Source organism: Thamnophis sirtalis, unplaced genomic scaffold (assembly GCF_051295495.1).
Source record: "Thamnophis sirtalis isolate CommonGarterSnake01/CBP01778 unplaced genomic scaffold, rThaSir2_p1.2 scaffold_3, whole genome shotgun sequence".
NCBI lineage: Eukaryota > Metazoa > Chordata > Lepidosauria > Squamata > Natricidae > Thamnophis > Thamnophis sirtalis.
The window spans coordinates 89,219,824-89,466,800 of NW_028261383.1; the positions used below are offsets into that span (position 1 = coordinate 89,219,824).

At 39.6% G+C, this 246,977-nt stretch overlaps 3 protein-coding genes across 3 annotated transcripts; 1 reads left to right on the top strand and 2 right to left on the bottom strand.

Annotated features, from left to right (window-relative positions):
* Window positions 1-3,537: 3,537 nt before the first annotated feature.
* On the bottom strand, window positions 3,538-48,800 carry SLC6A7 (solute carrier family 6 member 7). Its single transcript, XM_087709456.1, has 15 exons — window positions 48,606-48,800; window positions 33,379-33,562; window positions 27,866-27,997; window positions 25,993-26,227; window positions 24,570-24,708; window positions 23,638-23,772; window positions 22,239-22,342; window positions 20,676-20,800; window positions 18,791-18,903; window positions 18,564-18,695; window positions 16,964-17,063; window positions 16,159-16,259; window positions 15,027-15,197; window positions 8,853-9,660; window positions 3,538-3,917 (listed from the first exon to the last, which is right to left on the bottom strand). Exons 1-14 carry the CDS (start codon window positions 48,636-48,638, stop codon window positions 9,448-9,450), a joined length of 1,917 nt encoding a protein of 638 aa, XP_087565582.1. The 5' UTR covers window positions 48,639-48,800; the 3' UTR covers window positions 3,538-3,917; window positions 8,853-9,447.
* Window positions 48,801-60,820: 12,020 nt separating this feature from the next.
* On the bottom strand, window positions 60,821-94,791 carry CDX1 (caudal type homeobox 1). Its single transcript, XM_087709457.1, has 3 exons — window positions 94,220-94,791; window positions 63,963-64,108; window positions 60,821-62,458 (listed from the first exon to the last, which is right to left on the bottom strand). The coding sequence occupies exons 1-3, from the start codon at window positions 94,644-94,646 to the stop codon at window positions 62,255-62,257; spliced, it is 777 nt and encodes a 258-aa protein (XP_087565583.1). The 5' UTR covers window positions 94,647-94,791; the 3' UTR covers window positions 60,821-62,254.
* A 25,806-nt stretch (window positions 94,792-120,597) lies between these two features.
* PDGFRB (platelet derived growth factor receptor beta) lies at window positions 120,598-226,345 on the top strand. Its single transcript, XM_014065020.2, has 23 exons — window positions 120,598-120,736; window positions 159,764-159,846; window positions 166,758-167,033; window positions 167,898-168,164; window positions 169,487-169,626; window positions 170,664-170,838; window positions 172,805-172,997; window positions 173,839-173,954; window positions 177,150-177,276; window positions 178,388-178,593; window positions 179,144-179,238; window positions 180,016-180,148; window positions 186,761-186,865; window positions 187,777-187,887; window positions 195,301-195,454; window positions 197,578-197,744; window positions 209,511-209,620; window positions 211,562-211,684; window positions 218,815-218,926; window positions 219,161-219,260; window positions 219,363-219,468; window positions 223,629-223,873; window positions 224,263-226,345. The coding sequence occupies exons 2-23, from the start codon at window positions 159,792-159,794 to the stop codon at window positions 224,348-224,350; spliced, it is 3,204 nt and encodes a 1,067-aa protein (XP_013920495.2). The 5' UTR covers window positions 120,598-120,736; window positions 159,764-159,791; the 3' UTR covers window positions 224,351-226,345.
* Window positions 226,346-246,977: the final 20,632 nt, after the last annotated feature.

The window sequence follows — 246,977 nt, forward strand, 5'->3', positions numbered from 1 at the left end:
GTAATAATAAATCTTTATTACAAATCCCTCTTCTTCCCATCCCCCACCCTGGATGTAACTTTCCATAAACTACATTTATGGTATGTTTTATAATGATTAACTCAATAGCTTGCAAACGTTTTTGAGAAACCCTGGCCCTGGATAAGCCAAGGGTGGGCTGGAATCTGAAAGAGAAAGAGAAAAGGATATCTCTTTTTTCAGGATGGTTTAACCTCTCCTTTCATTTGTAGCGCTAATGGCCTTCTGGCAAATCTGATTAGGAGAGCAAAGAATGCAGCTAGCTGCTTTTCCAATGAAATAATGTTAAGACAGCTTCTTTTTCTAAGCTCTATAATGGAAAATAAAATACAATTACATAGAGCCATTGTTAGGTTGACTAATTTTAACTGTCTCAAACTGTATCCCAGTTCCCTTTCCATGGTGAGATATAAACGTATGACTGATCAGAAAGAAGAGTTTTTATAAAAGCACCACAATCAAAGAGATCAATTTGGTGTCTACATTGGAAGGACATTTGGCAAAGACTTCTATTCTTCCAGCCTTTTGAGTCCCTTCACTTTCATTTCACTTCCCTATGATCATTTTATAGGGGCATTTTATTATTCTAATTTTCTTGCAACCCCTTTTTAGCCTGCACTTTTTTTCATTGATAGTTAGCTTCAATTTATACTTTTTAATATTTTATTGTCTTGTTTTAATTTTTGATTGATATGCATCTAAATGTTTTATTGTACACCATCTTCATATCTGTTAAATTCAGGGTTATTCATTAAGTTATGCAAGGAAAACTAGGAATAGCTCAATTAGAGCTTTTGCAGGAAGTATCTATGAAGGAATTGGCAAACTTTGTATCAGAAAACAATATAAAATAAATATTTGGGGGAAAAAACAATGAATTTGTTTTGCTTTAAATTTGTCCTCTCCAATGAGAGGACTCTTACCAGAAGGACACTGCTTAATCAAATGCTGGAAACGAAGACATTACTATTGATAAAAGAAATGTCCTTCTGGGTTCGGCTCCAAGTGGGAGAAAAGACACTGGAGACATGGAGGCTGCTTTGAAAGATGGTTTATTGGTGGAAAGGACCGCATGGCTTGAGTCCTGAACAGAAAAGGTGATCACATGCTTCAATGTTGCTGGAGAAAAGAGAAGGAAGGACTGAGATGCCGAGTCCCTGGTTTTATGCCCTCTCTGGCCTTTGATCTTGAGCTTGTATTCTGATTGGTTGTCAGACTCCTATGGGCCATGCAGGGGCAACTCTCTAGGCTGCGTTTTGAATCCAGGTTTGGTTGAGTTCTCAGATGCCATGTGGTCAGTTGGAAAAAATGGCCAATATTATCATGCCTTAATCCCATCACTTTGGAGCTGAAGTTGAGAACTCTTTATTATGTAAAGGGACTAACTTGGCCTTCTTAATGGCCCATTGACAAAGTGGGCATTGGCAGGAAGCTATAGGCAGCTATTCTGTCTTTTAAAACATGTTCCTTTCTTTTCACATCCAGATAAATATTCTGCGTTTTCTATATTTCCTAGGATATTTCATTTTTCTGTGAGAGGGCTGGGTGATAACTTCCTACAATATATACAGTCCTTCTATACCATTAGAGATACTTCAGTTCAGATTAAAGCTGAATTTTTCCTGTGATTTGGGCAAGCAATCTGAAATCCCCAAAGCCTCTTTTATCTCACCCAAAATATATAAAATATATTCTATAATGTCACTTGCAACAGCACAACTAGCAAAATGTTGGTACTTGTTTCCTGTCATTTTGAGAAAAGATCTGAAGGCAGCATTGTACACCTTAAAGTTCATATTTTTTTTTAAAAAAAGACAGAGCTATCCTACTGGGAGAAGAAAACGTGCATTGGGTGAGCAAGAGTAGAAGCAAACAGAGGGGGGAAAGGGGAGGAGGCAGTTTCAATGTGTTGTTTTTTAAAAGGCAATGTCCATTTTTCCACCACTTCTGCTCTTTCGCCTTTTTGTTTAGCTCACCTATAATACAGCAGCAAGTTGCTGTTTAAATTCATGCTCATTCTCCCCAGCACAGAAAACCCAGCTCTGTGCTGCTCTTTTGTTGTTGTTGTTGTTGTTGTTGTTGTTGTTGTTGTTGTTGTTGTTGTTGTTGTTGTTGTTATTTTCAATAAATTGGGGCACCCCAAACCCCCAGGCTTTTCTGGAGAGCTTAACTGTCCCACAGCTTTTCAAAGGAAGCTGAACTCAAGAACAAATCAGTAGTGAAGCCTGTGCTCTTCCTTCATTTCCTAGCAGCTGCTGCTTAGTCCCAATGGCCTGTTTTCTTCACCTTAATAAAATCGTGAAACATTCCCAAATAATGTAGAATGTGAAGAAAGCAGTTCTGTACATAAAATGTAACATTGTAATTATTACAATTTTTGCAGAGGTTGCTTCTCTTTATTTCAATGTATTAACTCATTTATTTTAGTGACTGATGCTTTTACATGGAATCACCTTGCTTTATTCATGGAATCTTACACAGAGCTTACACTCTTAGAGACGTGCAACTTTTGAGATGCTTGCATGAAGACATCATGATGGAAATATAATTGCTAGAGAAATGACAAAAGAAAATACAAAGTCCAGGAAACAACTTGGGAATTTTTTAAAGAAATCATAAGTTTCCATGCTTCCACTGAGTCTACTTCCTTTAGGTTTGGGAGAGATGGGGATATAATCCTACATCTCCACTGTCCAAGTCTAACATCCTAACCATTATTCTGTGTTAGCTGTGATCTGTTTCTATTCATTGCATTGGGATGTTAGTTGCACTTAAGGCTAATTGAATGTTTTAGTTTGCCTAACCTTGTATGCAACGGAGCTGCCTGCTGGCCCTGATTTACAAGAAGGAAAGGGAAAGCCATCAATCTCCTTAAAGAAGTCATGTCTAAGCATGTTATTTCTATGATACAGCAAAACAGGAAGTCAATTAGTTTTTCATGCATATAGAGCTTCTTTGGGAAGTTACAGACAAAATATATTGTCTTTACACTATCTTGAATACCTATTATAAGTCCGGTGGATAGTAGCATGTGGAGTGCAGGAATTCTATGTTACATATGGTGGATACCAGGGAAGTCATATTTAACTATGGTGAACATTTGGACCAATTTTGTATTTGTTCTCTTTTAGCCTAGAAGCAAAATAGCAGTGGTATCTGGGAAATGTCTGGTACTAGGCACTTGCCCCTGGAGTCCATTATTATACTGTCAATATTGATGTCCCATGGAACTGTTTTACAGAGTTTTTCTCCCTATGGGAAGCCTTGACATTCTGAAAAGTGTGTGCATTGCAAAGCCGAAAGCCTAAATATGCACAAACTGAAGCACAAATTGCTTGACACAGGCAAAAACAAAGCCAAATTATTGATACCAACAAACAGAACTTTGAACATATTTATCCAAGGCAATGTATAATTAAATTGGAAGGAAAGAAGGAAGAAAGGAAAGAAGGAAGGAAGGAAGGAAGGAAGGAAGGAGACATTAAATATTGAATCATATTTTAATAACTTTAAATAACTTTTCAGAAATAGAATATTATTTGACTGTTAAAACAAATAGACATTCTCCTTAAATCTACAAATTATGATTCAGATAGATAAATATGAGATCTTTATCTCTCCCCTACACAAAACATATATTCAGTATTTAAATCTCAAACCTTCCTGAAAATACTTTACAAAATTGATCAACATCTTCTTCTTAACAGCATATTATTTTAATATGCTGTTCTGTTTGATGTTATTATCATTCATCATCTCTTTTACAAAGGAGGTAAGCAGAAAACAGATAAGAATTTTCTTCTATTTCCAACTTTGTCTATCCAGTTAAATAACCAGAAAAGAAGGTATATTTCTTCAGGTTCTTTTTCCTTATATGACCTATATATGATTTCAGTTTCCTGAAACAAGGAGAGACCTGATCAGCATGTATTTAACAATCCCATAAACAAGATCAGTTAAACTATCTGAATAAATTTGGGTTGTGAATATGTATTCTTAGAACACCTGCTTCAAGGTGGGAGGAGAAAGACGCAGACAAGGAATATTCTGTAATGTATGTATGAGGGGGCAGTCATACCATCAATATTCAAATTGCTGTCCACTCACAACTAGCACTTCAAAGCTTTCTACCTTCATTTCACAGAGTTGATATTTGTTGCAATTCAGTGAGAAAAGTTAATGTCCTCTTGACCTCTTTCTCCCCCTGGGAAAATGTGTGTCCTTCTTCCTCCTTTTATCCCTGCCAGTACTATCATTTTAGAAGTCATCTTTAACATTGTTTTGCAAATGTATAAAAGTACAGAGCGTGTTTAAAGTGCTGAATCTTTATGCTATGTTCAAGCTGTTATAGAATATTTCTTTTTCTTAAGTGACAGCAGTAAATTCCTAATTAACCCCATCATCACTGTCTAGGCAATAGCTATGGTTTTCTGTTTGGTCACCACTAATACCAAGCATTGAAGAGATAACCAAAAATGATTGTTTGCAATTGTGCTATTTCTTTTAAATGCTTTTGGGATCAGACTGTATTTCTAGTGATACTTCTTAAGTAATAGAATTCCCATGTCAGAAGAAATCACAAACATAGCCACGAGGAAAGTTTTAATTTTATTCCATTCCCTAATATCCCTAAATACAAAGTTTGCATCTGAAGGAATATTTAAAAAGTTATGCTGGCGGTAAGAAATTAAAAGATTCATTAAACCATATAATTTGGTCTTCTTACAGTCCTCAACTTACCACAGTTGATTTAGTGACTGTTCAAAATTCAACAGCCATGAAAAAGTGACTTATGGCCATTTTTCATACTTATGACCATTGCAACAGCCCCATGGGCATGTGATCAAAATTCAGATGCTTGGCAGATGCTTGGTTAAGGTTAGGGTTGGGTCACCTTTTGCAACTTTCTGACAAGCAAAATCAATGGAGATGCCAGATTCACTTAACAGCCATGTTGCTAACTGAACAACTGCAGTGATTTACAGCTGTGGCAAGAAAGACTATAAAATGAGACAAAATTCATTTAATAATTACCTCACTTAAAAACAGAAAGATTGTGGATGTCAGTCAAGGACTATCTGTATAGCACTGTTTGAACTTAAAATTACTACATGTAATAGTATAATCTTGGACAGAAATATGATGGAAGGATTACAACGTGGTGTTAATTTATATGACTAATGCATAGAATCTGTCTATAATCTATAATCACTGGCACATTGGCAAAATAGTCACCATCAGCATCCAGTTCTCTTAAAAAGAATTATCATTATAAAATGTTAATCCATAATATAGTAGGAACACTCATTTGCTTATAGCACGGGTGTCAAACTTGCTGGATCACATTGCTGTCACATGGTGTTTAGTAGCATTTTTGCTCTTCGTGAAGCGTGGGTGATGTGACCTGCATGTGATTCATCTTGCCCATGGGATGCCAGTTTGGCACACCTAGCTTACACTATTTTACACTCAATGGAGCATATTATCCTATGTTTTAAAAGTGGAGAGAACAAAATATGATCACTGATAAACCAAAATCCCACTGTTGTTTGACCATCCCTGTTATTCAAATATTACTAGATAACTATGAAGAAGGTTGATTGTGCTGCATTAGTAACAAAGTCTTCATTGTCAATGAAAATAGCAATACTTGATAACACTTTATTGCACGTTGCATGTTGAGGGTCAAAGGTATGTGCAAGGTCTGTTTTTCTTCACCATATCAGCAAAAGTTAATATGCAAATCAGATTCTTTCTTTAAATTGTCTTCAGTGGACAATTGTTGTTGACGCTTTTTTAAAAAAAATCCCCCTTTAGCAGTATTTGAGGAAAAATGTTCATATGTGCATTCAAGGATTTTAATAGAAAATTTCCCTTACTCAGCTAATGTGAATTACTTTTATTTGCAAGTGTGAAAAAACACTGAATTTTTATTTCTTTGGATATTCAGAGTGACCATTAAGAGAGCCTATAATGCAAATGAATAGGTCAGAGATCACACATTTATACTCTGTATTAGGTCTACGACAAATAAAAGTGCCTTGGTTTTACATACCATGGAAGTTTAAGCAGGTGATTTAAAAAGGATTAGGAAGATGAAAAAGTACAATGTGGGTGAGCTTGGCTGGACAACAGATATGAAGCGATAATTAAAAAGCCCATTAAAAACATAGTTATTCAGTTTTCTGGCCAGGATGTTAAGATGAGAAAAAGATCAGTTTGGCAGTTGAAGAGTGACAGTTAGAAAGTGAAGGATACAGTTGGCCAAATCAAGGCAGTGTTTTTAAACTTTGCAACTTGAAAACATGTGAACTTGAACTTTCACAATTCCCCAGCACCTATATTGGTAGTCCTTGACTTCTGTCCACAACTGAGCCCAAAATTTCTGTTGCTAAGTGAGACATTTGTTAAGTGAATTTTACCCCATTTTACAACTTTCCTCACCACAGTTGTTAAGTTAATCACTGAAGTTCTTAAGTTAGTAACGTGGCTCTTAAATGAATCTGGCTTCCTTTGTGCAAAAGATGATCACATGACCCTGGGACACTGCAACCGTCACAAATATGAGTCAATTGACAAGTGTCTGAATTTTAATCACATGATCATGCGGGTGTTGCAATGGTTATAAGTGTGAGAAACAGTCATAACTCGCTTGTTTAAATCTCATTGTAACTTTGAATGGACTACCTGTATTTAAAATTAAAATTTCATCAGAGATATTTCCTGGTTTTACTGTAAAATGCTTCTCAGGGAAGCATCAGAACTGACACTGCTGGCAATATCAATGTTTCAAGTTAGATATCTTTAATGCTGGCTTTCTTAATGAACAATGTTAAAGAGTAAGTTTGATCTTCTCGTCTACTATATGTGCAATGCATGATTATATTCCAGATAATGGAATCCCATTAAAGGCTGATTTCAGCACAAGACAATGTCAGCATCTTATAATAAATTTTCAAACCAACATGTTTCCATAATGAATTAAAGAGAATATTGTACCATGCAACCATTCCTTTATTAGTCAGTCCATTCGATCATCCATCTAAGCCGTCAGCCAGCCCATCATAACATTTCCATATTATACCCGTTTTACATGTGACCAACTTAAACCATATCCACTTATAATACTATCATTCTTTAGAAAGAAAAGAATATGGATAATGCTTTGTAGTCAAGAATTCTGACATTTCCAGGTATGGAAAGTCCCCCATTTGAATTGCTGTAGCCACTTTAACTTCATACAGGTAACAGTGATCTAGATGTAATGGTATTCTATAAGGCAACCTCATACAAGAAAAATCACTGATGGGGCACACACACACACACACACACACACACACATTATATATATATATATATATATATATATATATATATATATATATATATATATATATATATATATATATATATATATATATATATATATATATATATATATATGTTTTTTTATTTGTGCTGATAAATAAATAAAGGGAGACTAGTATAGATCTATTTCAAGCTATTTAGCTCTCATCAGCTAGCCATACCCTTACTGGGATTCGATTTTTTTTGTGTAAAAAAACACAAATATAACAAAGGCAACAGTAAAAATATTGGGCTTCTGTCGTAATGGACTCTTGTGACGAGCCGATTGACAGATGATGGAAGCAGTTAGCTTCCTCCCATAATTGGGGCTTACCAGGGGTTGTGACACTAAATATATACCTTCTTCCCTGGCTTCAGCTGATAAGGAGGAGACCTGTGGCATAATGGCTAAGACGTTTGCCTAAGATGCAATTCAACACAGGATCGAATCCCAGTAAGGGTATGGCTAGCTGATGAGAGCTAAATAGCTTGAAATAGATCTATACTAGTCTCCCTTTATTTATTTATCAGCACAAATAAAAAAACACAAATATAACAAAGGCAACAGTAAAAATATTGGGCTTCTGTCGTAATGGACTCTTGTGACGAGCCGATTGACAGATGATGGAAGCAGTTAGCTTCCTCCCATAATTGGGGCTTACCAGGGGTTGTGACACTATATATATATATATATATATATATATATATATATATATATATATATATATATATATATATATATATATATATATATATATATATATATATATATATGCATTTTCAAAGTCGCATGCTCTCTGAAAAGGCAGCAGGTTTCAGAGAGCATAGGACTTTGAATTTGCAAATAAAAAAGTGCTCTATCAGTGATTTCCCTTGTATGAAACTGCTTTATAGAATACCATTAAGAATACCATTAAGTCACATGGAATTATATCACCTGAGACTCCATATAAAATAGCTTCCTACATTCACATAGACTGTGGTTTTCATACATAGTGAATGTATTGCCTCTTGGTATTAAAACATCATATGAATGTGCATAGTACTTAATTTGAACTCTTATTCCTACAGTTTTCAGAGATAATTTATGAGACTCTGCAGGTATAAATTAACCCCTTTATAAACAGACGCCAAAGTGTCCAGTCACCATACAAACAATTGTTAAAAATGTTGGTTGTAGTTGTTATTATTATTATTATTATTTTGTAACGTATCTTCATGTGAAAGACATTTTTCAGTCAGTTTAACCTTTCTAGTGCAGATATTTCTTTTACTGGCATGAATTTGCTTCCCAAGATTGTGTTAATCCTTGGGAAAAAAGAGACCTTGTTAGTTATTTCTAACTTCTAGAAATATGCGTCAAACCAATATAAGACTGAATACATTATACATTGAATTTTATGGTTGTCCCAAAACAATTCCTCTGTATCTTTTAATTTATCCTAGACTTAACAATTAGACTAATTGATTTGGAATGTTATACTTACTGTGATATTGAATATTTTCTTGCAATTCATACACATGTCCAAGGTCTCTGACTTTCTATAAGGAATGCACCCCATAAGCTATTTTCAAACTCCTCAGGTACTATGCAAAATTACCATTTATTACACCACAGAAGATAGAACAATGGAAGGTTTTTGAGAAGTGGTCCACTGGATAAAAAAACTTCTATGTTTCCTATGGAATGAGGAAGTTTGTGGATAAAGAAGTACAAGCATATAACTACAGGAAAATAGATTGGATCAATACAATAGGAACTAGCATACAGTATACTTATTTTGAATTTGAGAAACCCATTCTTGGTGACAGCAGCAAGGACAACATGGATGAGTGACCTGCATCAGGCATCAAAGCACTAAGACAAGCTCATTGCACATCTTGTCACATTGAACAGAAACCTCAACAACATTGGGATTTACAGCCAAATGCACCAGTATAAGGTTCTGAATAGGCAATCTTTGGCTGCATCTGGAAACAGACTGCTGATTGGACTGATGTGCCAAAGTGCAAAGTTGGGCAGAGTATTTCCCACAATCTCTTTGCCTTCCACCACCTGATGTGAATAGGTAGACTGTTTCTTCATATGATAGATTCTTCTTCATCCTCTTCCATCTCTTTATCAATTTGAAAAGCTATGTTTTCATAGCTAGTTATCCCTCCATATTTTCTCATATGGACCATCAAAGGTTTAGGAGACTGGCTACCTGCCAGGGTGGCCACATACATTCCAGTTCTGTTCTCCTCCAGAGAAGGACCCCAATCCATAGTTGGTCTGCTAGCTTGCTGAATTCTCTGCAGGTAAATGAACAAATGAATCACTGTCATTATAAGCACATCCCAACGAAATTACAGTAGCTAGGAATTAATTATTTTGCTGTTCATGGGTATTAACAAAATCTGCCATTTATTTGTGGGTTTTGATGGGATTTTAGTTAATCTAAACTAGTGCCCAGTTAATCATATCATTTGTAGTAATCTACAATATTTGTCCCGCTGTTAACATAAGAAATGATTTCAATATCGCAGTTCAAAAAATTGGAAATTTCTGCATTTCTTTTCTCCTGAAACTATAAGGAATTATGGCACCCAAGTTCTGTTCCACCTTGGGATTTCACTAGGCCATCTCAAGACTTGTAAGCCCTCAGATACAAAAATTCTAGTTTTGTTGTAGGATGTTTTTTGAGATCTAATTACTTGGCTAATATGGTCCTAACACCTGCACAGCTGAGGTACCAATAACTTTGGCTGGTATCAACATTCTTCCTTGTTTCCTTGCTTTATCTTCCACCTGCCCTGTCACACTCTGTCTTACTTAGTAAATACAGTAACGGAGACCATAATAATATATATATTTCACTTATATGCCACATAATTGCTGTGTGCCAATTAATAATCTACCTAATGTTTATATTATCCCAAGGTTCACATAAACTTTCACCCTTCCTAATCTGAGTGTCATAGTAAAAGCATGGAAGATGAATCCTAAAGGTGACTTCTAGACAGCAATAACTACAATGTTTATTACTAGTTGCAGTTTTAAATTTATTTTGCATATAATAATATGAAAAACATGAAAAACATACCATATTTTTCAGAGTATAAGACCCACTGGACTATAAGATACACCAAGATTTTGAAGACACAAATAAAAAAAAAATTGCACTCTGTAGACCTCCCCAAAATGGCCCGTTTTTCACAAAAACTGCCCCCCCTTTAAAAAGGTATGCATAGCCTTTAGGAGCCTTGCAGAGTGATCCTGGGGGGTGGGGAGGACAGAAATGAGCAAGAAACGGCCCATTTTTTGCTCATTTCTGCCCTCCCCAGCCCCCAGGAGCAGTCTGCAAGGCTCCTAAAGGCTATGCACAGCCATTTTGGTGAAGGGAGCGGGGTTTCAGGAGGCAAAAATGCTGTATTCAGTGTATAAGATGCGCCCAGATTTTCAGCCTCTTTTTTGAGGGAAAAAGGTGTGTCTTATATTCTGAAAAATATGGTAAATTTCCAAGAATAAAGAAAAACTAATCAAGGATATGTATTAACTAATAATAATCAACTAATCAGTAAAAGAAAACTAATCAATAATACTATTTTGTGCAACAAAAATTAATTGACTCAGATATTGCTGATGTATTTAGGATTCAACCCTAGGATCATGTCTGTCCCTCATATGATCATTCAGAATCTGGCAATAGAGAGCAGTAGCAAAGGGACCAAGCAGCACCACCTGGGTTACTTTGGTCATCTGATGCCCATTGTTGCTATAAAGGTAAAAGTTGTGTCTGACTCTAGGGGTGGGTGCTCATCACTGATTCAGAGCCGAGGGAACCAGTGTTGTCTAAATATATTTCTATGATCATTTGGCATGACTATACGTCAAAGCACCTTCCCACCGAAGTGGTACCTATTCATCTATTTGCATGCTTTCAGACTGCTTGGTGGGTATGAGCTGGAGCAAGTAACAGGAGCTCACCCAGATGCATGGCAGTCGGGTCTTGAACCACTGAGCCATTACACCTTCTGTTGTTGCTATATTCCATAACTTTTTTCTTACTTTATGGTCCGTGAGAGCAGCTTGTTGATTGCACATATGCAATCAACATGGAGAGGAAACAAGGTATATTTGACCATTATTGGGAGTAGTTTGCAAACCCAAGTGAAGTGGAGAGGAAGGTATAAGGAGCCATGCTATCCTTCTGATAGTTCAGGTATCTAATAGTTCAGCTCTAGTCTAGTAAATTGCTGGCTGGGTAAAAAGTGGACTTTGGAGATCAACTCAACTTGAACCAGGTTGCAGAAAGCTAATTTGTTTGTTGAACCCCTGTAATACTCAAAACTCTCACATACACTACGTAAGGGAGATGACTAGCAGTACCATATGACTTCAGCACATAATGCAAAAGTGCTGAACTCCATTCTCTTTCTACAGACAATCACTTTGCAGTCTACATATATACCAGTAGAGGTCATCTTCTGCCTCAGCATAATAGTCTGAAAAATGATCTTATTAATATAATAGCATAAAATGGATGTAAAGAGGGAACTTTTCTATCCAGGGCAAAATGTACAAAGAATTATATAAGGGAAATATATCCCTGGAGCTATAAAACTTTGGGGATGTGACAGAAAATAAAATAAATAAATTGATGATTAACATCAGGGACAGGTTCTGCACTTACATACCATAAAATCAGAAGCAAAAGATCTCCATGGAAAACAGGATTGTCATTGAAATGGGTGACTCAGTGACTATCCTATTGTGAATTTGGAGATCCATTTTTTAAAAAATTAAGTTTCTGTCAAAAGACCTGTTATGGGTCACCTTGACCGAAGTATCTCTGAAGAGTTCTTTTTTAAGGACTAAGTGTCCCTGTAAATATATGCAGTGCCTTTTATTTATGAACGGAAGCAACTTCTGATTGTTAAAAACTTATACACATTCAAAAAAGCCAAAGACACATAGGAAGCTACCTTGATATCTATATCAATTTAAGTGACTTCTTGGAATAACAGCAATATGACAGATCCTCAAGCAGAGAAAGTTTTTTCCTCATTATCTTCCCTTATGTCCTTTGTTTTTGAAATGGGAATTACCAGGGATTGGTAATTGAACATTTGCATTTATAAAAATTGTGCATTCAATTACTGTCCTTCTGCCTAAAATTCCCATGGCAAAATATATTTGGGCTGGAAGCAAAGTTTTTAAGATCAGTTTGCCTTATGTAAACTGAGCACTTGCATAGAAGGATAATATCAATAATACTATCTTAATAATAACAAACATAATTTTAGGAAATATGAAAAGCAAGAGAAAGGTCCCCTTGTTTTAAATATGTAATAGCCAGCAACAGGTTAAGAGATGAAACTTCAAGTTTTGTAGGCAGGAATATATTTTTTTTAGCTTTGGCTGGTTAGCATTCACATATATTAAATGAAAAGCTAGGGAAAAATATTTTGTATTTGCCTAAATAGTAAGAAAAATCATTATTTCTGGCATAATGTATTTTTTTAAAATTATTTTCTTGCATCTATTGAATAAAACATGTCAATTGCAAACCTGAACTCAGTTGCAAATATCTAAAAAAAAAAGGAATTCATTATCGCTTTCAGAAAATTGGTCTTGTTTTTCTCCTTCTTTTAAGAATTGGGCGGGACTTTATATCCTACTGTCCATCTAGAGCAGTCTGGGCAACTTTAAAATATGTGGACTTCAACTTCCAGAATTCTCCAGCCAGCTAGGGAATTCTGGGAAATGAAGTCCACCTATCTTAAATTACCAAGTTTAAGAAAGACTGCTCTAGAGCTTGAAAGCATTTGTTTTCATTCTGGAGAGAGGGCCTGCCATGCTCCTGGCACACACCTTGTGTTCAAGGCTCATCTGGTGTAATAAAGAGCCTAAGGATATTCTCATTGTCTCTGCTGACAATCAGAGATTAGCTCTCCCTTGCAAGCGCTTCTTAGGTAGAGGAGGTGGAAGCAGTATTATCTAAGCCAGCAGACCAACACTCACAAAGTCGTATTACCAAACACATGGTCTTTTGGGTGTTTTGGAGACAGAAGCAAGGAACGATTGCTTCCTTTTTTGTGAAGGAAGGAGACAGGTCTATGTTTTTTTAACTCACAGAGCACTGGAAGGTTCAGGGGCAATGCATCCAACAATGGATTTTGTGCAAGGAGAGTGAGCATTCTTTCAACAGCCTTCTCTTTCAACAGCTTAGTTATGGGTTCAGTTGGCCGAGTAATAATAGGCTGAAGGTGCAGTTTGAGAATTCCAGACTCATAACTATACAGGTAATACCATGTTGAAAGTCGACTGGATTTGCAGACAAGTAGGACAGAGAGAAAGAATGATGGGTTGACCTTCAAGTGGGCAAAATGATTGCAAGCAGTAAAGCTGGGGTGTGGCCATGTTCTTTATCTATTAACTGTATGAATAGAATGAACTGTATGAGTTCATAATGACCCTCCAGATGTAATGCTAAAGTTCAGACTTGTACTGAACAAATTTGAACAAATCTGGAAGAGCACTGAGCATTTCCTGCCCAGGTATCAGTTCAAAAGCTTCCAGATTTGATTTCAGTTAACCAGAGTTATTGATATGCCTTCTCTAAATTGTGTTTAACTTTAACTATGACAAAGATAGACCATTTGTAGACCTAAAAGTGCATATTTGATTAGACCACAGTTAATATTAATTGGCTTCAATCCGAAAGCTTTCATTAACAATCACAGTGAAAATTCCAGTTTCTCTCCTTATTGCAAAAAGGAGAGAAAAGAAGACATTGCTGAGCTTTACAAAGGTGATCATACATCACTGCCCAAAACTGAGATTAAAATGTAGAGGAAAATATAGGAAATATGTGATTGGGGCTAATTCTCACTTCTATACCCTCAAAATTCCTCACATGTGTAATTATTATTTTCCTTTGATGCTTCATCTCTGTAATGCAACCAACACCTTGCTCACCTTGGTCCATAAAATATGATTTGGGTCTTAACAATGCAAAATTATGGTTTGGGATTTTTTATACCTGCTATCAGAAGAAAACAAACAGAAAGACCACAAAACCACATCACATGGGCATTAGAACTGACTAGATGAGAAAATGCAGTAAATAATGTTTCAATTGGGCAGTCAGACAATAAAATGAGGAAAAACAGAGCAGAGGTGGGCCATCTGCAAACCCAGGTCTCATTCTCTCCCTTGGGGACTGTCTTTGCAAAACCTATGTTGATGAAAATGGGGGACAAAATATCTTAATAGGAGAAATGAAGAATCTCTAGTTGTGCAGTGGTGGGAATGCAGTATTACAGGCTCATTCTGTCCACAGTCAGGAGTTTGATCCTGACTGGCTCAAGGTTGACGCAGCCTTCCACCCTTCTGAGGTCAGTCAAATGAGGACCCAGATTGTTGGGGGCAATATGCTAACTCTGTAAAACCACAGAGAATGCTGTAAAGCACTAGGAGGTAGTATATAAGTTTAAGTGCTATTGCTAGACTGCTATGGAACTAAATCCATTACAACTCTAGCACAAGTCCTAGAACAGTTTTACATTTGTGTTCCCAAATGTTCCCTTTCTCTTTGCATAACTGCTTCGCTTGTTTTAGCCTAACAGGATTACTCTAGTGTTTTGGGTTGGATGGTTTTCCTCTTGTTACTTACTTGCCAGAGTGTTCCTTCTTCTCGGAGCACAGCAAACAGCATTCCTATGGGGATCATCAGGCAAGAGAAGATCCCCATTAGGATGCCCAGAGCCTCAGCCCAAGATGGAAAACAGTAGGTCCCATTGTACTTTGAAGGCTGGTACTTGATAATGCTGTAGACAAGCAGGGCCTGAAACAGAACGCCAGACATCAGAGAACCATTCAATCTGCCATGGGAGTTTTCATTTCCTTTAAAACTTAGATATTACAAGTTAATTAGATATATATCATACTCCTTAACAGATGCAATATTAATTACATAGGATTAGGGTAGTGGCACTGCAGAACATCATCAAGGAGATAGTCAGATATACTCTTTTATCCTTAGCTACATAGAATTTTCTCTTCCCATATAAATGGTTGGGTGGGGATTGATATGGAATGAAGTTAGCATTTATTTAGTCACTAAAGGGTTATCCTTTGTTTTTTCTGCCGTTGGTATGGAACACCTGTGTAGAGTAAAGGGAACTTCCTCAACTTCAGTAGATGAGGTTTCATCACCACCTTGTACAAACAAATACTCCATAACCTTGGGATGTTCTCCTCCTCAGCAGAATAGGCAAAGCTTTCCTAGAAAAAGATAAGATAAAACTATCCTCCTTGCCCTTAGCGAAATCAAGTGAGATGAAGGCACTGAAAACAAGGGTGATTTTTTTCTTTTAATGGTTTGGAGCCCATATGAGCTGGTCAAAAAATCCCAATGAGATTGAACATCCATGCAGATCCAATCAGGAGGATGCTCCATGTTTGCCAGCTGTAAAAGGCATTTGTTGTCTTTATCTCTTTGGAGTTCCCTGACTGGAAGAAGGGGTGCAAGATCATTCTCCCCCTTTCCCCCCTAATGTTCTTCCAATAATATCGGGTATTCCTTGATGGCTTTTTTATATTGTTTTCTCACACTGCCATGCAATAAAGCCTTGAGTACTCATACCGATGTAATCATTGCTCCTAAATTCAAAAGTATCTATGATTCAAATCTCCTGGGAAGGAACAGTGCAACAAGGATATATGTTTAAAAAATCCATGGGTGGCAGACATAGGGACAATAAGAAGAGCTAGAGGAAAGAATGCTTCAGAGCAACTATAGTTACCGTCATTGTTACTGGAGACAGGAACAACCAGCAGGCCCTAAAGTATATCCCTGGTTGGAAACCCAGCATCATGTGAATGTCACGGCAAAATCTTTTCATGCCTACAGAGAAGAAAAGGAATGGGAAACAACGACACTGTTCAGTCAGATGTGTATTATCTGATTGAAACGAACAGATTAACAGTTCGGCTCTATGTATGTTTACTTAAACCTTTTTCAATGTTCGGTGAGACTTCCTCCTAGGTAAGCATGCATCAGATTGTAACCTGAGAGGAAGTCCCACAGAGTATAGTGAGTATAACTTCCAGGTAAGCAGGCATATGTTTGTGCAGTCTGCGATTTCCAAACGATATTTTTATATTTCTTCAGCAGTCTAAACCACTGGGTTGTAATGTGAAAGATGATGTGGTATTTAAATCAGCTTCATGTGATTTCATGTGACATGGAATAGGCTTTCCTGCCTGAGCAGTGGGTTGGACTGGAACAGTGCCCCCACCTTTGGGCCACCAGGAGAGAGATTTTTCCCCAAACTGGGGGAGGTGTGGTTTCATGTGCTGCCTGCATTCAGCAATGGGGCTTCACTTCTGGTGCCAATCCACAGCCCAGGACTAGAAGACCTCCAAGGTCTCTACCAACCCTGTTATTCTGTATTCTGATTTTTAAGCATATGCCACTGATCCTAGATTTTGGCTACCTTTTTTTTAATCCCCAAATCTCTGCTCCACAAATTACATCTCATACATTTTTGCCCTTCTCATTTCACTTTTTAAAAAAGGGACTTTATAACAATTGCAAAAATATCTTACCATAAACACGTGTTACTGCCAGACAGGTAGTTATGACCACCACCATGAGCCCAAACCCAGCACTGTAGTCATCCAGTAGCACCAACCAGTACATTCCACCCTGCAGAGAAAAAGCCAGAAAAGGTCCAAAGTCTTTCTCTTTCTTTCTTTCTTTCTTTCTTTCTTTCTTTCTTTCTTTCTTTCTTTCTTTCTTTCTTTCTTTCTTTCTTTCTTTCTTTCTTTCTTTCTCAATGGAAGAGTATATTTATAGCTCAGGGTGAAACTGTGGGATTCTTGTCTCTTGGCTATATCCTTGCAGCAGTGACATGCAACTAGGAATTTTTAAGCTTTTAACCCTTGCTTAACTCTGCTCAAGTGATCATAAAATGCCTAAAGTCAGACTAGATGAGGCACGTGGTTCTCCTGCCTCCTCCCGTAAAGGGTGCTTTTTAAGAGGCTTTTTTAAACAGTTAAGCACTAAGCAGAGTCATCCACGGTGACTCTGGCAGCAACTAGCTCAGCCTGACCTCCGCTCTCGCCTTTTTCCTTTTACAATTTTTTTCTTTTCATGATGACAGTGGTGAGGCTCTGCCTCCCCTGCCTCAACTGACTGCATGTCACTGCCTTGCAGACATTTCATCGCCCAACTAGATAACATCATCAGGGCAAGAGAGCAACCAAGCTTAGAGAGCACCAAGAACCCCACAATTATTTATTTATTTATTTATTTATTTATTTATTTATTTATTTATTTATTTATTTATTTATTTATTTGGAAGTAATAGCTTCTCAACTCCATTTTGTTAGAGCTGCATTTAAAAACATATTAAATGGTATATAATCTTTGTTTCTGAATAAAGCTGTTTGGGACAAAATAGCATATCTATAGGCTAGGTTTCATTACCTAAACATTCAAAAGGAATAAATGTCAGAATACGCTGAAATTCCAAAGAGCTGGTCCTAAGAAACTGATAAAACACTGCTCAGATTTTGAATGTTGGGGATTAATTAGCTGCAATTAACTGTTAATAGAAATCAGCCTATTAGTTGGGTAGACAGATAAGCCAAATCTTTTTTAGATGATAAAATGACAACCTATTAGGTAAATGAAATTAATTTACTTATTTAAAGTTTGTTTAATATATACAAAACAAATTGAAATATGAGGTTTTCTTGTTTGTCAATAGATAAACAATGAGATATGGGCTGAGCCAAGGTGGCACAGTGGTTAAATGCAGCACTGCAGGCTACTGCTAGATCAGCAGTTCAGCGGTTGAAATCTCACCGGCTCAGGGTTGACTCAGCCTTCCATCCTTCCGAGGTGGGTAAAATGAGGACCCAGATTGTTGGGGGCAATATGCTGACTCTCTGTAAACCGCTTAGAGAGGCCTGAAAGGCCTATGAAGCGGTATATAAGTCTACTGCTATTGCTATCTTTTGCTTTGATTATTTTCTCTTGTACTTGTGTCACATAATTTATTAGATACTGTGTGCAATCTTCTTCATTCCTTGCTCTTTTGCACCTTTATTATAATACAGTACAGGTTTTACTTGTAACTATGCCCTAGATTATTGTCTAAAGCCCCAGCTATTGCAATCTCTTCCAATCTACTTTGCTTACCTCTGTTGTGAGAATGAGCCCCATTAGAAACATCGCAGCACAAATGATGCCTGAGAAAAAAGCCTTCTTCGGCCGCAGGTAATAAGGGAACTCATCTGTCACGGCAGTAACAATGGTTTCTAGAAAGGCAAACTGAACACAAAATCATACAATCTCATCAACTTTAAGGTCTATTCATTTGAAGGTCCATGGTTAAATCCTTTCCTCTCAGCAGGCTTTCCCCTTACCTGACTGTCCAAGCCAAGAGTCAACAGCATGAAGAAAAAGAGGAAAGACCAGAAAGGAGAAAGAGGAAGCATTGTCATGGCTTGTGGATACACTACAAAAGCCAACCCTGGACCTAGAATGGGCCAAGAATGAGAAGAATTATGAAGGCAATCAAGGAGACATCATCAGGGCTGGATTTCATGAGCATAAAAATTGAGTCACTGAACAAATGAGGTTGCAGCTCTCACTGAATCAGCTTGCTCACATTGTCACACAATCTGCATTTTGGTTGTTGGATGTGGTGGGCTGCCAATGTGTGATTTTATTCATTTATTTATTGGCCTCCTATGCAAACAAGCTGGCTGGTCCTAACTTAAAGGCATTTGCTGTCCATAGTGGGGGGGGGGGGTTTCACCTTGTTCTTGTTGTTCCTTGGGGTCATTGTTCACTCTTGGCGACTACATGAACTAGTCCAAGCATTTTCCTTGGCAACATTTTCCAAAGTGATTTGCCATTGCCTGCTTTCTAGGGCTGAAAGAGAGTGAATGACCCAAAGTCATCCAGCTGGTTTTGGGCCTAAAGTACGAGTATCAATCTTAGTTTCTAGCCCACTGCCTTAACTGCTACACCAAACTAGCTCTGCTCCATAGTTGGTAGCTGAATGTTTTCAGTTGCCCTTTTGGTAATATGAATAGTGTGGGACTGGGTCTCTTTTGAAATTCATATGGATAAAAAATTATAGCTCACATGTGATCAATCAGGAAATATATTTCACAACTTCCACTTAATTTGGCTCTAGATTTATCAGTTAATGCTAACACCTGCTGGATACAATGATCCATTTTTCTTGGCAAAAATACAAATGCAGTTAGTGATAGCCAAGTTCTGGATTACAATGCTAATGAGATTTAAAACCTTTTATTGTTGATCGCTTGTTCTCTGGTACAGTTTATCACAGAGTGATGCACAAAGAAGTAAATTAATCTCTTCTCAGTCTATGGATTATATGATTAGTTGGAGAGGCTATCGTTATGTACTGTTCTTCTTTGTTTTGTGTTAAACTGCTTATTCTATTGCCTTTAATCTTTCCAAGCATCGACATCTTCTCTAAAAATTATGTGTCAAAAATATTAAACTTTAGCCAAATGGAGAATGCACATTGTGAGGGCAGCAAGATTTAGGGTGCCACTATTGTCTGTCAGTTCCAGGATGGAAGGATAGCACAATGAAACAGTTGGGTGGATGTAACCTAGGAATGGGGAAGCTCCAATTCTAACTCACGTTCAACCATGGAAGTTCACTGGGAGATGCTGGGCTAGTCCCTTTCTCTCAGCCAACCAGTGGTGGATTTCAAAAAATTTTGGAACCTACTCTGTCCCTTGTTCTTTTTTTCATCTCTCTCTCACTTTTTCTTTCTTTTTTCTTTTTTATTTCTTTCTTTTTTCCTTTCTTTCTCTTTCTCTCTTTGTGTGAGTGTCTGTGTGTGTGTGTGTGTGTGGCTCTTTGCCTCTCTCTCCATCCCTCCCTACCTCTCTCTATGTCTCTCTCTCTCTGTGTATATCTCTCTCCTATCAATGATCTGGGAGTCCTCCTTGTGGTTGTACCCTTTCTTCCTCATATTTACTTTGTCATTAGATCTTGCTTCTTATTGTATCCAATGTTGTGTAAAAGTTTCTTTTGATTCCTTTAGTTTTCTTAAATCTCCTGTCTTTTCCATTCACTTTTTTGTTCTTAATTTCTTTACATTTCTTATTTAAATATATCTGCTTGTCTTTTCTTTATCTGGAATTTGGCACTTAGTTGAATATTTTTCCCTCCATCATTGCATCAAATTCTCTGGCATTCTAACCTGCATACACACATATATACTTGTACAAAAAAATAGAATAATTTTTTAGGTTTTACCTGCTTTGGCAACTTCCTGAACAGGAACATCAAGTTCTTGGGACATGTATCCCAAAACAGAAAAAATGGCAAAGCCAGCCAAAATGCTGGTAACAGCATTCCCCACAGTGACTATAAATGTATCTCTACAGAACAAAAAAAAATATAGGACCTTAATAATCTGATCTCAGACATTACAGAATGTATAAGGAGATAAAAGACAGCAATAACACTTAGATGTATATACACAGTGCTCTAAATGGTTTACAGAGTCAGCATATTGTCCCCAACAACCTGGATCCTCATTTTACCAACCTCAGAAAGATGGAAGGCCAAGTCAATCTTGAGCCACTGGAGACTCAAACTGCTGGGAGTCAACAGAATCAGCCTGCAGTAATGCATTTTAACCACAGCGCCACCATGGCTCCTGATAATAAACAGGCTGCTATGCTTATTTGCTATTAATGCAAAGGTAAAGTGTAGAATTCTTCAGATGTTGAACTGTACCTGTTATCGGCACTCTCTAATATGACTATTGGTGAGATATATTAGGAATTCCAAGCCAATAAAGGTCTAAAGATCACCTTTTATCCACTCCCATATTAAAATGACATCAGTATATACATATATACAGAGCCGCAGTGGCACAGTGGATAGAGTGCAGTACTGCAGGCTACTTCTGTTGATCACTGGTTGTCAGCAGTTTGGTAGATCGAATCTCACCAGGCTCAAGGTTGACTCTGCCTTCCATCCTTCCGATATAAGATATAAGATATGGACATAAGAATGCTCACTAATTTGAGAATTAGTGGGGACAAAGCAATCATAACAGACAAGAACATAATGACATTTTTTTCTTTGTTACCTGGTGGACATTGCAAAAAAAAAAAAAGACATTGCAAATCAAGATTAAGAAGGTATTAGATAGATGATAGATAGATAGATAGATAGATAGATAGATAGATAGATAGATAGATAGAAGGAGGGGGGAGGAGGAGGAGGTGGTTGATCTGTTTACAATAATGGGAAGTCAAGCTGTCAGTTCTTTATCAGGTGTTGGTCTGCCTATCCCAGGTTCTTGGGAAGGACTCATAGATGGATAAAAATGCCAAATTCAGTTGAAACATCTGATTGACTATGTGATAAACCTTAATAATAATAATAATTTATTTGATTTATATGGTTGTCAATATCATCTAAGCAACTCTAGGCACCTTGCAAAGTAAAACAAAACAAAAAAAACAATCCAATTTAAGTTAAAAGCTAATATACTGTATAAACAAAAAGCTTACCAGCGACAACCTTACATCGGCTCAACAAAGCCATTGTTAAAGTCCCTACCATTGCCAGACAACCAAACACAATGAGCTATGTCTTCTGACCCAATTAGCCTTTTCTTTCCTTTGTTTCCCTTCCCTTCCTTCCCTTCTATTCCTTTCCCTGCTCTTTTATAATCTTACACTATATCCATAATTGCCTTATCTCTCCCTGACATTCCATCCATGATTCTGTTTAAAATACATAAAGCAATCATTTGCTTTCAATATGCTCCATCTCCATTACGTATAAATTGAAAAGATATACCTGTAAATATTCTGGTGGAAAGTATTATATGATGCAAAGGTGAGAAGTCCCCCAAATCCTACCCCAAGAGAGTAGAAGATCTGCAAAGCTGCTTCAATCCACACCTACATTAGTAATGGAAAACAAGAAATTAAATAATTTCAATAAACCAGGAAGCAATCAGTCTTGGTTACTAAAGCGTTTACCCACAACCATATTCAAGCTGTCTTTTTCAACACAATCAATATGAAGATAGTTTGAAAAGGATGCATTTGAACGATCTGTCTAGGGAAACTCTGGTGCTCATTAGAAAGAGTGGTTTTTCCTAGCACATTTTTTTTCTGTCATAGCTTTTATAATGATGGAATTCTAAAGAAAAATGTTGCCAAATTACTGTCATTCATCACTACCTGAAATTGATTTTAAATACATTTTATATTCTTCCTCAAACCCCCAAAACTTTAACCTTAGACAGTCTACTGTCAACCTCACCCCATTCCTAAGAGGTCTGTAAGAGGCATGCATAAACACACCAATGTGCCTACTGTCTCTGTCCTAATGTTTCTTTTTATTTGTATCCATTTCATGTATCCAAAATCATGTTTATACATAATACATGTATAAACTAATACATGATTGACAAGATAGATAGATAGATAGAGATAGAGAGATAGAGAGATAGAGAGATAGAGAGATAGAGAGATAGAGAGACAGAGAGACAGAGAGACAGAGAGACAGAGAGACAGAGAGACAGAGAGACAGAGAGACAGACAGACAGACAGACAGACAGACAGACAGATAGATAGATAGATAGATAGATATTTCCCATGCGATAAGTGCTCATCATATATGGAAGTCAAAGAAAATGCTGCTTGACAAATAGTAGAGAAATATGAAAACTTATTCAAACTTTCTCCTTTGTGCAATAGTAAACTACAATATATGTGGATGGGCCCACTCAAATATATTACAGGATTATATATAAACTTTCTAGTTCTTAAAGAATTGTTTTTTTTTAATTTAGCAATGACTTGATCAGTTTCTGGTTAATGCAGTTTTCTTGGCAGCATTACAGAAATGTCATTGCCTTTTTTTAAGTATTTGTTTTAAAGTTTCCAGTTTACCCAAAGGTCTGGGGTTTCCAGTAAGTCCCACCGAAGAACTGTGCTTAGTTTCTAAGATCACTCAAAAAATGACATAGTCAAAAGGGATATATATATATATATATCCCTTTTGTGTGTGTGTGTGTGTGTGTGTGTGTGTGTGTGTGTGTGTGTGTACACATATATATACTATATATATATATATATATATATATATATATATATATATATATATATATATATATATATATATATATATATAGTATATATATGTATATATATACTCTTTTATATAATAATATTGACACAGATCTCACCTTCGGAGACAGTAGGAGCTCAAACTGGGGTGTGAGATAGAACTTGATTCCTAACCAGGCCCCCTTGAGTGTCACCCCACGAATCAGGAGCATGATCAAAATGAGGTAAGGAAATGTGGCCGTGAAATAAACAACCTACAAGAAAACAAGGCATTTATTTGTAGCAGCTCTAAAAAGATGCTGGCTCTTTTTAAACAACCATAGAACTCTTGTAATCTTCAATAAATTTGCACTACTGCCATATGCAAAATGGTTATCATGGTTCCATGAAAAATAAGTAAGGATCCATAAATTGAAATGAGAGAAATGGAGGAAGCCATAAAGACCTTCAACAACCTGCTTAACACAAAAAAACCAGAAACAGAAGGTGTCAGCCTATGTTTGAAGAACTCTAGTGGATCTGCTCGTCATACCTATTATCAAATACTTCTGACTATCAACATATCTTATTTAATAATCAAGTAAAATATTTTTCTGTGTTTTAAAACCCATTTGATCTAGTATTGCAAAGTATTATGACAGCATTTTTAGGTGTATTGTAGTATTTCGCAAAAATGCTCAGAACCTATAGGTGATTCTGGAGCATTATACTTTCTCTCAGTCCTCCACAACTATAAAATTATATTGCTGAAATAAAGAAAAGTTGAAAGAATCAGGAGTGGATCTGGCATAGAAGAAATGTAAAATTCATTTTAGCTCAGATTTGTGTATATTTTTGCCACAATAGATGATTTAAGAATTCTCGGAAGGGGGAATTGACCCCATGGAAAAAATAACATCAAAGATACTCATCCCTGCCCTAAAGTATAGAAAAACATATTTTCCAATTCCTACCATAATTACGACATCTACAAAAAGTCAAATATAATTATTTAATCATTTGAGGGTGGGGAAAAAAACAGATGGGAGCCTTCTCCTAATTTATACTTTACCTTGCCAGAAGATTTGACTCCCTTTAAAATGCAAAGATACACGATCAGCCAAGCTAGCAGGAGGCAAAGGCAGAGATTCCAGCGAATTCTCCCAGGATCTCCAATGCCTGAGCTCCCTTGGATGTGGAGGACATATCGGCTTCAAAAAAACCAAGAAAAGCTTTCAGTGGGCGGAATTTCTATCCACAATTCATGATGAGGTGACAAAGTAGATCAGCCTGAAAAGCCTTTCCAACTAGCAAAAAACATAACATTGTGTGGAGATTGCTTTATATGGCAGTACTGTATATGTGTATATATTTTCCCCAGTCATATGTGTGCACCATGCAGAGAAGCAATAGTTAAACAGCTGTTAAATCAGATGCATTTAATCTGATTAAATACATCCTATTAAATTGAGGCTTTTGTTTAACTTGGGATTTGATGGTTTTTCCTTGAACAGAGATTTCTTTGTATAAAGAATTTGCAATATTACCACAAATTAAGAAACACTTTATACAATGTTCATTTCTTGAATACGTATTATTTTAAATAATAAATTTGTGATGAGTGCATGTGTCATGCGTGTGCATGATAAAATACATTTATGTGTCTGATAGCTGCAATGACACACAAAAGCTATTTCCCATGTTACATTAATTTGTATGGAGTTTAGCATACACTCTGCTTAATGTGTCTTTGTCAATAAGATCTTTAATAATTTCCAGTCCTATTAACAAGATAGTTTATTTTGAATAAAATGAATAATGCCTCCACATAGATTCATGAAGCTGAACTAAATCTCCAGTTCTTCCTCTTTGGCTGTTTTAACCCTATATGGATTTCTATACAGTCTCGTTTTTGTAATTCTCATTCAAATATTATACATTTAGAAAATAAAAGGTAGTAATAATATGGATAGATTCATAGGTTTCACAGAAAATATCACATCCACATCATGAACCATATATGAAGATTTGGGTAGGAAATGTGATGCCCTTCAATTATTTTAGACTGCAATTCTCATATGGTGGTGCTCAAAAGTTTATGAACACTTTTCAATTTTCAATATTTCTGCATAAATATGACCTAAAAGGAGACCTGTTTGTCACACAAATCCTAACACCAGATAGAGAGAAGCCAATTAAATAAATGAATCAAAAATATTATGCTTGTGTATTTATTGAAGAAAACAATCCAAATCTACTTATCACAGTTTAGATCATATTTATGCAGAAATATTAAAAATTCAAACCAATTCACAAACTTTTAAGCACCACTATAATTACTAATCTCTGACCATGCTTATGAGTGTTGAGAGCTCTTAGACTGAAGAGTGCAAACCTATCACCATAGGTTACCTTCCTTCCCACCCTTTTTCTCAATGGGCCCACTGTGGCAAGCTGGGATGTGACTTGACACTTTTCTTGTCTAAGCTACTTACCTCCAATATTCCTCACTCGGACTGACAGTGTTAGAAGTGTTGAAAGGGACAGCACTGTTCCCTGTGTGCATGACATGGTGGTCCAGGCACAGGTCTGTGTTCCACCAGTTGCCGCAGTACTGCCAAGGCAAGTTGTTGGTCAACGAGGCAAAGAGGTAGAAGAGAACATAGGCAATGATCATGTTATAGTAAATGGCCACCAAGGAGACAATCAGGATTGTGGCCATACCAATACCTAAAGAAGAGCAGAAATGATATATAATGGCAACAAAATACAGACAACCCCCAGAGTTAATGTTTGTTTACTGCAATGTTCACGATGCAGCTACTTGAAGCCCTGGTGTCACTGTGATTAAGCGCATAATTGCAGGCAACTCTGCCCACAGCCTAGAGTTCGATCCTGATGGGGTTCAAGGTTTCCTGACTCAGGCTTCCATCCTTCTGAGCAGTGGTGGGATTCAGCCAGTTCGCACCTATTCGGGAGAACTGGTTGGTAACTTTCTAAGAAGTTCAGAGAACTGATTGTGAGAAGAAATCTCCTTTTGTTTTTTTCCACTTCACAGGGCTAATCCTGTAAGGAAGGCAGGAAGGAAACATTCTAGTGTTGTTTCTAGCCTAATCTTTATTGACCTGCTTACAGAAACTGCCTCTCTGGTTAACCCTTATTACATTGTAACAGCTAAGGCGAAGTGTCCATCGACCTGAGTGACCTTGAGTTGGCCACGCCCACCCAGTCACATGACCACTGAGCTCCACCTACCCAGATGGTCATTAGGGCAGAGAACCGGTTGTTAAATTATTTGAATCCCACCACTGCTTCCGAGGTTGACAAAATGAGAACCCAGATTGTTGGGGGCAATATGCAAATAATGCTGACATTGTAAACTAACCAGAGATTGCTGTAAAGCACTATGGGACAGTATATAAACCTAAATGCTATTGTTCCAAAGGTATTTTTTCCAGAGACGACTGGACTTTCTGGTTTTTTCTTTGAAGGCATTTCATTTCTCATTCAAGAAGCTTCTTCAGCTCTGACTGGGTGGTGGGGAATGGAAGGATTTATACTCCCATTCCCAACCATCCAGTCAGAACTGAAGAAGCTTCTTGCATAAGAAGCAAAATGTCTTCAAAAAACGCCCCCAGAAAGTCCAGAGCCTCTTGAAAAAGCACCTTTGGGACAACCATGATCTGGATAATGGAAAATCTCCACAGACATCTAAATGCTATTGCTATAAATGCATCCCATGAACTCAGTTGAGACTGCTAGCTCTTTCTAGCCACCTTGTGAGGGCATCAATAGTCCTGCTATCTTCTATTGCTTTAAGTGCATTAAATTTAGCACTATTTTTTCAAAATCCTAAATTAGTCAGGATATCTCATAATATCCAAGTTATTCAAGTTAAAGTCCTACAGAAGTATTGGAATTATAACTCCCAGAGTTCTTAACTAGTAAAGCTGAAAAAACGGCTGGGAATGTGAATAGTTTCATTCATTCTTAACACATTTGGAATTTATTGAATTCTAGGACACTGTTCTAACATAATTTTCAGTGAGTTAATTTTGAAATGTGTCAGCTTTGTAAAAAAAAAAATCTATATTCAATCTGTCTCGTGTTAGTCCACCTGGACAGTCACGCTTCTAAAAACATGGGAGAGAAAATTATTTTCCCAAATATTTTTTTCACTTTCACAGTAATGAAAGCATACTTCCAGTATTCAATTACTGTTCTCACCTATTGTGGTAAGGAAGGCTCTACTTTCATCTCTACAATGCATGAGGACTAACCTGTTCCACTGTCAACCATAAGAATTTAGTCTGCAAAAGAAATGAAGATGGGCTTGATGACGAAACTAGATTAGCATTGCATACAGACCTTTGAAGAGTGGGCTTATCTTCCAAACAGCAAGAGGCCCCAGGCTTGAGAACTGGCCTAATGACAGCTCCATGAAGAAGATGGGTATCCCACATATAGCCAACATAATGAAATAAGGAACAAGGAATGCCCCTGCAGGAGAGAAATTACAAACAAGTGACAAAGGGGACACAATTGGGATGGAAAATTGAGTGTGATAATCACAGCATGAGTCAAATGATACCCCTTCCTTATATAGCTGGTATGGTCCTCATAAAACTAGAATATGGACCATCTAGTAAAAGTGAGAGATGCGAAGATTCAGTACATACAGTGGATAACCTAAAAGAAGCTCTCAGTGGTTCTCCAAATTTAAAAACAATTGTCCCTTGTATCAGGGATATTATACTATTTACTCTGGAATATCAGAGTGGGACTAGTATTTCATTCATATCCTGCTACTATTATCCTCACAATAGATGTCATCCATCATCTATTGTGAGGATAAAATGCTGGATCAAGCAAATTTTAATCTAATTTTGCATTCTCCTTTTAGAACTTTGCCTTATAAAGGTTAATCTCATCATGAGAGTTTCCAGATGCCAAATTGAAAATTTGACTCAGAACTTTTTTCTTCCTCCTGCCTACATATACTAGGTATGAAATAGGAGAAGGAAAGAGATAGTACTCTCTCTGCTTGTTACTTTTGAAATATTTTAAATCCACAACACAAAGTGTACAACTCTTACAACTCTTCCTTATCTCTGTAGCATTCGAATTTAGTGGTAGAACGTATCTCCTATGTGTAAAAAGATCTAGGACAACTTCTTAACATTATGAGAATATTTCTGTGTCTTAGCATCTAAGAATGTTTCTATCTGTGTCAAAATTGCCAGTTTTCTTTTCCCAATCCATCAGAATTGGTTGAAAATTATGCACATTGATCATCACTGCTGCCAATTTCAAAACACCAAGAAGCGAAGAAGACCTAATCACAACTTCCTTACTGTTGTCAAATAGGAGAACATTAACCAAGCAAGATTCAATGGAAGCTCTGCCTCCGTTAATAAATTTAATTCATGCTCTGTGCATTTTCGGGAGGGGAGGCATCAGTGAGAAGTTGCAGTTAAAAGACCTATAGAGGATGATTTTTTATGTAGAGAAGTAAGAAGTTGGCTGACTTCTAGAGACCACAAGGCAGTCTCTACAGTAAGAAAACAGCCAGACCTCATGTTTTACAGAACTTCAATCTTGAAAAAGGAACATTTGGTTTTTGTGTAATTAAAGTTACATTGCAGTTAATTCAGAAATAAAATGGATTGATTACTGGGCACAGTAAACAACATGTGATCATAGAAGTGCTCAGCTTCTTCTGCAATGGTTTGAAGAACCTGTGTGGAACTTCCTGGAGATTTTAGAAATCTGGTACTAGTCAGTAAATCTCCAGGAAGTTCAGAAAATCTACACCAGACAGTAGATAACACTGTATTAGTTTTCCACTGAAGAATACTATGACCTGGTCTATAGTAGCTTTCAAAGATTCAAGGAAGCTTTAATTTATTCTTTGGTAGATGGGAACTGAGGCACAATGTGCTTCAGAAGGAAAGTCAGTAGATGGTGTATGTGTACTATATCTTCCTTTCTTCCTAACTTTTTGTGGTCAGAAAAAAAGATGGGAAAACATGAAGAAAAACATGGGATGACTATTTAGATACACTTATATATTCTCACAGTCACTAGTATCTATTAATGTGTCAGGACCCCATCTGGATACATTTCTTAGAGAACCTTGAAGGCTAATGTGTTCCAACCCAAATGTTTAGATGTGAAAGAAAACTGAATTTACTACTACAGGAGTTGGCAGGCTTTAGTTTGTGAAAGTAGTTATTTATTTTATCATTCTTTTTTTATTGGCAAGTAGAACTTGATGCTAAAATACATATAGTTGGAATTAATAAAATTAAATCACAAATATATGTTTGAGTACTAGAAGTGAGCAGGGGACAGGCAGACAGTTTGGTGTAATGGTTAAGGTAACAGGCTAGAAACCAAGATACCATGAGATCTAGTCATGTCTTAGGCATGAAGGCTACTGAGTGATCTTGGGTCAGTCATTCCTACCAAAAAAGCCAACACAGTCTAGGCTGCATAAACAGAGGGATAGAATGAAGACCATGTGAAGTGTTAATACCACTTTACAATGCCTTGGTAAGGCCATACATGGAATACTGCATTCAGTTTTGGTCGCCACAATGTAAAAAAGATGTGGGGACTGTAGAAAGAGTGCAGAGAAGAGCAACAAAGATGATTAGGGGACTGGAGGCTAAAACATATGAAGAATGGTTGCAGGAACTGGATATGTCTAATTTAATGAAAAGAAGGACTAGGGGAGACATGATAGCAGTGTTCCAATATCTCAGGGGCTGCCACAAAGAAGAGGGAGTCAAGCTCCCTACACTCCAAAGCACCTGAGGGTAGGACAAGAAGCAATGGATGGAAATTGGTCAAGGAGAGATTAAACCTAGAAACAAGGAGACATTTCTTGACAGTTAGAACAATTAATTAGTGGAACAATTTTCCTCCAGAAGTTGTGAATGCTCCAACATTGGAAGTTTTTAAGAAACTATTGAATAACCATTTGTCTGAAATGGTGTAGGGTCTCCTGCCTAAAAGGGTGTTGGACTAGAAGACCTCCAAGGTCCCTTCCAACTTGTTGTTTTGTTTGTTTTGTTTTGTTTGTCTTGTGCAAGAAACTGTTTATCAAGCGCAAGGAACCAGAACAACTTTGCAAATAGGGCAAAGCAGTCTCTTTATTGTTGATTGCCTGTATTACATAAATCTCACCAGACTGGCTGCATTCCCTTAGGAATCAGAAAACAAGACTTCATGAGTCAAGTCTACAATGTTTCCTTCATTGCCTCCTCCAGTATGAAGCAACTCCATACTGGCATGCTTCTTAACTCCCCCCCCCCCTACTCCTTTAGCCAATGATTCTATTACAGTTATTCTTTATACATATTTATGTACTGCAAAATGCCAAAGGATTGTTTGTGTTTTCCATATTTGAAGTGTAACTATTATTTTTCACTATTGGCAAATTTATAACATTTTCTGTCCATGACAAGTCCTCAGTGTTTATTTGTCTGAACTGCAGGAAAATGCAATGAAAACATAACTTTAATAAAGTCAATGGAAAACAAATTAATTTGTGTTGGGATAAAAAAAATAATTCTTAATCATATTTGCATCCTGGAAGGAATATATTAAATTTCCCAAGATTGAATCTTGGAAGATCAGAATTTTTTCCCCTTCCTTTTGCTGATATTGTTCCCCAGTAGAAAACATTTCCAGCAGTGTGTTGCCCTTTGGTGTAATTTATTCATGCAAGCTGAATAACACATTGACTCAGAACGAGGAAGCCACCTACTGATTCATCAGCATGGCTTTTGGGAATACATATGATAGTTGGCAAAGAAGCTTGGCGTCATGCTGAAGCTGCTTCACAGTAAATAGGTGACATATTATGATGGCCAGAATGTTTTAAAAGAAAGGTTGTGTTGTACACACACACAATTTATACTTACATATTTATATCCCACATTATTTTTATAAATAATGTAAGACAGTGACTATATCTAATACTCTTTCCTCCTCCTATTTTCCTCACAAAAACCCATTGAGGTGGGTTCGGCAGACTCAAAATCACCTAGCCAACTTTCCTGCCTAAGGAGGGATAAGAATTCACTCTCTCCAGGTTTCTAAGCCTTCAGAGGTTTTTTTCATTTACCAAAAAAATCTCCTGAATTTCACATGGACCCAGAAATATTTTGATGAGGAGCAGGAGCTTTCAGCTACACAGTTCAGATGAAAGCAACACTTGTCACATATTTAAAAAAGAAGAACAAGAGAAAGAGAGATAAAATCATTAGCAAATTATAGGTGAATGCAGGTACGTCATGCCAGAGATGCTGGAGAGTGCAGCCTTATCAATTAATAATCAGCAGAGACCAAATCAATTGACTGTTTGTTGACAACATTTGAAAGCATGAATATACACATCAATCTACATCCAGTTGTGTCCATATCACATTCATTAGTCTTGCTTTTGAAGGTCACTTCTCCAAAGATAGGAACTTTTGTACGTACATTTACAACTGAGAAATATTCTGAAATAAGACATTTGCAGACTCCATGAATTATGCGCCATTGTATTTGAACAGAAACCAGTGACAGATTTCTGCAGCATCTCTAGTGACAAGTAACTCTTGAAGAAATGTATTAAATTATTTAAGAGCTGGGGTGAGCAAACAGCAGGTGACAAATTGGAGGAAAAGACACTACTAGAGGTGATACATGCTATAGACACGCTATAGACTCCAGAGTCTTTCTCTCGGCAATGAGCAGAAATAATACATAAAATTTAGAAATGGGATGTTCATACTTGGAATGTCTGTTTACTTTTACTGTAAGCCTTCTATCACCATTTTCATGCTGTGATTGTTATGGAATACAAGAAAGTATTCTTCCATATCATTTGTATGCTTCATGGGGTTTTTTCTAAACTTTGCTCCTTGCTCCTAATTCTTACTAGTTTTAGAAGTGGATAGTGGAAGTGTGGATAAGCTCAGTGGAACAAGTATACAGTATATGCGGGACTATCTAATTTGCAGAAAGACTGTCTCATACGTTAACTTTATCTGATAACTGTACATTAAGCTTAAGTAAGCACATGCCTATCCCTAAGAGGTTTTTGCGACTATTGAATTTGTAACAGTATATCTCATAGTATTAGTTGATGTGATAGTAGCTGTTGATAACATAATAATGACTTGGACTCTTTCCAAGCCATTACCCCTGTAATTAAACTCCTGTAAAGTGGAATTTAATAAATGTAGAATCTAATGTGTCTCTGATGTTATATTTGATATTATGCTGTTATTTATGCCTTATATAGCATCAGAGAACATTTGATACTACATTTACTAAATTCCACTTTATAGGAGTTTAATTACTGGAATTATGGCATGGAAAGATTCCAAGTTGTTATTTATGTTATTTGTTTATTTGTGTTTTAGAGTGATGTAGTGGACTAGTAGTGAAGAAGCTCGCCTCCCACTTGGAAGGTTGAGTGTTAGCGGTAGTGGAAGATGTTTCTCTCTTAAGGCGCAAAAAAAATATCTGCTGTGAACTTTGCATGGTGTCAGGAAGGGTGGCCGTCCAGTAAATACTCAGTTCCATCCAGTTGCCTTGATTCTACCCTGAATTCAGGGATTACAGGATCGTAAAAAGGTAGTTGTTATTTGTGCTTTAGACTCTTTTTAAAGTTTTAATGTGGACTGCTCAGTTTCCACTTCAACTGGAGCAACAATACTTACATAAAATTTCTCTTCTCTGGCGCCCTATTTTTTAAAAAATGCTGATATTTTTTACTGTTGCTAGTTGTCAATACATCTATGAAAATCTCACTATAAAACAATAAGAAAAATAGAAATCTTCCACACAAAGGCAAGGAACAATGGCGGTCAAGTTCTCACCTCCCCCATTTGTATAGGCACGATATGGAAATCTCCAAACATTCCCCAATCCAACGCAGTAGCCAATACAAGACAAAAGGAAATCCAGCTTGCCTGTCCAATTTCCCCTGTCTTCAGGATATTCGGTCTCTAGGTCACCATCTCCTTGGTCACTAGGAGTCATTAACAAGTCTGGAATGACTGGCTGATAAGGAAGAGATAGAGAAATGCAGAGGAAATGAAAGAGTCTGTATGAAAGAAGGGGGAGGGCAAGGCATATTTCAGAGCAAGGAGATTATAGCTTTTAACATATTTAGTATCTAACAAAATGTAGAATGTGTTATACAAGTCCTTATTTCATAAGTTCACTGAACCAGAGCTTTTCATATTACTTAGTATGCATCGTGAGGTGAGATAGATAGCAAAGAAATGTAATAATAAATAAAAATGCATCCTTTGATGTTGCACTACATTGTAAATTGCATGTGTAAATCAGCCATCACAGCTCAGACTTCTCAAGTAGGATTTCATATCCTTTCTCATATCCCACCAATACTTCTTCTGTCCATAAAGTCAATTCATATATTTCAGATATGACTCTTGGTCTGCTTCACAAATCTGACAGCCTTTACACCAAGGCCTCCAGTACCATGGAAAGCGCTTGGCAGTCCTCACAGCCCAGCTGCTTTGAAGTGGGAGTGTGGATTATGTGAACTGACATAACCACACAGAGCTTTAGCACAGTGCCAGAATCTGTGTGAGCACAGTGACTTGCAAAGGAGCATCCACAATCATGTCAAGAAAAAAAGAATGGACACTATTAAATATTACATGACAACAAGAGTCTTTCTGAGAACCCTTGTATCGTCATCTCATTGAAGCATTTTAAATTCTACTGTTTATCCTATCGGATTAAGTTGTACAGGTTGGTAGTCCAACAACTAGTACTAATTTACCCATCTTGATATGCTTTCTATGAATAGTACTTAGACTTATATAACACTCCATAGGATTTTACAGCCCTCTCTAAGCAGTTCACAAAGTCAACATATTGTATTGTATTGTATTGTATTGTATTTATTTGTCTTGTATGCCGCCCACTCCCGAAGGACTCCGGGCGGCTCACAATAGACAAGGGAAGGGGAAACTGGACAAAGACAACACTTTAAAACAAAAACCGCAACATTCACAATTTCCGTGGGGCTGGATGTTTCACAAGCCCCCCGGCCTGCTGGAGCAGCCAGGACTTGGTGGCTTTGCGGAAGGCCAGGAGGGTAGTAAGGGTCCGGATCTCGATGGGGAGATCATTCCAGAGGGCTGGAGCTGCAACAGAGAAGGCTCTCCCTCGGGGGTCACTAGCCGACATTGGCTGGCGGATGGAATCCGAAGGAGACCTAACCTGTGAGATTGCCCCCAACAATCTGGGTCTTCATTTTACCAACCTCAGAAGGATGGAAGATTGAGTCAGCCTTGAACCCATCAGGATCGAACTCCTGGCAGGGAGCAGAATTAGCCTGCAATACTGCATTCTAACAACTGCCAGGGTTAAATATGCTAGTAGAATATTTAGAAATAGTAGTTGATAGCAGAAAGAAAATCTTCCAAGGACTTACCTAATAACCTTAGATAAAACGTCCCAATTCTGCAGTCTCAACATATGGGCAACAGTGCCCATCATAATTCCAAGATGGATACTCCATTAGGGAAGGCTTTATGAAAATATCCCTTCCAGGTGTTTTAAAAATGTCAATGCACTTGTCTTATTTAAGAACAGCACAACTAACTCTGCCTTTAAAGTGCTCCTCCCTTTCCATGACTTCCAATTACAATTTTTGAAGAAACTGCTTCATGGGCTCCATCTAATCTGGAAATTGTACATATAGATTTGCTTGGGCTGACTCTCTGTAAACCGCTTAGAGAGGGCTGAAAGCCCTATGAAGCGGTATATAAGTCCACTGCTATTGCTATTGCTATTGCTATTTTTTTTTCCTTCTTGATGTGAAAAACTATGGGCACTTTCACATTGTCATTTCTACAACCTCTAGTGTCCATCTCCACTATCCTAAAAATGCAAGATGAGTTAATCAGTGTGGGTGGCCAAAAGAGAAGCACTTACACACAAAGATGCACCTAATACTCATCCTACAACACCCTTACTCCTCTGTCAAATTATTTAAAGAAAAAAGACCTATTTTTTATTTTATTTTTAATAAATTTTATTTTGTTTGTACAAACTTCACATCTTTGCAACACATTACATTTTAACCTATCTGTTGTGTCTGTTTTATCTGTATCAATAAATCATATATTTGTGCATTTACATTATTTCATACATTATTTTTCATTCTCTATATAATATTCTGTATGTTCTATGTATACCAGTTTTTAACTACATTTATGTCATTTTGTAAAGTATATAATATATTAAATATTTTTTTAACTATGACTTTAGATATTTATGCATTTACATTATTTCATACATTTTTGTCATTCTATATGTAATATTCTATATATTCTATGTGTAACAGTTTTTACTACATTTACATCATTTTGTGTAATATGTATTTGCTATAGTCTATAGACTGACTCATATTTCAGTCTTAGAAAAAAGACCTATTGATGGGGGACAATTAGATGAAGCTTGGTAAAACAGTGATGTGATTCAACAGAGACTGGGAAGAACTAAAGAGCAGGAGACAAAATGGGACAATTGTTTTCCACCAATGTGATCTAGTGTTACCACTGTCTTTGGACTCTGCTTTCACACCTGAGGGTAAGCTGATGGATTACTTGCCAAAGAGCAATAATGTTGTGGACCACAGAGTATGGCTGATTTAGGTGGAACCCAAAACGCATGTGTAGAAATGCTCTCTGGTTACCTAGGAATGACCCACTGTGGATATTTAGGAAATAGCTAAAATCTATATTGGTCTTTCATATATTCATTGGAGAATTCTAGGCTGAATTTTGGAAGTCTGGAGAGCTCTGACCTAATTTAGGCATTTGCCCTTCTTTTTCACAAGTCGCTCTCTTTTCATTTACCACAGTTATAGAGGCAAAGCTTATTTTTCTCAGTTTCCATGGAAACAATGAAGAAAAAGTTAACAGAGGAAGCTGGCCCTAATAGGGGAGCACTATTAAGGTTTTCCCTTCAGGGCCTGAGTTAGGGTGGTGTCAATCCTCTTATAGGATTTTATTTGTTGTTCTCAGTGCTCTCTCTTCTGTAAGTACATTATTCTTTTCTTTCTTTTATGGTTCCTATTATGTGTAATAACATATACCACTCAGCAGCTCAGCAACCTTTAAATTTGACAAATAGATAAATAAACTTCCTCTACTCTGTTTTTGAACTATAAGTCAACATTTACTTTTCTTCCCCACCTCCAAGCATTTCCAAACTATACATTTTTGAATGTTCAGATATTATCACATCTTCTATGACTAAATTATATGGAAATTCTGCTTTAGAATACTAGTTCTATTTTTGACCAAAAAAGTGGAATTAGATTGATATGATACATTTTTACCTCATGTAGATCGTCCAACGATTTCCCACAAATATCAGTCATGAACAACAAAGAATGTGTTTATGTCTAAAAAGGAAGAGGAACCGGCTGTCATGATAATTTACAAGGGGACACTGGTGGATCAAACCTTAGAAAAAAAATGGGGTTTTTTGCCAACAAATTCCAGGAAAAAAATTGCCATCAATTATCAAGCTGGATTATTCTAGAGTTTTGATTTAGGATGCCAGGATTTAATATGGTTTGTTGGTTTGTTGGTTGATTGTGCCTTTAAGGCAGGCAGTTTTGACTTTTGTCAACGGTCCGAGAGTAATCCCTGCAATTTTCTTGAAAACGTTTTTTGGGAGTAATTCAACATTACCTTCTTCCTAGGGCTAAGAGAGAATAATGATTTTAATTATTGTTATATGTTACAGGGATTATAATTATGTTTGCATGATTGTTGTACCATTTATTGTTTTATGATTGTCTCTCTGAGCTGCTTAGAACCGAAATTGATTGAAGCAGCATAAAATCATATGAAATAAATGCTGTTAATGATCCTTTTATTTTCATTCAGCTGAACATATTTTCCTGAAATAGCAGTAGTAGACTTATATACCGCTTCATAGGCCTTTCAGGCCTCTCTAAGCAGTTTACAGAGAGTCAGCATATTGCCCCCAACAATCTGGGTCCTCATTTTACCCACCTCGGAAGGATGGAAGGCTGAGTCAACCCTGAGTCGGTGAGATTTGAACCGCTGACCTGCTGATCTAGCAGTAGCCTGCAGTGCTGCATTTAACCACTGCGCCACCTTGGCTCTTTAAAGCTATTGTTCTGAACTCTTAAATTTAACACTATGTAATAATAAAGACTGGTTCAGCTTCTAAGACCATGATGGCAAACCTATATCATGTATGCCACAGGTGGCAAGTGGAGCCATATTTGCTGGCATGCTAGCCCTCAGTTCCGGCACACATCCGCATGCTGGCCAGCTGATTTTCAGCTATCTGGAGGGCCATGGAGGCCATTTTCATCCTCCCCAGGCTTCAGGAAAGCCTCTGGAGCCTGGGGAGGGTGAAAAACAGGACCAACGGGTTGGCCTTTTGGGCCTGTTTTTTGCTCTCCCCAGGCTCCGGAGACATTCCTGAAGCCTGGGGAGGGCAAAAATGGCCTCTCCTGGCCCCCTGGAGGCCCTCTGGAAGGTGAAAATGGATCGTTTCCAAACTTCTGGTTGGCCAGATGAATTTATTTTTCGCCCTCCCAAGGCTCTAGAGGCTTTTCCTGAAACCTGGGAAGGGCAAAATGGCCTCCCCCACCCCCCACCCCCCTGGAGGCCCTCCAGGAGGTGGAAATGGATCATTTCTAAACTTCTGTTTGGCCAATTGGGTCTGTTTTTCACCCTCCACAGGCTCTACAAGCTTTCCTGAAGCCTGGGGAGGATGAAAAATGGCCCAAAAGGCCAACCAGAAGTTCAGAAATGATCCAAATCCACCTTCCAGAGGGTCTCCAGGGGTTGGAGGCAGCTGTTTTTCACCAGACTTCAGGAAAGCCCCTGGAACCTGGGGAGGGCAAAAACTCCCCCCACACAGGGAGATTTGCACACATGGGTGCAGTTGTTGTGGTTTTGCACGCATCTGCAGGTGGGTAAGATGCATTCCATTGTGGGTCTGGGCATATGCCCAATTTTGGCACGCCTTTACAAAAAGGTTAGCCATCACTATTTTAGGATGTCTGTTTCACAAACTTTCTATAGCCATGGAGCACTGAGTAAGCTTTTATAACATGTGATATCACCCAGTTAAACAATTCTTTCAAATTTAATAACATGGGGAATTCATATTTAGGGTGAATAAGATGGTGATTTTGGTTGTTTTTATATCCCCCCTCCCATCCCCTCCATTTTGAACCTAAATTTGAATCCAAATTATGAAATCCAAAAGTGAGTATTGATTCACCATTTGAATTATTTTATGAATCCTCTATTACAACAAGAACTTTTAGCATCATTTTTGCTGGTCAAAAAAACAGAAATCTCTGAGTATCAAGCTCATTGTGTGTGAGTTCAGCAACCATACAAATTAATTTAATAAACGAATAAAGAGTTGTAGGAGGATGGGTGTCAGCGACCCATGACTAATGACAAAACATGTGACATGATGCCACAACACAGCTCTGCTTCTTTTCTATATACACCACAATGTCACAGGCATCACATCAAGAATGCTCATTTAGGGATTCTGAGGAACCCTCAGCTTTCTACAGGTGTCCCTATATTTCACCCTCACCTTAAAAAGAGTGCCTTTTACTTTGTCACACACATACTTAAAATAAAGTTCCTTCTCTTATGGAAAATGGACTTTTCTATGCATTCTGTGGACTCTCATTTTGCAATTGTTATCAGCACTTTATAGGCTAGGCCAACAAACAGATGTGATAGGAATCCCAGGAATGCTGTAGGACATAATCCTGAAAGCCTAACACAGTTTCTCTCTGTCCCATCAAATACGAGCAACATTAAGGTAGGATTATCTTGAGTTTCTTTCTAATGTTTTTCTCTTTCTCAGGTCTGAGAAACCTTTTTGAAAGTCTTCCTTAGCTGGGGAATTCTGGGAGTTGAAATCCACATATTTTAAAGTCACTAAGCATTAGAAACATTGCCATAGGTAAATGTACATACATAGTTAAAAAGCTATGTAACAGAACACATTTTCATGTGCATTCTCTGTAGGATGCATTTAGTTCACCACAACAGCTTCAACCCATTTGAATATTTCTAGGTCTTAAGAATGCCAGGATGAAGAAGACTTCCAAATGATACGGACAAAGGCATTATCAAGCTTTCTTTGTAATTTTGCACAGCATTATGAAAAATTCACAGATATTTTTTCTGAAAAACATAACCTTAAATATACTTTCCAAAGGAAAGTTGCACTATAAAACAGTGACACTGAGTTCTGAGCAAACATACATAAGATTGTACTCAACAGCAGTTTAGAGTGTAGAGGACAGAAATTGGCAAGAAAGCAACCGGATTTTAAGTAGATGCTAATAGATCTAGTCATTTTACTCTTTTATGAATGTGTAACATGAAAACACAAAGAGTAAAGCAGGACAACTGGATGCACATCGTCTTTATTTGAAAGCTCTGTGAGGTGGAAAAAATTCACTGAAATTATGAAAATATATTAAGATGAGAAAAAGTAAAGTGAAGAGTCACAAAGACTCAGCTCTGTATGTACATGCACACCTATAACGATGGTCAGCATACAGTACATAGAAGTCATATCTATATTGTAATTAAAGGTATGAATGCACCGTAAACTTTACAAAAAATTAAAATACTTTTGTTTTTAGAAACAAACTGTATTGCGCTAATTGCAAAAGGCTTGGGGTGGTTGGTTTTTTTACTTAATATATGCCCAGCTTAAATCTTTAGATTAAAACAAGCTATTTCTTTTCAACCCTATTTAAAACTATATTATGGGCCAAACTAATTGCTTTTAATCTCTTTATCTCTCCAAGGCAACCTTGGTTATTGTCTCCACTTTTAATTTTCCAAATGACTGTGGAAACACTACATGCTACATAACACTTCCTGGTAAACTGGTAAACTCAAGATGTCAAGGCTAATCCATTGATGGGCAAACTGACCTTCCACTTTTTCAGTTCATGTAAGATTTGAGAGTGAAGGAGGCAGGAAACAGTCTGGTTTGGAGCATTTCAAGGAAATAAGATGCCATGATCTTCAACTCTCCATAGTCACAAATTGCCATTTGAAAAGTCATGCAGAAGAAGCAGATTTAGACTTAAGAAGTTTGCATCTGATCAGTTTGCCACATTTAAACCAATTAAAAATAAGTGAGATAGATAAGTGCTTATCAGCAGTTTTTCCAATATATGGTGCCTTCCAGATTTAGATTACACCTCCAAGTATCTGAATTTTGATCACATTGTCCCTCTTATTGGAAATGACAAGAAATAGAGTCCAACACCAGATTGCAAAAGATTAATGCACTACATCAATTTTTATATGGCTGTGATTTATTCCTGAAATTTATAAGTTTAACTGAGTCAGAACAATATATATGCACCTGGTGGATGAAATGGTCCCAATTGTTCTGACCTAGGCTTCCCCAACAGTACCAAGCCAAGTCCTTTTCCCGATAAGCCCCTTTTATTTAATTTACAATGAATTCCTCTCCAGCAAAGTCCCGGCCCACAGTCTTTCAAGATAGTTCACAATTACCAAACTTTATCAGGCTTGGAGACTGGCCAAGCTGATATCTTTCAGATGCCGCAATACTTGGCAAGAATGCAGGAATGAACTAATTGTCTCCTGAAAACACCTCTCCCCTTTCGCTCCTCCTTTATGCCCTATGGGACGGGCCATTAACCATCCACCTGTGGCCTTAGTCCCAAATCAACCCTTGTTCCTTAGCTGTTACCTTCATCTGTCAACTCTGTGCATGCGCACACTGGGAACAGGCTCCAGCTGCTCATCTGTCTCACTGATGTCTGACTCTGAAGGCAGATGATAACTGTCAGATGGCCCTGGTCCTATCTCTGCCTCCGACACAGAGCACTCGTCAGAACCTTCCCCAGACTCCAGGACTATCCCATGTTCCTCCCCAACCTCCTCCCTGTCCAAATCTGCTGCCAGCTCTGCTGGGCATTCGCGGATCACAACATTAATATGTCAGTAGTGTCTTACGAGCTGGGCTTTGAAAAAGAAATAGTAATCACCACAACATGTTCCAAACCATTTTTTTCTGTTGCAGGTAGTCCTTTACAGATAATCATTTATTTAGTGTTTATTTGAATTTATAACAGTGCTGAAAAAGTGACTTATGACCAGTTTCACACTTAATGACCATTGCAACGTCCCCACAGTCACGTGATCAAAATTTAGGCACTTGGCAACCAGCATGTATTTCTGATAATTGCCCTATCCCAAGGTCATGTGATCATCATTTATAACCTTCCCAGACAATTTCTGATTAGCAAAGTCAATGGGGGAAGCTAGATTTGCTGATTCATTTAACAACTGCAGTGATTCTCTTAACAACTGTGGCAAAAAGGTGGTAAAACGGAGCAAAACTCAGTAACTGGCTTGCTTAGCAACAGAAATTTTGGGTTCAACTGTGGTTGTAAGTTAAGGACAATCTGAATACGGGTTGATGTTGTGCACCACAATATTGGATAGGATGAAAATACAGCAAATCCTTCATTTATCAAATCGCTATAATAAGAGAACCTTGAGGTATTTTCCCCCCTGGCTCAGGTTATTTGACCTCCTGGTCTTAATGGATTGTGGAAATCTCTTCCCAGCTCTCATTCACCTAGGAAAATGTTTGGTGTTCAAGCTATGTTGTATTCTATATTTTTTATGAATATCATTAATCATTTTCTGCCTTTAGTTTACATTACCTTGTGGTTTTGAAAACAAAGACTAGATCTTGGGTGATTCTTTCTTTCTCACTCACAGGCATTCACTGCCAGAAATAACAAAGTGTGAGAAGTTTTCATTGGAGGCTGTAAAGATTGTATGTTATGTTTTCTCTCTTTTCCTTACTTCTGAAGGAAGGCACAAAGGAAAACTCCCTCAAGAATAGAGCCCCTCTGTGGGGAATTTCGGAGAGTGTGTAATTGTTCCTACAAGATCTACCTACGTTTTCTAGAAAGACTTCCAACAGATACAGTAAAAATAGGAAATGGAAAAGAAACTATTGAAACAAAAAGCAGAGTGGGAGGAAGTGAGAAGCACCGAGACAAATAAATTACTGTATCTGGCCTTGTATTTCATATGAAAGAGAAGGAATTTGATAATTATTCAGCTCTACATTGCATATGCTAAAGGGTCTTCTGATTCTGGCTGAAATGAAGAAAGGTGCAGTTGGCCCAAATATGTTTAGGAAATGAAAAATTGATTGATGCCTTAAAGCATGCATCCATCCATCCATCCACCCACCCACCCATCCATTCATTCATTCATCTCATTTCCATACCACCAATCTCACCTGTGACTCTGGGCAGCTTACAATAAAAACATGCCACCAAATATAAAAGCATAAATGCATGCAAAGTTAAAAACTGTATTAAAAATAGAGTTGCAATATTAAAAAATTAAAAAGTGGAGAGATCACCCTTATGGCAGCAAACATCCTGAGGGTTGCCTCTCATTCTTCAGCCCCCATGTAAATTGCCAGAACCAGGTTTTAACACTTTTTTTGAAGGTCAGAAGAGTTGGATCCATCTCACCTCTGTGGGGGTAAAGTGTTCCCATAGTGCAATTATACTTTCAGAGCATTAAAGAAAATTCTGAAGAGCCTATCTTTCCATATGTTATTTATACTGAGTAAAATAAAAGCTCAGTGTTATTTCTAAAGTAATTTTATTTGTTTTAAAACATACTCTTACACACATACAAAAGACAACTGTTTTCATCTCAGATCATCTACTCTTTCAAAGTAATGTTTGCAACTTCCCAGCCAAATTAAATTGGATTTATTATTTAACATAAATCTGTAATATTTTTCCCAAGTTACTAAACTAAACTTCTTTTGCTGCTCATACACTATGTCAATGATCCAGGAACAATAGTTCGGTGGGCGTGGCTTGGTGGGCATGGCTTGGCTTGGTGGGCATGGCTTGGTGGGCATGGCAGGGGAAGGATGCTGTAAAATCTCCATTCTCTCCCATTCCAGGGAAAGGTTACTGCAAAATCCCCATTCCCTCCCGATCAGCTGGGACTTGGGAGGCAGAGAATATATGGGGGTGGGGACAGTCAGCGGTGGCATTTAACAGTTCTCCGAAGTAGTCAAAATTTCCACCACCAGTTCTGCAGAACCAGTCAGAACCTGTTGAATACCACCTCTGGATGTAGCCTCAACAACGACTTATGCTTGAGATGTGGTCAGCATAGGAAAGCAGCTCTCAGCTTTTCCTTGTCCTCCAAGCTATTGGCCAAAATCAGACCTCACGTTATGTTTAAGGGAAATCAGTGGTGTTTTCTTGTGGGTGGAAGATAGTTTGTTCTGCACAAGGAAGTCACCTCTCTGATATGCAGAAGAGACCCTGTCTTGGCTTGTTCCTAACTGTGAAAAAGACTCCCTTAGGAGTTGTGCTTGGCCCTCACTGCCTCAGCCTTTAAAAAACTCTGTGAACTATCCCCTGGCTTTTAACAGTTAAATCATTTTAGAGTCCACCTTACATATTATCTTTTGTTTTGTGTTGTGGAATTTTTTAATAGGCTGTCCAGATGTCACTACCTTGCATCCTTTCTCCCATTGTTTATCTTTTCAACAAAAGCAAAAGTATAAGGAGGAAAGGATGGAAAAGTTGTACAGGGCATTTGGATTGGTATCACCTGGATTTATTAGTAAAAAAAATTTCTCATGCTAAGAGGAAAAGAATCAATGGCACAACTGAAACACAAGGTGCACTGGAAAAATCAACATACACTGTCTTTCTCAAATAAAAGTCATTCCTAATTATTATGGTTTGTTGTACAGTCAACCTGATGTTTAGACTGGACCTGGCATTTTTATCCACCTATTGAGTCCTTCCCAGGGACTTAGGACTGGCAGATGATGACTAACTAATCCTGTCTTTTGCAATAGACCAATGGTGATTTTGACAATGCTGATGGTGTTCAAGTGTGTTCCAGTTGTTTTGGGATTGCACCCAAGGTGCCTATTACTATTGGTTCAAATTTTGCTTAATAGGGGACATGGGTGCAATTCCAAAACAACTGGAGCATCACTTCAACATGAAATCATAGATGCCAATTCTTTAGCTGATGTTGCCTTCATACACATCAACTTCTTGTCATAATACATCAGCCTAGTATATGTGTGGATCTCTAGTGGGACCACTGTGGCTGGTTTATGCCATAATCTTTCAACTTTGATTTTCAGCTCTTACTATTTTATGGTCTTCTCCTGTTCTTTGTCTTCTAGTCTACTATCCCCCAGATAACATCAATTATCCACAATTTCTTCTGTTCAACCCCAGTTATATCTGGTGTGTCATGAGCCAATTTATTTGTCTTTGGAAATTATTAATAATTATTTGCATAATTTTGGAATCAGAGCATCTTATTTTGTACATTATAATGAAATTTTCAATTAGAAGTGAAATAAATGAAAAGTTGCTGCCCTTAACAATCTACTGCCATTTGTAGTTATCCTGTCTACACTCTGCATTTTCACCCACTGCTAAGGAAAGAACAAATTTTACATTCACAGTGAAATGATATCACATCAATTATTTCCTCAAGCCATTTTGCTGGAAGAGGATTGTTAAAAAGGATTGTGGGTCCTACGGTTAAAGAGACGAATCCCTTGCTTGAAGGCATCTCCTAAATGAAAGGGCTCCATTTCTGTTTTAAATAGAAAGATCCACAAGAAGGTGAGATCTGGGGCCTTCAAGTTGCCCATCAATAGTACCATCTGGATAACAGATTGAGCAGGCACACAGGCTACCCAAACATTGTCTTTCCAATATGACGATATGCACGATTGTATTTCTATTTATAAGACAGTAATTACTAAATTGGCATACATGCCAACTTAACCAAGTCTGCTTTATACAATTTGTTTTCTTTTGTCCTCGTTGTTGGGTTTTTCCTGTTTGTCTTTGGGTGATACTTAAGAGGTACTTTGGGATATTTGATGCCTGTATATGTATCACCCATGCTCATCACCAAAGCATGGAAAATTCATCTGGCTTAATAGCTTACAAATTAGATGAAACATGGCCAGTTGATCTTTTCAAACTGCGTGACTTAGGGCTGTGGGTTTCCCCATTGTATTGTACCAACAAAATACTGTCTTTGACGAATGGCTGTGATGATTTATATTCCACATTTGCTTACCCAGAAACAAGATATTCCTTTTACTGCTCTTAAAATGCAGGGGAAAGACACCTGTCAAAGAAATTACCATCTTGAGAGTCACTGAAAAAGAAAAAAAGCCTTACTGTTTTATCAAAGGTTTAGTTAAGGCTTGGCTTGGCTTTGTCAAAGAGAAAAAGACAGATTTTTGACACCTATATTCTTTGTCGAAAAGGTAAGAATCAACCGTCCAGTGCGATCCCACAGAGTTGGCCTCCTCAGGGTGCCGTCGGCCAGACAGTGTCGGCTAGCAACCCCCAGGGGGAGAGCCTTCTCTGTGGGAGCACCTTCTCTCTGGAATGAGCTGGCCCCGGAGCTTCGTATAATTCCCGACCCCCCCCTAAAACGCCCCCTAAAAAGTTGGCTTTTCCAACAAGCCATCCTGGCCTGTACAAAACAAAATAAATTATTGATTATTGTTAATTTTAATTGATTTTTTTAATGTTATTCTTAATCTTAATTGGGTTTGTTTTGGATATTCTATTTAATTTTTTTTAACTTTTGTAATATGTGTTTTTTTTAATGTTGTACGCCGCCCTAAGTCCTTGGGAGAAGGGTGGCATATAAATCCAATAAACCAAACCAAACCAAACCAAGAAATTCCCTAAAAATTGAATGAATGATAATCAATATATGTGAGTCTTTGCATCTGGGCTGGGCTGCCTTTGGATTGCGCGTCTGGATTTCTTCTGAAGTTCAGAAGAGACATGGAAGTTAGTAAGGGGATAAAATTCAAGGATGAAATGGATATATAAATTTATAATATTGTGAAATCTGCACTGGCTGTGGCCTTGTCCAATTTTGTACAGAAATCTGTAAGAAAAATCACTCCAGAATTCCAAAGGAGCAATTAACTAATGGAAAACAATCCGGAACAATAGCAATCAAAGACCTCTGTCCATATTTCTATATCTGTAGGTAACAAATCAAGGAAAACCAAGCTTGATTCAGGTAGAATCAGATTGAAGCAATAATCAATACTGCTTCACTCTGTTATTTAATTATTCTGAGCACTTTTGTTCATTTTTTAAAAAACTCTAAACAGTATTCTCCTCTTTTTCCTTCTCTGTCCTATACAAAATGTTTGCCCTATAATAAAACACTAGGTATGAAATACTGTGCCCAGGAAAAGAATCCCCGTTGCAGCTTTCATAAATCACATTCATCCATAGCCAAACATGTTCTCATTGCATAAATCCTCTCAGAAGCCTTAAGGAAGGCTCTACATGGGGCTGCCCTTGAAGAGTGTTTGAAGACTTCAGTTAGTACAGAACGCAGCCTCGCGAGCGATTGTGGGTGCACCTAGGTACACCCACGTTACACCTATCCTCCGCGAGCTGCACTGGCTACCCATTGGGCTCCGGACACGCTTCAAGGTGCTAGTCGTTACTTATAAAGCCCTTCATGGCATCGGACCTGGGTACCTAGAGACCGCCTCCTGCCAATTACCTCCCAAAGACCGATTCGATCGCACAGATTTGGCCTCCTCCGGATTCCATCTTCCAGCCAATGCTGGCTGGTGACTCCCCGGGGGAGAGCCTTCTCTGTTGCAGCTCCGGCCCTCTGGAACGAGCTCCCCGTGGAAATCCGGACCCTTACTACCCTCCCAGCCTTCCGTAAAGCTACTAAGTCCTGGCTGTTCTGGCAGGCTGGTGGCTGTTGAAGTATCCAGCCCCACTTCATCTGTGAATGTTGTCATATTTTAAATTGTTGTATTGTCTTATTTATCCCCTTTCCCTGTTTTATTGTAAGCCGCCCGGAGTCCTTAGGGAGTGGGCAGCATACAAAACCAATAAATGAATGAATGAATGAAATGAAGGAAGTGGCAGTAACTTGGAAAGTTCTAGAATCTATTTCACTACAAAAGAGAAGTTTGAATAATATATATCCTGACGTTTGTATTATTTTTGGAAATGGACAGAGCCAATTTTCTATTTGTCAAGCATACAAAAGCAGAGTTTTTGTAATGAGTTGGAACCTTCAGCCAACCAAAAAATAAAAATCCTTAAAAGTTTGAGTCCACCAAGAACCAACCAATAACAAATTGAAGGTTGGTTCTTGGTGAATTCACAACTTTAAAGGATTTTTTTTAAAGGCAAAGGCTAGAAAACAAGAAAGACATCTCTGGATAACGAAACGCAATGCCAAAAGAAAAAGAAACAGCCCACCAGGTAACCCAGAACCTGCAGGGGGAGGGAGGGGAAGGGGTAGGATATGGAAAGACCCGCCCCAGTGCTTGCTCCAGCACTTTCCAAGTGCAGCAGGGCAGGCTGAACACAACATCACAATCCCTTCCACCTCTCTCCCTTATTCCACATCATAGTGTTCAGTCGCACCTCTCACATGTTGAATAAAGTGGAGCAAAGGGACAGTAACTGCTGCAAACACTCTTTGAACCTCACCCCAAAACCCACTGACTCCAATTCCTGCCCTCCCACCCACCTGCTAATTACCCACATGAGTCACCCTGGTGGCAACACCTGCTGCCTTTTAGAAAAAGCAGCTGCCTCTTGGGTTGGGTGCAGCTGACTCCCTGTGAAATGCCAGCGATGAGGAAACTTGCTAATTATAAAGGATGAGACCGAAGGTTTCATCATGAGAGCTACCCACCCGTCTCATCTGCTGCTATCAATCCAGGAGCAGAAAGCTCTACTCCTCCCAAGGGCTGTACAGATAAATCCTTGAGGAATCTGATTACACACAAGAGACCCCTTGCCACACTTACCTAAGGCTGCTATTCTGTATCTCAGCCCCTCTGATAGGAAAAAGCACCACCTGCTGCAGCTCCTCTCTGCTCCACCACTGTGGCATCCCGTGAAGTGTTTCCAATACAAACCGCAGCCTCTTACCTTTTGAGCATGATGCTCCTGGCTCTTCTGCATGGTAGAGCCTGGTTGCTATGCTCTCCCTGCCTACGTGTGTACTCTTCCTCTACCACTTGCTCAAGAGATGTCTTCTTTCTCTCTGCACAATGAGAAGGGCAGAAAGCAGCATCCGAAACAATAGGCAGATCAATAAATATCCTCCTGGTTGTCTTTTCTGTCTCTTTCCAGATTGCTGCTTCCTGACTGAGTGTAACTGGCACAGTGAGAAGAGATGTTAACACTCTCTAGAATAAAGCAAAATGAGAGAGAGAGTGAGAGAGCTGCTGGGAAGGACTAGGAACAACACAAGCTGGCTAGCATACACATTTGCTTAGCATTAAATGGGTATTGCAGATTGTCAAAAAGAAAGACTAAGGGCAAATATTCATACACTCCTATCTATAGAAGAGAATATTTGTTACTCAGGGTGGAACTGAGGGGTCCTTGTTGCTCTATGAGCTTGGTTATTTTATCTCAGATGTTTCATTTCCAAGCTAGGTAATAACATCAGTGCTAGTAGGGAGTGGTGTTTATTCTCATGTTGTTTACTAGTGGCTTGCCCTGTCAGTGTTGATGGTAGTGGTTTTGAGCAGGTTGTTGTTCACTTTTAGCTTATTTGTCTGAGTTGGTAGTTCCTTGATTGGGGTATTGTTTGCTTCTTAATTGTTGGTCTAATATTAATTTTGGTGTTAATCTCTGCATAGCTGGGTGTTGATTGCTGGTGAGGAGAGGTTTTGGTCTTTCTGTTTCTTTTTTGGCTTTTGATTGTCTCTTTGGAATGATAGGTTGATGCTGTTTATTTCTATGTGCTCTCAGACAAATCAGCCATCAACAGGCACAAAGAGATAAACAACATGTACACACAAAAGTTGCTGTAGAATTGCAAGAAGGTATGAGCTCTTAAAGAATGTATGACTTTTAGGTAGACCAAGCTCTTGAAATGTTTATCAAGGTAAAAATCTATCTTCCCACGGCCGTTACAAATGGGCAATGTGAGAAACAGCTGATCACAATGAAAAGCCATTACAACATTTACCTCCAGTTTGTAATTGTTTAGAGTAGATTGGCTGCAAGCTCCTATCAAATATTTTGGGATTCCAAGCGTAGAAAGGGACATTCTGAACATTGTCGAAATCATTCATACTATCAAACATGGGGTCTATTTTACCAGTGGTTGGACAAAAAGGGTGAAGATTAAGAATACAATCAGAATTCTTAAGCAAATTAAATACCCAGACTACACGATGTTTATTAAGCACTAAGAAATGTAATTAATAAAAAATCATTAAAATTGGGGGGAAGGGGGGAACTCAACAATATCATATACTCAGAAACCTGGCAATATCATATTGCTTCATAATATGGCCCTATTTACATGAAAGGTTCTATTTTCTGTTCCCCTTTCTCAGTTATGATAGTTCTAGACTCTGCTATCCAAGATTACTCTATCCCTTTTTAAAAACACTTCCTTTATTGATTTCATAAAAATATTAATGAACCTGTTCAAGATCCATGCTCTCTAAAGTGGAATAAATAAATAAATAAAGAAATGAGAGTGGAAATGCACAGCAGCAGACCTGAAATGCAAATTCATTCATTAAGTTTGACTGACCAATGTTGGGCATAAAACTAGAAATATTCCCAGAAATAATAGTCCACTTGAAGCAGGAGTTTACTGCAAGAACAGAGAACACACACTTTTCATGGGTCCTCTAAGTTTTCTTTCTGTCTTGCACCTCTTCAAAAGTTCCTTTTTAAGCTCTGCAGTTCTACATTCTTCTCTCTTGATTGACAGGAGTGCAGAGTTTACAGTTAAGCTGTAGCATCTTCTTGTCCTTCCTAGGTACTTGATATCCTTGCTCCCTCTACTGGCAAAAGTAGCAAAAATTCAGAAGGGTTATTGTAATAATAAAACAGGAAACCAGGGATGTTGTTGTCGCTGGTTAATAAATGACAGAAACAAATGACATCCTTTTCCAGATATACAAAACATAGTTGATCCAAGGCGAATTGGCATGTCTCAACTAAGCTTTTGGAAGCTCAGATGTATGGGAAGATATTTTAAAGGTAAAAGCACCTGATCCCATTTCAGGTATGAGAGGAGATGGTGACTGAGGACTATTTTTATGGCTGCTTCCATCACTGTGCACACAGGCTTTGCGGGAACCAAAGGACCAGTCTCTCATTTCATGGACTTTTACCCTGCTGGGTAAACAAGCAAAGCCTGATAGAGTTTCGGTTGCAAGTTCATCTTCTCAGTATATGGCAAGAGCCGCTTTGAAGCTAAATGAATCCACATTTTCTTTGTTAGTTTCCTCAGATCTCCTCTTTTATATGCATTTTGTATTTTGTTAGTTGTCAACCAGCACCCAGAATTTGATGGCCCTTCAGGTAAAATGGCCTCCAGTGCCTAGAATTCCATACTCAGTGTTTCTCAACTTTAGCAACTCTAAGATGTATGGACTTAAGTTCCCAGAATTCCCCTGCCACCAAGGCTGGCTGAGGAATTCTGGGAGCTGAAGTCCACACTTATTAGAGCTACTAAAGTTGAAAAACAGTGCCATATATTATGGTGTTGGCTGGGAATTCCACAGGCCAATACATTTGGAAAATGCCAGCATCTATGGAATGATGCATGGAATTTTTCCTCCTGTTTGTTAGTTTGTGCTGACTTTTATCACCGTTTCACCACTGTCCTTACTCTGAGAAATGTTTGAATGGTGCATGTAATTTTCACATCTTCTTTATCATGTGCATGAACCCACAATTTTATTTTATTTATTTATTTCATCAAGCATGAATTAGATAACAGGTATAATATAAACATGATTATGAATACATGAAATGAATATGAATACAAGGGAATATTAGGACAGGGTTGGTAGGCATGCTGGTGCACTTATGCATGCCCCTCTCTTAGGAATGGGGTGAGGTCAACAGTAGGCAGTCTAAGGTTAAAGTTGTGGGGGTTTGGGCAGTGGTGGGTTTTTAGAATTTTTAGAACCTCTTCTGTAGGTATAACCTGCTTTGTCGGAGTGGGTTGCCAGCCATGTGATCGCGTGGGAGTGGCTTGCCAGTCATGTGACTGGGTGGGCGTGGCCAACTTGTAAAATGTGGTGAAATTCACTTAATAATGCTCTTGCTTAGCAACCAAAATGTTGGCTCAGAAACTTTGGCATTTGAAGCACGCAAGTCTTAAAGCTGTCAAGTTACAAGACCCTTGCACCACTAACCCTTTAGAAAAAAAAACCCAGGGGTGTTCAACCTTGACAGCTTTAAGACTTGTGGACTTCAACTCCCAGAATTCCTCCTCTCGCTCTTCATCTTGATGATGTGCGGACAGGCGGGGGGAGGGAGCTGGAACCGGTTCTAAATGGCACTGTAGATTTGTGGAACCTCTTCTATAGAAGAGGTTAGAACTTACAGGAACCCACCCCTGGGTTTGGGGAAGAAACCACAGTGTCAGGTAGTGCATTCCAGGCATTGACAACTCTGTTACTGAAGTCGTATTTTCTGCAATCAAGTTTGGAGTGGTTTACCATAAATTTGTATCTATTGTGTGCTCATGTGTTGTGGTGGTTGAAGCTGAAGTATTCATTGACAGGTAGGACATTGTAGCAGATAATTTTATGTACTATGCTTAATTCAGATTGAAGACGGCAAGGTTCTAATTTGTCTAAGCACAAAATTTCAAGTCTGGTGGCATAAGGTAATTTGATAGAGGGTTCCTAGAAAAATCCCACAACGAAGTAGAAAATAATATATAATCTAAGAGAAAGGCAGAAGAACAAAGAAAAATGATAAAGTAGCACTTAGTAACTGGAGCCTTGGAAGCTAATCTGGACAACAACATAGTTTCTAATCTCAGAAGATTAAGCATGTACTGAAAGAGGCAAGTAGGTATAGGCAGAAGATTTCCTGGAGCCTTTTCCTTGTATAAAACAGGAGTTAGAAGGAATTGGTGACGCTGAACCTTCAGTTCTCAGTTCAAAATATATTTTCCACTGTTAAATACAAGTTGCTGGGCTCTTACAACTTTTGAAAGTATCCTTTTCAGAAGCAGAGTTGGGCTATTGTTAATATATTAATTCACCAGACGACATCATGAGTCCATGAGTCTAAGAAGGTGAAAGAGAAAGGGGCATAGGGCATTGCTAAATATTCATAAACTGTTTCTGTTTCATTAATTAGCAGCTTCATCTGCAGATGTTTTTTTTTCCTTTTAGAAAAATTGTTTTTTTGTACATCCCATGATTACATGAGAATTGTTTTTTTGTACATTCCAAGGGTGATGTGCTCGCAACAACCTTGGAATCAGTTTGGGTTGAAGCAGAAAGACTGACCAAAAATCAGCTAGGAATTTGGATTCCAGAGAACTGAATGGGAATGGGAGCACTGCATGCATAATTGTGTGGTGCCTGTTGGGTCCTTATTTGACAATCTGTGCATTTCTTGTGGCTGAAAAAGTTGTCCATCCATACACCATATGTTAGATACTGAGACTGAAGCAATAGGCTTCACCAAGGTCCTCCGTTCCGGCGGGAAAATACTTCAAGCTGATTGGCTGAGCTGTCTGACAGCTCCCTATATAAGAACAAGCTGTCAGATAAGGGCAAGCGCTGGATCTGTATATATTTGTGAATAAAGAGCTGTTTTATTACTAAAGCCTGAGTCCTGTTTCCTCCATTCACCATATCCAACACTATACCACATTAGCTCTCCATACAGTATAGAAATACACACCACCCAAATTGGCCATGTTAGCGGTTTTTTTCTCCTGTAACCATCTTTAGACAGGAATTTCCGAGCTCAGGTGTTTTTCTCCTTTTTGGTGCTTATTTTCCCATCTGCACCTAAAATGCTGTAAGGCAAGAAAAAACCAGGGTTTTTTAATAGGGGTGGCTCTTCCATTGACATGATTACATGAGAATTCCATGTTATGGTTTCCTTATGGCTGTACCTGCCATAGAAAAGAAATATTTGTGGGGGAAGAAAGGAGAAAGAAAGGCTCTGGAGTGGTCAAAGTACATATTTCACAAGCTATAAGCAGTTCACATACGTTTCTGTACACAGTTTCCAGGGAAGGGCTCAAACAGCATGTGGACTGTAGCACATCAGAAATACATTAACTCTTTCACCTGCCATAGTCCTGACAAAACTCAATCGATCAATCAGAAGAGAGCTGGAAGAGACCTTGGAGGTCTTCTAGTCCAACCCCCTGCTCAAGCAGGAGATCCTATACCATTTCAGACAGGTGGCTGTCCATTCTTTTCTTAAAAACCTCCAGTGACCTACAGCAATAGTTTGAAGGCAAACTATTCCACTGATTAATTGTTCTCACTCTTAGAAAGTTCCTCCTTAATAAGGAGGTTGCTTCTCTCCTTGATTAGTTTCCATCCATTGCTTCTTGTCTTACATTCTGGTGCTTCGGAAAATAAGTTGACCCCCCTCTTCTTTCTGCCAGGTTCTCAAATTCTGGAATACTGCTATCATGTCACTCCCTAGTTCTTTTGTTCTCTAGACTATCCATACCCAAATCCTGCAACTGTTCTTCATATGTTTTAGTGCAGAGAAGAGCATCTTAGTTGTTCTTCTCTGAACTTTTTCCAAAGTCTCAACATATTTTTGTAATATGGTGACCAAAACTGGATGCAGTACTCCAAGTGTGGTCTTACTAAGGATTTATAACGCAATATTAATACTTCACTCACCCTCCTAGTACTGCTAAGCCTCAAGTCTGAGCACCCATGGATGCAAAGAGAGCGAAGAACATAATGTTATGTACAGTAAAGTGAAGGAGCAAAGAGGTAGTTGTATTGTTTCTTGAATATTGACACCAGTAGAATGGAGGACAGTTGATGACAATATAAATGCGTGTATTTACTATTTTCTTCTGTTTTATAATAAACTTGGGGCCATGGGATGCGGTCTGTTTGCATAGAATAGATGGTAGCTATTTATTAGATTTTCTGAGAAGTTGGATTGTTATTGCACATGATAAGAAAGCTGGCTTTCCAGGATGAATCTGGCTTTTGATCACATTAGTTCTCCACTGTTCTCTACTTCTTCAGGTCCAGCCACAGTAGCTGAGTCAGATTGGCAAATTGGTATAACATCTTCTGCCTCAAGCAGCAGGCCCATCTCCACAAGTATTGTACTATAATAGCAATAGCATTTAGACTTATATACCACTTCACAGTGCTTTTAGAGCCCTCTCTAAGCAATACACAGAGTCAGCATATTCCCCCCAACAATCTGGGTCATTTTACTGACCTTGGAAGGATGGAAGGCTAAGTCAACCTTGAGCCTGGTGAGATTTGATCTGCCAAGTTGCAGGCAGCCTGGCAGTCAGCAGAAGTAGCCTGCACTACTTCATTCCAACCACTGCGCCACCAGTTAGATTTCTTTTCAGGAAACTGAGGCCAAAAGGTGTGTGAGAGAGAGAGGGGGGAGGGGAGAGGGCGGGAGAAGGAGAGAATCAAATGCTATGACACAGCTTTGTTCTATAACAAACGAATATCAACATAAGCCATATCTATTATTTTCAATACTGTGAAAAAACAATCTGTTCCAAATCCTCTTATATGCATCTAGTAAATACAAGAGATCTTAATTATTTCTCCAAAATGACTGGTCTGGTTAATCTTCATCAGAACAGTCCTAGATATTGTAGGATTCTATTGTATTTAGCAGGCACCTGTCAAATCTAACCCTACCCAGTTTGTAAAACGGCTGTCACACTCCTATATGAGGTACACCCAAGGTTTGGAGCTGGCTTTTTCAACAGTTACTCCGTGTGAACAGAACCTTATTGCCATGCTTCAGGAATTTCTGTCTGTCCCCAAGTGACATCCTGATTCCACAGTCCATTTGTACAAAGTGCCATCTGCAAAGTTAGTCCTGGTGTCAACAACAAGTAGAAGCAAAGTGAGTCACAAAGCAATTAAGCTCAAGAAATGGTGAAGTGTCGGCTGCATTGTGTCCCAAAGACACCAGTGCCAGCTGCTTCACGTGCTATCTCAAACCATCTTTCTATGTTTGCTGTTCTTAGATGGGGGCTTGTCAGCCTGGGGACAGTCATAAAGCAAGATTAGAAACCCAGAGTAACTAATCGTTTATGACTCACTGTCCTTGGTCTTTGGCCCTAAGAAAGCAGCCCTTCCCTTCATTTTCCTCGGCTGCCCCCTTGTTAAGATGTCAACAATCCAAAAGAGCCCCACATTCCGAGCTCTTTTAAGGCAAAGTAAACTGGTTTAAAATGTGACATGAGTGTAACAAATATTTAAACATTTCTTTCATGTTTCTGAAAGCTGTACATGTTTTTTTCTCTCAAAAATAATCTTTGCAAAAATTGACAAGAAGTTGATTAACATTAGTAGAAGCAGATTATGGTTAGTCAGAGAGTCAGGCAGATGTTTAGACTGGATTTGGCATATTTATCCACACATTGAGTCCTTTCCAAGGTCTGAGATAGCCAGATGTTTTGTTTTTATTTATCACATATATTTACTGCCCACCTCATGATTCAAGGTGGCTCAGTTTGATGCTGTGGTTCGATGGTGTTAAAGGTATTGTTGCGGGATGTAAATTGTTGCAAGTTGCCTTTTGAAATTGACTAATGGTGACTTTGTCAGTGTTGATGATGTTTACTATTATCATGGTTACATCATTATTAGTATTATTGCATAGTATGCTATGGAGTCATTGGCATCATTGCTGAGTGCCTGCAGCTAAAAACAGGTTTAGTTCAAATGATAAATATTTCTCAGTAATCGCACCTAATCAAAATGATTAGTTTATAACTTTCAGAAAATAAAAATAAGAGAATGCATGACTAATTTATTATAGTTCTTTTTATTTTCTGTATATTTAGATCTTATTGGTTATTTACAGAGGAAAAATTCAGCAAAATCCAATCTATCTCAGCAAACTTACATGTATATAATCTTAAGATTGGGAAGCAATTGGAAATAGATCTTCCTTGCACCAGTCCTTTAATGTGGGAGAAACTAAGGTGTTGAAATAAATTTTAGTGGCAGCTTCTTTGAACCAATTCAAAGAAGTGCACCAAAAGAAACATAATGAATTGATATTGATACTCCAAATATAACAGACTAAACTTGAGTTATGAAACAAAAATATTCAGCAAATATTTCTTTGAAGAATAAATGCATCTATTCTTAGCTTTTAGCATGCTGAGCCATGGAAGTCCTTGTTTATTAATGAAATGCGTATGTTACCAAAATCTCCTGCCTATAGAAACAGACACCAAACATTTCAAAGCCATTTAATAAGTTTAATAATTTATAGCATTAAAAATATCATTTCCCTTACTACTAAGAGTATTTATCATGTTCTAATTTTAAAAGGCATGTGGTCACATTCTCTCAGCCCAACTAAACTCACAGGGCGCTAGTTGGGAAAATAGGCAGAAGTATTATGTACTCCACTTTGCTTGTACAAAAATAAAGATATTATAAGTTATTTTAGACAGGATTTGGCATTTTTATCCACCTATTACACCAGGGGTGGGTTCCTGCCAGTTCTAACCTATAGAAGAGGTTCCACAAATCTACAATGCCGTTTAGAACCTGTTCCAGCTCCTTCCCCCCCGCCGGCCTGCACATCATCAAGATGAAGAGCAAGAGGAGGAATTCTGGGAGTTGAAGTCCACTAGTCTTAAAGCTGTCAAGTTTGAACACCCCCGGGGGGTTTTTTCTAAAGGGTTAGGGGTGCAAGGGTCTTATAACTTGACAGCTTTAAGACTTGTGTGCTTCAAATGCCAGAGTTTCTGAGCCAACATTTTGGTTGCTAAGCAAGAGTGTTGTTAAGTGAGTTTCACCACATTTTACAAGTTAGCCATGTCCACTCAGTCACATGGCCAGCAAGCCACTCCCACCTGGTCACATGGCCAGCAAGCCACTCCCACAAAGCAGGTCACACCTACAGAAGAGGTTCTAAAAAAATTTGAAACCGACCACTGTATTGCACCCTAACTAATGAGCCAAGGTGGCACAATGGTTAGAATGCAGTACTGTAGGCTACTTCTGCTGCCTGCCGGCTGCCTGCAATTTGGCAGTTCAAATCTCACCAGGCTCAAGGTTGACTCATCCTTCCATCCTTCCAGGGTTGGTAAAATGAGGACCCAGATTGCTGGGGGCAATATGCTGATTCTGTAAACCACTTAGAGAGGGCTGTAAAGCATTATGAGCCAATATATAAGTCTAACTGCTATTGCTATTGAGTCCTTTTGGACCTAGGACAGGCAGACATTATTGCTTATTTTGTTGTTTATTCAATTTATATTCTGCCCATTTCCCTGATATAACAACCCTGGGCAGCTTGCTTGATAATGTTATATCATTATTATTTAATCCTTCCTCACCTCCAGACTTAAAAATATACTTCAATGTATTTCATAAAAAAGACGGAAGTGTAATCACAAATATCCAAAGGATTTTTTTTAATTATTTAGGCTTATAAAACTATCTTAAAAACATGAGACAAACTTGAAAAGGCATAATGGAGAAACATAAACATGCTTTTGCTACCAAGTTCTGCAGATCATGAAGTTGAGGAAAAAGAGTAAGGCAGTCTACAAGAAGAAAGCAATTAGTTCAAAACCAAATATATATCAAGAGGGTGAAAGAAAAAAAGTCAGTGGTGAAATTCAATTTTTTTTACTACCGGTTCTGTGGACATAGCTTGGTGGCATGTCAGGGGAAGGATACTGCAAAATCCCTAGTCTCTCCCCACTCGTGGGACAGCCAGAGGTGGTATTTGCCAGTTCTTCGAACTACTCAAAATTTCAGCTACCTGTTCTCCAGAACCTGTCAGACCCTGCTGAGTTTCACTCCTGAAGAAAATCAACCAATCAGCTGCAGATAATCCTCAATTTACGATCTTCATTTAACAAGAGTTTGAAGTTACAATGGACTTGGAAAAAGTGACTTATCTGTCCTTGAAGTTATTACCATCACAATATTCCCATGGTCACGTGATCACAATTCAAGCACTTCAGCAACTGGTTCACATCTATAACAATTACAGCACCTTGCAGTCATGTGATTATGATTTACAATCTTCCCGGCTGGCTTTTCAACAGGGAGAGTCAATTGGAAGAATAGACTTAATGACTTTCTTGATCACTACTAGTTTCATTTCATAGGCTGGGTTCACACACCATGTTAAGCAATATTGTGGTTTACTTGTTTAATAATTTAGTTTTTGTTTTGCCAACAGGTAAACTCTGCCACTATAGCTTGCCACCACTGTTGTTTGTGTAAACTCAGTCATTGTGGTCTGCCATTGGTGCTTGTTCTTCAAACCATGGATTAATACAAAGGTGGGTTCCTACTGGTTTGGACCGGTTTGGCCAAGTAGGTAATAACTTGGCCAGACACACCCCCGAACTGATTCTATCGGCTGTGCCATAGGCGCCATCTTGTTTTTTTGCTTCTGAGCATGTGCAGAAGCATTTTTTTACTACTGCACATGCGCACATAGCGTGTATCAAGCATGCACGCAAAGCACGACCCTGAGCAAACCAGCAGTAACAGAAGCCAGAACCCATCCCTGGATTAACGCAATGGGTGAATCCAGCTAATGTACATTTTCCGCATCTCTGCTGCATACAATATTGCTATTAATGGAAATCAGCCAAAAGTATAAGGGGGGAATAAGTTGGTTTTCTTTTGAGAATTCCATTTTGAGGCTATGCCCTCTTCTGTCAGCTATAATCATACAAAGAAGATGCCCCATTCATTTTAAAGAACTGGTGAAATTTTCTACAAGTTTGATTAGAGTACTGGTAGCAGAGCAAGTCAGTGAAAAATGGAGTCCTGGTCTTATTGATTCATTCTGCTGCTTTCTTCATATAGGGAAATCATGATTGAGTCCCCACATGGTGGGAAGGCATTGTTTTAAACCATGCTTCTTAAATAAACATAGTGGCCTAGTTGGCACATAATATTATGCCTTATAATATATTTACAAACCCCACAATGATTGGATTTACACATATGAAGTGCACTGCAGTCATCTTTACCAGGTAGACCAGACAGGAAACACAACCAGATAAACTAATTCTACTTTATTGTAAAGCTATAGAACAGAATCTTGCAAAGTCTGAAAGTAAAATTCTCCCACAGTCTCCTTTACAGCCCGAAAAACTAAGGTGAGTCCCTTCTGAGCATCTAGCTCCACCCACTAAACAGCTACAGGTTTATGCTGTCTCATATCTGACCATTCTCCAAGCAGAATCTTTTTCACTCATCACCCACTATCTTTCCAACATACCATTAAAATTGCTGACCATGATGATGAAGCACACTGAGTTCCTATGTTTTACAGTCAGGGAAGCTTTAGGTCAGCCTTTCTTCAGGGCTGCCCCATATGATATGGAGCAGCAGGTGCCAAAACCCTCACTAGTACAGGAATATGTTGAATGTTGAATGTTAATTTTATTTATATGCTGCCCTTTTCCCCCGAAGGGGACTCAGGGCGGCTCACAACTCAACCAGGGAAGGGGGATACAAACAAGAATTTAAAACGACATTAAAAAAAACAATGCATGATTAAAAACACAACAGTCATACCAATTCGAGACGGGGGCAACAGTTCTTTAGCCCCAGGCCTGTCGGAACAGCCAGGTTTTAAGGGCTTTGCGGAAGGCCTGGAGGGTGGTGAGGGTTCGAATCTCCACGGGGAGTTTGTTCCAGAGGGTCGGAGCAGCCACAGAGAAGGCTCTCCTCCGAGTAGTCGCCAGTCGACACTGGCCGGCAGATGGAATTCGGAGGAGGCCTAATCTGTGGGATCTAATCGGTCTAGTGGAGGTAATTGGCAGCAGGCGGTCTCTCAAGTACCCAGGTCCAATACCATGTAGGGCTTTATAAGTGACGACTAGCGCCTTGAAGCGTATCCGGAGACCAATAGGCAGCCAGTGCAGCTCGCGGAGGATAGGTGTTACGTGGGTGAACCGAGGTGCACCCACGATCGCTCGCGCGGCTGCATTCTGGACAAGCTGAAGTCGCCGAATGCTCTTCAAGGGCTGTCCCATGTAGAGCACGTTGCAGTAGTCCAGTCTAGAGGTCACAAGGGCACGAGTGACTGTTGTGAGAGCCTCCCGGTTCAGGTAGGGACGCAACTGGTGTACCAGGTGAACCTGTGCAAATGCCCCCCTGGTCACAGCCGACAAGTGGTGTTCAAAAGTCAGCTGTGGGTCCAGGAGGACTCCCAAATTGCGAACCCTGTCTGAGGGGCGTACTGTTTGACCCCCCAGCCTGAGAGATGGAACACTTGACTGCTGAGGCAGTCACAGATAAATCATACTAGCACTGATGGTGTTACCTAGTTTGGGTAATGAAGTGTCTGCATGGAAACAAGCAAACTCAGAAAGCATCAAGGGCCTCTCAGATAAATGTCTGGTGGTCATTAGGCTCCTCTCCAGACTATAAAAAAGACTGCTTGTGCCACACCTTTCTTGCAGAAGTCAACACTTTGACTAAAGAGAAACTAACTTGGCAGATTGGATTGCTGCCAAGATTTGTCTGAGTTGCTGCCGAGATTTGTCAGACTTGCTGCCAAGGTCCATATCTGTTTGTTTGTTTGGCTTTCAGCCACCGATATTCTGGTTTTGTTATTAAAGGACATTCCATTTAAGCTTGTCTCGGCTTTCATTAATGGATGGAGGAGGGGGTCAGAACAGCAATCCAAGCTCTTATCCTCAACGCTGAAACACTGTGCAGGAATATGGTGGGAGGAATTAGGAAAAATATGAGCAGTGGTGGGTTGCCAATTTTTTACTACCAGTTCAAGCACACTCGCACACACACAGAAGCATCCGGGTGGGTGGGCAGAGCCTCCCGCTGCCACTACCGGTTCACACAATCTGGGCTGAACTGGGAGCAACTCACCTCTGCTATAACCTAAGTGTCTCACACCAAGTCAGATGTCTTTGATATGGAATAGAGGCATGAATAAAATTTTCAAGAAAACAATGTTGGACTTTTGGCATTCTAAGAGACCCTGTTTTGTGGAAGCCGATAACTTACTTACTTACTTATTTCTCTTGAGGCTAGTTTCTCACAATCTTGTTTGTCTGTATTTCTTGCCTACTTAGCCTTTAATATGACTTTAGTTCCTAATAGTATACATACTGTATAGTATGTAAAACCGGGGCTCAGTTTCTATCATCTGACCTGACCTATAATTTGGCTTGAAATAAGTCACTTGGCTCCTGCCTTTTTGACCCACATCACAAGGCCTGAGTAATGACCAGAGGCTGACAAAATATAATTTAACAATTAATTAAACTTGTGAATCATCTGACTCTATAATTCTGATCCTGTTCAGATGAAGATCCAGATATATTTTTTAAGTACTCTGCTTCCTTGTTTCTTTCTTCCCAAACACCCATGATTCCTCCCTTGTCTGAGACAACAGCAAGTCTTTCTCTAATAGCCACAGAGGCCTATTTGGTTTTAACTCCTAGGAATGAGTTGATTATATTTGTCCAGTAGAGTAGCATATAGAAAAAGCTACTTGGTTGAGAGTCTGACAAGTAAGTTTGACTCTGAGGGAAATCCATATCATTCTGGGTAGGTTAGTTTGGAGATGTAATGGAAAGGCTGAGTTCAAGGCATAAATTCTTCCTTGATAGTCATTGGGGAGGTGGAAACTAGATTGGTGGTGCTGCTGCAGATGCCGCCTATAGGGCCTGGAGTGCAGACCGCTGGTGGGGTAGGTGTGGTTGTACTGGCAGGCTGTGTTTGCTGCTGCATCTTCTTCTTGTTCACTTTCCTCTCCTTTGCTCGCCGGTTCTGGAACCAGATTTTCACCTGCAGGGACAAATGAAGGCAATAAGATTAGGAACTTAAGAAAACAGTTCCTCTTAATCTATCATAGTTTACCGTTAATATGAATGATTGGTGAAGTGGTTACATATTTTCACAGAGGAACAGAATGGATCTTTAGATAAATATTGCAGAGGAACTGCTTTGCAAATTTCAGAAAAGTGTGCCTATTGAAATATGAGTGCACTTTTGAGATTTGAGAGATTTGAGAAGTTTATTTATATGCCGCCCTTTTCCCTGGGGGGACTCAGGGCGGCTTACAACTCGAAAAGGGGGGGGGGAACAAACATTTAACACGTAGGACAGTACGTCATTAAAAAACACAACATTCATACCATTCGGGTGGGTTACAGTCTTTAGCCCCAGGCCTTACGGGATAGCCAGATTTTGAGGGCTGTGCGGAAGGTCTGGAGGGTGGTGAGGGTACGAATCTCCACGGGGAGATCGTTCCATAGGGTCGGAGCTGCCACCGAGAAGGCCCTCCTCCGCGTGGTTGCCAGTCGACATTGACCGGCAGATGGGACTCGGAGGAGGCCTAATCTATGGGATCTAATAGGTCGAGTGGAGGTGATTGGCAGTAGGCGGTCTCTCAAGTACCCAGATCCACTACCATGAAGGGCTTTATGGGTGACAAGTAGCACCTTGAAGCGTACCCGGAGATCGACAGGTAGCCAGTGCAGCTCGCGGAGGATAGGTGTTATGTGGGTGAAGCGAGGTGCACCCACAATCGCTTGCGCGGCCGCATTCTGGACTAGCTGAAGTCGCCGAATACTCTTCAAGGGCAGCCCCATGTAGAGCACATTGCAGTACTCCAGCCTAGAGGTCACAAGGGCACGAGTGACTGTTGTGAGAGCCTCCCAGTTCAGGTAGGGGCGCAACTGATGCACCAGGCGAACCTGGGCAAATGCCCCCCTGGTCACAGCTGACAAATGGTGTTCAAAAGTCAGCTGTAGGTCCAGGAGGACTCCCAAGTTGCGGACCCTGTCTGAGGGGCGTAGTGTTTGACCCCCCAGCCTGAGAGATGGAATACTTGCCGAATTAGTGGGAGGGAAACACAACAGCCACTCGGTCTTATCTGGGTTGAGCACGAGTTTGTTAGCCCTCATCCAGTCCCTAACAGCTTCAAGGCCCTGGTTCATCACGTCCACTGCTTCATTGAGTTGGCACGGGGCGGACAGATACAACTGAGTATCGTCCGCATACTGGTGGTATTTTATCCCGTGAACTTTTATGAACTTTTATATGTATGAACTTTTATTCATATAATGGTTCAGGAAGCAATTAAAATGAGAATCAAACAAATTCTTCATGCTTATCTAAAAGTCCATTCATTCATTTCCAAATGAACATAAATTTTTGTTTGTATGTATGATACAAACATGATAGTAAATATCCCTTTATATTTACCCTGGCAGCTCTGCTTAATAAGCCTGTGTAATTTAAAAACGGGGTGATGGTTTGCACCTGGATGAGTCTCTGCAGCACTCACCTGCCGCTCAGTGAGTCCAAGGGCTGCTGCCAGCTCTGCTTTCCGCCGGATGGTGATATAGCGACTGTAGTGGAATTCCTTCTCCAGTTCCAGCCGCTGGTGGTCTGTATATACAACACGGTACTTGTCTTTTGTTCTGGTCTTGCCTAACAAAAACAAACAGTTGTACATGATGTTAAGTATCTAGATATAAAATATGTCAGGCAATTGAGGCCATAATAATAAGGAAGGACGATATGAGTGTGAAATAGCAGGAAGTAGAGGAAATCGAGGGGATGGGAGAAATACTGCAACAATATGTTGTTTGGGTAGTGAATACCCACTTTCTGAAAATTAAGGGCCATATATTTTGTACTCCACTCGTCCCAGTTTTTATTCTTTTAAAAAAAAATCAAATTCTTATTCAAAACATGCAGAAAGTGTGACACAGAGACTGCTTGCATCTTACCAGCATTTTTTTCTGTTCCACCTCCAAGTTTAGGAGATATATTTGTATATTTGTATATATAGAATAAAGATTGCTCTTATGGTACTTCAGATAATACATAGAAATGTATATATAAAATGAAACTTTGTGACTGGCTGCTACATGATGTGGTGAGTCTTTCTAGAAGTCTAGTAGTCATCCAGATGCCAATTCTCACATGCTATTTTCCAGTGCTATGATTCAGATATTCTCTCTAGCTGCACCTTATTAATTTTACTACAATCTTTCTCTATTTTTTTTTTAAAAAAAATAAGTAACGGATTTTGAAGATGCAGGTAAGATGACTATTGACACTTCTGATTTTGGGGTTGGAGAAGACTCCTGAGGATACTGTGGGCAACTAAGGGAACAAACAAATGGACCATGATACAAATCAATTCCAAAGTTCTTCACTCAAGGCACAAATGACCAGACTCAATTCATCTAACTCTGGAGACAATATGCAAAGATCTTGCTCTCTGGACAAAGCTCTAATGCTGGGAAGGATAGAAGGAAAGAGAAGAAAAGGACAACCAGGAACAATTTGGTTTCATTGTATATATAGACATACAGTTTGGTCAGGTGTATTCATATGAAAGATTCCAGTGTAATTATTTATATCATATATTTCACATATATATATATTAAAGCATTTTTTTCTCTACATTATACAATTTAGAGGGGTGTTATTTTCCTTTTTAAAAAGACCAAGAGTCTCTTGAAACCACTATTTTTCTTTTTTAGTGTTAGAAATGCTGTTGGAGTTACATAACAACTGACACACAGAGAACTGAGAATGTTCTTTGTTATTTATTATGCATACTGATAACAAAACAGAACGTTTTCAACTCTTTAAATATAAATTGCCCCAGAAGCTCTTGAATCCTCTATTGGATTTGTGAGTATTTAAAACTACTTCAGATTAATTTTTTCACAAATGAACAGAACCACGTGGAATCCTATATTCTCACAGACTGTCCAATTTGAGTCTGTGAAGCCTTATTATAAGTAACGTGCGATAAAATACTCTGTGTATCCTCATGAAAGACAAGCCTATAAAAGAAGCAGTACAAGTAATCTCAGACATCATGTCTGGGAAGAAGAGTTAACCGATTCTCTCCCTTGGCTCTCCCTATACAGAGGTCACGTAGCACCATTCCAAAGTAGGCACCATTTTTTAGCAGATGTAATGAATTGTGGCTGATCCCAAAATAGGCCCACTTCTGGGACAGCATGCCACAAAGCCTCCATGTAGGAAGGCCAGGACAGCGTTATGTAGCTTCCATTTTGAAAGACTACTTAAGCAGATCAGGTGCTTGACAAAGGCAATATATGAAAAAATATGATGGACAGAATTGTGATGGGGCAGTAGGGGTGGGAAGCAGGCCCAAGGCCTGGTACACTGATTGAAGAGATAGACTAATTGAATGACTTCACCAACGTTGACAGCTTCTTTATGCAGTTTCCATAACTCCAAGAGATGCAAGCATTTCACAAAGTGTCCTTGTATGCCATCATATTTCCCCAGTGTAATTTTCACAGCAAGGCAAATAACCTCACACAAAAGCTGTAAAATTCAAGCGAGACAGGAAAGGTAAAGTAATTGAAACAGATTTTGAGTAGGAAGAAAATTTCAAGCCAGAGGAATAAAAGATGCCCGGAAAAGAAATGAAAATACGCAGATCATATTAAAGGCTTATGCTGTCATTCAGAAATATTTCTAGTACAACAGCTTGTAAATATCTTTATTTATATATAATCTTCACACATTCTAATTCAAGGATCAGTTCTTTTTAAAACAATACATATTTTTAAAAGATTAAAATGCTTAGGAAAACTAAGAGATATTTGTCTGGCAATAAAAGGGAAATCATTGGTCTTTGATGTTCCTGTCTTAGATGGACACTTCTACAAATGACTGCAACAATCATTAATGCTTTGCTTGTTTCCAAGGAGATGTTCCCACTATTGAAAGGGTTCCAATATGTTCAAAGTATTGGCTCCAATTAATCCTAGCTGCTAGAAATCTTAAAACTGCATTGCTCCTGCCAAAAAAACTAATAAATGAAACGGTTATCCCTTTCCAAGACAGTCATAATTTCTACTGTAATACACGTTGAGAGAAGATGTTACATATCACTGAATGAACCTGAATACTTTTGCATGTACAGTATGTCAAAGCTGAATCTGAGAGCAATCCCAATTGAAAGCCTTATCCTTCAAGATGAATTAAGCCCCTTTAGAAAAGCATAGAAGAGAAGCCCCTGAAGCACCTACTCAAAAAAACCAAAACTGATAAAATAGCTAAATACACTCAATATTTTGTAAATGAAATAAACAAAATATTAAAAAGTTATATTTATGTAGTTACTTACCAAGCACATCTAAATTATATAAAAATAACCAAAATACCATTACAGCCCCCAAGGCATGTCACAACTTTTGAGCACCCTCTAATGTTCTAATATTTGGAAATTGATGTGGTGGGTTTCAGAATTAATCATCAACATTTTTATCCATAACCAACATCCTGTGGGTAATGGGGAAAAGCCTTGACTAGGACCATTGATTTAACATGCTTTTTTTCCCCATTTAGCAAAAGGACACAAAAGTAGGCCAGCATAATTTACTCTGCCCGAACAGGGAATGTGTGTTCTGCCTTGAGCAGTGCTGGCTTGACAGCTTTACAGTAACATGGGACCAAGCAAAGAAAAGCCCAGTTGGCTGACTGGCTGGACCAACACACACACACACACACACACACACACACACACACACACACGTAACTGTTGGTGGGTTTTCTTCCATTAGGAGAAGAATTCATTAATTGCTCTCCTTATTATAGGACTGGGAAGGAAACAGGTTTTGACGGATAGCTAGATCATGGATTTATCCACCTACCACAGGGGTTCCGAACCAGAGGTGTGATATGATATTCCGGGTTGTGGTGGTGCGAAAACCTGAGTTTAGAAGTTTCAAAATTATTGTATGTATGTATGTATGTATGTATGTATGTATGTATGTATGTATGTGTTTATATGTATACACACACACAAACACATATATGTATATATATACACACACATACACACACAAATAGCAATAGCAGCCCTCTCTAAGCGGTTTACAGAGTCAGCATATTGCCCCCACAGTCTGGGTCCTCATTTTACCCACCTCGGAAGGAAGGAAGGCTGAGTCAACCCTGAGCGGGTGAGATTTGAACAGCCGAACTGTTGAACTAGCAGTCAGCTGAAGTGGCCTCCAGTACTGCACTCTACCCACTGCGCCACCTTGGCTCTTGACGAAATATACATACATACATACATACATACATACATACATACATACATACATACATATTTGTAATTACGGTATAGGCATATAATTATTTATTTTTAAGGGGTGCGAGAATATACCAGAAGCGTTCTAGGAGTGCAGGGTATATTGGAACCTGATTTATTGGAACCTGATCCTTGAGCTGGGTGGTGATTTTCTGACTCTCCTGCTTCCCAGCTGCCACTCATATTGTTGAATTAATACTGTAGCTAATTTTGAAGGGATGTGTGAGTGAAGAAGGCTGTTTACCCAAAGGCTGTTCTCTTCTACTTTACTGGGAAGCCCCCACCTACCTTGTAGATTAGAAGATCCCTCTCACATTCTTTTTTTTTCTTTCATGATCTCCCTTGCGCCCAGTAGGTTTCTCTCTTGCTCTATCGCATTAGTCTATCACAGTCCCTTGTTCATCACTTCTCTTCCTCCCTCCATAGCTTTTTCTTTGTCTTTCTCTTATATCTTGTCCTCTATCAACTTTCTGTTTTTCACAATTTTGCTCTCTTTCTCATTGTCTTTTTTGCTCTGTCCAAATCAACTGATAGGATAGTTGGTGGATGCTCAATTCCTGCTTCACACAGACACTGCTCTTAAGTGATTTATTCTTTTTTTACGTGCATCTCCCAATCTTGCATTAATTTGACTGGAATAATAAGAACCCTGTATAATGCCTAACCAATGCTGTGAAAAATCATTGCCCAATGCTTGATCTTTCTTTATCCCAAAATAAAAGGGATAGTTTGCAGAAGCTAAAAGTTGCTGAGCACACCATCACCATGGTCTCCAATAGAGCATTGGAATTACACACATTTAATAGTTGTGCTGGGGGGAAATGGAAAACCCCTTTAACATTGGATCAGATAAATATGAAGTTAGAAAATCTTAACTATGAGTGGGGGGATGAGACAAAGGTTGTATCTTGATGGCATATCTTTAAAGAATAGCTAGCAAATGATTTCCAGCCAGTGTTAAGGGGACATAACAAGCCTTGAGACTCCACTAACCACTGCAAGCAATGAGGGGCTGTAATATTAAGCACCAGTGCTCTGGAGAAGAATGCAACATATGCAAGAAAGGCAAAAAAAGAACTTAAATGGCTGCTACTGTTCCGCCTAGTTTCAAATCTGTGTTAGTTTATTCATAAGGATTGGAAAAACTTAGCATTAGTTTATAACATGCCATTCCATTCAAGCTATTTTGCATTTATTTAGTATATGGCATATCATAAAGTGTGGTTGGAGCTGCCGTCTTTCTATAAGTCTTGGTGGGGTGTGTGCAGTGCTGGCTTTGTTTCAGTAAGCGGATTGATTGGCTGTGTAGTTGTATCATGATTGGTAGATTGGTGCTGATTATTGCTGGCTGTGTGTCTGTTGTTGTTTTGTGTTGTAACGGCCTGGGTGGTGGGTGGGGCTCACTTGTTGACTAGGGCTGGTTTCCAGATGTCTGGTAGGCAATGGACACACAGCCGCACCTCAGCCACACAGGAGGATACGAAATAGCTGACCAATCTACACACAACAACTCCATCTACTAATCAGGATGCAACTACACAGCCAATCAACCCACTTACAGCAACAAAGCCAGCACTCCACACACCCCCACCAAGATTTATAGAAAGACGGCAGCTCCGAGTGGGACCTCGCCGAAGATGTGTGTGTGTGTGTGTGTGTGTGTGTGTGTGTATGCTTGTATGTTTGTATCTCTTTATTTATCAGCACAAATAGAACACAAATGTGTAACAAAGGCAACAGTAAAAATATTGGGTTTCTGTCGTGATGGACTCTTGTGACGAGCCGATGGACAGAGAATGGAAGCAGTTAGCTTCCTCCCATAATTGGGGCATACCAGAGGTTGTGACACTAAATATATACCTACCTCCCTGGCTCAAGCTGATAAGGAGGAGGACCTGTGGCTTAATGGTTAAGACCTCTGCCTAAGATGCAATACAGCACAGGTTCGAATCCCAGTAAGGGTATGGCTAGCTAATGAGAGCTAAATAGCTTGAAATAGATCTATACTAGTCTCCATTTATTTATTTATCAGCACAAATAGAACACACACACACACACACAGACATATATAGTCTTGTTGTATTCTGGTCTTTTCCCATGTAAGATTGGGATTGTCTTGGCAACATTTCAGTGAGGTCTCACTCCCCATCTTCAGGCTGGTGTTTTGGGCTTAAAGCGTGATTGGAGCTGACGTCTCTCTACAAACCTTGGTGGGGTTGGGTGGGGAGTGCTGGCCCCATTTCAGCAAGTGGATTGATTGGATGTGTGGTTGTATCATGATTGGTAGATTGCCCGCCCCCCCCAGAGTCTGGAACGACTAGCACATATGTGCAAGTGGAATCTTTACCTTTATACTCAAATGATCCACATTTTTAATATTGGATTCAGTTGTAAAAGTATTATAGTGATTGCAAAAAAATCTGATGGTGAATATGTTACCCTCAGTGCAGGAGAATTAATCATCAAGCTAGATCAAACTGGCAGTCCACAGGCTGGATGTGTCATATGCAGGCCATGCCCACTCCGGGTTTGCCAAGGCAAAAAAGTCACAATCTGGCCCATGACATGATCGGGTTTGACACCTATGAGCTAAATGATCAATCTTTTCATGAATGTGGCTCCATTAGTGGTGTTCTTTAAATACCCAAGTATAAGCGCATGACAACCTATGCTGGGATGGGACTTCTTGGCGCAAAGAGGAGAAAAGCTAATATGTCAATACTATATGAACTTTCATGTAGTAGAAAAACTAAAATGGGATGATAAAAACGACCTATCTCATAATTGCTGCTGAATTGGCATAAAACACTTGAGAAACTGAAAGAATAGTGTCAGAAGGAGAAATGGTGCCCAGTTACGTGATTTATGACATGGTGCCCAGTTACATGATTTATGACAGATCAGCTATTAGCTATTAGTAATAAAATTGTAGCAACAGGTGGCAAGTGATCAGCCCAGAGGAAATATGTTACTTTCTAGTCAAACAACCAAGCCCAAGCTAATCAGTTCCTTTTTTCCCTTCTTGCATCAAACAAATAATGTGCATTTATAGAATATGCATAAATACATGCCTTTGTGTATTTATTTAAACTAGTAAATAAAAAAACATATATATAAAGCTGTATGACGACTCAGTCAGATAGTGCACATGTTTAAAAGCAACAAATGACAATGATGATACATTATATGTGACAACCAACACCTCGCATTGCACATGGGAACCCTCTGGCAACCAGTACAATTTATAAAATAGAAGTATTGCATATGCATTTTGAAGGAATCTCATAATTACTTTGTACCCATAACTATTTGCACCACTGTTTCCTGGACTAACTGTAGTTTCCAAGAAGTCTTCAGGAGCAGCCCCAGGTTGAGCACATTGCTGTAATCAAGATGCAGTGACTAAGGCATGAGTGACTACAAGTAGAGCCTCTCAATTGAGAAATTGGTGCATGAGCTAGATTTGTGCAAAGGTCCTCCAAGTCACTGCTACCTCTGCTTTTTAAGTATGAGCTGAAAAGTGGGCCGCCAAAATGTGAAGCTGGTCTCCATGGGGCAATGCAACCCCATGAAGAACTAAAGATAAAAAGTTTCCAAACCCGGGTGGTCCCAAAATCCATAGCCTCTTCTAGGGTTGAGCCTCATCTGTTTTTCTTCATCACAATCCCATAGTGAGATAGGACCTCTAAGCTTGGCTAGCCAAGTTTGAGATAAACAGTATAACTGAGTTTCATGAATGCACTAAAGGTTCCTAATCCCATGCTGATAAATTACCTCACTCAGCAGCCTCATAAAGATGTTAAATATGTAGGAACAGGGAGAGAATTGACCACTACGGCATTTCACAAAGCATAATCTTTATTGTCATTGTACTTAAATACAATGAAATTGGTTCGGATCAAGCAAGGATCAAAGGCAAGATCCTTTATTCATGCAGACCAGAATTGGGCCTGGGCCAATAAACTGAATCTGAATCTGAACTGAATCCAAACTGACATAGTTGTCCCCGTAGTTATTACACAGATACCCTTAGGATCAATGCAGTCATGTGAAACTTCCAACATGGGCTTTTTCAATAGGTCGGTAGGCATTTTTCCTTATTGCACCAATATGATGGGAGTATCATGTACATATAGAAGATAAGACTCAGCAGCCCTTCATTAGTATTGCGTGTGTTTACTGCCCTCAAGACTGTTTACTGCACTCTGTCCTATTTATATTTCATAATATCCGTGAGCTTTTGCCAGGATCATAGAAAGAGGAAGGAGCTCCACTTAGCCAAGTCCCATAGATTGTGTCAAAGAGATGTGTAATTTGTGGATTCCCTTTTCATTTATCAGGATCACTATTGCTTTTCACTGGAAAAAGTTTGTTGATTGACAGGCACAGGAGAAGGTTCTTGGGATGCAAAATGTTACAGCGGAAGCCAAAGATTCAACTATTTGGATTCCTTTGTCAAAATCTCAAGATTCCAATTTTCAAAAGTGAACATTGAAGTAGAAATTGATGAAAGGCTGAATAATCAAGTGTTTCTGTAATAGTTGCTTCTTTTTATACAATGGAAGTGCAAAGCAGGAAACATGTAAATTATCAAATTTCTGTTGTCCTTGCAGTTTTTAATCTTGCAACAAAAGTAATGGTAACCATGGGAAAAAACACAAAAGGGCTAAACAGTTCCAATGAGAGCAGAAAAACATAACGATGCAGTGATACCTGCTTCTTTGTGGAAAGAGTTTGTCCTTCGTCTTGAATAAGGTCATGGTGTGTCTGCTCCTCAAAAAGCCATTGCTGGATCCAAATAATTCTGGATAATTTCCATCCAGTCTCCAATCTTCCCTTTTTTAGAGAAAGTTGCTGAGAAGGTGACTAGACTTTGATCATGGAGGTGAATGGATTAGCTGGATCCATTTCAGTCAGGTTTCAGGCTGGATCACAATTCAGACATAGCATTGGTTGCACTTGCTGATGAGCTGAGCCAAATTAGGATGGGGGTAGTGGGAGTAATGTGTCCATCTTTGTGTTCCCTGATCTCTTAGCAGTTTTTGATACCATCAATCATGTTATTCTTCTTGACTGGCTACAAGGTTTGCACGGGTGGGTGGGTTACAAAGGTCCTCCTTTCTTAGTGGCCAGTTTCATTCATTATTAGCAGGGGGAGAGTCAAATCCACAGCCGCCCACTTGGGGGGATGTCATGTTGTTCAACACCCATCCTTCCATTTAAATGCCCTGAGGAAGGTAATGTATTCGTTCAGTGCCAGGTATCATCAGATTGCACAAATTCAGTATGCAATATGAGGCTCCCATTGGACTCACAATCCACCAAAGGACAGGTGGTAACTGTGCCCAAGAGGGTCTTCGTGTAGATATATCAGATGCACCCCTTCTTGAACCAGGAGATCCAAGTACATCGGATGCACCCATTCTTGTTATCAGGAGGCCTTTCAGGTAATTCTTAGCTAATATATGAATGGATTATGTAACACATTGTACATGGGGCTGTTCTTGAAGACTTTTCCAAAGTTACAGGTGGGCCAGGATGCAACACACTGGGTAGTGATGGACATATCTTGTTATGTCCATGTGACCACATTGTTCCATGAGAGCTGCACTGGTTACCAGTTGGCTTTCTGGTGCAATTCAAAGTGCTGTTTATCACCTATAAAATCCTTTATGGCATAAGGCCTGGTTATTTGTGGGATTGCCTGATTCTTTTGTCCAACTGTTGCAATGAGGCAGAGTCACTCCATTCTGGCATCCATCAGTTAATAGTGTCATTTGTGGGACTCAATAAGCATCCTTTTTCTGGTGCAGCAATGCCTGCCCCCTGAACCAATATCCCACAACCCCCAGCAATCCATAGAAGCTCCCACCCTGATGACATATAGGAAGATATCAAAGACCTGGCTATTCTTCCAGGTTCTTGGGCAAAATAAAAGATGAGCATTTGCTAGATGGATATATATATTTGGAGGCAATTCATTATTTCTTTTGGTCTTCCTCCTCCCACCTTTATAAACTGTAAATCTCCTAGAATTGTTGAAAGACAGGCGACCTTTAAATTGTGTAGCTAAATAAATGTTAATTTGAAATAGATGCATAACCACTTTTGCTGTTGCAGCAAAGGCCACTGCAAGGCAGTTTCTCCGATTTAAATCCCAACTTTATCAAGAGTTAAAGGCACTACCAATCTTCACAGAAAATGTATACCAGGCTAGTGCTTCATCCAATCAATCTTCTTCTATCTTTTTTTCTCAAGAGACAATTAAACTAAACTAGATTGCAATAAATAATTTGCAGTTCAAATACAGTCATCATGTGTGAGAAATGTGTTCGGCTGCGAGATGCTTTTTAGCACTTCCATATATTTTCTCCAAAATGAATATTAATATTTTTATTGGTCTACTGACCGTTACGTAGCAAAAGAAAGTAAGAGTTTGTCCATCATCTAGTGGTTATCCAATTTGTGGAATGGAGAGGCAGCCAGTGAGTTGTTGAAGAGCTGGAGTTTAATACAGATTTTCAAATGCATTGCTGCAGAATTCCTTCAGTAACAACCATTAGCAAATATGTTTGTTAACATTTGCAGCATAAGAATGTCCTTCCTTTGTTTGACAGGCCATCTGACTTGCAATGACTCTGGGCAGCTTACAATTAAAAAAACCAAAAAAATACAAAAAAAATCAAGAACGATCATGAATAGCTCTAAAAACAATGTACAACCGAACACACATAGATAAGTCTAGGAGACATAGTGGACAACCACTTACATATGAGCCAGCAGTGTGCTGCAGCTACCAAAAGGGATGATGCAGTCCTAAACTGCATTAACAGAATAGTATTAAGTTCATGTGAACTATTAGTACTCCCATACATAGTACAAGTATTTATTTATTTTTATTAATTAGACTTATATACTACTTCATAGGGCTTTCAGACCTCTCTAAGCGGTTTACAAATTTTTTAGCAAATTGAGTCAGCAACTTGCCCCCACAGTCTGGGTCGTCATTTCACCCACCTCTGAAGGATGGAAGGCTGAGTCGACCTTGAGCCGGTGAGATTTGAACCGCTGAACTGCAGATCACAGTCAGCTGAAGTGGCCTGCAGTACTGCACCTAATCACTGCACCACCTCAGCTCTAAGTGTAAGAACATATTTGAAATACCTTGTTCAGTTCTGGCCACCATGATACCAAACAGATGTTAAGATTCTAAGAAGAGTGCAGAGAATAGCAACAAGGATGATTAGGGGTCTGGAGGCTAAAACATATGAAGAACGGTTGAGGAAACTGGATGTGTCTAATCTAGTGAAAATAAGGACTAAGGATGATATGATAATAGTTTTCCAGTGTTTGAAGGGCTGTCCCAGAGAAGAAAGGGTAAACTATTCTGCAAAGTTCTTGAGGGCAGGACAAGAAACAATGGACAGAAACCTATCAAGGAGAGATCCATTCTAGAACTGAGAGGACATTTCTGGATAAGGAGAGCAATTAATCAGTGGTATGGCTTGCCTCCAGAAGTTGTGGGTGCTCCATCACCAGAGTTGTCAAGAAAAGATTGGACAGACATTTGTCCAGAATGGTATAGGTTTTCCTGCTTGAAGAGGGGATTGGACTAGAAGATCCCCAGGGTACCTTCCGTTGTTCTGTATTCTGTAAATTGATTGAAGATGAGATTATAAAGACCTAAATTGTCATTATTTCTACAACAATTTGGACTAAGAAATGATTGGTCCAGAATTAACCAAAGGAAATTCCATGATTTTCAATATATTTGAATGTAATTTCTCCAAACCTACCAGTTCAGTTCCTTAATTGCTGCCTATACTGGTTCTTTACAGAAGACAAGATATACAGGGAGGCCTCAGCTTACCACAATTGAGCCAGAATCTATGTTGCTAAGTGATAAATTCGTTGTGGGCTTTGCTCCTTTTTACAACTTTTCTTGCCACATTTGTGAAGTGAATCACTGGTGTAGTTAAATTAGTAATACAGTTGCTAAGTGAATCTGGACTCCCTGCTGACTTTGCTTGTCAGAAGGTCCCACTGCATAAGTAGTTTACTTATTCTTGCAGCTAGATGATCTCATGTGAGAGGAATCCATGTATGAACATGCGTGACATTTCCAACAAAACATTATTTTACTTGAGTCTGCTTATTTAAGTAAGAATCCAGATATATGGTAGAGACCCATAAATATAACTCCCTAACTTCAAAGAGGGTCTCCTGTAATCTTCGCTTTCTAATTAACTCTTATTCTTTACCCATTAAACTAGTCCCCTGATAATAGGTCTGGAACTCAATTCTCTCTCTTTCTCCCCTCCCTCCCTCCCTCCCCCCATAAATATACATATATTTATGTATATTTTGAAAAGTTTATTGCTGACACCCAACTATCTAAAGATAACTCAAGAATACTTATTTTGTCTTTTTTCAACCTTACTATAATTCTGAAAGGTAAATGACCCCCTTGATCAGCCCCGATAAATCCACTAATGAGACAAGAGGCAAGGAGTTCAAAATGGAGATCAAGGGAAGGCTAATGTCTCCATGCAGTAAAGCTATCATTACCTTTGTTAATGTGTAACTCTAATAATGCTCAACTTAGCTATCAATAGATAAAGAAGCTGCTTTAATATGCTCACATACCATAAAAGAATCACCTCTGAGTATATAGACAGGGGTGGAAAAATTGAAACCCATTCAGGTTCCTTTATCCCTAGCAATTCACTCTAGAGAAATTATTTTAGCCAAGATCAAGGGTACTGACTGCATTCTTTAGTGATTTTGGGATCAGAGCAGCTCAGTTAATCACAAATTGATTGTAACCAGGTCTCTGGGTAAAGGGGTAGACCAGGAGGTAAAATAACCCTGTGCTCTTTGAAGCTTTTTCTCAACATCTGTTTCATTCGAAAAATGCTGGAGGTATATATCTAAAATTCAAAATTCTTCATGAAGTTCCATTTTTATATACCGATAGTCCTCAGCTTATGACCACAACTGAGCCCAACATTTATGTTGCCAAGTGAGAAATTTGTTAATTGAGTTTTGCCCCATTTTATAACTTTTCCTGCCAGACTTGTTAAGTGAATTGTTGCATTTATTAAGTTAGTAACAGAGTTGTTAAGTGAATCTAGCTTCCCCATTGACTTTGCTTGCCAGACATTCACAAAAGATGATCACATGATCCCAGGACATTACAACTGTCATAAATATGCAGTCACTTGTCAAGCATACAAATGTAAATCACATTGCCATGGGGAGGCTGCAAGAATTATAAGTGTGAAAAATGGTCATGTCACTTTTTTTAGAGCCATTGTAACTTTGGACTGTCACTGTTGTAAATTGAGGACTACCTGTATAGCAATATGTATCATTAGACATTGGTGGTTTTGTCATGATGGATAATGGGAAGATAGAACTTTTATATTCCCAACTAATGCTACAAAATAAATAAATAAAATGAAGTACTTTCAAGCTGCAGATCAGATACAAAATGGTACAAACTTTTCTTATCCAATGATAATATTAAATTATAATCTCAATTCCTGAATGGATCTTGAAAATCCAAAGAAAAAGATTAGCAGTGCTAATTCAAATACTTTATTTTAGTGAAAAGCCTCCTTATTAATTCTTTAAATACGTTTATGGTTGCATGATTTCCTTTGCAAACACTTTTAGATCCCTGTCTCAAACAACTGTAAAATAGTAAGATAAAAACAACATTTTAAATCCATTTCCTTGAATTTTCCCAAAACTAGTCAGATACAAAATTACTGGTACATACTACAGAAAAGTTAGAAATGTCCTGAAACTCTATCATTACAATTTCATTTCTCATAGTTAATTATTTAAAGCATCCCTTTGCCAGAAATGTCTGTATATCCAACAGAAAGCAATAATCTGCCAAAGAGTATATCTTCATCTGTAGGAACATACAAATTTTAGTTGTATGTGTACTCTGATTACCACATAAGAATGCATAGTCATTCACATCTAAATTACAGTAATATGGAATGCAATACTAAAACACATGCATATAGTATTGATGGGCAGTGATACTTCCGAAGGATTTCTTTTGCAGCAAAAAATAACTGAAATCTAGGTAATCTTATATAGAGGATTCTCAAGCAATTTCAACCAAACTTGGCCCATAAGATTACTTACTCTCTGGAAACAAATAGTGTGGAGATAAGACACCCCTAACACTCCTCAGCCTGTTGTGCCTTAAAATGGCTTCTACTGTACAACACTGTGGATTTGCTTTGGTAATGGCTTCATAGTACTCCACAAGGGGGCTCCCTCTGGTAAAGGGGAAAATCCAACATTAGAAAATGCGGCGACATTCATAGAAGGAGGATTGGGATAAATAAACACCTGGGTAGCACCGGGTTATCCGCTAGTTCATTATAAAGAACACTCTAGTTGAATACATCTCTTGGTGATTACCTGGACATAACTACCTAGCCTTCTTGGGAGCAATGCAGAAGTTGTTTGTCAATGTCTTCTTCTCAATCTGATCTACAGCTCTAGATAATTTGATGGTTTGCCATCAAAACGTATTAAACCTCCTTCGCTTTTCAAGATCAGCCAAAATCAGTTAGCTGCTGTCACCTACTACATGGCACAAATTCAAATAAAACAAACAAAATGTTAAAAGTTATTTTTATGTAATTATTTATCAAGCATATCTAAATTTATATTAAAGTAACCCAAATATCTTTACAATCCCAAGGCATGTCACAACTTTTGAGCACCCCTAATGTTTGGAAATTGAAAGTTGAAAAGTTTGACATGCCCTCAATTGGCACAAGTTCATTCTACAGCATAATGTCCTCAAAAGGTAAAGAAAAACACCTCAAAAGTGAATTGTTAAGCAGGGTGAATAACTAATCATTTTAAAATATTTTTTTCATCAATTGGGGATCATTTCAAAGCAGCCCACATGTGATCACTGGTAATAAAGACAGACTACCATTTTTCTCTCAAGTGGTATAGAGAAAATCCTACAGCATCCCATAATCTGAATTTGAACAAAAGGATGTAAACAAATCCATGTTTCTCATAGATCTTTGGAATAAGATCTGTTGAACATAGAAGGGATACCTTCTGCACAGATGAATTACACTGTCAGAGAAAATACATCATTACATTTTTCTTCTTCTTATAAGATACCTGATATGGTAGTTATTACAAAAAGGATATGAAAAAAATGAATTTTCTGTGGATAATATTAAAAAGAATAATTATTGTGCTAAGATATGTGATTTGATGGAATGACCATTTTGCATTGAAATGACCAGAATGCCTTAGCTGGGAACTTTTGACATATGTCATATGTTCTACTTGTGACAACAGTACAGCAGCACCATACTTTCATTTGTGAAATCTAAAACCCTAGTAACACTGCCTAGCATATACAGTAGGTCAATCTATACAATGCTGAAAAAGAACTAGGCCAAAAGGCCTAAACAATCTGCTTATCCAGAGATAGAAAAGGAAGTGCAGGATCAAATATTCTCAAACTATGATTTGTTTGGTTCCTGGTGATCTGTGAAGGAATAGTAACTAGCTATAAGGGAATTATTTTTTTCTCAACAATAAAGGATTCTTTTGGTCAGAATCAAATTATCTACCTACAATATCCCCGCTATAGGGCTTCTAAATTATTTTGGCTTGCTAATATACTCTATTTTTTTTACTTTAAAAACTATACCTCTTTAAGAGTTCCATTCCATTAAGTGAAAAATGCTACTGGACATTAACTATGCATGAGCTTCAATTTATACAACAAAAGGAAACATTTCTTAAATATTCTAAGTCCCCCAATAATTTACAAATCGTGTTGAAAAAGATTAAATTATTGATGTAGGTTACTAAACACTAAGGATGAAGAGATTTATTTGAGAACAACATATATTTGATAAGACAAAAAAAATATTTTTGAAATGTTATTATGTTAGAAATGTTATTAACAAACTATAGTATATACTAGAAACTTTTGAAAAGCCTAACTTTAGTTCAACTATATATAAGATGGTAACATAACAAGATAGATTTTCCAAAATATTTCAAATACTTGGAAAGGGATGTCCAATATTCTCTTAGTAATTAGATCAATGGATGGAATAGGAGTGGGAAATGATCATTGCATTATGAATCATTTTTCCTGATCAAAACATGCCTCTTCAAGATGGTTGTGTATTTGGTTTTCTTTACATTTTTGCCTAATGGTAAGAAAGGAATCATGGGAAAGATTTAGCTCCCTCCACTATTCTCAGATCTGAGCCCACAACATTAAGATTAAAATGTAAATGAAAACATTTCCCGCATTCCTAAATATTTGCTACATTACTTTATTACAATTTTTTATTTCGCTATCTAGAGCAAGAGTGGGAAGATTGAGCTTCGTAATCACTTTTTTTTTTACTACAACCCTAAATTCTATGTAGTTAGAACCAGGTGTGAAAGAGAGGTAAGAATCAGGTGTAAAAGAACTATGCAAATCTGAATAGGTCTGAACCCCTCCTGGAAGCTTCACAAATGCTGGAATCTTTGTTCCGTGTATCCAAAATCCCAGAAAAGTTAGATGATATTCAGATTAAAAGTCTTTTCATGTCTTTAGATTTAGACTAAGCAGAATAAAATACATTTACCTTCTGTAACATGCCTTACAAATCAACAGGACTTAAATTTAATGTTGATGACACTGTATGTATCTACTTTCATGAAAGTACGAGCAGTGATCTGATCTAAAGGTAAAGTAAATGTAAGGTTTTTCCTTCACAATTGTGTCCAACTCTACGGGGCAGGGCCCATATCCATTTCTTAACCAAAGGAGCCAGCATTGTCTAAAGACATTTCTATGGGCATATGACCAGCATGACTATATGCTGAGATGCACATAATGCTGTTACCTTCCCATTGAAGTGATACCTGTTTATCTACTCATATCTGCATGCTTTTGAACTGCTAGGTGAACAGGAGCTGGGATAAAGAACGTGCATCCTGTTGTGCAGCACTTGGGTCTTGAACCGAGGCTGCCAGCTTTCAAGCTCAGTGCCTTTCACCACTGAGCCATCAGACCTGATCTACAGGGTTCTACCACAAAACCGCGGACGACAAAACCGCGGATGATGAAAGCGCGTATGTGACGTCATCACAGGGCAACGGAAAAGATCGAAAAATGTAAAAATAAAGCGAAAACCTTACCCTAACCCCCCCAAACCTAACCCTAAACCTAACCCTAAACCTAACCCTTAACCTAACCCTAAACCTAACCCTAAACCTAACCCTTAACATAACGAAAAACCTAACGCTAACCCTTAACCTAACGCTAAACGTAACGCTAACGCTCTAACCCTAACCCTAACCCTTAACCTAACCCTAACCCTTAACCTAACCCTAACCCTAACCCTAACCCTAACCCTTAACCTAACCCTTACCTTTATGTGAATCGGCTTGCTGTAATTTAATTTTTATTTCAATTTTTCGATCTTTTTCGTCGCGTTGTGATGACATCACATACGCGATTTCGTCGACCGCGGTTTTGTGGAATGCGGTTTTGACGGGTCACGATCTACAGTACTGCATTCAAATACTTTGGTCTAATTTTACCTAGGGTACATGGGATATATCCTATATTTCTCTGTATAAGCCTCTTTGTCAACTCAGAAGAAATTCAAATTTGAACTCAATGGATCTTTGTGCTAAAAAGAGAATAACGGACTGCAGTCTTAAACTTCTCAAACTTTAAATTCACTATTACCAACAATAGGCAATTTTAACCTTTTAAACCTACATTTCAATTTGCTTGCCTTTTCTCTATTTTTCTTCTCTGCTTTTCTTTCTGTTCTTTCCTTATTTTATGTTTTTCACCTCTGTGTTCCTGTTATGAAATAACAATAAAAATAGTGGCATTAGTTAATTTGAGATTACTATAAGAAACAGTGTGGATTACGTTGCTGTCCTGCTTTTTTAGGTCAAATGTTGCTGTTGTTTAAACAATATTAACTGCTCTGCCATATTTATTACAATGGAGTTACAAAATTATTTTTATAGAAGCTGTTTAGATTTGCATGTAATATGATATAGAAATGAATTAGAAATAAAAGTATCTGAAATGTATAGATTTGTGAGGCAAATTATAATTAAAATAGAAAATAAAACAAAGAATCACTTTTGGGAAAAATGTTTATAAGAGAATATAAGGTTATAGTGCAAATCTTTTTAAGACAAATGTCTCAACTCGTGCATATATTTAAAGCCAAAGGAATGTTATATTTTGTATCATTATGGAAAGGAAACTTTAAAATATTTTAAAAGGCAACTAGTTACTCAAAACATCTCAAGTCAGTTCAGTAGCATGCTGTGGTTAATAATTTAAGAGAGAGTTCTGTGTGTACGTGCGTAGTTGTGTGTATATCTAATATGCTTCTGTGTGTATGTCTACATGCTTTGCAAACGTTATCACCACCATCAGGGCTTTGATGGTATATGTTCCATACTGAAAAATGTAAAAATCCAGAATTAATGAATGAACGTAAGAATGAAATATAAGGTCAACATTTCAGTTTCCAAAGAGTCCATTAACATACAGGGGACCCTAAACCAATAGTGTAAAACTAAACCATGTTTATATGTAGGATTTGAATGGATTTTTATTCTTAGCAGAACTGATACTTACCATACAAATATTTCTAAGAGCGTTTACTTTGGTTGTAATAAATTATTTTGTGGAATATTAAAATGCAGGTTTCTCATGGCATTCATATATCCTTTAATTACCTTTACTGCCACCTCTATCAACAGAGAGAGCTCACGAGAACCAAACTAAAATATTATCTATGATAAAATAGAGTACTGTTGTGAGATAATTACCCCAACTAAAGCATAGAAATTACACTACAATGCTGATATCACAATTCAACAAAAGGAAAAGTTCAAAGCTCAAATATGAAAACATTTACTAGTTATTTATAAATATTGAGAGCAATAAAATCATTAAACTGGTGAATGTTTGCAAGATAGATAGATTCCCACAAGTATTTCGTGAACATTCACAGTAGAGATTAAGAGCCAGAATGTAAATCTGCACGCAAGGTTTTTGCCTTTCCACTGTTTCTTTACCCTTTTTCAATCCATCAACATTAACATAATCACAATCTAAGAAAGTAAATTACATTTTGTACTTTATATTTTAAGCCACCCAGTTATATTTTAAGCCACACAGTTACTATATCAGTGAGATGGACAGCAGGGAGGGAGGGAGGGAGGAAGAAAGAGAGATAGAGAGAGAATGTATGTATGAATGAATGAATGAATGAATGGAGTTTTACTGAAATGTTTTATTCCCTAACTACAGTCACTTAAAAATATTTATTGTGTTTTGAATTTCAGATTTTCTTTCTAGTATTTTATTAGTTACTGTGCAGGAGAAGTTGCTGAAAAGAATTATCTGCATTTCGAAGTCTTTGTAAAGCATGCTGCCTTATCTTGAAAGATTGTAAATGAACATTATGATGAAGAGAGAAGTAGTTTTTGATAGTATTTTTACAATAAAGATGTAGTCTATAAACTTGACCATGAATTGTATTTGGAATCAAAGTTTAAAGGAGAGATACACAAAAAAAAGTGACTAGACTCCACCATCCATGACCATTGGACAATCTGACTAGAGCTAATTGAGTTCAATGACGTTCAGGAGAGCTACCCTTGGATAGTGTAATTCATACACACCAATAACAGATTCCACAAAAGTGTGAAATACTTTTTTTTTCTACTATACTGCTAATAGTGTCTGCAGCAAATGGCAATGATAGCAAAATTATGATATGCAGAAGGCAACATTATTTTGCCATAAGGTAAGAAGTTTCTTTTCAACAAAGGATTTTTACTGACTTTATTTTTAAAACAAGTTATATGACAGATGCTGCTTAATATGCTGTAAAAGTTTTAATTATGTGTCATTAATTGGTATCAACGCTTAGTTTTACCCTATTTTGCTCCATGACAATGGAGAAAACTGGGCCATTCAGGTCTTCCAACCGCAGCACCACTATAACTGAAACTGTCCACCTTGCTGTTAGCTGTCCTCTTCTTTCCCTCCATCTTCTCCAGACAACTAGATCTTGGCTTAACATATCCAAGGTAGGATAATTTAAGCCCCGTTGTGTGTGTCATAAATGATAATTATGGTTTGGTATGTTTGACAATCCATGTATTTGTTTTTTTGGAGAGGAATCATTAATTTGATGATAGTACCCCACTCTGTATCTCTACCCAAAGTTAAGCTGCTGTGAGGATCTCTTGTTTCTATGTCTTCAGCCTTTGAAGAAATGCCTGGGGTCAGACTGCTTTCCAGCATTAGAGAATTCTGTTGGTACGGTACTCCTCTGCTTCCTACAAGATGAACCAGACTAAAAACCAAACAAACAATGCCATGTAGGTGCGAACTACTCTTATTATAACAGCTAGAGTACAAAATCATGCAAGTATGAATATGCTTGCCCGCTACCACACTTATATGACCTAGGTCTTACCGAAGACATTCTTTCAAATTAGTTTCTGGGCCCAAGTTGAAATTCCTCCCCTTATTTAACTGTTGCCTTGATAGCAACTTTTTCTCCTGTCCTTTAAAGTCAACTCCCTATGCTTTCTACAAAACTCCATCTACAGAGTCCTCATTTAATTCACTTCTTCAGCAGCCATTGTAAGTTACAACAACGCTGAATGAGAAAACTTAAAACCATTCCTCATAGTTGTTGCTGTCCCAGCTTCCGCTGGTCATATGATTGCAACTTGGACACTCTCATAATTATGGTAGTTGCAGTCATGTGATCACCATTTGCAACCTTCATTACCACCTCCCAAAAAGTAAAGTCAATGGAGAAGGTAGCAGGAAGTCACAAATGGCAATCACGTGGCATCAACATAGCATCCATGCTTCCCGGATTCTGGGGTGCTGAAAACAGTAAGTCAGGTCCTTGTTTTCCCTGGAGTTACCCTTGAAGGCAACTTGGAAGTTGCCACACAGAATGCTGCTTGTTGACGAGTGCTAGCCAGTTCAATAGTAACTTTCCAAGCCTAGTTCAGGATGCTGATAATCAATAAAGCTTTATATACCTTGGCTCTTTGGCTCCCTCTAAATAGAATCTTCCTGCCTTACCAAATCTAGTTGGGAGGAGATTTTTTGGGATATCCATCCTGTGGGAAATCTGTGAATTTGCAACCCCTAATGAGACCTTCTCAGTGGCAGTCTTCTCTCTGTGATACTCTTAAAATCAGATTGGTCTCCACCTTGCTATCTTTTCAAAAACTACTACAAACTGGTAAGCAGATTTTTCAATGTGATCCATACATTACACTAACTTTAAAATTGAAGTTTAAAATTTAAAATTACTTAATATCCTACCTGTAACACAGGTTCATAATCTACACATGATGCAGTTATTGTAACAAAGTTACAATAAATTGTATTAAATTTGATACAAGATTATTAAAGGATATATATTTTAATGTTATCTGGCTATCTAAATAATACTAAAAAGTAATTCCTTAAAGGTCCTCATGGTGAGAAATTACAATACCAACCAATTATTTTTCTAGCAGCATCTAATACATTATTTTTCTATAACATTACTAAGCTATTTATACTTCGGGCTGAGCAAAAACTTACAAATTGCAATAAATTGTATTATGATTTACTATTTATATAATTAAGATGTTCATATTTGTAGAGCAAATGATAATTTCCTACTATGGTAGCAGCAAGATACCAAGTATTGATCCATATAACTAATGTGGTCACAGCAATTCATAATTTTCATTTATCTTTTATCTTAATTGTTATAAAGATTTTATTTATTACAAAAGTTGTAATAAGCTATCCCTTTGATTACATATACCTGTACCAGTCATTCATGTAAATGACATGCTTTACTGTACTGTACTAACTGAAATCAAAGTAATTTTTATCAATATTTTTGAATATTTTTAGCTCAGTAGGGTTTTCCCACTGATGGCTTTACCTAATTGAGTAGTGAAACATTTGCAAAGAAACAACTAAGCTCTGAGTGCAACAATGACCCTAAATTAATTTGTATCAGCAATTATTTTAATTTGGCATTACTTCAAATTAGCATTAAAATTTTCAGTCACTGACATAGACATATATGACTTATATAATTTGAATTTCCCACATATTTAAAGACATCTTCTCTTCAGACAATTCCAACTTTTTTTCCAAAATACAAAATACAGATAGTCCTTGACTTGTAATTATTTGTTTAGCGATTGTTCAAAGTTACAATGGCACTGAAAAAAATGACTTATGACAGTTTTTCAATTACGACTGTTGCAGCATCCCCATGGTCACATGATCAAATTTGGATGTTTGGCAACTGACATATTAATGATGGTTGCAATGTCTCGAGGTCAGGTTGCACTTTGATCCTTTTGCAATCTTCTGACAAACAAAGCCAATGGAGAAGCCAGATACACTTAACAACTATGTTACTAATTTAACTACTGTAGTATTCACTTAATAACTGTGGCAAGGAAGGTCATAAAATGGGACAAAATTCACTTACCATATTTTTGGAGTATAAGATGCACCTTTTTCCCTCAAAAGAGGCTGAAAATCCAAATAAAGCATTTTTGCCTCCTGAAACCCTGTCCCCTTCACCAAAATTGGCGTGCATAGCCTTTAGGAACCTTGCAGAGTGCTCCTGAAGGCTGGGGAGTGTAGAAATGAGCGAAAAATGGGCCATTTTTTGCTCGGTTTTGTCCCCCAGCCCCAGGAGCAGTCTATAAGCCTCCTAAAGGCTATGCATGGCCTTTTTTGACAAAAAAAACCAACCCATTTTCAGGAAAGCCTGTTCTCAGGAAAGCCTGTTTTCATGAGCCTGTTTTCCCATTTTTGGGAGCCTGCAGAGTGCAAAAACTTTTTTTTTAATTTGCCTCTTCAAAACCATGGTATGTCTTATACTCCAGTGTGTCTTATACTCAGGGAAAAATGGTAACTATTGTCTTGCTTAGCAGCGGAAATTTTGAACTCCGTTGCGATAATAAATAGAGGACTACCAACTATATTGACAAAATAATAACTACACTAAAAAAAAATACACACAATAAAACAAAAACTGAAAAACTGAAAAAAAGAATCGGATTTTAAAATGCTAAACACACAAACACTTTTTATATGATAGTAATCAGTAATCACTGCTGTGTTAATATTACAGAGTACTATATTATTCTACTGCATTACAATTTATTACAAAATATCTCCCAAAGTAGTACCTTCATCCATATTGCCTTTTTGAAAACAGACAGACCATAGATTTTCAAAATATATTCCTTAACACCGGGAATAATATAATTTTTCCAATTTCTTAATATATTTGAGCCATTTACTCTATACGCAATAAACCATAATTTCTGACAAAGTCAAATTTCAAAATGTGGGACATAATTCAATATTATATTAATATGTTTAACATTTAATGATCTCCCCATAACATTATATAAAATTAGAACACAATTTCCAAAATGAAACCTCAATTTTTTTTTACCTCCATCAAGAAAATCTTACGTCCACCATTTCAAATATATTCTTTGGGGAGTCCAATAATCTCTAAATACAATAGTTCCATAAATCAACCATAATGTTAAAACTATTGATACTATTTTAATGTTTTAAGGACATGAAACCACTGATGAGCATTATAGAAGATTCTAGATATTTAATACATATTTGGAATAACCCAGAAGCATCCATTTTAAAAATATTCTTAAGCTTTCAATAGAGAGATATTAAGAGTTTTATTTCTATCATGGATCCCTTCAAAGAGAAGAGCATATCAGGTTCCTTTGAAGTGGCCAAAGATTCTGTCCTATTTGGTCCATTAATATATCCATAAATTGAAGATTTCCATGGTAGTGGATCTGGGTACTTGAGAGACCGCCTTCTGCCGATTACCTCCCTAAATCGACCAATTAGATCGCACAGACTGGGCCTCCTCCGAATTCCATCTGCCAGTCAATGCCGACTGGCGACCACACGGAGGAGAGCCTTTTCTGTTGCTGCCCCGACCCTATGGAACGAGCTCCCCATGGAGATCCGCACCCTCACCACTATCCAGACCTTCCGCGCAGCCCTCAAGATCTGGCTCTCCCAGCAGGCCTGGGGATAGGCTCCTAATTACCCGCCCGAGTGTTTGATTGCTGAATGAAAGTTGGGTTTTATTATTTTTCTGTTGTTCACATATTGTTTTGTTTTGACCTTGCACCTCCCCTCCCCTGTGGTTGTAAGCCGCCCTGAGTCCCCTCAGGGAAAAGGGCGGCATATAAATCCCAATAAATACCTAAAATACCTAAATACCTAAAGATACCGCTACTGTTATGAAGTTGAAGACAAAATTCAAATTGAAGTTGGAAGAAATTCTTAAAACAATCGTTATATATTAATGATTTAAGGACATATTTCACCCATGATAGTCTAAAAACTATAATCAAAAAAGTTGCTATAGTGTTATTGTTGTTGTCAACAATAACAATAACAGGAATTATTCCAATCATGTCTGATTCTTAACAGCATACAGACCTTCATTAGTGAGTTATAGTTTTAACTGTCATTTTTGTTATTCTTTCTTTTAAAATAAACATTTTGTTCATTCAGTTCCCTGAAACTGTATGTTATACCATTATTTCATATAAATATCAAAACAAAACAAAATTTGTACTATCGTGAATGTAAGGACTAAAGTTTAATTTGAAAGATGAACTTTAAGTAGAAGCAAATTTATATGTATGCTTTGCCAATAACTTGTGATTCAGAAATTATCAGTATCAATTTTGGAAAAACTGAAATCTTCAGAACTTTTCTTATCACTAGGTTTCAGACTACAGTAATAATGAAAAGGAACCCTTAGATTTGCCTTTGTTTCAGTGTAATAGTATTTTTATTTTAAATCAAATTTAGCAATGTAATAGTTAAAGGATATTTTTAGAACTTTTAAATGTTTTTTTCACAAAGTTATCTTAGGAGCTGCTAGATTTGTTAACGATTGTATTTATTGTGTATTGAAATAAATTTTATATGTGTAACTTTTTAAATGCTATTATGTACTATATATTTCTCTATATATTAAAAAGATTTTCTTCTGCAGTTTGTTTTCTAATATGGTATGTTACTTTACAGGGTTGTTTAAGAAATAAAAAGATCAGTCGCATTAAGGAAAAGCAATTTCCTTGATTGCAGTCTAGAAAATAGAAAACAAAACTCAAGATACGTTTTATAATCAAATTAGGTTTAATTTAGTTAGAGGTAATTCAGTCAGTATTTCTGTCTTAATATAATTCTTTTGTTTCTTTTTATTTTATGCAAAATCTGAAATAGTTTTGTTTCCTTTGTTACTGTTACAAAATAAAGCAAAACCTACAAATCATATGATCTAGTTTTGATAAATTTAAGATGGTATCAGGTTTTTCATTTAAAATTCTTTCCAGTTAAAAAAAAAGACTCTGAAGTTAACCATTCAGATAACAAAAGTGTGAGCCTCCCATTAATTATTAGTCTTGCAGGCTCTTAGTAAACAATCTACCAAGTTGAAAGAGCAATGCACAAAATGTGTTACCATGAATTAATATATCCAGTCTGAAATTTGGATAACTAAATCATATAAATATAAAGATGCGAAAGATTTTATTTAATGTAATAAATACACTCCACATTTTTGTTGTATTAGACATGTGATCATCCGCATGTTAAATGCTACAAAAGAGATAGTCTCCTCCATGCAGTTTCCTTATCAATTCTCATTGAAACAGCCCTAAAATTGGGGATTCTCAGAGCAACAACACTGCAGAGGGAAGGTAAGATCTCTTCCACCAGATCCTTCCAGTGTGTAACACTCCGTGTCATTCAGAGTCTGTAAGACAAAGTATCCTACCCAGATCACTAATGATTCAACACCTATTTTGATTTGCGCTAACTTGCTATACGATCACAGACCACAAAGAAAGCTGAAGACAGTAAACTATCCTGGATCATTTTATCACACAATTTCTAGCATATCGGAAAGCAAATAATAGGGAAACAATCATTTTGGCTGTGGAGGTATTCATTCATTAAACTTGTGCAAGGCAGTCACTACATACTTCATGAAAGGAGATGCATGTTTGCAACAGACTTGCACAAACAAAACAAAACCTCTGGCCTCCATTTCAGGCTGTATCGAGAATATATATTTTCTTTAATGTAAATTTCATTGAGCTGAAAGGGTAGCTACTTCTAAAGACAGGTATTCTGCTGGAGTCCTCTTGCTTTCAATGGGAAAGGACATGTCTAAACTTCATTCTATGAAACCAAGGGAACTTGAAAATGTTGAGTTTGGGGGCTCGTTACAGCTCCAGCCACCCATACAACGAAATCTTCCAGCTCAGTTCACAACGGCACTGATCCAACTGAAGTCGTCATTGCCCTCATCATTTATTAAATTTACATGCTGCCTCACTCCCAAGGGACGATGGGTTTAGAGTGCTGCCTGCTAAGGCTTAAGTTTTCAGCGTGGTGCATTATTCCATCTTGTCCTCATTTCTCTTGACAAACCAACCTCACCCAAATGTATGTATGTATGTATGTATGTATGTATGTATGTATGTATGTATGTATGTATGTATGTATGTAATGCTTTCCCAGGGCCTGCAGTATTGTCTGGGACACTACACAGCCTCTTCAAGACCTGTTTTCCTTGCTACCTTCTGGGAGAACGGGGAACATGCCTATTCAGTATTCAAAGCAGAATATCCAGATTCAGTCATGGTTTTGTTCCATATAATATCAACCTTGTGAACTCTCAGCTTCTTTTCCGATATATATTCAAGATGGAGATAGATAGATAGATAGATAGATAGATAGATAGATAGATAGATAGATAGATAGATAGATAGATAGATAGATAGATAGATAGACAGACAGACAGACAGACAGACAGACAGACAGACAGACAGACAGACAGACAGACAGACAGACAGACAGACAGACAGAAGTATGTGTGTGTGTTTATATTTATGGGAACAGAATTTCATTTTTAATGTGTGCTAGTGTGCCCAAGGTAAAAAAATGACAATAAAGGTTATCTATTCTCTATTCTGGTCGAGAGGCTAAGCGTCCTACCAACCCAGGAGCCCGAACGTGCGAGGGCAACGGTAGCTTTCTATGGGCGGCCCAGGCTGGAGCTCTGAAGGAAAGTGGAACTGCCCCAACTTCAAAGGCCGCTTAGCCGCCAATCCTCAAAGCTGGGAACAAGGAGGCTCGCTGGGCGCCCCGCCGCAACGCAGCCCCTCTGCCTATCAGCATAACAAAGCAGCACGCTTGCAAATTTGCTCCGGGTTTGACAGAGGCGTTGGCAAGGCCTTTCATGAAGCAGGTCGCCGGCCTGCCGCCTTTGAACTGGGCACCGGTTGCGGGGTCTTTTGTCACCCCAGAATGTTCATTTGCGTTCGCCTGGGGAGACTTCCACTTTCCCACCGCGTCACCCCGGGGTTCCCTTAAAACTCCTTTCTCGCCCTGGGTTCAAGAGTTCAGCGCGGCCGCAAAATTAGAGGCTGGGTTCGGCGCTGGAAAGATCCAGCGCTCCCGAGAAAGAAGTTGGGGAAGGGAAGGAGGCCATTGCCTGAATTGGGGGGGGGGGGAGCAACGAGAAGTCCCGGGCTTGGCGGGAAAGTAGCTTCGCGCCTTTTTCTGCTCTGAGACGCGAGGAACGTACCGCCTAAATGCGGACAAATTACTGTCATTTGAAAATGTAGGCTCGCTCATTTACTTGGGCATTTAAAAATATCGAATCCCGTTTGAAAAAAAACATAAAAAGGTGCAATGAACAGCAAATCGGTTCTGCAACATTGAGAACTAATTTAAGTTCACTATGCATCGATCAGCAATCTCTAACATTTACTGTAGTGACGTTGAGAGAACTTCGAATGTAGACTTGTCTTAAAGACAGGAGTAAATAAAACGACGTACACAAAAATTAAACGGCTGCACTATTTTTTCTCCATGCGGGTATAAATCCTAGCTTTATAATCCAAATTTACAACAAAAAGCAAGTTAAACGTAATGTGAGGTATTATTAGCATGCATATAGATATCTCTGTAAAGAATCCTATTTTATATTCATGGGGTGGGTTTTTAAAGATCAAGGTAAGAAATCGGTTTATATGAAAAAGAAAACCGTTTACAAATTTCATCTCTTTATTAAAAAGTAATTCAGCTGAGATCAATGGAGGTTCTCACAAATAAGGGTCATTAAATCACACACACACATACATACAGACACACAGACACACACACACACACACACACACACACTTGCTGTTACTCCTGTCCCATAAAAAGTTAAGGTGCCACACATTCATTAGTTGAACCTATTTACTGTGCCATTAAGCTTTCACTGAAGAAGGGGGGGGATCATACTGATAAGCAACTTATATGTTCACCAAAAAGTACTCAACACTTTCTTATAGTACAGGAACATCACTATCTCACACACACTTTGACACAAAGATGCCATTATTCTGTATTCACAATATTTTTTAGATTAGAGAACAACCACCAGTTATAAATTGAAAGGTGGGAATATAATTATCTGGGAAGACTAGAGAAAGTAAGAATGCAGCTAAAAGCCAGTAACTATTCTTGTGCAGATACTTAGACATGAGCAAATACACAAGAACATTTCCACATAAATGTTAATCAGAAAACAGATACTGAATTCTACCTGAATTCTTAAGGAAAAAAGAAGTGGTAGATTACATATTTTCATATTGTATACAGTATGCACCTTTTTATTTGTGACTGCTGTACAGGAATCCACTTCATACTGAATGATGGGGAAGGGGAGATTTTTGAGAAGACCAATATTTGCCCAAAGAGCATCCTTGAGTTTGCTAAAAGCTTCAGAGACCGTACCAGAAGAGGAATAATCTACCAGTGGAATAATACTGCTGAACACTAATGTTAAAGAATAAAGCTAGCATTGACACATACAATATACCTTATCCAAGATATGGTAACGTCTCCATTCATCATACTGAAAGGGGTGCAACAAAACAAAACTGCTAGAATAAAATTCATTGAAAACAGTATAATTTTGATAGCAGTAGCCGTACAGAATGAAAACATCAAGTGTGCGGTGCCATCAAATGTGCAAACCAATGAAAGATAACTGGATTTTGATAAACACAAAAATGAAGCAGTTATGCACAGTGACCTTTCAGTTGTTCCCATAACTTAACAAAAAGAAATTATTTTTGTTGTGATCTCTTCCTGGCTGATTTGCTAAATCACACCCACATGCAGACAATTCCCAAAACTTTCTTTACCAGAGCCTTCACAATCAATATTTGATTCCCCCCACATCTCGATTATCAATCTCTGTAGAGAATTTCAGTAAACCAGACTAAGAAAAATGCAGTGTTCTACAGCTTTAGTTGGTGAGAGAAAAATTAACTTGTGACTCAGTGTCAGAATCTGGGTGACGTGTTTGACAATGATACTGGGAAAGGCTGAAGTAAAAGGTAGTTCTTGGAAAGTTCTGGTCATTCCTTTCGGTATAGATTAAACAAATATACAGACACATACATACACAAACAGAAGCCCATATACTCTATTAGATTTCTTTTTATATATTACTTTTATCCTATTTCCTTGAAATTCCCCTTTGAATGTAGTTCTGCAGCTTTACCCTATATAGTATTATATACGGTACTACCCCTATGATTCCAGTTTTGACAAATATGTGAACAATTGTAAAAAATTACATTATATTGACTATATAAGGTTCATTTGTTCCAAATTCTATCTTGATGTGATCATCAACTGGGGCGGCCATAGCCAATCACAATACGGGAAGATATCTGGTCCATTATTGCTCAGCCAAGCTGAGATAGCCCTAGAATAGAGCAATCTATTCGGATCAAAGCTACTTTGGCCAGCAAGCAGCTTTCCCTATCGATTCCATCATTTTAGCCATGGACTGAACCAGGAACTCTTTGCTTGAGAAACAGAAGACCCTTTCCAAGTCATGGATTCATCAATCGAGGAATATCCATGTAAAACTCCAGGCATAACATGTGACAAATTGTTTATAACTAGCAAACATTGCACAAGTGGAATTTCCTTCTGTGTAAGGAAGCCACCTCCGAACCTCCTGGATCTGTAGCCAAGTCTTGCAAGTATCCCTCCCTTTTCGTGTTAAAATGTAGTTTGACCACAAATTCTTGTGTCTACAAGTTGATGGGGAAAGATAATGAAGAGTAAACGTTATAAAGTGGCCAGCGCAACCCTGCAGAAACGCGAAGGAAAAAGTCGTCGCACCGTAGAGACTGCTCGTCCTCCCGGCCTAAAAGACACCCTTCCCCGAAGCCGGAGGAGAGAAAGAGAGACAAGTTCTTACCACTGTTGCTGCTAGTGGGAACGTGGCGCCTCATCCATTCATAAGGCGTGCGCCTTTGCGCGTTTGGGGACAGCTGGGGGACTGGGGCGCTCATGGGCGGAGGCAGCAGTCCAGAGCCGGGTGGCGGAATTGGATTGAAATCCGAGGGGCTGTATCCTAGCTGCCCCGGGCTGGCGACAGAAGGGGCTCCTGCGCCGTAGGTGTGCCAGTCCTCTTTAGTAGGCGGGTACGGAGGACCCCAAGTCCCCGCGGGCTGCCCCTGGTGAGGATCGCTGTTAATTCCGGGCATGTGGTGGTAGCTGGCAAAATCCGAGTACTGAGGGGGCACGGGCACATAATTTGGGGGGCTGAGGTTCAGGCCCGGGTGCCTGACCGGGTTGGGGTACATGTTGGTGTCCTTATCCAACAGATAACCCACATACATCATCCCCAAGTAGCTCAGCGTGCATAATGTGCCCGGCGCCTCAGCAGTGTCTTCCCTGGCTTGCCTTTGCAGAGAACTCCCAGCCTCTTCCTGATTAACAGTTCACCTGAACTACTTGCTCAGGGTTTTTTTTTCCCTTCCCAACTTCGCAAAGGCACCTCCCTGAGGAAAAGCCTTTTTTTATTATTGGGCCAACCTCTCGGAGCATTTGCATTGAAAGGCAGGTTTGCATTTCAAAGTCCCGGAATCAAAGTGGAAGCCACTGGGGCGAATTCAAATGGCACTAAGCAGATAGAAGGGACGGGGGTGGGGGCTAAAGGTCCTTATAAGGACTGTGCTTAGAGGGCAAGGAAAACCTGAGAATTTCCCAGAGGATACAAAGAATTCCAGGTACAAAAGGACTCATTAGGGAAATGACCCAGGAAGAAAAGAATGTCAGTTGATGTTCAGTTTTCCCAGACTTCGGGCAGGCATGGAGACTGTAACACACAGTTACAGGAGACCCCTTTGCTAACAATTTCAACAATCCAATTTTTAAAATTCAACAACTGATTTTGAAAGCGGGAGAGCCCCTTAATTTGATCATCATGTTCTCTTGTATTAGCATTTCAGACTCATTCTGCCTGCAAACCTAAAATTTAAGCCCTCTTGCTTGATATGCCCAATGGGGTACATGTTAAGGTGGGTTAGAGGTGGCCTATTTATTTCATTTCCACAATGCTCTAACCTGGTGTCCAAGATATGCCCCAGAACAATTACTCCCAGCACAACCAGCCAATATCATTGTAGTAGTTAGAAATGTTAGTTAGGAGTTATTGCTGAACGTCTCCGGACTACAACACCTTGAGGAATATATCAGCCTTGATCAAGCACCCCAGAAAGTTTGGGCTAAATATGTGCGAACTTCCTAAATCTAAACATTAACACAAATAATCACAATCTATTTATTTTAAGAATACCTTTTTCTGTACTTCTTTATTTAAAGAGTGTAAGAGTCATAAACCATTTTTTCATGGTTTTCCACTTTGAGCAGAAAGCAAAACTAGATTTTTTTTTAAATCAGTGGATTTTGACTCAAGTCTGAAATAATTGTTTTGTAATGTTTAATTAAGGAAAATTGTTATTTTTCTTTACAAAAGAAAAAAGCCATATAAGATAGGAAAATAGATATTAACCTGGTATTCCACACATACCTTCTCCCCACCCCCCAAAAAAAAATATCGAGTATACTTCAGTGTATATTAAGAAAGGTTTTATGCTAAGAAAGGTAAATTATAAAAATCCCAGACTTTGACTGGGATTGATTAGAGGGAAGTTTCAGAAGGTGGGAAAAATTCACTTGTAAAGAAAATGAAATTTATTTCATAACAAACCGGGAGTGATTTCATTTATGTCATTTGGCAGAAACCCTAATAGGTATAAGATTAAAAAAAAAGGATGCCTGGCCAGGCTGTTTTTCCGGCCCCAGCTTCAAGTGCCTCTAGTCTCCACCTATGTGCTTAGTTAATTTAGGACACCCAGCCTGGAATAGCTAGTTAAACTATGACAATACAACATCAAAGAAAGCTTTGCATCGCTTTATTTTTAATGTTTTATATTATTAAAAACTGCCCTAGAAATGAGAGGTATAAATCCATCTTTTACGGAAGGCCCACGAAATGGGATGCTAGCTGCTGCATTGTCCAAGTAATTGCATATGGGTGCAGGATAATCCTTTAAGAAAGCTCGGGTGAGTGATATACATTAGGATTGGAAGGCTGCTTTCGCCCCCAAACCTACGAAATTCATGGGCTTGTGGGCGTACATGGTGCAAAGTTGGGGGTGCTAGATGTTGAAGCGCCTGATTTTTTTGGTTGTTTTTTGTTGTTTTTGCCGGTCCAGGAAGAACAGCCAGCCGTCCCTTTTATCCTTTTGATGCCAGCTCACACTTCTCCGTTGCGCAAAGAAGATTGTCCTAGGACGAGGGGAAACCCTTTCTCGCAAGAAGGGGAATCCTAACAACCTGCAACTTGCAGAAGGAGACTTCTATTTCCTTTCTTAAATTTGGGGTTGGGGGGGGGACAGAAGCGGGAAAAGGCAGAACTTCCAGTCCTGGGGCTGTGCAACCTTACAGTGTGAATAATAAAGAGTAAGTTAGCACTACTTCGGAGTAGGTTAGCGGTGTTTCTACTGATTCTCTTTGAAAATCATGCGGCTTACTTAGGAATACGGACGGAACGTCGAACAACATTTCCCAGCGTTTTTCCGACCTATAGTTGCTCTTATCATAACGAGAACTCAATCCACAAGGTTCTGCGCTTTGCCTCTTTAAAGAAACCTCAAGCCACAATTCTTCGTATCCCCCAGTTTACGGAATGATTAATCAACGGAGCTCGGTTCTTCCCGTCCCGTCCCGTCCCCACTCCCTCAAGAACATAATTCATTTTAAGGCTCATAGACCTATTGCTTAAAAGGGAATGGCGGGATGACAGAACTGATGGTTAACGAGGACGGGCCCCGACGCCAAAGAATACATCTGACAGCATATTATTTGCAGTGTATTTTGCCACCACTTCTACCCCATTTAGCCATATTCTAGGAAAGATATTCTGGGAATATTTCAGAATCGTAGCTTCAATTACATGCCACCCACATTTTGAGACTCACTTTTCATTAAAAGTGGGTGGATGGGATACGGTTGTCCTTTTGTGCTTAGAAAGAAATAAAAGATAGAATTAAACAGGGGAGGAATAATCATGGTAGAAAGTTACAATGTGAGGTATAAAAGTAATTTTAATAACAATTTCCACTCAAGGACCTGGGGTCCTTTGAGAGACATGCAAATATTCCTCTTTTGGAACAAGCAACGGTTGCAGGAAAACATCAAGAGAATGACCACAATGTTTCAACTCTTATAAATTTTGGAAAATAATACTCTTATAAATTTTGGAAAATCATACTCTTATAAATTCCATTATCAGAAAGGAAATGAAAACAAACCCCAAATATTCATCTATTTCTAAATGAAAATTTAAGAAATATTTTACTTATTAGACCATGGTTGTTGATAAGTTCTTTTAAAAAAAAGCTTTTTATCTCCTATAGTAGAATATTATTTATTAAAGTAAGCAAGATATTAAAAGCATTGGGTTTATAGCTGTCATTATTTGATGTAACTCTACTACAGCTATACATACATTATCACCTTTATAGGCTACCTGATGCCATTGTGACTCTGGGCACCATTTATGGAAAAACAATGTAAACCAAAATTAAAATTCATAGAATATTAATGCAGTCTTAACAAACCAATTCTCAAACAATTTATTCAAAATAAAGGGGACTATGAATGTTTACATGGATTTTACAAAGAATATGACATATTTAAATTAATTTGTTTATAATGCCATCATTTAGAATCTGCATATGGAGATATGATATTGGAAAGAGTGCTCTGATTTATGTAGAAATGAGGGCCTGTATATTAGCAGATGGAAAACAAGCAATGCAAGAAATATTTTGAACAGAATGTCTTTGCTATGAATCTCAGCTCCTTTATTATCTATGAATTCAAAATGTATCACAAATATGCTGGCCATTTTGGTGAATGTTGATAAGGAAATGTTTAATCCTTCTCCTTTTTCTGTGCTACTATATAACATAAAAACCAAAAGCAAGTCTCTAATTTTTTTACTAACCACTTTGGTAGAAAGTCATTGATGACAGTAAGAAGAAATCACTCGTAACTCAGAGACGCAATACAATGCAGCTCCAAAAACCGCCAACAGCGACTCACAAAACATTACAGTAACAGATCACAAAACATGGCAATGGAATCTGAAATCTGTATCTTGTAGCATGTGAACAGGTAATCCTCGATTTACAACCTCAGTTGAGCCCAATTGGCAGGTACAGCGCATGCACATGCCCCATGCATTCATGTGGAGTACCGGTTGCAATGGGATCCGGAACCCACCACTGAAGACTATCTGTATCACAAATGGCTTACCACAAAAAAAGTTCTCACAGATAAGATCAGATGCTGAATTAGAAAATCTGGGAAAAGCTAATAATTTCTCCCTAATAACATATAATTTCCCATCTTGGTTTGTTTGGCATTTATTCTTTTGATGGATTAACTAGGACAAGAGATTATGAAGCATCTAGTAACTTAGATTAAAATAATACGGTTTTGCAGTCCTCTTTTCCTTAATAACCTTCCACATCTTTCCAAATACCTCTGTAAATTGGGACCTTCCCTGAATTATCTTAGACATTATACAGCAGATGTCATACTGGAGAGAAGAAATACTGATTTAAACACTAATTTCCATTATGGAAGTATACATAACAAGCAGGGAAAAGCGCATTTAAAATGTCAGTTCAGTGCACTGCAGCCATCAGCCACAACAAAAGAAAATTCATGGCTGTTAAGTTAGGAATCATATTACGGTAATTCATAAGAAGCATTTACAGAATTTAATGTAATATGTAATCTTGGTTTTTAATTATTTTTAGAAATATTGTTACAATTATTGGTTAAAGACTGGTGTAAAATTGTAACAGTTCCTTAAGCCAGTCAAATAGGATCTGCTGCATTGCCCAATGATTCTGGTAATATTCAACCACCACAGGTTTCTCACTCCTGCAATAATAGTAAAATACCATAAAAGCATTAATTCACTTGAAATACACTCACCTTAATTTTTTCACAATGGTATCTCTTTGCAAAATATTTAAGATCTACTATCGAAACACAAGAAATCAGAACATAGATATAAAAACTGGTAAGCTTCTAGGACTAGCAAGGACAAACTAGCATTTGCTTAGATTAAAAAGGATCTATGTCAGGTTAGGATTAACATGGCTCAATGGTTTTCAACAATTTCTATTAAAAAGTTTTCTGTTTTTGCTGTTGATTGTAAAGTTGTACTGAGGTTACAGCCATATGTTTGATATTGAAATACAATAGTTAACGTGCATCCAATGGGCATTTGATATGTCCTTAGTATAAGAACATAGCATTCTGCCCCATGGCTGGTTGTACTGGGAACAAAATACAGTCAGAGCCATGTTCAAGGTGTCATTACAGATCACATGACCTTCTGGCTATCCTAACTTAACATTGCCTATATCTTCCCACTTAACTATTCCATGCATAAAATCCACAATGCTTAAAAGCCACAATGCATTTACTGTCTTGCAGTGCTACTACTATTTCCATCATCAATAAATCCTATTAAACAGATACAAGATATCATCTTATTATTAATAATATTGTAATACTTATTAATATTATTAATGTTAATAATATTGTAATTATGTCTGTTTTAATATTGTAATTTATTATTTTTCTGTAAGCTGTTTAGAGTCACTTTAGTATAAGATGGGCAGTTATATAAATATGATGAATGAATGTATGTTTTGGCAATAGAGTGAGGCTGAACCCAGTAGATTAATTACTGGGGACTGTTGTTTAGAGTAACAGGACTTGATTTTGCCTAGAGGCTGGTTCATGCTTTTTTTTTTGGTATATATTTTTATTGTTACTTTGATCCACCCAGGATTATGATACATAAAATGGATGGCCATGTACTGTAAGTTTTTCAAATAAATTAAAACACAAACACCTATTCCCACAATAAAAATAAATAGACTAGTCTTGGTTAGTGGAACTTTAATTTACTAAGTAACAAAAAGAATTATTATTCTGATGCTACACTTTTTAAATTCATAAACAAAGTCAGGAAATAACTAATAGTCAACAGATTCAGAAAATCATAACTCCTGTTAAAATATCCATGAAAAGGTTTGCAGAAACATAGCATGCACAATTTACTGCAGGAATTGCCTGTCTTTATGTAGCATATAAAGAACATTCCAAATATTACCAAATTGTGGTAATCTCTCTGTTCTAATCAAATCTTCCCATCCAGTGGAAAAATTTAGAAAAGGTGAGGTATCAGTAAAATTCAGATCTTTTCTGCCTTTGTGAAGTAACCCATTCTGTTCTTGGGATTATGAAAGCGAAAATACGGTAGTAGCTAATTTTCAGTAAGCATGAAAATAATATACAAAACTATGAATGACCTATTGTTACTCTGATAGCAAAACAAAACATATAGTTCTAATGTAAAGTCCAATAACATTTTAACATTTATAAAGAAAAAAAAATCCACAATAAAATTCTGGACACCAGGCCTCAAATAGTTCTAAATAGATCTCATTGATATGGCTAATTATAATGATGCAATTGCATTTATTTCCTATCTTCTTCCATCATTTTTCAAAGATCAATTGGGACTATTATGACTCCATCTTCTAAATATACACCCACCATTTCCTTTAGTGTGTCAACTGAAGTCACTTTTATTCTACCAGTCCTACATTATGATTTCGTATTTCATATTTAATTTTCTTGTATGTTGTGAGCCAGTCTCTAGTAAAGTTGTAAAGAAATACAAACACATGCCAAAAATTATATTAAGTATGTAGCAGCTTGGTATCATTTATACCAGAATGTAGCTCTGGACTTTAGTTTAGGAAACAGCAGAATTTTGGGAAAGGACTATCATTATTAGAGATAGCCACTGAAAATTATCCTGTATGGTCTATTCACAAGGCGACAGGTTTTTTTTTTGCCAGAACGTCCTTAACCTTAGATGGATTGGGATAAATGCTGCCTTGAGGTCAGAAAGCAGATCGTGAGGCACGTCCTTTTGAGCCTTGGCCTGTTGATTTTGGCCTGTTGATTTTGCTTCTTGTCACGCCCCACTCCATTCCATAATTAGGAAAGAAGACCAAGAGACTCCATGGGTTGGAAATCCAAAGTACTTTTACTAATTACAAATGGTAAGCGAGCAGCAGTGAAGCAAAATCTGAATAATATGGCGCGAAAGCAATTGATATATAGCAAAGCCCGTTCCCCCCCCTTAGGATCAAAGCTCCACTCCAGTTCAACACATGAACAGTTGCTGAACTGTAAGAAGGACAAACCTATGGAATATGTGATACTACTAAGCCCCAGAATCTTATGACTTTTTGGTTGTTGTATTCCAAAGAAGAAATGAAACAGTTAAGATCTGGAATTTCTTATACAATTGTCAGACACGTACTTATGAACCACCCTTCTAAGTCTATGTGAGCTTTCTTTATGATGAGTTTACTTTGGTTTGAAGGATTAGATGGGACAAGAGAAATCAACTGAACTGACAATAGGATCATAAAGATCCACTGATAAGGTTTTCTTTTGGTCTCTTTTACAACTTAAGAATTATGTTTGGAAGAGTGAATTCATGAAGAAGACATCTAGCTTTCTGGTACTACCAAAAACATTTGCATGCTTACCATATATACAAAAAAAACCACCACTCAACTAACATTGATGATTTTATAACTTTCTCTTCACTGCTGGATGATGCAAGCCCAATAAAAGTAGCCCCAGATCAAATTTTACTTTCTTATTGTAGGAAAAAGCTAATAAATGTCATGCATGTATTGCCTGAAAATAAAAGAGGGTGTTACATTAGGGAATGTAATTACAGCTCCTTTGTCTCTTTCCAAAGAGCATTACTGTATTTCTTGCCCTTTAGAACTTTTCGTGCCATGGAGATATATAAACCTAAATAGGGCAAAAATGCTCTAGCAGAGCAGGGTGCAGTTCAGGAAATATGAATTCTAGGAAGACCTTTGGGCCAGTCACCCTCTCTCTTAGCACACATCCACCTCACAGGGTTATCGTGGTGGGGAAAACGGGAGGAGGAAGATGCATTGAATAATGTTCACCACCTTGAGTTTTTTGTGGAAATAATGGTGGAATACATATGAAATAACTAACTAACTAAACTAACTAACTAACTAAATAAATACATTATGAGAATCGAAGGGTTAGTATACGTATGTGTTTAGGTATCAAGGACCTTTGTTACACAGAGAAAGAAATAAAATATAACAAACAATAAAAAAAACCTTTCTCCAATTAGATGTGTATTCTAGCCAACATGGAATTGCTAGATTTTTAAAAATGGCATATTCAGGACATTCTTTCAGAAGGTCATGTGTGCAGGTGATTTTATAGGGAAGGGTCAATGAGAAAAGAGGACTATGGTTACGTTTTTGAAATTACACTATCACAGGATTCACTGAGAGGAAAGTGTGCATTGGTGAAATTACTATTTTGCTTCTGGGGTATCTGAAAGGTTTTTTTAAAGTTCTACAAAGCCCTCAGGTGTTAGCGGTAGATCTCCTTTCTACAATCAGGTATTTTGCGCAAACTCTTCCAGTCATTTAATGTAGTGTCCCATTCTGTAAATTCAAATTTTGTATATTTCTCCACATATCATTTTTCTGTGTGTGAGAGAGGGGGGGGGAGGGAGGGAGGGAGATGCACCATTAATCCAAGTTGTGAATCAAGAAGGAAGCATGAAATCATTTGTTTTAATGCCAGGTCTATTATCAAGCATTCTCCTTGGTAAACTGAAGCCTCAGATGTAATTAACAGAATCCACTGTTATCATTTTGCTGCTTCTCCTGGGATCTTTTAAAAGTCCCAACACTCTGAATAACTTGGACCTTCCCTCGGGCACTGATCTCATCAGTGTTTATGTTATCAACAGTGGGAAAATGATTATTTCAGAATGAGTTTCATTTTCTCAAATACGAGAATGCTGCGATTATTTAAAAAAAATATGTTTTAACATTATCCCATCCAGTTGGAAAAGTACAGGCAAGATTAAATGTGTAAGCTCCCCAAATACTCAGTTTTCTCTAAGCATGTCTTTATTTTGATAGCTAAAATCCACTGAGACTTTGCTTTTCCATAATTTGCCAGGAACGGCTTTATTTATCTTTGCGATTCTGCAGTGCACTATGCTTTTGAATTCTCTGTTACTATCTCATAAAGTTTATTGCCAGTGGTAAAAAGAGGCAGAAGAAAGAGGCAACTTCAATAAAAAAGTCTGATTATTTGTTTGCCTTTTTGATTTAATTCATACACTTGCAAATAAACAAGAGAAAAACAAAATACCCCCCCCTCTGCCAAATTATTAAAGAAAATAAACGAACATATTGATGAAAAGGCATCAATTTTCAGCAAAGGCAAGAGAGGATAAATTATGTAATTTTGCACAAATAAAGTGCAAGTTAGGAATTGTGTTTTGTCTGCTTGAAAAAAAAAGTACAAAAAAGAAATGACCAACATATATTAATACAAATGATCCCATTAAAAGGTAAGGAGCTCGAGACATCATATTTGTATATCCATAAAGTTTTCCAGTATTTATCTCTGCCTGTTTGGAACTTCCAGTCATCCTCTGCAGCCAATCAATGGCCTTGCTGAGTTTTTCCCAGGGTGTCAGATCCCAGCTTCCTTAAGCAGTGATGGAGGATTTTGATGCAAATAGGAACTGAATTGGTCACTTTGAAGTGGTCATGTATATACACCTTGTTCAAATCTTCATTGAGGCAAAGACTTGCACAGCATTAACAGGATAGGGCAATTTGTGGAACAGTATTTTATAGCAGAATGCCTGGTCATTGATGGCAACGTTTAGCATTGTTTTGGGAGGAGCACCCGCATGTCCAGGGCCCCCAGTCTTCTTTCTAACCAACCTCTCAAAACAAACAAACTAAACCTCCAAAGAAATTACATTGCCCCTTCCAGTGACACTGAAATCACCAGCAATATATCGCAGCTGGTTAAGATGATCAATTGAAACCCCCACCCTTTAAACCTTGCTAATTGCTGGTAATGCCTTCAATTAATCTAATTCATAATCAACGTTTAAAAACTGATTGGTCAGAGCTTTTTTTTTAATGGCTACTTTCTGGTGTCATAAAAATTCTACAAGTGGTACCACCAAATATCACTCCGCTGTGATATTTTTTGCAAAAGTTCCTACCCAATTATTGCTTTAATTGGCTGGATTACTCTGGCTGGTTCCCATACATTTAGACAGCCAGTAGACACTGACATAATTTATTTTTCTCTATCTCTTTGCTGCCATCTAGCAGTTGTCCACCAGATTTACAGGCGGCTATTATGCGTAAGCTGGGTTGACAAAATCAGAAATGAGGAGGTGATAAGTCGCCTGGGAAAGCCAAGGGAAATCATCGAAACAATTAAAAAGCAAAAGTTAGAATATTTCGGAAATGTGATGCAACACCCAGAAAAATACAGCATACTTCACTTAATCCTCCAGAGAAAGATTGAAGGCAAACGAGGTCCAGGCAGAAGAAGAACATCATGGATTCAGAATCTAAGGAACTGATTTGGATAGAACTCAGCAGCACTTTTTCATGCAGCTGCTAATAAAAATAGGATCGTCAATGTCTGATGACAGCTATGGAAGGAGGAGGAGGAGGAGGAGGAGGAGGAGGAGGAGGAGGAGGAGGAGGAGGAGGAGGAGGAGGAGGAGGAGGAGGAGGAGGAGAAGAAGAAGAAGAAGAAGAAGAAGAAGAAGAAGAAGAAGAAGAAGAAGAATATATGCAGCTCAGACACTAACCCAAACCACAGACTTTTAAGTAGGATGATGTCCACATTAGAACTTTGCTCAAAAGAGATGGAACCAATGCCAATTTTGTAAAATGTAAAATGTTTGCTTTTTGGTGAGTGTGTAGCAATAGTGGAAAAGTATCTTGCACCTCTGATAGCAGAGTAAATAGCATCTATCTCCTCCAGCAACATTTGCTTTCTCCCCGATATTTTTCTACCTCACTTTCCTTCGCTGTTTCTGGATTCTCCCCTGATTCTTGCATTAAATTAACTTAAAATGTGCTTGAGATCAAGGGCCAAAGATTTCTCTTCCAAATGCAAAGACAGGGAAAAGAATGTAATGTATATAATATAGATATTGTTCCTATATCTGGGCCTTCCATATATACCCAATATGGCCACTAGATGATAGCAAAGAATGAGAGTTTTCTGTGTCTGTTTGCTGTCATCTAGTGAGGAACTAGATTTTTGCAACTCAGATCTAGTAGCCCGAGATAAAACACTTTGAACTGGAGAATGGATATTGGTCAGAGAACCCCGTATATTCGTCTTATAGATACGTCTTTTAAACCAGCAATTCCCACTCTGATGTACTACAAGTTCTAAAATTTTATATTAGCTGGAAGTTTGCAGTTGAGCAAATTTGGAGAACATTGCCTTGGATACTCCTGTTCAGGAGTAGGAAATTTGGATCCTTTTTCAAAGAGAAATGTGGACCACACTAGCTATTTAAAAAAAGAACACATGATGCATGGATTTGCTTTTTTAACATGCCTCCTTTCTTCATGAGCTTCTGGGCTGTACACTGCATAAGCATTCCCAAGACAGAGTACAGGGAGATGGCCCAGCATGTGGGAATTGATATTGCTGCTCTTGTCTTAGAAAACTTCCTCAAAGCAACTGCTTAAATACTGACAGAGATTGAATTTTGAATCAGATGATTACCCCACCCAGCAAAGAACCAGAAGAATATTTAGTTCAAGAATGGAAAACCTTGTGATAGTTATACTACAATTTCCTAGCAATATCCGAAAAGTTGCAGGCTCTTCAGCCCTGTCCTAGTGCTTCAATATAACTATTTATCGTTATTTGTCAACAATGCTGTACAAAGAACAACCCCAGCTTGCAAAAATATGGAACAATTAATTTTTCTCCAATTTATCTTTGGATTAAGCTGTTCTTGGATCCCCAGGAGGACATAACTGCAATGCAAAACAGCTAGAAACTGTTTGAGTTCTGTAGGGGTGGCCTAACATATAGAGCAGCAAAGCACACCCACCCACATGCATACAAACAGGACTGGGTCAGTATACTGTAAGAAAGACTGGCCTTAGCCTTTCTACTCCCACCCTTGCTTCTGACTGAACCAGCTCTAATCTATGTGCATATTTGTATTGAGGGGGACGAGAGTTCTTTGCAACATTCCACCAAATTGCAAACGGATTTTTTTCTCCCTCAGTATTTTTCCAGCGATGCATTCATGGCAGCTTTGCTGCAAGGCCCTCCCGGTCCTTCTACAAACTTCTCGGAGCAAAACCTACAGCAAACATTGTCTGCTTTGGAATATCCTCCAGAGGTCCTTGAGCAACTGAGCCATGCCACCCCCACCCTCCTTCCCCGATTAGAACTAACTGAATCAAAAGGTAGTAACAAACTAAGCAGTTTATTGTTTTAAAGTCAGATGCACCAGTCCTTTCTTTAATCTTTTACAGCCAGTCAAGGGCAGATTAAAGAAGAGATTTGGAGGCTCTTGAGCTCTGTAATTCTTTGCAACCCAGATACAGGAACATGGATCAATGAAGGCAGAGATCAAAGCAAAGCATAACGGAAACAAAAGTAATGATTAATTGTTTGTATGTGTGTTTTTTAAAAATTGAGGTGGTTCCTATAAGGAGGAGACTGAATAAGCAAAGCATTTAAAAAGAGCAAAATTAATATGAATTCGATTGTATAATTAAGACAACTGTTGAAAAAAAGAAAAGAAAAAAATGTTAGGTTTGGGTTGAGAATGGAGACGAGGCCTGAGTGATTTCAGCAAAGCTCTTTTATTTAATTCATTCGAACAACAGCAAAAGCCTTGGTGACAGTGCTCCTTTTATTGGAAGCTGTCAGCCAGTCAACCAATCAGATTAAAGTATTTTTCTGCTTCAATAGCGGATCTGAGTGAGAACTTCAGCAACCAGTTTCAGCTACTAATTTCAATGCGTAACAAAAAACGTTTTCAGTACCTACAGGAAATAGAAAAACAATGGTGCCACCACTAAGAGGTGATATACAGCAATTAGATACTTACAATACAATACAATAGCAGAGTTGGAAGAGACCTTGGAGGCCTTCTAGTCCAACCCCCTGCCTAGGCAGGAAACCTTATTCTGTTTCAGACAAATGGCTATCCAACATCTTCTTGAAGACTTCCAGTGTTGGGGCATTCACAACTTCTGGAGGCAAGCTGTTCCAGTGTTCTAACTGTCAGAAAATTTCTCCTCAGTTCTAAGTTGCTTCTCTCCTTGATTAGTTTCCACCCATTGCTTCTTGTTCTACCCACAATTGCCTTGGAGAATAGTTTGACTCCCTCTTCTTTGTGGCAATCCTTGAAATATTGGAACACTGCTATCATGTCTCCCCTAGTCCTTCTTTTCATTAAACTAGACATACCCAGTTCCTGCAACCATTCTTCATGTTTTAGCCTCCAGTCCCCTAGTCATCTTTGTTGCTATTCTCCACACTCTTTTAGAGTCTCTGCATCTTTTTTACATGTGGCGACCAAAACTGAATGTAGTATTCCAAGTGTGACCTTACCAAGGCATCATAAAGTGGTGTTAACACTTCACGTGATCTTGATTCTATCCCTCTGTTTATGTAGCCTAGAACTGTGTTGGCTTTTTTGGCAGCTGCTGCACACTGCTGATGTTCATTAAATATATGCCACAAAGTACCAGAAATAAATAAGCAACAATATTAACAGTTTGGTGTATTGTCCTGTTTGTTCCCTCTAGCATTTTAATTTGCCTTGAATTACTCAGAGCTTCCAGATTACCTTTGCAGTTAGATCCAATAAAAGAGCATTATAATACTTTTCTCCAAGGGTAATAAAACATGGACAACTGAAATCATAACACCACAATCCCTGGGTAGAGTTGCAGATTTCAGAGCCAATAGAAGAGAATATTTGTAGCTCAGGGTTGAACTGTAGGATCCTTGGGGCTCTCTGAGCTTGGTTGTTTTTTGCAGACGTTTCATTACCTAAGTAACATCATCAGTGTTAACACTGATGTTGCCTAGTTGGGTTATGAAATGTCTGCAAGGAAACAACCAAGCTCAGAGAGCACCAAGGTCCCCACGTATTTCAAACCAATATAAACTGATTAATAAATGCATCCAGAACAATGTCAGATCTAAAACACTTTGACACCTAGATCAGAGCATTCCCTGGTTGAGTCCCTTACATTCAAAGAATGCTATTTTTGCTAAGACCTGATCTTATATAGCTTACTTGAATTTTAGAATCACAATTTTATTATTCTATCTATTTCACATTGGGGATCCCTGTTTTTTTTTTTTTTCAAAATTAATTCCATTATTATTTTGATGAATTCATAACAGAGGGTGATTGGGAACTAGGAAGTGAAATAATAAAAGATAATCCAAGCTTTTGAATTGTAGGCAAAGCTATGAATAGAGTAAAATAGGAGAATCTTGGGGTAATAAAGAATGGAAAGGAAGTAACTGGAAAGTTGTTGTTTTTTAATCCTGGAGGGTGACAATGGAAGCCACTTCTTCTTATTGGCAATCAATTGAAATGGACGTGACCAAGAGCTCCTTGTGACGAGGAACTGAGTTTGATATTATGATACTTTTCTGTCCAATAAAACACATCACATTGTGATATTTATATGTCTTCCTGCTTTAGAAAAGATGGTTGTTTTTTATTTTTCCAGAATGACAGCGCCACCTCATGGAAATTAGAATAAGACTCAACCCAGAATTTTAAGATCCAATCCCGATTATAATGTTACTTGTAAAAATTCTTGTGCAAACTTGCAAGAATTCTCTTGGAATTTTTTTTCCTTATCCATAATACATTTACTTCCAAAATGTACACAAAATATTCTAAATAAATAAATTTCTAATATTTGTTTTAAATGCTATTTGTTTGAATTATTTCAGAAAAACGTAGTGATGACTTACATGTAGAACTTTCCACAGTCACTTGAAAACGTAATATTAAAATGTTACACAAATGCTAAATGGAAGATTTACTGCAGAACAAGTATCATATAATGCAAATATAGTCTTAAAAAAATACTATGTATGTGATTTTCAGAAAATTAAGGAACAGAGTTTATTAAACCACATTAATAACAAAAAAACATTCTAAAATATTTAAATGTATTTATTTATTTTAAAACATGCCCATTTTGCACAATCAGTACATTTATCTAATTCCACTTATTGTTAGTAAAAATCCTTGTGCTCCAGGTCAACTTTCTGATATGTTTCAATACCCCATTCAATTTCTTCCACAACAATATACCAAAATTTTTGCATTGCATAGATCATTGTCAGGGACTGCCATTTCACACTCTGTTTTAGAATTTCTTGTTACAACTTTTTACCAGGAGTGAATTTTCTTTAGTTACCTCCTTTGAACAGTAGATGGTGCAGGAAGTAGGGAACTGACACCTATTTCTTATAAGGGACAAAGTAAAAAACTTTTTCCTTTTGCACATACTCAGTTTAGAAAACTTGTATGCCTGGAATCTACAATCAATGATTTGAAAAACAGTCTAAATGGTTTGATTCAAAAGATTCCTAATTTGTCTTGGGCTTCAAATTGAACTGAATCTATGAAGCTGCCCACATTTTGATCCTGTAGTATAGGGTTGGGCTTTGAGGTTTGTACGTGAATATATTTTGGATGTGTGTTAACCATTACTTTTATCACTGAAGATGATATAAAGTATAAATATGACTAGTTTTTTTTAAAAAAAGGGAAACATTTCAAACTAATAGGTATAATTTTTACAAGGGGAGAATGTAGGGAGAAATGACTGAAAATTTGCAGGGCATATATCATGTGAGTGTCTCTACTGTCTTAAAGCAGAATTGCAGAGTGATGAATATAGAAGCAAGGAGATTATGCTGAATGAATGAAAACCATTGCTGAATCGATGCCAAAGCCACAGGAAGTACTGCAACACAGAGGTCAATGATGGACATGTAGCAAACAGTAATAAATATAATATGCCCTAACAGGATTTGAACATTTAGCATTTTCCCTAGAAGCACTCAACTGACAGTTGTTCTAGTAACCTTGGTTATTCAACATACATCCAAGTAATTTTTTTTCAAAAAAGATTAATTCAACACATAAGCAATGGTCCCAGTACAGTTATAAAGAAAAAAACCAACTGCAAGAAGAAATTAAATGTAGAGTTGTACAGGAACTTAAAGCTGACCTTGAGAAGGTGTGAAACAGCTGCTAAGGTGGGAGGAAGGAATGAACTATTAAGGAGAGACTTGGAGAAGTGATTACAGAGTCCAGAGATTGAAGCAACCTTGACAGAGTCATTTAAAATAATCTTACCTTGATTTTTTTCATATATTTTTTTTTAGTATAATAGGGGACAGAGAAAAACTGCTAGTCTTTCAAGGTTATGTTATTATATCCTCTAACAATAAAATATTCCTGTTTCTTCATCTGATCTAGGATGAAGGGTTGAAGACTGGGAGAGAAAAAAAGGAGACATTTAAAAACGTGATCCAGAACAATATGGGTGCTAAATGTATTCACATAACACTCAGGCAGTGAACATTCCAGCAACTAAATCTGCATTATATGCCACAACCCTATTAAAAAAAAGCCTAGCAATGAATTAAATACTCTTAAAGAAAAAAAAATACTTGTCTGAAGTCACAGAATTATCTTCCAAAAATATCTGTGCAGTGGGATGTTCAGAGCCATGTGCTCGGTTCTGAATAAAGCCCATGACCATGTATGAAGTAGTAAAATTGGGCAAGAGGAAGTGTGGGTGTGCCAAGTATGTTCCACAGTATATGCCAATACTCAAAAGTATATCAGCTTATAATAGAATATTATATAGCTGAGCAAGGAGTAGGCTGTACAAGTAAAACAGCTGTCCATCATCATGTATTAGCAACCTTGCACATAACCATTAATGCTATGCTGAATTTGCTTTATAATATCTCAAAATATTTTCCCAGTTAAAGAACTGGCCCACAGACTGGTAGAGCTGTAAAGATCCACCCAGACAAGGGTGGTGTAATAGGGTGGTAGGTATTGGTGTAATAACAGATTTTGTCATGAACATAGAGAGGTAAAAGAACCATTGTAATACTTGACATTCACCTGGGTCCCACCCACATACTTACTTGGGATATTTTTTTTTCATCTGTCCATTTATACATTCTCATTTGCTTAATACATTTTCTAGGACTGGAAATTAAGAAAGATACTGTGCAGTGCATTTATAAATACAATTTAAGTGATTCTTTACCATTAATAAATTAATAAAGATGAAACATAGCAGAGCTGGAAGGAGGGAGGACGCAAACCAATCTTTTAAAGATGTAGGGAGGAAGGACCCTGCCTGAAGGCCAAAAGGCAACCCACATTTCCAACTCTGCCCAAATGATTTCATTATTTGGGACACTGCCTTTATTACGGCAATGAGGACAGATTGATGCCTTCTGTTTTTAGGAGGCAAACTCCCCTCACTGCATAATAAGCCATTAAAAATGATAGAAACAGCCTAATATGCTTGTTATAAGAATGTAACAAAGCTCTTATGACCTTTTTTTTCCACCATGTCAAGCAGTTTTAGAAGGCAATATGTTGAAGGAGTGAAACTGCTAGAAACTGGGGATGCTTACCAATGTTGGCTGTTTATCTCCTCCAAATTCCTACATATAGACCTAAAAATCTAGAAAGGGGATGAGGGAGTGGCAATCAGCATAATTGGGTATGCCAAAAATGTATAAACATTTGTTTTTACAAACGGATGTATTCCTCTTTGGGCATCAATAACTGCAACCCAACATTTCCAATAACTGTTGATCAAATCAGTCCTACATATCACCGTGGAAGAATTTTAGCCCATTCCTTCTTACAGAAGAGATCAACTCAGGGATATTGGAGAGCTTCATCACATGAACACTATTGTTTCAAATCCTTCCGTGACATGTCTATAGGATTAATAATTTGTGTACCCATTTTCAGCCTGGTGAGCATCAGCAGTTGTGTTTCTCAGAAATCTCCTTTGTTTGAGCCATTAACAAACTTCCACATATCTATGTTGTAGAATAAAATAGAAACTTTATTTAGTTATTTGACCATATCAAAAGTATAAAACTAAAGCAAATGTACAAGTGGAAAACAAAAGTATATACAGATGAGTCTTTCATAATGAATACTCCGACTTCTGCTCTTTAAATAAGGCAGGACCTCCCACACTCACATCTGATTGTTGTTCCACTGATTGAAACACTTGACTCTAATTTCCCCTCCAAATGAAATGATAATCCTAGAGGTTCACATATTTTTTGCTGCACACCCCTATATAGCTATGGATTATTTTCTTCAATAAATAAATGAACAAGTATAATGTTCTTGACCCATTTGTTTAATGGGATTCTTTTTATCTAATTGTAGGACTCGTGTGGAGAACGTATCACATTTTAGATCATGTTTATAAAGAAATATCAAAAATTCAAAAGGGTTCACAAACGTTTCAGCATCACTGTACAGCCAAACTCCAGGTTTCTTTGAAACCATTCTGGCAATGTGTAATGAAACTCCAAAATGAGCAAAGGGAAACAGACCAGACCAATTGGTGTAGTGAACTGCCCCTCCCCTATCTTGGCTTGTATAAATCTTCAATATCTCAGTTAGCAAATGGTTAATCCTTTCAGAATGTAAGTGCCTCCAGATGTGCTCAAATGACTGGGCCACCGGAAGACACTGCTATTATTACTCACATTGGAGTGGGGCTGCTGCCTCTGAGAATATTCTCCCACCATGTTAGTTATGCAAAGCACTTAAGTTCTGGGAACAGCTAGACCTACAGACAAAAGGTCAGTGCCATATGGCACTTTGAGGCTATGCACTGCCCTATTGCAATGCAACTGGAGAACTGATGCTACAAGAGAGGGAGAATAGTGCACTGCTGTGCTTCTGATTCCTCAACAGGAAAGTTTCATTTTTGGTAACTGGATCCACACAATCAATACAAATAAGGAAGAAGCCTCTTCCTTGCCTGTTACTTTAGGAAACAGAAGTGTATCAAACACTGGAACAGACAGTGAAGGAAAGCATGACTTTTTCAGCAATGAGGTATCAGCAGCTCACACATCTGAGGTCACAGGATTTTTCATTTAACTAAACCAAACAACTCCCACGTTTGTATAAGTGACTTGGGACCAGGCTGCCTATTTCAGTTATTATTTAGAAGCTCCTTGATTATTTCATGGGTAACATACATCCTCTTAGCATGACTGCCCCTCTCCTGCTGCAGATAACAAACTCGGGGCTGAGCAGGAGCAAGGCAGGTTTTTTAAAAAAGTTCTTTGCAAAATGTAACCTTTCAGTGGCACTTGGTACTTTCTTGTGAAATGATAAAATATCTTTTCCAAGGCATATAAAGAAGGAATACAACCCATTTTCAATATTGAGAACTCCCCTACCATTAAGTCCAGGAAAGCATTAGTGAACAGAGTTTATGGGCCATGTAACTGCATTCCTGAGCTGGCTTGCTGTTCCTGGGGGCAGTAAAAGACACTGTCCGATCCCCAGTGCTGAAATAGGATTCATCTGCCATGCTAAACTGCTCTTATATATGGTTCAAAAGTGGCTGTCTTGCTCTTCTGGCAACAAGTACATTGCTAGGCTTAACTAAGGTTCTTGCAACTCCATGTAATATGTTCCACTGGCTGCGACAACCTAAATAAACCTAAACATGCTATTAAATCAAAATCTGCACCTACATGCATATCTGAGTTCCAGTCTGGCTTACTCTACTGTTTTTAAAATGGTATGCCCATTCCCAATCTGCCTGATATAGTGCTGAGTTGATCCCAAAATGTTGCTTATTATTGTTGGGAAGTTTGGGGGAACCCTACAAAAATGGTCAAGGTAGTTTTACAACATTGGTAAAGCTGGCCTGATAGATAACCGGTGTGCATTTTCTCTTTCCCATTATTCAGCATGAAGAAAACAGGTAGGGTTTGTCTGCGCTGACAAATAAATAAATTTATATATATAGTCATTTAACAAAAGGTGATTCTGGGCAGCGTACAACAATGGAATAAAACAACCTTGGGCTGGTTTTCCTGGAAATATATGGATGAATGGGGGAAGGGGAGGGAGAGGGAGTGGGGAGAGAAAAACCCTAAAGTCACGACTGTTCTCCCAGGCCTTGAGTTTGTCTCAAGTTGAGGGGCCCCTATCAGATTTGTTCAGGGGTGTGGATGTTGCTAGCCACACTTGCCATTAGTTCCTCTTTAAGATCAACACATCTGCATCTGCCTACTAATTGCTGATGTTGGATATTTGGGAGACTTCAAGAACCATAGAGGTCTAAAGCACTATCCCTAAAGTTGTGACATGGTTTTAAATCTATTTTTGCAAAATTGCTAAGAAACACAGCACTGTTATTCTTATATTCTCTAGAGCATTCAGAAAGTCAGAAAATCAGAAAACATTCTAATTCTGAATGAACTCAATGTTCCAATGAATATTCCTTGCCCAAATTACTCATATGTAAGAAGTACAGCATTCATAGCAGAGCTCAAACTGAATTAGCAACACTTACTGGGATCATATTTTCAGAATGAGGCATGAATTCAGGAATGCCTCTTTAAAATGAAGATACTTTTAAGCAAAGTTAAATATCCCAGTCTTATCACTAATTCTTGTCTCAGCCTTCTAAGGAATGAGAGCAGCAAGATATAAAACATACACTATAGAGTTCACATCCAACAGACTATTTATCCTTAATGTAAAAATGTGTGCAGTCTAGTCATTTATTTTTGCCTGCTACATACTCAAATCTATACAGAACATAAACAATACAGGAATTCCTTTCAAAAGAAAAAAAATACTGTTTAACATCACACAAATTAATGCAACCTTCTTCTACTTGGCACCTCTTTAGATTTCCATCAATCCAGCAAGTATTTCTATAGCTAGAAAAGATGGGAGCTGCAGTCTAATTCATCTGGAGGTGCTGCCTGGGGAAATCTGTTATGAGAAATAAATGACAAAAGAAAGATTCCAAATAATGCTGTGCTTTTCATTTTCTGATTCAGAGTCTGCAGGTTTTCAGTTCTTAAAGGGGGGAAAATTCAGATGGGAATCCATCGGTATCAGGACTGAGCTATATAGAATGGCTATCCAGAGCCTGGATATGTGATATCTCCAGACATCACTACAGAACTTCCTGTTTCTTTCTGGGCTCCATTTCAGAACGTGTTGCCATTATTGCAGATAAAATAAACCATTTGCTCTTTCATCTCAGGACTCATGTTGCACCAATTTCCATACTGATAAAATAGTTCAAGATGATCTAGTTTCAGTGTTCCAAAAGGAGCATATGGAGCCTATAGAAAAGCTTTCTCTCCCCTGGAGCTATCGTTGTTTCGCTGATATGGCTATTTGAGATGCCATCTAAGCTCAGGAATTAATGTGGCATACAGACTCCAACAATCATTGCATCATTGTAATGCAACCTTCTCCTTCCTTTCAACCTGCAACTAAATAATCTTAGTTCATCGCAGGTACACCTTATGCGCTGATGAAAGCAACCCTCCAAACTTTGGTAAAGATGTTTACAATTTCCACTTGTGCTTTAAGTTCTCGGGAATTTGCAACATAAAATGTCATCTGCACAAAGCCCAGGTAGTCCTTGTTTAACAACCACTTATTCAGCGGCTGTTTGAAGTTGCAATGGCAGTGAGTAAGTGGTACAACCAGTCTTCAAAGTTCTGGATGTTGAAGTACCCTGTGGGTATGTAATTGTGATCTGGCCACTGGGCAACTAGCTAGCACTTATGACAGTTGCAGCATTCAATGCTCACATAATTCTCATTTCCAACTGCCATTGTGACTGCCAACTGCAATTGCCATTTATGGGAAACTGGCAGGGACCACTACACATTGCATTAAGTTGCTCTTGCTGCTATTTCCCCCGAGGAGCCCATTATGAGATCCTAGGGAATACCACCCCCCATCCTAGCATTCCATGGTCCCCTTACAAGCTTATTTATTCCTGATACATTACTACACATTCCACCAAGAGAATAAATAAACAAATGAATTAACAAATAGTTTGGCTCTAGGGGGTATGGTGTGTAGTAGCTGACCTTACAAGAAGTCTAAGTTATGTGCTTTTGGGGGAGGGAAATGTCAAAAAACTATAAAAACAATTGGAACATGCTCAAAAGCCCTTCCAGGATAAAAGAAATCAGCCAACACTGGCCTAAAGATGAGTCTTTTTAGAGATTAACAAACTCAATTGGCAGAGACTGAAGTTGTTTATTTTGAATTCCATGTATCTTTCAGCTGATAAATAGAGGACTAGAAGAAAGAAGTGGAGAGTGTCCTGAACAAATTTTTAAGTGCATGAAAGCAGTTGCATTCAGACACACTCATGCAGAAACATCACACTTCATTTGGCCACACTCCATACTACTCACCTGTCTGAAGCCTGCTTGAAAATGGTGCAGGACATAAACTCTCTGAGGGTTTCCCCATCAACTTGCCTGTTGGAAGCCAGCAGGAAGTCACAAGTCAAAGTCACTTGAGGTCCTCGAATAAAAACCTGAGATCCTTGCTTAACAGCAGCAATGGGGACTGCCAGGATTGCTTTTGCTAAGCAATGGAGTCACATCACACTGTGCTTTATGGCATGTTGCCTAGCAATGGAAATTCAGTACTGTAATTCCAATTACTGTTGTTAAGTGAGGACTACTTGTAGTCTCACAAGTAGTGAGGACTACTTATAAGTCTGTTCAATCACATACTCTGTGATGGCTCAGAAACTTACAATTACAAACTCAGCTTGCTTTAGTCATTCAGGCCAACAAACTTAAGCTTAACAAGGATGCATCCAAGCAAGCATTCAGCACTTTCTGGAAAACACCAAGTTGATAGAGAGGCCTCCAATTTTATTTAGCTGAACAATTTCTATAGACACCCATTCAACATACAATTCAAGACAGCACTCATCATTAAAGAACAGTATAATAGAACCACATAATAAAAATACAAAGGCATGTAAATATAAAAAGTGCTGGGGGGAAGCAAAATCTTCCAATATGTCATACAAATTTCAGATCCAAACCCTGGGGAGAAAATAATAGGCCTTTAATGCCTTCTGAAAGTTTGGCAGGGTCAGAGCTAACTGGATCCTGGAGGAGGAGGAGGAGGAGGAGGAGGAGGAGGAGGAGGAGGAGGAGGAGGAGGAGGAAGTGCTGTTTTAAAGGTCAGAACAGCAATGGAGAAGATAGGTCTCCTGGGGAATGTAACAAGCTTTGTGTATAGAGCTTGACAACATCAGAGATATTTGGAGATAAGCTGCCCTTGAAGGACTTTATAGATAAGAGCCATCTCTTAAATTACACTCAGAATCAAACTGGTAACCAGTACAACTTTATGCCTATTGCTTCTCTACTAAGCATTGTGTTTTCTCAAATTCCACCTACACTAGACAAACAAGGCTGCATTGTGCAACTTCTGAACTCAGTAAGTAAATTCTGAGCATAGAATAATGTATTTACTAAATTGCCTGAATATGAATACTGATAAATTAGCCCCTTAGGAATTCAGCCATACTAGTAGATCAATTCATAGTGTACACATATAACTGCTTAGATGTGAAATCAAGTTGTTGACATTCCAAAAACTGAGTAGGTCTTCTAATGATACCAGATTCAATGGTATTAGATATGATAGCTTTCAGTCACATTTATATATGCTATGTTTCAGAGCACATGAAACTGTTTATATCTTTTTTTGTTTGACCCTAAACAGGTTGGCTCAAGATATTTTGCATTTGAAATCAAGGACAAAAGAGCCCTTTCTTTATCTCGTGCAGAAGGCAACTGGATTGGCAGTAGAACTGTATTTGAATGATAACAATGAGATAGCATTGAGCAGTGAGATAAAAACTAAAGGTTATAGACTGGGTTTTTTAATTTATTTATTTAATTTACTGGTGAATATCCAAGGATTCTTAGAGCGTCTAGGGAAGAGTTTATAAAGTATTCATAGCTTAACCCTTTAATGTTTCACTGACATTTTCCAACAATTGGCCCCGAAAAGTTGTCTGGGATTTTTTAAAACATTTCTCAACTTTGAGCAAAACAATTATGAATACAATGCCCATATATTTATAATTCTCTACTTATTTTCCATATTCAAATTATATACATATACATTAAAAGGTATTATATTATTGAACCCCTGGAATCTTAGTTTTTAATACATGTTCTCTGAGCAAAACTCAGCTCTAACTTCACATACATACACAGTTGCTTTTTCTTAGCAATAAAAAGTCTTAGTTTGCTATAGTCTTCTTCCAGGATATCCTGTCTTAAGTCCTTAAGATTTCTGGTGGTCTCCCATCCACATATTAACCATATTCACCCCTGGCTATCATCCACACTTAAATATGTTCAGTCAGGTACAAATCTGCTTAGGCTGATTATGTATCATCAGGTTGTTAACCCATAGTGACCACACAGATAGTTTTCTATGCAATTTGTTCCTAAAATGGTCCTTCCAAATATGTCCCCCCCTTCTAACTGAGTCCATCCACCTTGCTGCTGTTTGTCCTCTTCTGTCTTTCCTTCTGCCCCTTTCCCAACATTAGAGCTTTTTTCCCAGAGACCCATATCTTCACAACATTTCTAAAGTAGGATAATTTATTTTATTTTCTATTTTATTTATTTTATCAAGCATGTATTAGACAACATATATATGCATAAACAAGATTTTGGATACATGTAATGGATACGAATAAAAAGAAAGATTAGTACAAGGGACAGTAGGCACATTGCACATTTGACCCTGGTCATTTGTGTCTTGAGTGAAGGCTCTTGGGATGATTTCTTTCAAGATCCATTTATTTATTTATTTTCAGCTGGCCAGTATTCTCAGGAGTCGACATCAAGCCTTGTAGCAGAATGACTTCTTGAGGAATTTGTTCTGAGCTGAGCTGTCAAAAGACCACAAAACAAAATACATTCTTTTCTTCATGCCTACACTCAAACAACCCACCCACCACCCTATGGCCTTTTGTGTGGGGCCTCCTCAACAGCCCCTATTCGGGGAAGCTATCGACACACAGAAAGCAAACTCTGATTCACACACGCACGTAACCCCTTAGGGACTATGTCAACCAGCCCACGGTTATGTCCTTCGCAAAAAAAATTTCAACGGCGATCCCTCCCAACAGACAAATAACAAGGCAGGCTGCTAACTCAAGGTTATCTTCACCGATAAGCCCTACCACGTCCGCTCTTCCCCCCTCCAGCCCAGACGCCCCTTCCAAGCTTCCCACTCCGCGCCAAGAAGGTGCGAGGGAGGGGAGCGGAGGCGGGGCCGGAGGAGAAGGAGCGAACGGGCGGGCAGCGCTCCTCACATGTGGCGAGAGGCCTCTCTTCTTTAATGAAAACATGAGTCAGCGGCTGGCGTCGGCCGCGGATTTTCTAAACATTTCCTCATATCCTGAGAAAGGGGCGAACCGAGGGAGGAGGGGAAGATGGAGGCTGGTAGGCGAGGCGTGGGGGGGGGGCAGAATCGAAAGCAGGCATCCACATCAGAGAGAGAGAGATGGGGTTGAGAAACTCGCAACCCTTAAAAAAGTCCCGTTTTGAACCGATCTGCACCATGCACAGAAAGAACGCGCACACACCGATTCGGATGGGATCGTTTCGCTAAGGAGGATGGGATTCGAACCGTTCGCACCGGCTTTCCTCCAGCTTTCGTCTTCCTCTGACTTTTTTTGACCCGCTTTGGGCTGCAAAGTTTGTTGCGCTTTCAGTTCCAGTTACTTGAACCTATCCCCCCCCCAACCCGCTAAATTGCCCCTCTCCTCCAGAAAGGAAAAGAATCAAAGGGGTTCCTTTCTTTTTCTTTTTCCTTTTCCATCCTTCCTGTCTCTGTCTGCGAGCGCGATCCAAAAAGTTTGAACCCAAAGTAGGATTAAATCAACAACCGCAAAGCCTCATTCCTGGCAGAGGCTTCTTGTTGATTTTAAAAGAACCGCTGCAGAGCTGGAGCAAAGGCTCGGTTTAGGATCCTGTGACGAATACTCTGGGGGGTAATAAAAAAACAAACCAGAGGCTCTAGCCAGGCAGTGGGCATCCTTCTCCTCCTCCCCCCCCCCACCCAGTCCCGCCCCTTCAAGCTTCAGACAACCCTCCCTAGGCATTTTTTTCCCCTTTTCCTTTTTTTTTTTTTTTTTTGGCAAGACTGCATAACTCAGCTGAAGGACTCGGAGCAGTCGGAGAAACTTCAGAGGAAAGATAAAACGAAGTTTTGGAGGGGAGTCCCAGCAAGTTCTGGGCGCCGTTTGGCGAAAGCCCTTTCTGCTAAGTTAAGGTAAGCCCTTCCGTGGTCTCCTTCGCTTTTAGTTCTTCAGCTCGTTATTTGTTGCACCAGCCTAAAAACAAGTTGCAAATGGAATTTTTTTTTAACAGATCCAGATGTGGAGGGTTCAACCATATTTGCTTTTGGGATCAGTTTCCAAAAGGGCAGAACGCAGCATTTGCAAAGATTTAAATGTTTCATTTTCCATCAATTTCTTTCTTTCACTGCTTTCCATCTCAATATAAAGGGGAGTTACAGAGCCCTTGTTTCAGGGGCTGAACTTCAAAAGTCTGAAAGAGAAATGGGGACAAACCTTGCTTGAAAGTAAGATCTTCACTGCCCTAAAGTGAAATTAGGAGATGGGAGTCATTGGGCTGAAGGCTCAGGTTTGTCCCCATTTCTCTTCCAGATTTTTTTCTCCTATTTGTATCCATCCAATGGAATATAGTGGCTAGCATTTGAAACATAAATTGTTTGCAACATCCTAAGGGCTCAAAAAAGAAAGAAAAAAGTCTATTGGTTTGCCTGAGGATGGGAGAAAGCATTTCCCTATGTCCTGTTTATCATCCTTTTTTGTAATAGTTTTAAGATCAAGTTTCAAGAGTGCTAATACTGTACTGGTTTTACTTTCATTAGTTAAAGATGAATACCAGGATGTGTGAAAATGGCTTTCTGGAGAGAAAGCCTAAAAGTGAAAAATGGCTTTCTGGAGAGAAAGCCTAAAAACACTAAAAGTGTGAAAAGGGATGATATGATATTCTGTTATCACAATATTGCTGACCATTGAAAGAAGAAAAAACTTTTAGCATAGTTGCTACTACAGCAACATCTCCTGCAAAGATAGAAATGGCTAGTTATCCTTTCCCATGCTTCAGGCATCTGCTGTATCACCTGCTACTTAATTTTTCTCCTTTTATAGACGGTGCTGGCATTTATGCCACAAGAAAAATAAATTGAATTCAAAACTTTCTGAGCAGGGGATGTCCTAGCTACAAGTTCAAAATAATCCAGTTCGAGTTCATGACCATTTTTTTGACTTTTCTGTCATATCCTTATGCTGTTTTGACCAATTTGCAAGTATCTGAAACTTGAAACATCCCCATTGCAAGATCCAAAGCCCCCACTCTGAACACAAATTAGAACAATTGAGCATGAAACACTTCTGGAATGGCTGGAACAGTATTGGGATGCTTCCAGTAATGCTGGAACAACCTGTCTCGAATTTGAAGCAAGTATTGTGAGCTCAGAAGAGCTCATTTAGAACTTTTCTATTACTTGACCTATGAACTCAGAGTGGGTATTTCATCACACCAGTATTTCTCACAGTGTGTAGTACATTCAGTGCATGTGTGTTTGTAGGGCATCTTCTTAACCACTCTTGTGAAAAGAACACAAGCTATTTGCTGCAAATCCTGATTTCAGTTTCAAAAATTAACTTCCTGGGTGGTCTTTGAGAAAAACAACCTCATTTCAAATCCAGTTGGTGATACAGCAAAATTAACTAGTCTATAGAACGCCATGATGACAGTGCTAATATATTTAATATTCAGCCATCTAGATTAAAGTGAAAAGGTAACTAAAATACAGCTATGAGGCAGGAGCATAAATCCCATAGCTGTTTATTTGAACTTCCTTTTGTTTATTTGAAAGAAACACAATTGTAACATAGGCTTGATTTCTTGCTACTAAAATAAATGTTATCCTTTTAGTGCCACCATATTTTATAATGTTCCTTTTTTGGGAGGGAAGGTTTGAACTAAACAATGTCATATATGTTAATTTTATAATATTAATGTTTCAAAGTGTCTAGTATTTATTCCCAATAATGCGAATTTATGACTGAAAGTTATTAGCTGGTGTTGAGCTTATTATGCATTGAGTTCTTTCCAAGAATCTAGAATGCTGAAATGTATCAACATAGTATATGTGCAGATCCAAGCAATATGGCCTTTTGCAATTGACAGAAATTTTTCAATGTACAGGTTTTCCATGTGCCATCCACTAGTATTGATGTAGCATGGCCAGTTTATACCATAATCTTTCAATTTCTATTTTCAGATATTGATACTTTATTATCTTTTCCAATTCTTTGTCTTTTTTTTTTACTGTCCCCTAGAATTGCCACATCAATTATCCACACTTTCTTTCAACTATGTTATATCTGGTGTGTGATGAGCCAAGATTTTATCAGTCTGTATTCATAAAACCTACAATATTTTAACATTATTATTATTACTTATTTTAATCATTAAAACATGAAAGTCAACTGAACATTTAAAATGTGTCACAAATATTATTGACTGTCACTGATGATTGATATGGGTTGCTGCCGGCATCCTAGGTATCAACCCAGTACCTTCTTAAGATGTACAATGTTCTGAGTAGCACATTTTTTTGCAGTTCCACTGGTGTTATTGCAGGAAACTGCAATTTCTTGATGTTTTTTATAAAAATCTTGGACATGGTACCAAGTGCCCCAATGACAGTGGATATCACTGTTACATGTTTCATCCATAATGAGTAGTTTTGATGGCCAGGTCATGACATTCCATGATTTTTTCCCCCAGTTCTTTTCTTTGACTCTGGTGTCTCCTGGTACAGCAATATCAATAAATTGTATGCTTTGGTTTCTCATTTTTGATGACTTTTTCCACATCATATGGAAAAATAATAATAATAATAATAATGAGGAGGAGGAGGTGGTGGAAGTGGTAGTTCTTGGTTGATACCTAGGACACTGGCAGCAACCTGTATCAACCATTAGCACCAGTCAGTGGTATTTGTGATGCATTTTTGAATGTTCAGTTGACTGAGTTTCATGTTTAATGAATAAAATTAATAATAATAATAATAATAATAATAGTATAATAATAATAATAATAATAATAATAATAATAATAATAATTCAGTAGCACAAATGATCCATTGGAATTTGTGCAAAAATTATAATATTAAAACAGCAACAAAGTGGTGGGAACATCAGCCTGAAAAAGTCACCGAAAATCAGATGGTCAAGATCTTGTGAGATTTTCGCATACAAACAGACAAAATAGTGGCGCATAATACACCAGACATCACACTGGTTGAGAAAAATAAGGTCACAATCATAGACATTGCAATACCAGGTGATAGCAGGGTAGCTGAGAAGGAACATGAAAAAATTGCAAAATACTAGGACTTAAAAATTGAAATTCAATGACTATGGCACAAACCAGCAGTGGTAATTCCAGTGGTAATTGGCACACTGGGTGCTATTCCAAAAGCACTGGAATTACATTTAAAACAGTTAAAAATTGACAAAATCACCATCAGTCAAATGCAAAAAGCCGCACTGCTTGGAACTGCACGCATATTACGAAAATACGTTACAACGTCCTAGGCCCCTGGGTGGGGCCCGACTAGTAAGCAATGCCAAATCCAGCGAAACAACTGGCCACTGTGATACAATTGTCTAATAATAATAATTTGAAACTCTATGGAAAGTCAGAAATAGAAATCCAATCATTGACAAACACAGTCCGAGTATTCAGCACCGATATTTCAATGCAGTTTGGCATGGAAAAATGCGCCACTGTATCCATAAAAAGGGGCAAAATCACTGCATGTGAGTGAATTGAAATGCCCAATGGCCAACTAATTAAATGCAATGAAAATGAAGCCTACAAATACTTAGGCATTCTGCAGTTGGATAACGTCAAGCATGGAGAAGTAAAAACTATTGTCAGGCGAGAGTACACCAACAGAGTTAGGAAAATTTTGAAATCTAAATTGAATGGTGGAAATACAATCAAGGCCATAAATACCTGGGCAATACCAGTTATAAGATACACAGCTGGTATAGTTAACTGGACACAAGCTGATTTGGACATTTTGGACCGAAAAACCAGGAAACTAATGACAATGCACTACAGTTTACATCCACGTGGTGATACTAATAGACTATACCTGCCCCGAAAATCAGGTGGCAGAGGATTACTACAAGTGAAGCAAACAGTTGAAGAAGACAAAACATGCACTGGCTGATTATTTAAAAGAAAGTCAAGAACATCTATTAATCGAAGTAAAGAACAAAAATCTACTGAAGGCCCATCAGACAAAACAAGAATACAGAAAAGATGTGATAAAATCAAGAATGGAGAGTTGGCAGAACAAAGCACTGCATGGAAAAAATAAAAGATAAAGTGGACAGTGAACAAACTTGGTTATGGTTAACAACAGGTACATTAAAGAAAGAAACAGAGTCACTAATCCTGGCTGTGCAAGAACAAGCTATCCACACAAATGCCATTAAGGCCAAAATCGAAAAATCCTCTGATGATGCCAAATGCAGACTTTGCCAAGAGCCAAGGTGGCGCAGTGGTTAAATGCAGCACTGCAGGCTACTGCTAGATCAGCAGTTCAGCGGTTCAAATGGGGATGTGGACAAGGCTATGCGAGCTATGAGTGCCTCCACCTGCATACTGGACCCGTGTCCCTCCTGGCTGGTTGCCAACAGCAGTGAGGTGACACGAGGCTGGATCCAGGCGGTTGTTACCGCTTCTCTTCGGGAGGGGTACTTTCCCACCGCGCTCAAGACAGCGGTGGTAAGACCCCTCCTGAGGAAGCCGTCTCTGGATCCAGCTGTTCTTAATAACTATCGTCCAGTCTCCAACCTCCCCTTTGTAGGGAAGGTTGTTGAGAAGGTGGTGGCTCTCCAGCTTCAGCGTACCTTGGAGGAAGCTAACTATCTTGACCCCTTCCAGTCTGGCTTCAGACCCGGTTACAGCACAGAAACCGCTTTGGTCGCATTGACTGATGATCTCTGGAGAGCTAGGGATGGAGGCCATGCTTCCATCCTAGTTCTCCTGGACCTCTCAGCGGCTTTCGATACCATCGACCATGGTATCCTTCTGCGACGACTGCGGGAGATAGGGGTGGGCGGCACTGTCTTGCAGTGGTTCTCCTCCTATCTCTCGGACAGGTCGCAGTCGGTGTTGGTGGGGGGGCAGAGATCGTCCCTGAGGCCCCTAACTTATGGGGTGCTGCAGGGGTCGGTCCTATCCCCCCTACTATTTAACATTTACATGAAACCGCTGGGCGAGATCATCCGAAGGCACGGGATAAAATACCACCAATATGCGGACGATACACAGTTGTATCTGTCCGCCCCGTGCCAACTCAATGAAGCGGTGGACGTGATGAACCGGGGACTGGAAGCCGTTAAAGACTGGATGAGAGCAAACAAGCTGATACTCAACCCAGACAAGACCGAGTGGCTGTTGTGTTTCCCTCCCAAAAATTTGACCAACATACCATCACTCAGGCTGGGGGGACAAAACTTACACCCCTCAGAAAGGGCCCGCAACTTGGGAGTCCTCCTGGATTCACAGCTAACTTTTGACCACCATCTCTCAGCTGTGACCAGGGGGGCATTTGCCCAGGTTCGCCTGGTGCGCCAGTTGCGGCCCTACCTGAATCGGGAGGCCCTCACAACAGTCACTCGAGCCCTTGTGATCTCCAGGCTGGAATACTGTAATGTGCTCTACATGGGGCTGCCCTTGAAGAGCATCCGAAGACTTCAGCTAGTCCAGAATGCGGCCGCGCGAGTGATCGTGGGCGCACCACGGTTCGCCCACATAACACCGATCCTCCGTGAGCTGCACTGGCTACCTGTTGATCTCCGGGTGCACTTCAAGGTCCTACTCACCACCTATAAAGCGCTCCATGGTAGTGGATCTGGCTATTTGAGAGACCGCCTTCTGCCAATTACCTCCCTGCGTCCCATCAGATCGCATAGAGTTGGCCTCCGCCGTATTCCATCCGCCAGTCAGTGCCGACTGGCGACTATTCGGAGGAGAGCCTTCTCTGTTGCGGCTCCGACACTATGGAACAACCTCCCCGTGGAGATTCGTACCCTCACCACCGTCCAGGCCTTCCGCACAGCCCTCAAGAACTGGCTAGCCCGTCAGGCCTGGGGATAATCTTATTTTTTTTTCTTTGAGAAATACATTTTATTTATTTCATTTTCATTTTCATTTTATACAATCACTTATATACTGTGCATAAAAAAAAGAAAAAAGGAAAAAAAAAAAACCCAACATAACACTTCATTCCCCCATACACCCTCTCTTCTCCCCCTCCAACTTTCCTTTCACCCCTCCAGCATTCCCCTCTTCTACTTCCCTACCCCCTCAGACATCTCCCCCTCCCTCCATTTCACCCTCCTTACATTCCCTCTCACTCCCTCTTTACTTCTCCCTTCTCTTTCCCTCTTCTCCTCACTTTGGTGTATCCATACAATTCAGTTTGTTTTTAAAATAAAAGTAGAAAAAGAAAAAAGAAAAAAAAAAAGAAAAACGAGCCGCAGTATACAAGTGAATTCTTATTGTTCTAAGGATTGAAACTGTGATTCCACCCTCCCCCCTCCCCCCTATAATCCCCCCTCCCTAACCCCCTTACGGCTTCGCAGGTCCCATACCCGGCATAATTCTTTAACAAGCATTTGAGTATAATAAGGCCAGCTAACTTTAAAATTAAAAAAATAAGATAAAAGTAAAGCCAAAAAGCAAAAGGAAAAATAGTAGAAAATAAGAAATTAAAAAAGAAAAAAACACACACTCACACACAAAAAGAAGAAAGAAACAAAAAGGGTCAATAAACCCACTACGTTAACACAGCTTCCCATTATCTGTAAATCTTAAACAATGTAGCTCATTCCAAATTTCGATTATTTTGCTACTTGCAGGGTTTCAAACTGTATTAGAGCCAGGTAAGTTGATCAATTAGAATTCCCCAACTAAAAGTCTCCTTGCTTTATCTATCTATTCAGACCTTTAATTTATCTCTTTTTTTATCCAAATATCCAAACCTTTCTATAACACCATTAAACTCAAATACTTCTTTCATTTTTCATTTCCAACACCTCTCTTTCTATCCTTACCCACCTCCACATATAAATTTTTTACCTTCCACCCTGCCTTTATCCATATCCACATATATATTTTATCCACATTCATTGCTCCTCCCATGTTTACTCCACTTTCCTGAAGATTCTCCGACCAATCTTTCTTAACCTTATATTGAGATAGCAACTCAAACAAACATCAGCTTGCGTTCTAGCCCCAGGTAATCTAATTAAGCTTTCGCTACCCTTCCCTCTCCCACGCACCTCCCAACTCCGTTCTTCCCAAACCACAACTCAAAAAGATCACAATTTCCGCTCTCCTCGCCTAAGAAAATAATTCATGCACAATTTGAGTTAGAGTTCAGACAAAACTTATGTACAATATATGTCCACAATCAGCAACGCTTCTTTCAGTCTCCATGTCTCATCATCGATATGCCACTTTTCCATTTTATCCCAGACGGAAATCATAAAGCTTTAAAAACATCGCTTAGTCTTTATTCTTTAGTCTTCTGCCCTTCCGGAAGAGAAAAGCAACACTCTCCGCCTTATAGCCACGTGTCTCGCTGTTTGTCTTCTCCTTCTCCTTGTCTCTCCCCAGATCCGGATGAATCAGGAAGTCCCGCCTTCAGGGTCTCGTAGTAAAATTTTCGGGCTTCACAGACAGAATTAATGCGGTGTTTTTGGTTGCCAAATGTAACTGTAATACCAGCTGGGACTTCCCATTTGTATGGAATCTGAGAGTTTCTGAGTTCTTCGGTTAAGAAAGCGTACTGTCTCCTTGATCTTAATATTTGAAATGGTATCTCTTTGAAAACAATCAAGTCCTCCCCATCAATTCTCAACCTCTTTCCGTAGAGCCTCTGTATTATCTCATTTCTAGATTCCCTTGTAGTAAAGTATATTATTATGTCCCTCGGAAGCTGTCGCTGTTTTGCTACCCAGGAATTCTGGCGGTAAATTCTTTGAATCTGCCAATCAAAGTTAAGTCCCGGACTTCCCACCAAGCGACTGAAAGCCTCAAAGAAGGTCTGTTTCAAATTCTCCTGTTGGTTTTCACGCAGCCCTCTAACTCTTATAGCAAAGGCAGTCTTATTAAAATTTATCATGACAAGTTCTTTTTGAGCGGTTTCAATTTCCTGTTGTAACGTTTGAATTTTTGATATCAGGTTAAGGTTAGTTTCTTCCAAAAGTTCCAATTTGTCCTCCGTTTCAGCAATATAATCTGTCATGACTGTCATTACTCCGATCATATCCTTCTTTGCCTGAGCAATTTTAGCATCAAATTGATCACATAAATCCGATATCAGTTGATTAATCTCCTGTCTGAAATCATTAAGCGTTTTGAGAAGGAATTCTTGTGTTAGCAAATCTCCCGTGGAGGGTGTAGGAGACAAGGGTAGCGACTTCATAGCAGTTTTTGGAGATATGTTATTAAGGAAGCGCTTCTGTTTAGGTTTGGGAGCCATTCCAGAATAAAAATAAAAGACAAGCAATCAAGCGAGCCAAAAATCAAAGTCTCTGCTCCCCTCAGTTAATCTTTTAGCAATTAGTACGGAGAAGCCTTCAGGAGGGTAGGGCTAACTAAGTACGTCAGATCAAACACAAAAGCTACGAGATCGCCATCTTGTGACGCAGCTAAAAAAGAAAGGGAGCCTTTTGCGAAATTGAAGCTGGTATTTTAAATGGTAATAGAAGAAATTCCTCGGGAATGGTCCCCGCCCGGATTGACTTTTAAATAGCTTAGCTTTGTCCTGGGGGGGGAGGCAATCTGCCTAGGCTGCAAAAAAGGCAGCGCGGAAAACTGGCCGGAGTAAAGGCTCAGCTAATGTTGAACCTCTTCTCCATTCACAGCAAAAAAAAAAGCTATGAATTACAAAGAGATCCTAACGACTGACCTTCTCCCTGCCCCTTTCTGCCAGAAAGGGGAGATATCTATAGATCTTATAAGATATACGAACCAGAGTCCTGGCAGGAGCTTTGTTGAGCTCCCGACGGCGGCAGCTCCACCCCCCGAAGCCCGGGATAATCTTATTTTTGCCCCTCCCGAATGCTGAGTGAATGTTGAGTTTTACTGTCTAATTTATTTTGTGCACATTTCTTTTTTGTATTGTCCTACACTCCCCTTCCTTTTTTGATTGTAAGCCGCCCTGAGTCCCCTCAGGGAAAAGGGCGGCCTATAAATAAATCTAACTCCAACTCCAACTCCAACTCCAAATCTCACCGGCTCAGGGTTGACTCAGCCTTCCATCCTTCCGAGGTGGGTAAAATGAGGACCCAGATTGTTGGGGGCAATATGCTGACTCTCTGTAAACCGCTTAGAGAGGGCTGAAAGCCCTATGAAGCGGTATATAAGTCTACTGCTATTGCTATTGCTATTGCTATTTGCAAAGAAGCTGATGAAACTGTTGATCACATACTCAGCTGCTGTAAAAAAAGATCTTGTGGGATTTCCGTATACAAACGGACAAAATACTGGCACATAATACACCAGACATCACACTGGTTGAGAAAAACAAGGTTACAATCATAGACATTGCAGTACCAGGTGATATCTAGGTCGATGAGAAGGAATGTGAAAAAAATCGCAAAATACCAGGACTTAAAAATCGAAAATGGCACAAACCAGCAGTGGTAATTCCAGTGGTAATTGGCACACTGGGTGCTATTCCAAAAGCACTGGAATTACATTTGAAACAGTTAAAAATTGACAAAATCACCATCAGTCAAATGCAAAAAGCCACACTGCTTGGATCTGCACGCATATTACAAAAATACGTTACGACGTCCTAGGCCCTTGGGTGGGGCTCGACTAGTAACCAATGCCAAATCCGGCGAAACAACTGGCCGCTGTGATACAATTTTGTTGTTGCAAATAATAACAATAATGATAATAATAATAATATTGGCAGTTCAACTGCAGTTAGAGTTTGATGACTTCTCGTAATGCATTTTAGGTCGTTTAACTCTCCTCTGCTTTTCTGCAGTTTTTCTTTGAAGTGTACTCAACTCTGGGTCCTTCAAGAAAACAACAAGCACATCCTGAGTGCCAGAACCCTGCAGAGAATATTCCCTGAGCCCAGGGCTCCTTGCCTAGACTGAATTTGGTGTTTTTTATTCTTCCAGCTAGGCTTCATTCTGAAGAAACATGGAGACATTTAGACTACTGCCCAGCCAAGGAAGCAAATGCAGGAGGGATACGTTCCCTCTCCATTTCCATTCTCCCATTGCTGCTGTGGCAGCTACTTCTGAACTGCAAGGCTCAGTGCCTGGTCTTATTTTCTGCTTCTAAGCAGTGGATAGAATCCCTGGTTAATCTGTTAGCTCAGCTATCTTTGCTGCCTACCTGAATTGCGCAAATGCAGCCATAAAGTTGAATAGAAAATGACATGTCCCTCCCCCCCCCCAAAAAAAGTACTGAACAGAGTAGAAGTGGAATGCACTATGTGCATTTGTGAATGCATTGGAATTACGGAAAAAGCAAAGGGCTTAGGCTATTTATTTCCCAGTCCTCAGAATCAAAAGATATTTTCTAGGAAAAAGTTGAATATTTGCATTAGAAGATCAGCAACTTCACATTTGTTTTTACTGTATTAAAATCCAAGAATCCACCCAGTATCCTTGAGTGGATATTGTCTGGACCCAATGATTTATTTAGTCATGATTTGTCCTGAAGGCCTATGATTTCATCTGGTAACATCTGTTTGCAGTACTATCTTACATTTTCCAATTCCATTTCTTTCTGTAACATATCTGTTGTCTGATAGAATGCCAACTCTCCCAACTTTTCTTACTTCAAATGTATTGTAAAACATTCCGTTTGGTTGCAACTTCTAAATGTAAGTAGCAGCTTCTAACGAACATTGCTTGAATGTGAGCAAAGAGCTTGGCTGTATTGGTTGGATCTGGATAAACCTTAAGACCATTAGGAACACATATGGGAAACTGGAAAAAAAAAACCATTGGAAAAAGGCAATGGCAAATGACTTCCACATTGCCTCCACCAGAATTACATGGATGGATCACTATACTGTAAACACCAGGATCTAAACTTGAAACAAGAAAGTCTCTAATCGTAGTTTAGCTTCAATATACAGTATTCTAGTTACCTTGTATGATGACATTTTTTAAAATACTGAGATCTCTAAGCATTCTGAAGACTTAGACCTCTGCTTTTCCTTTTAATTTGTATTAATTTTTTTAAAAAAAAACATTTACCATTTTGAGAAATTTGTTCTTTTTTCCCCTCCTGGTGCACATTTTCACAGGAATTACATTGTAGTCACTATTTCCAATTGGTTTATTAGTCTCTGTGTTCATTGCTTAATTTGGTAATAGACCAGCATAAAGCAACATAGCAATCATTATAAAATAGAAATAAAACATCATACTGAAATAATACAAAAGTAGAAAATAAGAATTATTGACATAAAATTTTAAAGTATATGGATTAAGGTCAGATAGAAACCTATAGAATTAAAATCTACAGAAGTAATAGAATCTATAAGACCCTATGAGAATGTAAAATTAACAGGTACGAGGCTCAATACAAGTTTGGATAACTTTACATTCTCCTAGGTCTTATAGATCCTACTACTTGTATAGATTGTAATCTGTAGAATTATTGGTGTAGAATTGCGAAGTATATGGATTATGATCCAACCAACTACAGCAAGAAAATAGCAAAATAAAATGGGTATAAAGTAGACGGGATTATAAAATATATTGAATCATGGCAACCTAGCCAAAGTTCAGCATCACTTCCCTTGGAGGAGCTATTTATGTTTGATTATAGCTCTGACACAAAACTGAGCTATACTATATAAAATATCTGCCTCATGGTCAGTTAGCAGAAGACTAAGGTAATCAGACTCCAACCTGCCTGGGTATCATATGATAAATGGGGAAATATACATTATAAATGTCTTGTAGATTTCTATTAAAAAGACAGCAATATCACATGACCCATGTTTTCAATTTCCCCTTCACTGTAGAGACAGAGGAAATAGAGGTAGGAGCAACTCTTTAGCTATGTTACAGAATCTATCTTTCAAAAGAGCAGATGTTACAGAATCTATCTTTCAAAAGAGCAGAGGGGAGGGCATTGCAGCAGGTAAAATATCTTCTTGTGGTTTGAAGGATAGCATTGTACAGGTAATGTGCAATAGCACATTTTTTGTGAATTCGCTAAATTAATATAGATCATTTTGCAGGGCCATATATCTGGCATATTGCTTGAAAGATGCTTTGGCCTAATCAGTTCCATTGAAATCAATACAGCAGAGAAGACTCTACAGTGCCTTAAGGTAACACCAAGTAGTTTCCACACAAAGTGTAAAACAGATTATACAATCGGGGAGTGAGGGGGGGGGGACACAACATCTAATGGTTCTAAATTCTTATCTTTGTAAGTTTTAAGACAGCTACATTATATTTTGGGCTCAAATGCTTTTATTCCACTAGATAGGTGGATAGATTCTACCATACAGAAAAATATTAGTATGGCAACTATACTTCTGACCTCTTATAGAGATTGAGTTTGGGACCTTCACAAGCCAGTGTAGAAAGCAAGCCTGAGATATTTCAAGGTCTGAACCTATTCATTGTTATTCCCTTTTCCTTGTCTCCTATAATTCTGTCTAAAATTTTTGAAACAAGCATGATTTTTAATTTTTGCTAATTAATAATTAAATAGTTTGTGCACTTGACTTAGGGCTCTGTTCAAGCCAATGGGTGAAATAAAAGATAAAGGTTGCATTATCTGAATATAAAAATAGTACAGTAGGTCTACCAGCTAGGTTTGGAGGATGATGCTCTAAATTTTGTGAGACTTGCTACCATATAATTAATAAATTAGTCCACGTATATGAGAGAGAAACCTAGATACTAAAGATTTATATGGCTGCTTTTGTTCTGGTCAGCTGGTTGATTGTTTTAGGTCACCAAATATGTGGGAATTAAAATATCAGCCAGAAAACTTAAAATTCTAGACCATCATTTATGAAAATGAACTTCTAGCCACTCTACATAGCCCTTCAACATTTTAGATCTCCAAGAGTCAAGAATGCTGGAATTTGAAGAAAATTGTCTTCTAGGCAATACTTCCTGCCTGGAAAAAAATAAATAAATTATTATTAACAGTTTGACACAGTATTTGCACTAGTTGGGACACCACATATTCTAAGAAGCATTAATTGATCTGAGAGTAAGAACAATTGTGAGGCATATAAAATATATGTAGTAAAACTTGTATTGAGTAGAAAAAACCCTCTGCATTGCTTTACCTAACTGTTGCCATGGATTGTGGTAACTAAATTCTAATTCTGTATCTTGTTTTGGATATTCAGCTTTCTTTTGGCTTGTAACTTGATTGATGTTCTCTCTGTCCTGGAAGAAAATCTCAAAATTCTGAAGTTAGAAAACCAAAAGAAGTAAGACCTTGAAGATGACAGAAGCAGGAAGTGGTAGTTCCAAAGAGAAAATTCTCTTGGATGTAAAAAAAAAAATGCTTCCTTTTTCTGAGTGAAATTCTTGTGCTAACCTGATATCACAGAAAGTAAGGGTAGCAGAGAATATAGGCTTAAGTGTTAGAAAACTCAAGACACTGGAGTTTTTCTTCAAGACTTCAACGTTTCCGGAAATTTTACTTCTCTAGTCCTGAGTCTTGCAATTATTGAGGAATGTTACAGTTTGGACAGCTGTCAGAGCCCCTTACTCTTTTATTTGGTGTGATCCCACTTGCATTTTCCTACTGCTGTTCTGCTGAAAGCCCAACATTAATTTTGCCTGGGTTCAGCTTTAACCTCTAGCCTTTTGTTGGTATGCCTGACCTAGTGCCTGACCTCTATGGTATTCTCCACTGACCTCTTCTGTTCTTTCTCTAGCCCTAAACCTATTTCCAGCTTTAGTATGACAAAGTAGTAAAGCTAACGTGCAATGGGACATGTGCAAGCATCCTGTATCAGGCAATCAGAACTGTCAGCTCCTTGCAGTTACTGTCACTAAACAAGACAGGAGGCCTGGTACATTAACCGCCTCCCGTTAATCTCAGGGTTCTGATTGCAGATGGCACAATTCATCTACTTAAAAGGATGATCTTCATCTATAGCAGCTTATGTGCAATTCTTCCAGGAAGATTCTTGGGTTGTGACTACAATGTTTAAAGTTTGGAAACCACCTCTAGCATCACAATTTTAGGGTTGGTCACATAGCCAGCCAAATGTTTAGACTGGATTTGGCATTTTTCTCCTTCCTATCCAGTCTTTCCCAAGGGCCTGGGGTAGGCAGATTTATGATGGTGATGATGACGATTGGTCAGACAGTCAGCACAATGCTTAGGCTAGAGTTGGCATTTTCATCCACTGATTGAATCCTTCCCAAAGACCTGGAAGAGGCAAATGATGTTGTGTGAAAAGTACTGGATGTAAGCTGCTTCATGCAAAGCAATTGACTGCAATTGACAGCATCTGTCAATTTTGCAATTGACAGATGCTGATTTTTTTTAAAATTATGGTTAGTCACGCAGCCAAATGTTCAGACTGGATTTGACATTTTTAAACCGACTTCACATCAAGTCCTTCCCAAGGACTTGAAATAGGAAGATATTTTATGGTATTAGGGGTATTCTCACAGGATAATTTCACCTTTTTATGTATAACTCAAGATGGCAAACATACCTAATACAAGCAGTCTTGCTTAGTAACTGTTGTCATTTAGCTATCATTCATACTTGCAACAGTGATGAAAAATAACTTTGCAACCAATGCTCACATTTATGACCTTTTCAAGTCTATAAAGCAAAGTATTAGCTGAAGTAAGATCATTATTAACATGGCCATGCTTTCACTTAACAAGCACTTCGCTTAAGGACTGAGTTGACAGGCCCGATTATGATTGCTAAATGAGGACTACCTATATTCCTGCCTCCTGTTTTCCTCACCACAACCCTGTGAGATAAGTTTCTTTTATTACTTCTTGACTCTGGTTTAAAAGAACACATAAATTAATAGATACCTGTTATTGTTAGTATGAGTCTATGACCTGAGAGTTGTGATTTGAATCATTTAGTTCTGTTACAGTTCAGGACAATGTTCTCATTTTGGATGCAAAATTAAAGTTTGTTCTAACTTTCAAATTGTTCTAGCTTGGCTTATTCTGGTAAATGAAGACATAACAAATGATGCTGGGAATTGTGTTTGTATAAACAAAAAGAGTAAAAATCCCTTTCAAATGTATGAAAGGAATGCATGTGTTGTTTCTTGGCATTTGTACTTAAATAAATCTGCAGGGACCTTTCTAAAAAAATGAGTAATAGAGCATAATTAATTTTCTGATCAATTATGCATTATTCTAAGTTATTGCTTGTATATTCTCTGAATATATTAATATTACTTTAGAAGAAACCATGGGTATACCCTCTGTTTCAAGCATGGACACTCATATTTCTAAGCTTATTAATATCCCTTTGGTATTCTACCGATCAGTTGCTACTGGAATGTGAAATTACCAAAGTTAACTTGCACACAAAAAAATGTGTGGCTTTGTTTAGATATTTGATTCCTACTTACTGTTTATACAAATATTTGTTTGTTTTTTTTTATTGTAAGGGGGCAGGAAGTCTAGACTAGCCAATTCAAATAGATGAAGGGGGGGGGAGCAACAAGTAGATCACAGATAATTGAACTTAAAAAGCAGCTCATAAGAAGGAACTATCTTTACAGGAACAAAGGGTTTTCATGCTGTCAGATAAAACTGCATGAGAGCTGTGAGCCATCATCTTTTATTAAAAGGAAATGTTTTTGGAAGCAAGGCATGCAAAAAAAAAAAAAAGAAACTAAGGGACCAACATGCCATTGAGATGTAGGAGGGAGGGATCCCTTCCTCTTCATTCTTGATTACAATCCTTTCAATCTCTTTTGTCCCTGTTATAAGGACTAAGCTAAGAACAGATTCAGCCAGCCTTCAATGTTCCTTAAAAACTCATTGGGTGAAGTGGAAGAAAAAGAAGCATATTAAGTTAAATCAGGAAAAGAAGAGAATGTCAGGAACACAAGGGTCTACTCTTTCATATTCCCAGCAGTAAGAATAATTTCCTTTCCCACTGAGGTCTTTTGACTTTTACAGAGATTGGCTTGTTTTTAGAAAGAATGAAAGATTTTTTTAAAAAAACTAGCAGAAATAAAATGAAAGCTAAGGCAGTAGGATTTCTGCAAGTCTTAGTGGGTAGTTCTTTTGCAATAACGAAACAAAGAAATGCTTCAACTCATTCCCAGAACACTGCCTTTAGTGTGAATGCATTAAAAGCCTATGTGATAGCTCTGTATCACAGCAGTGACAAAGCATCTCATGGTACCATAATTAATAAAATGGTAAACATATACAGGAGTTATCTAACTCTATCTACAATCCTTAAGATTCATAAATCATCCAGTAATAAATGTCACAAATGCCACAGAACATGAAATGACATGAAACAGGAGGAACATGTTACTTTATGTGGTGACAAGCAGAAAAGTCCTGTAAAGACAAACATGGTGCAATACAGAACATTTTGCAAATCAAATTTGAAATGAAACCATATTTTTTTCTTATTACATAGAATCCGGCGGGGGGGGGGGTATCCCACAAGAAATATATGCTCACAGCAGCAAGAACATATTTTTCCTAGCACTGGAAGAAAGATACAATTCTGAAAATATCTGTTTGGAAACTTTAACTTGGAGAGAATATAGGAGAATTAAACTGGAAGAATATGGCAAAGAACAGCCAGAAATAGGGAATGAAAAAAAATTCTGGGAACATACATAGGCATATTTATTGAGATTTTTGTTATTCAATTATCTAATATAGGATAGGAAGGTTGATAAGGTTTCTCCTTACTGGCTTAGTATATACACAATATGGATCACTGTGATTTTCCTCCTGTTATGACAAATTTTATACATTTTTTATTTTTAATCCGATGGTATTAAAATTCTCAGGGGAAGGGGAGAAACCTGGACATTGTATGCCTTCAGCTAATTTTCATTCTCAGTAATCTATATATAGTTCAGACCAGTGATGGGTTGCTAAACTTACTACTGGTTCAGGCATGCTCCTGCCTGCTCAGAAGCCTCCGGATGGGTGGGCAGACCCTCCCGCCGCCGCTACTACCTCTTCAGCCAATCCGGGATAAACCGGCAGCAACCCACCTCTGGTTCAGACGCTGTTGTGGGATTCAAATTTTTTTTTACTACCGGTTCTCTGGGCATGGCTTTGTGGGCATGGTGTGGCTTTGACGGTGCGGCTTTGTGGGCATGGCAGGGGAAGGATATTGCAAAATCCCCATTCCCTCCCCACCCCACTAACCTGCTTTCCAGCTCCGTTCTCCTATTCAGGGCAACAAAAGAAGATCAGCTGGGAGACAGCGGGGGTGGGGCCAGACTATTTGCCGGTTCCCCGTTCGCCAGAACCTGTCAGAACTGGCTGAATACCACTGCTGGTTCAGAGTTTTATATCGAGCTCTGATATTTGGAGAATGAACAGTTAATGTTCTGGCTTCTCCAGCTTGAAAGAATTTTTCTCCTAGTTTCAACTATGTGTTGGAAAATGCCCAAGTCTGCAGTTCTTTAGAAAGTAGAATATTTTTTTTAAAAAAATGGATCCACAAGCCTCAAAGAAATGAAAATTTATCTTATAGCTTGTCCAAGGCAAGAGAGAAAGATAAATAATGCCACAAAACTGAGGTGGCGTCTAGTTTACAAAGAGAGAAACACCATCTTTAGAATGGAGACTCGAGATTATTTGTTTTTTCCTGGCCCTGATTCTGAGTAAACCACAAGCAAACATATTTTCAGTATACTTTCAGCATAAATAAGACAATGAGACTTGCCAGTAAAAGCAATTCAAACATGAATGTAGCAATTTAATTGGTGCCAATTACTGTGTCTTGGTAATGTTGAGAATTCAGCCACAACTCCTTAAAATCCTGCATGTCCAAGAAAGTGGTAGTACTGGAAAAGCGATACAAATGGATTAGTTCGATGTGTTGGGAATCTATTGCCTGTTTGGGTTTCCTGTAAGTGTGTGAGATTTACACAAGTTACATTTTGTCACTTATTGAAAGCATCAGCAACTTCTTAATGATTATTTGTATTTTAGGATCACCTTCTTGTGAGGTATCAGCATTTCTCTTCCTGTGTAACTAAATGTGATTTTTATTTGAACTTATCTGATATAATGTATTAGGATTTTATGTTTTACTTTAGGTTTTTTTTTAATGTCTATGCAAGTACTGCGTCCTTATATGCAGATTTGATTTGCACACTTATTGCTCAAAGAGAGGAACATTCAAATGTGCACAAGATATTTTAACTCACATGCTAGTATTACTTGTCCCCTTGTTTTTATTGTTTCCCAGTCTTATATCTTTCCTTCTGGTTTTTATATCAATTTATCAATGCAAGTTATGACCTGCACTTTCGCGTAACTCTTCTTAGCTTACTCAGTGGATTTAAGTCATTGAGTTCATGGTTCAAGCAAACAGATGTAATTCACGGAGTGATCCAGAAAATAAGAGTTCCTGTACAATATCAGGAGGGGAAGTTTCAATGCCTCAGCTTGGTTATTATCTGATTGGGCTGATATTAGGGAGGAAACACATAATTGACCTATCATGAAGCATTGCAGCGTGCAAACTGGGAGGAGCTATTTGGTTTGCAGCCATACAGGTTGAAATACTGAAGTTGTATCCAGATCTTCTGATGCACCAAACTACTTCGCAAATTAATGAAGTTTTCCCATCAACTTAATAATATTATTGAGTCTCTTCACACTTCCCCTTTTCAGCTCCCCATCCATTGTGTTGCTGCAATGTGATTTTCTTGCTCTGATTTGTTTAATACAAGTTTTGGGTGTACATTAAGATGGTATATCAGTATAGGTACTGAATAGCTCAGTTGCTTACTTTTTTCATATATTTTTATGCTGAATTTTCAACTGTGATATCTGTCAAGCGTAAGCAACCAGAACAATTCCAGAATGATAAAATGGGGATTTTTGTAATTGTTGGTGACCAGTTTACAAAAACCTCGCCAGATTGTCTGCCTTCCCTTGGTAAACGGCAGGTATAAACCCAGACTTCAAACATTTACTCCCTAAATGAACTCTAAACTGGAAAATCTTTTAACTCATCCATTTCCAATTGGGGCCTCTTCTCCTTCAGCCGGTGGTTCCCTCATACTTTCCCCATCCCACCCACCGACTCACAAAAAAACCCCACACTGGATAGAATCAGACATAGATAATGTGTCAAGCAAAAAATCTGAAAATGTTAATCAAAAGAATAAGACAAATGAATAAAACATATATTTTAATATTGATCAACAAAAATGTCTTCCATGGAAGAGGTTTGAGCATTTTCAAGCAAAGTGATTGGAATAAACAATGTGAACATTCTTGTTTCAAGCATAATAGACTTCACTTTATGATGAATAAAAACACAAAGATGACCAAATAGGAATGAAGGCTTATTCATATAACTTGAAATTTGTAATTAGTACCAGATAACATGGATACTATTTTAGCACTGTGAACTGTGTATGTATAAACTAGTGATTCCTGCAATTTGGTGGTGATTGGCATGTTTGGATAACATCTTAGGTTGTTTCTGCCAAGAGGAATATGACTAGTTGTAAGGCACTGATTTACTAGAATGTTCCTTGCTAACCACTTTCCGCTCCCAGCATGCTCCATGTTACCTATAAAAAAAATATCCATTTTCTGGGCAGGTGGGCATAGTCTTCTTATTTTTCTAAAGAGAATTATTTTCTAAGAAAATAAAATTTCATTTTTGTAAGGTCCACTTAGAATCTAGAGGCACTACTAAAAAATAAAGTAGGGCACTGATGTTACTCAAGATTTGTTTTTAAATGTAGGAAATTGAATAGTGCCTGGAGGGTTGTGAGGTGAAAGAATTGCCCACAGATCTAAATCTTGAATTTCTGGAAAAAAGTCAAAGATAAATCAACTTTATAAAGTACTGAAAATATAGTTTGTTTGAATTCTGAATCTAGGAATCCTACTAAGTTCTGGCATGCATCTAGGGTACATAAAGTTCTTTGGTCCCCGTCCCCCCCAACAAGCATTTAATATTCAATCTTACTAGGTATTTCTATTAACCTTCTATTAGTGTGTTTATATTGTTCATGTTCTGCATGTCTGAAACAATGGTTCGTTTTTCATTTGATTAATAATGTAAAGAGCAAGGCATCTTTGTCTTACCACTATACATGCCTTCAGTGAGAAAACACTGAACATGATTCTTCTAGAACAACCTTCCCCAACCCAGTATTCTCCAGATGCAGGCTGATGAGTGTGGAGTTGCCATTTCAACACATCTGGAAAATGCCAGGTTGAAGAAGACTGTTTATGACATGAAATTGATAAAAGGGCGTTCCTATTAAAATCAAACCTTAGAAGATCTCATATGCAAATAACACGAAGTAACAACTTATTCCAAAATAAAATAAGTTTTTTAAAAAGTGTTTTTAAAATGTTGGATTTTTTCTTTTTTAAGTGTTAGAAGAAAAATCACCTGGCCAGTACTTTTTCACCTCCAAAAGTGTTTGGAGGGAACTGGAAGGATAAATTAATTACATAGCCTAGATTTGAAGGCAGGACTTTTTCAATGTACGAAGAGAAGTCAAGATGGTTAGTTGCCAGGATTTTAAAATGTTTTAGTCCTTCCCCCTACCTTCCTCACTACACTAAAGGCTGATTCCTACAGTTTCTTTTCCTAAATGTGGAAATGTCCACTTAGATTTTTGACTCTAATGTGGAGAAAAGATTTTGGTAACTGGCAAAGAACTATTACTATGGAAACTGTGACTAGCTGTCTCAGTGTACAAGTTGTTAATTTAGTTAATTTGTTAACTTTATGCCATATTTTCAAGATGGGCCCTTATGACTCAGGAATGTTCCAGACTGCTTCACTTAGAGAAATTAAAAATCACAAGCACTTGTCCCAAGAGATTTGGCCCAAGTTGGAAGGATGCAGGCTACTTTCTAAAGGAAGAAACAGGCAATGCAAGTGAAAACTATGCTAATGCTGAATTTTGACTCAGAATTAGCCAGAAATATTTTGCTTTCTAGTTCAGTCCATCAACTAAAGTTACTCATATTGTTAGCGTGCATATCCCCTTTTTTCTAACTGGACAATGAAAAAAAACATTTGCTGATCCTGATAGCCCAACTAGGTGCCTGCCTGCCTGCCACTGTTAAAGCTTGACTGATCTCAGGATGGTGCATAAATGCAAGTAAACAGAAAGAGTAGCTCCGAATAGCATTAATTTATACAGATCTGTGAGTTAAATTTAAGAAGCCATCAACTTTATGCTGGAGTTAAAAAAAAAAGATATGGAAAGAATTGTGGTTGCTAAAAATGAAAAAATGGCACAAGAGCTTCAAATAAAAAGAGTACAAACTGCATATATTTATAAACTTGCATAAAATGTATATTAACATATAGATGTCATAATATATATGACTGAAATAGCAGTAGCTACTGTGTTTTCTGGAGATTAATCCAGCACTTGGTTCCTGTTTTTTGCTGTGTTCTCAGGTACGTCAGCAAACACTCTCTCTGCCTGACCCTTCTGTGTCCATAAAGGTATTTTCCCATAATCAGTTCCAAGATTTTTTTTGGTCTGCTTTTCCAAAGCAATCTAATGCTCTATGGGGCTGTTTCTTGATGCTAACAAGGAGAAAGAGGAAGCACATACATTGAGTGGGCTGAATATCAATGCTCCGAGACTTATTTATAACATTGGCATTTTGCCAAACAGATGTTTCATTTTATTTTAAGCTTTTACAACACAAACCACTTCTTTTCTCTTTCTCTCCTATCCCTGAAATGGAGTAGGAAGGTTATGACGTAGTGGTCCTATATATTTTTTGAAGAATTAACTAATTCTTCTGAAGAATTGACTAATAAGTCTGTTCATGATCGCACATGATTCTTGCTCATTTGCTAGTCCTGCTCTGCACAGAACTGTTCTTCTGCCTGTTGTGCATAATCTACCTCCATGAGAAAGGCTCACAAATAAAAGTTCAGCTCCAGAAAGGTTTAAAAAGATACATACAGTATATATTTATTTACTTAACATGCTTGCTTATTATAAGTCGGACGAGAAGTAAAGTTATGTATTCAAATATATACTAAATCCCCACAAGCTTCAGAGGCATTCTGTTTTTTGTTATGAGAAAATAATTAAGATCAGAGATGCTGAATCACATAACTGAGGTCATGCATAATATATAAAAACAATCATAATTGTTTCCAATAGTCATTTCCTCTATTATATCTGTGTTGCTCATTACAAATACTTCCCAAACATTTTCAGAGGTCAGACACTCAAGCAGCGAAGAACATCTGGAAAGTAAGAACTGCTTCAGACGTATTTCACTGCATATAACAGTATACTGGTGTTAAGCAGGTAGGGCTTGCTTAACATCAGGAGAATGTTGACAACTGCTAGCTTGTCTCACTGCTGCCAGGGTGAAAAATGTAGCATTAGACTTGGTGTTTTGTCATTTCTTTATAGTTCCTATTGCTGGAGAATGGTAAATCCTCCAATGTGGCAGAGAGGTTTTTTTATGTAGCCAGATCTCCAACTCTAAACCATAAAGTTAGCACCCAGAAGTCCGTTTCCCTGCCTTTTAATTCATACGTAATATCGATTTTTAACCATCCTTGCCAGAGGTGGTATTCAGCAGCTTCTGATCAGTTCTAGAGAACCGGCAGTGGAAATTTTGAGTAGTTCAGAGAACCGGTAAATACCACCTCCGACTGGCCCCGCCCCCATCTATTCTCTGGCTCCCAAGTCCCAGCTTGTCAGGAGGAAATGGGGATTTTGCAGTAACCTTCCCCTGCCACGCCCACCAAGCCACACCCACCAAGCTACACCCACATAACCGGTAGTAAAAAAAAAATGGAATCCCACCGCTGCTCCTCACTTCTATTTTAAATTTTTTATCTTCAGTTTTTATGTTTTAACATTTTACACCACCCAGAGCCACTCTGTGAGGGAGATGGTCAGTTTTTAAGTGAAATAAACAAACAAACAGACAAACAAGTAATTACCTGGTGCTCTCCAGATGTAATAGAATGACTTCCAAAATTCTTGGAAATTTGGCTGTCAGATCCATAGAAGAAAAGGGAGCATTGCTTTAACAGGCTCTTGTTACAACACTTAGTGAGAAATCAGGAAGAATATGAATTGATTAAACTGCATGACCTTCATTGCCTGAATATGAATGCTTTGGTAATGGCAGGTGGTGGGGGGAATCCAAGGTGAGCTTGAACTCAAACATATGCTAGAAGAGCCACTTCTCACACAGTTCACAAGCAAACAGTCTGATGTCAGTTCAATCCATTACACAGTATCAAAAGAAAATATGGTGAAACCATTCCTCCCACAGGGAATGTTTTCTATCACAAGAATGTGAATTTTGCAGCTGGCTTTTTAATTAGCTGGTCCAGGACACAATCTTTTAAGGTATCTAGAAATGTGATCTCTTTGTTGTGTCCAGAATACTTATTTCCTAATATTCACCTGGTGTTCCATGTCATCCATGCTGTGACTGCCTCTTTTTACAATGCCTCTGTAATTTATTTTCCTCCATTTGTAAGTCATCTTTAGTTTCTTGACCAAGCGTAGCAGCAGACATCTCATATTTTCTTGGTTCTGGACATCCAGAGTGGTTCAGTGGAAGGGTTTGCTCCATTTGTAAGTTCTTATAGAAGCCTCTTCCATTTCTAACATGCAGGATATTTCTGCCCTTAGTATACTTCGCCTGCCTTTTTCAAGACACAACTGTATCAGAGATGGGATTCAAAAATTTTAGAAACTGGTTCTCTGCCCGGCTGCTGGGTGGGCATGGCCATGGCACCTCCCCAGGATCCGGAGGTTATCCTCGAGCCTCCGGGAGGGTGAAAATGGCCTCCCCCGGGCTCCAGAGACCCTCCAGGGGCCGGAAACAGACCCCATTTCCAGAACTTCCAGGAGGCCCACTTTTTGCCCTCATAGCGCCTCTGTGTGTGCCCTACACTTACCTGGCATCCACATGGAGACTCCTGGGAGGAGAGAGGTGGGCAGGGTCAGCTGGTCCTTGCAACTACCAGTTTGGTGAACCAGATGTAAAATTAGCGTTTGATTCGTCCAAACCGATCCAAACCATCTGAATCCCACTCCTGAACTGTATCCTATTGGTTATTTCTATTTTATGTTTCTTTAATGTCTGTGGTACTTTTTTTTTCTAATCCTCCAACCCTCCACCTTGGCTTTCAGTTCCAGGCATTTGCATATAAGCTCCCAAACAGTCTCACCTTTTCTGTGATCATTTTCTGTGATCTAAACATTTACCCACATGATCTGTGTTTTCTTGATTATTCTTATTTCTTAGAAAAATCACCTCCATCCCCTTGCCCTCTTTCCAATCAACCTTCGGGTTTGTTTTTGAGTTTGTTTTTGCTTGCCAGTGATCTTTTTATTGTGAGGTATCGTATATTCTATTTCCTTTAGTTTGTATTTGTAGTCTATATTGCCAAGAATCTGCTGGTTTTTAGGATGAGTTATAAGTACCATTAAAATACGTACTCATCATATCACAATGGTTTCCCCCCCTTCTCGTTCAATATCAATTTAAAAGCTACTCTACCATAAATATATATTACACACCAGCAGTATGATATCCTTTGATTCAAATGGAGCCCATCCTTTATAACTAGGCTTATTTCCAAATTTGTTTCCAGTGTCTCAGAAATCTAAATGTAACCTGTTAGCACTCTTATCTAATCCATGCAAGGAATTTACTCAGCTCAGCTCAGTCTAATTGGTCTGCTTGTGGAACAGGTAACATTTCTGGGAAAGCTATTGTGGGGGTCCTGGAAAATGATCTACACAACAGCCCAAATTTAAATTCCAGACCATTTCTCAGATAACTAGTATCAGCAGACACCAAATTATTGGTTGCTCCTCAGCATTACCTCCCAGACTATCTAGACAGTACATAAAGAGATGAAGAGTTTGCATATATATTTATTTCTGCACAAAATTTGAGGGAATGAACTTAGCACTGAGGAGAGCATGCATATGGGTTAAACAAGTAGAAAGAATGTACTGGGTTAAGTATATAGAAGTATGTCCTGCCAACTATTTAACCAAGAAGATAATGTTTTCCAAAAACAAAATGCAGACATTTTCAAAGAGCCATGAAGTAATAGTGGCCGGAGACTTTAATTATCCTGATATCTATTGGGAGATAAACTCAACCAAGAACATTTCAGCAAGAAATTCCTCATTTGTCTTGCTGATAATTTTCTCCTTCAAAGGATGAGGGAAGGCATCAGGGGATCAAATTGATCTGATACCAATCCACAGGAACCTTCACATGTGATGGTTATAATATTCCAGGGTTGGCTCCACAGCCTCATTCCTGTTCAAGAGATGTGTACAGTATATTAAAATGTGCATGTGTTTAATTGTTATTAAAGAAATTTCTTAAAGTCATAAGAGAAAAAAAATAATAAAGAACAGTAAATAGTGGAAAAAGAAAATAGAAAAAGAAAGACTATAAAGAAATTGCCTCTTGACAGCAGCTATACATTTTTACTTTGATCTCTCTCTCTCTAAGGCTACTTCATTATTTCCTTCTTTTCATAAATTACCCTTTCTAATCTTCAAACCAGGGGTGAAATTCAGCAGGTTCTGGCAGGTTCTGGAGAACCGGTTGCAGAAATTTTGAGTAGTTCAGAGAACCGGCAAATACCTCCTCTGGCCGGCCCCAGAGTCGGGTGGGAATGGAGATTTTTTAATATCCTTCCCCCAGGAGCGGGGTGGGAATGAGGATTTTGCAGTATCCTTCCCCTGCCACGCCCACCAAGCCATGCCCACAGAATCCAGCTTGTATTTTCTGGATGTGTTCAGCTGTTATGAAAGATTTAATTTGTATTGCTGAACTGGACCAAGTGGCTTAAATAGCACCTTATAGGATTTTGTGACCTTTGGTCTAAGTGCTGGGATCATCTTAGTTTCTTGGGAATCGTAGAAAGGCTGCCTTTAACCAAATGTTGTATACCAGAAAGACTATTCAAACTGTATGCTCTGTGATAAGGACCATGTGCCAGTAAGGAGAATGGTCCCTGCTCTATAAACAAAAGTATCTGGAATAAAACTTAGGAAGTTAATTGTGGCTTGACCTAGAGTTTCTTGCTCTCGAATTGCTCATGTGAATTCCAGCAGATATCTGTCAGAAAGAACATTCAACTCAGCCATCACGATTGATGGCCACATTTACAGCATACTAAGGAACAAAACTTTCTTTTCCTAATTGCTAGTCTTAATTTTTAATTGCTGCTGCTATTTTAGATGTTATATCTAAAGATATAAATCACTGTCAATGCTTTGCTCTTTAAAATTTGCATTATATAATGAATTTTCTTCAGACTGCTGCCCTTCCAGATGACTCTAGCTGCAACTTCCATAAGTTTCAGACAGCAGAAGTAACAGCTGCCAGTAGAATTAGGTGTGTTGTACTTCAACATATCTGGAGGACTTGAGAAAACTGGGCCTAGATCTAGAATCAACCTGGTGCCAGGTCAATCTTTTGCTATGCTGATCTTTCTATTCATATTTGAGATATTTATGAATTAATGATTCTCAGTCTTTTATTGGAGAATCAGATTTTTATTTGATTACATCTTTATTTATATTCCAATCTTTTAGTAGTTTACAACATCTAAAATTATTGGAAACTATATAATAACTGCGATCAGGAATATGGGATCAGAAATTAAATCCAAATTATATAAACATGATATACTATACCCAACGAAAACCTGATAGAATGAAACATTCGGTAGTATCTTAAGAAAAATGAGGGAGGGGCAAATGGAGCATCATAACTAAGCATGTTCTGCATCTGGCTTCAACTACAGGTAGTCCTTGACTTACAGCAGTTCATTTAGTGACTGTTCAAAGTTACCACAGCACTTTAAACAGCGATTGATGACCATTTTTAACATTTATAACCATTGCAGCATCCCCATGGTCAAGTGATCAAAATTCAGATACTTGGCAACTGACTCATATTGATGACAGCTTGGGTCATGTGATCAGCTTTTTCGACCTTCTGACAAGCAAAGGCAATGGAGGAAGTCAGATTCACTCAACAGCCATGTTGCTAACATAACAAATGCTACGATTCATTTAACAATTGTGGCAAGAAAAGTCGTAAAATGGGGCAAACTCACTTAACAAATGTTTCACTTAGGAACATAAATTTTGGGCTCAATTGTGGTCTTAATCCGAGGACTACCTATAGTAAATACAGCTGATCTCATTCAAATCTGTTGCACTTTGCATGATTTGCAGAAAAATGTTTCTTTTGGTTTTTCAGGATAATGTGAGGGAAATTATCCCTAATGTAACTTAAAAATGTATTTTAAAGATATGTATAAATGGTATAAATTGCTCGACTAAGGATTAATGATTTGTGTGGCTATTACAGGATTAGAATAACATGTTATCTGCATAAATGCCTACCTGAATCTTTGAACTGCTGTGTGGTCATCTAGATGTTTTTGAAAACTTCTTGAAGTTGTCTTTGTTATAATCTATTTAAGTCTTATCATTTTAATTGCCATAATTGCTTTTGGATTTCTATTTTTATTACATTGTAAGCCGTCCAGAGTCACACTGGATAGCAAAATGGATGGCATATAAATTTAATAAATAAAAATACAGCAGGTTACAGTACAGATAATCCTCAATTTATGACCATAATTGAGCCCAACATTTCTGTTGCTAACTGAGACATTTGGTAATTGAGTTCTGCCCCATTTTACGACCTTCCTTGCCACAGTTGTTAAAGGAATTGCTGCAGAAGTTAAATTGGTAGCACGGTTGTTAAATGAATCTGGCTTCCCCATTGACTTTGCTTGTCACAAGTTCGCAAAAGGACCCTGGGACACTGCAACCGTCATAAATATGAGTTAGTTGCCAAGTATCTGAATTTTGGTCATGGGACCATGAGGATGCTGCAAAGTTTGTAGCATTGGTGAAAAATGGTTCTAAATCACTTTTTTTCAGTGCCATTGTAACTTTGAACATTCACTAAATTGAACTGTTGCAAGTTAAGAACTACCCCAAGGGTGGGTTGTGGCCAGCACTATTGCTGGTTCGTGCCCTTGTGTGCTTGATATGCACTGTGCATTCATGTGCAGTGCAATTAAAATTGAAAAACAAGATGGCGGCACCAATGGTGCCGACCGGGGAACCGGTTTGGGGGTCTGGCAGACCTGGGTGGCTGCTGGTTCCAGCTGCCAAACCACTACCAGTTCAACCAAACCGGTCTGAACTGGCAGAAACCCACCACTGGACTACCCTGTATTTCCATACTCTGATCAGGCTCTAAAAATTATTCCCACACTTGAAAATCAATTCAAGCCAATAGATAAAATTTTATTGGGATTTTGCTTTTTCCAATGCTCTCACCTGCCACCTCATACAAAGTGCACAGTGTAAACTGAGGCAGAGATTTTCTGCTAAACCAAAATGGCACATTTTCCTCTTTTCTGATTCCCCCAGGAGGGTAAAGATAAGTAAATAATCACTCTGGATTGAAGCTAAAGAGAGAGAAAAAGAAATTCTCAGATATTGAATATCAGTACACGCATACATTAAGACCACCAGTCCTTGGAGATCCTCAGTCTTAGCTTGATTTCAAATGCAGACTGCTGTGTTTTATTATCAACTGCTTATGCATTTTCAAAGCCAATCCATATGTGTATATTCTTTTTGACTTCAGTTAGGGGTTGGGAAAATGTCTTTGTGATAGTAATCTGGCCTATGAGTAAACATAATGTCATGGGATTCTCAAAGACCCCAGAGGACAGATGTTGCAATCACAGATGTTTCCAGGAAAAGAGGGAGGAAAAACCCTTTGATTTATTCATTTTATGGAGTGGGAAAGAAATGGATTTACAGAGACCATGTCAACACAAAGGATAGTGATTAAATTTACTGCAAAGGAGAGTTTTGCATGAGATGATGGATATTTACAGTTTAAGTTAAGTTAAGTTTACCTCTTTATCTTCCAGGAGAAATAATAATTGATTGCCAAAAAGTGTGAAATGTAGTCAAGCCAAATGTTGGTTTAAAACCTTGAAAAGTGCCAAATACTAAAACTCCTGCCATGCTTCCTTTCTACACATGGGCATCTATGATCTCAATAATGACTCAGATCCATTTTTAAAAAGGAGAAATATATTGTATTTTATTTTCTCTTAATTTATAACAGCTGTGCTGGGTTTGCTTGGCAGAATCTCAGCCTGGCAAAGCATTATGGGAATTCCTGGAAACGTGTGTGAGCCAAGCCCATCTTTGAAAAGCAAAGAAAACACATAGAAAAGAAGTGAAATGCTTTTCATTTCCTTTATGTGATATTCAACATGCTAGGAACGCCTATTTATTGTTCAATATAAAATTACATCTCTCTCTCTTTCTGTTTATAATATTATTTCACTATCATCTCTTCTTGCTATTATTTTAAAAGAATTTTGTTTCTCTACAAATTATGCATTCATTGTAAACCGCATCAGACATAAGATATAATCTTTCTTTCTCAAGCGTATAAGGGAGAATACCAATCTTTATAAAGGGCGCTCAACCAATTTGTTATTTACTAAGGTGTTTGTACTTGGTCCAAGCAGTTAAAATGCTCATTGAAGCAAAAATGAGCATGGAAATATATATACTGTCGATTTATTCCATTTGCATGCCTTTATTTTTTATCAATCTTAGCATGTATATTCCCAGTTTTCTTTAGATTTTTTTCTTTAAAAATGTGAAATCCTTTGTTTTGCTTTGTACCAATTGCTGTTATCTTAGCATTGATGTATATGCATCAGGGTGTTTCTAAAACAGCCCTTATTTTTGATCTTGGCACAGAATGCTGTTTCCTTAATTACAAATATGCTTAGGAATTTGCTTAATTATATATTATCATGGCATAAGTGATTTGTGAACCCTCCTGTGGCTCTACAGATCCTGTGCCTACTTTTGCGTATGGTTCAGCTGATCAGTCATCATTTAGATAGCAGAAACTGGATGCTATTTTTGCATAGCTCTTAACTGCAAATAATTACTCTTTTTCAAGAGAGTGGGGAATGGGAATTAAAGCTATCTCCAGCAAACCTGAACAATAAGATATTTGAGTTATATGTTGGTCTATGTCCATAAAAAAGATTGAGCTTTGAAGCCATTATCTATGTTGGCTAATAATAAGATACCAATGCTGACAAGAAATAGTCAGTGAGGTGTCTTCACAACAAGTTAAGTGGGAATATGTGCAAAGTATTATTTTATCAATGACTGGACACACAGCTTAGAAGATAACTTGACACATTATTCTATTCAGCAAATATATTCTTCAACAACTCTCATAACTCTTATGAATTCCCTTAGCCACATTGAGAAAAATAGCATGTTGAGTTGTGTAGCGGTTTGGGTGGTGATCGCTGGCAGAGCACTAAGTCTGTCATTTTCTTGGGTCCTAGAGACTAGAATCCAAAGGATTCCTAGCCAGACTTGTCAATTATCATGAAAAGTTCCTCTGAGTAGGTTTAGGTTTAGGATCTGGATTTATATGCCGCCCTTCTCCCAAGGACTCAGGGCGGCGAGTAGGAAAGTTGGATAGCCAGTCCAGGGGAACAATGCCTTTTAACTGCCTTCAGAGTTAACTGACTTTTAACTGACTTCAGAGTTAACTGACTTAACTGACTTTAGAGTTAGTAAGAGACTTTGGAAAAAGTAAGAAACTTTTATAAGCGACTCTGATAACAATGATTGTAGCAAAAAATATTTCAATATAATATTTATCAGAAACCCTAGCTGTTCTATTATTAGGTAAACCAGCTTAAAGTACCCTGTTCTTTTGGCTATTAAATATGAATCTGTAAGAAATATTGAATTAAGGGAGATAATATATTATTTTGCAATGCAAAAAGGAGAACAAAACTTCAGATAAAAGTGGTCTATTTATAAGACATTTGCAATCACATTGGTTCAATAAGGGTTTTCTTTTTTAAAAAATTCCAATAATAGACCAGGTAATAATTTTTAAGACTTATGAACAATTAAACATTGACATAATAACCAGCAGGTTTGTAGGATTATTCTTAAACCTACATGTTATGTTAAATACATAATGCTGATACTATTGGCCATAGTGTATAAAACTTAAGTCATATTAAATTAGAATCTTTTTTCCAAGGGTGATCAAATGTTATTTTAAAATGATTTTGAAGTAGGTATCAATAGCATTTTCCCCAAATTGTAATGATAGTCAAAATGATATACATCTGATGATATTATCCTACAAATACAGTTAAGCCCTCAATTACGGTAATTGGAACCAGAGTTCGGTAAGAAGGAGAGGGTACTGATTGGTTGTTAGATTCTATAGGCCTCCATTGGTCTACTGAAAGGAATGCTCGTGGTGGTATTTACATCTTGAGGAAGATACTGATACTGACTATTGCAGTCTGTTATAAAATAGCTGCTAGGTTTTGGGGGAATAAAGTGACAATGTCACTTAAGTCCATTCTATGCAAATGTGAATGTTTTCAATATGGTGAAACACTTCCTTCCCTTGTTGATGCTCTACAGTTGTTCTGGATTATTCCCCTAATCATATGGAGTGCATAAAAGGTAAATAGGAAGGTAAAATCTATTATGCTGCCCAGCCTGTCATAGGATGCCAGTCATTTTACTAAATTTATCAGCAAAAATCAAACATGGTAGATGCAGCTGATAAAAGAAAATCCTTAAATAAATTATCTTTCTTACTGTTGCAATGTAAAATTCAGCACTAATCAATGGAGGATAATTATAATGAAGACCATCTAAATTAAGAAATGTATTTTCCCCCTTCCTAATAGTTTCGAATCTATCACAGGTCAGAGGTAAAAGAGATATTCATTTAATTTGAATCAGGTAGCTGGTGCACAAGGAGATTTGAGTCAACATGAATATTTGGAGTTTGATTTACAGAGGCATCTTGACATTTCAGTTGCAATCTTAATCTTGATTGGAAATTTCAGGAATAGCTTTTGCTATGCATATACTTGTAATGTACAATTACATTGTCACTCACCATATATAATAAGTTGCTTAAAAACATAATACAGTGAAAAAAATAAACTAGTAGTGTCTAACATTTACCCACCTTTTGGCTATGTTGAGTCAGAATAAGTTACCTTTTATTTACATTAGACTTGAAGAATGTTTTTCTTCTTCGTTTTCTTCCACTACTGCTTCTTCTGCAAACAAGGTTGGTCACACATACCATACATCTAAAATACCAAGATACGAATTGGTTCTCTTCATTGGTCTCATTTTGCAATCTTCCTGGGGACTTTATCAGTTGTGTTGCAGATTGACCATGGCAATAGAAAAGACAATATGAGATTTCAAAATAGGTACAGGATTGTAAAATCTTGTGTAAAAGAGCATATATACTTATATTTGTATTTGACTGATACTGATAATTCACTATAATTATAGGCCAAGAATGGATTAAAGTTGATCCTTTTCTCCCAATGAACTGTGAAGCTTATGCATTTTTATGAAAAAAAAAAGAATAAAGGAAATATAGCCATGGGCATGTTTGAGAAATTACATTTGAGATGAATTAATGAAAATTAGATACAGTTTTTTTTTTAAAAAAAAGCACAATTCTCAACTATCTCTTAGCCCATCAAATATTTCTTAGACTGGCTTAATTTTTAAAATATATTTCTGAATACTATCAAATACAGTAAGTTATTACTCTACATTACATCTCTAATATTTGGAAGGTGATAAATATTAAAGAGTGGTATATTATACGTTATATGTTTACAGGACAATACAGATTTATAAAACAATATGTTATATATTTAGGATGTATATCAAATATGGGCCTCAATGTTGAACTAATTATCCACTAATTATTCCACCCCAGGGATATCTTAGAGTAAAACTGTGTTTAAATTCAACATACATGCTGGTACACTGCAATGTTCATTACATATAAAATAACATCTGCAGTAGATTGCTTTCAAATGGCTCTTCTCTGGTGTAAGCAGGAGAGACAGAGTCACCTGTTCATTGCCATTTCAGTAGGCAGGAGTGGGTCTTGGTTGTAATGTGAGAAATGCTACTGTCTATTCTTGAAATAGCCTCATTTGACACTTTTTTTTGAGACAGCTGTATTTTCCCCAGAGTGGATTTTAGGGAGCAGAAGTGCCTGTTTCTCACTCAAATCAGGCTGACCACAGAAAGAAATGACCTCTCACCTCTTCCAGTCACATTCCTTTGCTTTAATAACAAATAGTTTGGTTACTGGTTCCTTTCAGTCCCCATGATGGGCTAGTAGTTTCCTATTTTGCAATCTGTGCTAGGAACAAAAAGAAAGTGGTTTTTTTCCTGCTAGAGGAAAATATAGGTTCTGCTATTGATTCTAACGGAATAGCAATAGAAGGAAACATGATATTGACACCTAAGCAAATTCATGGAGGCTCCCAATAACTACAAGGAACTATGCATTTTATTTTCCCCCTGGGTTAAGAGGGAAGGATACCTCAGAGCAGTAGTCACTGTTGACTATAAAGTCAGTGTGGAATATAGAGAGAACAGCACTCATATCCTATTGTTAGGTTTCCTATGATCATCTAGTTGGTCACTAAGGGAGCAGGATGTTAGATGAGATGACCTGTAAGATTAGAATTTGATATAACTTAATATAGTACAATAAGGAAAGATGCATTTGTCCAAACTTTCATCTTCCGATTGCCCACAGATCAGAATGGAAAAAGAGGTACTTAAAGACGCCTAAAGAAATAAAATAAAAAAGTTCTGTTTTAATACGATTCAGGGTTGTAAATATTTGTATGTTAATATGAACATGCCCATAATTGGACACACATTATCTATCTTTGCTTCAGTTTCCATTAATTCTGCAATGCTTGCAAGCATTGCCATCTTTTCACACTAATTTCTTCTCAGTTCTCTTTTCCCAGGGTAACTCAAGTACTGTTTATCATTAAAACCCTTGTTATCATGTCTTGCTTATCCAGAGGCAACCTCAACTCCCTGATACGCCTCCCTATCTCCAGATGCAAATGTGTGACGCTAATTATTTGTATTCTGTCTGGCAAGGTCAAACAGGCAGCATTTGATGGAATCCATATGGCTTTTAAATAAAACATGGATTCTATGACTAGTCTTTAAAACCTTTTATATAAACAACATGAGTAGACAGAAAGAGCCACTTTTTAAAGCATTGGAAATATTGGTTGTCTGTGGATAATGTGGCACGCCGAACTCTTCTGGGAAAGGGACTCACAAGAGATAGAGAGAGTGCTCTCATAAGAGGAATCAGTCACCTTGTTGTCTTTCTCACCATGTCAAATTCAGAGAACAAGTCAAAGAGAAGGGCCTGTTTTTTTAAAAACAACATTGTATTACTACATTCTGCATATCGGAGGCCCTCCACTACAACGGATAAAAAAACCACAGCAGCCAAAATATCCAACCGCGATATTTCCAATCTCTGGTACTACTTTTGTAACTTCAATTACAACTAACTAATAAAAGCAACTACAGTTGACAAATAATAGTGTGGGCGACTTGGTTCTTTACATAAATACAAAATTGATGCAAGAATCAACTTGTTTAATCCCCTTGTACAATCCGTATCAGGATTAGCACAACTAATGCTTATTCTTACAAGCATTTCTTTATATTGTCTCTGAGTATAAACATGCTAATGCTTGCTCAATTCACATTTGTAATACCACGTCCTCTTCTGTTCCATAATATAGCTCATTTTTCTTAATATTTTGTATTTCATTGTTTCTTTTACTTTTCTACAATCACACATGTGGGTCTCAAGGAGAGATGTGTTTTTACAAACTGTTTTGACAAACTGTTATTTGTCAACGGCAGTTGCTTCTATTAGTTAATTGTAATTGTAAATTATAAAAGTAGTACCAGAGAAGGGGAGTATCACTCTTGGATATCTTAGCTGTTCACTTGCTGTTTTTTAGCAAGTGTGTACCACCTATTCAGGATGGATTGTTCAAACTGTCCTCTGAGATTGACAAGCTACAAGTACTGTCTCTTAAGATCAAAGTCACTTGGGAACATTAGCTTTCTTTCCCCTTTGCCATATATGGTTGGAGAAATTATCCTTTTAATGGTAAACTAAACCTGCAATATTGCCTTACATGTATAACTTACATAGCAATAGCATTTAGACTTATATACCGCTTCACAGAGCTTTACAACCCTCTCTAAGTGGTTTACAGAGTCAGCACATTGCCCCAACAGTCTGGGTCCTCATTTTACCAACCTCAGAAGGATAGAAGGCTGTCAGTAATTCTCATCTTGAGCCAATAAGAATCGAACTGTCAGCAGCTGGCAGCCAGCAGAAGTAGCCTGCAGTACTGCATTCTAACCACTGTGCCATGATGTCTATTTGCAATATGACATGTCAGAGAACAGAACATTTTTTTTATTATGTGCCTTTTATTTGCCATAACTTTTAGAAGTTTTAATTGGATTATATCATTTTTAGCTGTTCTTTGTGTTCATATAGACATTTTAGCATCACTTTGATACTGCCTGAAGTTGATTTTTGCTGAACAATGGCCCTGATGATCCAACATACAGTTCTAATTTTTTCTAGTGATAACTTATTATTTTTCTTAAACTCATCAGATAAGAAAATATCAACAGTGGTATTCGAACTTGTTTCTATAAATGAAATATGATTTTGTCTGCCATAACATTTCAGAACTTTATCCTTGGAAAAAATTAGGAGGAAACATAGAAGCTGTTCATAAATTCAGATTATACTGGAAATAACTCTGAGCTGAGTGTTGTACAGTAAAACACTTACTTTAGGTCAGGATTATTTTGAGTGGATTTAGATGTAGAGGCAGTTAGGCAATTTAGGGCACACAAATGTTCCCAAAGCTAAATAAACAGGAAACAAATTCTTCTTGTAGACAAAACCTGGGAAAGCAGGAAAAGAAAGAATCCCAAGGCTTTGGGGGGAAAGTTGCTGAATAAATCAGAAACACATTGGGATTTACTGGTAAATCAATTAATTCAAGCTGAGCAAGACAAAAATAGATGATGATCACATATCATTTTAAAAAATTATTTCTCTAGCATGCTGAGCACGTAACCAACAGGCCAGAGCATGCCCTGGTTCTACTGTTGCATCAAAGTTTGGGCCTAGTTTACTTCCATCAATTTTTTTTTTAAAAAATGTTCACATCCTCATGGCCTTTCAGTTCTCCTGAAATCTATTTCCAGTGTTGGAAATAATAAAGGTAATAGCATGATCACTGTTGAGCAAGTTTAAAGGCTTCTGCAAAGCTATTTTCTTCTTGCATTAAGAAGGAATTTCAGGGAGAACAGTTGGGACCTGGGACTGAGAAAGTTTACATACTATTACTTGTGCTTCATCCTGTGGATCTGAACCCTTGAGTCCTGAAAAATAAATGTCACCCCACATGGCCATTAGTGCAATGTGCAGTTTAAATTAGAGTGGTACTACAGTACATAAGGGTGTCACTTTAAAAAAAAGAAATAGACATCCAGTTATAGAAATAGCTACAACTTAGGACATCTATATCTATGCAAAATGAAAAGTTCTGCTTAAGTGTTACAGAAAGAGTTCAATTCACAGGCAGGTAGTCCCTTCCTAGCTGCAGATAATTTTCAGGTTAATCTTCAAAACTATAAAGTATCTTGCCTTAATAGTAGGCAGCCAGCAGCCATTTATTTCCCAAGCTAATTCTACTATTTTTAATACCTGCTTCTAAGATACCCTTCCTTACATCATTTTGCGGGCCTCAGCATATAGTCCACGTTAAATTGCCAGAATGGCAAAGGGAGTGTTGAGCCTTCGTGCCAACAACTCCATCCCTTTGGGGCATCTAGAAAATGGGTGGGAACATATATTGTGACACCATGACATTGCTGACATCAGCTTCATCACCCCTTGCCCCTCTATGGATATGGATAGTGCCTGGCATGATGCCATCTTTTGTAATTTGCATAATCTCTAAGTTTATGCAACAATTCAAACTCATAGCAAAAAGATAGGAGCTCTGGAGCATGTAGAAGCTGTCTGCAGCTCCTTCTGGGGATCATCCAGCTACTCCTCGGGAAATTTTTTGCCTTTAAATCCAAAATGTTGTATGTCCTACTGGCCTTTCAGGTATTTCTCAGGCTTTCACATTGCTACATGATGCATCTGCATAATAATGATCAGCATGGTTGGAATAGATGTTTAAAACATGTTATTATACTTGATAGTAATCGGAATTCATGATCAATAGCATACTTTCCATTTGCTCTACATTCTCATCTCTTTGTTTGGGTTGAAAAGATAGTTTCCATTTCATAATTTTCACAGAGGCATAGTGAAAATATTTTAACTAGAGCTGTCAATGCAGCTTTATATCCCCTTCCATGTCTGAGTTTAGTGGGAACAAAGTGGAGCTTTAAAGATTTTTATTATCTCTTTTAAGGGAGATGTGAAAAATGATTGATGATAGATGATAGATAGATAGATAGATAGATAGATAGATAGATAGATAGATAGATAGATAGATAGATAGATAGATCTCCACATGGAGGCCTCCGCACAGCCTGTTTTTGACCGGCAGAGTGCTTCTGGAAGCCAGGGGGCGCACGTGGCCCATTTTGGCTAGCAGTGGCACCATGGGCCAATCTGTTGATATTTCCAGGCCAGTCCTGCGGGCTGGATTTAAGCACCATGGGCCTTGAGTTTGACACCCCTGACGTAGAAGTATTTGTACCCTCCATTACATTTGTACAGTTTTTAGGCTGCCAGTAGAAGCTGTGATTTAATGCAAAAGAAATATAGAATCTATATAGAGCCTACTGTATTTCCAGATTTGCATATGAAAATGTGTTGAGAAGGCAAATAAATGTGCTTAAGGATCTGGAATACCAGAGGCTATCTATAGTATCAGATGATAATATCACAAGTTCTTTATTGCACTCTCTTCAAAAGTAATAGTTGCAATAGTTGCAAAAGGGTTTCCTAGAATGTTACTTTTTTTTTTCTCCAAATCCTTTTTCTTTTGGTGTTCTTCCATCTGGAAAATGATACAGACCTCAGCCTTAAGAAATTGACTGTACTTGAGAAGGCAGTGTGCTTAATCTAGTTTCTTGGTGCTCAATTTTTCACTTATAAAATGCAAATAGAACTTACTTATGCTACAAACATAATTTACATATGGGCACTTTGCAAATATGAGCATACTCACACACATACTGTTTCAAAGACAAGAAAAAGGACTTCGGAACAGGCTCTGGAACACTTCTTTATCTCCAAGTTCAGAGCATTGGTTGTCATCCATCTAGAGAAGATGTGTGGAACTCGGAATATGAATCACTACATACATACAGAAAAAAAGAATAAGTTACAGTGGTTTTCATAGATATATACCTCATTCAGCTGCTATGTTCAAGTTGTAAAGTAAATTGACCTTGGATGACGTAACAAATTATGAAAAATAGTCACAAGATACTTCTTATCTCATTACATTGGGATGTTGTGGTTATGATTCAGTGCCAGCCCTTTTCCAAAACTAAAGTCATGCAGTCATCAGTAATGGCTTCAAGCTGCTCTCTTGGATTTTTTGACTTCTTCCCACAACAATGAGCTCCAAGCCCTATTAAACCAATATTGTTAAGAGAGTAAAAAGCAACAGACATCATCTATTTTTTTTAAACCCAGTAACAATCCCAAAGATTTGCATTGTGGAGACATTTGGCACCAATTGTTTAAATTAAAGTTAGGGTTAGGCTTAAATTTCCTTTGCCCGTTGCTTTTCTCCATTAAAGCAGATAGCCACTACCTTGGCTGCCATACACAACCCCAAAGAAAGGAACAGATTAGTCATTCATTCATTCATTGTATTCATATTATCCTAATATATCAATATTTATTAATCTACTCTTGGCATGGCATATACTGCCCACTCTCCAGATTCCTATGCATCACTGGTTTGGCTTTTCTTTTTACAGGGTACTGCATGAAACAGAACTGACAGCCATGATGCCTGCTTTCTTTCGGAAGATGCTGGTCTTCTTCGTCCTCTTCCTCACAAGTAAGCAAACACCTGGGCATATTATGGATGCGCAAATGCTTCTATGGAAAGCGCTCACAAAACTTCCGTTTTGTACTGAGGGAGGCTATGATTGGCTATCTTTCATGTAGAGAGAGAGAGAGAAAATTCTCCCGCATCACATTTTGTGACATTACTGTCTATATACAATTGCTTTGACATCTTAATCTTAAAAGAATAGCATTTGCTTCTTAGCTGCAGCATGCACATTGCCTTGCACATGCACACATACTTTGAATTTGAATTTGAATAGATTTGTATGCCGCCCAATCCCGAAGGACTCTGGGCGGCTTACATAAAAACAGTTAAGATATTAAAAAGATTAAAAACATAAAACAATACAATTTAAAACAGGAATAAAAAAAACACAACATGCACTCAGTTATAATGCGGCTGAAGTTCAGTCAAGCTCAACAGCCCCAGGCCTGCCGAAACAGCCAGGTCTTAACAGACTTACAGAAGGCCAGGAGGGTGGGGAGGGTCCGGATCTCAGGGGGTAGCTCGTTCCAAAGGGCCGGGGCTGCAACAGAGAAGGCTCTCCCCCGAGGAGCTGCCAGATGGCATTGTGTGGAGAATACCCGGAGAAGGCCCGACCTGTGCGATCTTATTGGGCGCTGGGAGGTATGTTGCAGGAGGCGGTCACGGAGATATCCAGGTCCTAGGCCATGTAGGGCTTTATAGGTAATAACCAGAACCTTGAAGCATGTCTGGAGACTGATGGGAAGCCAGTGCAGCTCGTGGAGGATAGGTGTAACATTAGCATACTTCTGTGACTCAGGCTTAGAGAATTTGTTGTATTAAACAAAAGCCAACCAATTCACCACCCATTTAATATACAAGTCCCATTGATTTCCATGAAAATTACTTTCAGGTTGATGACCATTTTGGTTAGCCACTCTAAGGGTGGTGGTATCGGATATAATTGGAGTCCCAGGATAGAAGCCCTGCTTTGTGTGCAAATAATTTGTGCGTGTACATGGGACAGGCAGAGTTTACTGGGCTACCGCTTTAGAAGCTTCCTTAGTCCTGAGGATAGGAAGGCTTATGCAAAAAGAAAAAAAAGCCAAAAAAAAGCCCTGGGTATATGTTGAAATAATACCATTTTCTCTGGATCCAATTCAGTTGATAGCAATAGCAATAGCAGTAGACTTATATACCGCTTCATAGGACTTTCAGCCCTCTCTAAGCGGTTTACAGAGAGTCAGCATATTGCCCCCAACAATCTGGGTCCTCATTTTACCCACCTCGGAAGGATGGAAGGCTGAGTCAACCCTGAGCCGGTGAGATTTCAACCGCTGAACTGCTGATCTAGCAGTAGCCTGCAGTGCTGCATTTAACCACTGCGCCACCTCGGCTCCTGATAATGCTGTTTTGTTTCAGTAGGAACATGAATATTGTTTCAAAAAGGAATTCAAAGAAGTGGCTTGTACCCCATCCGCACTTTTACCTTGGAGAACCCGATTTTCTTTTTCTAATTGCAGCATTTGTTTTACTAAAGGAGGAGTCCGGGATCATCAACGTAAACCCTCTCAGCTGACTTCTACATCTTTAGCAGGTGTTTTAATGAGTATAAAGCAAAAGCAGATGCAGGTTAGCCTACCGAAATTACTCCTGTGAAACTTCCATCGTCTCAGATGACAAACCTGGCATTCATTAGGTGCAGGGTGGGAAAGGGAGGGAGAGCCTGCCTCAGTTTACTTTAAACTCTCATTAGTTTTTTCAGCCTTCTCCTTTCCCTTCTCTGAAAAGAAGGAAAGAAAGAGCAGTTGGGTACTGGCAGGTCACAGCCACATTGCAGTTTATGAGTTGGGATCATTTTCGGAGTCTGAAAGTTGCATGGCTTTCCTGTAGTGGTCTGTTAAATAAACAGAAAGACTTAAGGGAGCTAGGGAAGCCGTCTCAGAGACATCTTTGAGGCCAGGGACTCACCAAATAAAGATGCAGAGCCTTGGCATAAAATGAATCAACACGACAGTTTCCAGTTTCCAAGAGTTCTGCCACCGTTGCTGTCTTAAATCCCATCCCTAAATTCTAGCGCTTAAGTTCCATTGCTGACTTTCTCTACACCCTGTTTTATTTCTGCAATAATGATACCTTTTCATCTTTTAGTTTTATAAATAAAATAACAGTCAAGAACAGGGTGAGAATTCTGTTTGAAGAGAATATTCTGCAGACCAGTCCAAAGTCTGTTTAGATGTGGGGGAAAAGTAAAAGTAAACTAGGGCATTTGTTTATTTAAAAAAAGAAGCAGCTCTTAATACTTCTTTGAGTTGAATTCAGAGTTTTAAGGAGCAGAAGTCCACTAACTGAAAGTGTCTGAGGGAGTGAATGTGACGGGAATGAAGGGAATGGCAAATCCTGTGGCCCAAAAGGAGGGAGATCAGGATCGGAGAATGAAGACCATCTTGTGGACTCTTGGGCTTGGCAATACATAATAGTGGTAAAGAGCAGGGGTGGGATTGAAAATTTTGAGCAACCAGTTTTCTGCCCTGTTGCTGGATGGGTGTCGCCATGGTGGCCATGGCCTCCTGCACCACAACGGGTGGTGGTGGTGACATTTTCACCCTTCCAGGCTCCAGAGGGTTTCCTTGAACCTCTGGGAGGAAAAACGGCCTCTCACAGGCCCTCCGGAGGCCGAAAATGGGTCCATTTCCAGACTTCTAGAACTTCCGGGAGACCTGTTTTTCACCCTCCCAGAGCCTCCATGCGGGCCCTGTACTTACCTGGCATCCAAAACAGGTTGTGTGGAGACTCCTGGGAGGGGCGGAGTGGGGTGATAGGGGCCAGTGAGTTCTTTCACCTACTGGTTCAGCGAACCAGATGTAAAATTAACATCCAATTCACCCGAACCAGTCCAAACAGGCTGAATCCCACCCTGGTGATGGGCATGGGTTGTTATGGGAGCCACAGGACATGCCATTTCAGCAGACGATGCCACCAATGTTTAGTACCAGTGGCATGTGCTTGTGCGCTGAGTTCACTTCCAGCCCCTCGAAATCCTTGGAGGCCTTGTGGTTTAGCTGCTGCTGGTAAATTCCAGGGTAAGGCTGTCCTCATCCAAGACCTTATTGAGGCAGAGCAAGCTGACCTGGCACACATCGCTGAGACCTGGCAGACTCCGGAAGAGGGTGGTCCCACTCTCAGAGATGTGCCCAGCTGGGTTAGGGTTTGCCACCAGCCAAGACCCCAGGGCAGGGGAAGAAGGGTGGCAATAACCATTTGAGAATTTATTTTGGCCTTCAGGGGACTTGCTTCCTAAGTTTCTGGCTGGGAAGCTGGGCTTATGGGACCCGTTCCTGAAGCTGAACTCATAAGATCAGGTGGGAGTGTTGCCTACTGTATCAGCCTCCCAGCTACATAACAGATGCTGGAGGCCATCTCAGGGTTAATAGTGGAGGTTTCCAGGCTTATGGTCCTGGGGGGACTTCAATCTGCCATCTGTGGTATGCCCTTGGAAGGGGCCTAGGAAATCATGACTACCATAGCAGCCATGGGTCTAAGCCAAATCATCTCAAGTCCACCTTAGGACAGTAATCACACACCAGATATGATCCGCTTATTGGAGCAATGGCAACGATTAATGGGGAACAACCTGTTGGTATCGTCCTTGTCATGGGGAGATCATGCCCTGTTTGCCTTCAGATTCTCTTATGCTGTTCTCATCACAGGGAGGCCAGAATCATTCAAGCAATCTGTCCTTGGCAACTAATGGCAACAAAATGGCTTCCAGAGGGAACTGGGGAATATCCAGGGGGAGGGGCTCTGCATGTTCCTGCCAAAGCACTGGTAACATTCTATAATCAAAGGGCGGCCAAGGTTTTGGATGGGATCATGCTTAGCTTAGTTTAGTCTAGTGTTTAGTCTTGCCCCCTTATGGGAGTAACTATGACTCTCTTAACATCTTTTGATGTTTGGGAGGGCCATGGTTGCATGGCCTGTGCGCCTCCTCGTGGCGACCATTGGGGAGGGTGCAGGGGAATTATTCCCCGGCGCCTGAGCTAAGACCCAGGCCATCCCCTGGCATGACTAATCTTCCTGCAGGGGATTACTGCTGGTTCCAAGAAATAAAAATAAACAAAGTCCTGGCTCCTTTGGAGTCCGGGACAACAGCAGGCCAGCTGGTGCCATGGAAGTTCCCCACAATGCTCCTGGTATGAGCCATGACATTTCTAGTTCCAATATATTCCTGTGCATCTGCGGCCAGCAATTTAAATTTCAGCACGGCCTGAGTACGCACAGGCAGCATAAACATTCCACTGATGTAAATGTGGAGAGGGTGGCTGTCCTACCCACAAAGTGTTTACACTGATCCTCTGAGGATGACGAGGCAGTGAAGCTCCATGCTGACTGCTACTGGACGACCGGGTTGTTAAAGAAAGACCGCTATGTACTATTAATCCCACATTTCCCAGGGCGGTCAGTAGAGGCAATCAAGAAGCACCTGCAGTCCATAAATTTGAGAGACCGCCTCCTGCCAATCACCTCCCTGCGTCCCATCAGATCGCACAGAGTAGGCCTCCTCCGAATTCCATCCGCCAGTCAGTGCCGACTGGCGACTACGCGGAGGAGAGCCTTCTCTGTTGCAGCTCCGACATTATGGAACAACCTCCCCGTGGAGATCCGTACCCTCACCACAGTCCAGGCCTTCCGCACAGCCCTCAAGATCTGGCTATCCCGTCAGGCCTGGGGATAGGATTATTTCTCACCCCGCCCGAATGTTGAGTGAATGTTGTATTTTTATGGTTTAATTTCTTTTAATCACGATTCTTTTTTTCAAGTCTTGTCTTGCACTCCCTTCCCTTCATTGTTGTAAGCCGCCCTGAGTCCCCTCAGGGAAAAGGGCGGCATATAAATCCTTAATAAAATACTAAAAAAAAAAAATAAGTGGGCGATGCCATCATCTGCCCCAGTGTTACCAGACCCTCCTCCTCCACCACCTACTTTATTTGGACCATATGGAGAGCTAATTATGCTGTCATACAGCGGCTCTACAAGCTCCACTGTAAAGATAATGTGGCCACCGTACTGTCAGGGCTCTGGAGGCATGCTTATCAAGGTTCAGCACCACTCCCATCAGGGATGACCGAATTTTGGTCATCTGTGTTTGGAGCACCCAGTGCAGTTGATACTACTTCTCCTGTGCAACCACCGACTCTTTTGTGGTTGTTGCTTGTTATTTCCCTGTCTGAGGTTACTGTGGCCCTGCATTCCATGACAGTACAGTGGGCCAGGGCCACATTTCTGCCACGGACCTTCTGGCACTGCACCAGCCATCTGTAGCAGCTTATTTCAACTTGTAGCCGGGGGTCCTCCTAGACATCTTGTGTGGTCCCGAGTGGTGTTCCTACCAAAAACTGAGAACCTAGCAGCTCCAGGGGACTACTGCCCTATCTCAGTAGCATCTGTATTGCTGCGGGCTTTTCACAAAATTCTCGCAAAGGACCTCCGAGACACACTACAGCTTTCCCCATTCCAGCACGCCTTCCTTCAGAGGGACGGCTGTCTCAAGGCAACGACCCTCCTCCATACGATCCTACGGAGGGTCCACACCAATCAAGGGCCTTGCGCAATGTTATTTCTTTACGTCACCAAGGCATTCAATATGATCTCACATCACTCCCTTTTTAGGGTTGCCGCTGGGGCAGGCCTTCCCCTCCGCTGCATTCCTATCTGAGCAACCTTTATCAGTCTTCCACCATTCAACTCCCAGGTGTAGTTATTCAATGCAGAAGGGGAGGTATGGCAAGGAGATCCTCTCTCACCTATTTATTTATCCTGGTCATCGATGACATCTTGTGGGCTTCTTTGACCACAATTGGGTTCAATCTAGCTGGCCAGAAGATTGACTGTCTAGCTTACGCGGATGATCTTGTGCTCCTGGCAGAAAGACCAGCCAGCCCTCTCTTCCACAAAGACCCTGCAGGAGAAGGGCAGTATGGATAACTGTTGGATCTGGCTGAGTGAGAGCTGTGGATTATAAGCATGCTGTTTTTGCTGTGGCCCTACAAAATTGTTAAGTGTTCCTACTGAACTTCATAGGGATATCAAGGTGACAGGTTTAGCTGTCTATGGTGATGATAACTGAACTAGGCAGGGGATTGTACTCTGCAAGGAAAAAGAGGTCTTGGATAAGGAAGGTCTGCATGTGTTGTAGGTGTTGCAAATCAGCAATATGGGGTGGGTAGGTTATCTAAAAAGGGAAGCCGTCTTCTGGTTGGTGACTCAACTGTAAGAAGTGTCTATTTAGGAAAGGATGTGGAAGTTTTGAAATAGGTGAGTTGTTTGCCTGGTGCTACTGCCAGCAGAGAAGAGAGGCACATTGTTGCGGTTTGGAGGAAGCAATTCAGGAAAATGCTGTCTACTGTATCATTTCCTATGGATTTCCTGGCAATTTTCATTTTCCTTTCACATCCTTAGCTTGTTTAGATTTCTTCAACACAAATCACAGCAGACACTTCAGTAACAGGGGTCAAAAATAATGGGTCAGAATATGCCATGTTCTAGGAAGGAAAAAAATCTTTATTACACTGGAGTTTTCCAGTTGTTCTGTACACAATGCCTGAATTATATTCACATCATGCAATTACTCATAATTTATTGTTCTGCCTGAGACCAATCTCAGGCTCTTCCTAGAAGGAAAAGGCATTAGATGGAAAACAAGACCCTTTCATTCAGGGCAATGAATTCGTTTTTAGTCAAATATCTTGACTGGCTGGCCTCTAACCTCTGCGTCCAAATGGAAAATGATTTTGCTTTTCAAGCAGTTCAAATGTTTAGATTTTACAGAAACATGTTGCTTTATTTTTATCCCTGTACATTCATCTCTGTACATTCTTCCGCTATCCCCTATGTTCTGTCTCTTGCTCATTTGATTTCCAAATGATCTCTTAAAGGTGCGAAAGAAATCAGCTCCCTGGAAATTACTCCCAGTGCCCACGAAGTTGTCCTCAATCTCTACACTGATTTTACCGTGAAATGTTCAGGCCACAAGGAGGTTATCTGGAAAACAGACAACAAGCATACCAAATTAGACACTGTCCTGGAGAAAAGGGGCACCATTTTTACCAATACCCTTACGTTAAGGAACTTGACTGGTTTGAACACAGGTGAATATTCCTGTTCCGACGATCAACACCTGGATGGAAAGGCCATCTACGTTTTTGTACCAGGTATTGGCGACTGCACAATTTTGATACTTCTAGTCCTGTAACTTATGCTTCATGTGTATGCAGGTGTTTGGTTCTGTGGAATGAACAGAAAGTTCAGAAGAAATTAAAAAAACAAGGACTCTCTTCTGGATGCAGACATGGCTTTTTCCAGATAACTCAAATGTACACATTTTCCAGGCCACACTACTTTTCCTTGAATAGTAATAATACAGTGTTTGCTTCTTCCTACTATCATCTCTACCTGCTGGGGAGGACCTTCAAAAGTTGAAGTAGGATGCCTAGATTTAAATATCTTTGTTTTTCATATACTGTACACCTTAAGTTCTACCTACTTTTGTGCTTTGACTGTGGCCACCGATGTAATGCAGAGCCTAACAAATTTCATCTATGACAATAAAGACTTTGAGATGAAGGCAAAAATCCTGTTCCTTCTTTAAACTGACCTATGGTGTCAATACTGGATTAATACACAGGGTTTTTTCTTTGAGATAAATTCCTCTGCTGCCTCCATACAGTATATAAAAGTTACAAACTTGCAGCCTATTTAAAACCAATACCTATCATACCAGCTGTGGAGGTGTATATGCACTCATACATTTATACACATGCTAAACCCCAAAACACACACAGATCTACGGTATTATACTGTGGAACAGTGTAATAGAGAGGAACCAAACCACATCTCTCTGCAGAGGAAACATCATTGTTGCATTTCTCTTCCACATTCCATACTGAGCTGCTCTGGTGTATCCCTTATTGCATCTAGGATGCTGTTTGAGGAAAATCAACATGTCTTCAGTCTTTGTTATTTAGATACCTCCCTAGTCGATGACAAAACCAGTTTCTCTCCATTCTTCTTTGTAGATCTCTCCATGCCTTTCCTACCAAACAACCAGGAAGACACCTTTGTGTTCAGCACAGGCTACAGTGAAGTCATTATTCCTTGCCGTGTGACAAACCCCAATGCCACGGTCTCTCTTCATGAAAAGAGGGTTAATGATCCAGCCCCTGGAGTGTATTTTCCACAGCAAGGCTTTAAAGGGCAGTTTGAAGACAAGGCCTACATCTGCAAGGCAACGATAGAAGATGAAGAGTTTGAGTCTGAAACATTCTATGTTTACAATCTCCAAGGTGATCTTGGATCAATGTTTACATGTTTTCATTATTATGCACAGCATTAGCCAGTGTGTGGAGCAGAAAGGATTCTCTGAATGAAAACAAGACATCATCCTATATAGGGGTGCATTAGGAATAGCACTTAGACTTCTATATGCTTCATAGTTCTTTTACAGCCCTCTCTAAGTGGTTTACAGAGTTAGCATATTACCCCAACAATTCTGGGTCCTCATTTTACCCACCTCAGAAGGATGGAAGGCTGAGTCAACCTTGAGCCAATCAGAATCGAATTACTGGCAGTCAGCAGAATTGGTGTACGTTCTAACCACTGCACCACCTAGCAATGGGAATGCCACACACAAGCCCTATATTTTTTTAAAAAAAAATCCTTGTGTTCATCTGAAAAAGAAAGAGCGGATTCTGCTCATTGCTGCCTGGAATCATTCTGGTGGGTGGAATTGACAGACCTTGTGTATCTGCTTCACTAAAAACCTTGAGCAAGCTTTGCAAAGAGATCCTTCTTTACTTCCTTTGGAAAAAAAAATACCTCAGTTTTCAGTGAGAGCACATTCCTTAAACAACTGAGAAGTGAACATCATTACTTGCCAAAGTAATGGGCTACTCTTTGGTACTTGAGCAGGGCTGATACGTCTATTATAGGAAGCTGATCTGTTTGATCTGACCTATAATACTTAAACTGCTTTGCATCTAGGGCGTGTGTCTGATTATTATAATGTGAATGTATTTTTCTGACTTGTCTTTCAGCCTGAAGTTGAGGAAATGGTCATGTCAGGTCACCTTGTTGATTTGGCAGAGCAGAGACATACTCAGATCTCCCTTGTGATTAAATTCAAAGCCAGACCAAGGCCTTTGCCCTGTTCTCCACAAGATTTTAAGATTTTAGGCTCTAAGAGAAGAGAATGTATCTACCTCAGGGTTGAACTATGGAATCCTTGGTGCTCTCTGAACTTCGTTGTTTGCTTGCAAACATTTTATTACCCAACTAAGTAACATCATCAGCCTGAGTGTGTTACCTAGTTGGATAATGAAACATCTGCAAGCAAACAACTAAACCCATAGAGCATCAAGAACTCCACTTTAGGGAGTCCTCTCGTTGCACTGTAGTTCCGTACTGGGCTAGTTATTATTTACTGTTAACATCTTATGCTTTATTAATATTGAAGTTTTTAAATTTTCTATGTAGTGAAACCCACAGAAAACAATGTTCTCACCCTGAGACAGCAGCATATTGATTGAGCATGCTGCAGTTGTTTTTTTTCATATAAGTTGCTGTGAGCTAAGTTTCTTCCCTATTCACTAGTTTTGTTCTTTTATAGTTCCTCCTCCTACATCCTTCATCAATGTTTCTATCAGTGCGTTGCAAACTATTTTGAAACAAGGTGAAAATATCGTTGTGACATGTACAGTAAGAGGCGTTGAGCTGATCGGTTATATCTGGAGTTATCCTGGACAGACGGTAAGCAAGTAGACATAGATCTTAGTGTGAGTGTTTGCATTTGTGTCTGTGTTTTCAAATACCCACAACACTGTCTTATGCCCTAGGATATCAAACCATGTAGTACGGCGATATTACTATTATTTATCCTTATCTTTCAAGTTACCTATTCCTTTACCATTTTATGACTATCACTTAGTTGTTATGATTTGTGCTGCTTGTTTTATTTAGTATCTTATGGTTCTCACTGAGTGTTCCATCTTATTATTCATGATGATTGGATTATGATTGTGATCACGATTTATCCCCTGATGCTTCTATGTACATTGAGAGCTTATGTACCAGAGACAAATTCCTTGTGTGTCCATACACACTTGGCCAATAAAGAATATCTATTGTAGTCATAGGAAATAAAATAGACTCTGAGATATCTTCTCTACAGACGTATGCTTAGATATTACTGCAAAATGGCAATTAAACATTTGGTCCGCTAAGCAAAACAAAGAAATTTCCTTTCTTAATTATTATAGAAATAACTGCAGATGTTCTTTCCTAATCACAATAAAGCCAAAATAACAACATGTGTATTGGATTCTCCTCTGTGCATCTGAGGTTGTCGATATGACAAAGCAGTATTCCACAGATATTTTCTGCTGCAACTCATGTCTGTTTTTAAAAATGCAACATGGAATCTGAGAAAGATGTGCATTTTATCATCCAGAGTAGCAGATTTATATTTTTATTACTATCAAATATCCCCATTTAAAAAGTGTTCTACAAAAGAGAATTAGCCTTCTCTGCTGGAGGAGAGAAAAGGTATACCGTGACTTTATCATATATATTTCAGGTTCGCTACTGGTAGGTTTTCTCCTGAAATCTTGTGTGTCACATGTGCCATACTAACAAGACAGAAACAATTGTCATATTTTCACAGTAAAGAAAATATATTAAATGAAAGCATGTCATCATTTGAGGTTCCAAAATGTTACATTCATTGTTGTTTGAGCTTTGGAAACTCTGTATTACTGCCTCTGCATTATTTTTACTATCTTTTACAGGTAGGCAAGGAGGTAAAACCCGTGACACATATTGCTCCAGGAGTCAAACATTATACTAGTTCCGTCCTAACCATTCCAAATGCAGAATTGGATGATCAAGGTCTATATGCATGTGAGGCCACGGACACGTATTTTGGACAAAAAGAAGAAAAAAATATCTTTATCAGAGTGATTGGTATGTGGGTGAAATATTTTTCTTAGTCATCAGGTTGATACCAAATCTTCCTCAAATAACTTTTATGGCTATAGGCATTTCATTAGTATACATAGTACTGATTTTTATAGGCAACATTGGAAAACAAATCTCTCTTAATTCATTCCCACTGAAAAATAATAATACAGGTAGTCCCCTGCTTACAACAGTTTGTTTAGTGACCATTCATAGTTACAACTGCACTGAAAAAAGTGGCTTATGTCCATTTTTCACACTTACAACCGTGGCAGGATCCCCATGGTCATATGATCAAAACTCAGATGCTTGACAATTGCTTCATATTTATGACAGTTGCAGTATCCTAGGATCAAGGTCATTATCTTTTGCAACCTCCTGGCAAGCAAAGTCAATGGGGAAGCCAGATTCATTTAACAACCATGTGACTAACTGAACTGTATTGATTCACTTAACAACTCTGGCAAGAAGTGTCATAAAATAGGGCAAAACTCCAAAGTGTTTCACTTAGCAACAGAAATTGTGGGCTCAGTTTGGTTGTACATCGAGGACTACCTGTAACCGATCTTGCTTTTTGCTTTTTATCTCTGTATTTAATGTTTTTATACTTTACATATTAACCATTGCAATTATTCACTTAACAAAAGTGGCAAGAAAAGTCATAAAAAGGGGCAAAATTCACTTAACAAACATTTCACTTAGCAACATTAGTTTTGGGCTCAACTGTGGTCATAAGTCGAGAACCACCTGTAATGTGTAAATCAGTTTACCAGTATCATTTTGTTTTGTTTAAGAAATGCACATTTGTCGTAAGACTATAAACAAAATTACAAGGCATCTCTCATATTTTGCTCAAGATGTCAACTATTTTTTTCCCCAGATAAAAACATAGATTGCCTAAGTGGCACAGGAGTTTGGTTTTTTTTAAAAAAAATTAAATTGAGATTGTGTTTCAGATTCTGGTTTTCTTTCACAAAATTTATGTAATAGATATGTCAAGCTTCAGCTCAAACGCCTCACAAAAATAGCAAAACAGTATTTTCCTTATTGGAAATACTATGCCTAATAGTATTATTCATTCAGAAACACTGAATAATATTTGCTTGCAAAGTTAATCAAAATAATGCTTTGTGTTGAAGAAGAACTAAAAAAAAGTAAGGAATTTCTAGGCAAAAGCTGGGTTTTGACATGAGAGAATTAACTATGTGAGTAGCCAATGTTACCACTGCAGTTGTCTAAAATTTTGATACGTTTTGGTACTGAGAGGAACTTCTGTTTCAGAACAGTTGCTATGTCTCTGAAACAAGCAAGCCACCAAAAATAAAAAGCAGCCTATTTTGAAGATCAGCTTGTCCCCTGCTAAAGGGCAAGGGATTTTTTTTTCTAGGCTCCAAGAAAGAAAATAGATATTCCAGGTTGTCTAATACAACTCACCTTGGACCAATCCAAAACTGTAAAAAGGAGGTAATAAACAGGATCATCAAATTTGCTGTGCTTTATATCTCATTTAAAAAAAGAAGGTAGTGTGGCAGTACAATACAAAGCAGCGATAAGTGATTTCTGTTCTGTGATCAGTTAAAATAAAACTTTAAAAAGAAACTCATCCTAACATCAATAGCATTCAGTTATAGCAATAGTAACTCTATTAATTGAACCATGAGCTTTCTTCACACACGTTCTATCTAGCAAAACAGTCTGGCCCTTTTTAATTTTTATTTTTGCCCCTTTTTTTTAAAAAAAAAGCTTAATTACAGAAAGGCTAAGTAAGTCCAGGTTACAGTTTTTATAAATTAGAATAGTAATGTTAAATGGAAGCTCTTTCACACATAGTTTTATGCTGCTTATTAAAATAGTCAATTTGTGCTAAAACAGAGAGCCAATTAACTATCATTAACTCACATTGTGAAGCCCAAAAAATTAATATAGGTCCATTTGTGTTTTGTTTTTTTTCGGTTCACCTTTTCTGACGCAGAGCGTGGCTTTGTGACTTTTCACACTGTTCTGAATGAGACCGTATTTGCAGAACTGCACAAAAGTCACACCTTTTTGATACAGATTGAAGCCTATCCAACTCCAACCATTGTCTGGTTTCAGAATAACAAGACCCTGAATTCTGAGAGCAACAGTGATTTTGCTATCAACAGCAGGAATTTGTCAGAAACCAGGTAAAGTGTTTCCTCTCAATATTTTAGCATGTGCAGCGCTGAGCCATCTATTATTTGTAATTGATGTAGTGTATACATCATGGACAGGTATCTATCCTCCCTTTACTAAGAAAAATCTAGTATTGTTAGTGTATTTTATAAAACTTTGCACCCATGTGGAAAAAATTGATAATAGTAATAATATAAAGATAAGGGAAATATTTTTGTTTCTCTTTCTCTGTAGGCATTGGTCCAATATAAATCAAGCATCCAGGAGCTTATATTTCCTAAATCATAAATCAGAATGGGATGGCACATTATATTTAAGTCAGTTCTCATTTAATAAAGGAAAATGTAAAGGTTCCCCTCACACATATGTGCTAGTCGTTCCTGACTCTAGGGGGCAGTGCTCATCTCCATTTCAAAGCTGAAGAGCCAGCGCTGTCCAAAGATATGTGGCTGGCTTGACTAAATGCCGAAGGCACACGGAATGCTGTTACCTTCCCATCAAAGATGGTTCCTATTTTTTCTACTTGCATTTTTACATGCTTTCGAACTCCTAGATTGGCAGAAGCTGGGACAAGAAACGGGAGCTCACTCTGTTACGTAGCGCTAGGGATTCAAACCGCCGAACTGTCTTAGCCACTGAGCCACCCTTCATTTAATGTAATCACTTCATTTAATCATTTAATACATGATGCCAAATTCTAGTTTAACAAATATCACAGTTCATTCTGGCTTAACTAAAATGGGTTTCTCTCTTTGAGTGGAAAGTATGCCCCTTAAAAGTAACATAATTTTTGCCTCCATATAAGCTCCATTATCTCGACCGTTGCAAGATTCTCTTTTTTTCCCCCTCCAGGTATCAAACTACTTTGACCCTTGTAAGGGTGAAAGCAAGTGAAGGAGGTTTGTACACTGTCCGAGCATTTCATGAAGATGACTTCAAAGAGCTCTCCTTTTATTTGCAGATTAATGGTGAGCACACCTCCTCACAATCAATCAGTTTTATTTACGCCAAAAGTATCTCTTGGCAAAGATTATATTTTATTCAACCTATTTTTATTTTAAGTCATATTTTAAATATATCAGGACGGAGCAATTAGTTTTCACTTAAATATACCAAGAGTAGGGTGAATCACCACGTGTGTGGGGTGGGTGTGCTATAACAGCTATAACTTGAGGACCTGGTCGTAAGTAGGATTTAACTTTCTTCCAGAGCCAATTTTAGAACGGGATAGTCTTGGCTATCGAAAGACAATATATTTCCCCTTGAGCAAGGATGGGGATGGGGGAGAAAAATCACTTGTAGCTTCCTTGACTAGCCACACCCCTGCTTGGAACTTCTGTTCAAAAGCTGTAGCTATTGGCTATCATTTGTCAATGTTAATGAGAGTACTCAAAGACAGTCCACTGGCAGAAACTGGCAGAATGAAGGACAGGCATGTGTTGGGGTCTCTGGTTGAAAACATAATCGTATTTCTGGCCGATGCCATCTGGGGAATCAAAGAAATTGACTGTCCTCTTTTGTTCTGGTCTTTTCAGAACCTGAAAAAGATGAGGGCAGTTTGGAAAAAGAAGCAAGTTGTGAATGTCCGCACATTCCTCCTTTATCAGCTACAGCTGAACATTAGCACGCAGTAGGGTGTCTCTGGTACGCTTGCAGCTCCTTCATGCAGGCTAATCAAACGATGAGGGGACTCTCATTAAAATAAGGAGCTTGAGAGGCTCCTTTCATCAGTCATGCTTTCCAAATATATTCTTCTTCTCTCCTGCTCCTGTTCAATAAAAGCCTTGCTTCCATCTAGCGGTTGTTTGGATGATTACAGTCTAAACAGGGGAGCCATGGAGTTGGGTTCGAAGGCAAGACAGACTGAATATTGCAAAATCTGTATAATGGGATTTGAAAGAGAAGAATTTGGGATTTTATGATTTCCTTATCCTTATATTTATCCAAAATATAAACATAAATAGGAGAAATTGTAGTATTGGAGAAATAATAATAAGGAAGGCTCAGGAGTTCAGCCGGTTCGGACTGGTTCGGGCAAACTGGATGCTAATTTTGCATTTGGTTTGCCAAACCAGTTGTTACAAGGACTGGCTGTCCCCACCCATCTCGCCCCTCCCAGGAGTCTCCATGTGGCCAGTGAAAGTACAGGGCCCGCACAGATGCTCTGGGAGGGTGAACAATGGGCCTACTGGAAGTTCTGGAAGTCAAGAAACAGGGCTATTTCCGGCTTCCAGAGGGACTCCAGAACTTGGGAGAGGACGTTTTTGCCCTCCCGGAGGCTCGAGAAAAACCTCCAGAGTCTGGGAAGGGCAAAAACAGACACACACACCCCCATGTCAAGGCTGAGTAAGCCATGCCCCCCATGGCCACGCCCACCCAGCAACCGGGCAGAGAACCTGTTGCTAAAAATTTTCAATCCCACCTCTGGGAAGGCTGTCTTAAAGTATCATGGGGGACATGGATTAGAAAGTAGGCCTTCTCTTGTGCAACCTCCAAATTGCATAACATTCTGTCCCCAGAGCCTGGCTCACAATGTTTCACATCTCAAAAAGATGCTAAAGCCTTTTATTTAATAAGGGAGATTATAATGTCTAAGATAAATTTATGGGCCATAGTGTATTCTTTATTGCTTTTTGTTTTAATGTTCCTTTTATTTTTATTGTTCTAAACTTCCCAGAATTGTTGGATTGGGTGTCTTCTTTTTTTCTTTTTGGCTGGGGAAGAATGGTGGCTAATAAATAAATGGGTCATTTTATCTTCTAATGCAATTTTCATTCGACACTGTTCTCAAGGGCTTCTTATGCCTCTTGAGCAAAAAGCTTCTTCCTTCCCTAAAGCTGTCACTTTCTAGTGGGTCTTGAAATTGTCCCATTAAGGAGTAGAACAGTTTCCCATTCTTCCTTCCAAGTGCGCAGTGTGGTTGTTATTGTTACTCCAGACTTTCCTTTGTCATGTGTTACTGTCCATGTCCAGCTCCCTGGCTCAAAGTTAGTAAAAACTACTCAGAAACTCAACATTGCATGACAAGAATTTTAATGCAGGGCCATCTGTGGGAGATAAAACAATGGGAATTTTATTTTATTTTTAAAGTTAAATTGGGAGCCACAACGGTGCAGCTGAAACTGCATCATTTTTTATGAGACCCACATGTGCAACATTACTAAATGGGCTTCAACCATAAAGTTGTGGGTGCCATCTTGACATTTAATTATTAGAATAAAGCTGCTTTAACAAGCTAACTTGCTGTCTGACAACAGGAAGTGGAGATCCTTAGTTTCTCTATGACCATTTAATTAATTAAAGGATTTAATTATTTTTTTCTGGCTTTCCCACAGTTTAACAATTACTTATCCTTGTACTTCTTAGCTAAAGTGATTGTAATTATAGTCTATTCCTATTCATCTAAAGGGTTCTGGTTAGATTCATACAACGTGCTAATCTGAAGCCTAAAAGCTGCATTATAGCCTAGCATATCATGTAAACCCATTTTTTATTACTCAAAAACTATGGTTTATGATTCCGCATACCTAGCCAATTGTTGTTTATGCAATCATTGTTAAGTAAAATCTTGGCATGTTATCTTAGTGGATATTTGCAGTGGTTCACATGAATGAAAATCATATTGCTCCTTCAGTCTGCCTTTTATGGGGGGTGGAAATTTTCTCCCATTGCTATGCATGCATTAAAATGTGTCTTCTAAAGTGTGGCAGGACCACTGTGTCCATACCAGGTCTGAGTAATAGGTATTAATGTAGCCGTGTTTTCTTAGATTTAATGTGATCCTTAATTTACTCACAGGCTCTGTAACTATAGTGCATCATTTATTTGCAATCTTCCAAGTAGCAATATTGCTCAATAACTGGAAACTGTGTATGTCTCCAGAACTTTAGGGGATTTCCTAATGAAGTTCATTCCAGAGGTTCATGAATATGAAACCAAAAGCACTCAGTTTAAAAAATTCTAAAAAATAAATAAATTATAGGGTAAGTGGAATATCAGTTGAGCAAGATATAGCAGTGAATTTAAACGCCATGTTTCTGACTCATAAAGTACTTTTTGTACTGTATTGTTCATTTTTCAGGAAAACAGTTTCCCTTGCAAAAACAGTATACCCCTATCACCAATCATTTGTTATCTCATATTCTTTTCTCCAATATAACCAGTCCCAGCTACAGTGATTGAACTGAGAGACAGTAGCAACAAAACAAATGGTGAGCAAACAGTGATTTGTACTACAGAAGGAATGCCCCAACCAAAGGTTACCTGGTATACCTGTAATAATGACAAATGGTAAGGAGAACATTTGCACCAAACATACTGTATTGAGTGCTTTTGCATGTAAAGCCCTGGGTGGGGAGAACAGCAGGAAAGAACTTGTCATGGGATTTCGCTGCAGACCAGTCTTTTTATAATTTCATTATACATGAGGTAAATTCATATCTTGTTATTGGTTAGAGCATGATTTGAATCTCACAAGAAGTAAAATAAGCATCAAAATGCTTCAGTGCTTTCATAGGAATAAGGTTATCTAGCATTCCAAGCCCCCAATTCCAGCAAGTTATCTTCCATTCCTCCCCTTCATTTTTTCAATTGACCATCAACTTTCCACAGTTACTGAGCATATTCAGTCCTTCTTTGGGATGGTTCTGTTATCCCATATATATTTTTGAAGGGGTGTGTGGAAGAGGAGATGTTTACTTCCACAAACCTTCCCCAATCATCCCTGTGGTGTCACAGTGGCCGTTTTTGGCCAAAATTATTGGCCATTTTGCTTTTTTCCATAAATACTCTGAGAGAACTGCAAAATAATTATAAGAATAATAGCTGCTGCTCTTTGGCTTGCCCATAGATGCCTTTGTGGTTACAGTTCTCTGTTGCTTTATGATTGAATATCTTTTTCCTAAGCTAAAAGGCCTCAGTTCTTATGACTTTTCTTCATAGGAAATTTCTGAATTCTTAACCATTTTGCCCCTTTCTGCACATGCAATATATTTTTTGAAATGTGGTGACCGGAGCAGTATATTTCAAGTATGGACACACTTAAGACTTTTCTTTTAATTGAATTTGTGTTCTGTCTTCCTTCCATCATGGATACCAAAGGGACATCCAAAGAGTTCCCAAGTGCTCCTCTCCTGTCCAACCAGACTACAAGATCTTTTTACTTTAGGAATATGCCTGAAATACATGTTTGCATGCCCTGCTCTGGGTTGAATAATTCACTCTGTAATAGGATAGTTTGAGAAGCTAAGCATGAATGTACAGAACCTACTTCTGAGAAAACCTTTAGTGGGACTAACCTTTAGATATGCAGACAAAGGAATATGCTACAGTAGAGATGTAACATATTACTCAATGTGATGGAGGCACTGGTCAAACTCTCTTTGATTGCTTTCCGAAACAGGTGTGCGGGGAAAACTACTATGATCCTGGGAAACACCTCAGAAGAAATGAATCTGCAAACAAATTTCACTTATGAAGATGACCGAAAAGTATACATTGTGACAAGCAAGCTCCATTTCCACAGAGTAGATGAACCTATCTTTATCCAATGTGCAGCTCAAAATCTCCTTGGTGCACACACTCAGCAAATCACCCTGGTTCCATATAGTGAGTCCTGCAATAACCATCTTATTGTTTTTGACACACATGTAGATATGCAAGAGTGTTATTATACTGCCGTGGGCAGAAGTGGTTTTGTGTCCCCTAGCTGTACCATACATTGGTGATAACTGTGGGTAAATTCCAGTTTAGTTTTCATCCAGCATTATCCCAGTTAGTCCCCATATTCAGATCACAGCAAGCATAATCGCCACTCAGCTAAACTAGCAAAAATATAGCTTAATGCTATTTAATAAACATCAGTACATGTCAAAAACAAAAACATGAAACAGGCAGGGAAAGAAAAATATATGAACAACAGGCAAAAAAAATTACATTATATATGTATCTATCAAAAAGCACAAAAGTTTTCAAAATTACTAACAACAATACTGTGGGTAATTGGCATGGACAGACTAAAAAGAAATATGGTAATATTAAGTCTCTGTAAACCTTGAAGGTGAAAAATGGATTAAGAATCTAAATATGTATATTGGGACAGCATTGGCCATAAATGTATATGTAAATTTAATAATTCTGTTTACGTTTCTTGTTTTAGATCCACCTTTTAAAGTGATCGTTATTTCAGTAATCGTGGCTTTTGTGATTCTCATGGTTCTTTTCCTGGTGATCCTCATTTTCTTGTGGCGAAAAGTAAGAATTTGCTTTTAGCCCTTAGTGTCTCAGACTATTAAGTTCTCAGCTTTTGAATAATTATGCTGAATTTCAGAGAATGATTGGCTGAACAAACTCCTGAAGCCATAGGAATAATAGCTCTAAAAATAATAGTTGATTTGCTTAACTTATTATTATTATGAACTGTAAGTCTACTATGCCAAGGTTCTGAGAATAATCTGAAATACCAATCAGAGTTTACAGTACTTATAAAACTCCCCATAATGTAGGACAAGTACGTACTTGTCTATAGGATTATTAATGTTCTTTTTTTATTTTGAAATTATATTCTCAATTTTCTTAATGACAATGTGTCAACTTTTAAAATGTGTAACTATAATCAAAATGATAACGTCAAAAAGGGAATGAGCATTCTTCAAGTTTGTAAAAGAATTTTTAGCTTTATAGTATGGAAACAAAGCTAATGGAGCTGCTTTTAAATGGCTGTTTTGGGGTCCCAGTGAATGGGTGGGATAAGTTACAGGCTGCTACCCTTATTCAAAGACCCGTTGATTTATGTGCAGAAACTTCTGCTGATATTGTAATGTACCACTTGAGCTACTTTAGCTGTCTTATGGAAGGGAGGGAGGTAGCACCCTTCCTTGGAGAAAGGCCTTTGTACGTAGGGACAGACTATAGGTTGGGTGTGCAATAATACCTTGTGCAAATTGTACAAGGAGGAGATCTCCAGATTGAGCCTCTTCTTGCAGTGTGCTGCATCTACCATCTTCTAAATCTTTTGTTTCCTTCTACCAGAAGCCTCGATATGAAATTCGCTGGAAGGTGATTGAATCCGTCAGCTCCGATGGGCATGAATATATCTACGTGGACCCTATGCAGTTGCCTTATGATTCCAGCTGGGAAGTCCCAAGGGACAGGCTGGTTTTAGGTGAGAAGAGGAGGAGCAGGATAAGAGAGACATTTAATACATAGAAGCCAAATGCCACTAAATACCACCCTTGCAAATACCACCCTTGCACCCTGTATGACAAAGATAGCATTCTTGCAATTAAAATTAGGGGTTTTTTAAAAATGGAATTCTATGTGGAACAGAAAGACTTAACCCACAATGAAACCATTTTATTGATTCTTCTCCATGACAGTTAGGGGGATAAGAGTTCATTTGTATGAGGTTAAAGGAGGTTGCATTCAGAATTCCAGGTCTGAGTTTCGTTTCTCACCAGATGGCTCTTAGACTGTGAAGCCTCATCCTTTGATCTACAGCATATTTTTCAGAGACTTTTAAAGGATGCTGAAAGATGGGTGACAAGGCATAACTATATTCAGATTGTAATATAATATGCATTACTTAATATTATGGGAAAACCCAGTATTTCACATTTATTTATCTATGTGGTGAGGTGATTCATAAACATGGAAGAACAGGGCTGGGAATAAGATGAAGGCTGAATCGGGAAGAACAAAAAGAGGTTGCCAAGGAGACATCAGCCATGTTAATGGCAGAGGAGAAAGCCCTTACATTGGGGGCTTGGAAAAATAATCAGCAGTTTGTATAAACAATATACATTGCAGTACTCTAGATAAAATGTAGTTATTAAATTGTATTGCATGAATATCATAACAGTGGCCTTGACAGTTAAGACTATAGTAATGAAGGAGGAATGTTGGTATGTTTTATAGTTTCTACAGGCGCGCACAATGACTGAGGAGGCAACTGGTTCTAAAAACTATTAGGCCAATCCCGTGCTAGGATTCCTAGAAGGAGCTTGTGGTCAGTCAGCAGTAGGAACGGGCAACCATACAAGTAGTAATGGAAATGTTTTACTCCTGCTACGACAGCTAATGCCTCCTTATCCAGCTGGCTTCAGGCTTGGATAAGGTGCGGGAGTAAAACGCTATAGGGGCTTCTGACCCGTCAGGATATGAATGACTCAAGACAGCCCCAACCCCAAAGGGATAGGGGTCAGAATCCAGCACAAGGGGTAATTTTTCATTGTATTGGGCCAAAACGGGCGCGAAGTCAACAGTTCCTTGACTGCCGTGAGTGCATGTGCCTCGTGGCTCACCAAGGCCATTGTGTGGAGCTGTCCAACAAACTATGGAGTGGCTCCGTAACAGAGGCCTTATGAGGGGTGAAAGAGGAATAGAAATTTAGGAGGCCCAAAAGGCCTGCAATTCGGCCTTAATGGAGGGCACCAGCGCTGAGGTGATGGCGTCGATTTTAGCCGGCGTTGGGTGGATGCCATATTGGTCAATCAAATACCCCAAGAATTCCACCTCAGGGAACCCTAGGTGGCACTTAGCATGTTTTAAATGGAGGCCGGAAGCACGGAACTGCGTCAAGATGGCCTGAAGGGTTTCAATGAGTCCTGACCAATCAGCTGCAGCGATCAGGACATCATCAAAATAGTAGGTGACCCTGGGGATGCCATGGAGCAAGCGCTCCATTAAACTCTGGAAGATGCCTGGGACAACACTAATACCGAATTGCAGGCGCCGGCATTTGAAAGCGCTGCGGTGTGTGACGATAGTCTGTGCAGCCACGATTTCATTCTCAACTGGGAGTTGTTGGTATGCCTGCGCTAGATCCAGCTTGGTGAATACCTTACCTTGGCCCAGAGAAAGCAAAACGTGTTGCATGACTGGCACAGGGTAGGGATGTGCCTGCAACGCCTTATTTACGGTTGACTTATAGTCCGTGCAGATCCTAATGGATCTGTCAGATTTAAGTGGAACCACAATAGGCGTCTCACACCTGGAGTGATCTACCGGCTCCAAAATCCCTTGGGCCAGTAGTTGATCAAGCTCGGCATCGACTTTTTCTCTCAATGCGAGCGGTATCTGTCGGGCTTTAAGGCGGATGGGTGCCACCTGAGGGTCAAGATTGAGGGAAAGGGGGGGTGCCCTTGTAAGTGCCTAAGGATGGGTCAAACGCATCAGAGAATTCTTGGATTAGGGAGTCGAATTCATTCGCCAGTAGGGTCAAATGAATACCCGAGATAGACAGCCCTAAAGCACAGAACCAATCAAGTCCTAGTAAGGAAGCTAGAGGGTTCTGCACAACTATGAGAGGCAGAAACCCCTTGAAACTGCCGTATTGTATCAGGAAACGGCCGCAGCCGACAATAGGAATGGGGTTCCCCTGATAGTCTCTCAAGCAGAGGTGGACGGGCGCAGCTGGTGGTGATGGAGATGAGGTAGAAGGCTGTGCAAGGTATCCAAGACATGATGGACCTTGTGGAGCCCATGTCCAGTTTCATGGAGCAGGGCTGGCCCTCAAAGGAGATCTGGAGGTGCAGCTTACCACGACCTCCCAGGGGAGTTGAGGCAGAGTCAATAGCCCACTCAGAACGGGTGTCCTCCGAGTCTCCAATAGTGAAACAACTCTGACGCCTGGTGGCGGGTGGGCAAGCGGTGCATTGGGGAGAGTTAGCAAAGTCAGTGGGCTGGTGATCAGCAGTCCCAGAACGGCAGACAGATGCGATATGTCCCTTCTTCCCACATTTTTGGCAAACGGCAGATTTAAACCTGCAGGTGGAATGCAAATGCTTCCCCTCGCAACTCAGACAGCTTCTCCTGTCTTTTTGGGTAGCCGTGCTATTGTAGGTCAGTAGCTTGAAGCGGTCTATGGCTAGATCCACTTCAGATTTGAAGTCATCAGGATCTTGTTGGTAGTGAACCGAGGATGCAGGGGGAAGTGAGACATTTGCCTGGTGGAACCTGAGGAGGTCTGGTGTGGACTGGTCAGCCATCTCGGAGGCGCGAGCCTCATCCACAGTGATTTTCAAAGAGTGTTCTGACTGGGCTAGAATTCGCCAGTGGAGGTTTAGATCTTTTAGTCTGTAAATAAATTGTTCCAGGAGCGCCTCATCCAAGTCAGCAAACTCGCAATGGATGGTGGCCGCTCTGAGGGAAGCAATGTAGTGGCTGATCAATTCCCCTCAGCCTGTACACATTTATGGAAAAACTGTCGCCAAGCGAAACGGGACGGTGTAGGAGCGTAATGAGTTTTTAGCTTAGTGAGGAGCAAGTCTCATGGCATTGTGTGTACTGGGTTCGGGAAGGATAATGCCCGAGCTGTGGCGAACATTTCGGGGCCACAGTAGTTGAGGAAAACTCCCCGCTTCCATTCAAGGGAGAGCCCAGTGAGATTGTGAGCCTGAAGGAAACATTCGAAGTGCTCAAAGAATGCATCCCAGGATTCTGCCTCAGGGCGGAAAGGGGCAAACACAGTCGCAGCGGCCATATCAGGCACTTGAGTTGGGTCCAAATCAAACACCTTCGTCTCCAGTTTTATAGTTTCTACAGGTGCGCGCAATAACTGAGGAGGCGACTGGTTCTAATAACTATTTATTAACATGAAGCTGTTGGAATAGAACAGAACAGAATGGAGGGGCAAGCCCTGCCTGACAGCTATTTATATGTGGGGCTGTCAGGCAGGGAACCAATGAGAGGGTTATTATTTTCCCGCCAGCCGGCAGGCATGTCTCATCCAATCAGGGCTTCTCCCGTGTCCCTCAGCAGCCGCAGTCGTATCTCTGAGGACACAATAGTATGGGTGTTTCTTTAAATTCCATGAAGCTGTTTCATATTAAGGACAGTCCATACAACAATTCTGTCAAGCCCTCCCCATCATAGCTTACCTAAACTGGAGAAATTAATCTCCTGTCTGATAGGGCCAAAACTATAGAGACACCATTAATATCCATTGACCATAGAAGCCCATTTAGAAGAATGTTTTAACATCTCTTAAAAAAAATACAGAGGCCTTATGAGGGATGAAAGAGGAATAGAAATTCCAGCACAGAAAAAGCGAATACCCAACAGCACCAAATCCTATCCCAACTCAACAACCACAACCACAAATAAACCACCAACCCAGCAAATAGTATCTCCATACTCAAAACGTGAACAGAAACGTCCAAACGCTATTTTATTTCGGCTAGATGACACCAACAAACATGATGATATCACTAAAGTCTACAACATTAACAGCAGCTCTCATGCATCAACCATCTCCCCTGATGAAATCATCAAAATTTCCAGAGATGGCCCTGAGTTCAAGAACAGCGACGGCCCAGCGTGACCCCACGGTTTTGTAATACGTTTGCAAAAATGAGTCCAGCAAACACAAATTCATTTATAGAATAAAAACAAGCAACAAATCCAACACCAACCATAATACGTTTCACTCACAGCCTAACCTACCCATACTGCAACATGCCCACTCCCGCGAACACTACTCAGAACTTAAAAGACGCCAAAACCTAGGAAAGACCAACTTGTACATTGACTCTCATGCTGACTGTATCAAAAGTAAGTCTCGCAACCCATGTCCCAACATCCAACCACCCATCCAACACTAAGTATGCATGCCCATAACTTCCTCAATACCAACCACTACTTAACTTAAATACAAGCTAATGAATGCAAGAAACTTTGTAAACAAAATGCCTGAATTCCTCATCTCACTAAATACAGCTATATTTGACATTATATTTGTCTGCAAAACGTGGCTCAGCAAATCCTTCCCTGACTCCATTACCACAATAAGAGACTATCATGTTTACCAGTCCAATCGAGACAGACGTAGAGGAGATGGTATTGCTATCTTCTATAAAAAGTCCCTAAATCTAAAAAATATTCTGTTACACAGAAGCTCGCTCTTTTTGACAGCATTGTCTGCGAGCTGCCCTTAAATAGCACAATTTGCTTCTTACTATGTTACAAAGCCTCTGATTATGATCTCGTACATGTGAACAAGTTAACTTCACTACTAATGTGAATCCATACATGCAACCCTGTACAATGTTGTTACTAATCTGGGGCTGGATCACTAGTAACTAACAACACTGGGCTCAACAACTGCCTTGATCTCATGTTCTGCAACAGTTTAAACTCAATTTATGGACTACAAATAAAACAAATGCTCTGTCTTACACATTGGTAAAAAAAAATCAGAAAACAAAATATAAACTGGACAGATTTGACCTCGAAAATGACCCCCACTCTGTCAAGGATCTTGAAGTACTCCTCTCTAATGATCTGTGCCAGAGCCCACTGTAACAACATTGCCAAAAAAGCATTAAGAGTTGTTAACCTAATCTTATGTAACTTCTCTAGTAATATTGCACTGCTAACTAGAGGATACAAAACATTTGCTAGACCAATTCTCGAATACAGCTCATGTGTCTGGAACCCGCACTGCATATTGGACATTAATACATTTGAAATGATCACCTTAATTAGTAAAATAAACTGGATATAAATTGCAATTTGGGGATTAGGGAAAAGACCTATAAATCTTATTAATAAATTTCTGTTGAGAGCTGGTTATAAAGGTATAATCTCTTTTGGGCCTGAGCAGAGGAGAGGTGAGATAAATAGTAAATAATTTTTAGTTAACTACAATAATAATAAGGAAATGTTGATGGATAATACTTAATGATATACACAGGTGTGTTGTACTAGTAAAAGCAAATCAGACAGAAGCGTTAATTTGTGAGTTGGGGGGGGAAAGGGGAGGGAATGTTAGACATCCTACGAGTTGACTCTTTTTTAGAATATGTTATAAAGATGTAAAGTTATGGTAGACTCATTGATATTGTGAAAGTATGCCAGTAGGTGGTTGTGTCTTTAAATATAAATGATTTTAGATAAAAACAAGTGTAAAATACATAAATTCTAAAATGTACAACTTAATTTGAACGAAGTATATATAATGATTGTGGAAGAAACGCACGAAATGTATTTGTAACCAATGGACACGCTTTCTACAAGATGTAACGAAAGATGATTTGTTTTTTTCTTTTTGTGTGTGTAATAAAAACAATAACATTTTTTTAAAAAAAAAAAAATTGAGTGAGTCCAGAGATATTTCACGAGAAGAGTCATCCACTTCTCTGCTCGCAACAGAATACCTTATGCCACTAGGCTTGAAATTTTAGGCTTAGACAACTTAGAACTATGCCACCTTCAGTTTGACCTAAGCCTAAGTACATAAAATTATCTGCTACAATGTCCTGTCAATGACTACTTCATCTTCAACCACAACAAAACACGAACACACAATAGATATAAAATTAAGGTAAACCACTCCAAACTTGATTGCAGAAAATACAATTTCAGAACAGAGTGGTCAATGCCTGGAATGCACTACTTGACCCTGTGGTTTCTTCCCCAAACCCCCACAATTTTAAGCTTAGACTGTCTACTATTGACCTCACCCCATTCCTAAAAGATCTGTAAGAGGTGCATAAGCACACCAAGTGCCTACCTTCCCTGTCCTAATGTCCCCATATATTCGTATCCATTTCATGTATTCATAATTATGCTTATACTTATATCTGTTATCTTATACATGCTTGACAAGTAAATGCATGAATAAAAATAAAGAAAATAGACAATGTTTGTAGTTAAGAGAAGTTGATGTATTTTATTTTAATTTGATCAGAATTTTTGACTGCTGCAATCTTGTTATGCTCAACTGTTTTATAGGAAGCAAAAATTACAAAGCTATTTGATGTTCTGTTTGCTGCAGGGCGTACGTTGGGCTCTGGAGCCTTTGGCCGTGTGGTGGAAGCAATTGCTCACAGCCTCAGCCATTCCCAGTCCACCATGAGAGTTGCTGTGAAAATGCTCAAGTGTGAGTTTGGACCGTTTCTTCTTCCTCCCAGCACATGGAAATACAAATAATCATGCTGTCTTCCATGCCTGGCTTTCTCCTTTAGGGGGTTTAACAATATGTTGTCATATTCATTGCTTATCTGCAGTAGTGGCCAACATTGTGGAAACCCTTTGGGGAAAGTGTACAGTATTTTTGAGGTTTGATGGCTAATAACACCACTTTTTTTGAGTAGTATCATAAAATTATATATCAATGGAAAGATAACTTAATCAAGAATATAATGCAATAACTTTTATGGAGGATTTGTTATTAGAATAGCAGTTATAAAGAAGAAAAGTGAAACACGTGGAAAAAAAGAGATATACAAAAATTATCACGTCAATTAATACTTAGTTGGGTAACCTTTAGCATGAATTACAGCCTTACAACATCTTCCAACAGAGCGAACCAAATCTTTTAGTTCTGCAGCTGTTATAATGTGAAACCAAGATTGAATGATTGCTTCTATTAACTGGGTTTTATTGCTGGCTATATTTGGCTATCACTTTTCATAGAATACAGATAATTGAACAATCTTTCTTGCATTACATTCTTGATTAAATTATACTCCCATTGAAATGTACTTTTATGGTACTACTGCAAAAAAAGTGATATTATTAGCCAGCAAACCTCAAAAATACACTTTTCCCAAAAGGTTTCTACAATTTTGGCCACTAATGTACCTTCCTATTCAATTATCTTTGGTAGCAATCCCATGGTATAAATAACTGTGTCCTTAATGTATACTGCTATCTAAATAATAGCTTACATGATTAATCTGGTTGAGTATCCAACAAGATCATCCCAATCTTCCTTCATGGATACGCCCAGTGTGGACTGCATTTTAAAGAAATATCTGTATTTCATTACTGTATTCATCCACCCTACAGCCACAGCCCGAAGCAGTGAAAAACAGGCTCTGATGTCAGAACTGAAGATCATGAGCCACCTTGGGCCTCACTTGAACATTGTCAACTTGCTTGGTGCTTGCACCAAAGGAGGTACCGTTTTCATTTTAATCTCTTCAACCCGGATGCCTGTCTCTTCCGTTGCCATTTGCTTCCACGTACTGGAATTGCTCTCTTTTGAATTGGCATGGAGTTTGGCAAATAGATGGAAGATGTTCATGTTTTCATTACTTAATGAGCTATTCCTGTATGACTATTTTCTGAAGAGGACATAACCTGCCTTTTATCACCCTCCCAATTTCCATCCAGTGCAAATAAGAACACTACCATTTACCTCTTTTCAAACCACACATATTTCAGTTTCTTCATTAGAATGTGGACTTTTTTTTTTAAACATCCCAGTTTAATATACAGCCATGGATTTCCCGGGTGGTCTTCCATCCAATTACTGATGATAGTTAACTATGTTTAGCTTTTCAAGATCAGCCAAGGCCAGTTGTGTGCTACCACTTAGTGAGTGCCGTTTGAATGAAACCACCTTTGATGTATAATGAAAGCTCTGTTAGTTTTATTGAATCCATTATACCCACAACTTTATTTGCTACTTTTAATATTATAGAGACTGTCCTGATCACAAAATAAATTCAAATGTTAATGGAGATTAGTTCTGAAAGTCCTCTTTTCTAAATGCATTGCATTAAAATTGCTAGCTGTCTTTCAATTATGCTGATAAGATTATGTAAATAGCCAGGTTTGTAAATAACATGACCATCATCTGATAGAGCTACTGCCACCTACTGAAATGTTTAAAATCACATTATGGCTTACCGTTAAATTATAACTTGCCTGTCCTGCCTACTTTTCCTGGTTTTGAACAGGTTCCAGTGTTAAGGGAGATATGCTAAGCTATGTAATTTGTGCAGGTATTTGCAACTCTTAAAGAAAAAAGAAACATGAAAGCAGTGAGGGGAGACAGGGTACCAGGAGCTGGTTCATATGCTCATCCAGTTAAAAGTTCTTGCTTTGTAGTGGAATAGTCAGCAGATGGCAGATGTGTGATATAAATTCTCCAAGAGACAGCAGCACAAATCTCTCTGTGCAATCAATATGTACTTGATCATTTGTTTACAATCACTATTTTATTTTAACCTGATTGCAATTACAATCCATATTGATTTGATCATATAGATAAATATATAGATTATATGGATTCAGATATATAGACACACACACACACACACAAACACACACAAACACATACACATGTGTTTGATCTATTTATATGCAGGACTCCTTGTGTCTCTTCATTGGGAAAAGGAGTTTTGTGTCTTCTGTTCCACTACTTAGAGAAGAATACCAACCAATAAGCGTATGAATTGACCCATCTGCTGTAAGGAGAGGGTAATTTGGCCATCAGATATCCCCAAAATATCAACCCATTGTATTATTCCGATACTTGGCAATAATAATGATCTTTGACATAACATTATTGGTTTTTAATAAAGAAAATTAGATCTACATCTGGGAAATATCAGGGAATGTGTTATGTACGGAGGGATGTCGCACAGATTTGCATGTCACTACTGACTGATTCACCAAGCAGTGGGGATTTTAAAGCGCTGTCAATGGCTGGCTAGTCTGCCAGAGCTCCTTACATAGAGAGATAAAAGGTGCTGAAGGTTTCTGTAGCCCAGAGTCTATTCATTGTGCACCAATCTAACACAGGCGACAAAGGACAAAAGATTTGACCATCCACCTCATGGCATCCACAGTCATCTTACAGCAAGGATGACCCTGCTCTGGCATCACACACATCCCTTGCACCAGCAATCTTCAGCCCGCAATCTGAGGACTGGCACACCTACATGGTTCAGGATGTTCCTGGAGGCGAACAACTACCAGGATCTACTGGACAACCAAAATTGTGCCATTCCTCACATACTGTGGCACAAAGATCTATAAAATAGTGCAGACACTGATCGCCCCTGCCACCGTGGAAGCCACAACATAGACAACGTTGCAGGAGACCATTTTGTCCCGTCAACAACCCCCATGGTAAGATGGAATGAATTTTATCATGGGCACCAACAGGAGAAGGAAACGGTGAATGATTTTGTGGTCAGCCTACAGGAGATTGCCACCAAGTGCAAGTTCATCAACCCAGAGGAAATGATGAGGGATAAGATCTTCCTGGGCATGAGAGACCTATCTCTTCAAAAGAAGCTGCTAGTCCAGAGAGGGGTCACATTCAAAGACGCAGTCAAGGAAGCAAAGGCCATGGAATCCCCCAACAACTCCACAGCAGATATCTGGAAGACCAGCAGTGTCCATCACACCTATCAGGAACCTGACTAGACCACAGAAGTCCTGGAGTATAGGGATGAGTGGAACGACAATGAAACCATCCACCGCATCTATCCGGACAGAAGGGTAAGCCCCAGGGACAACAATTTCAAGCAGTCCCATTGCTCAGGCTGCATGGGGCTCCATGCGAGAGTGGCTTGCCAATTTAAAGAAGCCATCTGCCGCCTGTGCCAACAGTAGCACCACATCACTGAGGCCTGCAGAGCCACACAACCCATCCTGTTGGATACAGGGCTTCAAGGATTGCATTGAAAGAACCCAGGCTGCTTTTCTTAGAAAATTTCTGGGTCTTCCCCCTTGTGTTGGTTTTACCCCGATGTACCTGGAACTGGGCATTCGATCGGTGGAATGTATGGCCTGGATTAACACCTTTAAATGGTGGTTTCGGGTGCTTTTTCTGGCAGTTCCTGGCCACTACCTCTCCCTGGCATTTGCGGACTCCCATATTTCTCGCTAGGAGAAAGAGCTGCTGAAGAAACTACATCTACTAGGTTTTACAGAGGATGCCTTGGGAAACTACGGCGTTAAGGATGCCCAATTTAGGGTAGTTCAACGGCTTGTGTACATTGATTTACAATATCTGCGAGCCAGAGCCAACAAAACTTGCTTCTCCCTGACTCTCAACCAACAATAATTATGGATTGAGGATGGCTTCCTATTTTTATACTTTAACCATTCCCAAGTATAAAAGAGCTTTTTCCCTAGCTCGCTTTAATGTCTTGCCCTCAGCACTTTTGGATGGTCATTTTAAGAGGCTCCCGATTAACGAGCGGCTATGCCCTTGTGACAGAGCCAAGGTTGAAACTGTGGAGCACGTCCTTCTATTTTGCCCCATGTATAACACAGACAGATCTAAGTTACTGTCTCTTCTTGTAATCACCCCTTCTAGACCTAATGGCTGTAATTTGTTTGTATATTGCCTTGGAGATGGCTCCTCATACATCACCTCTCAGGTTTCTAAGAGCTGAAACCATTAGAGGAGAATGCTGTAACTTCCCTTCGTCAAGCTTTTGGTGACTGATTGCTATAATGCTATGATCAATTCCCTTATGTCTCTTTTGTAGTACTTGTGTTTTGGTCTGTGACCGTAAATAAAGTATATATATATATATATATACTTAAAAATATAACCCACCCTGTACCAGCCTAAGCCCACAATGGGACAGGGAAGATCATCACACATGCGTCCTGGGCCCCAGGGAAGGAAGAGCCAAGAGGAGCAGCACCCAGCTCCCAGAGACATCAACCAAAGCACTGTGGGACATTCCGGCCCGTGCGACGGGGAGAAATACCACATCACCCCCACACACACACATCGAGGGAAGCCTGTGGTGGCCCAGCAGGAGCCGTTGGAGCTGCCACCAGACTCCGATGGCGAGGGGCCCTATGAGTTGGCCCTGGAGGATGTGGATGACCCTGGACAGGGTTCCGACTCCGAGCAGGGCACAGAGAGACTGGTTGGCCACCAGGTGGCACCTGATCCTTGGATCAGTGGTGGGGAGGGGAAAAGGGAGAGTGATCCAGACACCAACAGTGAGTTGTTCCGGGATGCACACCATCAAAGAGCTACCCGGCATCAAGAACAATTACGTAATTACAGGAGGTAATTATGTTCAGTTGATGGTCATTAGGCTCCTCTCCAGACTATAAAAAAGACTGCTTGTGCCACGCCCTTCTTGAAGAAGTCGATGCTTTGACTAAAGAGAAACTAACTTGGCAGGCTGTATTGTTGCCAAGGTTTGTCGGACTTGCTGCCAAGGTCCCTATCTGTTTGTTTACTTGGCTTTCAGCCACCGAGAGTCTGGTCTTGCTATTAAAGGACATTCTTATTAAGCGGGTCTCGGCTTTCATTACTGGATGGAGGAGGGGGTCAGAACATGCCAAATGGAACTGGACACAGGATCTTTCTTCACAATCGTGTCCTGGCAAACACTCAAACGGCTCAACCCAAAGTAACAAAGAAGCAGCTCAAACCACAGAATATCCCTTTGAACAACTCCCAAGGAAACAACATCCACATGCTGGGCAGTGGGGAAGTCTGAGTGAGTTTCAAAGTGTTCAGTGGGTAGCTGCCCCTAACCATTGCCACAAGCAACCAACCAACCCTGCTAGGCATAGAATGGTTCAAGGCTTTGGGACTCGGGATCACGGGGCTCAACCAGATCAAATGGAGCGAGCTGAACCAACTGCTGGATGAATTCAGGGACATGTTCGACGGGGATACAGGGAAACCCATATGATTTAACCTAGACCTCAGTGTAACCCCCATCAGAATCAGACCCCAAAGGGTCCCATTTGCTCTACAGCCCAAGGTAGATAAGCAACTGGATAAGCTCATTGCCCAAGAGATCTTGGTGCCAGTAGATCATGCCACATGGGAGAGACCCCAGTAGTCACCCCAGTCAAGTCAGATGGCTCAGTCCACCTCTGTGCGATTATAAATGCACTCTGAACAAAGTCCTACAGCAGAGCGCATATCTGGTGCCAGTGATGCTACATCTGCTGCATTCACTGGGGAACGGGAAAGTTTTTGTCAAGGCACAGGCCTATCAGCAATTACCAGTGGACGCCGCCACTGCAGAGGCCCAAACAATAGTTACTCACAGGGGGGGGCACTCAAATGCACATGGCTATAATTTGGGGTCAGCGTGGCCCCAGAACTTCCAGAACATGATAGAGCACTTCCTACAGGGAATTCCAGGGGTGGCACCCTATTTTGACGATGTCCTCATCTCGGGGTAATCCACAGAACAACTTATGGCTCCATTAGGAGAGAGCGTGGGGAGGTTCCAAAAGAAAGGACTCAAAGAGGAAAAGTGCAAAATCGGCGTAAAACAAGTAGAGTTTCTTGGCTACTTGATAGATGGGTCAAATATCCACCCCAAGGACAGCAAGGTATAAAAGAAGCACCTACCCCAACCAACAACCGAACTGCAAACGTTCCTGGGGCTATTGAATTTCTATAGCATTTTCCTAAAACAGAAGGCAACCATTGCTGAACATCTCCAGAAGCTGCTGGGGAAGATGCCATTGTGGATCTGGGGACAGAAAGAGGACCGAACCTTTGCCACAGTCAAGGAACTTCTATTGTCTGATATCGTCCTCATCCAGTACAATGAAACTTTTCCCTTGCTGATCACTTATGATGCATCCCCTTTCACAATTGGAGCCGTCCTCAGCCATTGATTGCCAGATGGTTCAGTAGACCCCATCACCCCATCCCCATCACTCAAAGATACGTTCACCGGTGGAAAGAAATTACAGCCAGATCGACGAAGATCTGGGGGGAAGGTTGTCGAGAAGGTGGTGGCGCTTCAACTCCGACGGTCCTTGAATGAAGCAGATTACCTAGATTCCTTTCAGTCTGGTTTCAGGCCTGGGTACAGCACTGAAACCACTTTGGTCGCATTGACCAATGATCTCTGGCCAGCCAGGGATAGGGGACACTCCTCTATCCTAGTGCTCCTTGACCTCTCAGGGGCCTTTGATACCATCGACCATAGTATCCTTCTGCGATGGCTGGAAGAGGTGGGAGTGGGAGGCACCGTTTTACGGTGGTTCTGCTCTTACCTCTCCGACAGGTCACAGTCGGTGTTGGTTGGGGGGCAAAGGCCGACCCCTAGGCCCCTTAAATGTAGTGTGCTGCAGGGCTTGGTCCTGTCCCACCTCCTATTTAACATCTACATGAAGCCTCTGGGTGAGATCATTTGACAGCACGGGGTTAAATACCATCAATATGCGGATGATATGCAATTGTATGTTTCCGTCCCATGCCAGCTTAGTGTAGCGGTGGACGTGATGTGCTGATGCCTGGAAGCTGTCAGGATCTGGATGGGAGTGAACAAACTTGCACTCAATTCTGACAAGACTGAGTGGCTGTGGATGCTGCCCCTGAAGGACAGTCCAGATAGTCCATCCTTAATCCTGAGGGGGAGAATTTACACCCCTCAGAGAGGGCCCGCAACTTGAGGGTCCTCCTGGATCCACAGCTGACATTGGAACACCATCTGTCGGCTGTGACCAGGGGGGCCTTTGCCCACGTATGCCTGGTGCATCAGTTGCGGCCCTATTTGGATCGGGAGGCACTTCAAACGGTCACTCACGCCCTCGTCACCTCAAGACTGGACTACTGTAATGCGCTCTACATGGGGCTGCCCCTGAAAAGTGTTCGGAGACTGCAACTAGTCCAGAACGCAGCCGCGCGAGCGATATTGGGTGTAGCAAGATACACCCACGTTACACCTATCCTCCACAAGCTGCACTGGCTTCCTATTGGTCTCCGGACGCAATTCAAGATGGTGGTTATTACCTTTAAAGCCCTACATGCCTTAGGACCAGGATACCTGCAAGACTGCCTACTGCTACATACCTCCCAACGGCCGGTGAAATCCCACAGAGTGGGCCTCCTTCAGATGCCGTCAGCCAGACAGTGTTGGCTGGCGACTCCCCGGAGGAGGGCCTTCTCTGTGGCTGCTCTGGCCCTTTGGAATGAATTACCCCCAGAGATCCAGACCTTGCCCACTCTCATGGCCTTCCGAAAAGCTGTTAAAATCTGGCTATTCCGGCAGGCCTGGGGTTGTTGACCTCACTGCTGAGGTCCAGCCCCAATCAGATTGGGTGTACGGGTGATGTTTTAAATTTTCTTTATTTTTTTATTAATTACTTTTCTTCACTTTGTAAGCCACCCGGAGTCCTCTGGGATTGGGCGGCCTATAAATAAATGAATGAATGAATGAATGAATGAATGAATGAATGAATGAATGAATGAATGAATGATAAAAAATACAACTTGAAAAAAGACCAATATCTTTCTCAGATACAGAAAACAAGTTGGAAGTCTACTTCCCACATTTAAGGAATACTGTTTTAACCTGGACTATATTCACTACACCTGTGAAATTCCCCCAAAATACATGCTTCGCTAAGTAAAATGTTCCATCGTGCAAAAATCTAGTATTTAAAGAAGAAATATTCTAGATGAGCTTTTGTTTGGAAATGGTAGTCTTGAAGTTTAGTGGAGCATTCAATTATCTCAACACCCCAAATGAATGCTTGTAAAGACTTGCAACTTCAGCAAGTCCATCATTAGTTTATGACAAAAAAGGGTATTCTCTAACTTCCTGAAAATGACCTTCTGTACAGGTCCCATCTACATCATAACCGAATATTGTCGCAATGGAGACCTGGTGGACTATCTTCACAGGAACAAACACACCTTCCTGCAGTGCTACAGTGAGAAGACCAAACAAGAAGCAGAATTATATGGGAATGGCATGCGTCTGGACCGGCTGCAAAGGTGCCTATAAATCTAATTACAGTATCTGTTTACATAATCATACCCAACTTAAATCAATAGCGAGTCTAAGTTTATAAACACAAATATAACAAATCACAAAGCCCACAAAATAGAATCATATGCAAAAATTCACTGAAAAACCAGAATAGATTTATTCTTTGATGTGCCACAGCACTGGAGATTAGGAGTTTTGTGTTCTTCCCAAACCCTGCTTCTTCTAGTTATAATTTTCCTGGTATTCTGAAAAAGAACTTTGGGGATTACTTCCTCTTTATATATAAAATACAATAAAAGTCAATGCAACTCAGATTGGACTTATCATTTTATGTTATTTTTTAAAAAAATTACATCAGATTTCTCTCATCTTGGGTTCCAAAGTGAACTGGGAGATATACTGGTAGTTCTACTGCACGATCCTACTGAAGCCTTAGTAGCATCCTGGAACCTAACGGAATTCAAGGCCTTGGATAGGATCACTGCCTCTGCAGTTTTCTTACCCATCACTTCCCATGGTTCATGGAGGAGTTGAAGGTTCTGAAACAGTGGTGGGTTTCAAAAAATTTTAGAACATCTTCTGCAGGTGTGGCCTGCTTTGTGGGAGTGGCTTACCAGCCATGTGACCGAGTGGGAGTGGATTGGCAGTCATGTGACTGGGTGGGCATGGCCAACTTGTAAAATGTGGTGAAACTCACTTAACAACGCTCTTTGCTTAGCAACCAAAATGTTGGCTCAGAAACTGGCATTTGAAGCATGCAAGCCTTAAAGCTGTCAAGTTACAAGACCCTTGCACCTCTAAGCCTTTAGAAAAAAAAAAAACCCAGGGGTGTTCAAACTTGACAGCTTTAAGACTTTAAGGTTTATAGGACTCTTATAGGCCAGAAGGGCGAATGGTGAGCCAGCCAATCAGTGAGCAGTGGGCGAGGCAAGTGTGGAGCGGATGGGCGGGGGGAGGGAGCTGGAACCGGTTCTAAACGGCATGGTAGATTTGTGGAACCTCTTCTATAGAAGAGGTTAGAACTGGCAGGAACCCACCCCTGTTCTGAAAAGACCAAAGGACATTAATAGTACTGCTGGAGAGAAACTAAGAATGACTCCCACTAGACACCACTTAGAGCTGCTATTAAGGTCTATCTCATACAAGTTAGACTGGTGAAACACCATTACTTCTCTTCCCTTAATGCATCCCCAGTGTGTCACCTATCAGTTCTGTACTGGCTCACCCAGTCCCTCCTAGGACCAAGGTGCTCAGATGATCATCTTCAAGGCTGTACAGTGAACTATGTTCAACTCCTGATGAACAAAGTTGCTCGGATTCATTCCGAGTTTCTTCTCATGCATAGAATAAATCCATATGACATGCTGGGACATTGCCTAGTTCCTTGGGAATGGTTTGACCCACCAGCCTGAACAACCTTCATCCAGTTTCCAACCTCCCCTTTTTGGTGAAGGTTGTAGAAAGGCCTAGCACTTTCTAAGGGACTTGGATAAAATGTTATCTAGACCCTTTTCATTCAGAATTCAGGCCCAGTTATGGGATGAAAACAACATTGGTCACACTTGTCAATGATCTTTGGCAAGAGCAGGATGGGAGTAGTGCAACCATCCTTACTCTCCTTGACCTCTCAGTGACTTTCGGTACCATCAACCATGGTGTCCTTTGTGGGTCAGCTATGGGGGCTGAGGCTGAGTGGCACAGTTTTGTGCTGGTTTGGCTCCTTTCCCGAAGGACAGGTGTTAATAGGAAGTGAGAGGTCCAGCCCTATTATGCAGATAATAGCCTTAAATTACTGATAATAGGCAAGATGCTTCATAACTCAGATATCTGACCACATGCACATTCTGCATACGTCTCACATACAGTAGTCTTTGATTCATTCTTGTTGGTAAATAATGTGTGTAGAAATCACAGCACTTAATTTTCTTTTCCTCTGTGAAATAATTCCTCTTGCATTTTTCCTTTTCTTTGCCTATGGGCAGCTTTCACTATAGCAAACAAATAATGGGGAAAGAAAATACTGTTAAGTTTTGATTCTTGCCTTCCTGATTTTATACTAGAGGGGACTTATTATCAGAAAACTGTTCTAAGGGGACAAACGGTTTAAAGAACTGATCCCTCTTCACAGCCATGCATCCGGATCAATAGAAAGCGATGGGGGCTACATGGACATGAGTAAGGATGAATCACTGGATTATGTGCCCATGTCTGACATGAAGGGTGAAATCAAGTATGTAGACATTGATTCTTCCAATTATGGTGCGACCTATGAGCTGGACAGCTATTCGCCTTCAGGTAAGAGATTACCGAAAAACAGTTTGCATAAATTAAAAAAATGAAGGTTTGTTCATTCTTAAATGTTTCATCCAGTTGAGAAGTAGTTCTCAACTTATAACCATTCATTCAGTGGCCATTCAAAATTACAACAGTGTAGAACAAAAGAATTTACAAGCCTGTGGCCAAAGTTGCAGCAATTGCAGGGCCCTCGTGGCCATTATGGGAAGGAAACAGCATTGTTCACACTTGTCAATGATCCCTAGCAAGAGCAGGATGGGGTAGTGCAACCATCCTTCTTCTCTTTGACCTCTCAATGACTTTTGGTACCATCAACCATGGTGTTCTTTTTGGGTGGCAGCTATGGGGGCTGAGGCACAGTTTTGTGCTAGTTCGGCTCCTTTCTCCAAGGAAAGGTGTTAATAGGAAGTGAGATTTGGGTGTACCTTTGGAGGGTGTGCGTGTGCGTGTGTGTGTCTCCGCTACTTGGAAAAAAGTGGACGCACCTTCCATGACTTTCGTTAAGAGGGTGGTGAGTGAGAGAGACTCCTGGTGTGTTGGAGCCATTTCAGGGCGAAGGAAAGTAAGCTTCACTTTCCACAGGCACTCAGACTTCATTATCCTGCTGAGGGAGAAAGACTCTTTGCGAGGCGTTAACAAAGAAATTGGGTATCCAAACTGTCAAAAAAGTCAAATTTTTTGCGAGGTGTGTGACCATCAAAGAAGATAACTATATTAATTTGATCAATAAAACTAAGAAAGACTTAGAAAGGTGGACAAACCTACCACTGTCCCTGATGGGTAGGATCCCAGTCATAAAAATGAATGTATTGCCAAAAATTATTTTCCTATTTCAGAATATTCCCATTAAATTAGAAAAAGGTTTTTTTAGGGATTTGAATCCACTGGTTTCGAAACGTATTTGGCAGGGAAGAAAATAAAGAATAAAACTCAAAACTCTGCAAGACAGTAAGGAAAAATGAGGATTCGGCGTACCAGATTGGGAAATTTATTATACTGCGGCCACTCTAACATGGCTAAGAGAATGGATAATGTTGACAAATAAAAGATTACTCAAATTGAAAGGTCATGACCTCCAAGTAGGATGGCATGCCTTCCTTTGGTATGAAAAAGGACCTGCACATAAATATTTCAGTAGACATTATATCAGACAGTCCCTCTTGTTCATTCTTAAATGTTTCATCCAGTTGAGAAGTAGTTCTCAACTTATGACCATTCATTAAGCGGCCATTCAAAATTACAACAGTGTAGAACAAAATAATTTACAAGCCTGTGGCCAAAGTTGCAGCAATTGCAGTGCCCTCGTGGCCATTATGGGATGGAAACAGCATTGTTCACACTTGTCAATGATCCCTAGCAAGAGCAGGATGGGGTAGTGCAACCATCCTTCTTCTCTTTGGCCTCTCAATGACCTTTGGTACCTAAATAGGAGGGAGACGGGGGACTCCCTACAGGGTAAGGCTGAGGAGTATGTCCAGTTCTTGGCAGACAAAGTTGCCCGGTTTCGAGCGGACCTGGACTCCACCCCAGTAGATCCAGCCGAGACACAAGGAGAAGACTTGGCAAACCATCTCTGGGTTGAGTTTCAGGAAGTTGCCTCTGGGGATGTGGACAAGGCTATGCGAGCTGTGAGTGCCTCCACCTGCATACTGGACCCGTGTCCCTCCTGGCTGGTTGCCAACAGCAGTGAGGTGACACGAGGCTGGATCCAAGCGGTTGTTACCGCCTCTCTTCGGGAGGGGTACTTTCCCACCGTGCTCAAGACAGCGGTGGTACGACCCCTCCTGAAGAAACCGTCCTTGGATCCAGCTGTTCTTAATAACTATCGTCCAGTCTCCAACCTCCCCTTTGTAGGGAAGGTTGTTGAGAAGGTGGTGGCTCTCCAGCTTCAGCGTACCTTGGAGGAAGCTAACTATCTTGACCTCTTCCAGTCTGGCTTCAGACCCGGTTACAGCACAGAAACCGCTTTGGTCGCATTGACCGATGATCTCTGGAGAGCTAGGGATGGAGGCCATGCTTCCATCCTAGTTCTCCTGGACCTCTCAGCGGCTTTCGATACCATCGACCATGGTATCCTTCTGCGACGACTGCGGGAGATAGGGGTGGGCGGCACTGTTTTGCAATGGTTCTCCTCCTATCTCTCGGACAGGTCGCAGTCGGTGTTGGTGGGGGGGCAGAGATCGTCCCTGAGGCCCCTAACTTATGGGGTGCCGCAGGGGTCGGTCCTATCCCCCCTACTATTTAACATTTACATGAAACGGAATCGGAATGGCGGCCAGGGCTCCTTCGTCGCGGAAGATCTGACGGAAAAAGCTTTGGGAGCCCGTGGAGCCAACTTCTTACCGCCTCTGCCAGGGTCCTCCGGGATGACAGGAATTCAGCGGACCTATGCGGGCCAGGAGTTGAGGGAAACCGATACCTCCTGCCGATCTGGGGCTTCAGACTCTCCGACGCGGCTGGGCGTCCTTGCCAGTGGGCGCAGCGGCCGCAGCGGCCGCATGGTCATGGTGGAAGCGGAGGCGACGGAGGGCGTTTCGCGGCGGCTTCGGTGGCTTCGGCAGCGGCTGGGCACCCTTGGCGGCGAGTGCAGCGGCTTTATGGTGACATTGGGAGCGGAGACGAGCGAGGGCGTTTCGCGGCGGCTTCAGCAGCGGTGGGGTCTTTTGGCCCCTTCTTTACAAGCGCTGAAGCCTGGCGAACAGCTTGGCGGACAGCTCGGAGAGCCTGGGGAACTTATGGTGACTCTGACTGGGTTGATTGCTTATCACTGTTGTTTGGAGTTGGGAAATTCGAACGGGGGCTTTGTTCGGCTTAGGCGAAGCGGGCGGCTGACTGGGTGTGCCGTGGCTGGAGCCTTTTCCGGATGCCTTCCCCCCCCTCCATATTTAACTCAGCTTCACAGCGACACCATTGCCTTCAACAACACTGCTCCCCTTACCAATGCTGTCCCCTTTACCAACGCTGCTACTAGTATTATTACTACTCTTTCCAGCAACATAGCCCCCTGTTCCAGCATTGTTTCCTTTACCAATGCTGCCTTATTTTTCAGCGCTGCTTTTTCTATCAACGCTGTCTTCTTTACCAACATTGGTTCCCTGCCGCTTTGGACTTTGCCTGCCAGACTTCTCTCACCCATATACCTAGGGCCTGTGATCCTGTTTGTCTTAGCCCTGACTATTACCATCATTATTACTGGTTCCTACCCCCAGAAGGAAACTTTGGTCTGGGCTGTGGATGGACAGCTGATGGCAACAAACTGAACTCGCACTTTAAAATTTTTAATCAACTGCGCAACTATTTTAACTCTCATTCCTTCTTTTCTTTCATCTTTTTTTCTTCTTTCTTTGTACGGGCTATGCATGAGGTACGTATGAGATGAATGAATGTCCCACTTTTATGATTATATTGTTGTAAATTTTGTGTTTTTTAACTATTACGTGGGGACTGTTTGGGGGAGTGTATGAGTATGTGTGATTCGGAGGACCTGCCGGGAGTTGCGGGGGCTACGGGGGTGGCTGAGGGGACCAGAGACACGGGAGAGGGTCGGGGTATTGCGGTCGTAACAGGGAGGGGCAGATACGGCGGGGACTTCAGGGCAGGCCATTACCGGGGAAGGAGGGTTCGCTACATTACAGAGATCCCTCCTTCCGGCCCTGGGAGTCCCACTCCAAGACCAGATGGCGTAAGTAGTCAGGACCCTGGTCTCAGGCTGTTGTCGCTAAATGCCAGGTCTGTGGTACATAAAGCTCCTCTCGTCCGGGACTTAATTTTAGACGAGAGGGCAGACCTGGCATGTATTACTGAAACCTGGCTGGGCCCAGAGGGAGGAGTCCCCCTTGTAGAGCTGTGCCCAGAAGGATTTCAGGTGCTGCATCAGCCGAGAGCCCAGGGAAGGGGTGGGGGTGTGGCTGCCGTTATCCGGGAGTCGTTAGTTCCTCGTAGGGTCCCTGCTCCGGAGATTGTCGGGTGTGAGTCTTTGCTGTTAAAGTTGGACCTCAAGGGTCAAGTGGGTTTGCTGCTAACGTACCTGCCTCCCAACAGCGTGGCAGCAGCCCTCCCCTCGCTCCTCGAGTCGGTAGCCGAGCTGGCAGTTGAGTTCCCTAGGTTGATGGTCCTGGGGGACTTTAATTTGCCGTCGCTTGGTGAAAACTCTGATGGGGCGCAGGAGTTCATGGCCTCCATGACAGCCATGGGCTTGACCCAAGTAATTCGAGGCCCAACCCACTCAGCGGGACACATGCTTGACCTTGTATTTCTCTCGGAGCAGTGGATTTGTGATCTTGGTCTGAGGGGGAGCGACATCATACCCCTGTCGTGGTCAGACCATTGCCTACTGAGGCTCGACTTCCGGAGGCCAAACCCCCACTGTAGGGAGGAGGAACCGACCAGGTGGTTCCGCCCCAGGCGTCTTATGGAGCCGTCAAGGTTCCAGACAGAGCTTGGGGTTATTCCTGACACTTTTGCCCACAGTCCGGTAGAGACTCTGGCTGCTGCGTGGCACTCGGCAGCGTCGGAGGCCCTCGACCGGATTGCGCCACTGCGGCTCCTCCGAGGCGGCGGATCCCGGAGACCCCCTTGGTTCACCGAGGAGCTCCGGGAGATGAAGCGCCGGAGGAGATGCCTAGAGCACCGTTGGAGGTCCGATAAGTCCGAATCGAACCAAGCAATGGTAACCACCTGCACCAGGGAATACACCAGAGCACTTAGGGCAGCAAAAAGATCGCACATAGCCACCCTGGTTGCATCCGCTGAGTCCCGTCCAGCCGCCCTGTTTAGGATAACCCGCTCCCTATTGAACAAAAGGGAGGCGGGGGAACCCCTGCAGGGCAGAGCTGAAGAATATGCCCAATTCTTAGCGGACAAAATTGCTCGGTTTCGGTCGGACTTGGACTCCACACCTGCAGTTCCAGCCGAGGCACAGGGGGACCAAGTAGAACAGCTCTGGGTTGAGTTTCAGGACGTTACCCCCGGGGATGTGGACAAGGCCATGAGAGCTGTAAGTTCCTCCACCTGTGTTCTGGATCCGTGTCCCTCATGGCTGGTTACTAACTGCAGTGAGGTGACACGAGGCTGGATCCAGGCGGTTGTAACCGCCTCCCTTCGGGAGGGGAACTTCCCCGCCACACTGAAAGTGGCGGTGGTGAGACCCCTCCTGAAGAAACCATCCTTGGATCCAGCTGTTCTCAATAACTATCGCCCGGTCTCCAACCTTCCCTTCTTGGGGAAGGTTGTTGAGAAGGTGGTGGCCTTCCAGCTCCAACGGTCCTTGGAGGAAGCAAACTATCTAGACCCCTTCCAGTCAGGCTTCAGACCCGGTTACAGCACAGAAACCGCTTTGGTCGCATTGATCGATGATCTTTGGAGAGCCAGAGATGAAGGACATTCCTCCATCCTGGTCCTCCTTGACCTCTCAGCGGCTTTCGATACCATCGACCATGGTATCCTTCTGCGACGACTGCGGGAGGTGGGAGTGGGAGGCACCGTGCTACGGTGGTTCTCCTCCTACCTCTCGGACAGGTCGCAGTCGGTGTTAGTGGGGGGGCAGAGATCGTCCCCTAGGCCCCTAAATTATGGGGTGCCGCAGGGCTCGGTCTTATCCCCCCTACTATTCAACATCTACATGAAACCGCTGGGAGAGATCATCCGCAGGCACGGGATTAGATACCATCAATATGCGGACGATACTCAATTGTATCTGTCCGCCCCGTGCCAAATCAATGAAGCGGTAGACGTGATGAGCCGGGGCCTTGAGGCAGTCATGGACTGGATGAGGGTTAACAAGCTTGTGCTCAACCCAGAAAAGACCGAGTGGCTGTTGTGTTTTCCTCCCAAAGATTTGGCTAATATTCCAACACTCAGGCTGGGGGGTCAAATTTTATACCCCTCAGAGAGGGTTCGCAACTTGGGAGTCCTCCTGGATCCACAGCTGTCATTCGACCACCACTTAACGGCTGTGACCAGGGGGGCATTCGCCCAGGTTCGCCTGGTGCGCCAGTTGCGACCCTACCTGAATCGGGAGGCTCTCACAACAGTCACTCGGGCCCTTGTGACCTCTAGGCTGGAATACTGCAATGTGCTCTACATGGGGCTGCCCTTGAGGAGCATCCGGCGACTTCAGCTAGTGCAGAACGCGGCCGCGCGAGTGATTGCGGGTGCACTTCGATTCACCTGCATAACACCTATCCTCTGCGAGCTGCGCTGGCTACCTGTCGATCTCCGGATGCGCTTCAAGGTGCTATTAATCACCCATAAAGCCCTACATGGCAGTGGATCTGGATACTTGAGAGACCGCCTTCTGCCAATTACTTCCCTGCGACCTATAAGATCCCATAGACTAGGCCTCCTCCGCATTCCATCGGCCAGCCAGTGTCGGCTGGCAACTACAAGGAGGAGGGCCTTCTCAGCAGTAGCCCCGACCCTTTGGAACGAGCTCCCCATGGAGATTCGTACCCTCTCCACCGTCCAAGCCTTCCGCATAGCCTTGAAGAACTGGCTCGCCCGTCAGGCCTGGGGATAGGATAGTTACCCCTCCCGAATGATGAATGTATGTTGGTCATTATTTTACTATATGTTGTTATCTTAATGTTTGTATTCCCCCCCCTTCCCGGTTTTGTGTGAGCCGCCCTGAGTCCCCTCAGGGAAAAGGGCGGCCTACAAATGCTAATAAACCACTAAACCACTAAACCGCTGGGCGAGATCATCCGAAGGCACGGGATAAAATACCACCAATATGCAGACGATACACAGTTGTATCTGTCCGCCCCGTGCCAACTCAATGAAGCGGTGGACGTGATGAACCGGGGTCTGGAAGCCGTTAAAGACTGGATGAGAGCAAACAAGCTGATACTCAACCCGGACAAGACCGAGTGGCTGTTGTGTTTCCCTCCCAAAAATTTGACCAACATACCATCACTCAGGCTGGGGGGACAAAACTTACACCCCTCAGAAAGGGCCCGCAACTTGGGAGTCCTCCTGGACTCACAGCTGACTTTTGACCACCATCTCTCAGCTATGACCAGGGGGGCATTTGCCCAGGTTCGCCTGGTGCGCCAGTTGCGGCCCTACCTGAATCGGGAGGCCCTCACAACAGTCACTCAAGCCCTTGTGATCTCCAGGCTGGAATACTGTAATGTGCTCTACATGGGGCTGCCCTTGAAGAGCATCCGGAGACTTCAGCTAGTCCAGAATGCGGCCGTGCGAGTGATCGTGGGCGCACCACGGTTCGCCCACATAACACCGATCCTCCGTGAGCTGCACTGGCTACCTGTCGATCTCCGGGTGCACTTCAAGGTCCTACTAACCACCTATAAAGCGCTCCATGGTAGTGGATCTGGCTATTTGAGAGACCGCCTTCTGCCAATTACCTCCCTGCGTCCCATCAGATCGCATAGAGTTGGCCTCCTCCGTATTCCATCCGCCAGTCAGTGCCGACTGGCGACTACTCGGAGGAGAGCCTTCTTTGTTGCGGCTCCGACACTATGGAACAATCTCCCTGTGGAGATTCGTACCCTCACCACCGTCCAGGCCTTCCGCACAGCCCTCAAGAACTGGCTAGCCCGTCAGGCCTGGGGATAAGTTTACTTTTGCCCCTCCCGAATGCTGAGTGAATGTTGAGTTTTACTGTTTAATTTACTTTTGTGCACACTTCTTTTTGTATTGTCCTACACTCCCTTTCCTTTTTGATTGTAAGCCGCCCTGAGTCCCCTCAGGGAAAAGGGCGGCCTATAAATGTCTAATAAATACCAAAAAAAATACCAAAATACCATCAACCATGGTGTTCTTTTTGGGTGGCAGCTATGGGGGCTGAGGCACAGTTTTGTGCTAGTTCGGCTCCTTTCTCGAAGGAAAGGTGTTAATAGGAAGTGAGATTTGGGTGTACCTTTGGAGTGTGTGTGTGTGTGTGTGTCTCCGCTACTTGGAAAAAAGTGGACGCACCTTCCATGACTTTCGTTAAGAGGGTAGTGAGTGAGAGAGACTCCTGGTGTGTTGGAGCCATTTCAGGGCGAAGGAAAGTAAGCTTCACTTTCCACAGGCACTTAGACTTCATTATCCTGCTGAGGGAGAAAGACTCTTTGCAAGGCGTTAACAAAGAAATTGGGTATCCAAACTGTCAAAAAAGTCAAATTTCTTGGTATATGTTTATCTGCGAGGTGTGTGACCGTCAAAGAAGATAACTATACTAATTTGATCAATAAAACTAAGAAAGACTTAGAAAGGTGGGAAAACCTACAACTGTCCCTGATGGGTAGGATCCCAGTCATAAAAATGAATGTATTGCCAAAATTTATTTTCCTATTTCAGAATATTCCCATTAAATGAGAAAAAGGTTTTTTTAGGGATTTGAATCCACTGGTTTCGAAATGTCTTTGGCAGGGATAAAGAATAAAACTCAAAACTCGCAAGACACTAAGGATAAATGAGGATTCGGCGTACCAGATTGGGAACTTTATTATACTGCGGCCACTCTAACATGGCTAAGAGAATGGATAATGTTGACAAATAAAAGATTACTCAAATTGAAAGGTCATGACCTCCAAGTAGGATGGCATGCCTTCCTTTGGTATGAAAAAGGATCTGCACATAAATATTTCAGTAGACATTATATCAGACAGTCCCTCTTGTTCATTCTTAAATGTTTCATCCAGTTGAGAAGTAGTTCTCAACTTATGACCATTCATTAAGTGGCCCTTCAAAATTACAACAGTGTAGAACAAAAGAATTTACAAGCCTGTGGCCAAAGTTGCAGCAATTGCAGTGCCCTCGTGGCCATTATGGGATGGAAACCGCATTGTCCACACTTGTCAATGATCTCTAGCAACAGCAGGATGGGGTAGTGCAACCATCCTTCTTCTCTTTGACCTCTCAATGACTTTTGGTACCATCAACCATGGTGTTCTTTTTGGGTGGCAGCTGAGGCACAGTTTTGTGCTAGTTCAACTCCTTTCTCCAGGGAAAGGTGTTAATAGGAAGTGAGATTTGCGTGTACCTTTGTAGTGTGTACGTGTGTGTCTCCGCTACTTGGAAAAAAGTGGACGCACCTTCCATGACTTTCCTTATGAGGGTGGTGAGTGAGAGAGACTCCTGGTGTGTTGGAGCCATTTCAGGGTGAAGGAAAGTAAGCTTCACTTTCCACAGGCACTTAGACTTCATTATCCTGCTGAGGGAGAAAGACTCTTTGCAAGGCGTTAACAAAGAAATTGGGTATCCAAACTGTCAAAAGAGTCAAATTTCTTGGTATACATTTATCTGCGAGGTGTGTGACCATCAAAGAAGATAACTATACTAATTTGATCAATAAAACTAAGAAAGACTTAGAAAGGTGGGAAAACCTACAACTGTCCCTGACGGGTAGGTTCCCAGTCATAAAAATGAATGTATTGCCAAAAATTATTTTCCTATTTCAGAATATTCCCATTAAATTAGAAAAAGGTTTTTTTAGGGATTTGAATCCACTGGTTTCGAAATGCATTTGGCAGAGATAAAGAATAAAACTCAAAACTCTGCAAGACACTAAGGATAAATGAGGATTTGGCGTACCAGATTGGGAACTTTATTATACTGCGGCCACTCTAACATGGCTAAGAGAATGGATAATGTTGAGAAATAAAAGATTTCTCAAATTGAAAGGTCATGACCTCCAAGTAGGATGGCATGCCTTCCTTTGGTATGAAAAAGGACTTGCACATAAATATTTCAGTAGACATTATATCAGACAGTCCCTCTTGTTCATTCTTAAATATTTCATCCAGTTGAGAAGTAGTTCTCAACTTATGACCATTCATTAAGTGGCCATTCAAAATTACAACAGTGTAGAACAAAAGAATTTACAAGCCTGTGGCCAAAGTTGCAGCAATTGCAGTGCCCTCTTGGCCATTATGGGATGGAAACAGCATTGTTCACACTTGTCAATGATCCCTAGCAAGAGCAGGATGGGGTAGTGCAACCATCCTTCTTCTCTTTGACCTCTCAATGACTTTTGGTACCATCAACCATGGTGTTCTTTTTGGGTGGCAGCTATGGGGGCTGAGGCACAGTTTTGTTTACAAGATTACTCAAATTGAAAGGTCATGACCTCCAAGTAGGATAGCATGCCTTCCTTTGGTATGAAAAAGGACCTGCACATAAGTATTTCAGTAGACATTATATCAGTCCCTCTTATTAATATGGAACAAAACTAAACATAACCACTACACCAAAATACCCATTTGGCTATCTACGATGGAAGCATACATACACTCAAATGTAATTAATATGGAAAATATAGTTACATATAAAGAGTTATTGAACAGACAGGGGAGATCAAAGCTAGATTAGAATTGACATCACAAGGGGTACAAGTAGAATGGTGGTCTTATCTACAGATACAGTCAAGGTTTGCATAGGATAGGAAGAAGGAAGGTATTGCCAAAGATTATACAACATTCGATAAACTTCTGATACAGACAGAAAACAGGCTGATCGACGTGTTGTATAGATTTTTGTTGGAATTCAAGCTAGAGGAGGAACATGTCAAAGAAACTATGGTTGCCTGGGCAAAAAAATTCGGTTACAATGTGGAATTGGCTAAGTGGGAAAAACTTTGGATACTTAATCAGAAACTAACAATGGCTACGGCAAATAAAGAAAATCTTTATAAGATGTTCTACAGATGACATCTCCCCTCCACCCAGCACAGCTCTCCAAAATGTTTAAAAATCTGGCCCCAAATTGTTGGAAGTGTAAAAAAACACCAGGCACTTTTTATCACATGTGGTGGACGTGCAATGAGGCAAAAAAATATTGGAAAATGATTCAATCATGGTTAGAACAAATGGTGGGAGACCAAATCTTGTTTAAACCGGAATTTTTTCTCCTAGGTATAATACCAGAGGAGTTTAAGAAAGATACACTTTATTTAATTATACATGTATTAACTGTGGCACGCATAACTTATGCACAATATTGGAAAAAAGAAAATACACCATCAAAGCTAGATATAATCAGAAAAGTGTTGGCCTGTGCGGAAGCAGATAGGCTCACTCTTGAACTTAAAAATAAAGGGGAATCAGAATATTTTGAAGTCTGGAACAGATTTTATGACTTGTATAAGACAAGGTGACCAGACTGGAACAAACTGTATATATTGTGATTGGACAGAAGGATAGACTATGTATTCAGTAGGCTAATTGTTAATGGTTGAGACTAGCTGTACATAAAGTGCATGTATGGTCACTTTGATTTCGTGGTACTGCATTGTTTTAAATGTAAAAATAATTAAATATATATTGGGGGGGGGGAGAAAGACTCTTTGCCGGAGTTGCTGGTGCTCCTAATAAAGTGTGCTCCTAATTTAGTTAAACAACTGTGTGCTTGTCATGTTTGACAACTAGGTCAGAACATCTGGCTTCCCAGCATGCACTTATTTTGAGAGTGCAGGCTGATGGGTAAAGGAGTTGGATCAGCTTCAAAACAATATAATTGTATTTGTCCCGGTGGCCACTAGATGGGGCTAGAGACCAACAACAGTATATATAAAAATTGTATGCTGAGGCATGACAGACTACTTCACTCAGTGACAGAGATTCTGGTCCTAGTTGTGTTATAAGTTGAGGACTACCTCTATAATTTAATGTTGGGAGAAGGAAACTTCCAATTCCATTGATCTTATATGCCATTGATCTTATATTCCAGCAAGTCTGCTATAGTGTAAGTGTGCAGAAAGGTTTTATGTCTCTGTCCTTTTAAAGGGGTGGTGGGTTAATAAACACTATTATTTTATATTTCCAGCTTCAGAAAAAGTGACCTTGATCAGCGAGTCTCCTCTCCTCAGCTATATCGATCTTCTTGGAGTTAGCTTCCAAGTGGCTAAGGGAATGGAGTTCTTAGCTTCTAAAAACGTAAATATATTTGCACTCGGGATTATATATTTTTGGATATCTGGTTTCAAAGGAGAAGGGGACGTGGTTGAGTACGTGTTTGTGCTCAAGAAAGAAGCAGAAACAGGTGGAGGTGAACAAGGGTGTTTCTCTCAAAAGCATAAATAGGAGGGCTGTTAGTGTAGGTGTTACTAGACTTTGGTATGTTGTTTGTTTAGACATTACTGCAACCTTTTTCACAACCACCCATGTTTACCTAATGCCCCCTGCATGCACCAACCAAAAGCCATGACATTCAGTAAGAAAAGACTAGCTCAGTATGTTCAGCTTCTTCAAGCAAAGTGAGGTAGTCCCTCAGAATACAGATTTGATAGGTCGTGAATGGGAAGCTGACTGTAGGTTTGTCTTCTTCCTTACCAATTAAATAGAAGATTTTCTGAATATATTTTGCGTTACATGCTCCCAAACCTGGTTAACTTGGGGTATTAAACAACCTTGGATTAAATGAAGGGGGGGGGGATTTTCTCCTTCAGGTAGTAAAAAAAAAAAGCTTTGTAGTACAGCCTAGTAAGCATCACAACAAATCCAATTAATTGTGTCACAAGGTTCATTTCAGACATAATAGCTCACTCATTGGCATGTCTTTGTAGTCATAATCTTGATCAGAGTTGAGGCATTTTGGTCATGTGAGGCATTTGGCTAATAGCGATGGCAAGGAGGGGGCGGGGAGACTAAAACTTGTGCAAAGAAACTGCTCCTACGTTACCACATAATCTATGGTTGGTTTTCCTGAAGTGCATCCCCACAAGCCAGCATTAAGATGTCACGTACAGTATGGATGTCACAAGTGATTGCTAGAACCACATGGTGAAAAAAAAAATATGGCTGGGAAACATGTAAGACAGAGAATTTCTCAAGTTCTACCCAGCAATGAATTTGAATAGCAGGATAGGTGGCATATACTGTACATGTAATAATGAATTTGAAGGACAAAAGAATAGCAGCATCTCAAAGTACAAGGAATTAATTCTGCAATGAAGTATGAATTCAGCCTTTGTAGTTTCTAAAACACCGCATTTTATTTGAACCAGGCAACTGTGGCTATTCAACAAACTGTGGTTAAACAAAAGATGGCTTTACATGACATATAAACCTAGTGTTCAAAATCATATTCTCTGATTTTGTATGATTCTAGGTTCTTTGGAACATGAGCAAAAATGCCACAATATAGTAAAAAATGGGAAGAAACTATTTTTTTGTTTTTCTTTCCCTTGTGACTGGTTGCAATTCCTACTTCCACACACTTGTGTGTGAAGCAAGGCAAAGGAGGTAGAACATAGCAGCCTTAGATTTAACCCAAGATATCCAATATCTGAGAAAGTATTCTCTCCCTAATCTTTGTTCAACTGACTACCAAATATTCTTTCAACACTGCTGATAGGATGTCTACACCATGGGGAACCAGGTAGTTTGCAGGTTTGGTGGGGGCAAACTCTGTTTCCAAATTCAAGATGAACAAGTTGAGAAGAGCCCAGGTGCTGGGCTCCTGGCACTTGCTACCTGAAGGAATATTTTCACATGTCTAATATAAAAATAGAAAAAATGTGACAGTGCAGGGGTAAAGGTCTTGCAAGTACCTCTAAAACACTGGTACTTGCATATTTGTGGCTCTTCTTGCACTGCCTTTCCAGAGTATTTTAAAGAATTGTGAAGTTTACAAAATGAGGCTGTGGTGTGAGAGGACAAAATGAAGTCATAAAGCTTAGACAGCAGTATTTCCACATGTCTCTAGAGCAGCTGCCCAAGCACCTCTTCATCATGTGCGTTACATGTCTCACTGCATGTTGTGCTGTTGCTTCATTCCGAGGAATTCCGAGGCACAATAATTACTTTTGAAATAAAAATCAGGACACCCGAAGTATATGTCTACACAGTCAGCATGTCTTTTCCCTTATTATCCAGTGTGTGCACCGTGATCTGGCTGCAAGAAACGTACTGATCTGCGAAGGGAAACTGGTGAAGATCTGTGACTTTGGCCTAGCCAGGGACATCATGCGGGATTCAAATTATATTTCCAAAGGAAATGTGAGTAGCAAGATTACCTGGGCTGTAATCCAAAATAAAGAGAGTTAGGTTCCTTGCTACACCATATCTTTTTAATTTCTTAGGGAAGGCATATACCCACAAATTTGCAATTGTTTTCACAATTTGATTGCTGTTTTAATTATTTTTGTTTTCTTTAAATGTATTCATTTGTTTAAAGTGTGGCTTATTTTTTATCGTGAAATCGCAAAGTATCTCAAGGAGCTTATGTTTCAGAAAGAAACATAAAATATTTCACAGAGATTGTTTTGATCTCACTCACCAGATAATTGAACCTGTTTTGACATTCTTCATAAATAATTTTGCATGGAAGTATCTTCATTTCTAAGTCTCTGGAATGTGAACTTTTTCCTGAATTTAACGAGAGATTTTCACCAATTTAGCACACGACATCAAGCATTACATATGTGTGAAGGATGGCAAATGACTCCAAGACAAACAGGAGATCCTGCAATGATGGCAGGATCATTTCAATGAGATCTCCAACATCAAATTCCCACATCCACCAATTCCAGAAGACACACCAACACATGGAGCCATTTCACTCATAACTGGGGAGGGAAGTTGACAATGCTGTGGACAGAATGAAGAACCTGAAGGCCCCTGGACCTGACCTGCCTGCGGACCTCCAGAAACTAAAGGAAATGCAAGACACCTTGACTGACTGAGTTCTTCATTGCTATAATGAACATTGGCCATGTACCAACTGATTGGTCAACAAGTGTTACAATTCCCATGTTCAACAACAAGGGTGACCCAGCTGACTACCAGCTATCACCCAAGCTGCCTTCTGTGTCACACTGTGAAGATCTTTGAGAGGATCCTTGATCAATGCATTTGCAGAATCACCCAACTCACCATCGGCCAATGTGGCTTTGTTAAAGGATGTGGAACAACTGACGCCATCTTTGCAGCCCAACAACTCATAGAAAAACACCATGAGAAGGTGTGGCTTTCCTAGACCTGGAGCAAGCGTTTGATTGTGTTCCACACCAACTAATCTGGTATGCTCTCCAGGATCACAGCATCTGAACCAGTCATTGACTGGGTTAAAACGCTATACAAGAATATCAGCAGCCAGCCAACTGTGATGCCCAGCTGGCCTTTCCAACAGATTCCCAGTGACATTTGGTGTGCACCAAGGCTCTGCACTGTCACCACTTCTGTTTATATTAGTCATGGATATCATTACACATGACCTTCAGCAAAACACACCCTGAACTATGCTCTATGCTGATGATATTATGCTTGCTTCCACCACCGAACAACAGCAGCAAGTTCAAATGACATGAACAACAGCAACAAATTCAAACATGGAATGATCGCCTCAACCATTTCGAATTGCGCCTCAACATTATGAAAACTGAGAACTTAGAGACTGTCACCACCCCTGGAATGCTTCAAATCAATGGAGAAAACCTGAAGAAGGTGGACATTTTTCAGTATCTAGGTCCAACCTCCAAGGCAATGGCAATATCAATGGTGAGGTGTGAGCAAGGGTGATTGCAGCCTGGATGCATTGGTTAGAACTCATTGGTGTGTTATGTGACAGACAAATGCCAACCCATCTTAAATCTAAGATTTACAAGAGAACCATCGCCTTGTTACACTGTATGGCACTGAATGCTGGGCAGCAACAACAGTGACCGAAAGCTTTCCCCATGCCATGGAAAATTGTGAATGCTCCATTGGATATCGGGCATCTCCCTTCTTGACCACATCACAAATGACACCATTTGACAACATTTTGATGTTGATATGAGGAATGAAAATCTACAAGCCCAAGTTTTGGGCATGTTATATCGACCACACATTTGCAATTATTAAACAGCAAGACAAGACCAGATTCATGAGAATCCTTAATTCCATATACTCAGATATTAAATTTACAATGGGGGAGGAGGCCAATACCACACTGGCCATCCTGGATGTGCTTGTCAGCCGCAATCCTGATAGGAGGCTTGACACAGGTGTGTATTGAAAAATCATGAGCATGACCACATTTTACACAACAAAAGCAACCGTCCCACTGCACATAAAGTTAGCTGCATTTGGGCATTATTCAATAGGGTAGGCACCCACTGCAATACACTAATGGCCAAAGCGAAGTAGCGGGCACATCTCTATCAGATATGCACGCTCAATAGTTATTCTATGGACTTTGTCTGATGATGTATTACACCCAGGACCGGACAGCCCATTGAGGGTCCAAGTGGAACATCTGCACAGAGGATGCTCCCATATATACAGGTGTATCTGAAACAGCTTCACGCATCCCTTCAGTGCATGGGGTCAGGTGGCGCACAAACTGGATCAACTGAGAATGAGAGTGATGCGTCCAAAAGAAACATTAACCAAAGAGGAGGCATCCTTGATGGTTTACAGTATTAACTGCAGTAACTGTGCAAGCAACTATCTAAAGGAAAGGGCTACACAGCTGCAGACTAGAGTTCTTGAACATGATTCCCAGATCTGGACCCATATGAAGGAGCACAATCATATATTCAATTTTCAAGAGGTAGAAGGTGTTGCCAATGATGCAACTAAAGGGGGACACCTACTGAAAGAAGCCTGGTTTTCCAACAATAATTCCATCAATAGGTACATCGACCTGCTACCAGATTACCAAGCATTGAGGCACTGAGAAAGATCCTGTAGGATGAGCAGAGACTGATTCCTAGTGGGGAGTAGAGATCAACAGCACACACACACCCCTTTGGGCATGCAGATTTGTCCTGCAGAGGTATAGCCAGCCCGGGCCGAATGCTGAGGAGCCCAGCAGAGCTGCTTCAAGCCATAATAGACATGGGCAATGAGGAATGAGCCGGGCTGGTTACAAGATCAAGGGCAAAACAACAAATAAATCTGTTTGATATATCAAATATGCCTGTGAGGCGGAGGAGCGGTGGTTTGTGGGAAGGGGGCAAAGAGAATGCCGTTAAAGCAACATCTGACAGCTCAGAATCATTCCCTGAAGATGAGCAGCCCAAGTGGTGTGCAATAGGGGAGGAAGCAACAGGAGCTAAGCCTCCATCGATTAACATATCTGAAGCAAAAAACGACAGAGCTAACTACAGGTGGGAGGTGGGTGGACGGGCCTATCACAAATGCAATGGCCAAATTGATAAATGATGCATAAAGGCAAATAATCTCTTCAGTGGTAGTTTCTACACTCTGACGATGTTAGCAGAGGCTAAGGAAAGCTAAGTGGATAATACATTTTAACTTCCGGAGATCATAATGTCTGTCTCTTCTTATATAGATATAGCTATATAGTTATATCATTAACACAGTACAAAAATCATTATGGATACCAATACACAAGCTCCCAAATTCCTCATGCATAAAACTTAAATTACCCTATTGATCTTCTTATCATTCCCATGCTGGGAATGTTGAATTTGGGGAGGGGGTGCATACATACACTTAGGTTGAGACTTTCAGGGACTGAAGCCAAAATATGATCAAAGTCCCAATATAAATCATTCTGCACAGCTGGAAACAGAAGGCATGTCTCTAAATCTCCCTTACCCTTCACTTTCCCCAACAAATAGGAAACGAAACCCCTGGTTCTTTGCAATTCTTCCTGGAAATTATTTTTTTTGGTGCTGGTTGCACAACCGAGCCCTCTTTCAGCCTAGAAGATGGTGATTAGAACAGCACGCAAGCAAGGGGGGAAAAAACAGAAGCAGACTGATTTCGCATGTCACAGAAAAGCATAAGCTGGGGAGGAATACAGGAAATGATAATAACAAGCATAATATAGATGTCCTTCCTTTGACGGTGTCTTTTGCTCAACCAGACCATTTTTTTCCTATCCAATTTAATGCTATTTCAGGCTGTGTTTTTAAATTCTTTGCTCTCTAGAAGCTCACATCCACTCTTTATGTAGGATAGTCTATGACTAACAGTTCTTAGGATGTATTTTAGTACAAATAAAATCCATTAAAACTAGAAACTATTAAAATAAATAAAACTATTGGCAGTTCTGTTATTTTGGGACGCACAAGAGTTACTTTGCACTTAAGAGGCACCAAAAGTCTGCGGCTACAGTATATTGTCTTTCAAAATTGCATGAATCTCCAATTCTTCCTCACCGTCATATTTCACTATGGAAACAATCTAATACATGTAATATTCACAATCTAAATAGTGGTCTCTATGTACAAGTTGCTCCATTTGTATGCCTGCAGATTCAAGGATATGACCAGAGCAGTGGTAGGTTCCATCAGCCGCTACTGCCGGTTCGCTCAGGGATGCGCCACATGCATGCACGCATGAGCAGTACAACGAAAATTGCTCTGCAGCCATGACGTAGCTTCAGGATTGGATCCAACTGAAAAATAAAAGGATACTAACGATAGAAGGCCACGATCTCCAACTTGGCTGGCATGCTAGCAATAGCAATAGCAATAGCAGTAGACTTATATACCGCTTCATAGGCCTTTCAGGCCTCTCTAAGCGGTTTACAGAGAGTCAGCATATTGCCCCCAACAATCTGGGTCCTCATGCTTTCCTCTGGGAGAGGAAAAATAAATCCCACTCATATTTTCAGAGGCACATATTAAGAGATGCCCTGCTAGGTACCTGGGAAATAATTTTAAAACGCCATTATATGAAGATCCCAATTTGGTTATCGGCGATGGAGGCAATGATCTACCCATACAACACAGACCTCAATAAAATAGTGAGCTACGCAGAATTATTAAACAATAAAGGATAATTAAAACCAGCCCAGGATTTGAAACATGAAGGAATTGTGATGGAATGGTGGCCTTATTTATGCAGCCGCGCGAGCGATTGTGGGTGCATCTCGGTACACCCACATTACACCTATCCTCCGTGAGCTGCACTGGCTGCCCATTGGTTTCCGGACACGCTTCAAGGTGCTAGTCATTACTTTTAAAGCCCTACATGGTATTGTACCTGGGTACTTGAGAGACCGCCTCCTGCCAGTCACCTCCCAAAGACCTATTAGATCCCATAGACTAGGCCTCCTCCGAATTCCATCTGCCGGCCAATGTCGGCTGGCGACTTCTCGGGGGAGGACCTTCTCTGTGGCTGCTCCGGCCCTCTGGAACGATCTCCCAGTGGAGATCCGGACCCTTACTACCCTTCTGGCCTTCCGCAAAGCAGTTAAGACCTGGCTGTTCCACCAGGCCTGGGGCTGTTGAACTATCCAGCCCCATTCGAGGTTATGGCTGTTGTAGAATTTTAAATTGTTGTTTTTTATTTTATTTTTTGTATCCCCTCCCTTTTTCTTGTTAGCCGCCCTGAGTCTGTCGGGAATAGGGCGGCATACATACTTTAAAAAAAATAGATTAAAACAAGGTTTAAAAAGGACCGTGAACAATATGGCATATATGAGAAACAATTGGAATTAGACAAATTATTGCAAGAAACAGGAGGAAAAATGATTACCAAAATATATAACTTCCTTTTAAAATATAAAATGGAAGGAGAGACTTAGAAGAGACAGTGGTAACCTGGCCCAGAAACTTTAGCCAAAACATAGAATTAGAAGATTGTGACAAATTGTGGGAAAGAAGCTATAAGCTTCCGATGGCGGTAGCCTATAAGGAGAATTTATATAAAATGTTCTACCAATGGCACTTACCACCAGCGAGATTGGCCAAGATGTTCCCAAACCTATCTCCTTCCTGAATGTTGGAGATGTAGACATAAATCTGGAACCTTCTATCATAAGTAGTGGACATGTCCCCACGCCAAGAAATATTGGGTTAAAATTAAGGATTGGCTGGAAGGAATCACGGAACAAAGGGAAACCAGAATTATGTTTATTAGGTATACTAGAACCAAAGATGGACAAGAAATATCAATATATAATATTACACATACTAACCGCTGCTAGGATCGCCTTTGCGTAAAATTAAAAACAAAAAACTACCCACACACACAAACACACACACACACACACACACACACACACACACACACATGAAATGGTAATCAGGAAGATACTCGAATGTGCTGAAATGGACAGGATGACTATGAAGTTAAAAGAAAGAGAAGAGTCGGACTATTATAAAATTTGGAGTAAACTGTACAAGTGGCTAGCGAATAGAAGCCTAAACAAGAATTTTTTTTAAACTATTGATTATATTATGAAGAAAAATAAATGTATGTAAAATCTGATTATATGTATTATTCTATTACAATATAATTACCACATTAGTATTAGAATTGTTAAAAACTATGGGAAGGCAACAATCGAATAGTAAACTACAAAGCTGAATATACATGCTGATATGAGAAGCTTAAAATTATATATTGTTATGTTGCTTGTGTTTTTATCTGTTTTGTATTTGTTTTTGTATTTTTATTTGGTTTTTTTTCTTTTTTTCTTTTTACTTGTGGTTTTTAAACTTGAAAATGTTCAATAAAAACTATTTCTTTAAAAAAAGAAAATTGCTCTATGCGTGCAAAAGCCAAAAACAAGATGGCACCACCTATGGCACCACCGGGAGAACAGGTTCGGGGACATGGTAGGCCTGGGTCACTGACCCAGTCCACCAAGTTACTGTTCCACCTAAACCAGTCCGAACTGGTAGGAACTGGTAGGAATTCACCACTGGATCAGAGACCAATAAACGTTACAGATAATGTCTTCACTAAAGCCCTATTAGTTTTCAATATGTGGAATTTTCTCCATACATTGTAACTTGTGAAGGAAATGAGTATTTGATTTTTTCTCTCTCTCTCTCTGTTTTTGAAAAACCCGTCCTTTCTTTGAAATTGGATTTCTGTTGGGATCATCATGTAAATTATTTTTGAAGTAGCAATCAATTCTCTACACATGAAATTCAGAATTTGGTATTATTATTACTTGACTAAGTGTTTTACTACTGATCAGAGTCACACTTTGTCATATTGCTATCGTGCTGAGTGTGACTGACAATAGCAAGGTTATAGACATGAGCTCCCCTTCTTGACTGAGAAGGGCTCCTAGTTCTTCCTAGGTTGCAAACAAGTGCCATTAACATTCACAGAAAAGTATCATTAGCAAAGTAACCATTCAAAAATCTTCAATGGTCAGTTCTATGGGAAGTTTTTTTTTTAAAAAAAATCCTTTTTCTACCTTTTTTAAATAGACCTTCTTGCCTTTGAAATGGATGGCCCCTGAGAGCATCTTCAACAACCTCTACACTACCTTAAGTGATGTATGGTCTTTTGGGATTCTTCTATGGGAAATATTCACTCTAGGTATGTCTCTTCGGTCAACATTGTCCAGCTTAACCTTTGATATATCCTACCTTCCAAATATTCTGTGTTTAAAATGAAATAAAACTGTTATTCTGTAGTTTATCTACATAATCTTCTCGATTTATATTTGTGTTTTCTGCCATCCATTTTTCAGGACCATTCCCAACAACCACTGTCATTATGTGAAATTGAAAAAGAAATGGTGGTTGCTTAAGTTCACTCTTTTGTTCTTAGGTGGGACGCCATATCCTGAATTGCCTATGAATGAGCAATTCTATAATGCTATTAAACGTGGCTACCGGATGTCCAAACCTACCCATGCCTCCAATGAAATGTGAGTGGTTTGGGTAAACAATTGTCTCTCTTAAGTAAGGGAAATGTCATCCACTTTTCAAAACTTTCCCAAACCTTGAAATCTTCTTTCATATGTTTTTAGCTATGAAATTATGCAGAAATGCTGGGAAGAGAAGTTTGAGATCCGACCATCTTTCTCTCAACTGGTAGTACTTATGGGGAACCTGCTAACAGACAGTTACAAGAAGGTAAAGTATATTTGACCTGAACAGATAAAGAGAATCAGTTTTTAAATCAAAATCTTATCTAGGTTTCTTTTCTTTTACCCATAAAAAGGATATGAGAACTGAGTACTTTTCTCTAAATCTGTTCGTTGTTGGCTATTATTTGGGGAAAGTACTAAAAAATATGTTTTCTATTGATTAAGCACTTTTGATGTGATTCCAACGTTTAATTGCCATCCAGAATTCTAAAATCTTGATCGATTGTTCTTCATTGTCATAAGCTCTTAAAAGATCTTGGCTTTTGTATGCAGTACTCAGTCATTTAATATTAGAATGATTATGATAAATGGGAGCCAGTTTCAGTAAGCAGCTCAACATCCAAATATCTTTTTCTATAAAAAGCATGCTGCAATCATAACTAGTAGGTGAGGGCTTACTTTGTAGGGTAGTGGGAGGTTGGGAAATAAACCAGATATATGCATATTGCTGTAACAAAATTCTCCAGTTTGGTCTCTTTTGTAATATAATAATGTTTCTAACCATGGATCAGGTTACTTACTAGGAACAGTAGTAGGAATCCTGAGATGTATTGCTATAAATTTGTGGGTTGAATCCCAACCAATTTCTACATCAGCCTCATTTTAGGGGATTCTCAGGTTTCCCTGAAATCTGAAGTAAAATAAGTGACAGGAAATAAAAGTGCAGAGGTGACACTGAATTAATAGGTTTTTTTTTTTTACTTTTGTAGCTTTTAAACATCTTGTTATGAACTGCTGCTATAATCTTAGAAAGCAATTTACAAAATTCAAATCTCGATTTGTTGACATTTCTGGAGGCGGGGAATGACAGCATAAATATTAAACAATTTTCTACCAAACCTAACATTTGGCATTTTCTGAACTATTCACTCCAGACTCTCTTACATTCTGGTGACCTCAACAAGTCAGTCAGTTTGCTCATGATTCTGAAATAAGTCAGGCATGTAGAAGAAAAAGGAATCTGATGAAATGTAATGGCTACAGCTGGGTGCACCAGACTGCAACCAAGATATGCCTACAGCCCCAGTTTAAACCAGATTTCATGTGACAAATAGCTTCGTTCATGCCCTTCAAACGCCCTTCAAACCTAACTGGCATATCTCAAGTTAACAAAGTATAGATACATGACCAAAACATTTGGCTTTTTTTAAAAAAAAAAACACCAATGCATTGTATAAGTAAACACAGTGTGCATGCATAAATTCCACGTTGAGATGCATTTGACCTCATCATTTACTCCTGGAGATACCACAAGTTCATATATGTCTAAAAAAATCTACTTAAAAGTAAGATCTATCCATTTTCAGTAGCCATGACTCCTAAATCTTTGGAATTGCAGTGATAATATATTCACTATTACTGTTCCATCCAGCTGTATTATAACTCAAGTATGCTCAATGTAGAGTTCTGTAGATGAATAGGTGTATGTACTCATACTCAGGTGGAGGCAGAATTGCAGAAAGACCCACAAAACAAGTCAAAGAAAGAAAAAAGGAGATAATAAAACACAAAGCACAACTTAACAGTGCATAACAACCTACTTTGTACAGTTATAGAGTTTTTTTTTAATGAATCCCACATTGCACATTTGTCACAAACTGATTTAAAACAAATTTATATTGAACAGTTAATCATTTCAGTGGTCAAATAGTTTAGTTCCCAGGTAGGCCACCTGCCTTCAGATGTGCCCAACATCAATTCTTTACATCTTTTCTTAAAATAATAAGGAGGCAGGTCAAAAATTAGACAGGTAGCTAACAAAATGATGGGATGAGATGGGATGGGATATCGGTGTAGATTTGCTTAGCTTTTTTAGAATGCAGGGCCAAATACAATTCACAGCAGTATTAGCTCAGATGATGATGATTATTATTATTTTAACTTTAATAGTTTCCTTGATGAGGAGCTTCATTTGTCTTTCGGCACACTGAACTGAGCAGTTTTTCAATTGCACTTCTTGGAGTTTAAGTGCTTTAGGTAAAATTGTTTCTGGCCAAGTGAAACAACCAAGGACACTGCCAATATAGAGGACCCACACTACACTATCACCACCATGTCATAGTGTGAAGTACTAGGACCTTATTTTCAGAAACATTTGTTGATCTAAAGTAAAGATAAGTTTTCTTCCATAGAAGACTGTTCTGCTGCTTCTCCTTTCTTCCCACTCAAAAGCTAAATGACAGATAATCTGTCAGAAAGAAAAGTGATAAGAAATCTCCCTTCCCCTCACTCCAAATTATTAGGTGCCATTTGTTTTCTTCAGATGCTTCCATTCATTATGATTTGCTAGGTTTTCTCTCCCAAATGACTCCAATCCCTTCCAGTTCTAGCTTGTCCTTATAAACTATAATAAATTAATAATACAAATAAAAAAGGACTCCGAGAGCTGGAAAAACATACAACTGTCACTCATAGGACACATAGCTACGATAAAAATGAATATACTCCCAAGAATTTTATTTTTATTCCAAGTAGCACCAATAAATCCTGGCAAACTATTTTTTTCAAGAATTAAATAAATTAACATCCAAATTTATATGGTAAGGAAAAAAAGCCAAGGATTAAATTAAAACCATTGCAAGATAGCAAGGAAAGGGGAGGTTTAGCACTCCCAGATTGGGAATTATATTTCCAGGCAGTATCACTAACATGGTTGAGGGAGTGGATTGAACTGAAAAACAAGAGAATTCTGGCATTAGAAGGGCATGACCTGCAAGTGGGATGGCACACATTCTTGTGGGATGTGAAAAATAAAACTCACAAATATTTTCAAAGACACTTAATTAAAAATGTGCTGTTCCAAAATTTAAAAAGCCCATTATATTAAAATCCCAAATTGGTTTTCTACAATAGAAGCAATGAAGCACCCAAATTTTACAGACGTAGACAAATTAATAAGATATAAACACCTAATAAGTGAGCAGGTGAATTTGAAAACAATACAAGAATTGATGGATCAAGGTATAAGGTAGACTGGGTTACATACATGTAAATCAAATCCAGATACAATAGCGACATTAAAGCATACGAACTACAACAGGAACAACAGGAATTAGATAAGATAATTCAAAGTATGTAGAAGAAAATGATTGGGAGAATATACAAATTTTTGCTGAAATGTAAAATGGAGGATGTTGTCAAGGAAACTTGGTAAACTGTGGTAAGATGGGCAAAAATATTGGCTATAATATTGAATTGGAAAGATGGGAAAAATTTGGGAGAACAAATTTGAAACTGACCATGTCTGTGGCATACAAGGAAAACCAGTACAAAGGTACCTGCTGCCCGCGAGACTTGCAAAAATATCTTCAAACTTATCCCCAATGTGTTGGAAATGTGAGAAATCATATGGGACATACTATCACACATGGTGGACATGCGAGGCAGCCAAAAAATTCTGGGTTACTGGTTGGAAACTGTAACAGGAAATCACATACTGTAGATTAGAATCCAGAGACATTTTTATTAGGCATAACCACAATAAAATACAATAAAGAGACTTTATACCTGATTCTACATATTATTACAGTGGCCAGAATAGCATATGCGCAGAAATGGAAGAACAACACAATACCAAATGAAGATGAGATAATACGGAAGATCTTAGAATGCACAGAGATGGATAAATTGACCAAGGAAATTCAAGGAAAGGGGGAAACAGAGTACTATTTAATTTGGGGAAAATGGTTAGATGATAGAAATAAGAAATAAGAATTTGGAAAATGTTTGGAAAGAGTTTGTATTATAGAAGAAGTAGGAATTAGTGATAAGAATGTAGGAAAGTAGGATTCACAAAAGTAGGAATAGTTATATATTAGTAGAAGAACAATAAAGACTGCCTGATACAAATAACTAAACATAGACTGGTTAGCAAAAGAGTAAGAAATAATAGGATTATAAGTGTAAAATGTCATAGAGATGTATTGAGAGGAAAATAGTGTTTATAAAGATGCACTGATAGATATCTGCTGTAAGAAGGAACGTGAAGTTCCGATGTTATTTGTGTTGTGTACGTTTTTGTCAATGTGTATTAGTGTTTATAGTAAAAAATAAATAAAAAACCATTTTTCAATGTAGAGCTCTGTAGATGAACAGGTGTATGTACTCATTCATTCTCTCTATTCTCATTGCCTTGCATGTGAGCAGAAGTATCAACAGGTCAATGAAGAGTTCTTGAAGAGTGATCACCCTGCTATTATGCGTACAAGGCCCAGGAACACAGAATTCAGTCCTTCTAGGTCCACTGCGAGTGACAGTGTCAGTTCAAGTTCTGTTCTCTATACAGCTGTGGAGCAGAATGGAGTGGACAATGATTATATCATTCCTTTGCCTGATCCTAAACCAGAGGGAGACAATAACCATCCCCCGGAGGCCTCTAGCAGCAGAGCAAGGTTAGAATATTTTTAACTTGTATCGCCAAGCATGACATTATTCCATCCCAACTGCTTATTCTCTTGACTAGGAACATATAATATGAACAATATTGTTGAAAAAAAATTAAGGCCTGCAGAATGCCTTCTCTTGAAGAATGTATTCATTAAATAAACCTTCCAAATTATCTTCTGGAAATTTATTTCTCAAAATTAGGGGCAGGTTTTCCTGAATTTTCCTGTCGTCTTGCAGCAGTAGCTTCAAAATCAAGCTGGATGATGATGTTTCTGATGCTAATGACTATGATAATAGTGACGATGAGGATGCTAATGATGAAGATTCATGCCATTTAGCTGTCTACCACAATTGAATGGTCCTAATTCTCACTCTTTTTCTTTCTCAATTTTAGTTCAACCCTGAATGAAGCAAACACTTCATCTACTATATCTTGTGACAGTCCTTTAGCCCCCGAGGAAGAAGAACAAGAAAGCATCTAAATAGATTGCTAGGGTTACTAGAGCTCTGTGTTCCTGTATATGGTAGTACTGGGGAGTTCCATCCAGCGGAAGAACGTGCATATCCCCCTTTGTTCAGTCACATCAAAATACAGTTGCAGCTTGTCCCTCTTTTGTCTGTTACCTAAAAACAGAAGCCTGGAATTATTGAAAGAGGTCTTTTCTGAGACGAGGAGTATCAGAGTAGGACCACAGACTAAATCAGAACAATTCAAGTCAGTATTGTATGTTAATTGTGGCTTCTGAATTAGGATTGCGTTGTTTTTTTTCAATCTTCAATGCATAATTTGCTCTTCCATCACGATATGCATTTGTTCATCATTCATGTTTCCTCCTGCTAAATCAAAATGCCAGAAGAAACTCTATGACACATTCTCTTCACTTAATAGCCACAATAATTTCTGGATGAAACGGTTCTCCCCATGACAAATTCACATTCCACAAGATCAAGCAAAAGAGTCTACCAATTTAAATTGGGACAAACGCCTTTTTGATTCTTGCAACTTTACCTGACTGCTATTTACCGAATTTTCTCGGAAAGCCTTTTAAAACATGTATCCCTAGAAAGGATAGAAAATGGACAGATGATCAGGAAAATCCAATATAGAAATCGCTCAAGACTCAGAAAAGTTTTGTCCATTGTTTAAGATTTATAATTACTGAATTTCAAACTCAGACATTTAAGCTGGGGCCTGCCTTTATTCTTAAGTCCCCCACTTCTTTCATTACAGCATTCCAAGGTAAATAATTTCATGAGTTACAGGTACTCAGATACTGAAGCTGCCCAGGCAGTAGCTATGGACAGTAAGCTAAAGCAGCAATTTTTGTGGAAAGAAATAATAATACAGAGTGCATGGAGACTCATCTACAGATTTAGCCAAGGAACCAAAAGGAACAGTCAATGCTATATTTTCAGCAGATTGCCTTTTCATTGGATGAAATGAAGAGATTTAAAAGGAATGCTTGGATTTATCCAAGATCGTAAGAGGATGAAAAATGGATCATACTTTTTTTTTCTCTTTCTGCTTGTGCACTTTGTAAGCAAAAAGCCTCACTGCCTAATTGGCAGCCATATCTTTGGTTTATTGCAGAAGGTTATTAGTAGCCGCCATTGTATTCTGCTGAATCCTAGAGGTATTCAGTTGCAACAGGTAGATCTTGGGAAATGAGGTTGGGACCTAATTTAGTCTTTGATGGGACTTTAACAACTAATACAAAATCCGAAGGCTGTAGGCTGGTTAGGAAATTGAAAAACTTTCCCAAGATGCAAGAAGCTATTTTATTGTGACCAGTTAAGCTTCATTGACATGCATTTGTCACTTGCAGTAATTGGACTTAATTATCATTATTCAGTCTTTCTGAGGCTGGAGACAGCACTTAATAACTTTGGGCTGCAATATCCACGGCCCAAAATAACTTCCAGGATGCTCAAAAGTGGATCTATACTCACTAGGCAGAAAAATCAAGGAGGTGTAGGTCCCGTAGCAGTTCCTATGTGTCTTACCCTACATAAATTGGAGATCCACCACCCTAGTGCCCTATCTGTAGTAATATGGCACAATGATGAGGATTGCTTTGGCTGTGGCCGCCATCTTGCCTTTTTTAATCCAGTGACAATACCTCAGTACTCCCCATTGGCTGCTACTTAGGTTTAATGAGCAGAAACCTGAAATGCTTTTGCGCATTTAATGTGTCCTTTGCTCTGCACAATGCAAACATGTATCCCAGTTTTGCTTCACTCAGAAGCAACCTATTACAAAAAGGCTTTTTTTAAAAAAAGGATACAAGTGTCTTTTTTCGTACCAGAGGTAGTTCTAAAGTGTCTCAATATCCTCAATTAAAAAAGTATTTTTATATGGGTACGTGTATGTATGTATCATACAGATAGACAGGAGGGTATATATAGTGATTATTTCCCTCTGGTTGATCTATTAGCAATTTCCCATTTTTGAAATAATATTCATATTTACCTCCTTAGCTTTTGTCAATGTTATATTTGTTTTTTTAAGGCACAGAGTATTTGTTAAATGTTTAGTTGATGTGGCAACAATAGAGTAAGGGAATGTTTGCAGGCAAACATGCCAATTTGAAGTCCAATGTTACAATACTTAAAATGAATTATTCTATAAATTATGGCCAGTACTATGCCTATCTCCTTCAAATACTGTATATTATACACTTTTTTCAATCAGCTTTTAAAATTATTTTGTGATAACATTTTCTAATTATCACCCAATCGATTATATTGTCTATTGAAAATACAAAAAGCATCAGGCCTCTAATTGTATCATAAGGTTTCTGAGAAGGTAAACCACAGTTAGATCTCTGATATGCTTTTTAGTCTTTAATAATATAGCATCACTACAACTTACTCCTACATTCCTAAACGTTTTATTTGTAAGATATATATTTTTAATTTTTAGCCTACTTTGTACAGACAGTTATAGAGTTTTTTTGAAATGAATCCCACATTGCACATTTGTCACAAACTGATTTAAAACAAATTTATATTGAACAGTTAATCATTTCACTGGTCAAATAGTTTAGTTCCCAGGTAGGCCACCTGCCTTCAGATGTGCCCAATATGAATTCTTTGCATCTTTTCTTAAAATAATAAGGAGGCAGGTCAAAAATTAGACAGGCAGCTAACAAAATGATGGGATGAGATGGGATGGGATATCGTTTTAGATTTGCTTAGCTTTTTAAGAATGCAGGGCCAAATACAATTCACAGCAGTATTAGCTAAGATGATGATGGTTATTATTATTTTAATTTTAATAGTTTCCTTGATGAGGAGCTTCATTTGTCTTTCGGCACACTGAACTGAGCAGTTTTTCAATTGCACTTCTTGGAGTTTAAGTGCTTTAGGTAAAATTGTTTCTGGCCAAGTGAAACAACCAAGGACACTGCCAATATAGAGGACCCACACTACACTATCACCACTATGTCATAGTGTGAAGTACTAGGACCTTATTTTCAGAAACATTTGTTGATCTAAAATAAAGATTAGTTTTCTTTCATAGAAGACTGTTCTACTGCTGCTGCTTCTTCTCACTCAAAAGCTAAATGACAGATAATCTGTCAGAAAGAAAAGTGATAAGAAATCTCCCTTCCCCTCACTCCAAATTATTAGGTGCCATTTGCTTTTCTCAGATGCTTCCATTCATTATGATTTGCTAGGTCTCCTATCCCAAATGACTCCAAGCCCTTCCAGTTCTAGCTCCTCCTCCTGAAGTTAGATGAGTGAGCAATGTTGATGAGTCTTTCACGTTGGCTAGATGGAAAGGAGAAAGCAAGAGTCAACTAACCAAAGGGTCCTTATGCCGTCATGAATTTAATAGCGATAATCTGACATAAGATAATAATATAATATTTTTAAACAACCATTCACTACGGTACTTTTATATTGATGATAATTGGCTTGCTTGGTTATTGGATTAGTTTGCAAGTTTGTTCTTTTGTATGTTCGTTTGGTTTCATAATATTAAGAGTGAATCAAAACCAACAGTTTCAGTCTTGAATGAAACATGATAAACTTGGAACATCTATCAATTTTTGCAAACTTGATTTCATCTTTATTATTTTTCCATCTTTCTATAATGTTTTAATCTACAATTGTTGCAATAAAGCTCATATATAAATACGTATCTTTCTACATCCAGAAACCACTATTAGCCAGATTTTATAAAACTATGGTCACACTAGTGTTATTTTCAAAATAAATAATATTTTTCTTTATGATGCATACACAATTTTTATCATTTGTCTTTCCTTTCCCTTTGGATTGTATTGCTTATACCATTCACTGGAAGAAATTGGATAGGGTAGAGTTTTGCTTGTTGTATTACAAAATCTAGTGTATAGGGAATATTTGACAAAAATGCACTGCATTGTACAATTTCCCTAAAGCTTTTTGGTAGGTTAAAACATGGGGAATACAATGCAATTAATTGTTCTCTTGGAAGTTGCCTGGTTATTGGCATTTAAAGCCTTTATTGGCCTTAAGTTGATCCTGCAAAGTAAGTAAACCTTGCAAAGGCATTTTGAATTCTAAATCAAGCAAGTGTTTAGAGGCGATCAGGAGGGATTGGAAAATCAATTTCTTCACTTTGGTTTATTCATTATTACAGATTTCTTAAACAAAGTGGGAAACCTTTCTCAATTCACGGACATAATCTTATTCAGCAATTTACTCATTGCAAACTGAAATTTAGTTTCCACCTTAGAGTTAAATCAGAGAAGAATATTTCATCAGCAATGAAGATCCTTTGAAGAATTTTCAATTTTTTTGGAGCTGATTCTTATGTTACTCTACAATGATTCAGGGGGAAATGGATCAAAGCAAGGGGTTTGTAACTTCCATTTTCAAATAAAATTTTGATGAAGCAGTCTATAAATCATTGATCATCATCCCTGCATCTTTGTAATGTTTTAAACTATAGTGGCATACATTTCCTTCCTGCTTTGAGAATATGTTTTGCAATTCTGAATAAGGGAAATTGAGATTAAATATGGAGTCAGAAGATTTAGGTCAAGATGGGAAAGTACAGGGGATGTAACCAAGCCAACATATTTTGTTCATGTTTTCTAGTGAGAATCATACTGATTCTATATGTATTTACTCTGGCCTTTGTATTTACTTCTTGGAAGTTTTCATACAAATTTCTATCACCTAAATTACTGGATAATCTAGATTATCATTGCATAAAGCCATCTTCCACTTAGCATATCTTCCTTCCTTTTTAAAAATAAAAATCTTGAATATTGCTTTCGTTTTTTCCCTCATAGTCTCACTTAGAAATTTGCAGTTCTCATTTTTTCAAAATTTTGTCACAAGATCCTCCTCAGAGATAGTTTAATAAGTGCAAAAGGAAAAATTCAGCAACAGGTCAATGAAGTTCACAGGACCAAAAGTCAAAAGCAGAATAAACATTAAGATGCACTTTTTTAATGCACGCCATGTTTTATTGACTGTAGACTAGAAAATGGAAATAAATATTAGGTGCTTTTTGTCTATATGAAGTGGCACTGTTCCTGTTCAGAATACATCAATATGTTTAAAACCGGTAGAAAAATGCAAACATCATTTTACACAAGGCTGCCAACGTGATCAAAATGTATCTTACAGAGCATGTATGAACTGAATGATGGTACTAAACGCAGTGAAATATCACTGCTGTTTTCTGGGATCCTCCAGACAGAGAAAATGAACCTCTTTACACTTCAGAAATCTTAAATTAGTATGATTAGTAATTAGAACTTCAGGGACTGTCAGGTCTGTGGGGCCCTTTTACTCCATTTCCCATGCTTACTCCCTCTGGAAGCCATTTTAGCCAGCGGAGGAAGCAGCATATCTTGATGGATGATGAAGGCAAATTGAGTTACTCCATAGCCAAACAATGGACCTGCTGCATGAGAGATTCAGAGAGGCCAGCTTCAGGGAGCCAAGACCTTGGAGTGGCTGGTGGGGGGGGAGGGAGGGAGGGTAGGTGGCCCAGCCTCCTCTTGAGTCCCAACCCCCGGAAGGGGCTTCAGCCGCTTTCAATTGGCCAGCACTAGGACAGGCCGGGACAGACTAGGGAGGTGGAGCAGGAACCAACACCAGACCCTGCACCGACTAACCAGCTTCCATATGGAAAATAAGGGGAGTTGGGGAGACTCCTATGATATGAGAGCCAAACTTCAACACCTGCCTAGGCTGCGGCAGAGCACAGCCAGGGACCACTGGGACCTTGGGACCCGCCAGCCTTGCAAGAGTCCTTTGACAATCCAGATAAGGTGGATCTCTTTCTGGGCCAGGTGATCAATCATATGAATTGGTATATACACCTCTATACATCCCAATAGGCCATGGTGATGGCTGTGGCAGCAGTGATGGAAAGTGAGGCAGCTGACTGGGTCATAGATCTATACATTGAACATGCTAGGGTACTGAGGGACACTGGCCTGTTCATAGCAGCCCTTTGGGTGTGGTTTGAGGACAACAGCAGGGCCCAGCGAGCAAAGGGGGACTGTTGGTGGGCTGGTAATGGGGCAGGCCTGTAGCTGATTACATAAGGGAGTTCTGGAAGCTATCTGGCAAGTTGCAGGGCTGGCCAGAATGGTTGTTGGTAAACCACTTTAAGACTGGCCTGGACCGCATGTTGCAGCAGGCTTGTGTGTATCGAGGCTTGCCTCCCTGCATGGCAGACTGCTTCCAGGCCACCACAAAAATGGAGGTGCAGCTACGGGACAATAGGCCAAGAGGGGAGTTGACCATGCAGCCCCAGAAAGCTCTGGACCAATGGGCCAGCCCCACCGCAAGGGCCCAACCATCCCCAGTGACACCGCCTGAGAAGACCACACTCACCCACCACCAGTGATATCTTTCCACTGTGGGAAGCCGGGCCACCAGGCAGCGGAATGCCCCAAAGCAGGCCCCAAAGCATCCATGAGCACCTCAGGAACGTGGCAAGGAACAATGAGGAAAATGGCCAAGAAAACCCCAGAAAAGTCATGAGGAAGCAACAAACAAGTTCACCAACCCTAGTTGGCTGACAAGAGGGGGCAAGAAGACTGACGGAGAGGCTGATCCAATGGTATGTATGGAAATCTAACCATTTTGGATTTCAGTTGTGTTGATAGCTCAGAGGCGCCGAGAGTGCAAAGCCCTGATTGATTTGGGCTGCATCCATTGCATTATGAGTACAGCCATAGCAACCAGCTTAGGGGTGAGAATCCAGAAACTGTCACATCCCATTTGCTTCAAGCAAATGGACAGCTCCTTGTTGGGCGCCCAACCTGTGACACATGTTACTGAAGGGATCACGTTAGAAATAGGCTTGCACCGAGAGCTCATACGTTTCATCGTGGTCCCAAAGATAATAGAGGAAGTCATCCTGGGCCTGCCATGGCTTGACAAGTGGGGCCCAATGATATTTGGGGGGGGGGGTTGCTGGCATCTCTAGATAGGGGTTGGGCCTAACCCACTCCCACATGAAATGTATGTCCATGCCATAGTAGAGGGGAGGGACAGAGGAGGGACCATGGAGGAGGCTAAAGCAGCGGTGAGCCAGCAGTTTCCCCTGCCACATACAGATACCTGAAGGAGGTGTTCAGTGAAAAGGAGTGTGACACCCTTCCTCCCCACCATCCCATGGACTGTGCGATAGAGATACTCCTGGGAGCCAGGTTGCCAAGCCCAAAAGGGAACTCTATGATCCCTCAAGAGTTAGCGGAAATGAGGAAGTATACAGAGAAAAATCTGAAACGGGTTCATACAATCGGCTGGATTCCGGATAGCAGGCCCCTTTTCCTTTTCATGGAAAAGAAGGATGGGGGCTTGCGATTATGCATTGACTTCTGGGGAATCAATATGGTATGTGTCAAACACACGTACCCGCTTCCATTCATGAAGGACATGCTGGCCCGCCTGGCAGAGGGCCGCATCTTTACCAAATTGGATCTATTGGAGGCTTATTATAGAATCAAGAGATGGAGATGAATAAAAGACTGCCTTCAATTGTTCATTGGGGAGTTACCAATTCAAGGTCATGCCTTTCAGGTTGCAAGGTACCCCAGCTGTGCTAATGCAGCTTATACATCAAATTATCCAAGGGTGAGTTTCACAAATCACAGTTGGACTATCTAGTATTCCATATCACCCAAGGGATTGGAAATGGACCCTGCCAAAGTGAGAGTGATGTTTGGACTGGCAGGCCCCAAAACCCCATAAACAGTTGCAAAGTTTTCTGGGGTTTGCTAATTTCTATTGCCAGTTCATTCCATCCTTCACTCATGTGGCTTTCCCGCTAATGGGCCTCCTATGGACTAAATATCTGGCTGGAAAACCACACCTACGTCACCTGTAGAGTGGACAGTAGCATGTCAGCAACCCTTTGAACAACTGAAAACATTGTTTACCAGATAACCAGTAGTAAAACACCTGGATCCCACCAAGCCATTCATAGTACAAGCGGACACTAGTGATGTGGCAGTGGGAGCTGTTCTTTTGCAAACCAACAAGGGGGGGTGCTACAGGGATATGCTCACATGTCCCATAATCTAAACAATACCAAACGCAATGGGTGATATAGGAGAAGGAGACCTTTGTGGTTTAATGGGTCCTGATGACCTTATTGGAAGGAAGGTTGCATCTGAGGTCTAGACAGACCATAAAAATCTGGAAGCCCTCCAAATCCCATGAAAACTATCACCCAAACAAGTCCAGTGGGCGTGTTACTTCAGGTGCTTCAATTTCTCTCTGAAGTACTTATCTGGAGGAACCTCTTAGCAGATGCACTAACTGTTAAGATATTGGATGAACTTCTTAGCAGATGCAGTATCCCAGAAGCCACAGTACGCTAGTGGGCAAGAGGAAGTAGTTCACACCATGATACCAACACTGCATCCCTGAGCGCAAGCAGCTCAACAAGCACCAGAGACAACCCAACAGAAGGCACAGATAGAGGACATACACCGTTCCATCCAAGCTGCACTTCTGACCGATCCATGGTTCCAGGAGAACCAACACACACTCACCCAATGGGATGACCTAGCAGCATGGAAGGGGTCAAAAATCTATGTACTCAGTGCCTTCCATCTGGAAATACTGCAGTTCTACCACAACACCTGAGTGGCTGGGCATTTCTGAAGACTCTACACCTAAATTAGCAGCTTTAGTGGCCTCGGATGAAGGGCTTAGACGACTACGTATGGAGTTGCATCATGAAACAACACCATACAGAAGCAGCAAGAAAAAACTTTCCGAACTCCTACAGCCAGTGGCAACTCTTGTCAGACCATGGGAAGAGTTGGCCATGGACTTTATTGTGGACCTACCTGGAGAGCCAGGGCATCACATGTCAATGTCCAAGACAGCATGCCATTCGAAGTGGCCACAATGCACTGTTTCAGTGCATTCACTGTGCCACATATGTGTAGGGGGAGGGGATGCATGGGGCCACAGATGGATGTCGGTTGATGGGACTCATGCTGTGAGAGGAGTCAGGAAGGCAAACCAGCTGAGGTCAGTTCATAACCCATCCAGGCCTGAAGAGTACTTGCTGGAGTCAGCTGGGAGCACCCAGGAACAGGAAGGAGGAGCATGCTGAGTCCATATAGCCAGCTGGCTAGCAGAAGCCAGTAATGCTGGCTAGAAACCCTTTTACTTTGTTGTTCACCACGTGCCAAGCTGAGACTCTGGTAAAGAGACCTGTTCTATTCACAGTGCAGCCTCTTGTTTTACTGGCTTGTTTTGGAATCATGATAACATGGTGATCTGAACATAGACCTCTTTTCTAAGCAAGCCCACTTCATGGTTCCATCATTGTTCCAGCCTGCGAGAAAGCTGGCAAAACTATTCATCACCCATATATACTGCCTACGTGGCATGCCACTAATTGTATCTGATTGAGGAGTGCAATTCACCGTTATGTTCTGGCAAACATTTCTGACCATGATAGGGTCCTCCCAAGGCCTCAGTTCAGTATTCCACCGCACTAATAATGGAGCCTCTGAAAGAGCTAACGCTGTGATAATGCTTTACATAGCAGCATAAATACTGCTCTAACAATCCAGGCTGACTTTGCCAACATGGCCTCTAATACTACAGTCCACAGTAGTACCAAGTTTACTCACTTCCAGGTAGCTACTGGGGTGGACTTCGTTCCAATACCAGAGTGCCCCCAGGAGGCCGTGAGGAGCTGGACCTGCACGAATGGATAGTAAGGATGGGGAAACTCAGTGCTGCCACTTCTTTGCTGGACCCGTGTCCCTCTTGGTTTCAGCTTCCCGGGAGGTTACCAACGCTTCATTGAGAGAGGAGCTCTTTCCCACCGCCTTGAAGGAGGCGGTAGTGAGGCCCCTCCTTAAGAAGCCTTCCCTGGACCTAGCCTCTTTAGCCAACTATCGTCCGGTCTCCAACCTTTGCTTTGTAGCGAAGGTTGTCGAGAGTGTGGTAGCATGTCAGCTTCCCCAGTACCTGGATGAAGCTGCCTATCTGGATCCGTTTCAGTCAGGTTTCAGGCGTACAGCACAGAGACGGCATTGGTCACATTGGTTGATGATCTCTGGTGGGACTGGGACAGGGGCTGCTCCTCTGTCCTGGTCCTATTAGATCTCTCGGTGGTTTTCAATACCATCGACCATGGTATGCGACGACTCAGGGGGTTGGGAGTGAGGGGAACCGTTTTGCAGTGGTTCTTCTCCTACCTGTCAGATCGGTCGCAGTTTATGTTGATGGGAGGACAGGGATCGACCCCGAGGCGCATCACTTGTGGGGTGCCCCACGGGTCGGTTCTCTCACCCCTCCAACATATATATGAAACCTCTGGGTGAGATCATACGTCATTTTGGGGTACGGTATCATCAATATGCTGATGATACCCAACTTTTCATCTCCACCCCAAACCACCCAAACAATGCCTTCGACATGCTAATTTAGAACTGAATGGCATCCGGCACCAAAGAAAATGCTGTAGGACAAAAGCAACAGGGAAACAGCATCTTTGCTTCTGTGGTCACCCCTTGGCAGAAAAAATCCTGGCTCCATGGGATACTTCTCCCCTAGGAGTGAGGAGCCATAGAAGTGAAAGTGCTTCTTCCTCTGAGGCGTTCTTAGAGGTTGCTCTCTTGCCCCCCATTTTCCTCCTTCCCCCACAAAAAGTAAACCAAGCAAGAAAAGGGGACAAATTAGTGACCTTTTTTTTTTAGTTTTCTCCCATTGGCTAGTTAGAGGGAATACTGGTAGTTGAGGGAGAGGAAAGCGAGTATTACACAGCTGCCTAGCAAAATTCGTAAGACGGGGGACAAATGAAGAGTTGGGACAAATGAAGAGTTGAGGCAAATGAAGCAGTTGTGTAGAAAGCATTTTAGCCAAGTCAATCAATTCAGGCACTCTTACAAAGGGAACTCACTTTCAGTTCTCCTGATCTACTTTTATGCATTAAGCACTACCCCAAGTTTTTTTTTTTAATGGTCAAAAAAGTAGGGGGAGTTTCTGACAGTTTGAACAAGGAATACATTTTTTTCTAATATAGTCTTCCTCTAAATGCTGATGGAGTTGAAAGGTAAAAGGAAAGTGATTAAGGAACAAATATGTAATATTAACTTGTATGTAAGACTTTCATTAGAGCCGAGGTGGTGCAGTGGTTAAATGCAGCACTGCAGGCTACTTCAGCTGACTGCAGTTCTGCAGTTCAGCTGTTCAAATCTCACCGGCTCAGGGTTGACTCAGCCTTCCACCCTTCCGAGGTGGGTAAAATGAGGACCCGGATTGTTGTTGGGGGCGATATGCTGATTCTGTAAACCGCTTAGAGAGGGCTGAAAGCCCTATGAAGCGGTATATAAGTCTAACTGCTATTGCTATTGCTATTAAGTCACATAAATTTTAGCAAGGTACTATTTTTACATTGTAAACTTTTCAAATGTTTTAAAAGATTTTTAAAATTAAAGGAGATTCTTTTTAAAACTGCTCCTGGTGATCTCTCTTGCTCATCCTAAGAATTGTGGGTTAACATTTCTCCCAGGTTTTTTTTTTTTTTTAGCACATAAAGATAACACTGTTAGCAGAAAATGTTAATACGCTTAGTGTAATCCCAGGGCACAGAGAAAGCTTGGTTGTGGCACCAAGAAAAGTGACAGAGGCAGCTATAGCAAGAGAATAAACTAAAGGACATAGTGAGAATAGGTAACAAATGGATTGCCCTAATTATTGAGCAGATGACAGATCGTTGGGATGGATGGAAGGTAAGTCTGGAACCCCACCAATAGATTTACTTGTAATATCTTCACATTAATGGTGCATTTAAATAGTTCTGTCAACCTAGGTCCCCTCCAAATAAGTTCTCACAATTCCTCAGCCAGCATGTCTAACAAATCCATACCTCTATAAGTCTCCAGGCTAGAGCAGGCTACTAGCTAGTATGCAATGAACAGTCTAACATGAGCAAACCTAACAAAGTCAAACCTCCACTTTCAACTTCCATCCACTAACACTGAACTCCAGAGCTGTTTTCTGCATGAGCTTAAGGGCATTCTTCATACTGGTCATAGAAATCTGTGAAGCACCTTGAAATACGTTAATTATATCATTAAATAATTATATACCTTCAACTAGGGGTGAAAGTGTGCTAAGTTCTGAATCTTTGGACATAAATGTTTTGATATGTTTGTCAACAAATGAAATTAATATCATTCCAAAAATGTTATTTTGTACTTTGAAGTCCTTGGAACTCTCTGAGTTTGTATCTGCTTTCAGATGTCTCCATTACCTGACAAGGACTAGTGAAGTTTATTTCCAGTTTATAAATAGTAGCTTGTCCTGTCACTGTTGATAGGAGCTGGTTTTCTTTTTGGGAGTTCCTTGATTAGGTATTGTTTGGTTATCTGGTGTTAATCCCTGCTTATTGGGATGTTGGTTACTGGATGGGTTCTTATCTTTTTTTCTCCTTAGTTTTTTTAATCTTAGTCTCTTTTGAACACCATGGTTTATGTGGTTTATGTTTCTATCAATGGCCAATATCTCTGAATGCCAAGCTTTTGGAATCCCATAGCATTTTGCCATTTAACTTGGTCTAGTATGCTCCTGTGTTGAAATTATGATTGAGTCTGTATATGTGTGGCAAATAAGGAGTTTTCATCATGTCTTCTTACTGTACTGTTGGGTTGGTGCTTATGGATGTGCTCTGCTACCGGTAGTCTTCTGCCCATCGTACATGATGGTTACTACAGTCATTACATGTGCTTTACAGTTTTCTTTCCTTGGGATACTGGATCCAAATGATTAATAGAATGTTTACCAAAAATGGGAGATAATAATAGCTGCCTTGAGTTTAGAAAGCAGAAAGAGAATATTTAAAAAAAAATCTGCTGCCTTTAAATGAAGTTGTAGTTATGCTGGGATTATACTATGTATTCCTCTTTGCAACTGTTTGTAGTGGCATATATGATGGTCCTTGGATGTTAGGATGATTCAAGTGTACACATGTGAAATGAGAGATGTTACAGTTTTTCAACTGCATTCACTGTTTAGACCCTGAAATGAATTTGTCCCAAGGTCGAATAGACTTTCAAAAGTTCTTGATGCCAAGGAGTTGAATCAAGCTGCAAGCTGGGATGCAAAAGAATCACTGCTGATACAGAAATGTTTTTTTTTTCAATCAGGGGAGACCTGATTCACATGGGAAGTATGAGCTGTTGCAGACATGATGGGCCATTTTTGGTCCATCAATAGTCAGTAAGAGCTGAGTCAATAAGAAAAAAATTACAGCCTTGCCTACCAAGAAAACAAGAGATGTTTTTAAACAGCTCATGCAATGGTTGTTTTGAGGAAGAAAGGAATCAAATATACCCACAATCAGGGTTATTATACTTCAACCTTCCAAACAGAAGTCACTGGAGAGATTTGTTTATGTAACGCACCATGCAAAACAGTTCCCCGAATCAGTTACGAGTCTTTTGGTTTTCCTCTTTACAACCAGCCTGGAAACAGTATTTTGAAATTAAGCATTTATATGCCCTTGAGAGACCGCCTCCTGCCAATTACCTCCTCACGACTGATTAGATCACACAGATTAGGCCTCCTCCGAGTTCCATCTGCCAGCCAGTGCCGACTGGCAACTACGCGGAGGAGAGCCTTTTCAGTAGTAGCTCCGACCCTTTGGAACGACCTCCCCGTGGAGATTCGTACCCTCACCACCCTCCAGACCTTCCGCACAGCCCTTAAGATCTGGCTATCCCGCCAGGCCTGGGGTTAAAGATTAGGATCCGTCCCCACCCGAATGATGAATGAATGTGGCTTTTATTTTTTAATTATGTACTGTCTGTAAATGTCATTACGTGTATCCCCTCCCTATAGGTTGTAAGCCGCCCTGAGTCCCCTCAGGGAAAAGGGCGGCCTATAAATAAAAGCAATCTAAAAATCAATCTAAATCTAATCTAAGTATTTGTGCTATGAAAGCACAAACGGCATCGGGCAGCTACAAATCAACATTTATATGTATTTGAAATCACAAGTCCTTACGACCAAAGCAGTGCACACTAGAATTACACGGGGCTTCGAATCAAAGCAAAAGGGAGTTTTGGAGCATGGAAGAGTACAATTGTAATTTAAGAGAGGTGCCAGACATGCATCTTCACACATTCTAAAACATCCTTTTTTTGCTATTAAATTCAAAGTGCTGCACTGTTCTCTCTCCTAGCAAAACCTATTCTAACTAAAAAGCCAACAGTGGACCATAATCCCCCCACCCCCCCAAAAAAAGCTCGCATGCCCTGCCCAGTCTCAAATCTTTTCAGTACCTATGGATGGCAGGACTCTGCAACTTTTGAGAGGCTGCAAGCCATGAAATTTTGAGTACCACTCTTCCCAAACTCTTTGGGGAGAGGTTTCACCGATTGGAAGATTGATTTCTTAATCATCTGTAAAATTTAAATAATCTCTTTTGTTCCTTAAAGCAACACTCAAAATGATAACAAAAAGAGTCCCACTTTGGAGCGGTGTATCAACAACACAAAAAAGATGCTGACAGCTTAGCATAAAAGTAGGAAGAGAAGCAGTGGTGTAACGTGGGGTCCCTTTGAGTATTTTGCAGCAGCAATAAATAGGAATAAATGTTTAAAAATGACTTTTATCAACTCTCCCATTATTTCAGCTGACTGTGGATAAAGAGCCAGGAGGCACCTGGAATCCTCTGATCCTAATGCCACCATACATTCAAGAGAGCACTTCATTTGTCTGCTGGTAAATGATGGGGGCTGGGGAAGGGCAGAGTAGCAAGGATTCTGCCAGTTGCTGCCCTGAAAATCTATTTGTGTGTGCTACCTACCCCTTGACTAGCTCTGTTGCCAATGTGTGGTCAAGCATAAGGCTTTTGGGTGCCATGTTTTTTTATCCCAACATTATTCCTTCCCACCAGGTATATGAATGGTTACGGTTAGTGTCCCTTTAAAAATAAACAAAATTTATCTCCATGGCCCTCATATTTGGAAGTGATTGGAGCAATCAGAACACCTCCTGAGGCATCACAGAAAGGGAACCACGAGAGGACATGGGTGAGACATTCTGTCTTCCTAGAACCACAAGGGCAAATTCTCCGTGATTAAAGGGTCCCATGAAATCTCTCCAGTAGAGCTGATGGGAGGGCATCAAAACAAACTCTAGAAAAGATCCATCTACATTTGCCTAATGTTAAATTGTGAAAGTACCCCACAATAGAAGGCTTGGGACTATCTAACAATTGTCTATAGAATTCAGGGACACTGGTGATATAATTTTATTGATCAATCTCCCAGATTCTCTCTTTTAGTGTTGATTTGTCACTCAGGGTTAATTGGCCAAGATATTCAGGATTGAGATCAAGACTATAAAATTCTGCCATGCAGGTGTGGTGACAATGAGATTGGTAATTTGTCTGGACAGCATCAGTCCTATAGGATTAAACATGATTCTAAGACCTGAGATTAAGATCCTGATCCAGGCTTCAGCCTTTATACTTTGAACATTAGCTTCAAGCCTAATACTGCATTTGGGGTGTCCCAAAGGTGCTCTTTTCAAAAGGCACCTGGATTTCCCATTTTTTCAAAGCATTGGGGGAACCTAACAAGGTCTTGAGAAAATTTGATTGGATGTCTTCATAAGCCTTCAGGTTTGTGTAACAGCTGTGTTGTATTCCATATAATAATTGTTAGGCTCTGCCTCTCCCTATCATATTTCCTTGAATACCGCATTGTATATATAATCTTGAATAAACCATTGTGTATATAAAACCTATTCCACTCATCACCTGGTTACTTGAGAGACCGCCTCCTGCCAATTACCTCCCAAAGACTTATTAGATCCCACAGACTAGGTCTCCTCTGAATTCCATCTGCCGGCCAATGTCGGCTGGCAACTCCCCGGGGGAGGGCCTTCTCTGTGGCTGCTCCGGCCCTCTGGAACGATCTCCCCATTAAGATCCAGACCCTTACCACTCTTCCGGCCTTCCACAAAGCAACTAAGACCTGGCTGTTCCGGCAGGCCTGGGGCTGTTGAATCTTCCAGCCCCATCCGAAGTTACGACTGTTGCTGTATTTAAAATTGTTTGTCTTTTTATTTTAATTTTGTACCCCCCCCTCCCCTTCAGATTGTTAGCCGCCCTGAGTTTTCCGGTAATAGGGCGGCATATAAACCAAATAAAACCAAACCAAATAAAACCAATCAATACACTCACAAACTCTCTCCTTCCAACAAAACCCTGCACTGTAGCCATCAGTTCTTTGCAGTCTAAAAAGAAAGTGCACACCCAAAATGTCTTGACAGTCTTGTAGATCTGGGCATAGTCAAAACAGCCAGGTCCATCCCAGAGGAGTTTTCATTGTGGAAAGAGAGGCATTGTCAGAGACAGTGCTCACCAGAAGTGGTAAGAAAAAAGCCTTCCTTGACACAAGGGCCTCAGGGGGCTATTCTGCAGTACTTGGCAAATACATTCTTCCTGGCATTTTAGATCTTGTAAAAATCTCAACTGTTCAAATGCAACAACGTTGTTGTTCAATTCCTATTAGGTGTTAGAACAAGTGACTTGATTTTATTTGGGATTTATGAAAGCGATTTAAATAGCCACCTGTCTCATAAATGATCAATTTTGGGCAGCATATAACAGAGCTAAAATAGTTAATACACTAAAAAAAAGATCAAACTAAAGAAATGATAACAAATGGATGCTAATAATACAATCATCTCACAAATTCAACCACGCCTTGGAATTCCAGCCTTGCTGGCAGAGTCACTTTCAGAAATGGTTGGAAGCGCAACTATTCTACCTCAGAGGGTGGAAGATTCTACAATTGGGGGGGGGGTGCTACAACAAAAACCTCACCACGTAACATGCCTTCTCTGCCAGATCTGACACAATGGGCAAATGAAATCAGGAAGTGGTGATCATATAACCAGATCCTGTGCTGTAAAGGGCTTTAAATATCAACGCCACCACTTTGAACTGGACCCGAAAACAAACTGGTAATAAATGCAGCTCATAAAGCAGAGGTGTGGTACGTTTTCTATCATAAACACACATAATTGCTCACACAGTTGTATTTTATACCTCCTGAGGTTTCCCAGTATTCTTTAGTATGTGTTTTTCCCCTTTTCCACATATTTTCCCCATTTCACATCTTCTGTTAGGTAACTAGCTGTAGAATTCAGTCCGTGGACTTTTATCATTATGAAGATTAAAAATTCAACAAGGGCATATGACTTAGTAAAGAGAGTCAGTTTGGCACAGTGGTTAAGGCGCAACCCAAAACCATGTGTTCTAGTGCCACCTTGGGCACAAAGTCAGCTGGATGACCTTGAGTCAATCATTTTCTCTTGGCCCTAGGAAGCAAGGAATGGGCAGCCTTCTGAAAAATCTTGTCCTGCAGGGACTTGTCCTGATAGTTGCTAGGAATCAACATTGACCTAAAGGCATACAAAGATATGACCTACTCATGTCTGCCTCACCTCTTCTGCAATAAGCATCTTTGAACAAAAGAACTTGATCTGCCACTGAAAAATAGTTTCCTTTTTCTTTGCAGTAGATTTAATATTTGTTCCTTTAAGTGAGTCAGTTCTCCTTAATTTGTTCCTGGAAAAATAAATAGGGGAATCAAAAAAATTCAAAAAACCCCTCAATTTTGGAAAGTTGGTAAAAAAAAAAAAAGTGTTGATTAATGGTAAACCTGGCTGAAAACTGTATGTTAAGATCTCCATTTATTGCACATAAAGATGTCTCCCTTTCCTCATATTTTATTCAATGATCACTTATCAATTCCCTGTGTGGCAGCTTCCCTCCCTGGGTTCCTGGACATCACCACAAGGCTAGTTAGTAGTAGAGTACCCCAGGCTTATATTATAGTTCTGGCAAACTTCAATCTATAATCCCTGGGCGTGGAGTTGGAGGAATTTCATGGAAACCATGACTTCCATGAGCCTGATTCAGATTATCCAGGACCTAAGAGTAGTCACCACTGGATTTAGTGTTCTTGTTGAAACAGTAGCTATGTGACCTGGAATTGGTGGACCTGTCTTTCATACCCCTGTCATGGTCATATCACAGTCTGGTGACAATGGGTTTCTTGAGAGCTGTATCCCCCTGCAGCGAGGCCGGACCTATTAGATTGGTCGATCCTTGGCAACTAATAAATCTAGACAGTTTTCAGAAGAAATTGAGGATTATAAATTCAGATCTGCTGCACAGCCATGTCAACCTCTTAGTCAATGTTTAGAAAAAGGAAGCGACTGAGAGTCTGGATAGGATTGTGCCCATGCAACTTCTCCTAACCCATAGACCTCTTTGTCTTCTGTGATATATGGAGGGAATTGAATAAAAAGGACATAGAGACTTCTAGAGCACGGCTTGTGCAAGACAAGAGATGAACTTGATCAAACATGGGTAAAAGCTGCTATCAAGGCCTACCTTGTGGTGATTTGGGTGGTGAACTAATTGAGTCTGCAGATTATTGACCAGCAACCCTCTTTAAGGTGAGCCACCTTCTCAGATGTGGGTTGCTCACAGTTCAGCCTGGATTGGGTGAACTGGTAGTAGTGGCGGCGGGAGGCTCCGCCCACCCAGACATTTCTGCACATGTGCAGAAGCATCACGAGCACAAGCGAATCGGTAGCACCGGGATTTGCAGCCCAAATATGCATTCCTCCCCGGGGAAGAAGAATATAGAGGTCATCTAATGGAACACATTGAGGAATTTGCTGATTTTCTGGAAGACAAAATCATTCAGTTTCATTCCCCACTTATATGCCAGCATTGTTGCTGGTCCAGTGGAGGCACCTGGGGCAGGTCCTTGCCTGTTATTTGGAAATGATCTGTTGTTCCTGAGAAAGTGAACATTGGGAATATTAGCGCCAGCACCTGCCTTAAATCCCATGCCCTTCCTGGCTTGTGAAAGCTTCCTAGGAGGCAACATGCACTGGGTTAAGGTGGTGAGTAATGATTCCCTGCAGAAGTGGGTAGCGCCCCAACATTTTAAGAAGCTGTGGTTCAACCTCTTCCTAAGAAGCTATTGCTGGATTCCTCCCTGTTGGATAATTTTCAACCTGTCTCAAATCTTTTGGGGGGAGGGTTGAGAAAGTAGTTGTATGGCAGGTCTAGATAATCCATTTCATCCAGAAACCTCTAGATCCTTAGCAGTAAGAATTTAGACCTCGATATGGGAAAGAAACTGCATGGTCACACTTTTTAACCATCTCTGCCAGGACCTGGATGAAAGTAGTGCATCCATTCTTACTCTACTTGACCTCTCAGGTGGCTTCAATACAATCAACAATGATATCTTCTGGACTGGCTTTAGAAGTTGTGAAGGGGGGGGCTCTGTGATGTCCTGGTCTACTTCCTTCCTCTGTGGTCACTCTCAGTTGGTGTTGTCCCATGGCAGGTTAAGCAATGCCATGACCTCCCTCTCGCATTGCTTAGAGTCTGATAAGGGCTAGATGAGGAGCAACTGGCTGAAACTGAACCCTGGAAAGACCAAGTGGCTCTGGGTTTAGTTTTTCTCTCAGGGAGAATTGCCATCTTTGATCTAGGATGGGGTGGCATTGCCTCAAACAAACCCAGTGCATAATCTTTTTCTCCTGGATTCACAACTCCTGCTTGAGGAACAGGTGGCAGTCATGGCCAAGACAGCCTTTGCACAGTTGCAGGTTGTGTACCAGTTACTGTGCATCTTTTCCTGGATCAACAATCCCTACTCGTGGTCACATTCTTGTTACCACCCATCTTTGATTATTGCAACACAGTCTACATGAAATTACCCTTGGAAAAAATATGGAAGCTCCAGCTGCTTTAAAATGCAGCAACCCTCACGATCATGGGCAGACCCAGGTGTGCACATGTGTCACCTCTCCTGCAGGAGCTGCATTGGCTGCCAATTTGCTTCTAGGTGCAATTCAAGGTGCTGGTATCACCTTTAAAGCCCTTCATGGCTTGGACTGTCTGAGTTATCTGAGGGACCATCTCTTGCTGGTTATATCCACCCAACCCACTAAAGCAGGAAGGTAAGGAATATTGCGGGTCACATCACCTATGGAGGTACATCAGGTAGGGCCAAAAACAGTCTTCTCCATGGTGGCTCTCTCCCATTGGAATACTATCCCTGAAGAAATTAAGTAAAATCAAGTGGCACAATTTCCTTTGAGCACTCAAGATCTACCTTCTTTCTATGCAAGACTTCATTTATTGTCAAATGTCTATTTCCAGAAAAATAACTCATTTTGTGCAAAGGTTTGGAAAAAGCGGTAGGTTATTCTGCATAGCATCATAGTGAAAACAAATTTGCTGGGCTCCCATTGGGTTCAGGATTTAAACATTAACACAGAACAGAAATAGTATTGAGTACTTTGTGCAATGATCCCTAGATTGTGCCCTTCATGGTCCTGGACCTCTCAACAACTTTTGATTTCCTGCTGACTGTCTGGAAAAGTTGGGCTATTTAACATCTATTTGATGCTGTTGGGGAGTAAAATATGCTGATGACACCCAGAACATTTCACCATTCTATTTAAACAAGAAAGGCTATGTTCCTGGTGCTCATAAAGACTGGAATGGGTCAAAATAAATTCCAAGTAAAATCTCTGCAGGAAGTGTTTGTGTTAGCTGACAACAGATCTGCTTGAATCAAGCTCCAGCTTTGCCTTTGGTTCTGGATGGAACAACATTTGAAGCGGATCTACAATTTGATGTCTTCCTAGATTTGGCCTCTTCTAGAACATGGTAGTCATAAATCAAGGGGTCTTTCCCCATCTCTGGCTGCTACACCAATTTTGCGCCTTTTTGGATTGAAATTAAGGAGAAGAAAAGTCAATCACTAATTCACTAGCTCTGCCCAGGCAATAATCCAGCAGATTGACTTGCTAGATATACTGTAAATATAGACTGTACTTTGGCATTAATATTAGATCTTTGAGAAAAATCTCTTAAGACACATACTCAATTGTATAGTCACTCCCTCCATTGCACCATGAACGAAAAGGGGGAAATGGAATTCTGAGTGCCTCAGCTGTATGAATTTAGGTTCCTTTCATTGGAATCTTTAACAATGTAAAAAGAGGCACATTTTCTCAGGCAGGTTTAGCTATTTCCTTGCCCAATAAGGAAGAGGAAGAGGAAGAGGAATTGTTCTGGTATAGATTTATGAAGAACAACCAGACTTGACTCAGCTGCTACCTCCTCATTCTTTATTCTTTTTAGGTTGGTGGATATTGAGTACACTTCTTACTTCCGAGACCATTTCATATTGAGAGCATCAGTTCATGTCAAATCCCATTTGTCAAAATTGTGTGCCTAATAACAATGTAATCAAATAATCTAATAATCAAATATTATTAGGTCTCAAAAGACCAAACGTCATGTTAAAATTTATGGCACAGGCACAGTTAAACCAATGATTCCCAGTCTTTCCATTCAGGCAGGCCACAGCATCATTAAAAATTTTGGAGGCTCACCACAGATGCCACAATTGGTATCACAATGACTATGGGTGATATTTTTGAAAAAAATAAGTGAGATGATATCAGCCAGTTCCTTTAGAACTCTGGGATGTAATCCGTCAAGTCCTGGTGATTTTGTATTCATCAAGATCAGACAGGTGTCCTTTTACTGGTTTTTTTTTTTGTTTTTTGTTTTTTGCTTATTTTAACTTTTATTTCTAGTCTGTTTTTTACAGTTATGTTTCTGGTAGGTTGGGCTATAGATTTTTTTTTTTGCATGAAGACTGATGCAAAGAATGAGTTAAGCAGCTCCACTTTCTCTCTGTTGCCTGTAACTTCCTTGCTGTCTTCTCTCTTTAGTCACCGAAGCAGTAGGTATGAGCTTAAATGGACTCCAGAGGATGGTAGAGGACAGGAAGGCCTGGAGGAACGTCCATGGGGTCATGATGGGTTGGAAATGTCTTCTCAACTAACAAAGCATATATATCATAAGTAAAATAAACAATGTCACTATAAACAATTATGCTTCCCATCCTCTACTTCCCATTTTCAGCTGCTGATAATGCTTAAAAATTCACCCAGAAAAGTGAAATGTATATTACCCTATGTTTTTGTGTCCTTTGTTCCCCATCTTAGCTTTTACTCCCACCAGCAGAGTTTGCCATAAATCCTCTAGTGAGCCCAGAGCAGGCTATGTTATCATAGCTCAATCTTCCCGCAAACTTCACATTTCATCTTATAAGGTAGGGTTTGACCAATGCTCATTACCCGTGAAAGCTAAAAGAGATACAATTCAATTGTCATGGGGTGCTAGTTGGAGACATCTCAGTCAACAGGAAGTAGTTATCCTTGGTCATCATAAAGTTAGCTCAACAGAATAACAGACAACAACATAGGAAAGATCCTTGGAGATCTTTTAGTCCAACCCCAAGCTCAAGCAGAAGACCCTATCATTTCAGAAACAATAGCTATTACTTCCTGCCACTGGAAAAAAGTGATGGCTTAGCTGGGATTAATACTATCATAGATAGTATTGGAGAAAGCTTAGCCACAACCAACCCTTGTTACATCTGGCTTCGCTGTGGTTCATGTAAAGCTTTTGTACAGGCCATGCTCCTCATGTTTTACCCAACCCATAAAACTGAAGGGAGGAAACTATAAAACAAAGCTCAT

What these genes read in the sequence shown, in the direction of transcription:
- SLC6A7 (XM_087709456.1), bottom strand. Translation starts at nt 48,638, where the DNA reads ATGCAGAAGAGCCAGGAGCATCATGCTCAAAAG. An exon ending in CCGAGTGAGGAATATTGGAG is followed by an intron (nt 24,709 to 25,992) that starts GTAAGTAGCTTA and finishes GTTTTTTTGAAG; the next exon opens with CCGATATGTCCTCCACATCC. An exon ending in AGCTCCTACTGTCTCCGAAG is followed by an intron (nt 22,343 to 23,637) that starts GTGAGATCTGTG and finishes TTACTAATGTAG; the next exon opens with GTGTGGATTGAAGCAGCTTT.
- CDX1 (XM_087709457.1), bottom strand. Translation starts at nt 94,646, where the DNA reads ATGATGTATGTGGGTTATCTGTTGGATAAGGACACCAACATGTACCCC. An exon ending in TCCCACTAGCAGCAACAGTG is followed by an intron (nt 64,109 to 94,219) that starts GTAAGAACTTGT and finishes TGTTTTTGTTAG; the next exon opens with GCAAGACCAGAACAAAAGAC. An exon ending in TTGGACTCACTGAGCGGCAG is followed by an intron (nt 62,459 to 63,962) that starts GTGAGTGCTGCA and finishes TTGTCCCTGCAG; the next exon opens with GTGAAAATCTGGTTCCAGAA.
- PDGFRB (XM_014065020.2), top strand. Translation starts at nt 159,792, where the DNA reads ATGATGCCTGCTTTCTTTCGGAAGATGCTGGTCTTCTTCGTCCTCTTC. An exon ending in CTTTTATTTGCAGATTAATG is followed by an intron (nt 173,955 to 177,149) that starts GTGAGCACACCT and finishes CAATATAACCAG; the next exon opens with TCCCAGCTACAGTGATTGAA. An exon ending in ATTATATTTCCAAAGGAAAT is followed by an intron (nt 211,685 to 218,814) that starts GTGAGTAGCAAG and finishes TTTTTTAAATAG; the next exon opens with ACCTTCTTGCCTTTGAAATG.